This window comes from Aulonocara stuartgranti, assembly GCF_965226115.1.
Source record: "Aulonocara stuartgranti genome assembly, chromosome: 22".
NCBI lineage: Eukaryota > Metazoa > Chordata > Actinopteri > Cichliformes > Cichlidae > Aulonocara > Aulonocara stuartgranti.
Genome location: NC_138957.1, coordinates 33207375 through 33471895, shown reverse-complemented (window position 1 = coordinate 33471895; position 264521 = coordinate 33207375). Strand labels below are relative to the sequence as shown.

The 264521-nt window shown below is 40.1% G+C and overlaps 14 protein-coding genes across 27 annotated transcripts in view; 5 read left to right on the top strand and 9 right to left on the bottom strand.

The window, feature by feature from the left end:
• Positions 1 to 2531: 2531 nt before the first annotated feature.
• On the bottom strand, positions 2532 to 16245 carry LOC309698106 (uncharacterized protein). Its single transcript, XM_082520400.1, has 3 exons — positions 15418 to 16245; positions 14932 to 15037; positions 2532 to 7144 (listed from the first exon to the last, which is right to left on the bottom strand). The coding sequence occupies exon 3, from the start codon at positions 6749 to 6751 to the stop codon at positions 2606 to 2608; it is 4146 nt and encodes a 1381-aa protein (XP_082376526.1). The 5' UTR covers positions 6752 to 7144; positions 14932 to 15037; positions 15418 to 16245; the 3' UTR covers positions 2532 to 2605.
• A 3706-nt stretch (positions 16246 to 19951) lies between these two features.
• Positions 19952 to 70507, bottom strand: shisa7b (shisa family member 7). 2 transcript variants are annotated; one of them, XM_082521110.1, is made up of 10 exons: positions 69387 to 70507; positions 68930 to 69008; positions 45469 to 48549; positions 41998 to 42237; positions 41239 to 41355; positions 40112 to 40254; positions 36741 to 36809; positions 33041 to 33262; positions 24423 to 24804; positions 19952 to 23639 (listed from the first exon to the last, which is right to left on the bottom strand). In XM_082521110.1, exons 3-10 carry the CDS (start codon positions 45879 to 45881, stop codon positions 23204 to 23206), a joined length of 2022 nt encoding a protein of 673 aa, XP_082377236.1. In that variant the 5' UTR covers positions 45882 to 48549; positions 68930 to 69008; positions 69387 to 70507; the 3' UTR covers positions 19952 to 23203. The 2 variants fall into 2 exon arrangements, with proteins under 2 accessions (XP_082377236.1, XP_082377237.1); XM_082521111.1 differs by lacking the exon at positions 36741 to 36809.
• Positions 70508 to 103131: 32624 nt separating this feature from the next.
• LOC309699499 (CCR4-NOT transcription complex subunit 3-like) lies at positions 103132 to 143256 on the bottom strand. Of its 2 annotated transcripts, XM_082522537.1 has the most exons (19): positions 143087 to 143256; positions 135708 to 135770; positions 128666 to 128733; positions 126455 to 126529; positions 123819 to 123908; positions 120776 to 120904; positions 119098 to 119193; positions 116339 to 116467; positions 115901 to 115991; positions 114608 to 114741; positions 112331 to 112387; positions 110236 to 111184; positions 110017 to 110122; positions 109492 to 109642; positions 106994 to 107090; positions 106558 to 106759; positions 104101 to 104233; positions 103653 to 103778; positions 103132 to 103517 (listed from the first exon to the last, which is right to left on the bottom strand). In XM_082522537.1, the coding sequence occupies exons 2-19, from the start codon at positions 135730 to 135732 to the stop codon at positions 103419 to 103421; spliced, it is 2757 nt and encodes a 918-aa protein (XP_082378663.1). In that variant the 5' UTR covers positions 135733 to 135770; positions 143087 to 143256; the 3' UTR covers positions 103132 to 103418. The 2 variants fall into 2 exon arrangements, with proteins under 2 accessions (XP_082378663.1, XP_082378664.1); XM_082522538.1 differs by lacking the exons at positions 126455 to 126529; positions 128666 to 128733; positions 135708 to 135770; positions 143087 to 143256 and adding an exon at positions 124156 to 124272.
• Positions 143257 to 145454: 2198 nt separating this feature from the next.
• On the bottom strand, positions 145455 to 149837 carry LOC309699390 (coiled-coil domain-containing protein 106-like). 3 transcript variants are annotated; one of them, XM_082522407.1, is made up of 8 exons: positions 149577 to 149837; positions 149199 to 149233; positions 148226 to 148405; positions 147744 to 147935; positions 147506 to 147664; positions 147204 to 147419; positions 146703 to 146863; positions 145455 to 146344 (listed from the first exon to the last, which is right to left on the bottom strand). In XM_082522407.1, exons 3-8 carry the CDS (start codon positions 148395 to 148397, stop codon positions 146189 to 146191), a joined length of 1056 nt encoding a protein of 351 aa, XP_082378533.1. In that variant the 5' UTR covers positions 148398 to 148405; positions 149199 to 149233; positions 149577 to 149837; the 3' UTR covers positions 145455 to 146188. The 3 variants fall into 3 exon arrangements, with proteins under 3 accessions (XP_082378533.1, XP_082378531.1, XP_082378532.1); XM_082522405.1 differs by lacking the exon at positions 149199 to 149233; XM_082522406.1 differs by lacking the exon at positions 149199 to 149233 and having other exon boundaries at positions 147527 to 147664; positions 149577 to 149836.
• Positions 149838 to 150118: 281 nt separating this feature from the next.
• tmem238a (transmembrane protein 238a) lies at positions 150119 to 153535 on the top strand. The gene is made up of 3 exons (XM_082522408.1): positions 150119 to 150240; positions 151654 to 151811; positions 153109 to 153535. Exons 2-3 carry the CDS (start codon positions 151661 to 151663, stop codon positions 153276 to 153278), a joined length of 321 nt encoding a protein of 106 aa, XP_082378534.1. The 5' UTR covers positions 150119 to 150240; positions 151654 to 151660; the 3' UTR covers positions 153279 to 153535.
• An 11311-nt stretch (positions 153536 to 164846) lies between these two features.
• On the top strand, positions 164847 to 169875 carry LOC309698528 (uncharacterized protein). 3 transcript variants are annotated; one of them, XM_082521041.1, is made up of 14 exons: positions 164847 to 164957; positions 165719 to 165744; positions 166047 to 166132; positions 166281 to 166313; positions 166410 to 166499; positions 166911 to 166982; positions 167091 to 167179; positions 167292 to 167394; positions 167649 to 167751; positions 167831 to 167883; positions 167994 to 168072; positions 168294 to 168790; positions 168988 to 169181; positions 169290 to 169875. In XM_082521041.1, exons 2-14 carry the CDS (start codon positions 165738 to 165740, stop codon positions 169432 to 169434), a joined length of 1551 nt encoding a protein of 516 aa, XP_082377167.1. In that variant the 5' UTR covers positions 164847 to 164957; positions 165719 to 165737; the 3' UTR covers positions 169435 to 169875. The 3 variants fall into 3 exon arrangements, with proteins under 3 accessions (XP_082377167.1, XP_082377166.1, XP_082377168.1); XM_082521040.1 differs by having other exon boundaries at positions 166911 to 167179; XM_082521042.1 differs by lacking the exon at positions 169290 to 169875 and having other exon boundaries at positions 166911 to 167179; positions 168294 to 168759; positions 168988 to 169135.
• Positions 169876 to 171749: 1874 nt separating this feature from the next.
• LOC309698529 (uncharacterized protein) lies at positions 171750 to 175386 on the bottom strand. Of its 3 annotated transcripts, XM_082521044.1 has the most exons (10): positions 175257 to 175383; positions 174399 to 174424; positions 174011 to 174096; positions 173830 to 173862; positions 173644 to 173733; positions 173161 to 173232; positions 172964 to 173052; positions 172749 to 172851; positions 172387 to 172489; positions 171750 to 172307 (listed from the first exon to the last, which is right to left on the bottom strand). In XM_082521044.1, the coding sequence occupies exons 2-10, from the start codon at positions 174403 to 174405 to the stop codon at positions 172225 to 172227; spliced, it is 666 nt and encodes a 221-aa protein (XP_082377170.1). In that variant the 5' UTR covers positions 174406 to 174424; positions 175257 to 175383; the 3' UTR covers positions 171750 to 172224. The 3 variants fall into 3 exon arrangements, with proteins under 3 accessions (XP_082377170.1, XP_082377171.1, XP_082377169.1); XM_082521045.1 differs by having other exon boundaries at positions 172422 to 172489; positions 172964 to 173232; positions 175257 to 175386; XM_082521043.1 differs by having other exon boundaries at positions 172964 to 173232; positions 175257 to 175385.
• A 2224-nt stretch (positions 175387 to 177610) lies between these two features.
• Positions 177611 to 181967, top strand: LOC309698770 (recoverin-like). The gene is made up of 4 exons (XM_082521446.1): positions 177611 to 177704; positions 178648 to 179206; positions 180715 to 180826; positions 181140 to 181967. The coding sequence occupies exons 2-4, from the start codon at positions 178826 to 178828 to the stop codon at positions 181223 to 181225; spliced, it is 579 nt and encodes a 192-aa protein (XP_082377572.1). The 5' UTR covers positions 177611 to 177704; positions 178648 to 178825; the 3' UTR covers positions 181226 to 181967.
• Positions 181779 to 195939, bottom strand: LOC309698769 (germ cell-specific gene 1-like protein). The gene is made up of 7 exons (XM_082521445.1): positions 195181 to 195939; positions 192860 to 193874; positions 190507 to 190701; positions 188476 to 188535; positions 188225 to 188383; positions 187697 to 187808; positions 181779 to 186197 (listed from the first exon to the last, which is right to left on the bottom strand). Exons 2-7 carry the CDS (start codon positions 193053 to 193055, stop codon positions 185609 to 185611), a joined length of 1311 nt encoding a protein of 436 aa, XP_082377571.1. The 5' UTR covers positions 193056 to 193874; positions 195181 to 195939; the 3' UTR covers positions 181779 to 185608.
• Positions 195940 to 198763: 2824 nt separating this feature from the next.
• epn1b (epsin 1b) lies at positions 198764 to 212757 on the bottom strand. Of its 5 annotated transcripts, XM_082522211.1 has the most exons (13): positions 212737 to 212757; positions 212292 to 212364; positions 211634 to 211780; positions 210737 to 210839; positions 209066 to 209173; positions 208310 to 208465; positions 206845 to 206973; positions 206293 to 206413; positions 206025 to 206200; positions 204159 to 205494; positions 202460 to 202606; positions 201931 to 202083; positions 198764 to 201398 (listed from the first exon to the last, which is right to left on the bottom strand). In XM_082522211.1, exons 5-13 carry the CDS (start codon positions 209132 to 209134, stop codon positions 200905 to 200907), a joined length of 2781 nt encoding a protein of 926 aa, XP_082378337.1. In that variant the 5' UTR covers positions 209135 to 209173; positions 210737 to 210839; positions 211634 to 211780; positions 212292 to 212364; positions 212737 to 212757; the 3' UTR covers positions 198764 to 200904. The 5 variants fall into 5 exon arrangements, with proteins under 5 accessions (XP_082378337.1, XP_082378336.1, XP_082378338.1 ...); XM_082522210.1 differs by lacking the exon at positions 210737 to 210839; XM_082522212.1 differs by lacking the exons at positions 210737 to 210839; positions 212292 to 212364; positions 212737 to 212757 and adding an exon at positions 212081 to 212285.
• necap1 (NECAP endocytosis associated 1) lies at positions 212397 to 222091 on the top strand. Its single transcript, XM_082522215.1, has 8 exons — positions 212397 to 212864; positions 215658 to 215758; positions 215952 to 216056; positions 216165 to 216246; positions 217215 to 217323; positions 217767 to 217914; positions 218160 to 218256; positions 219540 to 222091. Exons 1-8 carry the CDS (start codon positions 212725 to 212727, stop codon positions 219592 to 219594), a joined length of 837 nt encoding a protein of 278 aa, XP_082378341.1. The 5' UTR covers positions 212397 to 212724; the 3' UTR covers positions 219595 to 222091.
• Positions 222092 to 230300: 8209 nt separating this feature from the next.
• Positions 230301 to 236656, bottom strand: LOC309699144 (serine/threonine-protein kinase SBK2). Its single transcript, XM_082522020.1, has 5 exons — positions 236422 to 236656; positions 232901 to 233045; positions 232615 to 232817; positions 232310 to 232471; positions 230301 to 232090 (listed from the first exon to the last, which is right to left on the bottom strand). Exons 1-5 carry the CDS (start codon positions 236425 to 236427, stop codon positions 231467 to 231469), a joined length of 1140 nt encoding a protein of 379 aa, XP_082378146.1. The 5' UTR covers positions 236428 to 236656; the 3' UTR covers positions 230301 to 231466.
• A 2675-nt stretch (positions 236657 to 239331) lies between these two features.
• Positions 239332 to 249471, bottom strand: il11b (interleukin 11b). The gene is made up of 5 exons (XM_082521453.1): positions 249406 to 249471; positions 241928 to 242088; positions 241350 to 241445; positions 241073 to 241240; positions 239332 to 240514 (listed from the first exon to the last, which is right to left on the bottom strand). Exons 1-5 carry the CDS (start codon positions 249410 to 249412, stop codon positions 240344 to 240346), a joined length of 603 nt encoding a protein of 200 aa, XP_082377579.1. The 5' UTR covers positions 249413 to 249471; the 3' UTR covers positions 239332 to 240343.
• Positions 249472 to 261683: 12212 nt separating this feature from the next.
• LOC309698838 (uncharacterized protein) overlaps positions 261684 to 264521 on the top strand; it is a 22960-nt gene continuing 20122 nt past the window's right edge. Inside the window, exon 1 of one of the 2 annotated variants that reach the window (XM_082521556.1) lies at positions 261684 to 264521. This exon is cut by the window's right edge and continues 3511 nt beyond it. The gene's annotated coding sequence lies outside the window, so the exon portion shown is untranslated. The other variant, XM_082521557.1, reaches the window with a different exon arrangement.

Sequence of the window (264521 nt, the reverse complement as noted above, 5' to 3'; positions counted from 1 at the left end):
AACTGTGACATATTTACTGCTGGAAAAACAAACTTTAACAGCATGTTTTAAGTTGTGGAATATTACTCTAAAAGAAAAAAGAAGAGGAAAGTTATTTTAGATATATTCACTGTCAGTTATGTAATTTCACTATTGCACATATGAAGTTAATTTAAGATAAAATGCCATACCACAAAGCTTAAATAATCTCTGTTTCTTGAACAACCACAGCTACTAGATCTCAATCCAGCAGTACCTTTGGGATGTATTGGAACTGCAAATTCTCATTGTAGATGTGCAGCTGTGCGATGCTATCATGTTACTGTGGACAAAAAAATCTCTTGAATGTTTCCTTGATGAATCTATGCTATGAAGAATTAAGGCAGTTCTGAAGGCAAAACAAGGGTCCAGCCCAGTACAGTAAAAGTGCAACTAATGAAGTGACTGTAGAGTGTATGTTTTCAGTTGTGGACTTCATGGTTCAAAGATGTGACTAATTAAAACACCATTGTCATGTTTTGGGGGAAACCATGGCAGTGAATGTCTTCTCATGTAACTAACAGTTTCCTCAATGCTATCTACATCTCTCCAACTTCATTTGGATTCAACTGCAGGTAAACTTGTTGAAAGATGTTGAAAGCTCAGTTTTATCAGTACAATGTTGTCATCTGAGAGAGATCAGTTAATCATGTAAAATGATGCACTTTCCTTTATGCTCCATTTACTATCAAATAACCAACATTTCAGGAACATTTAAAATATACATCCTATAACATGTCACTTAACTAAAAAGAGATGAGTGCATGAAACAGAAGATTTAAGACAACAATCAATGTTTCAGATTTTTTTTTTTTATTCGATTTGAGGGTTTTCAACAACTCACTTTTAGGCAATGAAAAGGATAGTAATTTAGTAATAATATTACATGTTTTAGTTTTACAGGTAAAAGAAAACACACATCTGGACAGGACCTAAGTAATGAACTATGTGTACACGCTTCTGTTACAAAAATGGGGCATCAAGTGTGGCAATGAGGGAGTAGGTAAAAGGGGGCTCAAGGAGGAGGGGGGAGGATATCACATCGATACATATACTCATCCCGCTGTTTTACAAAGTCAGACCCTGACTCGTTCCCTCCCACCCAAACATTAGCAACAATGATAAAAGAAATGATACTTGGTGTAAGAAAAAAAAAAAATCAATATATAATAAAATATAATACGAATTGTACAGTACACTTCGGTTATTTCTCTTCTTCCTTTTCAAATCCTGAACACACTAACAGCTCCTGTTCTCACTCTCTGTTCACGCTTCTTCAAAAACATCATAAAGTAGTGTACATTAAAAACAAGATCAACACTTTGTTTGTCCCAACTGTCTCCCTTCAGTCTCTTTAGACAAACAAACCCTTTATTGTCCCAAGAAGCTCATTAAAAATGACAATAGTGTCACATCAGGATTTCTTTTTTCCATTAAAGATAAATTTATCTTGAGGGCAAATTTCATCTCAGTATAAAAAGAGAGTTCTTCCACAGGGGCAACAAATAAACACAGACCAAGAGACAGACACGCTACTGTTTACCGGTGAATAATGTGAACGCAAACTAGAACTAAAAAAATAGAGATGCACCGATATTTGGAGGGATATCAGTACACAAGAAGGCATTTACTGATATTTGTGTGTTGTGTTGCGTTACTTTTGTGCTGGCTGAGTGTGATGAAGAACAGAAGACTTTAACGGAACTTTATGCAAATCTCTGTTGGAAAAACAATTTGAAACTTTCCAAAATGTAATAAATAAAAAAGTGATTGTATATCTAAAAGATTTTATATCTAAAAGCCACTTATTAAAGTTATTAAAGTGGCTTTTAGTACTTTCCTCTATCGCCACAAGATGGTGCAGTGAGTCCATGTAACCTGGCAACTCATTACAAACATCCACCCATCCCTCCACTTGAGAAAATATCAAAAGTTAACTGAAAACACCAACCGATAAAACTGTGCCCCCTGGTGGTCAAACCTGGCAGAACATAATTACAGGGGAAAAAATAAAAATAAACTTTTGTTTCATAGTTGAGCTGTGTAATAAATAAAAATAAACACTAAAATATATATAGGTATAAATCTGCATTTCTTTTGGTCAAATTGTTTAATATCGGTGCATCCCTACTACCGGAGATACATCCCCTCTACAAAAGGCATCCAATCCACATTTATGCCCAAACACTGATGATCGGGGATTTAAAAAAAAAACAAAACAAAAAACCAGAAACATGATGGACAGGAAGCCGAATCTGTTTTTAATAACAGATGCTACTAAAGTCATGTGGTCTTGAGTTCCTTCACCTTTGGGGAAGAGGAAACAGCCTGTGATGGTGGTTCTGATTTTGGGCCTTTTGAAGTCCACTTTAATTTATCGACCACCGTTGCTGTGGTAAGTTAGGATTGTACACAGGAGGAAGGCTCGAGGTTATTACTGTAGTTACACTAAACCCCATACTTCCACCTTTTTTTTTTTCTTTTTTGTTAAAAACTTGCTAGCTCTTGCTTGCTTCTTGGATTATTTAAAAAAAATAAACATCAAAAACAATCTAATCTAAAAAAAAAAAAAAAAAAAAAAAATTGTTTACTGACTGTAGTCAGTCAGAACCGTTGATCTCTCAGGCTGGACCAGACCTGGGACTGGCAGCTGGACTGGTGAATGTTCATCATCTGACGATGGAGATCTCATCAGTCCCCAGCTCCCACCCCCACTGCTGGTGGTCGCCCGGCAGCAGAACTTGTGGCGGGCGAGTAGCCGCGGGTTCCAAAAACTGTGTCGGCATTTGTGGCATTGGAATGCAGCTTGTTTAAGATGCTGGCCCCTGTGTTTCAAGGCTTTGTATAACGAACTGGTGCGCCTCTCACACACCTGGCACCGCAGACGGGCATGGCGGCCTGAGTTCCTAGGTGGGTGCCTAATGGCGTGATGGACCAGCAGAGAACCCTGCTTGGCATACATGGTGCTTGGGCAGATGGGGCAGGGGAAGCGTTTGATGGGGACGTCCATCGATGTAAGCCCCGTGACCCTGACGGCGCCACCGCACCATGACTTCACCTTCATTACACTGCCCTTTATCCTCAACTGTGCCAGGAGCTTTTTTTTGTTGAGCTGAGCCTGTAGTCTGCCCCTCTTCTTTCTCAGAATCATCAGCTTCCTGCGCGTGTCTTTACTCAGGGGCACGCCCACCAGCTTTCCGTCCCTCATGATGCTGTGGATCACTACTCGCCGTTTTTTCTTCCGGTGCTTTCTTGTCTGCCCATGACGCTTTTGGTAGTTTTTTGGGCGGTAGTAAAAAGGGTGCGGGTGTTGCTGCTGTTGTTGTTGCTGTTGCTGTTGTGGTGGGGGTGGCGGAGGAGGAGGTGGTGGTGGTGGCGGCGGCGGCGGTTGTTGTTGTTGTTGTTGTGGGTTTGGTTGTTGTCCGGATGTCCCCTGTGGCATGTGGGAGGAAGCAGCGTAGTTGGGAGCTGAATTAGAATCGTAGAAGAGCGGGGAGTATCCAGAGGGTTGGTTCTGATTCACGCGCTGACCGTTGCGGTCAATGCCATGCTGAGACAGCTTGTGCCGCACTAAGCTGTTAGAATAAGCAAAGGCTTTGCCACACACTTCACAGCGAAAAGACTTCTCCAGCCCCACCCTGCCGCCATGGACAGTCTGCTGATGTGCTGTCAGGTGGAAATAGTGACGGAAGGATTTCCAGCAAACGGTGCAGGTGTAAAGCCTCTGTGATGGCGTGCCAGACGTTGGAGACTTTTCTCCTTGAGAGCAGGAGGAGAAGAAGTCAGAGTTCCCTGTGTTGGCGACTTGGCTGATGGCGGCAGCAGCACCTTTTATTCTCCTCCCCTGGTTGTCGATTTCTCCTCTTCTGTGCAGCTTCCCGTGTCTCACGAGGCTCTGAGCGTAGGCGAACATCTTCCCGCAAAGATTGCACTTGTAGTTCTTTTGACCCGAGTGTACAGTCAGATGCTTGGTGAGGTGGAAAGGCTCACGGAACATCTTGCCACAGACGTCACACGCGTGAGGCTTTTCCCCTGTGTGGACACGGTTGTGGCGCCTCAGAGTCTCCGCCCTCCTGAAGCGTTTGCCACATATCTGACATCCGTACGGCCTTTCCGATCCGTCGCCTGGCGGTGCTGGGCTCCTCCTCCTCCTGACGATGGTATTGGGATCCCTTTTCTCTCTGGGCTTCCGCGGCCTCCTGGGCTTTGTGTGCGGCTGGCTGGGGTGGGTCAGCGGCATGGTGGAACCATTCAGGGTGGAGGTGGATGACGGTCCACCTAGGTTACCAAACCCCAACCCCCCCAATAGGCCTCCAATGATATCCCTCCTCTCTCCTTCCCGGCTTTCTGTGTTTATATCGCACGAGGCGGCGGCTGCAGCAGCGATGGCTGACATTGCACTGCTGGTGACCTCATCTTCTGAATCATCCAATAGGGAAGAGAGTGGAAGGTGCGGCTGTTGTTGCTGTTGATGGTGGTGATGTTGCTGACTTTGTGGGTGGGGGTGAAGAGTTGGGGCTAAAGGGGCCTTCCGGAGGGTCTGGTTGGTCATTTCATTGGCTAATGTGCTTTCTGGGGGATACAGAGATGAAGGCTGGGATCGTCTGTAGTCGTCGACACCGCTGCTGTTGTAGGACGACTGGCTCTGGTAGCGATTTCTGGAATAATCTGTTGCATATTTGTCACTGGCCATCGCTGCCCCATCACTTGAAATCCCTACGCTGTCACTTCTACTTTCCATTTTACTGCTGCTAGGGTTGGAAGATGCACTCCCTGCACTGCTGGCCCTGTTTTTTGAACTGCGTGGAGGTTTGCCACAAGCACCTGAAGCAGCATGGTTCAGGAGAGAGGTGCTCTCACGAAAACAACGCCCACATGCCGGGCAGCGGAAAGGTTTCTCGTCGTGGATCTTCTCATGTCTCGTAAGTGACTCTCGACGGTTGAAGGCCTTTTGGCAGATGCTGCAGACAAAAGGCCGGTTTTCTGAATGGGTGACACTGTGCTGGATGAGGTGACCTCTCTTTTTAAATCTCTTCCCACACTCGCCGCAACAGAATATCCTCTCCGGGCTGGGAGAGTTACAGTCTGACTTCCTGCTTTGGCTTTCTGGTGTCAACCCATGGCTGCGGAGATGCCTTCGTAGGCTCGAAAGGTGGGTGAAGGTTTTACCACACTCACCACAGTGGTAAAGGGGTTCTGGTTCTGTCTGGCCTGATGAGATGCTGTTATGATTTTCTTGGGATTTTGACAGCTGTTGGTTTCCGTTGGCAACGAGCACAGAGGTGGGATTTGAGGAGGTGGGAACAGATGAGGAGGAGGACACAGTGGAGGATGACTGTTGCTGCTGCGAGGACGGTGAGAGGAGAGAGGAATGCTGCGGTTCACTTCCGATTCCACTTAGCCTGACGCCCCCAGACCCTCCTCCTCCTACGAGGCCCGATGAGGAGCTCTGACTGTGCCCACTCGAGCTGCTGTTGTGGCAGTTGCTAACACTACTGCTGCTGTGACTGTGGCTGCTACTGTCCGTTTTCCTCTGGGGCAGATAACCCGCCATTGCCTTCTTTCTCCTGCTACCCCCACTCGATCCTGACGTAGACGAGCTGTCTACAGACTTTGCTCCATCATCTTTAGAGAGGGACAGGTGCAGGGGCAGCGGGAGGGGGAGGCCAGCCTCTTGCTGCATTAGCGATGCTATCTGGTTAGAGGAGAGGACAGGAATGCCTTGGAAATCAAAACCGCCCAGTGGGGCCGGCTGCGGGGCTGGGTGAAGAGGGTGCGGGTGGTGAGTGTGGCTGTGTGGATGAGATAAGGCGTGTGGGGTGAGTTGCTGCTGTTGCTGCTGAGGCTGTGGAGCTGTGTGGCTGTGGGAGGAGTGGAGTGCAGGAGGGGCAGCCAGTGCTGAGTTTGACTCTGAGGCGCCTTGCCCGAGGCCCAAACCTAGGTGGTTGTGAGTGCCCTGCTGGACGAGGAACTGCTCTAGGCTGCTGCTGGTGGGAACACCAGACAGGAAGTACTGATTAGCAGCAAGCATGCAGCTGAACTGCTGGTGGAGACTGCGAGGATCGGACTGGCCAACTAAGGGGACCGCAGTGCTACCAGAGGGGTTGTTGGAGCCGGAAGCAGAGGTGGAGGGTGAGGGTGAGGAGGAAGAAGGGCCAGAAGAGGGCTGGGGCACAGAGAGACCTGGATGGAGCGGGGGAGGCGGGGGTGCAGGTGTGACAACCCCCCCAATGACTCCTGCGCTTCCTCCACTGCTGCTCCCACCAAAGTCGAAACGTCCCATCCCAGAGTGGAGCTGCTCCTGAGCCAGCGCTGCCTCAGCAGGGTGAAAAGGCCGCAGAAACTGGGGGTACCCCGACGAGGAGCTCCCGCTGCCACTGCTGCTACTGCTGCTCATCTTACTCGACTTCCTGGAGCTGTGAGACGACGTGGACGACTGGCTCTGGTGGGAGATGGATGGAGGAGGAGCACTCATTTTGGCAAACAATGATGAGGAGTCTGCAAAAGCATTGCTCCGTGAGGTTTGGAGGGACCCAAGGCCGAGGCCCGACAAGAGGCTTCCAGATGTGTCACCACAGGGTTGGTGTTGTTGTTGCAGCTGCTGCTGGTGCTGCAGCTGCACTTGCTGTTGGTGGCTCAGTTGTCGTTCTAATCCAAGGCCTTTGAACTGGTGGGCTTGGTGTCCACTTAGCATTTCTAAAATGTCCATGGGGTACTTGCTGAACTGAAACATCTCCCAATGCAGCTGTGACAATGCACTCAGGGGTGGCACAACCCGTTTGCAGCTGCTGGAAACAGCAGTGAGCCCTTATCAAACCTGCAGCGGTCTGATTTTCACAAGTAGTCCTGCTAACGTCCAACAGGCCACGATAATCCACCGAGAGCCTGATTTTCCTTACATGAATGTGTCGCGAAAGAGCGAAGCGTCAAATGCTTCTTTAAAAAAAAAAAAGAAAAAAAATGTCATAAATATACTAAACTATAATAAAAAAGAAAACAGAGTCTGTAGTGTTTCTTTAGAATGTTCCATAGCAGTCCCATAAAGTGGAGTGTGTCCGTTATTTCTGTGCAGGCTGAACCATTGTTTCACTGGCCTTCCATCCAGTCAAGGAGATCTTCGAGGAGCCTGAACAAAAACAATCAAAAAGAATAATGTCAGTAATTCTGTATAAATTAAACAATAACAACATATTGTTTTTCCTGCCCTCAGTGCCTCTCCCTTAGCAATTACAGTGTGGAACTTGATACAGCTAGGACAAACAAATTTTCGCAGGTATCAGTCTCTTGCTTCAGAACTGATTATTTGCACTCATGTTACCCTGATGATAGTTTTTTGGCAGTGAAGAGATGACCTGTTTGTTTCTGTAGCTCTAGTTTTTAGTGTTTTTAGAAAAGCAGACTGATTTTACTGTGTAAAAACCAGGTCACTGGCTTCCTGTTTTATCCACTCAAGAGGATCAAAGCAGCTGTTCTACAATTATTTTTGCACAACTCTGGAAATCTTGGAAAGCGTACTGCATTCAATGTTTATTCAACCAGGTAAACTTTTCTTCAGCTGGTTTTCTAATCTCATCAAGCTCGAACCCAGTGAACCTAAAAGCTCCGCAGCTGCTGTAACTTTGAGTTTCTCAGGAGATGATTTCCTTTAAATCCTTGTTGTGGCCAAGCTGTGAAACCAGATTGTAATTTGTTTCTGTTGTAGTGTGAGAAAGCAGTTCCAATCACAGTGTTTAGTTAAAAAAAAAAAAAAAAAAAAAAAAATCATTACTGGCAGGCAGAAAAGCGATAAGCCAAACATGGAAATCCAGAGAAATAAATGTAAGCAGGATAGAAATCATCAATCCTCAATGGTTCCTGTCTGTGTTGCAGATAAACATTACAGTCAAATAATCAGCATTACAACTGAAATCGGAGAGGAAATGAACAAGAAGCCATTTTGATTACTGACCATTCCAATTATTTATTAATCAAGAACTCAAAGCCTTTGTCTGGTTGAAGCAGAGTCTTCTCTATTTGAGCTAAATATAAAAATAAAAATATGGCACATTTGGAGAGATCACGTAGACAAAGAGTCACATCATTCCCTATTCAAACTTTAAGACCTAAACATTTTCACAGAACAAGAGCAAATTACCAGAAGTAAATGTGTTTACATGTTCCAAAATATCACTTGTGGGTCAACAGGAGCTGATTATGAGCATTTTGTTTCAGAAATCAATTCTTATGTGACTTGCTGCTTCAATTCCTGTTGATGTACTTTTAAAAGTTTCTCAGTCTTGCATCTCTTTTCCTGCCTCAGCATTGTTAACTTCTACTTCCTCTCTCTTCTGTTTGTGACAGTGTAAGTATGTGTGTTAAGAGAAAATGTAATACAAAAACCCTTAAAACCGTAATATGAATTAATAATTCTGCCTAGACACAGTAATATTTACTTCAATCAAATATTAGGACATATTCCAGTTATGTGTGTCAGCCTGCATTTTTTTTTTAAATAAAATTTAATACTATAAGAGGAACCGTACCATTTCGCAATTTAGAGACACCAGTAAGGGTGACAAATTCCCTGAATTGTCACCCTTACTGGGACTCACTGGGAATTCAGAGATGGCTCCTGTCCACCTCTTGCTGGATAAAATGACTTCCAACACATACAAATGCACACACACAAAACGCCCATCTCTCTCTCTCTCTCTCTGTATGGAGTGACGTGATACTGATGTGATACTGTAAACTCTTAAGGAATGCAATACGTCACAACATACACAACATAGTACTGTACAATTCAGACTAGAACTGCTCCATTATAACAAAAATTGCAATCCTAATTATTTTGTGACATTATTTAGTGTGATTTCTGTCTTGTTAAAGCAGATTTCCTCTCACATTAAATACAACTCAAAATGAAAACATATACAAAAAGATATGAAGGTAGTGGAAGACAGTGTTGTCCGATAGGTTATGCTCAGGCTAGTGAGCATTTTTGATTGTGAAATCTGTCTGGCAAGGACGACTGCCAGTCCTTGTAGGCCCAGAGCTGTGGGATGTTTGTGGGTTCAAACAGGGAGTGAAGAGAGGCCCAGGCACCACTGAACTCTAGACATTTGCATGGAAGCCACAGGGATAGAAACAGAGAGCCGAAGTCAATAATCTAACAACATTTCCAGAAGCAGACTGGATTAGAGACCCTTGGAGACAAAGGCATCTGCAAAGAAGAGTCAAAGATCCTTCCACAGCCTCACCTTCAGAAAGCTTTTACAACTTTCACTTCTTCTAGATGGATTTAGTTTCCATCATATCTTAGTTCACTCTGATCTAAACTGTGAGTGAGTTTGAGGTTTTAGGGTGGGCACTGATGCAAAAAGGGGGATGGGGGCTTGATTTACAACAAGGGAGAAGGAGAGAGACTGAAAATGAACCAAGCAAGCACTTGTCTGATATTTGAATTTTGCATGTGCAATATGACAGCCTAAAAGAAGCACTTGACTTGAAGTAAATTACAGCAAATAAATCAATAACCTACTGATATGCTTTCCTTTAAAAAGGAGAAAACATATTTTAGCTCCATAAAAACAAAGGAAGAGGACAAAGTGCACTCGCTCATATTCATTTATCTCAAAAAACACAAATGAAAATATTTGAGGCTGTATCGTTTGAAACACCAGTTTTCTTCATTCTTCAACTTAATACTGCCAAAAACATCAGCAAAATGACACTCCTGTCATAATCTAACAATAATGACACCCTCTTTAATTTAACTAATGATGCTTCTCGCGTTCACTGCATGCAACAACCCGCCATCATTTCAACCTCTCCAAAACATCAGCCTAAATAATTCAAGTCGCTACTTCTCCTGTGTCAGCATCGCATTTTCTGTCCGATACTTCGTTTTGTTTTGGGGGGTTTTAAAACTAGGGTCAAATCTGCTTTTATTTCTGACCTTTTTCTAGCTCTGCAGTGAGCGCTCGATGTGAATGAGACTCCCCTGAAACAGAAACCACAGAAGCCAAACGTCTTTATATGCGCTGTCACATCTGTGTACAGTCAGATATAAAACCAGGAAGGATTTTTAATGTTGTCTGTACAGACAAAGCATAATGATCATGCATTCAGTTTAGCTGCATGCAAATTGTGAAATTAAGAAAACAGTCATTAACAGTCTAACAGTCTAAGCCAAAAACAAAAAAGAAAAAAAAAAAAAAAAAAGAAGCACCGACGTAGGTCTGCTCGATTATAGCAAAACTCAATCAAATACCGGGGGGGGGGGGTTCTCACAGCTAAGGAACACATAACAAAGCCAATTCCAATCCCATGCCAGTTCACATAAAGCCTAGAATGCACAACAAATACGATGAAATTCAAAAACATGCTCAATGTATTTACAACAGTGGAAAATATCACACAAAGCATAATTTCCAAATGCTCTGTGTCTCCAGCCAGGCTACAAACAATAATGAGACTTATTAGTAAAATAAATCTAATTTTGGTCCTTAAAATGTTTTTGGTAGCGATCACTCTCCCAAAGGGAGGCTCTTTGTTAAACCCTAATCTTGCCTCCCCACCCAAACAGAAACTGGGCCGATGGTCTTTGGGTTTCTGTGTTCAGCACAATATATGAAGATTACCCAGCTGCAAGCTATGCAAATGATAGCAATGTAAAAAACTACAGCAATTCAACCCTGGGTTGCAGGCAAGAGTATACAGTTGTTTTGGTCTTTACCATCATTTCAGTTAGAGGTGGGAATCACCATACATCCCACGATACGATATTATTGCAATTTTTAAAAAAAATACTTTGCGATATTCAGATTCTGTACATAAAGGTAAACTTTATCAATATTCATTTTATCTAATATCAAAGTCTCACACTCAGTCTCTCATTTCAGTCAGTTTTATTGTTGACAAACTGAACGGTTTGTATTACAGTCTAGTCCAACTTAACTGAATGCAACCATCTGGTACAATTATAGCTATTCTGAACTATGCAATTTATGAAAACTATGCAGCCCATTCAGCAACTGAAGAATTTGAAAGTAAATTAAAACAAAATATAATTTTACATTAAATAAAAAAGTTTAAAACTTAAAATAAAACATGTTTATTGCTGCCAAAAAAAGTTAAACACATTTGGACAGTGAAGGATTCTTGCTCAGAAAAAGGATCAACATGCTCTGAAGTCAGAGTTCCAGTCCACAAAAACTTTTTTTGTAACAAAATATCGATTTCTGCTGTCCCTGTATCGATACATTATTAGCAAACAAAATATCACGATACTACACAGTATCGATTTTTTCCCCCCACCCCTAATTTCAGTGATATATCATTGCAGGAGCTCAGATTCAGAGCTGCAACAATTTGAAAAGATGAGAGTATCCAGTTAAAATTAAATACATAAATAAAATAGCAAATCCAGCAAGCGTTGCTTGTCAGTATAAATTGTGATAAAACTGTTGTAACAACAGTTGGTGTGCAGCACAACCAATGCAGTGTCCATAATCCAGGCATAAGTGTGTGCCATTTCTTTTTGAAGACTGTAATTGTTTTTTTTTTGTTTTTGTTTTTTTTTAAATTAAAAAAAAAAAAAGAAGACTGTAATTGGATGGCTAAAAGTGTCGGCATGCATTTCAGCCACTTGTACGCTCAATTTGATTTTTACTGTCACCCCACTCAGTATCCAGCCAGAGGCAAGGGTCGGAGTTGAGAATGTTCCTGGTAACTAATTTACTAATCATATAAATGACAGAAACAAGGGACAGATGTCTAAGTGAGCTGCAACCACAATGGTGTCGTAAATAAAATAATACGTTTAACCAACTAGTATTTTGGACACCAACTAGCAACAGCAGCAATGTTTAAATGTCACACTGACCATTAACAAAACAAAATCCTGTTTTATCCATTTATGGAAAATAACAGGCACTTGGGGCAGGGATAGCTCAGTAGGTAGAGTGGTGGCCCCATGATCGGAAGGTCGAGGGTTCGAATCCACTGAACGGCTACCCCGAGGTACCGTCCCTACACACTGCTCCCCAAAATAAATAGGAAAAGCTAGTTTACTTACTTTAAATAAAGATTTCTAAATCCACATTAGCTTATAGTGTTCATTAGTCAATTTATATTTTGTTCAAAATAAAAACAAACCTCTGGTTAATAGGAGCAGAGAATATACCATTTTCTTTCACATTTTAACTATGCACACAGGTGGTTTGATGAAGGCCTTTTACATTCATAAGGACAAATTCTTACTGAATGTAAGAACTTGAGCAACATGCTTTAGTGGCTCCACTCAATCAGTTATGTTACACTAAAATATTTAAAAAACTGCCTGTATCTGGGGTGAATACTATGAAGCAAGCTCAACGTAGTCAGGATTTCTCTGTTATTTGGTTCAACAACAGCTAAAACCCAGGTCAGAGATAACAGGTATCCCACTGGTGGTTATCAGATTTGTATGTCAACACAGGCTTTCCAGGCTCTGTGCACTTGTGGTGGACGCTCATTTCACTCTTATTCTGCACAAAACTCAGAGGAACATACAATAGAGAGCTATAAACAATGTAAAGCATAAAATGCCATAATGGTGCTGCAAAAATAAAAAAAAAATAAAAAAATGCAACAGCAACCACAACACCAGAAAATCTTAAAATTTGTGAACTGGTAAAGTTAAATATTTATCTCCAGAAAAGTAAAACAGATTTGGTGGAACATTAGGATTAAAAAAAAAAAAAAAATCATATTTACATTTTTTCTGCTTCACTGGGTCAATACATGCAAATTCCCGTGACAATGCAAAGTAGACTGCACTGCTTCGTCTATCATCAGGTGGCATTACTAAGGAAGAGCTCAACTGAGTGCATTTATTACCAATAATGTCTGCTGAAGGAAAGCATTTAGAAAATGTCTTCTGGAAAATATCATCACAAACATCTCACAGCAGGAGCTGTCATTAAAAGGTTAATTTTGTCATCCAGCAGCCCCAAAACCACAATACTTATAATGCGGTAAGAAACAGCAGTAATAGCAGCAATTTAAGCCATTTCTAATGTTTAAAATTTAATGGTTTTGTTTTGTTTGTTTTTTTACTTCTTAAGTTTTGTCTCCCTTTACACCCAATTAAACAAAAATTCAAGCAAATAGATTAACATTAGATATTGAACAAAAATATGCATCCAAAGTACACTTCTGTTAGGAGGTAAAAGGAAAGATGGTGGATAGAAAAAAAGAAGCATTAAAAAAAAAAAAAATCCAGGTCCAGTTATTCATAATGGATATAAACAAGTAATAAAAAGCATTATTACAGTGGGTGTTTCTTTCCACGAGCATCAGTTGTTTAAAGGACACTAGGAGCTGCTACTGCCTTATTTTTTTTTTTTTTTTTATATTTATTTATATATATATATATAAGGGCTGCCACAAACGATTATTTTGATAGTCGACTAGTCACCGATTATTTTTGCGATTAGTCGACTAATCAGATCATCATCCATTGGAGGTACAGCGTACAGCTTATTGCACCAGCATCTGGTCTTATACAACTATCATTAGCTTACAGCTTGAAGTGTTTGTGCTAACTAAAAATAAAGACAAGATGGTAGTTTATTAATTTTTAATGAAATTTGCAGATTGTTTCGGTGAAGTTTAATAAACTCCTTGCTTTCTAAAATATAACAGGACACCGGAGTATATTCTCCAGCTTCTGATAATCAGCTGTCTGCTTGACAGTTTTAGCTGTGCAAAAACTATAACTTTAATCTCAGCCAAACCGATTTACTCAGGAACAAATAAAATACTAAAGAAAGCCAAACAATAACATTTTTAAGTTATCTAAGTGACTTATATATATATGTTTAACCTGACTAGCGAAAGATGGCGGTGGGTTTGAAAACGATTTGCCGGGAGTCCGGTGTTCTCACGGCTCTAGTTAGCCTTGCCCCCGCCTAGCTAACGAGCTAGTGGGTAACAGACGTCTCCGAAAACGTCGGAGCGCTTTTGAAAATACGTGGTGTCTTGATAAACTGAGCAGATATTTGAGGTTTACACAGCTACATTCTCGCCTGAAAATATGTTAAAGGTTTATTTTGTGACCCAGAAAGAATAATAAGAGTAAAGTTAAAACTAACTAGCTGCCGCCATTGTTGACAACTGCGCTGGGCTGTGCTATGAATTCTGGGACACAGCTTCTTCTTCTTCGGGGTTTAATGGCAGCTGGCATCCTTGTACATGCAGTGCTGCCATCTTCTGTTTCAGTCCGTTATTACACTCTTAAATCCTACTACTCATTCCTGCGTCCTTTGTGATCTTACAAAGCTTCAAACGATGCGTCGACTATTAAATTAGTCGTCGACGATTTTAATAGTCGACATAATCGTGACTAGTCGACTAATCGTGGCAGCCCTAATATATATCTCTCTCTCTCTCTCTCTCTCTCATATATATATATATCTATATATATATATATATATATATATATATATATATATATATATATCTATATCTATATATCTATATCTATATATCTATATATCTATATCTATATATATCTATATATCTATATTTTTTTTTTTTTTACTTTTTCATTATGGAGAAATTTGCAACGTTAAGTACCAGGGAGGCTAGCATCCTAATATTTTTATGAAACCTATTTTATTAAATGTCATGGCAGCAAACACTTTGTTTTTAAGATTTAAATCCAGTTATAGGAAATAAATCGCTGCAGAAACGCGTAATTATTCTAAGTTGCAAACCGAGCACCAGAATTTGCACCAAAAAAAGCATGCAAAGATTATTCAGATTTTTTGCAGAGTTTAAATTACTTTGATCTCCTTTAACGTATCAATTTTTAATGTAGCTGACACAAGAATAAGACTATAGAGCCTTAATTGAGAGCGGGGTGGCTGCATGCTGCTTGCATCTTACCGGCTGATCCACAGGTCTGTATCTGGAGCACCCTGCTGGCTGGACCACGGCGCTGAATGAGGGGGGAGGACAGTCCGGGGAAAACCGGTGACTTCAGGTCCACAATCTGGAATAGATGAACCGATGACCGAGTGGGTCAGACTGATGGAAATAATCGTTTCCAGCCACTCGCCAGACTCTGCTAGCATCCGTCAATCCCTCAGCTAGCTAACTAGTGATCCTGCTCTAATCGTTAAAAAACAACAACATTGTCTCGCTGTTTTACTCGCATTTTAACATATACATAGTTAAATTAATTTTTTAATTACGATAGTTTTAATTATTAAAAAACACTACTTAAAGTAGGTTAAGGTGATGCTAAATGAGGTCCCCTGGTTGTCTAGCCAACAACTAGCAATGCTAAAGCTTAGCTCGGACCGTTAGCTCGGCAGCTAGCTCGTTAGGCGACACAGTCCTGCTGAGAACGGCTTTTGTTTTTGTTTTTACCTCGTAGCATGCGACGTCTGGGTGCGAAAAAACAGACTCAGAACCAAGGAAGTAAAAATGTGAACACACGAAGGTGGCTGTGCACCGCGAGAACGGGGTCCCTAAAGCCTGTCAGCGGGGCCTTTTTCTTCATCCAGGGAAAAGCGGAGTGAGAGGCCTGGCTCTCCATCGGCCCGGGAGGGCTGCTTTTCTCTCGCTAACAAAAACTGTTTCCGCTGGCCTGCCCCGATAAGTCCATTGTCTGTGTGACAGTAGAGTCATGCAGCTGGAGTGGCTCACTGCTCCTCTTCCCTCACACGGAGCCTTTGTTTTGTTCCCGTCGTGTTATTCCCTCTTTTCTCCCCGGCTGGTTGCTCTCCGCCCCGTGTCAGCTTTAGGTGTCCCCCCCTCTGTAGACGACGGCTCCTCGGATGCTCCTGGCCTTAAAATGGTTGTTTCCTGTCTGCATAATGGTTCCGGGTAGAGCCAGGCGCAGGTTTTAGTCTGTCCGGCCGCGACCACATCCAGCACACCACCGCCACCACGCTCACATCCACCTCTTGCCCAAAATCCGTATCCTATCCAGCATGATGCTCAAGAATAAATAAAGCGCGCGCGTGTGTATGTGAGCGCGAGAGCGTTCGTGTACGTGCGCGTGCATGCATACGCTTTACACTCCATTAAAAAAACTGCCTTCAAACACCGTAAGCCATCAAGTCCCTTGCGTGTCACTGTGTGTGTGAATGTGTGTGTTTTCACACCAAGTGTGTGAAATGTTAATTAGTCAATTAAAGATATCATTAGGGTGCATGCTGCATAACATTACAACATGTGTGTGTGTGCGCGCGTCATGGAAGTGCTGCTGTGTGCCTGGTGCCTCATTTGCATTCAATTAAAGTTATTATTATAGTGTATTATTCTTGCCTATTGCCTGTGTGGGTGTGTTTGACTGTGTGTTTACTCTGCTGCGCTGCTCGTGTTGTGGGCACATGGATTTGTTTGCACACTCACATTGTGGGCAAGGGTGTAGGTTTGATTTAGAAAGCAGCTGAAGGAAGTCAAACGCTACTCGCCTTATTAAATATTCAGAAAACTTTCCTGAGGTTTCTTGCGAATCTGCATCTGTAAAAGGGGCGTGATTATCAACATTTTGTTTTTGTCACCTGGTTGCTATTGTATTTGTTTGTTTATGGTGAAACCATGTTGTAAAAGTGTTTTTGGCATGAAAAAAAGAAGGCGTAGCAAGTTAAAGCTTCAGCTTACATCTTTTCAGTCAGTAATCCGCCCCCCCGTTTAATTCAGTTCTTGGTGTGTGATTACATCAGGAATCGGCTCTGAGACACTTTTTTTTGGACTGGCGATGGACAGGTCTGGTCAGATGAGGTCAGACAGCAGTCTTCATGGACTATGATGTTCACAGATTATGATTACAACCAATTTACACAATGTGGCAACACTGTAAAGAAGAATGGGTAATATTCCTCCAAAACGATGTGACAGACTCATAAATCCAAGCAAAAAAAATGATTGCTGCTGAAGGTGGTTCTACAAGCTCTTGAATTGTGGGGTGAGCATAGTTTTTCACACAGCTGCAGAGAGTCCTGTGAAAACATTCTAACTCACATGACTATATTTATGAAGTACATTTTTATATTTTAGTCTGTTTCCAGATTAATTCCTTATTTATAAATCAAGGCATTATTGCATAGTTGTAATATTCATATTAATACTTAAAGAAATGCTTTATTACCTTTTCTGTGACCCTTGTGGTCCTCTACAGAAAGGATCTCTAAACGCCAGTCACTATTGAATAGATTCACAAGTCAGCAGTTTTATATGGTAGTGCCCATTTACACCATATTTTTCATCACTTTTGCACAATAGGAAGGGGTTAATGCTTTGTACAACTGTATATAAATACATATACTGTTATTCATGGGTCAGTCATTTCAAACTTAGACTGTGCATCCAAACTTTGTTTAAATTCTGTCAGTGTAAACACTGCATACATGTTTAAAAGTGCAGTACATTGTGGCCTCTAGATGCACGGTTGGAAACCACAGTCAAATAAATACCCATCATAAAATCCCCCTTTGCATGTGAATAGGAGAACCAGTGTTAGTGGGTGAAACTGCTGAAGGCAGTCCATAGATTCAGTGTTTGCTTTACTTTAGACACAAAGGACACTGTATGGAAAAGGTTTTGTAAGTGTGCTGGTATATTAGCGTTCATTGTAACTTTATTAAAACTTAATAAAATAAACACATAATTGTGAATATTTTATTTATACTTGTAGAGCCTCTTGAATTCTACGCAGTAGACCTTTAATGAAGACTGGATGAGATCATTTAAGGTTTTAATATTCCATATAAAAGAGAAAATGTACTGTGTCCAAACTATTATATAGAACTTGTTTGGCTCTTTTTTTCTTAATTTCACACTGTGAGTTATATTCAGAATGTTAAAATGTGGCTTTAATAGAGAGCCCCTCAATGTAGGTTGAAAGAAGACATGCCATAGAAACAAGGGTGTAGGTTTGATTTAGGTAGAAGAGAAGATATGCAATAGCCTGTGTCAGCTATATATCAGTTATAGATGGCCCTTGAAAAATGTAACCAAAATGTACTTTCTGAAGTTTTCCTTAACAATTTAAATGTATGTAGATAGTTGATGTAAAATCGATCTGTAACTTTTAGCAGAGTTCAAATGCATTTTTGTGGAGTTTTTTTCTTAACCCTGAACATCTCATGTCGATGTCTCCATACTTAGGAATTTATGAAGGGTCAATAATTCTGGAAAAAAAGGGGAAATTTTCATTCCAACTTCATTTATTCAGAGGGCCTGTGACTCTGGGAGAAAAAAAAGGGGAAAAAAATGAAATCTACTAAAAAAAAAAAATTGTAAAAAGCAGAGGGAGTCAGGATCAACATTAAATATATTAATAAAAAGTTCTAAACATAAAAATGTGACCTAAATATTAAAAAAGTAATATTTAATCACACCACACAGAAAAACAAAGTTTAGTGGTATTTAATTTTATTGTTATTATCAATTAAACAGTATGATTTCTACAAACGCAAGAATCGATCACCAATAACAAAAGGGTTGCACATCTGTGAGACCTTTGTCTGGATATTCTTGGAAATAGACATGTAAGGGGATGTAATAAATAAATGTATTATACAATTTGAGGTATGCAGAGTAGCTTCGAGAATACAAATATGCCCAAGCCTGCCAACACCCCCCCCAGTGGTTAAAACGCACACACACACACACACACACACACACACACACACACACACACACACACACACACACACACACACACAGTTTGATCAGAGGACCAATTAACTGAACATGGATTATAACATCTGCATCAGACTTTTGAAGGTATGAGGAAAAATGAGCGAGACATTAAAAATATAACTGAATTCCCACGTCATTTACATCCACCCTCCCTTCTTATTTTTATGCCTCGTGCTCTTTTATGGTTCTAAAATCAGCCAAATCAGGTCACTTTACATTCTGCTCCACATTGGCAACAACTGCTCTCCACAGAAAAACAACCTTTAAATGCAATTAACGTTCTCCTCTTTCGGCCGTATTGCAACCTAAAAAAAGCTGCTTTTTATACCTTCTGTGCCTTTAAAATTTTCTCAGATGAAAACATTTCTTTTAAAAGACAAACAGCTTTTGTGGACATATATTAAAGGTACTTTTTGTAATTACCCTTGGGAGAATTTGATTGAGATTTTCAGTCAGGTCAGATACTGAAAATGTTCATCTAGTGGGCGACGTCACGGTGGTTACGTCTGATAATTTTGGACCTATTTGTTGATCAAGACAAGGCAGTCGAACTGTTGGTTATTCATAAATATAAATGTGTTGTTTTTGACAAATAAAGGTAAGACTATTTGCACCCCATTCCAGCTTCACTTGATGCATCCAAACAGTGCATGTTTTATATATAAAGTCACAGTGGTTGTTTCTTCACATTTCTTTTTCATAGTTTTGTTTATTTTGGAACATTTTAAAGAATTTTTAAACATCAAAGTTTACAAAAAGTACCTTTAAACTCAAATTTCAGTGACACAAACTTAAACACCAATAAATTAAAGCACTCAGCTTCTATTAAAACACCAAAACCTGACACAATATAAGCCTTCAGTAAGTTACATTTTCAAATGTCTGAAAAGTCCTCACTTTGATGAACATAGCTCGACAAGAAAAGCTAACTGAATGATGTCCCTTTAAAAAAATGAATTTTTAAAAGAACGACAGGCTTTCAAAATGTCATTACAGCTTGATATGAACACGCAGTGACTCGAGTGCTGAAGACGTACTCCGAGTTTGGTCCAAACAAAAAGAAGAAAAATAAATAATAATGAGGTTCAGCATTCCTAAGAAGAATAAGAAGACAGAAAGTTACACGCACGGGCACACAAACTAAAACAGACGCATGTACATGTACGCACATACACGCCGTGACATCATAAGTCAGCACTATGAAATCACCAACACTGGCTTCTGACACCGTCATGCGTTTCTTCTTTTCTCTATGATTGCATCAGCTCTTTTTTGTTCTTGTGTATACAAAGGGTTTTTCTTCTTCTATTCTTTTTTTTTTTAATTCCACTAGAAAGTTTTTAATACTGAAAATCCAGGATTATACATTAAAACTCACAGAGATTAAAAAAATAAATACATGTTTAAGTAGAAGAGAAAGAAAGAAAGCTCATGATGATAGCGTTCATAGTGTCATTGAGGGGGAACTTCTACATAAACCATTAACACGTGAGCACATGTATTAAAACACTAAAACTGGCTGGCAGGAAGCTTCACGCAGTAATCAATCATGTCTGTCTTTATCGAAATACAACCCGAGAGTGGAACCTTAAACAAGGCCTCTCTTGAAACCCCAGAAAGGGTATATCCAGCCAGCGTGGCCAGAAGGTCCATCTCACAGCCAGAAAACCAAAAAAATGTACAAAATATGACATCATTATGGTCAACGCTTCTCCCGCAGCTTTTTAAAATGGTTATGTGTCTTTACATGGTACACAAAAGTTCTTTTGCTTTGCACAATTTCCTTGCATTTAAATTTTTTTTCTCTCTAAGCAAGAAGAATAAAAATAAAAATATCTGTGAAAAATATGCACGAGCATGCCTCCCGACTCACAGGAAAAAATGAAAATGAGAAGCAGAGACTGTACAGAGCATAGACACACAAAGATAATTCATTTTAGCCCTTGGTGTGAAGTGTCCATTGTCCCCCCCCACCGCCTAAAACCCATTTGCCACCCTTCCCCTTCGTACGAGGTGAGCAGCTGAACTTGCAGGAAAACGTGTGGTGCTGTAGACGTACAGGAGGGTTGGTTTAATACCAATCGGCGGCAGAAACAAAGCCCTCGACCCCTCTACAAGCTTGCCATGAAAAGTTTTGAACAGTTCAGGGTTTCCGCCAGAGAAGTTGTCGACCCCAGCCACCATTTAACATTGCTGATGTTGCACCTATAGCAGAAACATTTTGGCCATTTTGTTGAGCGATAACAAAACAACCCTGTTTCTGGGTCCAAATGTAAAATTAATGGTGTTAAAATGGGATTTTTGGTTTTTGAAAATGATTGCAGCTCCATCTGAAATCTTAATAACTGCCATCCAAAATCACTTTACCAAAAATCAGAAACTATTAAAATTTTTTCCTCCAAAGCTAGCTATCCTAGCCATGAGCTAACGGTGTCTCAGACACAAAATATTTAGCGTGCCGACTAAGATTTCAGTGTAAGCAGTCAACTTAGGCTCAGGACTTTTTACATTTTTCATAACCTTGTGTCATGGATGAGGCTCAGATGTTATCTTAGGTGAAGTGCGTTCCATTTTTATTACCTTCTTCCGGTCAATGAAATCATAGGAAACAAAAGATGGACTTGGCTTCTTGGTCTGATTCAATGAAGACATCGGTCTCAGCGAGAAACCTCAACTTGGACTTTATATTAGTTTGTTTTAGACTAAACATAGCTCTATATGGCAAATGGCACCAGTTATATGTCAACTAGCTTAGCTTCACTTGACAAGATCAACTAACCTAATTCTAACTCCAGCTTAGTAAACCTTCTTTTCCATGATTGCTGGAATGTTAAACTTTACTGGGAGAACGAGCGCACAGATCCTTTTATTCAAGCTTGGAATTTGGAATTTTTTAACTCTCAAAGTTTCCTCAATGACTCTTTTCTTTTGGGACCCAGAAATGCCCAATGATGTCAGACTTAATATGCAGTTAGCTCTCACTTTATATCTCTGGATACAAATTGAGTGTTTTTTCCCACTTTACTGTGCTATACCACCCACAGAGCCCACAATATGGTTATAGTTGTTCACTTATGGCTAGGAATCATGTAGCTTACTGTCATTTGTAAATAGTAGATGTCCACCAAAGCTAATGCTTTAAGTTTAACATTGTTTTCTATTTTCTTTTTTAAATTATTGTACTATTAGCTGATCTGAAAAATGGGTAACAATAAAAACAGGATAATAAGATACATTAGCTAACGTTACAAATGTAGCTTTTGTTTATAAAAGTGTGGGAGGTGGTCAATTAAAAAGCTGCTAAGTCTATGGTAGACTGGCGGAAACCCTACAGTTGCTGAAGAATGTTTGGTCAGTCAGTCAATGTATGAGATTGGCTCAGTTCAAAACTTTCTTAGCCTACGAATTACACAATGTTTCATAGATGATATACACCCACTAGATTTCACTGTACAAGAGCATAGTCAGCTAAAATCATACTGCAAAGTGGACTTCACTTGTAAAGCCCGGTCACACCAGAAACACAGGCGAACATCTGGATTCAAAATGTTTTAGAAGTAGCAACTTGAGAAATTCACAATAGCTCCTCAACCTTCTTTATTTTTATCCTTCCCTTTATCATTAACTGGCACTTAGTTCTTGGGAGTTTTCGTGAAATGCTGGTGTGACTGGGCCTTTATGGCAGCGCTTTGACTTGCTTTTCGTCTCTAAACGGCTCATTTTATTTATTTATTTATCTTTAGCTTGAGTGAATCGAGCTATAAAGAAATCAAATGAGAGTTAACTGCTGCATTATTTCAGCAGTTTTACTTTTGATAGCTAAAGGATAAATATGTTTTCAACTAAGTATACACAAAATCCTACAGGGCTCAGTTATGCTAATATTATTATTATTATTAGTAGTAGTAATAGTATCAGGTTAATTTCATACAAAAGCAACTTGTTTGGTTTTAAATACTTGTATAAATACACTGACAAGCAAACCCGTCTGCCTCTGCCTCGGCGCTCTGACATCCACAGTGGATTCAAAGATGGATGAATTTCTGTCGGAGCACTCGAGGACTCAGAGCACAGCGCAACAAAACTCAAGGACAATTCAACAAATTTGACTCAGTGGATATCCTTCAATAAAAGTCACAGCGAATACCCAGCAGCCTTTAACTGCTTTTTTCTTTTCTTTTTTTTTTTTTGCTCTTTACTTGGGCATTTGTCTTCTCTTCACAAAGAATAGGTGAAATTTCTCTTTTCCAATACACAAGTGACAAAGAGAGAATCAATTGGCTTTACTCACTAATGTTGCCATCCACCACTTTTTATTTTATGAAGGGGGCTGTGTGCAGCTGAGAGCAGCCCTGTGAGGGAGCCAGCTGATATCAAACCACTTGCTTGTTTCTTTGCCATTTCCTGCTCATATCTTCACACTAAAAACCTCGCTGCTTCCCTCTCTTCATCTGGTCTTCAGCTTCTTTTCATCTGCACCTCTTCTCCACCACTCTTCCTCTCACACTGTCACCTCATTCTTACTCCCAGTCCGGAGTCCCTGGCCTCCACCTCCTCCGGGGATGAAGTGCAGCTGTTCAATCGTGTTCTGCCTCTTGCTGGCGAAAGCCATACGTCGGGCGTTGGGGTGGCCTCCACCTGTCCCGCCGTGGGAGTCCCAGCCACCGTGCATGCCCATGCCGGACATGGTCGTGGTGCTGCGGTCGTGCTCGTGGCCTGATGTGGGGTGGGAGTTCATCTTGATCATGTGGTGGCGGTCCATGGATGGCGTGACACAAATGTTCTGCTGTGACTGAGCCTTCTGGTGGTGGCTGAGCCGGCCCATGGTGGGAACCATCCCGGTTCCTCCCCCTCGCTCACTCGTTCCCGGCAGCAGACCCATCGTCATCAGCCGGTCCTCCAGACGGTCAGGGGAGACCAGGAGCCGCTCATGGGACCTGGAAACACAGACTTCTTGTCAGTGTCATAAAAGTATTACAATATTTGAATATTAATTTTACTGGAAGCTTTATGATTTGAAAATGGTATAGAGTACTTTCCTGGGTATTGGAATTGAATTCAAAGTTCTAGTATCACGACAACTCTAAGGGGGACCATCTTAAATTGTGGAAATTTGAAGTATAATGCACTTTTTCAGCTCCATGTTTTTATTTATTAGAGTAGCTTTGCATGATGATAATGGTTAGTCTATGGGTATTCATGGAAATGGCAGAAAGGCACAGCTGGAATTCATTTTATTTAAGAGTACCGACAACGAGACAGCCTGTTAGGAAAAGCACTAAAATCAAAGCTGTGTTTTGAAGGATGGATGAGCTACACTGTGTCAAGCTCAAACTTTAAAGATTACTTTTAGGACGTATACGATTTTAACTAGTTAAATAAGGTATAATATGGGACCTCTAATATATCCCAAACAGAATTTTTGTTACCTAAATTTAATAGCGTGAACCCTCACTTTGCCAGACTCTTTAAACTTTGATGAAACTGTCCCACTCTTGATACTGATTAAATATTACACCCTGATTCCCTTTGTTCTTGTGTTTTCTTAATGGGATTTGACTCATCTCACCTCCATCGTCTCATGTCATCTCATATCTCTATGATCCCTTCTTTTCTCTTGTCTTCCTCTTCTCTGATCTGACTCCTTTGTCTTTAGTATTTCATCTGCTGCTTCTCTTTGTCCTATCTGATCACACCTCACCTCTTATCCCCGATCTCACCTGCGGAGCGTCTGTGATGTAGAGCTCCTGCTGGTGCTCATCATGGCTTTGTAGTACTGGTGTTGCTGGTTCTTGGACAGGCGGGACAGAGTGTTGCCTTCCCCAAATGCCAGCAGCTGGTCCTGGGAACGGACACGGCGTGGTGGCCTATCGAAGCTGGAGCTGGTGTAATGTGTCTGGGAGGGGAGCGGGTATGGGTTGGGGGTGGAGGGCGGCATGTGGAGGTGGGGCCGAGAGCCATGGAGTGGTAGCGTGCCTCTGGATCCCAGCGTGTAGTCCCCTCCAAAGGGCAGGTGGTGCTGAGAGGAGTAGAAGGAGGGCGGAGCGTTGTTGGAGCGGCGCTTGGAGTTGTAGTAGCTGGAATACTCATCAAGTTCTTTCTCTGATTCACAAAAACACAAAGAGAAATGTGTAATATGTAAAAAGCTATTTTGTATGTTGATGATTAACACAGAATGATAATTATTGATGATTATATACAGCTGATTGTTTGGTTTGATAGGAAAGGTGTAATCACTGTAGTCATTCTCAGGTAAGTCTCTGGAATTAACATAAAGATACATTGTTACAAATTTAAAGTTTGATTACTGAACAAAACTTTCACAGAATCAGAAGTTGTTGCCTTTATGGGACTGGAGATAACATGGACAACACATTACTCCACAAGCTTGCTGTGAAAAAAGAGGGGGACCACAATTTGCTCATGTTGTATTAATCAAGGTAGAGGCCATGAACTCATCAGGAAAGGGTCTCTCTTTTATACAACACCCCCTGCAAGTCTTAAGAAAAAATACAGGTTTAGGTTTGAAATGCCTTCATGTATAATCTAAGCTTGCTGGCTACATTTGCAGTATCATGCATCTTTTACTACTGTACACATATATGAGGTATCCCATTAGTTTTGCATCCAGGGTCCATTGTCATCACTCACTGTAAAAACTCAACCGGCCGAGAAAACAGAAAGTATAAGGGAAAACTAAAGGAATCCACCCAGCTTTTAGAAATGATGAAGCCTTTCAGATGAGAGGTGAAACCTCTTCAAAAAGCCTTTGACTGAACACTTAAGATTACTATGACCTGGATGACTGAGACAAAGGACAAAGCACAAATATGCTAGGAGGAAGTGATAATTAAATATGTCACTGGAGGTGGATGCTGGTGTGGTGGAGGTGTTGAAAGAGCATGCAGGGCAGCACCAACTCCATCAGGTCTGAAAGAGAGATGGGAAATGTGGCAGCTTAAACTGAGAGGCTGTGTTTGATATATGACGTGCGAGTGAGCCGTATGTATGTGCGGCTCAATCTCAATCTATGTGCAGTTCAAAACCCCATTTGTATTGAATCCGCTTCAAAAGTTTAGTGATGTCCGGAAAAATGTATATAGCATCAAATCAAAACAGTCTACTCCTGACGCTTTATATTGTCAGGTAAATAGGCTACAAAAATAGAGAGAAACCCCCAACAATCAGATGGCACGCTATGAAAAAGCACTGGGTGACAGTGGGAAGGAAAAACTCTTAACAGGAAGAAACCTATGGCAGAAGCAGGCTCAGAGAGGGGAAGATACAAGATTCAAGTACAGATTCACACCGTTATGGTGTCCCTAATGACTCAGTTCAAACATCGTGCTAATTCCAATACAATATTTTTAAGCCTTTGTTTAAAAAGGTTAAAAAACTGCATTTACATTCATGTTTACTACAGCAATGACATTTAAATTGTTAATGAGGGCATCCGTCAGTAGAACAGCTACCTAATGGCCTCTTTGCCATCTATTTTCCCATAGATCTTTGAATGCCTCCTTAAATAATGTCTCTGTTTTAATGTCCGACTGTGCACATGTGACAATGGTGCAAGTAACTGTCCTGTGAATTCACAAGTGTGCAAGTGGGCGTCATGTGTCATGACTCCTACATGCTCCATCCTCATGAAAACAGTATTTCTAGTCACGAGAGGCAGCAAACGATCCCCTGCTGTCTGCTACATGTGAGAAAGGACAACTGCAGATCCCAAAAATGTGGCTCGGTGGTACTGTTAGTTACTCATGTGTGAATATGGCTTCAGTTAAAATAAGGAAGACAAGAGATTTAGAGAAAACACATCTTGAGAGGTCCATTTAGTAGCTGGAGAGCAGCAGTAATAAAATATTATGATCTTCATCAACATCAAGAGATGTTGAAATTAAAATCGTTTACTAAAAATTTTAATGCTTCTTGTCCGTGCAGGAAAAAAGTATCAAAGACCTGCTCATGAAGATCATGCAAAGAGCTCAAATTCACTGACATAATAAAGCTATAAAGCTACTAAATGGTCTTGTGAGACTGTGAGAATCAGATAAAGAGTGGAGCAATAAAAAGGGAGAAGCAGGTGAAAATGAAAGAAAATATAATATCAGAAAGGGCGAACAAATTAGAGCAAGAAATGTCTTGTGTAGCAAGAAACTGACCTTAAATGTCTTGAAAGAGAAGAAAGAAGAATCCAAGAGAGAAAGGAGGAAATGAAAAAGTAAGAAAGACATTTTGTCACAGGAGGACAAAGACAGAAGGCACAAATGGATAATGCAAAAGGAGAGATACGCTGTATATTGCATGAGGCATAAAAGAATAAAGGTAGAAGACAAGCTCAAGGCCAAAGACAGAGAGGACGTGAGGTGAAAATAGGCTTTAAAGGTGGCGAAAGAAGATGTTTCACAGCATAAATGATGTGAAAACAAAGAAGTCGAGGGACAACGTAAAGACAGAAGAAAGGAATGACGGAGAGGGAAGCAGTTAGTCAGTTTCACTAACAGTGAGAAGCAGTGCTTCTGTGCGTAGCCCGAGCCCACTTTAATCTTCAAAGCATTTCCATGGAAGCAGCTCCCCAAGAGCCAATTTAAAGCTGACCTTTAACCAGCCACCTCTCTCTACCTCTGCATTCCCTCTTTCCTTTTCTTTGCTCTCCCTCTCAGGTCTCTTCCCCTCCTTCTGTTTGCCTCTTTGTCTTCACTATTCTCCACACTTTTCTTTTTTTCAGTCTAGTTGTTGTTGCTTTTTCACCTTCTCCTCGCTGTTCAGGCTTTTCTCTCTGCTTCTCTTTCCTCTCTCTGTCCTCAACCTCTCCCTCCTCTCAGTCTTTCTCCTCACTCTCCCTCACGCTCTCTGTTTACTCCCCTCCAATAAGGCTAAATTATCTCAAGGTTTCTCCCTGGCTGCCCTCCTTAGACAAAGAAGCCTTTATCAGTGTCCTTTCTGCAGCGCCGTCTGGGGAACGGCATCAAAAGGATCACGTTTCAGAGAAAGGCTGACGGGAGGCCATATTCCCTCTTTATGTGTCACAATGACAACTTTTTATTCTCCATTTGAAGGAGTGTTTCACCAAAACTGACATTCAGGGTGGTTTTCTTTGAAAAAGCAGGAATCTAATAATCAGACAAGTAGAAGTGAATGAATGATTCAGCCTGAATCTGCTTAACAAAGGGTTTTACATTCCTCTGTGAAAGCGATCAGTGTCTGGGAAATAAAATCATCCAGCACAGACAAAGTGACTGCTTCATGTTTAAAGTGCTCGCTGCCATCACTGCAAGTCTGGTGTAGTCAGATCCTACAGTCCTTAGTAGATTCAGTAGTATAATGTCAAACGTGAGCTACAGCTTAAGGCAAGTTATCTTTGGGATGTCTGAAACTTAAGAGCAACATTGACTGAAGTTAAACGTAGCCACAATGACTGGCTGCGACATCGTGATGTAAAGCTTCTAGCTGAGCATTTTGAAATCAAACCTGGTAAAAGACAACGGACCAAAAGAAACACTGCACGCTCATATGACTTGAAATTTGAAAGGTAGAGTGTTTCCGGTTTTTCCTGTACATTTCTCATTGCACTTCCTTTCAAAGCCAGAGGAGTCGCCCCCTGCTGGCCATTAGAAAAAAAGCAGATTTTGGGCACTTCAGCATTTGGGGTGAAGTTAGTCTAAAAAAATAGCTCCTACCTCCTTTTCTTCTTTCTTGTCATTAGTGGAAAACATCAGGTGAAGAAAAGGTAAATGTGATTTTAGAAGGACCTGAACCTCAGAGTACTAAATCAGCATATTACCCCACTTTTTCCAGCTGATTGAAGTGAAAGTTCATTCACGATAATCCTGAATGGAGAACAGACATTACCAATGCAGCCTGGACCTTAAATGCACTTTGATTAATTAACATAACTCATACTCTGGATTTAGAGAGTTTATATAAATCCACTTTCTTCACATGAGGCGTAAATAAAGAGGTTACTACAGAAGTTTTGAGTTCAGCTCTGGCATGAACTGGAAAACTATAAGTAACATTTCTACAATCTGCATCAGTTTATGTGTCAGATGGTGTGTTGGTATGAACGTTGGGATGGAAATAGCTCGAGTCCTTTCATAAAGGATGCTCCAGTCCACTGCTAAACGAGGTAACACAGGAAGCACTGGCGCACCTTTCCTCAGTATTTGGAGAATCTGACCAGCTCTACACGGATGCTTCCGGGTCGCTTCTCTCAGTTAGGAAACACTGCCATGAAAAATCGTCTTTGACTGCATCATTTTTGGGGGATTTTGTTCATGTTTACGTTTAAGTCATTTCCTGCTGTTACTGTTACTTCCTGTCTCTGTTAGTGATCCCTCTTCTGCAACTGTCTGCTTCTCCCGCAACACTTCCACCTCTGTTGAATCTGCCACACCTGTTTACGATTAGCTAAGCTGTGTGTGTGTGCGCGTGTATATGCAACCTGTGGAGCTTCTTCTGTTCATGTAGTCAGTTCATGTAACTCCATGTAGTCAGCTTTTCAGCATTACATTAGTGTATCATAGTGTTTTTTCTTTTCTCATGTGGGTATGGGCTGAGACGTTTTCACACACAGCCAGCTGATCTGTGTAGGTTATCAGTAACTAATTTGCTCATTGGAAGTTTGAATTTCACTTCTTTGATTGTCATTGTGAGTTTGAAATTTCCTCCATAAAACACACCAACCCTGTACATTTCCTGGTTCCAGCTATTCTGTTAAATTCAATTTGTTTATACAGCACCAGTTAACAACAGCTACCCATAAGTGCGTTATATTTTAAATAAAAGATCCTACGTTATCAGAGGAAGAAGTCAATCAGACAAATCTCTGAGTAGATTCAGACTCAGGGAGGGGCAGCCATCTACCACGATTGGTTAGAGTGTGAAAAAAGGACAAAACAAAATCAGCAAGTTTCACTTAAAATTAAAAATATGCAGTTTTTCTAAACTCCTGCACGTATTCCCTCGCATCGTCTCTCAGTCATGGAGCAGAGAGAGAAAACAGAGCCACCTGCACACAAACCTCAGAAAACACTCTGTCAAAGTGAAGTGCATGCTACAGCTCTACTGCAAATGTTTTCCTTGGTTTTTTCTTCATTATCTAGAGGTGATTTCTAATTATCAAACAAAATGCAGTGCTCATTCATGCTGCAGGAACACGGCCGCCTGCAATATAAATTAATGTGCTCAGTCATTTGAGGAAGTGCAATTATATGAAGGAGGGACAACAAAAGAGAGAGAAAAAACATGGTGACCAAACAGAAGAAGAAAAAGGAGAAAATAAAGAGGTGAATTATGGGAATGGCATCTGCTTCTCTCTGGGATTTTTCGAAATTTCCTTAAAAAGGCTGCAGGACATCGACCGAGATGCTCATTCATGAATATGAAGGTTTCTGTTCTCTGATGTGAGGAAGCCTTTTTATCTGTTGAAGTGTTTCCTTATTTTGATTGAATTGAAATAGTAAAGAATCTCATCTGGACTCTTCTTCCACCTCATTAATGCTTCCATGTTCACGAAGCGCCACACCGCTTACACACGCACACATATGACCCCCCACGTAGTAACAATCCATCACTCAGCCTGCAGAGGCGACTCCCCTCCCCCTGCAGTCTTCGGCAATCACAGGGCGAGAGAGGCGACCAGCCACTGCCTCTCCAACGTCTTTTCTTCTCCGTCGAAGGCAGCCAGGCCCCTGCGGACCAGCCAGCCAACGCCCCTCCCCCTGCCTCCACATCTCTTTTTCCTTCAAATCCCTTCTTCCTTTCTTTCACTGCCTCTCTCTCCTTTCTTCTCAGTCTGCTCACTCGAGCTCACAGCATCTCCATCTTCCTTACCATCTCTTTTCCCCCATTAATGCTGCATCCTTATTCACCCAGCCAGCCTTCCCCTGATTTTCCTCTTCTGGTTAACAAACCTGCTTCTCTACCCTCACCCTGCCTCATGTTACCATGCTGCCTTCCCATCTCCTTCAACTTCATTTATCTTTCCTCTCCTCCTCCCTTCCTTCTTTCTTCTTTATTATCCTCTTTTCCCCCACTGTTTCCTCAATTCTCCCTCATCTCATCATCCATCTAACTCCATCTTCTTCTCCATGTCTTTGGCTGTTTAGCAGAAGCAGTTTACACATTCAGACAACACACTGAGATGATTATTTGTCACAAACTCAGGTGGCCATGCCTGGTACCATCATTTAGGTTCCCTGCAGAATCAGCAGCCTGAAATTTTACTAACCAGGCCACAAAAATGCAAACACAGTCATGGCCAGTTTATATGAATAAAACCTGCTCACAGTTTAGTTGGCAGAGACATGATTTGGGATTTGGATGACCAAAAATCAAACAGTAACGTAACCAACTATTTCTATCGACCTCAGTTATGAGTTCATCCGTATAGCAAACCAGCTGAACTGAACCCTCCCTAGCAAATACTTTCTTCATGCAGTCAGTATTTTCACATTAAAGGGAACTTATAAAGAAAGTGAAGTCGTGAATATGGGAAAGAGTAAAGCTGACGGTGCAGTAACACCATTTCACTCGCGTCTGTAACTAAAAACAGATCTGCGAGGACTAAAATGTATTTACAGCCACTTTAATGAGAATCAGCGCAATCAGTCTCAGTTTTTCCTCAACAGGTTAATAATACGACATCAGTGATCAGGACTCTCTGACAGCGAGCGGCAAAGAGGAGGAGGCGACACGACTGAAACAGTCAATCCAGGTTGAGTGAAACATAACATTTTCAAGTAAACACCCGTGCAATTAGTTTAATCAAAATCAAACCCCTGTTCAGCTGTTCAGTAACTTTAAACGTCAAGAAAAGCCAATTTTCACCTACTTCGTCTGCCCCCAGGTTGATCAGCATAGCAGCAGCACAGTATAATCAAGAGGAAACAAACACAAAAGTGTGTGTCACTGTTATGCAGAGACCCCAGATGACGGGCAGTTTGTGTTTGACACCAAAAAGTTTTAAAGGGATGCAGAAGAAGTCAATCTTTAGGCAGGAGTATGTGCAAAAACATGGTAATTAACAGCAAAAGAAAAAAAATCAATCAAGGAAACTAAAATAAAACTAAAGAAAATACTAAAATACTACAGAAATCACTCTCTCACGTTCCCCTGCTTCTGCCCCAGTCACTCTCTGCTCTGGACCTAATCAAACATGTCTTCACTCCCACTGGTTACCAGCTGAGTCCCAGGAACACTGAGGACTCATCAGAGGCAAAACAATTAAACGAATTAAGTCTGGTTGAATTCAGCTACCAAAATACACCAAAAACAGAAACACACGTGATCAGTGATGACACACTCCACTGACAATATCTGGGAGTTGGGCACAGTGAAAAGGGGGAAGGCGTGACAGCTCCACTGTCACACTGACAAACTGCTTGTTTAGCTTTCTACTTTAAATTTGGTGCATTTCTTTTAAACTTTGCTGCAGGCTGACAGCAGCCGTCCTCTCTCTGCCTGTGATACCTGCAGGGTTGAGTTTAAAGGAGAGCACGGCATTTTCTGGTTTTTATGAGATATTTTAGATTTAAATGTCAGTTTAAAGACATTTGCATTAATAGAATATATGTTTTATTGCAATTTCTCCAGGAATTGCACACTTCTAGTTTACTGGCAACCTGCCCAGTGTGTACACTTGTTGCTCAATGTTAGCTGGGACAGACTCCAGCCATTCTGTAATCTTATTTGGACAAGCTGCTAAGAACATGGATGGATTTTACACTAAAAGATGGAGGAATTCTCCTGCAGGCAGGGTCAAATGAAAGATGCCATAAAGTGAATAAAAGTGTAGCGATCGAAGTTTTGAGAGTCCATCATCGGCTTACTAGTCCTCACTTTATGACAAACAGATGCAGATAATGTTTTTGTGTATGCTCTGTCCTCATCGTAGGTGCTGTGAAGATTAATCAGCAGTTTTCTGAACACAGAAAACTGTTATCTTCTGTGTTTTGCGGGGCCGGTGTTACAGCCCCTTCTTTGCCTTCTGGCCAAACTTGGTCTTTTTTGAAACTTCCAAATCAATCTGCTATAGTTGCTCTTTTTTGTGATTCACAACTACGTCCTATAAAGTCTCAAAGTATAAACTTTTAATTTATCTTTGTATGACTACATTTGCTTTTTTTCATAATAAAAAGTAATGATTTCTTTGAAAATTTGTAGTGTAATCATCAACACTTAAGAACCAATCAGACACAGCTGAGGCCTTGTGTGCGTTGTTTCACTTGAAAGCTCCCAGTGGTCCTGAACGCTCAATCACTCCCACTTCATCCCTCACTCCGGTTTCCCTTTTTCCTCCTTTTCCATCCCTTTATCTCCCCCAGCGACTCACCCAGCCTCTTCAGCGAGCTGTAGCGGTTGATCTCAGGTTTCATGTTTGCATCGTAGGACGGTGGCAGCTGAGCCAGGTTGTGGAAGGAGTGCGAAAAAGACGGGTGGCTGCTGTTGTGTCTCAAGACGCTGCCGCCGCCGCCTCCCGCACCTTTGCTGCTACCAGAAATCAGGGTGGGCCCGGAAGTGAGCTGGGGGGTGTTGTTCATGCGGGATCCACGCTCTTGAGAGAGAGAAAGACAGAAAGAGGTGGAAAAAGGAAAGAAGAGATAGATGGAGAAGTGAGGAGGAGATGAGGGGGAGAAAGGAGAATGAAGGAGAGAGAAGGTTTGGAGGATGAAAGGAATGATGTGTAAGTGTAAAAGAACAAAGAGAAGGAAAAGAAGAAGTGAAAGAGAGAACAAGAGAAGATTATACAAGCTGGTTAACTATCAGTAAACAGGAAGTGTCTCTGAGCTCCATGGAGACCATCTATTAATACAACTCTGTGCTGTTCATCTGAGGCTCAATAAGACGAACGTATCAGCCACATGTAAATACACAGAAATACACTGATAGCTTCAGGAATCTACACACTCAAGCACACGCACATATTCACATTTATGCAAAGTGCAAAAGCAGCACAGCGATCAATAGACATAAAAAATGATTTGTCTTATGTAAGGTTTGCGGTATGGGGGAGGGGCAGGGGTGTCTGTTTTGCGGCACGTATACTCATATCCATTACATCATAAGGTGTACAAGTACATTCATAGTTTCCAAACAGCAAACAAACAGCAGTGGAAATGACCCAACATGTAGGTGCGCACAGGTCACCTGACATGTGTCGGATCTGTACATTCAAACAGAGGACAGAGGGACACATCTGCAGTGGACAAACACATGCCAGCCATCGCTGGATTAGCATTACAGAGGAATCTGAGAAGCTCGATTGACTGCTAAATGTCAGCAGAGGATGTTTGAAAGGTTAGAAATGTGAGGAAAAACTATGAAGCAGCGATTAAAGCTTGCGTAACTGTGGCCATTTGCTGCTGCTTCCTGTCTTAGACGCAGATATAATCAATGGTGAGTCCATTCGGGGCGGTAACAGCTATGGGCTGCGATCTTGTTAAGATAACTGCAGGACATATACTGGTCATTGACCATTGACAGTAATGGGCAATAATGGCCAATGTTGTCTCTGTTAAGTGCCACCCAGGGAACACACGCCACATCGACTTCTGTACCGTGAATTCTACATACACTCACACATACACACACACGGTGGGGAAAAAGCAATGCTAGCTCTGAGCTCTGAGATCATATGGCTGTAAAGCAGGAGCTGAGCAGCAGGATGCAGGCTGTGGAGGAAATAAAAGGTAGAAAGCATCAAATGTCCTACCAATTGCTCTGTGTTTTTGTGCCACCATGCTAAATTAGCCTGGTAATTTCCATGAGTGAGAGGTAATTGATTTTTTTTTTTTTTTTTTTGAACACCTACGATGGCTGACAGAGGTTTGGTAATGGTGTCCGGGAAAAATGAACTTTGCTCAGTGTGAGCCGAGTATGTGACTCAGAGAGTTGAGGGGTTTGTGATTGTGTTGTACCAGGAGGCTGGTAACTTTAACACAGGAGGGAACCAGACAAGTGATGCAAAGGAGGTTCTAAAGTCTAAAATCTCACCTTTAGAATCAAAAATATTGAGTACAAACCGGCACAACTGAAGTAAAATCATCAAAATTCTTGGGACTGAAAGTTCAAATATATCAAAGACTTGAAGTGAAGGGCATCTCCTTTATCCAACAGCCTACAGTTTATTTTTATTTTGTTAATTTTAGGTTTGTACTTCCTAATTTGTGCCTGTGTGTCTGGTTGTTTCCTGGCCCAAGACGATTCCCCATAATTTGCATTAACAAGTAATGCCCCCTTAGACCGGGGGTTGTCAAAATGCAGTTCACGGGGGAGCAGTGAGGCACGTGAACGTAACAAATACACTAAATCTGTACATTTTATTCATCCACTTGATGATATAACAGTGCAGAAGCAAACCAAGGGAACATTTCTCTTTAGTCATCACAGCTGACTAAACCTTCCTAACACTGAAAAGCACAGCTGGTGTCAACAAATGTCACCTCACTAATGGTTTAAAACTATAAACCGGCACAGAAAACAATAATTACCCACATAAGCTATTACTCCAAACCTAAAGGCGCGTGCATTTTCTTGTGCGGCCCTCAATCACATACCTAAAATGTCACATAGTTTTATAACAACCTTGTGATGTATTAGACCTGTTAAATCACACAGCGCTGCACAAAATGGCTGAATTTAGATTAAATACAGCAAACGCTAAATTATATATTTAATAGTTTCTTTGTAAGGAAAGACATAAAAAGCAAAAACCGTGTTGTTTAGGTTTTTTTTGACTGTGTCGGGTTTTTGCATAAGGTAGGAAATGTCTTGGGGTTTACCTACCTTATGATTGGCAGGTTTAGCTTAATGGTTAATCACAGTCATCATCAAAACCCCAAGATGTGTAAACCGGCTCATTTATAGACCAATTTACTCCTAAAAATATGTTTTATTTTGTCTATTGACGGTTTTGATTTAGAAAGTGATGAAGACAAACACATTTCTAACTGCACCTTTAACTCCTCCAATAAAATCTGCCTTTATCTGATATTCAGATTTCTACTCTTGAAATCTATGCAATAAAACTCATGCATATTTAGATACACCAATAGAGACATTAGTGTCTTTTGCATATGCTGCTTTTCAATTTTTCTGTGCTCTCTGTGTTTCTAGGACCAGAAAACTTTATCTTTAATGTAAGTCACTGACTAGTTTTATGTAATAATACAAAATGTTTACACTTTTTGCCCCGTAGTGTCTCTACTTAGATGAATTAAGTTGAAAATGATGATGTAATTGTACTTGCTGGTTAATATTTGCTGTCCTCTCAGCCGGTTTTACTCTTTGCTGTTGCCTTCTTGTGTAATCCGCTGCATGAGGGGCACATGTAGGTGTAATAGCTTGCAAAAACTGGCACTGAAACAACTTAAAAAGTTAAATGGAAATCATGCTCATCTCCATCAACACCATCATATTTCCATGGCAACCTTATCCTGTATCCTGTCAGAGTCATGTTAGAGGCATAAAATCAGCCTTCGCAGATAATTATCTGACTTGCAGTAGGAGTTCATGTGTTTCCTGGGTGCAGCACAATGACCTTTGGTGGAGATGAATCACTCGCGCTAGCATTGCTTTTCTGTTTTCTTCGTGTAAAGCCTGCGAAAACAGACTCGGGTTAAAGCGGTGACCTCCTTCGAAGTTTGGTATCACACTTGCACATCACTGCTGCACAGAGAGAGGAGGAAGGACGAACAAGCACATCTGGAAGCAGGCTTGTGGGGGGGAGTGAGTGAATAGGGAAGACGGGCTTGCATTAAGCAAAGGGCAGGCCAGACAAGTTTAAGCTCACACTCTTATGAAAGATCTGTCAGATTCAACACAACCGTGTGACGGGGGAAATCACTGGAAACGTACAGCACGCTGTGATTTCGAGCACAAATCTGCGCGTAGCCACAGGGTGGGGTTGACAATGGCACAGCTGTTTTAAGAGCGCAGCACAACAGGCCGTCATACTGACATCGAGACAGACAGACAGTGGTGGAGGTGAGGCCGCGAGTCCGGCTCACTGGGCTGCTAACCACGAGGCTTACCGATGGTAGCAGAGTGTTTGGGGCTGGAAGCAGACCCCTGCTGGTTAAAATGATGGTGCAAGTTCCCAGCTGCAAAGAGAGCAGAGCCGACAAACTGATGGGACAGCCACTCGAGAGACACGGGAGGCATGTCGAGTAAGCATTTGTGTCAGTAAAGAGACAGAGAGAGAGAGAGAGACAGTGGGTGAGACAGGACAGTGAGAGGGGAGGACAGAAAAGAGACAGACTCAGTCCCTCCAGGAATGAGCTGACTTTTGCATTTCTTATTTAAATGACAAAGGTTGTCGCAATTAACTGAATCGAACTGGCAACCCCCAGATTAAATCTTTTATGCAACACTGGCAAAAGTGAGGTCGTTTGGTTTTTACTTTGCATTGTGAAGCAGCACGCGAATATCCTTAAACGGTCATCTCAGGTGTAGAAGCCACACCCACCTGCTATTAAAGTCTCTTTGCAAGTGGCAGCCAATGAGAATAAAGGTTTTTCAAATGTTACAATTAACAATTATTTTGAACTGTGACTCATACAAAGCACCTCTAGCAGAGTCTAGAGTTGGAAACATGCACAGTGGGTCCTTTTAAAGCAAAGTTCCAACTCTTTAAAGTGCAGATTTTCACCGTCTTTCCCTTTTTATGATTGCAAGCTGAGCTTTAGAGTAACCGTTGGACACAAGAGACTGAAAAGACACTGCCGTTTTCTAGCAATTCAAAAGCTGAATTGTTATTCAACAATAAAAAAAAAAAGATTTCTCAGCTCCTGTCTGTAAACTACACAAAAAATCTAGTTTCATAATTTCTGCAGTTGCTAAAATGTGAAGCTTTGGTACTACAAGGCGCTCTTACCATTTTTACCTCAAGAGAATCAAGAGCAGCTAAATAAATAATTTAAAAAATCCACTATATTTGGCACATTTTTCATCTTTTCTTGGCTGGAATTTGCAATTTTCCAACCTTATTTGCAGAGTCAGAGAACAATCGAATTCCTAGAGAGGCTGAAAGAAGAGAGAGCTGGTTTAGTGAAAGACGAGACAGAGCGACAGAGAGATAAAGCAGAGGTAAAGAGAGAAATGTGTGTGTTTCATTTCTGTGATTTTCCTGTGTGAGAAAACAGAAACATTCATGTCCTTCTGATAATCACCAGAGAGGAAAAACTTTGTGAAATCACACAAACGCTGCGTTTAATTCTATGATCGTGTTGACTTTAGTGTTCTAGTGTTTGCAGCATTTTTCCTCAGCAGATTCAACACAAAGCTCCTCTGTGTGTGGGCAACATAAGCATCTAAATAGGAGTGGAGGTTTTTCTTATATTAAAGCTTAAATCATGAGATTCAACCTGAACATTTCATACAAAATATAAAACACATCCCCCTGTGGTAGCACTATTTAGAAAAAAGTGACAGTCAACATAAAGGAACCTTTAAAAGACACTTTTTAAAACACTGATGAGCCAAAACATTGGGACCACCAGTCTATTAACCTGTTAGTACTTTCTGTGTGCCTAAACCAGCTTAAGGTGCTCATTTCTCCCATACCTGACATAATACCCTGCAAAGCTGGCTGTTCGTGCAGACTGAAACAATTATTCAGGGTGAGAATTTGACTCTATCCCAGGCTACTTAGTCTAACCATATGTGTTATTTAAGCACCATATCTTGTTTCTCCTGAGTGATAAAAAGAATTCACTTTCATGATATGTTTGTGTCTCATTTTGGCTGTAAATTACAATCAATAGAAGAGTGAAGGGAGGGTGGAGAGAGTGTGCATACATAACTTACAGCTTTTTTAGGATATAATTATTAAAGTTATCTGTGATACTAGTAGGTATATGGAAACTCCCTTAAGGTTGAAATCTGTTTGTCTTGTTATACAGATGAGCTGCACAGTCTGTGTTTCAGGATAAGCTAACATTATGAAGTTGCAACAATCGGAGTACCTGCTGCAGCAGAAGCAGGTTTCCATCCCGTGCTTTGCAGAGAAAAGAGTGCTGGCATGCTGTGGTATAAAGGTGACCGTGACTGAGTCACTGCTCAAATTAATAGCAGGCCAAAGTCCCCCAAATGCTACACTCACCCTGCGGAAAACACTGGCTGGAGACGGCACAACCAAAAGGATTGTAACTGTGTCCAATGATCTTGTCATCTTCACAAAGGCTTAAATTATTTATAAAAGGGAGTGAGTGTGTTTGCAATTGAATGTCAGTTAAGCTGTTTATGATAAACCACAGTTAACTTTGGTAAAATGTTAAAAATCACAAATCTGTTGCTGAGCTACATACACGGAAAACCTAATTTAAGAAAACTTCATATTAACTACTTACAGTCAGAGTCCAGCCAGAAGCTCATACATATTAAATAGAAACTCAGATGGTCCTCCACAAATAGTGACATAGTTGATTGCAAAATGACATAACCTTTCTTTTATATAGAAACATAAGCAGAGAACAACTAAATGGCAGCCAGTGAATCAGATCCTTGATTGCAAACAGATGTGTCGGAGACAAGTTTGCAACATTTCTGCAGTCTGTCTGAGTTTGAACATTACACCAATTATTTGCAGACCTTCTCCAGTCTGTCTGTCAGTGACTGCATTCAGTCCGAGTTGGACCTCGATTGTTTGGAGACAAACTGACGCTCACCAGGTGGCTTCTACAATTGCAAAACAATTGAAAGTGGAAAGTAACCAACTTGATTGCAACAACAACTAGCTGCAATCATTTGTAGACTGGGAAAAAAAACCAAGTGCAATCACTGGACAACCAAGATTTTCCTGGTTGCAAGGAGTTTGGTGTCCTATTGAGCGAGTGGTTAGACCAGGAAGTATCCTCATCCTCCCAATGGGCAAATTTAAGCAAAGTTATTTCCTTCATCTGTGAGTGGTCAAAATGTTTCAGCTCATCTGTGTGCAGGTCATGTTTGTGCAGAAATATAGAAAGCTGAATGAGAATTAACCTTTAAAAAAATAAAACACATCTCTAAACATTTTATTTTTCAGATTTAAAAACTGTTAAATTCAATGCATACTTTTATGTTTTAATTCAGATGAATACATTTTTGCAAGATCACTTGAGTAATAAAGAGCAGAAGGTGAATCCAGACAGGAAGCCAACCCTTTAAAAGTCTGAATCCATGTTGTTTCATTTCAAAAGACCCTCTGAGATTACTGATGTTAAACAATAATCTCAGGGGGCTTTTTTAAATGAAACAACATCTGGCAACAATTCACTCACAACAAATGTATTCCACCTGAAGTAAGAAGTGTGTTGCTGATATTTGAAACAAGAGCAGCGACAATTACCACCTTTTCCACTGGGGACGAGACAAGCTGGCCTCATTCGAATGCTCGTTTAACCTGAATATAATAATCGTCACTCACTGCGGTTGTCTTTGATCTGCAGGATGGGGGTGTACAGGTTTTTGGATGTGCGTCCGTCTGAGGTGGTCGTCAGCACTGTGCTGTTGTTCCTCTCGCCCTGCTGCACGGGGCTCGACTGGTGACGCAAGATATCCACCAGTGATCTGACGCAGCAGCGGGAGGACGGAGGGAGAGAAGCACGAGGGCAGAAAGACAAGAGGAACAACAGATGTGAGGAGAATAGTGAGAAAAGATCATGTGGAGGAAACATTTTCTCAGTCAGTTATACTTCAGAGCACTTTCCAAATGTGTCCAAAGCAATCCTATCATTGAAAATAATGCAGTTACGTTTCACTTTGATCTGTTTGTAAATCTTCTAAAACCTCAGTCTCACATGTCTTAAAAGTTTTCATGTTCCGCTGCAAACTGAGACGTTTTAACACCTCACCTCTGGCTGAAGATCATTATTATTATTATTATTATTAATATTAATATAATCGCATGTGTAATATATAATCATTTACCAAGATAGCAACAACTAGATTAAAAGGAGACATGAATAATTGGTTTCATAGACACAATTTCTGTAACTGAAAGCTGAAATGAGTCTTAAACTTGCATTGTTTCCAATGGCCAGCAGGGGGAGACTCCCTCTGCTTTTCCAGGTTCATTGAAGTCTATGAAAAAAAGAGCCCACCGGTCACCTGATTTATGACCTCAGTAAACACCTTCCTGACTAGTTTAGGGGCTCAGTCACTAGTTTCTTGTTTAATACAACAAGCGTATTTTATAAGTTATAGTATGGCTTACTTAAAGTACCTTTTAGGGCAGAAATGACTTGTGATTGACAAGTTGGCCATATGCACCTCTACAGGTGACTAAGATGATTCTCTTCAAACTAGGACTTCACCCATCTTTATATGCAGACATTTCACAGATATTTATTGATCATAAGCATACGTTTTGCATTTGAATTTTTAGAAAGACATTTCAATTTAACTTTTTTCTCTGAATGGTCTTTTCTTAGCAGCGTTTAATGCCTGGCAGAATCTGGCTTCACCGTCTGTGCTCCTCGTGGATAGCATCGGGTTTCGTGTCTTTGCTGTACGTCTAAACTGAGAAGCCAAGCACCCGTCCAGCAGTCTCACCTGGGCATGTTGATGTCTCGGTTTCGGGGTCGACGAGCCACCTTGCTGAAGGCAATCCTGACACCCACGGCCACCACCACAGTGAAGGAGATCACACCTCCGATCACATAGGCCGTGCTGTTTATAGAAAAGAAATTACATCAGGGCACTCAGCAGGAAAAACTACACGCTTTTCAGCTTCTTTTTCATTTTATAGTAAATTTTCAGTACGATTCATGTCTCTAGCCTTAATTGGAAATAATATTGTACTTCAAGTACAATTAGGGGCGCATCAATAGAAATTCATAGGTGATACTATTTTTCCTCATTGTTGCAGGATCAAACAAGAACTCTGTTTCATTGTTAAAAGTTTTTAGCTCCTCTTCAAGCAATTTTTTAACACACAGCACAAACTTTTTATTTTTACAAATAGCGTTTACAGAAAGTGTTACAAATTTTTAGAAAGATTTTAGTGCTTATGCAATTACTTCAACTTGTTTTTACCCTTGATTTCTTAAAAATGTGCTCAAAATGAAAAATCCAAAAGAATACCAACTCTATACCCCTGAAATTCATCTGTAAATAATAAATATGCAAACACATTATTTTTTAAAAACATTTAATGCAAATATTACTCATTAAATTAACTTGTTTCTGTCAAGATCGGGAGGTTATTTTGACAAATTATGCTGCTCTTTATTTATCTTTGCTTTCGAGATGATTCTAATATATTGTACTTTTCCTCTGATGGCTCTGTGACTGACACATCCAGACTCTGACCTGCTGCTCTGCTGCGGAAACGTCTCAAAGTCGGGGTCTGTTTTCACCGCGGGCACAGTGACGGGGACCTGCGGGTCAGCCCAGTCGGGGGACTTGTAGTTGGTGCAGGAATCCTGATCTAGCTGGTTCCTCTGGTGCTCGCAGCAGAACCGGTAGTGGCAGGTGCCGCAGCAGTAGATGTAACTGCCCTGGGAGCAGTTGAACGAGTTGTCAAATTGCCCCATCACATCATAGTAACCCCTGCGGAGTAAAGTTGGTAAAAACGTACCATTAATGCCGTCGTGTACCGCGCCTCTGCTGCTTAAGGTTCTTCTTTGACCCTGAAAGTTCACAGGATGTGAGCGTTTGGCATGCATCATAATTTCGATTTCTGCCAATACAATCTTCTCCCACATCTTTACCTCCTGACGCTACATTAAAGTACATTAAAGACAGAACTCTTAAAAAAAAAAAAAGAATGGTTATTTTCACTAAAACACTGGTGAAAAAATAATAACAGAATAGAGTGAATGTCCACAAACTGGTAGAGGTGTGATGCCTAGTGCTGTGATCTGGAGCTTGAAATATTAGTGAAATCTGAAAGCCATTTGTAAATTTACTGCCAGTCCTGAGCCTCTTTTAAGTGTTTGTGATACTCCATATCTCAGGAATGCAATACCCAGCAAACAACTGAGTGAGCTGCCTTTGTGTTGCATATGTGTAGTATACTGTTTATATGACATTACTGCTCCTCAGTGTTAAAATCATGCTTATTCGACAGTTTCTGCAGACTTTATCCACTATATGATCTTATGTTTAGCTGCCTGCTGTGCTGTCTGACCAGAGATTTATGTCACTGTTTTAAACTCTAGATTTAGGACAACTGTCAAGGGTCATGCTGGGTCCATTTAATGGATCAACTGGTCAAATACTGGACATTTTTTTCAAAACTGTGATCAAGCTTATTTTAATTCTACTCGGGTATATTTGCAGTTGCAGTATAATCCTGCAGTTGCTGTATTGTGTAGTTGAAGTTTTACGTAGGTGCATCCCAGGCTAGGCCCTAGCCTCAGGCTTTGGGGCCCCATTATACAGTGCCATCGCCAAAGCTCTGTAGCATTTATGCCTGCATGTAGGGTGCTATTGTCGCCACTCAGACAAAACCTCCACATCAGTGCTGATGTAGGAGGAGAAAAAGTCAAAAGCTGAAGCAAAGAAATCACATTTTTGTCCAAAGTCTCCTTTTTTCAAACTGTGATGGTACCGGCACAAACCGTGTGAGGTTACAAAAACTGAGAGGTGCACAACTGAGCACAACACCACCAAAGCAGAGGATGTGACATCACTGTTGTCTTGCCTTGTCATTTGCTGGGAGGAGAGTGGCAACTTAACAGTCACATTAGGGTTATGTGGCTCTACATTAGGTGTGGATGCAGCAGTGGGAGGTTTTTGTTACTGCTTTTGAACTGGCTTTGAAGCCTTTCATGGACTTCCCCTGACTGAGATATTACCTTTATTGTTGCAGGACCTCTCTGAGCACTCCGAGCTAAAACTCGTCGTCTCAAAGGCGATAAATGTTTTAGGTAAATCCTGCATTTGTTCTGCGGAGAGCTTTTTGGGCTCGCAGAGTAGCGCAAAGGAAAACGTAGAACGGAGCTCTGTCTTCACTGCAGCGCTTCGTGCTGCTTTCTTGTGCCTGAATGTAGCTGCTGTTGATAGTCGTAGCGTGTGGCTCGCCAACACACATCTGACTTAGAGCTGATTATACGTTGCTTAGCAACAGCAAGACGCCTCTCAGTGAAAAATATGAGCTTCTGTGAGATGAAGATCCGAGCTGAAGGAGGGGAATCATGATGTGCCTCGCTTTTATGGCATCCAGAGTGATCAAGCCATCACATTGATGGATGTAAATTAGGGCGATAAAAAGATCCGCAGGCCTTCGACGACGAGCAAAACTTCAGCACAGCGGAAGATATAAAACAAGGAAAATCGTGATATTTCAACTACATTTTTATTAAAAGCCATTTACGTTCATGTAATCTGATGTTTCTGTCTAGAATTTACTTTTTTTAATTCACATTTTGTATGTCAACTTAACCCCAGAACTAAAAATGCCTGAACAGCTGCTAAGAATTTAATTTCTGACCCGATTGTGGAATATGAGTTATGTCAGCTGTAGAAGAATTGGATGCTTCTCTTGGTACCATGACAAAACACATGTTGATGCTTTAACAGCTCACTCTGCTGACCTGCTATTCCTAATGGAGTATAGTTTTTCAAAACAGATTAAAATAGTTTGGATTAGAGCTACACTGATCCAAGCTTTTGTGCTCTGATACATTATCGAGACCTTGGCTTCAGCCCCACAGATTGGCCACACTGTTGCATCCACAATTTTCAACTCTGGAACAGTTACAAAAATGTATCTAATATAAAATGTATATAGATATTTGGAATGATTTTAGCTGACAAAAATGTGTTTCCATGTCCAAAGATTTCATTTTAGGTTACCTTAATAATTTAGCACTTATCCTCCTTTCCTGCTCAAACAATAAAAGATGTTTTTACGTGTCCTGTAATTCTAGTTAGCTCATACTGATGTCTCATCCAGTAACATTTCTTTGACATAATTATAGACTGTATATAAAGGATGGATGTGGGCATTGTGATATGACTCAGTGGTTGGTGAAGTCCCGTACTGAAGCTTTGAGTTCAGTTTTTTGACCGTCAGTGTCTGCTTTCAAATAAAGACATTACAGTCAAGGGATAATTCTGACTAAGGACACTGCATGCTCATACAGCACACATGGGCTCAACCCCATTCCGTTCCTATTTGATTAGAGAGAGTGTAAAATGTGAATGCAGCTTCCTAGTCTGAAAAATAAAGCCAACATAGACGTATAAAAGTCACTAAGATTTTTCAAATTTGGAACCATTCTACTAAAACTTATGGAGTTTAGCACAATTCAGCACAACATTCATCATGTTTCAGCTGAGTAGTTCAAAATGTGGCCGTATACTTTTTCCAAATTATTAAGAACTCCTGAGAAAACTGTTACCTGACTCATAAAGCACAGCCTTCTTTACTGTTCAAGTGACTCTAACATGGGACAATAATTTAAATGGCCATGCAATAAAAAAAAAACACTTAAAGCTAGAAAATGAGATTATAAACTCATTTGGAAAAGTTTTACTAACTAGTTAAAAATCAAGCGAGTAATTTTTCCATAGATTTTTACAACAGCTAACTTCTCTCTGCAGTTACAAGTCTCCCCCTGCTGGAGCTAAGACAATGCAGGTTTAAAGCGCCGCCATTGCATCGGCTTTCTGTTTAAAACGCCTCGACTTTGTTCATCTTTAATATTCATTTTATGGATATTAGTTAAAAGTTCTCACAACTAAAAGAGCCCACATACAGAAACATGTTCCATTAGCTTTTAAGACTTAACAAAAACAGTGATAAACACTACACAGAATTTCTGACAACATTACTTGCACAGGTCCACATCCACCAGCTGTCTCGGGGCTGGAGCCACCTGGGCCGCACCGAGGGGAGGCTTCAGTGCTGCCGTTACGTTCCTTGGCAACATGGACTGAGGGAGGGGCTTTGGTGGCAGCTCAGCCATGACCGGTGGATCATCCCCGTCCTCCACCTCTGCCGCTTTTGGCGGCACTTTGGGTCCGGCAGGCAGCCGTGGGAGTGGCGGCTTGTAGCCCGTCAGGAGGAACAAGGTGGTACTCGTTTTACCAGAAGCAGCAGAGCCGCCCCTGCCGGTCAGAGTCCTGATATCACCATCGACAGCGCGTCGCCGAGTGGTGATGGTTACAGTGGAAACAGCGAGGCAGGAGAAAAGCAAGAGGATAAGGGATAAGCAAAGCATCCCCTTTAATATTTTAGACGTCATTGTTTTATCACAAAGTTCTCGAGCCAAAAAAGTCACAAACAGCTTCAAATGTCAGCGAGATCCTCCAAAAAACCCCTCCATTACGAAAAGTTTTATCTGCAGTCTGATGAACTAATCCCTTGGGTTGGATTTCAGCAGATTCACGTTGTTCGAGCAGTGTTTCATGAATGCGTTTGGCGTGTCACTCCGTCATCTGAATGTAAACATTTCCGTCTGAATACAAATCCTTCCCATAAGCAGCGTTTGTAAACATTGAGGTCTTTTAGAGTTTTTTAGGCCCTATGCGATGTGTCTGTACAATGGCTGTAGACCTAAAGTAATCTAACTTAAAATTGATTAGAAATAGAGAATAATGTGGGTTTGTTTTATGGCAGCAGGTATTAAATGTTTAATTTTGGTCTGTCGGTCGACAAAGTGCCGTTTTACAGTCCGTTGGCCTAAAATCTTCAAAACAGGCAGTATTGAGACGTTTTCTGTAAACAAAATGAGTATGAAAAACTGTAAACTCGTCGTATAATGACTCGTCCAGAAGAAGAGTCCTATGTCTCTGAATGCAGGGTGTTCTGGGAGCTGTTTATGGCACAAAAGTCATGTAAGAAACTGCAATGAAAACTGTGGTCTGTAAACATTTAGTGCTGAATGTAAACTTTGTATTCAATGAGCTCTCACAGACGCTGGGTGTATTCTTCTCGGAGTTTGGCACTTCTGTTGTCCTGGGTGGAGAACTAATGTGTGAAAATTATACATGGAAATGAAATCAAATTAAACATCGAGCTCCGTGTGTCTCGTGTCTGTAAACAACAGTGCTGGCAGCTTTAGAGATCTCAGCTCTGTTTGGTGAACAAGCTGCGAGGAAGTCCGTGTAAATTTGGCACAAGCTGTTACTTAAACTTCTCTTACGCCACGCTCACAGTTTGCCCAATAAACCAAATCTCCCTTTCAAAGAATTTAGAGGAAGAGGAGCAGTAAAGGTCAGTATGCTTGAAATTTTGGTTTCGAACAATGGAACGGTGAATTTATGAGTCGTGGGCTGTGAGCGCAACTAATAAAGGTACTATCACTGACGGCATTAAGCAGCATCAAATCTATAAGAAAGAAGTCCTTCCAGCAGCTACCGGAGGACAGACATCAGTTCATTAAGCGAGCGTGTCAAGGCATTCACAAAAGAGTGATCGATGGCGAGGATCTGGTGGATGAATTACAGGAAGAGACGACAGAACAAAGCGAGGATCTATGTGCGTTTGATACCCTCGCGCGAGTGTCTTTGCTCTGAATTTAGCTTGGCCCAGCAGAAGAGGACGAAGGAGGGCTTGGGCCCGGTTCTAGCAGGGCAGCGAGGTTCTGCCCACAGAACAGACATGAAACTGTCCGGATTCATCCGTCAAGACAGAGGAACGCAGGGTGATGATGGGAACTCGACACGACCACTGCCACGCTTGACACCACAGGCTGTGCGATCTAAAAACACGCAGGTAGAAAAAACTTACAAAGCCGCTCTTTCATCCAAAGGAATGAAATTTCGGGTCACTAGCAGTTTCTTCATCGACTCCCTGAATGTGTGTGTGCGTGCACCGACGTGACTGAGGATCACTTTGTTGTAGAGACCTTCAACATCGTGAGCTCTGTAAATGTATTCGTATGGCTGGTGTTCAGTATGGCTTTAGGTTATGTTCTTTTTTGTTATTTTTAAATATCTTTACAAATTTGATTTCCTTCCACAAAAAATGAAAGTACAGTGAAAGGTTTTAAATTGCATGTTTTTAATAGAATAAAAGGAAGAACGCAAAAAAGGTGTAAGAGGTCACTGGGAGTAGATAAAGGGGGCTTTTTAGGTTGTTCGGCGCGGCGTAATCAAGAGCCACGTGTGGAAGAAACAGAAGACGACAAAAGGGCGAGAGGCCTCTCTCGTAGAAGCGACTGGAAGAAGGAGATAGGCAAAGTGTCAACAGTGTTTCACAGCGCAGACTGAAACGACGGCGTACCTCCGAGCCTTTGAGATAGCAGCAGCGGTGGCGGTGGTGTTGCCTCTGTTTATCTGTTTGATGTGGCTCGTGTTGCCTGTCAGTCAAACGCCGTCAGAGTTATCACAGCTTACCACACGCCTCCTCTGCTATGCATAACCATGAGCAGACCGACAGCTGGAGGATTTGTCTATAAAGCACTTTGAACCAATAATGCACTGATCGCCGCCCCAGTGAGAAAAATCACGAAGTTCTAACATTAAAAGCAGCAAACATCGACCAAACGGAATGGATATATAAACTTTTACAGACGTTATCTTGAAATTCAATGTGGTTTTAATGGGACGTTGGATGTTTTAATGTATTTGTGGGTGATGTATCCAAAGCTGGGTGACTAAATAAACTCTTTATATGAAGAGTTGTAGATTTTTTTGCTTCTTCTCTTGACACAGTCGGTTTGGCACCTGGTTTTGGTTGTGATTGGAACAAAAGAGCAGTCAGAAATCGTGATTCCAACCACATAAAAATAAAAAGAGTGGAAAAGGAGCAGGAAGTGTTCAGAGCCTCGGCTCTGAAAACAGCTGAGAAAGTCCTCCAGGAAAACCTCCACTTGGCACAGGGACGGTCCGGATCAGATCCTTTACTCTGTTTCTTCAAGTCTTCCCGTCTCTCACAGGTTCGCGTCCACTTCTTCACCGGCTTTCACACTGCAACATAAGAACAGGAAACACAGGGTGTTGTAAGACGTTTTGCTGAGCTGGCTGTTATTGGTGCAGCGTCTCCACAGAGATATACTCAACTTATGGTGGGGGATGGGCATGCTGTGAAAGGATGCTTTCAGAATTAAACCAAGTTGTTTGTGCTTAATAAATAAATGGCCAAGCTAATCAAGTTGCATTCCACATTCATAGACTGCAGCTGGCAGTCCTCGCTCTGCTCTGCAGCCTTGCCACATGAACCAGCGCTCCACCCGCTGCAAGTTCTGGTTAGGATGACTTTCACTGCAAAACAAGAACTACTTCTGCAGTCTGACCACAGCAGCACAGCAGCAACGTGGCAGCAGGTTAACTTAACACAGCAAGAGAGAGGCACTTCATCTATGTATTTATTAGTGGCTGAACTAATATTACTATATTATTAACTATATTAGTAATATTAGGGTTTGGTGGCATGTTTAAAATGTGTCTGTTTCCAACCAGAATTTGCTGTTATACTTGTCAGGTGTGTGCACCGAGCAAAGCATTTTTTCTTTTTGGTTGTGCTAGCTTGTCTCCTCTGCTTTGCTCTCTGTTTCACCATGTGCATAAGCTCCTCCCCCTACACAGAGCGAAAGACAACACTGGGAACAGGAGGAAAAAAGCTTTTAGCCCCCCCCCAAAAAAAAGCCTGCCAACATGCTGTATCAAAGTATGGTACGGCAGCTGCACTAAGGCGGACAGAGCGAGACTTCAGCGTGTAGTCAAGGCAGCACAGAAGATCATCGGCTGCTCTCTTCCCTCCCTGATGGGCATTTATTCTTCCCGCTGCCTCAGCAGAGCAGCAAACATCATCAAAGACAGCTCCCACCCTGGTTTTAACCTGTTCAGCCTGCTTCCCTCAGGGAAGCGCTACAGGTGCATCAACACAAAGACCCACAGACTCAAGAACAGTTTCTTCCCAAAGGCCATAACCACCCTTAACTCATACACTTACCGATAACACAGTCCCATCCCTCCATTTTCCCATTTCCCCCTATAAACCACCACTGTGCAATACCATGTTCTATGTGCAATAACCCGAACTGTATATACATCACACTATTTATTTACATATTTACTTTTTTACATCAGATTGTATATTTTTACATTTCATATATTTTGTTTCTGTTAATACTGCTCATATGTATATAGTGCTGCAGAACTGTTGGAGATGCTCTGTATCTCACTGAACAACTGTATAGTGACAATAAAGGCATTCTATTCTATTCTATTCTATTCTATTCTATTCTATTCTATTCTATATTGTCAAAACAAGGCCACAGCTCATTTAAAATGACCACTCCTGGTCTGAAATGTTTACACGATGGAGGGGTTAATGCTGCACACCTTTTTCTTCTGTTCACAAGGAGATTTTGAGACTGGCTTTGTTACTTCCTGTGTCAAGAAACAAAACCCTAGAATTTAAGTTGAGATTGAATTTAGGCAGGAAATCCGTTATTAGGGCAACTGCGAAACAAGCCAGGAGGCTGGTGGTAATTTCCTATACTACTCTTGCATTGAGTACAGCTTCTTGACACTGAAACTGTGCTCAGCTGAAGGAGCTACAGCACACAAACATACACAAAAAACATCAGCTGACAGAGGAGATGGGAGCAGCTGTGATGTGACTTTGATAAAAAAGAGAGCAGACGACATGACAGATGCCATATGGACTCATTTGACAGAAGGACAGAGGAAAGACAGACCACAGATGTGTGTCTGTGTGTGTGTGTTCTGTTTGCAAAATGAGGCCTCCAGTGTTGGGAGTGGGAGGCATGCATAAGAGCGCTCTCAGGAAAAAAAAATCTAACGCACCCTCATTTTCTTGCTCTTAATTAATGCTTGCAGTTTACACTTAAATCTGCTCTGACTGACATTTATTTCCTGTGACATCACAAAGTCTACAGTCATCTTGTTTAAAAAAACATGCAAGTTTCATAAAAAACATGGCATTATAATGCAGTGACAAACTAATGTAAAGCAACAAACAAACAGATATTATTTAGGTTATTCAATGCATCAGCTATTCTTCATATGCACATGTAACAAATCTCTGATCTGGGAATCAGGGATCATTATATTATCCTACTTCATATAACTGTCAGAGCAGGAGCAGAGAGCAGAAATGAAGATGGAGAATTAAATGTCTCTACGGGGCTGTGGATGAGGAGCTTAATGGCCAAATTGTCCCTGAGAAGTATTTTCTTAGGTTTTATTTTAAGTTATCAAAGTGTTTAAAGTATTTAAATCAACTAAAGCCTAAATGTGTTTTACTTTCAGAAGAAGAACAAGAAGAAGAACAAGAACAAGAACAAGAAGAAGAAGAAGAAGAAGAAGAAGAAGAAGAACAAGAACAAGAACAAGAACAAGAAGAACAAGAAGAAGAAGAAGAACAACAAGAAGAAGAAGAACAAGAACAAGAAGAAGAAGAACAAGAACAAGAAGAAGAACAAGAAGAAAGAAAGAAAGAAAGAAAGAAAGAAAGAAAGAAAGAAAGAAAGAAACAGTATTAAGGGTTTTTCTTCACTGGGTCAGTGTCTGGCTGCACTGGATGCAACTCAGGGGTTAGAAGAAGAATGGAGTCACTCTATGATGCAACAACATTTTCTATTACAGGAAGGGAGCAAAATATTGAAAAAAAACTGATAGAACAAACAAAACAAGAGTTAAAATAGAAAATTTCATCCAGTTTTATTTTCTCCTTGAAAGCAAAGGCAGCTTTTATTCTAATCAGTTCATTCATTTATAACCCGGTGTGCTGCTATCTACAGTTATTCCACTAGGAAAGGATCTAAATATATTTTGGATCTCAGTGTTTACGTGAATGGACAGCAAATATTAGTCTTCATAATCCACAGAAAAAATAATAACAGATCAGGTATTGTTTTCTTAATTTATACACGTGCGTGTATCCATCTGTAATAAAGAAAAATCACTCTGGGGTCACACCAGGAACAATTCCAGCATATTAATAACTATTTGCTGTGGCGAACTCTTGTTTATAATGCAGCTTAGAATACAAACCTTAACTTCTGTAATTAGAAGCCCCAAATTACTCTGGCGCCTCCAAAATCAAAATCCTGGCACTTCGCCTGACATATGCCACTACATGCCTCACAATGAAAACGTACACTGCTGTGCAGCACGGTTAAATGAGAGAGGAAAATATCTAGCTGACTAGTCCAAAAGTGTGAACACTTAAAATTGGGTTTAAAAAAATCGGTGTATAATAGAAAAGAGGTCTTGCTAACTACTAAAACATCTTTATTTCAATAGTTAGCTGCTGACTAACCAGGACGCCAACTTTTAATTTGTAGAGTCAAGTAGTAGAATCGATTCCCTCCCTTCTGGAGAAGCTTCATTAATGATTTGCCTTTTACAGTTAGATAACTGACTCTGAGACTATATTTGTAATAGGCTACTTTGTGATCTTCCCTGTAATAAGTCTCCATTGAGGAACAAGTCAGATGTTCTGACTGCCAGTTAAAAATCCAAATGAACAGTTTTTGAGGAAGACCGACTCCACATTAATTTGCAGGATGAACAATCCAGTAGAGAAACAGGCAAAAGTGCAGTAAACACTTCAGAAGGTTGCACACGAGGAAACATGAAAGCTGGCTGCAAAGCTTGAGTAACAAAAAAGAGCAAAGAAAGGAGAACATCTGCAGGTGTGAATACTGAGGACACTAATCCAACCCACGGAAGTGTAAGAAAAACAAGACTTCAGAATAAAACAGGAAGCAGAACTGAATAATCAGTTCTCCAAACATTAAAGAAATGTTCTTCCACACGTCTATTACCTCCTTTAGCAGAGGATACACTGGAGCATCGTTCATGAGATGGAAAGGAGATAATTAAATTCCATAATAACAGCACACCCTCTGACCAGAAAGAACAAATAAAAAAGTGGGACAAATCATGTACATGCTACTTATAGATGCATTTGCACTTCATGCCATAACCTGCAGATATGTTTTAGACTTCACTAACAGGCTGTTAAACCCTCAGCTGAACTCGGCTGAAATCAAACCTGCCTTTTATTGAGATGTCACGTTGTGTGAAGAGGATAGATTTAAGTTCCACATGTGAGTTTAACAAAGTGTGTTTAAGGTTTAAGGTGTATAATTCAGTTTCCATTAGTAATAGCCATTCATGGATTACAGCTGTTAAGACCATCATGATTTAATTTTTACTTTGGGTCAGCTTGGAGAAACGATGGATGGAGGGAATTTTAGTTCAGTCACTGAAATCCTAAACATGGAAGAGAAAAAGAATTACACTGGATCACATCTCTGGAAGGAAAAAATTAGAAAATACAATTTATTTTACTGTCCTCCTTCACACCCTTCCATCACCTCATGACATTTGATCACGTTTTGATGCTCAATCATCCAGGTAAGAAAATCCCAGAAAGTTGATTCTGACTTGGATGAGTGACAAAATGTTTCTTCTACTGAAAACACAACGTCTGAGATAAAGTGGTTAGAAAAAAGGAGTCAAGCCAGGATTGTACCACTGCAAGCCTGAGTGACATAAACATCATGATCAGACTGCTCGGGTGTCGTGGACCTGACATGTAGTTACAATTGTGGAGCACGTGGGTTCCAGAGTAGGGTATGCCACAGGGTTCAGACGGGTTTGCGGGAAATAACTAAACACAAAAGTCCTGACCTAACTCATTTTTAGGTTACTCTCTTAATTCAAACTCTGTGAAAATACCTCCATTGTTTTATTTCTACATCTGACTGTTGCTTCTTTCTGGAGCAAAGAAAAATGAGATCAGCAGCAGGACAAGAATCAGTCCCCAGAGAAACAACAATACCTACAGCCAACAAAAGCTCCAAAGGCAAAACAAGCAACAGTTAAAAAAGAAGAAGAGGAAAAACAGAATTAATTATTAAATATAAAAGGTTGAAGAGAAGAGTATAAGAGAACAGAATGTTCCAGGGTTAGGGTTAGAGCTGACAGGAACTATTTCTTGAGTCACAGTAACCTCAATAACGCGGTCCTCTCTGCTGGAAAGTTCTGGGCGCTCTGCTGCCCTGACAGCCTGGCTTCACATCAGCGTGCCTCGACCCTCCGGGGGCTTTTCCGACTCGCTTCCTCAGATGTTGTAATTAAGAAGCCTCCGCTGACAAATAGTTTGACTTCCACTGGCTTTCTAGGCAGTAAGAGTATTAATTCAATAATAAAAAAATCAAAATCTGTGAAAACGTGCACAGAAATAAAGATGTCCAGACTTCATGGATTAACATGGCGGGGTTAACACTGCGCTCTTCTCTGGGAAGTCAAAGTGAGGGGATTTTAAATTCATTGCGAGCGTGTTTATCAAAGGATATGCTGCTTGTTATTGTGCATTAATCTGTGATTAAGGGTCAAATTTGCAGTGAAAGAGCGGTCAGGAATATAATGCAACATAAGGAAATGGCTCCAAAATGTCCTGTGTGCCCTGTTTAAACCTCCTAATGAAACATTTCCTACAATACACGGCAGATAAACGATTCCAAACAGGAAATCAGAGCGGCATTAAGGCAGCCAAACACACACGCTATTAAAAAATTAGGACCTTTGTTCCATCTTCCAGCCACGCGGCGACCTCTCTGCCCACCGTGTCTTCCTATCTTCCTGCATGTGCCCGAGCTGCTCTTGTTCTACCTGCCTCTGTGTGCGAATCTGTCCATCTGCATAGACCCCTGCTGGTCTCCCTGCTTTTCCTGTCCTCCTGCTGATCTCGGCCATTCGTCTTGCTGTGTGTGGTGCACACATGTATGGATTTGTCCTGCTGCCTGTATACCTGCAGCGCTGCCTCCCTGCCAAGAGTGCGCGTCAGAATACTAACATAGTGGATGGTGTAGTACAGCTGTGTCCCATTTACATCCTGCACACTAAAATATGCAGTATGTATAATTTATATAACCGTTTCTATGTGGATGCAGTGCACTGTTTAGCAGCAGTGGGTGATATGACAGGAAGCAGGGAGGAACATCACCTGCAGCTTAAGCTTTAAATTCCTATCAGGATGCCGGTTTGGTAAATTATCCCCCAAATTTTTATCTTTTAAGATCTGAAATAAACTGAAGCTGCGATATAAACGTTATTAGATAGAATGTGATTCTCTAACGAGGGACTCCATCCCTATTGTATTGTGCTAGCAGGGAATGATTTCTGATTCTCAAAGGCAATGTTTTTAATTAATCTTGCTGTTTTAAGCGCCCTTCAGTAGCTCCTTTATTTCCTTCATGCAGTGAATTATGGGAAACTATTGTACATCGATATTAGACTCATAAATACAAGAGAAAAGTACCGTCAAGTGTAACTGGTTTGGCATTAATATGAAGTAGTGAATTTTACCTTCGACTTAGAATTTAGTTTTAGTAAAGTACTATAATAATCTATCAGAATCTTTAATATTCTACTCTAATCTTTTCCAATAGATTAGATGAAACGTTATTAATCCCTCAGGTGGGTTCCTCTGGGAAATTCAGTAATTTCAATGAACATTATCTACAGTAATTTATGCCAACTGCTGTAATCCTGAGGAAAATGTACTTCAAAATGCAGTTATTTTAAGCACCCTGTGTTACAAAACCTAAATGTATGAGTAATGCCTCCCTGAGTGATGCAAACATTCAGAGGCGTGGTGCCAGTCTGTCGACTCTCGGCCATATTGTGCTTCATTTACCATGAACCAGATAACCTATAGTTCAGTAGGCACATATGGAGCACTTAATCCCCGGTCACAGGGAGATATGAGGTCTCCAGCCCTCACAGGAGAACAAAGTCATTCTCAAACAGCCAAAATTTATTTTAAAAAATGAATCCAGGCATTTGTATTTTCCTTTTGAATCTTTACAGGATGCATTCAGACATGGACAATTGTTGAAAGTGATCATATCAGAGCTGCAGTAAGATATCAGTTGGATGTTTTCTGGACAAAAATCAGGAAATGAGATGACATTTAACCTGCTGATGTTAAACTTTGGTGCCACATCGATTTCGTGCTGGCTAAATGTGCAGAATAGAGCAAAGACATGCAAGCACCACACTTTATATTGATGGTTCATCTGCTCAGCAACAGAAAAACAACCCAAACAAAACAAACCTGACAGTATTTGCTACTGGCTGTCATTTTAAACACTGATATTAGCCACTTGGCCCAAACTCTGTCATGAGCATCACTTTGCCAAAGGATACTGTGAGCTGTTTTAGATACCTGCAGCTTTCTGTGTGTTCTGACTGCAGAAACCAGCCCTGTAGGAGAACATTTACCTCCTGAGCAGCCCTGAACAAAAAAGGGAGCAGGGAGCTGAGTTAAACCAATCTCAAGTTTGAAGCAAGTAATTAGAACAAATTAATAGGACAGAAGAATAGATGTAGATAGATAGCATCCCTACAGCCTGAAACCATCAGCTATAAACATAATCGGAGGTTATGATATGTAACCAATGTTCCCTCAGTTGTTGTTCTAACTTAGAACAGACGCCTTAATCAAAGCTGTTGTAAAATATCACTTCATCCAAAGTCAAACAATCCAAGAGCCATCTTGAAACAACTGAATTCCCTCATTTTGGTACTTATGTTATAGGATGAGCTAAACGAGCATGTCAGTGGGGACTGGGGCATCCATCTGGTGGCTCACACACTGCACACAGGCTCCAAGAACCAATTACAAGGGCTGTTCCATTCCTGCCCTGATTTCCTGCAGTGGCAAAAAATTAGCAAAAACCCAGGCAAGAAAATAGACTCATGAATAGAAGCCATACAAACTCTACAAAAACGAGCCACGGTTTGCAAGCAGGACCCGCCTGCTGTGAGGCAACACTGATAACCACTGAGCCACCACGCTGAGATCGATCAGATAAAAAAAAAATCAGATCCAAGAACACGGAAAACATGGAAAACTTGCATCCAGAAACAGAAATCAATAGATTGAAAGTTGTGGGAATTTCATGATCTACTGTGAGACAGCGATAGTTATAAGCATATCATTTTGTGTTATGTATCAACACACACAAATACTTAAGCACTGATGGCTGCCTCCAGCTTACAGTATGTGTGTATATGTCCCTGTATGTCTGTCCCGCTGCTTCATGCCTGCCTGACTTCCTCCTTTACAGAAACACACAAGCTTTAAAGACACAGACGCTCCCTGACAGGCAACGAGTTAGTGCAGCAGACCCCCGCTCCACCTCCCCATAACACACACATGTGCACACACTCCATCTCTCCTCTTCATCCCTCCATCCATTCACTCCCTCCCTCTCCGACAGAGCGTGGGCTGAAGCATCTCTCTCAGAATAGCACTGCAGCATTGAAAAGAGAGAAAGCAAGAAAAAGAAAAAAACAAGAGGACAAGAAGAAGAAGAAGAAAAATAACGACTTTTGTTCCTGTTATTATCTGGATCGTCTTTTTTGTGTGTTTTCTGCAACGGTTTCAGTCAGTTCCGCTGACTTGCGTCCGTATCAACCATGTCGGTCGGCTGTCATCTCTCAGGAGTTTTTTTTATAAATATATATACTTGATTCCTTTTTCTCATTCACTGTCTTCCTCCTCCACCTCCTCCTCCCTCCTCTTCTCCCATCCATCTTCACTAGTTTCAAATCATTCTCGTTCCCTTTTTTACACCATCTCCCTTTAACTCCTCTGCCCCCCCCCCCCCCCCATTCTTCTCCCTTTCCTCCCACCATTCACTACACTTCCGTCTCTCTGAAGCCTGATGGGAAAAGTTCCAGTGCATGAGGGCATGCAGCAGAAACAGGAGCAATATGGCTCAGTATCGCAATGTGGGCCGGGGCGAAGCTGGCAGAGCCGTCGCTGCAGTGAACTCGGGCCATAAAGGTCAGTGCACTGCCCTTGTGATGCAGCAGTGGAATAAAACTGGTTTAAAAATAAAATCCATTAATGTAGCCTAGTTTTCAGATGATAACACGGAGTCGGGAGTATTATGAGAGACTCATGCTTCCATTAACTCTCATCGCAATGAAACAACATAATGTTATAATGATTTATTTCAGAGCTGAGTAATCTGGTGTTTGGTGGGCTGATCCACTACAACACAGTTTAACAAAGCATATTTAGACCTGCAAAATACAAACAGAGCACACTCGGGTCGATAACTGTGAGATTTAGTTTCATTTTACAGGCAGCACATAGCTTTAATGAAACTTTATTTAACTTCTCGCATTTGACTCCAGGAATCAGCTTCAAACACTCCCCACACAGCTGCTGTTTATGAGGGGCATCCTATCAGAAGACAGCTGGCTTAAAGGGGAGGAGCTAAAACTTAGAGTTTTAGAGAATGAACTGAAGGAAGGAACCATTTTGAACTGTAAAAGAACACGCTATTAGCACTATTAGCACACGCTATTACAATCAGGAAATGTATTGCTTATTACAAACTACAGCTCACAGCTTCATTTCCAAGAAGAAAACATGCCTGTACGGATGATGTGAAAATTGCCTTTGTCACTTTTGTTTTTTGCCTGAAACTTCAGCCTTTGTAGTGCGACTGTTAGCCCAGCTGCACTGTTATCCAATTCTTTTTCAAAACTACCGTGACTAAAGCGCTGCATTTAGAGAGTCCTTGAGTTCGGAAACACCCGACCAAAGGCTGTGATGATCATGACTCAGTTTCCAAATGCATCTTCGTTGTGGGCGTGTTATACATTCAAGTATCCTAAAACTTCTCTATGACCGGATCAACTCCCCCTCAGACAAGAGCAGCCAAACATTTAAACGTCACTTTACAAACTAGCAATGGAAAAGTCTCATCGGGCGTATCAGAACTTTACTTTTCATTATTCTATATTTTTTAAGAGGAAAAATGCAATCTATATTGATTGCATTTCTCATACGTGCTGTATACAAATTAACGTTCTTGAGCAACAAACTTCAACAGAACTGCATTGAATTAAAAGCTAATCACTAAATCCACCCCTGCTCTGAACAGGAACTTGTGACTGACAGTTCCTACAGCTAAACAATCAGCTGCCTAATAGATACTTACAATCATTAAGCCATTTATATATAATTAAGTCGCCTCTGTGTGTGGGCTTATGCTGCTATAATGACTAGCACACCTGGCACAGAGAGATGAACTACTGTGTTTCTCTCTGTCTTATGGACATTTGCGTTTCCATATTTACATGCAAAACACTGTCAGCGCTGACTCTAGGGACGTGTTTCCAACTTTTAAATATTTTATTCTCCTCACCGTTGTTACAAAGAGAAGTGTTTCTCTCTTTCTGTGCCGCAGCATGTAAGAGGAGTAAAAAACATAAACAACAGGAAATGCATTGAGTCCATTTAGGTAAGGGGACATGGACTTATTGTGATAACTATATGTGGAACAATCAATCAAGCCTACATGTGTGTCAGTCACTCCACAAAGATACATTTTAGCATTAGGAAAACCTGATCTATGAATCATAAAGTCTAAATGATTTCCTTTGTCTCACTTTAAGTGATATTTGGTGAAATTCATTCATTTCTAAAGTTCTGCACAGGAACACAAATCCTGTTCATTCACTGTGGTCCATCTGGCCTACTTTCACAGAGTCGCTGTATATCTTCGTGTCCCAGTTCCTCGGGACACACACCATGAAAATGCCACATCCTAACATAAAGGGACTAGCTCACAGTGTTTGGGAGTTTCTGAGGCACTCCATCCAGGATAAACGATTTTCATCAGGGCCTGAGACGCTGATAAAGACTTGATACGTGTTGGTTTGTCTTGCTTGCTGAATTGCTTGAGGTATACATTTATTTTTTACATGTTTTAAATTCGTAGCTGGTGTTAGAGCACCTGTTGGATAAGCCTTTAGAGCCATATAGCATTTCCCTTTTCTCTTTTTTTGCACAGTATTTGGATTAATTCCAACAGAACCTTGAAAAATGCATTGCATGCTTATCAAGCGAAGGTCCTGCAAGACACAAAATCAATGCAGCAGAGATAAAATCCTGCCTTTTTGAGTAGTTAATGCTGAATAAACCAAATGAGATGTAGATGGAAATAATATTCCTGTTGTTTTCTTGATTAACTGATTCATTGTTTAGTCTTTGACGAAGAACATTTTAGACATTTTTACTTTTATTTATTCTATTTTGCTTTACTGAATTTATTGAGCTATTTTACTTTAATGACACACTTAATTTTACTACATTCAGATTTTTGATTGGAATTTATCCTATTTCAAAAATCATCTTATTTTTATTATTGTTCTGATTTTTACATTCCAATATGTTTCATTTAGATTAGCCCAGTATTGTTTGATCTGTATATTTGTTAGGTGGTTGCTAGATGTAAGGTATTTGTAATAAGTTATTTCTTCCAGGACCTTGATGTCAGCTTTTCAGTTCATACATGTTCTTATTAGTTTCCTAGAATATTTGCTTCACCTTCCTTTTAGCTTCTAGCTTTCAGGGATCAACCTCCTCAAGCACGACTTGACTTGTCTTTCAGATCCTTTCTGGACTCCTCCTGTCCTTAAGAGTTACTTTTTCCAGTAGGAACTCTTAACTCCCAATGAGTACACACCCGCATAGAGTACCAAGACTATTTGTACCATCATACACACAGTCACCATTTGGTTTGGTGTGATGGGCATGGCTGCCCTGGTAGTCAATCTACCACGGGCTTTCATAACACCATTTCTGTACAAGGCTGAAATGATCTATTCAGCCCTCTTTGTCTTTGCTTTGGCCCGAGGTCTCCTCAAGCATCCAGGCTAGCAACACTGTAGTACAAGTTGTTATTACTGTGTTCCTCTTCCCTTTGGATTTTTGGCAGTTTCTCCATTTTTAAGAACTATTCTATTCTATCAACCTCCACAGCCTATCCACGCCTGGTATGTATCCTGAGTCCCTCAGATTTTGGTATAGCTTTATTATGGTACCGGTGTTGTAGACACCTAGGTACTTGGCCAAAGACACGCCCATGGTCTGGTTTATTGTTGCCACTAGCAGTGACAGGCTTCACTCACATACTATATCATGCACAATTCAAGTTTTAAAGTTTTTATTTTGTAAAACTGAAATTGGCTACGATGGTTTTACAAGGTGTTATAGATGCTTGAAGGCTGCAAATGGGTCATTTTAGCCCAATGGTAGGTGGTTGCTAGGCAACATGATAAAATCATGATATCTGATAGCGATAAGAACTTTCAGAGGCATAAGACGTACCTGTTGTTGCTCATCTATAAGTACCTTTTGATTTTAAAGCCACCTTATAGGAAAAAATAGAAGAATGTTGCTTGATAATATTAATTTTAAGGATATATAATTAATTATAATATTTAAATATAATTATAAGGGATATTAAACTGTTGTTACTATTATTATTATTATTATTATTATTATTATTATTATTATTATTATTAATAATAATAATAATAATAATAATAATAAAAGTATAACAGTTATTATTATGGGATGCCGTATGCAAAAGTTCTTTTTTACATGATGCACTCAGTTTATTGCACCATATGCTCTGCTCATAACTGTGAAGCAGACAGTGACAGCCACTGTGAATGAGGAGAATAGTGAGACATCTCACAGATATCTCTCAGATTTATCCGCTTGTTACTCCCAAAGCTGCAGACCTGCGAAACCGCTCTGAATATTTTCCTCAAAAGATTATCGAGCATAATTAGTCAGTTGGATCTCGACGATCTCCATTCCTGCGCCATGGGAACAGAGGTGCAGTTTTTGCTGCGACGGTTTCAGAAGGCGTAAATTAAACATAATGTTTTGCTGTCACGTACATGCAGCAGTGGGATGTTTGCCACGCACGCCCATCTGCTGAAGGTGATGGATAGGACTTGGTGAAAAAAAGAAATGAATGATTTTTTTTTAAAAATGGCCGCACGGAGCTGCACCTCCCTCACAGCCAACTGAAAGGTGTCGGCGCAGCGACTGGCTTTTTCAGTTCTCATTTAGCCCGTCGTACACAACTCGAGGCCTGAGTGCGATGACTAACCTCTTGGTAAATAATTTCAGTTTGAGCAGCTCAAACAGTGACACTGGCAAGCAGCTCTGACAAAACAAGTCAACAGACACTCTGCAACAACAATCACTTCTGCCAAGAGTCTCAGACCCGATGTTGTGGGAAGATACCAGAGAAAGTCAATACATGGATACAATTTGAGAGTTTCTCTGTGTGGAAGGCACTGTGGTTAACCCCCAAGCAACCGAGCGAAATTAGCTATTGGAGCCAATTATGCCCATATTGTATCAAAAAGAGATAAAGTAGAGGTAAAATGAGATGGGGATTCAAGACCTTATATTCTGGATTAACTGGAGGGTTTTCAAGGAGTTTTTAGGAATTTGTTTTTTACATGATGAATTACAACAGTCCACTGTAGGAGTAATAAATGCATGGACTAGTTCTTCAGTATCACCGAATCTTTTAACGGCTCCTTTTGCTTGTATTATACACACACTGATTCCTTTACCTATGATTTATTAATTTTGGTTTTCAATAATTTTTTTTGACAACCACAAATTATACAAACAAGACAATCGTCATGTGTTACTTTTTACAAACAAGGTATGTTTGAATTACAGTATGTTCACATCATGTTAACACCAAAATATAGATGCCCTGGTCACTCTGTAATACTTTTATTAACAGCAAATTAAAATGAATATACAGTGCTGTTTAAATCAGTTAAAAAACATTTTATGGATATTTGATGTTTTAAATATTGTGCATAAACACAAAAGCTTTTTCTGCAGAGTACTTTCAGCTTGTAATCCATAGATCACTGCAAAACTTAATCTAGTGATCTGAAGTGCAACTACAATAACATCAAAGCCTATAAACAAATATATTTTAAATAACTCTTCATTATCGTGGGCATAGCTCCTGTAAAAAACAAAGAGAGGCTGTTAAAGCTTAATAAGTTAAGAAAATTATTTAGTATTGGATCCATTAGGGCTGTGCGATATGACCAAAATCTCATATCCCGATATAAAACATCTATCGTCCGATAACGATATAAAACACAAAAAATTTAATATTTTCTGTAAATTCTGTGAATCTTGGGTAGGTGAAGTGTTTCTAGCTGGGCGTCGTGTACCTGGAGTCGAGTGTTTTAACCGATGCATGAAACGATACATTTTTAGACATAAGTTGTAATGGCCGCCGTTTTCTTTGTGAGTATTGATTACACGGCGTGTTCTGGGGAAAAGCCTGTTCTAACGTTTATTTTTTAGCACCTGATGACTCTTTTTTTGCTTCTCATCCGTCAATAATACTTTTTCACATGATTCCGTTTATTTTGAAAAGTCTCAACAGGATCTTGAGCTTTATTGTGAAAGGTTTATGTGGAAAATAAACAAGTGAACATGCGATGGTTTTACCGTCGTTGTTGCTAACGACAACCCATAAAAAACAGGCGCTTGTCCGTCCGTAGTGTGGTTATATTAAATATAAGAGAAAGAGAGAACTTTAAGAAATGAATATAGTCACTACAGTGACCATCAAAACGATAAAAAAATATTGCCGTAAACAGTTTATTTTGCGACACCACAAAACAATCGATAGCGTAAAATGATTTTATACGTTTTTTTATCGTCATCCGATATATATCGTTATATCGAACAGCCCTAGTATCCATGTTTTTTTCATTTTCCTGTCACTGTCTGCAAAATAAGACATTTTTCCAGGAAATGCATTTACACGTCGATTACAGAGGACATCAGAAACCTCATTAAATCTAGCAAGGAAGTCTCTTTGTTGACAACAACTGCTTAATTTAGAACAAAGTCATATTCTCCCACACAAAAACACAAACTGTATTAGATGGTAAATATCATGGAGACCTTCTCAGTTCTTTTGATGTAGGGGAATATTAAATGAACCACACACAGTCAAATAGAAATGGATAATATGACCTAAAATCTCCACTTTATAATAATGAAGTCACACTTTTTCATAACTCCATCCTGACCGTGTGTCTGATATGTCTACACTAGCCAATTATAACTGTGGCAGCCTCAAAATGTGGGGAAAGGATTGTGGGCATAACCTTGGATGTCTTCTAACTTTCACTCTGAGTGCTCATTTTACTCATTAGTATAGCTGATATCACAGCACAGACATTATCTTTAATGCGTAAGGTGATTTTGTCAGACTCCGCTCTGCCCACTGAAGCTTTGCATATTCCCGTCGATTACTGTCAAACCACCAGAGTGCACCAGCTCTACTTTTCAAGCATACCCTCTCCAACAACAACAGCTGGGTGGTATAGTTTTATTTCCCAGCCTGTAATGGGCTCGGGAAATCTGTTAAAGTCGCTCACACCTTTGGCCATTATCAGCAACCCAGCTTTTAACTGACTACGGGTTTTTATTTGAGGAAATGTGATATTTCATTTAGTGGAAGATTGATAATGTCAGTGATTCACTGAATCTGATTTACAGTCCAGCCACTAGCATCTCACCACGATCTATTATGTTGGAGGCGGTTACTCTAATTCACAGAAACCTTGAGCCACTCATGCAAGGACAATATGCCAGATGAAAATAAGGTGCACACACTCTGAAGCTCTGCAGCTTTCATCCATTAGTCATCTCATCTAAAAATATTAGAAAAAAAAACAGAAAGTCACTTAAATCCATCAAAGTGTGAATAACAGGCTTTGTTCTACTTTGCCATTGCATAAGGGATGTGAATGACTCCAAATAACCTCCACAGACACTGAGTCTGCTCCACTGTCGGTCCCAGCTGATACGGGATCAGCCAGCACTGAGCCCAACCAGGACAGACACATGTCAGCATTCACACTGTTAATTAAGACGTCTGCTTTGCACCATTTTTTCAGATAAAACTAATGAAGAGTATTATATGAAATATACAATAGCCAAGAATGATACAGTTAAATATCACTCAGCTTAAAACTAAAAATATGTGTTTAAACTAGCGCTGTCAGCGTTAATCTCGTTAAAATGACGTTAACGCCATAACCGCATTAAAGCAGCAAGTCTCCGTTAGCGAGGGGCTGCTAACACGCTAACCGCGCCAAAGCGTTGACGCCATGCAGCCCCACAGCACTAGTTTAAACTAATTTTAGCTAACTGAAATAAAAATAATCTAGACTAACTAAAATGTTATTGTGTAACATTCAAATTTTAGTCTTTTGTCTTATAAATAAAACAATAAAACCTAAACTAAATGAGCATACCTCCTCTTAAAATGAACTGAAACTAAAGGGAAAATACAAATAAATCTAATAAGAAAAGTCAAAATTTTAAAATGTATAATAAATCTTTGGGTTTAAATAGCACATGTTTTGGTATGAGTGTGCTCAACTTGAGATCATCCTTTTAAAAATACACCTACAGGTGTTGGATCCGGTCGAGTCACTGCAGAGCACAAAAGAACTTGTTCCTTCCTGAAGGTTGCTGCAAGCTCAGAATACCATCAGTCATTTGTGCCCACGTCTCCAGTGATGACGTGAACACCTGAGACTGCACACAAGCTGCCGGTGAAATTCCCCAACATCCGGGGTTGGGCTCAAGGTCAACCATCCCCCTCTGAGGAGGGGGCCACTGAAGGCATGACCACCATCAACCAGATTAATCACCGCTGACTCATGAAACAACCATGATTAATGGCGAAGCTGCAGACGATCCACCTCCTCCACCGCACTTGGAATGTGCTGCCGGACCCAACGTGCACTAGCACGCTGAAGTCAACAGCCATGCGACAAAGGACAGCAACTTAGAGCCTTTTATGACATTAAACTCTGCAACTCTGCCCAAAATAAACCACATTTTACGAACACCCTCCCTCTGATAGTCTCAAACTCTTATATCATCCCTCTGTGATGTGTAACTATTTTGTCATCAGGCTGCTATCCCCACGTTCTCCCCAGCTTCCACTTCAATCTGTGATTCCCTGCTTTTCCCAGAATGCCCTTCAACAGCTCGCAGAGAGTGGGCGGGAGCATGTTGGTTTCACTCAGAGGCAGGTAGGCGTGTATAGGTACACATGCAGCTTGAAAGCTGTGGGGTTATTCACATCTATATCTGCAGCCCCTTCCTCAGACGTGTCCTGTAGCTACAGTGCATTCAGCTCCACCGAGGCCACTGTGGGTGTACACAGTGAGCTCTCATGGGGTTTTTACCCCCTGTTAATACAACATGTTGGTGTAAAAGAGCTGATTGCAAGGAAGCAGAAACAGAAACGAGTCTATATATGCGTCACTTATCCTGGTTTAATAATTCAACTTCTGTTCAATAGTTTTCTGAAAAATATATTCAAACACCTCAGAAACAAGACAGGTTGCTAGAAACATCTGAATTTAAAGATAAGGGTTTTTCTGTTAATGAGAAATTTTGGCACCCTCAAAAGAACAATCACCTGGACTATAATAAAAAATATTATTATTCCAAGAAGAATAATCCTTTCAGTGTGGTCTTCCCAGGATCTCCTTCCAGCTGAACAGAAACACCTCAGGAGCTGTCCAAGAGGCATCTTAATCAGATGCTGAACCACCTCAGCTGGCTTCTTTTGATGCAGAGGAGTAGCGACTGTACTCTGAGCCCCTCGTGCTATCTCTAACACAGAGCCCAGACATCGTTCAGAGAAAGCCGATTTCTGCTGCTCGTATCCATGAATTCATTCTTTCAGTCACTACCCACAGTGTGTGGTCGAAGGTGAGGTTAGCACAAACCAGTAAATCAACCAGTACACTCAGCTCTCCGTTTACTACGGCAGACCTGTACCCATTAATCTGTTGATCTACCGCTTCTCTTTTCCCCAGCGAGACACTGAGGCATGTTCTCCTACTTTCATCCCTCTGTACCACTTACTGGACAAGCAGCGGGACAGTTTATCCAACAGACTGATTCCATGCTGCTGCCAAATGGACAGATACAGGAAATCTTTTACACCACACGCTATCACCTCAATATGACAATAAGTCTAAGAAAAAATGAAGCAGGTATTTCACCCCTCATTGCTGAAAGTGTCTAAATTTCATTATATCGCTGCTACGATCTCATGAATATTGCCTTGTTAGCGTTAGTGATTGGTTGTAGCTACGATAACTGCTCCAGTAAAACTACATTTTTATTTCTTTATTCATTTTTAAAAGTGTCTTATTAAGTGGATTTCAGTGACACTGGGTGAAAACTTATATACCAACCCTCAGCTGCACTTTTCCAGTTTATATTCGGTACTATAATATTTAAGGTGCCACCCAAGATAAGTGGAGCCTCTGTTGCAGAGACATTGACTGACTTTAAATCCCATGAACAAATGCTAGTTTGTGCCTCATTGGCAGACTATGGATGCATATGATTGGTTGTTTTGTATTTTTTCTACTGTATAGACGTTAACATTGAGCAAAAAAAATCCCATTTTTGATTATGGGGATTTTGATTATGAGCCACAACGTGGCAACAATCCAAAGTAGACGAAGAAGAAGAAGGTGTACTTTATTGGTCCCCGTGGGGAAAATCCCTCTCTGCATTTAACCCATTCACTCAGTGAAGCAGTGGGCAGCCATTGGGCGCCCGGGGAGCAGTGTGTAGGGACGGTACCTTGCTCAGGGGTACCTCAGGGTAGCTGTTCAGGGGAATCGAACCCCCGACCTTCCGATCATGACTTACTATGAGCAACATTATTTGCTTCTGCAGAAACAACCTTCAGACTCAACCTCGTTTTAGCAAAAACACATTTTATTAGCAATCCAGTGCAAGAAAAAAAAAACTACTCTGCCTGCAATCCTAAACTGAAACAGCGACGTCTCCGGTTGGTGGAGGTTGCAGTTACCATGGAAATGTATAAACCTGCAAATGTCAGGTTGCTTAGTGAAAGAACTTCAGAAACTGTGAGCAGTAACTGTACCATAACTAAGGCAATGCTTTATTACACATTCAAACAATACAAGCTAAATATATATAGAAGTATTCACTTTGATCAGGTTGGAAATTGGCTGCTGTGGAATCTGGGATTGGCATTATGGGATGAGTAGTTCCTTCACTGTTTTAAGCCATTATGTACTCAGTCTTGTGCCTCTGCCCTGTTTTTCCTTTATTTTTTCATCCAAATTAATTTTTTTTTTACTGTAATCTTGTAGCTGTTTGGCTTGGTTGAAGATTTGAAACTCGTTCATTCGCACATTACACCTCAGAGATCACAGCGGAAAAAACACAACATTTTTACATGTAGAATTTGATGCTAATTAAACTAAAGCATATTCTTTCTTCAAGATCCACATACTTTTAACTTCTCACACATGTTCACTCCTGTGTAATAAAGCTAGCATCATCATCGCTTGATGGACAGCTGTGCATTTTAATGAAAACCTGAAGCAATTACCGACTTCACAGCAAGTTTCACACTTTGTTAATCCATTAAGTTAGCCACATTGGACACGTTTTCTAGGCCAGTTCAGGCCCTCAGGCCACACCTTTGACTTGGATGGTAAGTCAGAGTGGATGGTAGCATTATAGCATGGTGGCCTCATAACAAGATGGCCCTAAATGATAATTAATGATTCCAAAAATAGTGGCATTTGATATGCAGATGTGTCATTGTTTACAATTATACTGTAATGACAGAACAAAGAGGTTAGAAATGCAGGGTGCACTGCCAGAAGCCTTTTTCTTTCTGTTTTATATATGTAAAGTGTTTTCAGGCTGGATTTAATTTGAAGTTTCAATTAGTCACTCTGCTGCTGGTGAAGTATCACACCACTATTTTTATGTGGCCCAACAGGCCAAATCTAAGTGCGTAAATAATGGAGGTAGGGGAAGCTCTTCTCTAATGTACCCTCGGTTTCAGTAACCCGGTGAGGCAGGTGTAGGTGTGCAGCTCTAAAAAATCCTGGTTAAAACACATCCTCAACCACACACATGGCCCTGCAACCATATATATGCAAGGTGATATCATCCACAAACATGCACCTACACAGACACCTACACGCATGCATACCCATCGCAAATTCACACAGGCACACACTAAGTTAGGTGAATGCTACTCAACACCTGTGCAGCGCAGAGAAGGGCAGTTAGTTTGCAGGATTTCTGCAATATTTTATCCAGTCATGCGTGTGCGTGTGTGTTCGAGCCCTCTTTCCCCCCTTATAATGTGGTCGCAGATGCAGACAAAAAGCACACAATCATCTCTCTTTTTATGCAGCTAGTGTCTCCATGTATGGCTGATGCTGCAGCTGCATTCAGGGCATCACAGTAAGACATAAAATGGGAGGGTTTTGTTGCATTATGCTGAGGCGTTCCTGCATTGTATGCATGAATGGCTGCAGACGAGCCTCATGATAAAAACCTGTTCGCCTGTCTACCACACTGCAGTACCGACACAATAAAGAGGGCAAATACCTGATTTTTCTTTTACGCAGGGGCTCCACGGAGAGGAGGATGCTGATCCTATAGATGCGGCACCCGTCACCATTTTCCCCTTTGAAGAGAGAGGAAAAAACAACAGTGTGCACAGCAACGTGTAAATTGAAGTAAAATGCAGTTTTGTCCCCATCAGTAAATAAACACAGGCTCTCCAATGAAGCGCAAAGATTGCAATGCCACACATGCGCCCTAGTAGGGAAAATGTGGCACTGCTGATGCCTTTTAAGTTAATTTCAATCGTATTTTACAACAATAAAAAAACAAAAACAAATTGTGGGTTAAAGATGTCTTAATGTAAACTCCGACACTCGCAAACCCAAAATGTGACTACAGCTTTGAAGTTACGCATGATTAAAAGCATCGCATGCCACTCCGGTTCACAATTTTCATGCCTCTCAAAGCAGCAGTGCTCAGAATGAAATAGATTTTTTACCTGCTTCCTTCTTTGTCGCCTCCGCTGGGATCCCTATTGTGATTCGCGGATAGTGAATGGAAATGTGTCACCTACATGTTTCATTGTAATTCCCAGGTCTGGAAAAAGGAAATTGATTAGCCGCAGTGAAGCTTTGCTCGGTTGTTTTTTCGCCTCCTCCAGTATAAGAATGAAAATAAAACCAACACAAAGATAATAAAAATAAAAATCAGTAAGAGGACGCGTTTATAAAATAATCGTTCAAGTGTCGTCGCGTTATTTCAGCCTGCTCTTTGTGGTGGATGTGTGCGCTCTCCCCAGTGATGCTCCAAGGCTCCACGTACGCCCGGCGCTGATGCTGCTTCGGCGTCTCTGCCTCTCTGACAAAAACTGCTCTCACAGAGGTCCGCTGCTCTCTGCGCCCAACTCATTGATTGGACAATATGGCACTAGCCCACGTTCGCCTTTCTAAAGTACTGCAAATGATCGACCAATCCTGTAGCGGATGCCTACATCTGATTGGCTGTGTCCTGTTCGAAATCGTCGGTAAGTTCCTGGAACACGCGCACCTGTGACTACTTAGTTAATGTAAATATTAATGCGCTGGTCGTTAATGTAGCAACATATTAATGTTCTGAGTTCTTATACTCTTTTTTTCTTTGGCTGACTGGGTTCCAAAAGGTAAATTCCACCACCCGCTGCTGTTTACAGTTAATGTAACCATTGATGTAGCTTAACTTAAAGGCTTTACTGGAAACATGACTTTGTGTCATAGGCTTGTTAATATCTGACTCACATGGTAGCACAGGTTTAATTTATTCTAAGTTAGAATGGAACACTTGTAAATCTATTAAGACTTACAGCAACTGTAGGTAATAATGCAATAACCAACAGTGTAGCAACACATTAAAATATAGAGTTCTTATTAATACAAACACTGTAAACCAATAACATCCTTACCCGAAGCATGGATGTCTTGTGTTTTTAATCTGACTAAACGTATTTATGCACACAGGTCTAATCATTGCTTGCACAAGCCTTAATTATTAACCGTTAGCTCCTAAGTGCTAACAGGGCTAATAGAATTTACTGTTTTTTAGTTGCTTGGTCTGCTGTGCCAACGGTCAAGTGATCGATTGGAGAATGAGGGGCTTGCGCACAATTACATTTCTAAGTTAGGGGAAATAATCAGTGAATCTTATGAGTTCCTACTAAAAGCACATTAACTAAAGCCCGGACCATTGTAGCAGCATATTAATGCGCTGACTTCTAATGGTGTGACTGGTTGAAATGAGGTTCCAAAGCACTGATGAACTTTCAGCCCTTCTAACAGTTAACATTAACTATAACGATCATAGCATATGTGCGTTTGTAGAGCGTAGCACTGCAGGCATATCACAACTCACCTGTATGAAAACAGAGCATGAATATTCATTTAATGTTTTATGTATTCACACAAGAAAGGCAGTGACCAGAGACCACAGAAAGCGAATGACATTCCAGGACGTAATTAACTGCTGGCAGTGGGAAGCTGGGAACTCGAGATAAGCTTTTCTCAACTTCCAGCTGAGTGACTGAAGCGACTACCAATGAGAGTGAAGAATGCCTCACACTGCCATATGACATTATGTTATATCTAAAGTACTGCAAGTTGGAAAGTTACCTGGTAACTGTAGCACACTTTAAAACTGAGGTCTCTCGTTTCCTTTAGCATATTTGGTTGCAGGTCATATGTCAATCACAGGTAGGGATAGGAATAGGTTCTTGTAAAGAACCAGCTGCCAGTAATCCAATTCCTTTGAATTGTTAGTCTGCCTGCCAATTGATTCCACTTGTGGTTGCAATTGGCTGATTTTAGTTCATGTGCTGGAGGAGGAAAATAGTGGCGCAGTCTGGATATGGACATTACTTTTGTTTTTATTGTGCAACAGGATAAAAGCACAATGGTAAAGTGCAAACTGGATCCAGAACAAAAACAACAGCTTTATGATGCTAACACAACTTCAGCTCTTTGCAAGCATCTGCACAGACAGCGTGCTAATGCTAAGCTAGCCACGAGCCAAGTGATATTAAAGCTGAGTGAATGCTGACCAAAACCCAGCAGTCAGACCCTGAACTTCAACAGGTAACAAAAGCAGCGATGAGCAGTCAGGCTGCAGCTTCCGTTTCTACCTGTTCATGTTTCTATTGTAGAATCACCGTGACGATCGCCTCAAAGTCTCTGTGCTGGTTTTCTATCTGTGCTCTGTGCTGTCGACTTTGTGTTCAAACCTAAATGCCAAGAGAAAGATCATATGTGTCTCCTCTAGGATGGGGATTTGTGTGTCATGTGGGAGTGTAGTCTATAGGTTTATATTGTTAAATAGTAATTACAAGACAATTTGTTTCAGGTCATTTTACAAAAAAAACATGAAAGTAATGTAATAAGCAGAGGTGTGGACTCGAGTCACATGACTTGGACTCGAGTCAGACTCGAGTCATTAATTTTATGACTTTAGACTTGACTTGAAAAAATGTTCTAAGACTTGTGACTTGACTTGGACTTTTACACCAATGACTTGGGACTTGAATTGGACTTGAACCGGTTTACTTGAAAAGACTTGATATTTTACCCCAAATATAAAATTTAACATGCATATTATATAGAGATTGAAAATGTGACGTCATTCACGGGTAGAACCGCAAAGGATTCTGGGAACTCGTGGCAAGCGGTACTAGCGCACGCAGGCTTTCAATTAAAATCAGTTATACAGCGATAAAAAGAAACACAAAAATGTCAAGAAGCCGTTGTATTATTAACTGCAATAGCCGGTCGCATGACAGCCACGGGAAGCCGACGGGTAAAGAGATCGGTTGTTATCGGATTGCGTCGTTGAAGAGAAATTGTTCAAGCCATGTTTCCGAAGTAACAAAGACGCGACGGATGGCCTGGATTGCAGCCATTCAAAGATCAAATATAACGTCCCAGAACACTCCAGCTCACAGGTTAGTCTGCTCCAAGCATTTACACAAAGGTCAGTCTGCTGTTGTAGTTAACATAATTGGTGATATAGGTTACAAGCAAGTCTGGCGCTGAACAGAAATTGTCGCGCTATGCTCCTTTATTTATTGTGCATAAATAGTGAATTATCCTGACACAATATTGCGTTTCGCTTCTGTTATTATGGTACATTGACAAAAACATATACTTTTATTCACAGGATAAAACAGGTTTTTTGTATCACTAATTGCCCAGTACGATTACAGCATACAATATTATTGTCACTGCTACATTTCTGTGATGGGTACCAGAAATTATTTCCACTACTAATTAATTACCGTTGAGCTCAAAGGTTATATTAATAAACGGTTAAGGAATGTGTATTTATGACGACAATTTGTGAGACTGGTAAACTTATGATACGTACGATGGTCTTTCGTTCTACACGGTGCATTTCAAGGTCCTGCACCCATCCGTCGGTAAACTGTACCTGGGCTTGTTGCAGTGACCTGAAGTTACTAAACTTCATGAGTGTGTGCGCTCACTCCAAGAACCGTATGATTATAAATATGCATATAAATATGCTAAGATGAGATAGCTGACTTCATCTAACTAGCAAATGTTGTCCAGGCTACGTTGGTGATACAGTTTTTTTTAATGTGTATGATATTTTTGTCATGCGATTTTAAAGCTGGTCCTACAACCGCATCCAAGAATAACATGCAGCTTATCTCAGAACTGTCGGTGAAAATTATTCTTGGAGCTAGGTTTAATTGAGCTGCATTTTAAAGAGGTGCAATTTCACAATTTGTGTATATTTTCTAAGTTCACTATTTTGTCATGTGTTGAGAAAAACACAGATTTTAAAATTACATGGTCTAATATTTACATTTAGCATATAACTGCAACATTATTTTTTCGTTTTTTTTTTTTTTAAAGACTCGAAAGGACTTGAAATTCAAAGTTTCAGACTTGTGACTTGACTCGGACTTTTACACCAGTGACTTGAGACTCGACTCTGACTTGCCTGACATTACTTGAGACTTGACTTGAGACTTGAGGATAAAGACTTCAAATCAAATCAAATCACTTTTTATTGTCACATCACATGTGCAGGCACACTGGCACAGCACATGCGAGTGAAATTCTTGTGTGCGAGCCCCACAAGCAACAGAGATGTGCAAACACAACAACACAAACGAGCAAAATACAAGAATGGCCAACCTGAAACTAATAAATATATGTACAATATATAATAGTGTATGCATTTCTGGATGTGTATACTAAATATTTTCCTACGTGTGTGTGTGTGTGTGTGTGTGTGTGTGTATACACATTTTTACAAATTAAATAGTAAAAAAATAAAATAAAATAATAATAATAAAATATATAAAATATACAGAGTTGAATATGTGCAAAACAAGTGGCATTTATATACAGTGTGGAGTGCATAATGTTAAAGTTCCAGTAGTGAAGCTGAGGTGTCTATGACGTGTTCAGCAGTCTGATGGCCTGATGGAAAAAGCTGTCTCTCAGTCTGCTGGTACGGGACCGGATGCTGCAGAACCTCCTTCCTGATGGAAGCAGTCTGAACAGTTTATGGCTGGGGTGACTGGAGTCCTTGATGATCCTCCCCGCTTTCCTCAGGCACCGCTTCCTGTAGATGTCTTGGAGGGAGGGAAGCTCACCTCCAATTATCCGTTCAGAGCACCGCACTACTCGCTGGAGAGCTTTGCAGTTGTAGGCGGTGCTGTTGCCATACCAGGTGGTGATGCATCCAGTGAGGATGCTCTCAATGGCACAGCGATAGAAGGTCCTGAGGATGCGGGGGCTCATGCCGAATCTTTTCAGTCTCCTGAGAAAGAAGAGGCGCTGCTGCGCCTTCTTCACTGTTTTGTTTGTGTGTACTGACCACGTAAGATCCTCAGCCAGGTGTACGCCAAGGAACCGGAAGCTGCTCACTCTCTCCACAGCAGCGCCGTTGATGGTGATGGGGGTGTGTACTTCTCTGCACCTCCGGAAGTCCACTATCAACTCCTTTGTCTTTGCGACGTTGAGGGTGAGATGGTTGTCTTGACACCAGTGGGTCAGGGCGCTGACCTCCTCCCTGTAAGCCGTCTCATCACCGTTGGTGATAAGACTTGAGACTTGCAAAACAATGACTTGGTCCCACCTCTGGTAATAAGTAATGTAACGAGTTACTGTCTCCTGGAATTACTTAAGTAATCTACTGTATTACTTATAGGAACGTATGTTTGTGTAATTATAATACATCAGTTTCCTTGAGTAACGACCCCAACACTCATTGCAACAAAGAGAGGAAATACCTCTAACATGCAAAAACATGGAATTAATTTGCAGGAATGTAATATCTCTGATATGCTGCTTGCTGATGATGGCGACTCAAAGCAGATTCAATGAGAATCAGTAAGAGAATTGATAAGGAATCAAATCGCTAAGTGATATTAATAATCGTTAAATTCCCATCCCTAATTACAGGTATTCTTCATTCCAACTGTAGTCACTTTAAGAACTCCCTCCCACCTTATGTCACAGTGGTTATTGCTTCCAGGAAGTGATTCACTTAGCAGATCACTACGACTTTCCATGCACTAGATGCTTAGGCATCCCTTTAACATATTTACTACCAACTCATTATTCAGCATTGTTATTGGCAGTTGTATCATCATTCATGTTGAAGGTAAGCAAAGTTGATTTCAGGTCCCGCCCACTTCTCATTGAGAGCAATGTCGACTAGAGACCAACCATCAGCTTCAAAGCAATGTGCAATGAGTGTGCAAATAACCTAAAATTAAGTTAATTAGATCTACCTGAATACAAATGTGCATAAAATGTAAATACTATCAAGCACTTACATCTGTAAAATACGGTGGAATAATACACTTATAAAACATCATCATATTTTTAAAGGACTGCCCTTCACATTAAACGAGTTTTCACTGCAACTATAAGAAATAGTCTGTATGAAAAGCACCAGCACCAAGTATTTAAAGTAATTCTACTCTCAGAATACCCATGGCTGTCTGCACGCTTTGAATGTGGAGGTTAGAGGTAAGTGAGGTCACAGGTTTTTATAATGTGAGTGAAGTGAGCCTTTTAAAGAAAATAAATTGTGCAGCCCTGTGATGTGCAATTATTATTCATAGTTTACCTGGCCCTGCACTCCCCATTGTAATTCATAATCATCTATTATGGTAATTGACTTTACGAGATTAATACCAGACTAATAAAGGTGCCTGAACTTGCTTCTGTGAATAAATACGTGCTTGATATGAGTTTAGCTGGGGTTACCCTCCCCATTCCTCCCTGCTAAGAGCTGTTCAATGGCTGCTTGATGAATGGGAGGAAAGAGGGAGGATGGAGGGTGCAGAAGCGCCAAGTGATAATGTGGTGTCATCAGTTACCTTGACAACTGCAGCCTCTACATCAAACGTGTTAATTATGAATTTTTTGCCAGGAAATTAGCAGAGGCTTGTTCCCTGTTCTTGGCCTGGCCTGTGCAGCTCGGGGTTTTTTGCCTCCATCACTCACTGCTGACTCCAACAACAAGGGTGAAATATAATATGCAAATCTCCACAGCAACTCTGCCTCAAGCCCAGGCTTATATTGCTCTGCAATAAATAGGTAGTGCTCGTGGAAACGCTGCAGGCAGCATGCTCTTAACCCTGCAGCATCCATGGAGAGTTGAAATTTCAGTAGCATGCAGCAGGCGGGTCAGTTTTGTAACTTGCACACGGGCATGTTAGCGGAAAATAACTGATTAAATAAGTGACCCAGCAGGTCAGCGGGCAGTAAATAAGCAGAGTCCTGTCAGTGCTGCAGCCGGTTCAACGCTGTGATTTCATGGCTATGTGGAAGCTCATTCATAAGGCTCACATTTAGATATTTATCTTACAAACTATTACTATTTGTTAATGTTATGGGTTTAGGCCGTAAAATTGCATGCAAAATTCCAATAAGGTTTAAAAGCTAAAATGAAGATAAAATGTGATTATTCTTCTGTTTCTTAGGATGTCACATATCAGATTTGATAACATTGATTACTGGATGATAAACATCATGTAATACACAAGAGACTTTGTTAAAGGCTCTTATAAATCATTACAACTGCTTTTTATACAAAAAGGAGACTTGACCCTCTCACTGCTACATGAGTACGACTGAATCAGTCAAGCTTTCAGGCTCTATCTTGCTGGAATAGCAAACTTATGTATATCAGGCTCACACTTAATCTACATTTGATTTCATTTCTGATGGTTTTAGGTTTTTCCTCATTTTTTAAATGAGGTTTTTACTTATTTTATTGGTCTTAATTTTATCTTTTTTTGCTGGTTGTTGCTTTTTGATATTATTTTACTGAATTTCTATTTCTCTCAAGAAATTGACTTGAGACATATGACTCTATGCATATGTCTATTAATTTAATTTACACAGTCTACAAAGTGTTTGCAGCTTTGTGCAGAACATTATTCTTCCACAGTTTTGCTCACTTGCTTTCATCATTTGCATCCAATCACATTTACCAGACACTTTAATTGCACCTTCCTAGCACCAGGTTGGACCCTTTTTGCCTTCAGAGATTTTGTTCCATATTAACACATGGCTGCACATGTGTGATGCAAATCTCCTTTTCAAGCACATCCCAAAAGGTTTTTTTGGCTTGAGATCTGGGGGCCATTTGAGTACCGTGTCATGTTCAAGCAACCATTTGGAGATGATTTGAGCTTCTTGTCATGTCGCGTTATCCTGCTGGAAGCAGCCATTAAAACACGGGTACACTGTGATCTTAAATGAATGGACATGGTCAGCAGCTATACTCAGGTAGGCTATGGCGTTTAAACAATGCTCAGCTGATACTTAGGGGTTCAGTGTGCACCAAGAAAATTTCCCCCACACCATTACACCACCAGCAGCAGCCTGAACCCCTGATAGAAAGATCCACGAGTTCATGTTGTTTATGCCAAATTCTGAGCTGAACATTGAAGTATTACAGCCAAAAAACTCCTCAGACTCTCTATTCACATCTGATGAGTCCTTGCAAATTGTGGCCTCTGTTTCCAGTTCTTAGCTGACAGAAGTGGACCTAGTGTAGTCTTCTCCTGCTTCCGGTCTTTCACTTCAAGGTGTTGGGCTCTCTCAGATGTTTTGCTTGTATCGAGTGATTATTTGAGTTGCTTGAAACGGTCTCCCTTGACCTCTGGCATTCTCTCAGAGAACCGCCACTTTCCAGATATTTTATCATTTTTGGACCATTTGCTGAAAACCCTAGAGATGGTTGTGTGGGAAAAATCCCAGTAGATCAGCAGTTTCTGAAATATTCACACCACGCTGTCTGGCACTAACAACCATGCCACAAAAGTCACATAAATATCCTTTTTATCCCCATTGTGATGCTCAAGATAACTTAAACTTCAGTAGGCCATCTTGACCATATCTACACACCTAAATGCATGAAGTTGCTGTGATGTGGCTGGTGTTTGTTCATTTATACAGAAAATAAACAATAAAATCTGCCCCATTTTAACTGAAATATCTATGATTCTGTTCTCATTTGACATAAACAAGGTTACATGGAATCAAATTCCCATTGAGCCTTTAATTTATTCATGTTCATGCAAACGAATACTTTATTTAAAGACAGAACATGTCCCAGAGTCGCTCTCACAGATGAATAAGTGCAACTGGAGGATAGCTGGGATTTTACAAATACAAAAACACTAATGTAATGTTAAAAAGGAAAAAAGGAAAAATACTTGAAGTGGAACACATTTCAGGTTTCGTATAACAATGACCAGACAGCAGTCTTACACATTTAGTATTTTATTGCATAGTTTTTAGACATATTTAATAAAATTATATATAATTTTAAATGTATAAAAAAAATAGAAGTTTACATAAATATTCATCAAAGATGCTGGCAGTCTGTTCCACTCGCAGGTCTGAGTATGCACAGAAACGTCCTCGTTACCTTTAGACGTCTTTTTTTCCCCACCCTAAACATTTTTTGGAACAAATAATCAGACTTCAGTGTAGAAATATTATTATCACTATAGTTGTTCTTATGTTTACATTATGCCATTTCCTTTTGGAAAATATCACTGCTATCACCCTGAAAAGTAGGTGACCTCACACAGTTTAAATCACTGCATCTTCTCTGAAATCCTGCTCTTCCAATCTGCTGTTTTGTAATGAATCTCCTCACTCAGATTCCTGCCAGCTGCCTTGAAGTTATCATCCATTTTCATGCAGATGAATATTTTATTTCCAAGTCTGTAGGCTTCAGTGGAACGAGCGTCGCTGACCTAAGTTCAACAGAAATCCTGTGGAGGAACCGCAGATGGAAAAGCTACATGTTGGTCTCTGCAGAAATAGCCAGAGGAGTTGGCACAGATCAGCCCGAGCGTTTGCCAGCTGTTCCCTCACCAAAGATGACTCTTGTAACCCTCTCATATGTATATTCAAAGCATTAGGCACATATCACAGCTCACAGGGAGAAAAAAGACATTACACAGATTATGAGAGTAGTAGGCAAAATATTACTATTACCGTCATGGCTCCCTGTAGTTATTTCAGGATGGCAGTGATTTAGGATTGGCTTGCCTGCAGAGAGTTTTCATAACAAGAGCTTAAACTATCAATAGATCAATACCTTCACTAAAGTTGCCATCGATGCGCAGCTGGAGATCAATTCTGTGCAGCATGCTAATGTGATGGATTTCTTTGTGCATGTGTTTGTATGTGTGTGTTCTGCATCAGCTAAGACTGTGCTACACCATATCTACACAGAGAAATTAGATCAACGTTATTTACACAGAATTTAATTGCTCAATTTGATTGTGTTTAAACAAACTTGTCCCCAAACCTCAATGTGACTAAAAGAAAATCCGATTTTAAAACTCTGAGATAACCCTAAAAATGTTGATTATGTGGCAGTTTACCACCCGAGGGGAATAATATGAATCAGGTACTGGAGAACAACATAAATGCATCAGCTAAATCTTTATTTCATCATGGGGCCTCATGGAGATTAAAAACAGTTTTATGAGCGTGACCTGAAAATGGCAGAGTGAAGCATCAACACAAACAAAAATCATAAAAGAAACGTGTTAAAACAACTCAGATCTCCAAGAGGACCGAACGACTCTAAACACATAACATGTCAATAAACACACAATCCACCAAGTCACAGGAGCTCAACAAACCTGAAGCCCAATGGTTTTCTCTGTGTATAAATTATCTTAAACCGGCATTTTTTTTTCTAAGACCCAGCAGGGGTCGACTCTTCTGTTGCAAAAACCAATGGGAAGCACTTTATTAGTGAGTTTATGGGCTCAATCACTAGTTTTATGTCCTATTGAGCAAATCATGAAGTCCACCTTGCAAATTACAGTCATTAGAGTCAGAACAGAGGAGTATCCATTAAATGCTGATATGGGGAGAAAAAAAAAAACAAAGAAAAAAAAAACCATTGGACAGTTAAAAAAAAAACTACAAATTCTACACTAGATTTGCTTTGAATTTAATCATCTGAATAACTTGTTAGGTGAAAAGCAATCTCTAGAAGCAGTTATCTGCATCCAGTGTTGGGGAGTAACGGAATACATGTACCGCCGTTACGTATTTAAAATACAAAATATGAGTAACTGTATTCCGTTACGGTTACCGTTTAAAAAGGTGGTATTCAGAATACAGTTACTTTGTTGAAATAAATGGATTACACTGTGGTACTTTCCTGTTTCATTTTTTCGCGGGTCAGGACTATTTGGGTTTTGTTTGACAGCTACGTTCTGTTGTTCCAGGCGGCAGCGTTACGGTTGCCATGGTTACAGGGCGACGCTCTCTCTCTCTCTGCGACTGTGTGTTTCCTGGGTGAGAGAGCGCCTTTTCGTTGTTGTTGTGCTAAGCTAACAGACAGAATGCTACAAGCATAGCTCTAAAGAATGTAGCATCATGGGCAGTGTAGTCCGTGTTGCAGGGAGAATGGACTGCCATACACGTTATGGGTCTGTGAGCGCGAGGAGGGAGAAAAAGGGGAGTGGAAAGGTACGAGTTGTCATCGAGGAAAAACGGGAGCTGGAAGCATGTAAATATAATAATAACCACTTCAGCCAAGAAGAGTGCCTGACGAGCCCAGCTGTAAGTAAGCTATTAAGACTCGACTGTACACCGTGTTCGTGTTTTCCTCCGAAAACAATAAGTTCCGTTGGAGCAGCCTTTCAACGCCTCTCTCTGTCTCTCGCAAGAAAAATTGACCCACACAACAAAGTAAAGCTATTTTTCGGCTACGAGCCGACAGGGACCCCGCCGTATTAGTCAGAGGTCCCTTTACTACAGTTCGGAGTCGCGGACCTTCAGTAACAGTAATAAATCACACAGCAATAGTACATTCACGTTGTTGTAAAAAGCATGATAATATATTAAGTAATCTAAAGTATTCAGAATACGTTACTGTCATTGAGTAACGTAACGGAATACGTTACAGAATACATTTTGGGGCATGTATTCTGTATTCTGTAATGGAATACATTTTAAAAGTAACCTTCCCAACACTGTCTGCATCTGAGTTTAGAGAAAGATTTCCACACAAACTACAAATGGTAACTGATTTCAGAAAAGTGAAAGCAGAGCCTTTGGCATCTTGTCCAGTCTCGTGTCCTTTTCCTGTCAAACACCAGTTTATCCACAATGCGCATGTGCAAATAGCCATAAAAAAAAGAAAGCTGCTGGCCTGGCTGCTTGTCAAGCTCTTTGCATTATAGGGCTTTGGAGCGTGATGTCACGGGGGGTGGGCGTGGAAAGGATTTTGGCCCGATCCGCCATTTTGGGGGTCTAGCGCAAGTGAAAAGGGAGCGAAGTCACACACAACACCGGCAAGAGAATAAGGTTGAAAATGGTTTATCTTTTCATTCTTTCCCAACCTGGAAGCAACATGAGGCAGCTCGTGTATTGATGTTACCAAACGAAGGCGTCTAGCCTGGATAGCAGCTGTGAGACGAGCTGACGTGCAGTTCTCTTCCATCTCCAGATATCTGTTGGTGCTCCAGACATTTTCATTCCGGTAAGTTCTAAATATGTTCATATCTCTCTTTATAGCCTATTAGTTTTATTTTCGATGCGCTCTGAGGTCATAGCAAATTAGAACAAACATCCTACTGAGTGATTTTGCAGAACTACCTTCTATCTATAGAGATGCTAATTATTTGGCATTATTGCAGCAAACCAGCCTATGAAATGGATGAAACATCGTGACTGGGTTCCAGTGCTACACAAGGGACCTGCTGCAAACATACCACCATGCCAATTAGATTACTTCTTCCATGTGAGGGTGAAGAGGTGACCCTCCTGGATAAGATGGTGAAGGTTTGCTGCCGTTTTGATGAACAGTGTGATAATAAAACCAGGGAAGAATGAAACCTGCTCCTGTTAAATATTCTTAAGTATTGTGCTGTTAAAATTGCTGTATTTTTTCAAAAGATACAGTAAATAATGTTAGTAGTGGGTGATGTCATGGACACGCCCATGAGAACACCCATAAAGATTACAGTAGCATGTAATCAAGCGGAGTCATTCCTGCTTCTAGAGACAAAAGCCAGCTGCAGCCACAAGATGGCATTAATGTGAAAGATGGATGCAAACAGTTATGAAAGCTTTATGATAGAATGCTGAGATTAAAGGAAAGTGATTACATTACTTTGGTGCATTTTAATTGATTTCTAGTTTTAGATTTCACTAGACAAGCATCACTGGAATATGCAGAATCAATAGACAAAGCACATGGACTCTACCCTCACACTCTGGCTGCTAGACTCGGCTCAGCAGGCACTCAGCTGTATCATAACTCTGGGTTCTTGTCTAGCTTTGTGTTAGCATGCTGTCTGTGCATGTGCTAGCAAAGAGCTGATGTTCTGTTAGCAGTATGTGTTTTTTTCTGTCATGGCTGCAGTTTGGATTTTACCGTTGAGCTCTTGTCCTTTTAAAAATAAAAGTAATGTCCATATCTCTACTGTAGACTGCTCCAATATTTTACTGAAATAAGCTGACTGTAGTGCAAGTGCACAGAAAGGAAAAAGGCATGTTTTTTTGCTAATAATCATAACTGTAATGTAATTATTGAATTTATTATAGTAACACATGTTAGTGCATTACTGAAGAAAATAATTCTACTGTACTACTGTCAGTAACAAGCACACCCTGGATTATCCACTTGCATGACTCTGAGGACCATAATTCACAAAACTGTATTCATGCTGTGTAAAATATTACTTGAGCTCATCAACTAATCGGGAAAGTTTTTACTGAGGTGTTTCTAAGAGACTTCTACAGAACTGGAAGTCAAGCGATGGTGCCAAAGATGGACATGGCTGCAGTTACAGCACCTATTGGTTTTGGACTCGTCATTTTGAAACGATTATTTTTTGGAGCCTGAAATCACCTCATATGGATTAGAGGGAGGGGTGTTCAATTACCAGCAAGCATTAGTTTGTTTGGCAAGTTGCATTCATAACTGTAGGTGTGCAGCATACGAATACAGATAATGGTTAATCAACACTAGGTAGCAAACTAATAAAATACTAGAATTTCACTCAGCAGAACTGGTGAATGGACTGTTTCTTATAAAAGGACTTTTCTATCCCACTGGAGAACTCCAAGCACGTTATACAGCATGCCTTATTCAACCAGTCACACAAGCACTTTTTTCCTATGCCTAAGTGTTTTCAATTCAATATTCACACACATTCATACCCCAATGAATGCATCAGAGAGCAACTAAGGGTTCAGTATCTTGTCCAAGGATAGTTTGGCACACAGACTGAAGCAGACAGGGATCAAACCATCAACCTCCTAATTAGTGGATGACCTGCTCTTCCATCTGAGCTACAGCCAACCCTGAAACACATGTTCTTTAACCAAAGCCAAACAAACAGCACCCCTACCTGCTGGAGAGAAGAGCACAAGAATGTCTGCACCAAGCCCTTTTTAAATAATTAGCCAAGTGCCAACAGGTGAGACCACACAGGTAAGTGAGCCTGAAAGAACCAAAATGTATCTAATTAACTTGAATTAAATGTAGAACGGCTAAATCAGTGTGTGAATGCAGTTGGAGCCAGCCTTAGGCACCCAGAGGAGAACTTTAGAAAACTCTGATATAAACAAAAGGGACAGTTGTTCACTTTTTAGAGCTGAATGTAAACATCTTGTTAAAAATAGAATATTAATCAAAAAGAGCCGCTGATTCGTTATAAGGTGAGAATGAGGTAAAATCACTCACAATTCTTTGTTGGATTTATGTATTTTTCTGGACATCACTCCAGAAAATCCTCAAATAACAGTCAGGTAATCAGTAACATATGGCCCACAAAGCAGGAGAGCCCCTCCTTTAGGTTAACACCTTAGAAAATATAAAAAAAAACTATTCTGAGTGGACCTTGTAGATCATCAGCAAAGAGCTGAGGTTCAAAGACAGAAGATTTTCTTTTTGTGAGCTCTGGATGAAAATGTAACAACAGAAAGCTGGAAAAAGAGAGAGAGAGATGTTTTTTCAAGAGCAAAATTAGAGCATGTGGAGGAGGAGGATTTGGCTGAGCAGATATGATTCAGAGGGGGCAGCGTGATGTGAGGTATTTCTTGAAGAAATGAACCTTTAATGATCGTCTTGGGGATTCAGTCAGACTGACAGCAGAAGACGAGGAGGGACGCCGCTGTTCAGATTATACGAAGAAGGTCAAAATCTCAGCTCTCATGCAGCTGACGGCACAGCATCATTTTCTACAACTTCCCCCACTCCTTCCACCCCCCGGACAGGAAATCAGTAACTCCACCCTGAGGGCTTCTACAATTAGTGTATGGCTGCACCACAGAACAGGAGAAAGACTCATGTAGGGGATGAAAACACAAGAATATCAACTCTCATTAAAAATATATACATTTGCATATTATTCCCACATTACCATCTAGCATGGGTAAGGAATACATGGTGATAACACTGAATGGGTGGTCCAACATGAGAACTACATAACATGAAAGTCACATATAAGGAAAATAATAAAACAGGCAAAACGACTGCCGTTGATGGAAACAATGATAAACTGGTACGATGAGATATTTTGATTTTTGTGGCATTTTATTTGTAAATTTAAAAAAAATAATAGTACAATGTAACGCGCATGGTTTGATGCATGCTCGTCCAGGTAAGGAAATCTCTCATCCACTCATCCAATCGATTTCTTCAGCTGTCTCAGCTGAATGCTGGTTCCCCCAACCTTTTAAACAGGTCACTTTCTTGATCATTACTATGCAAACTGTCATGACTATTGATCAATAACCACTGATCAAAGACCATTGATCAGCGAAAACTGATCGATGGCCATGAGTACCATTCACAGAGAGTTGGAGAATGGCTGCAATCACAGCATTGTAAGATGGTGACAGCCCCCTCCTCGTGTAAATGGCCTCCTTGACTCCCTGCTCAAATTGTACATCCTCATCACTGAAAGAGTGTGCATGGCCTGTAGGTGTAAATAGACTGCAAAGTCCTGACATGACGAGTTAGGTCTCGTCAAAGGAAGCAGATCTTTGAAGGTGACCAATTTTTGACCCAGCAGTGTTTAAATAAAATGCATCTCAGCTGTTCTGATACTCCTGAAATGTCACAGATCCATAAGTTTTCACTTAGGCTGCATTTGTCCTTTTTCTCTCCTGACTCGCACATGCAATCGCTTCACATGCAAAATTGATTTTAAGCCCTGTCGCTCACACGCAGAGATTTATCCAGATACTTGAATATTTGGATATTACTAACTGTAGATGATGAGATTTTAAAGTGTTCAAAACCTTAACATTTAGGAACATTTATAATTGTTCCACGACTTGTAGATGCACCTTTTTGCAGGCTGGTGAACCTCTGTCCACCTTTATGTCTGAGAAACTCTGCCTCTCTGAGATGTCTTTTATTTTCGTGTGTCTTGTTGCCAGTTAACCTAATTAGTTGAAAGATGTTCCTCCATCTGTTGTTTTAGTAACACTTACTTAACATACTTTTCGACCCTTCCGTCCCAAATCTTTTGCGGCGTCTTACTGCCATCAGAATTCAAAATGATCTAACATTTTTCATGAAATTGTAAAATGTTTAAACATATAATATTTACATTTTACACAGTGTCCCAGTTTTTCTAGAGCTGTTCTTGTATTTCCTTATACAAGTTAAAGGCAGGGTTATGTCGGGTAGGGATGGCAGCAACCAAAATATGTTCACACGTTTTAAAATAACGAGTGCTGTGCTCACTGTGTCACACACATTAACATCAGCAGAGGGAGATGTCAGAGTGACATCACTGAAGTCACAAAGCAAGCATAAGACCTGCGACATAACTTATGAGGTCACAGATGAGTGTGAAGTATCAGGTGATGTAAGAGGCATTATGCAGACACAATTACATTCACTAAGCTGAAAGGATGGTCAAGATAGCCAAAAGTCAGACCCACACTGATAATCTGCTATTTATTTGAAATTTGGGGGAAATATGCATAAAAACTATCGTACAGAGAGGGATGTGATACGATTAATCTCACTGTTATGAGTGTATGTTCATTAAAAATCCAAATAGCAAAAAGATAAGAAGTAAAAGAGAACAGCTGGCCTGCCTCTGTCCTCTGTGTTTGTAGGGTTAAAATAATCTACCAACACCTCTAAATCTCACAAATTGATGCTCTTTTTGAATTTATTCAAGACAACAAAAATGTTAAAATGTCAATGTAGCGACTGTTTTGACCAATATAGCAACGCCTATGAAGAGCTGCTATATGCTACAGTCACACTAGTGGTTGGAGACTGCAGCACAACCAAAATTACTCTGACGGTGTTCAATGAAATCGCTGTCGTGTTGCCTTTGAAATGGTTGCAGTAATTTTACAGAGTCAAAGTTAGCAGCTGAAGAGGGTCAAGCTGGCAGTGGTTGATCTTATAATATGATTCACTGTGATAAATAAGCCAAAAACACAAATCTGTTGATATCCATCCAACTATTCGCCTTTTTCCATTTATCCAATTCAACAAATGTCCTATTTTTCTTTTATATAGAAATATAATCAGAATACAACCGGTTCAGTCGAGCCCCCTGTCACGCTCTTTGATGCAGACTTACTCACACCGATTGAAACATGTTAGGATTCTTGCTGTGGTTATAAATTAAATCAGAATCTTTATCAGTCAGTCAGAGTTGGCCTGTGATTGTTTGGTGACAGGTTGCTTCCATCCAGGGGAGCTGTGCAGCTGCCCTGTGATTAAAAGTGGTTTGCCTAAAGCAGGGGTGTCGGACTCCAGGCCTCGAGGGCCGGTGTCCTGCAGGTTTTAGATCGCACCCTGGGTCAACACACCTGAATAAAATGATTAGCTCGTTACCAGGCCTCTGGAGAACTTCAAGACATGTTGAGGAGGTCATTTAGCCTTTTAAATCAGCTGTGTTGGATCAAGGACACATCTAAAACCTGCAGGACACTGGCCCTCGAGGCCTGGAGTTCGACACATGTGGCCTAAAGGTTGCTTCACCTACTTGCAATTGGTCAAAAGCAAAACAAAAAAAAAACCCAGTACAATCGCAATTTTACCTAGATTTGATTTTTTTTAATGGATAAGTATGTTCACATTGTAAAAAATACTGGAGAAAGCAAGTGCATTGGTTTTAGACTCTGCACCCACTTTGACTCCCACTATGTTCGTATTTTGGAGCCATAAAGGATCATTTGGAGATAATTTTCAGATGGTTTGAACGTGTATGCCTGAGGAAGAGTAGATATATTGGACAAATGATATTGAATATGGAGCTACCAGGCAGGAGGAAAAGAGGAAGACCAAAGAGATTCATGGATGTAGTGAAGGAGGATAGGCAGAGGGTTGGTGTGACAGAGGTGGATGCTCAGGATAGGGTGAGATGGAGGTAGATGGTTTGCTATGGTGACCCCTAAAGGGAGCAACTGAAAGAAGATGAAGAAGAAGAGGAGGAAGTGACCATATTTGGAAGAGAGTGAGAAGTGCTGAACACAAACTGAAGCACAAACTTTGTTGATGGTCAGATTGTTCCATTAAAAGGCTCTAAAAAGCACAAACAGCAAAGACAAAGTGGAGCTTTGTCAGATGACTGAGTGAGTTAGCAGAGGTGAGTCTATCAAAGCAGCTGCAGCCCTGACTTTAAGCCTTACAAGCATCCAAACAAAGAGCTTTCCAAAAATCCGTCACCTAACATGTAGTTAATGGGGAAACTATCATTAGAGAACTGTTTTTGCTTTAATCATGTTTATTTCCTCTGTAATGGTACATTTGTGCATTTTAATCTGGGAGTCTATGAAGATGAACCCACGTGTTAACCAGTCCAAGTGACCATCAGAGGAACTGAACTTTTGTGTCTTTGGCACTGGCTTCATTTCTTTAGTCCCAAGGGTTTCCACGTGTTCTCACCTTCGGTGGTTAACATCGTAGCCAAGTAGTAACAATTTTTCAATTAGACGGATACATGAGTATAAATATCTATGTTCAGGCTAAGTTATAACATCTTTGATTAATTTTTTGAGAATTTAGGTGGGTGTTTTTTTTTTTAAAGAATAAGCTTAAAGTTGCCCCCATATCTTATTTATCTTATAATAAAATAAGTGTATCCAGTCTTTAGTCCTCTGTGGACATTTTTGCTCTTGAACTTGTTACAGCCTTGTTTGGTGTGAAGACTGTTGATTGTGGGACAGCTTGTTGCTTTCTTCTGCTGTCCTGCTCTGATGCGATGTTCTGTCATTGAGTCATAGTTTAGTTTCCCCCGCAGGCTGTTTTCACGTCACTCTCCAATCAGTGACTGTGGACTGGAATAACCTAATGCGAGGTGCACACTGACTCCCGACCTGTGTCGCATCCTATTCTTCTCTCCCATCTCCACGTTGGGAAAGATCTGCTCTGAGAGCAGCGTGTCTGTTAGGGAGGAGGCTGAGCGATTTTTGAAGCTGTGGTTTTTGCAGTTAGCAGCTGTTTCCGAGCCTCGGGCACTTCAGGATCTGATAGCGTGGCAGGGAAACTTTCTTGGGGCATTTTCCAATATCTGCTTCAGCACCACCACCTCCAACAGTCATCTCTGCAGTAACATGTTTGAACAGATGAGCGTCAAGACGGTAAAATGTAGGTCACCGCAAAGATGGCGTTTGCTTGAATGCCTGCATGCTGCGAGGTATTCGGGAACCTGAGAGGAATCTTTTTTAGGTTTTTAAATGTAGATTTCAGGTTTTTGGTTCACTTTTCACTATTTAAATGTAAAATAAAATCCTTCAGGAGTGTGAAGGGTCACCAGGTTTCCTCTAAATGTGCACATCTCTTTCTCTTTGTTTCCATTCCCCTGGTTTTCTACTTGTGTTTTGATTGTGTTCAGCCTTTACATCACTTCCTCCAGGGCAGCAGGGGGGTGGGAGGCGGCAGATTGGGGCGGGGGTGATGTTTGACGCTACAGTCGTCGCAGGGCTGCTCTCAGTGGTGGACCTGCCAGACCTCAGTACAGTCAACAGACAGGAATGAGTCAAAGTGTCCTCTGGCCAGCAGTGAGTGCGTCACCCGCACACATGACCAAACACACACACAGAAACACACAGAAACACACAAACTTGTATAACTTGTATGCTAAGGTGCTGGTTGTGTCTAAAATATCAGCTTTAGAGACCAAAAATGAGCTTTTCTGTTCAGCTTCACCTAAAAGTCTGAAATATTTCTGTTGACTAAATTATCTAAGCTTCAGCTGTAGATAAGAGAAATACATTTTAGTGTAACTGGAGTCCATTTGGAGTTTGAATCCCAGAGATCTGAAATGTTTTCATAAAAAATAAATTTTGCCAACACTTGTTCTTGAGTTTATAGCTTTTGTAACACGTTCAGACAGAAAAATGTTCTGGATTTTTCTGGATTGGTAATACATTATTTTTTTCTAATGATAAATAGATTGGAGCAGCTGAAGGAGGTGGAGGTGTAGCCTACGTGCCCAGAGTGCTACTCCGTTTTCCTGCAGTGAGCTCACTGATACCACTCTTGTGTTCTTTTGTTGGGTAAAGCTGTATCAGTTAAAGTGAAATCGGTGGTTTGCTATTGTGTAGCTGTTTGATACCAGACGTGTTTGAGAAAACAGTCGGCTTTAGTAATTTACCCGAGGGAGAAATGCCACGGTGAATTTGAAGGGGAAAATTGTCTCTCCTGTGAAGCCTGAAGTGGTGGAGCACAATAATAACTCAAATAATTATTAATTATCATCCAGAGGCGACTCTTTGTATCGTTGGAAAATGTCTGATGCTAGTTTATGATTCTTATAAACATGACGATTCTGCTACAGGAGCTTATGGCACAGTGAACGATGCTTTCTTTGTTACCAGGCAACCTGTGGCCATAGTTGTATTTATTGTAGGGTTTTTACCTTCAAATGTTGAGTGCATTAAGGTGACTGTTGCTGTGATTTGTGGCTAAATAGATAAAATTGAACTGAACGGAACTGAATGGTAATGGTACTGAAAACGTCCCTGTGCACAGTAATGTTAGAAAAATCACTTCTGCAAATAATGACTCTGAGTTTAAGAAGGAAAAGAAAACAAAAAAACATCAAGCTGACAAGGCTACGTATTTTCTTTAGTTCATAACCAGATCAGACTTTTACAAACAGGCAGATAAAAAGAAAAAGAGAGAGTAGTGACGGAGCTCAGTTTGAGGACAGCCGTTGTGTAGCAAACAACTAAAAAACTTGATTGTTTTTCCTTTTGGCTTCACCAGGATCATGAGGTGGGGGAAAAGTACAGACTTTAAAGTGTTGTTAGGTTGGGCATAATGATTAGTTGCACAAATTTGAGCCAAGTGCCTAAATGTGTGCCCAGGAGGCCCAAATATAGGTCATCCAGCTAATGCTGTGAAGCTGGAGGTGTTTAATAAACTCACATCGGTGGGAATTCTCACTAAAGCCTAATTTTCATATTACTGGTGTTACCTGGAGACTTCTACTAATTTGCAATAATTTCCAAAATTGCCTGTAATATTAATCTTGGGTGAATCTGCAATTTCAGTAATTTATGGAATAAAAATTCCACTTTGAATAACCAACCATAATCTACCAAACAGAGAGTTTACTGATGATTTTAGTTTTTTGTTTTTTTGTTTTGTTTTTTTTTGCCTGTCCCATTTGGTTCTTTAGCCATCAGAATTGTTGTCTGAAGACCAACAAGGATACCCAATGGATTTACTTTGCCAAATGGATCATCGTGGCATTGCCGTATTGGTCCATTTGGTCGATCTTTGTTTTTATTATTTATTATATTTTATTTTCAGATGTTACAGACGGGACAGACATGAGTGAGAGATAGGAAAGGGAGAAAGAAAGAGGAAGGAAAGGAAAAACAGAAGGGGAGAGGGACAGTGAGAAAGGGGGGGAGAAAAAAAATAAAAATCTCCTGGATCACCTGTTGAGAGAAAAATAGAAAACAAGCAAAAAAAGACAAAAAAAAAAAAAAGCAACATACTAAACACAACACCATCACATTAATCTAGCTAAGTGTAAACAGCAGTAAATACTAAATATTCAATGTTGTTGTGCAGCACGCAGGACAGATGTGCTTCGAAGTAGCGGCCAAGAAAGGTGTAATTTGGGTCTACGAGCAGTGAACACCCGTGTGCATACCTGTGTGGATCAGCGCGCTTGTATTCCAAAGGTTTCTCCATGTAACGATCTGCTAGGGAGTGTGGGGGGGCCACAGCCCCGTCCTCCAGGGTGTGAAGCAGGTATGGAGGAGATCAAAACTCCAGACATCCAGAGGCCCCCAGAACACAAGAGACCATGGAAGACCAACAGAGGGGCAGCCGCGCCACTGTCCCAGCAAGAGCTGAGGAGAGTCCCAGATGAGGGTTCACTCAGCAGCCGCGGAGCAGAAGCCAGGGGGAGTTGCAGTGACGCGCCCGTGAGCTCCGCCGGCCGCCAGCTGTGCCTGAGTGACCGAGCCCCAGGCCGAGAGGCCGGGGGCACCCCACCCCCGAAGGGGCCCGAGCGAGCCCCAGGCCCCGATAAGCGGCCGCCAAGGAGTGAGCCGGTGTGTACCTGGACGCCCACCCCCAGACACAAAGAACCACCAACGCACCGACACCTGAGGGAGTCCGCCACCGGCAGGGGAAGTGGTGGTAGGTGGAGATAGGCCTCCAAACCTTGGAGGGCCTGAGGTGTTCCCAGAGAGGTGGCGTCTGATACCCAACCTGACATATAGACACAGACATACAGGCACACACATATACAAACATCCATTCCCACCCTCATGCTCTCAAATGCACTCACTCCACACTCAACCAACGTGGAGACAGACATAAAGAGACGCTGTACACACGATCACACTCCCCAAGCGTACTCTAAGCCCCGGGTCTAGGTACCCTTGCCCCCGATTTTAGTGCAGTGTGAATCAGCATCTCTCTGACTTTGGTCTCATTTTCTTCACTTTTTATATTTTTTGTGTTATTTGCAGCTTTTTCTGTCTCTGTTTAATATCTTCCTCCTTCCTGATTTCTTTCTTCTTATTCTTCTTTTTGTGCATATTATAACCTGAGAAAATACAAAATGCAGTTTTTTTAAATGATGATTTAATTTATAAAGAGGGGGAAAAAAGCTATCCCAACCCACCTGGCCCTCAGTGGAAAAAAATAATTGTTATCCACTAATTTAGAAAACTGCCCCGGATGGCTGGCATATTAAAATATCTCCAGAGCTCATCAAAAATAGAACCCAGACCAACATCTAAAGAACTGCAGACCTCATCATCATCATTATGATTTTATAATTCACAGAAAAACCAGCAGGTTGCTGACCTGGAAGATGTTGACTTGCTACCAAACATTAGATTGTGTATCGCGTAAGTTTCTGCTCGGCAAGTTGTTAACAAATATTTGCAGATAAGTTGGCGTCTTTCATGAAAACTATGTGCGTCTGTGGCAATGTGGTGATGACCAAAGCAATCACACAGAGGGTTTTGATGCAGGACCATGTGACCTAGCAACAGCCAGCAACCACATGCCAACTGGTTGGGGAATAATGGAAGTGGTTGCCGCTGAGTCACCAACCACTCTCTAGGCCTGCATGACTGAGGCCTAAGAAGACCTACTGGATAAATTTAATTAAACAGGGTTTCAGGGAGTACATCTCAGAGGATTTTCCTTTACTGTTTTTTTATGTAAGTTCACATTTTATGAGACTACAATGTTCAATTACATAATAAAAATACAAATTAAAAAATGTGCCGCATTAGAAGTACCAGATAGTGACATATGGTTGCATGCACACAGCTCAACACTCATATTATGTTCCTCACACACACACGACTGCTTGCACAAACTCAAATCTTTTCACACATAAGCTTCAGAAAAAAAGGACTTGAGACATCACAACTTGTAAAGAGAAATGTTCAAAAAAACAGGGAACACATCTGCAGGCTTTGACCTCGGTTAAGTCGTGTTAAAATGTAGCGCACATGGCCAAGGAAGAAGAAGGAGATAGCGAGTCTCTGCAGCCGTCACGCTGGCAAACAGCAAAACAGGGACATATGGAGTCACATCTCCATATGTCGTGCTGCGGTTTGCACCGTGTGAGGAGTAAACAAACATCGCTCAGGCACATGAAAGCACAGAGAGTGTAAATAAGTGGGGCAGCGGTTGCCCAGAGGTGACGGACAGGATGGAGGCAATGGGTGTGGGTGGGTGTATGTGTGGGTGGAACCAACTTACTGCTGAGGTGCACTTTAGGAACACTCTGCGTACCTGTGTTGTGTAGGGTCTGCCTGTACAAATAAAACTGAATTGAATTAATTAATGAATTTGATGAAAACGACAGCTTTATACATTTTTGGACACATATTTAAAAAAGGGGAGAGAAGCTTTAGATGGGGAAGAAAATGCAGCAAAGATCCTGAGTCACATTTGGAAATGAGAATGTTTGGTGTTATTGTCTTGACTTCTCAAACACCAGGATGTCACGTCGTTGGGCCTTTTCAGTTATATGTCTAACTTGTTTGAGCCTCAGAAATGACAGATTTGAATGTGCAGTAAAGGTTCTTGAGGCATCGGGGTGTGTTAGGATGTGTTTAAACGTTTAACAGTTAAATGTTGAAGAAAAGAATTAGATATTTTAATCACCCAGCAGTTTAGCAAAGTAACAGGATAATTTTGTGGGGTAAAATTGAATGATATTAAATTTAATCTTTGCTGTTTTTTTCTTGTTTTCTATCTGGCTCTTAAATGACTTTATCTCACTGTCTTTATGAGTTAACGTTTTCAGCATTTTATAATATCATTGTCAATCACTTCCTGTTTTATTTTGACGGACGGTTTATAATTGTTGTTTATGTTTGTACTTATTCTCCTCTTTCCCCTTTGCTCTCCTCCTGACTGAGTTTGCTTGTTCCTTATTATCGTTCCCTCCCTGATGTGTATTTAATGAGTGTCTGTGCTGGTCATCATTTCTCCCTCCAGTTCCTGCTCCTCTTTTGTTGGCTTCCTGCTTGTATTTGTCCTGTTTGCCCTTTTTAGATTTTTCCTGTCATCAATGTGCAGCGCCTAATGCACTTTAGTGACTAAAGTGCCCTTTGAAGTCCGACCTGGTTTTTGTCTGCATTTGGGTTTTCCCTTTGAACATTGTGCTCAGCGTGGGATCAAATGCTTCATTACTTTGCCCAGTCTAAACCAGTTCCATGTATTTCCACTGATAATAGATCAGGCCATCAGACATCTATTGTTACTGTCCTCACATGGAAATGAATTTAAACTAGTCACACTTCATAATGTTCGGCACTCAAACTGTTTAAATGTGTACTTGTTTTTGTTTTTTGTAAACATCATGGATGTCAGCATCAGTCCACCAGTCAGAGGACACAGGGCAGCTTGTGCTCATTAAGTAGAGAATTAGGCGTATTTATAATAACAATTTAAATGCTTCAGAGTTGGTTCTCAAAGTAGAGTTTGGGGACCCACTGGTTTCCACCACCCAATGACTAGTGGTCACCCAGTCACCCAGGTAGAGACTGGTTGGTGACAAACAGATAACCAGTGGATTCTAGAGAAAAATGTGAATTCCCTGATTGGTTAGAAGCAGTTGTTGAAGCCTGCGGACAGTTGCTTGGAAATTGATTGCTAACTTCCACTCATGCAACCCTAGAGACTGCTAAGCGAGCTCCCAGTTACAGCCAATTTCTAGGGAAAATTGTGTATTCCTTGATCAGGTGGCAAGTGGTTGGGAGGTTGCTGCCAGTTGCCAGGGGAAATAGCAGGGATATGATATGGGGTACAAAATGTGCAAATGTTGGTGACTGTTTCAATCTGCTAATGATCAAAGCGATCACAAGGACACTCCAGTCAGGAAATGTACATTTTTCCTGCATGTCCAGACTTTGCCAGGGTGTGGCCAATCTAGATGATCTCTATTTGACTGGAGGCAGAAACATGACTGAAGCGGTCCTGGCTTATGGACAGCTTTGGAGAGCATTGTTTACATATTGTCACAAGGGGGCAGTGTCGCAAGCAACCAGTGTATGGGCTACTGCTGTGTGTCCATTAACCAGCTGTGAAGAAGAACAAAATGAAACTGGCTGTTAAAAACTATGAAGTGTGTCCACAGCAGTGACTGTCACAGATTTTTGATCTCTGAAATGTTTTTCTGCATACTTTCAATATCGAACTGCATACTGTGAGGTTTTGGGGGATAAGAGGCACGTTTGAGTCCGATGCTCATGGAAAAATATGAATATGATCAACAGTTCAGCTCAGTACAGAAAATAGTTAAGCCACAGCCACAGTTCGACTGTTATCTGAATCCAGACCCTTCCTATTCCCAGGATATCAAAGATGTGTCACTGCCGCTGGTATACTGGCAGTCAAGCCTAAGGCGTCTTTTGGAGCACGGGGTTATGGGAATAGTGAGCTATTCATCACGTATAAACCCATTACAGTTGTCCCAGGGTTACATTACCCATTACAATGCACAGCGTTATTGTTGGAAAATGGTGCCATTAAATCCAAAACACAATTTTTTACCTAAAGCTAACCAAGTTAAAGAAGAAAGTGAATCAATCAACTCAGCAAGTGAAGAACCCAAAGGTCCAAATGGGACATCAGGGACAGTCTCCTGGTTGATAATCCTGTGACTCATGTTGCCTCCATCCCTCCAACCTCTATGACTCTCTTTGATCTGCAGGACCATTATTTGCTGGCGTCACTGTGTCACAGAGTGTCACCAAAGGGTCCTTTGTGCACACTGGTGAGGTGTAGATGCCATCTGACAAATCCACAGCGTTTCACACTTTATAATAAGAACGTGTTTAAGCATCAGTAAAATAAAATTAACCCAAAGATGTGAGGACATAGCTGAGCTCCTGTTAAACTCCGAGTGTCTAGTTCATGAAGTTCAGTTTTATATTTTGTAGAAATGAGCTGTTGCTAGCATGAGCGGTCATGGCTGCAGCTGGTGCACGATGTAAAAAGTCTCCATCACAAACGCTCGGGATGAGTCAGTTTCTTATCAAAGTGGTGGGTGATGATAATGATGAGGCTGCTTTAAGTGCAGATGATTCTGTGGAAGGATGATGGCTGGATGTACTCCAGGTTTTATGGTCTGCACTCTCTGCATGAACCCTGTTCCATGTGAGCGTGTGTGGTTGGCTTTTGGATTTTTATACCTGTTATTCTGTTGAATATCCAGAGAAATTAAAGGAAAAACAACCAGAACAGAAGAGCACGAAAACAATAAACACAGTTGCTTGTGGACAGCTGAGCAGCAGGATACGATTCAACGGTAATAATCTGATCATGCTTGTAGGAAAAAACGCTGAGATCTTAATGACTTTGAGGAGGAGGGCTTAATGTCTGAACACAGATGGTCTGTGCTCAGTCAGACTGCTCAGCTGGCTCAAGTCTGGAGAGGAACAGAGACTTCAGTGACATCTGCATTTGGATCTGTGGGGAAAATGTCAGTAAACAGAGTTGTAGAAACACAGTCAGCCTTCCTAACACAACTTCAAGAGGTCAAAACTCAGCAACACACAGTATCAGCAAAAACCTTTATCGTTTTATTGCCTGCCACTTTTTAAACTCCATGAACTCACAGAGTTCACATGAGATGATAAGCACAATGTATTTATTTCTGATCAATATTCTGAGCAATATTTAAAAAAAAAAAATCAGTTCACTAAAAGGTTTGTGCGTAAACATGATGTGAATCAGTGTAATCACCTTCAGATCCACCAGATCTGAACCCTGCAGTCGAGTTTAACCAATGACAGTCAGCTCAGTCATCTTCATCAAAACACTGAAAGAAAGAAGATCATTTGGATTAATGTTGATGTCCACAAATTTGATAGATTAAAGACCTGGCAGCACATGGTAGCTCAGTGCATTACCAGCATATATTACACTGTTTTTTTCCTTTAATCTGTCACCTGTTGGAGAGTTGACAAATTGCTGCTAAAAGATGAAAAACAAAACAACGTAGCTCAATAACATACATAGAAAAACAGCAAAAAAAAAAAGAGAAGAGCGGAGATAAACAGATTTTAAATAGAAATATAGAAGCATCTGCTGACTGTGTGTGCATGGAGTGCATCTTTGTGTGGGCCTCAAGCTCGTCATGGCACACAAGAAGGCACTACAAAGGGTCATTAACATCGCCCTGAAAATGATTGGCCGCCCCCCTTCCCTCTCTGAAGGACCCCTACACCACCTGCTGTCTCAAAAGGGCACGCAGCATCTCGAGGGGCTGCACACACCCGGGACACCGGCTGTTTAAGCTGCCGCCGTCTGTCAGGGGACTCGGGGCGCTGAAGTCAGGGGCAAATCAAGGACGGCTCTTACAACAGGCAAAATGCCTAAACAGTGCAAATACCTGAGTGCTCTTATTTAAATCTCTGTAAATATGATTCACATTTTTTATTCTTTATGTTATCTGTGATTACTGCCTTTGTACAGAAGTTCTCTCCCACATTAGTCCTAAAACAAAGTATGACAATAAACAGTTAACGTTTTCACCTGACGTCCAGGTGAAGCTGAAAGCGGTGGAGTCATGTGATGTTCGTGTGGGCCGGTTTGATATTCTACACTCAGTACTTCAAGAAAAATGAACTGACTTAATGCTAAAAAGAAATCCGAGTGTAAAACAGTCTTTAACATACAGCATCCAGAGATTTTAATGCCGCAGCAGGTCTGAGTGGAAGTGATTATAAATACTTGATACAGTATATAGTAGATACATTTTTTATCTATGAAATAAGCAGTACCTACATCCATTTAACAAAGGGAACAAAGTAAAAGAACAGAACAATAATCCACATGCAACCATCCATAAATGTAGAGAAATGCCATTTATGAGTAAAAGTGTTGCACAAAATGGAAAAAGCTTCTAACTGTACATGAATGTAAATGAAAAAGTAAAGAGCTTTTTCCCCGTGCAGACAGAAGACCTCTGGGTGCAGAAACAGAACCATGAGCAACAAAGAACATATGAATAAAGGATTCTAACATTATCCTTGAAACAAATGCAGAGAACAAGCAGCACATGCAGCTTTTTGATTCCATACGGCACCACATTATACAGTCACAATCAGAAATGGTAAAGCGTGATGCTCTTATCACATAAGCCTGCCATGAAAGGTCCTGGCAGATGATGTAATGCACTGCCGTTTATCACCTGTCAGGTCCCAGAAGTAACAAGATCACAGCTGGAGTGACAACCATGGAGTTGATTGCTGTTGTTCAGATTTGGTAGCTGCTCACAGGATGTCAATATGAGGTTCAAACAGATGCTGATGGAAGCAGAGGAGGCCAAAAACAAAACCAAAATGGAAACATAAAAGACGACTAGCGTGCATGAGGACAGAATTACTTGCATGTGTCTGTGAAGGTTCTCAGTCATCCAGGTCATCGTAGTCTAAGGAGCTTGGAAAGAAAAGCGTCTGGACTTGATTAAGTTGTTTGAAGACGTTTCACTTCTCATCTGAGAAGCTTCTTCAGTTCTAAGGTCAAATGGTGGGGAGTCCCAGATTTAAACCCAGTAGGAGTTTCCCCCCAAAGATGGACAAAGGACCCCTTGGTGATCCTCTACCTAACCACATGAGCCGAAGTGTGAAGCCGAGGTGTGAATTGTGATTACCTGTATGGTTCAGAGAAACAAGTTCACAGCATCAAACCAAGACAAGAACAGGTTTAGGGACATCTGGGTCTACAATCAAGAGATGTTTTCATGATTTGAAACTGGGTTTTCATCCAAATGCAAACCACTGGTTACAGCCAGGAAGACGACCAGATTAGATTTGCTTAAAGAGACTGCCTGGAAAAAAAAACAACTAAAATCTTTGGACAGATGAAACCAAAATGAATGAAGAGAACAGTGTGGAGGAGAAAAGAAACGGCTCATGATTCAAAGCACGCACATTACCTCCATGTTTGACAGGTAATATGACATAGGGATGAGTGGCTGTCAGTGGAACAGAGCCACTAGTGTTTACTGATGATGTGACCACTGATAGTATAATCCATCCTGCTGCTTCTGACTCAGATATGAGCAGACTCATTGTCCATTTTCACTGCAGTCCAAAGACCCAAATCATACTACCAAAGTAAGCCGAGACAGTTATCAGGTCAGTCTCCTGGTCTCAACCCAATGAAAGCTACGTTGAAACCAAGCACACCATTATTTTTCTTGTGACATTACCAATAAGTTTGATGTGTCACATGGCCCTCTTCCTATTGAAAAAACAAAAGTTGTATCCAAGATGGCCGACTTCTAAATGGCCACCATGGTCACACAGGACTTTAATATCACCAACCATTCCCATGTTATTACAGTGTATCCATATAAATGGCCCACCCTGTATATTCACATGAGCTCTAATCACCCCCGTCATCAATCATGTTTGAAGCTTCAGATGTTCCCAAACTCCCAGAAAAACCAAAACACAAGTGCAGATTTCTGAAAAGTAATTATTTTATTAATATTTTACAATCCTTTATTCATGGTTATGTCATTATTTACTTTTTCAGCGCCACTTTGCAAGTGTCATTATTCCATGCTGTCTGATGACAACAACTGAAGGAAAAAAAAATAAGTTTGAAGGATGAGAAGTCTATACAACACTTCTTTGCCAAGGGGCAGAGAGAGATTCACATTTCAGCTCTCGGATTGACCTCTCATCCCTCCCGCTTGTCCAAAAAAAGTAAACCCCCCCCAAAAAAGTTAAAAGCACGACTGTCAGTCAAGTGAATAAGTGTAGAGTTGTGTGTCAGGTTATAAAAACACTCCTTTGAGAAGTCGCTGATCTTTAAAAAGAACAGTCCCCGTTCTCCTCTGGCTTTTAAAATGATCTCCCCCATTTCTGGAACAAAAAAAACAAAACAAAAACAAACAAAGAAAAAGCACAACCTATCACAAACTTGATACAAAATATAAAGATAGTCTCTCTTCCAGGTGCTGCTCCAAACATTGGAGGATATTTTTATTAAAAACAACAAAAAACAACAAAACAAAAAAAAAAAAAGAAAGAAGAGTGAAATGAAAAGGGCCGCTGTGGTGTAAAGAGAAGAAAGGATGGAAATTAAACCTGCGGTGAGAGTCTGTCCTGGAGGGGAAGATATACTGTAGTTGTGCTGTGGCAATGGGAGCTGCTGGCGGATACATTTCCTCATAAAATGGTCTATCAAATACTTCCTGAGAAATAAAGGAAATATCTACCTGGCATGAAGAGGAGAGGAGGCGGCGGCTAAGAGAGAGAGGAAGAGACAGAAACTCAAGTGTTTTGTGTCAAAAACAAGAAAAACAAGAAAAAAAATGAGCTGCTGTTGAGTTTTGCTGGCAGCTGTGGAAGAAGCTCGGGCAGTGTGAGAACGAGTGTGTTTGTGTTTGGTGTGGGCCCAGTCGGCTCAGTCGAACCCTTCAGTGTGTAAACATGGAGCAGAGAGCTGGAGGACAGAGGAGATGTGGGCAGCAGTGCTGGTGTTGCTCTGTTTGTGCTCGAGCACAGAGAGGAGGAGGAGGACGAGGGAGGGAGGAAGGAAAAAGGGAAGGAAAGAAGAGGCTGGTGGGAGACGAACAAACTGTCCATCCAGCTGCCGGCAGCATCCAACACCCACCATGATAACTGCTGGAGCTGCTCTGTGTTAAGAGGATCACGTCCCCTGGCTTTAACCTGCTGCTCAGTTTTAGACGTCCAGGGTGTGAGGCGCTCCGAGTGTCGGGTGTAGCATGAGCCCGGTCTCATACCGACGCCGTCAAAGAGAAATTTTGTCAAAGCTGCTGATGTCACAGAGGCTGATTTCACAAACAGAGCAGGTCAGGAGCTTTTTGTTTTCTAACACTTGTCAGTTCTCACATGTGGCACAAAACAGGAAGTGGCCCACACGCAGTCCTGAAAATATTTGGCTTGATTTATGTGAGGGAGCTGCGCTGATAGATCACCAATGCAGCACACAGATTTTGCACTAAGGGGCTGGCAGATTAAAGACCGGCCAAGGTCTGATCAGAACGCGGGGGACTCTAGCGTTCTCACATGTTACTAAAAGTGTGCTTGAGCCCCCCTTGGGTGCAGCAACAGTAATCTGTCATAAACAAGACAGAGCAGGACACAAAGCTCCCAAACGGAGCTTCATGGCCTCTCTGATCTTTGTGTCCACTGTTGCTCTGGTCAGAGATGCAAAAACGACCCTCTGTCTGTACTGCTGAAGACAAAACGCCAGTATCTGACGTCTTGGGATGAAAACATTTTGGCGTATTTTCAGGCATAAAGCTTCAAACCTAAATAAAGTTGTAGCTTAGCTTGTTGAAAGCTATCAGAAGCACCTGGTTAGCATCTTTCTGCTGCGTGCAGACACTGACATGAGCAGCTGATCGTATATTTGTCTGGCAGCCGGATGGGAAAATTTCTGCCGACAAGCCAGCGCAGCGAAGGTGGACACAATCTGATCTGTGCACAAACAAAACAAACAAAAACTCTATAGAGGAACATTGTGGACTGAGCTTTCAGCAGGTATTCATAAGTGCCATTATTGTAGTCGTGAGAGGATCCCCGTGCACCTCCGCTGCGTTTGAGTGAACGCAGAAAAATTTAAACTGTGCATGACGAGAAAACTGGGAAAGGAGAAGATTTAATTACAACTTGAGTTGTCCAAGCTTCTCCCAGTTTGAAGCCATTTTTGTGAAACTATGACATAACGCTGCCCACCAGGTAAAAGACAGTTACTACCAACACCTCGCCGGCTGCGTTGTCACACTCCTCCTCTGCGGATAGACGGGAGTAGGCAGGGCGGGATATTTTTAGACCAGCGGACAAAAAGCATGAACCACCTCACAAGTAAACAAACACCGACAACAACAATAACAAGAAACGGGACCTCTGGAGTGCGAGCGAGGCCTACGACCAGTGTTTACCCGTTCGGCTGCTGGTTGCTTGTTTTCCCAAACAGACCAGAAGAGAGAAGCTAACTGCTGAGCTCCGGCTTCACAGAGCTGTAAAAGGACGCCTCATCGTCACAGCAGCAGGGCAGGTGACCTCATTAATCAGCTGTTTTACACAGAAATCCAACACTTTTGCACCTCAGGAACTTGACACCTGTGATTCCAATGATAACCGCCACACTGGGGGAAGAGATGCTAGGCCTAAATATCAGCTTCTACTCGCTTGTTGAGGCGGATGAATTCATTCATAGCCTCACCTACAGCATCTGATACCCGCTGCTCTATTTCAGCTCCTTCGGCGTCTGATGATATAACGAGTTAGAAAAATAGATCCGAAAATGCAGAACAGCAAATAATTTTAAATTTCATGATTAGGTTTTCATTAGTTCTGCTTACTTTTACTTTAAACTAAATTTTGTATTTTTTTTTATTTTTTTTTTTCCCTCTTTTAAACAGATTCATTCATTGTGAATGACTTCCTGTTACTCCAACAAGACCCCAATCAGCTCTTGTTGTTGTGGAGATGAGCTTTACTTTTACATATATAAGGGTGCAGGTGAGCCTGGTTAGCACCACCTCTAACCAATACTTCACTGTTAACACCTCAATAACGGAGACAACCACACTGATCATGAAGGTCGACTTTACAGAAGAGCGATTTAAGTGCACAGCTGTACCTAATAATCTGGCCACCAACTGCATTTCACTGTAGATTCAATGTGGCTGTTCAAGTTCTCCACCTAATTTGTACTGAAGCAGAAAGACTGACGTATTAACGGGCACGAAAATGATGTGTGTCCACGGATATGAAGCCCTGCTATCATTTTATTCCACTACTCCAAATCCAAATTAATCTGGATTATAAACCAGTGGAAAACAAGGCAGAAGCTCAGCATCATTATGTCTCAGGTTATGCGAAGCGTCACATTAGCAGCTGTCAAGTTCATGAAGCAGAAAAGAGCTGGCTGCTCATCCTCTTTGATGCGTCCTCGTTTGCTTCTCACTTGATTTTAAAATTCATTTCTCTCAGCTGATGCAAGTCTGAGAAGTGTTACCTCACTGATGGAGTTCACATCTCCAGGTTTTCATTGGTCTGTTTAAAGTAGACAGAGCCTGCGCTGAGAATATAACTGACCAATAATCTTTGGCCTTTAAAGGGCGGGGCTAACAGAAGCAACAGTTTTAAAGCCAAATTAACAGGATAACTCAGAGTCGAGGGCAGGGGATAGTAGAACATTATACGCGTGATTATTTTGTGTGTGTTTGTGTGATTTGTCTAAGCCAGGAAATATTTTTTATTTTTAAAAAAAAAAAAAAAAAAAAAAAAAAAAGGCCTGCTGATGAAGAGATAGAAAGAAGAAAGGAGGAGATGATAGGAGTGGGAGGGGTTATCACTGCCGGTGTGAGGATGGTAAGGCGGGATTTGGAGGGTCAGGAGGAGGGACGAAACCCGCCCGCCCCCCTCCGGCCCGCACGTCTCCTTTTCCCAGCGAGCTGAGGTCAAATCCAGGAATGTCAGCAGGTGGATCAACCTTCTCCATGCGTCCATCTCTCACTTTCTCAGCTGTCAGTCCTGTCGCTTCTCTCTGCACGTCACTGGAGGTCTCGGTCTTCGAGGTACCGGTACTCAAACGTGAAGCCCTCCTTCTTCCGCTGGCCCCATTTCTCATAGTCAAAGTAAATGTATGTTCCCTAAAACAAGCAAAGAAAACACTAAGTTTGAAGACAAAGAGGAAGGCGGTCAACGCACGACTAAATGTTTGCAGAAACATCCATATCGTTAACATTTTTAAACTCTGCGGCTGAAGACACAGATGTGATTCTCACCTGCTCAAACTCATCAGTGATGGTCTTGGGTTCTTCGTGCCTCTGAAACCACATCATGTACTTTGTGTGGAACCTCCACGACTGCTTCTTCAGGGCTTTGGCTGCCAGATACTGGGCCTTAGTGCCCTGCAGAGAGGGAGAGAGGAGAAGACGAGTGCTGAGAAATGAGACTAAATTAGGAGCACGTTTTGGCTCTGAGGAGAAAGAAATCCTCAATTTTACTTGTAATATGATTCATAAATACCTCATGAGCCTAAATTAAATCTGACTTTAGTGTAATCAATTTAGTCTTGACCCTGGACTCCCTAACAGGCCCTTCTTTCATTTAAACTAATCATCTTCATCCTCCAAATTCCGATTCAGCAGATCCAATTATAACCTAAAACAGTCTCACAGAAAGAGTTTGCTGTAAACAACATTTAAGCAGAAACGGACCAACACCGCTTACCTCCAGGTAGTAAAAGATGAAGAAGAGGGTCTCTGTGGAAAGCCTCTGGTAAAACTCTACAGTGTCTGAGTGGGGCGGTGGCACCTGGTGGTGGAAAGGCAGGGTGGGGCAGGGGTTTCTCATCAGGTACTGCCTGTAATACACAGACAGAGAGGGGAGTTAATGGTTTATAAATGAAGAAAATGGCAAGAATTTAGCATAACTTTTTAGATAACACGCTGCATTCCTAAAGTCTTATCTTCAGTATAGAAGGGGGGAGAAACAGAAAAGATGAAAAAAAATTTGTCTTGATCTCATTTTTTTAAACATCTTTACCTAAAAATCAGTTTTTCATCTCAACTATATTAGATGTTTAAGAAAATCCACAATTAAAACGTATGTGCTGTCAGAAAAAGGTGAAAGTACTGAAGCACCTCCCTTTAAAACCTTCCATTTGTCAGGGGCAGCCAATCAGAAGACAGGTGGCTTAAAGAGAGGGTGGCCTTAAAAGCAGATGAACTGATGGGCTCTACGAAAGCTCAGATGGATTTTTGTTGAGCCGTGAATCACGTTAAGCTACTCTAGTAGAGCTTGAGAATAAAAATATGGGGCTGAAAATAAGCAGAACAAAATAACCAATTAGGATTTCTTCCATGACCTAAACAACCCTCATCGACAGACTTCACCCATCGTCTCTGCACAGTTAAAAGTGAAGAAGCTCTGTTTTAAGGCTTTTTAAAAAAATAAATATAAAGAAATGCAAACACTACAAGTGCAAAAATAAAGTAAAGCAACAGGTTGAGATTCCCATTTGTAAACACCAAGTCAAGATGGGCAATCAGAACCACTGACACCGTGACATCAGAAACTACAAACTGGTCGAAATGTAAGAAAAATCAAAGCCTAACATTTATAATGTGTTTAATTGTGAGAATCAGAGTTATTCTCACGGCAGACTCATTTTACCAACATGTGATCTGAAGACCGAGATGTCACATGTTGAGGAACATGTGGGTCGTACGTACACAATGATCTATATAAAGATTTTCCTTCCCTGATGGATTCACAGAAAGTAGGAAAATTCAGCAGTGGGTCACTCTCTCTACCTAAATGCACTTTTCCGAGTATTTTTAGAATGATGACAAACCCAGTTTGTCTGTTTCCATGAAGCTGTGTGCACCGAGGGCGCGCCTAAAATAACAGAGTCCCACAAACGGAGCAGAACAGAAAGTGTGCGAGTGTCTGACTAATGTGAGCACTTCAAATCAAACGTGGAGGAAATGAGCTCTGTGCGTGTAGGAGAAACAAGTGTGTGCGTGTAAGCTGAAGGTAAATTATACTTTAAGAAACAGGTGGAACAAACACGTCTGTCACGCTTTTATTACAGAGTCATGTTTTAATCACAACAAGACAAAATCCACGCTCTGCGTGTGTGTGTGTGTGTGTGTGTGTGTGCGCGCTCTCATCTGTAAAGCACAACAGGTACTGTGGGACAAGAGGGTTTGAGTGTTTGATTTAAATGTCAATTGTATCTGTGTGGGCTGACTGCATTGTAGATACTGTACCAATATAATCACTTCTGCAATTATGACTGTGTGTGTACAGGTGGGCTACATTACTGAGCACTCCAGTATCAGACTGTACTACACACAAATCGAATAAAGCAGTGGGGTTTTTATTCCCTGTGCTGCAGTTTCTCCCACTGACTTCAGTTGACTGAATTTTGCTCTTTTAAATATTTTTTACTATTGTTTACACAAAGAGCTGAGGCGCTTTTGTCCAATCTGATCCGTAGATGTTTTGATAGAGTCACTGTGAGGAGATCTTTTAACAACTGTAGTGTATAGTGCTGGTCAAAAGTTAAGTCACTTGTAAATGGGTAAATATGGAATAGATACAGTGATTTATTTATGTTTGGAAAGTGCACAAACATGAATTTCCACAGTTTTGTTGTGCATGTACAACATTTCATGTCATTTCATTCTATGCTATGAGTGGAAAACAGTATATGAGGGAAGAAAAGTGCAGCACTAATGAGCCTGAAAGTCAATGTTTGGTATGACCACCTTTATTCAACACAGTGAACTGAATATACTGCACTGGGATGTGTTTGGGATCACTGACATGCTGCAGAACTAAGACATTATCAGTGAGTAACCTTCCAGGTTATATTGCATAGAGGATGCAAATCTGACTTTCTGTATGTACGACTTAGTTCTGCATGACAGAGTCTCCACCATGTTTTACAGATGACTGTAGACACTCACTGTTGTACCGCAGTGAACTACTGAGTCTTCTTAGATTAAGGTAAAGAAATGGGCTTTATTTTATTTTTATTTATTTATTTTACAGCTGACTTGACCCTGGCCTCCTCTGAATTTAAACAGTTGTTTGTTTGTGAAGCTGCCTGTAGTGTGTTGTGTATAACGATGCTTTTTCTGACTGCAGAAAAGGTGGGTGGTAAAAATTTCACTGCACCTGATTCTCTCGGAGTCGGATGGGTGTGGCATATGCGTCCACGCCTGCTCCTGCATGACCTGTTGGTAGCCCTGGTCTTTGGACAGGGGAACCGGGCCCAGCGGACACACCCCCAACGATGGGGGGATGCTGACTTCTGACAGCGAGGGCTGAGGTCCTGATGGGGGGCCTGAAGGGGCCGTAGTGCTGCTGGGGAATATTTCTGAATAGGAAAGAGTGAGGGGAAGTGACGATGAGAGGGATTCGGGTTTTGGAAATGGAGAGAAAGAAAAGTGGAGTTGAGTCAGGGATGATAATATCATCAGCAGTTTTTGTTCAGAGGCGGCTGAGAGTGGGAGGTGAGATGACATTTTGTTCCATTAAAACACAGCTTTTCTATTTCTGCTCTATGGTAACCCTCCATCTCTTTTTATCAAGGTGTGTGTGTGTGTCTTACCTGAGGTGAGGTGCAGGGAGGTCACATCTCCCTCGATCCCTGAGCTCATTGCTGCTCGCTCGGCCATGGACTTGAGGCTGCTCAGAGGCTCTTGGGGCTGATGAGGACAGACAAGGAGACACTTGGGAAAAAAGATTCTCCAGGACGTGTGCACAGAGTTATCATACCTGCTTGAACACAGGAACTCGAGTTCCCGCACCACTGATAATGTTGTCATGGAAATCACTTTGACTTCGGTTTTCGGGCTGTTTGGTTTCTCTGCTCCTGTGCCCTCCCTTCCTAAGATGCATGTGACGTAGCGTCAGGCAGCTTGAGGAGTGATTTCAAGATGACATGACGAAACAACAACAAAAATAATGCACTATATGTTCGCAAGTACGTGGATAGCTTGGAGAGTGTCCTTCAATATCATACTGCAATAATGTGATTTACTTTAACTCTTAGATCAGAGATTTTTGTTACTACAAGAAACAAAATCGACTAAAACCACATCCATAGAGAAATTATTGTTCTCGTTTGGTGTGTTGACTGCGGTCAGGTTTTATGTGGTGGACCTAAAGTTGTGTGTACTCGTGTCTGCAGGCACATCCAGGGGGTTCAAAGATACTTTAGATTGGTCTGTAGTGCAGCCATTCAGACTGTTTATGGAGTGCCAAATCATGAAGAATATAAAAAGATCGAAGATGAGTTTTAGTGAAGGAGGTCAGCACTCTAGTATCAAAAAACCTCTTGTTTCTGTACATCCCCTACAAAAGTCCTACTTTACTCTCCATATTTTCTCAGATCATCCAAAATCAGTTGGAGAAACACTGAGTTAGTCTAACATATTCCATAAAAATAAAGTTGAACTTAAAGCCAAAGAAATTAGTACGTTTAGTCACAGGCTAACTCGAGCTCAATTGTGCGTATGCAAAGATACGAAATGGAAGAAATTCACACTGGGCAAATTAAACATTTCAATTTTGGTAAAATATTCACTTCACACTGAGTCTCGAATACCTACCAGCTAAAATGATCCCACAGACTTTTCTCCTGATACTAATAAATATTAAATATTGTCGCCATGGTTCAACTTCACTTTTATGTAAAGACTCTATAAGCTCTGTTACAGATTTACACCGCCTTGAAATTTTATACAACAGGAAGTTTGTATGAAATTCACAGGGCTGCAAATTCTCCAGCAAAAACTGTTTTTGCAAGTTTTCAGTAATTCAGATTTTGCAGCTTTAACATTTCATTCATCAAGAATCAAATGATCTTACTCTTTTTTTTTTATATCCCCATGGAAACACTGTATAATTGGAGATCACTTTTGAACTTACAATGATCTGGCACAACATTATGACCACCTCTAATATTCTGTTTGCCCCCCTTCTGCTGCACTGATCCGTCAAAGCACAGACTCAACCCCACCCCTGAGTGTGCTGTGGTATCTGCACCAAAATGTTAGCACCAGTTCCTCCAAGTCCTGTGATTTGCTAGGTCAGGGATCCATGCATCAGACTTGTTTATCCAGCACATCTCACACTTGTGCAACTGGATTGAGATCTGGGGAATTTGGAGACCAAATCAAGACCTCAAACTTATTGTTCTGCTCTTCAAATCATTCCTGAACCATTTTTTGCTTTGTGGGTGGATGCATTACCCTGCTGAAGATGCCATAGCCATCAGGGAATACAGTTTCCATGAAAGGGTGTGCATGGCCTACAGAAATGCTTAGTTAGGTGGTAAATGTCAAAGTAACATCCACATGGATGGCAGGAACCAAAGTTTCTCAGCAGAACATTTCTCAGAGCATCATACTGCCTCTGCTGGCTTGCCTTCTTTCAAATAGTACATCCTGATGCCAGATGGTCCCCAGGTAAGCACGGCACAAACACGCAGCAATCACAAGATTTAAAAGAAAGCCATTTCATCATACCAGGCCTCCTGTTGCTCTGTGGTCCAGTTCTGATGCTCAAATCTGTACTTTTACCCAATTTTCCTGCTTTTAATACATCAACTCTGAGCACATAGTGTTCCCTTGGTCCCTGATATCCCCACTCACTAACAGGTGCCATGATGAAGGGATAATCAGAGTCATTCACTTCACCTGTCAGGGGTCATTATGTGTGTGATCGGTGTATATTCATACCTCTTTAAAACATTACTGTACCAACCTAACTTGGCAGGTATTTGGTTCCTCCGTGTCGACATTTATTGATTTTTGGCACTGTTCTCTCAGTGTTTGCTGAAATTTGCTTTAAACAGCTCTGTTAATCAACAAACAGCAGTAATGAGACTGTAATCATCTCCCCTTTGGATTTAACTGTTGGCAGAACGAATTAATTAAAGCAAAGGCCATTCTTATTGTGTCTGCATGCAAATTAATAGTCTGTGGAGATTTGGGAGATTAAGTTGCTCTCTTAGCAAACAACACTCAAATCCCAAACTCCCATATCCCCCCAAAACGATTAAAAACATAGCTGTTCACCTTCGTATGTTCAAATGTGTCTCACCTTGATGCTGTCGGAGGACTGCTGTGAGTAGGACATTGGCCCATTCAACAGGTTGCTGCCGCTCACCGTTTTGGCCTCGCTGTAAGAGGCCGGGGATGGAGAGTTGGATGACAAACTCATAGAGCCCAGTAGACTGGGACCAGTGTCCTTACTGGAAATAGGAAACATGGATTTGTTTAGGCTGGGGTCACAGTCAAAAAGGAGCACAAATCTAAAGAAGTTACAGAAAGTCTTGTTTTCCACAAGCAGCAGAAGTTTCGCAATAAAATCCCCTTTGACAAATACTCCTGTGCAGGCCGAAGGTTAAAAGGCTTTTAATTAGAAGTGCATATAGGAAGACTTTAATGCAGTCATTTTAGCTATGGAATCTGAGCGGCTCTAAGGATGCTTTGTACGCGTATTTTTAATCAGACAAATAAGAAATAAAGTCTAACAAAAAGGAGAGGGTAGTGGTGACAGTCAATTTCATTAAAATGCTTCTATAAAAACAATCATGTCCTCTAACCAGCTGCTTTGGCTACTTACGGCTGATTGGCTGTAGAGGTCAAAGATGAGGGTTGGCTGCTTTGCGATTGGCTGGCACTGTTGAGGGCGGAGTCTGCTGTGTTGTCTGCTACCACAGCACTGTAACCTGTAATAAAAACATAAATACATAAATGCACTTAGAAATCATCCTCAGGTGTAATTTCTCTCTGAAACTTTATTTCTACAGGTGCTGGAAAAACGCAGACATTAGATACTCACTAGTGCTACCGTTCTGCTTCTGTCGGCTCGGTGGTCGGACAGGGAGCGAATTTCCTCCTACTACTCCACTCCCTGCTGATCCCGAGCTGCCTCCGTTGCTCCCGATGACTCCTACTCCGCTACCTGGGGCTAAACCTCCCACCGAGCTCGGTGACACCAAGGATGAGCCCTGCACCCCTGACTGACTAGAGCCCAAACCCAGAATCCCAGAGCCAACCACGCCCGGCGCTGCACCCAGCAGACCTGTCGAGGATGTCGGCCCGCCGACTGTCATGTTCCCGCTGCCGATGGAGCCTACAGCACTGTTGGTCGTTGCTGTGCTGACTCCACCCAAAGAGCCTGGTAAGCTGGAGCCGACCGCCTGAGCGTAGGGTGCAGGGGTGTTACTGGACAGAAGGCCTGCCATGGTGCCCGTCAGGGATGCCGGCATCCCCGACAGGCCGAGGCCTCCGGACATGGGGCTGGTGGTGACGGCGCCCGAAATGCCTTTCCCCAAAGAGAGGCCCAGGCTAAGGCCCAGGCTGTTGGAGGTTGGCGTGGACCCTGATGGAGCCTGCGGCTGCGAATTTGAAGCACGGAGCTCCTGTGTGCTGGCATTGGGTGGAGAGGCGGCCAGTGAGGCAGGGTGGCTGTTGGTGGAGGTGCTGGAGTTGGAGATAGGAGCTGAGGAGGAGGAAGAGGAGCTAACGGAGTTTTTGGCCTGTTGCTGCTGCGCTGACGGGTGCGGCGGCTGCTGGGTGGCGTTGCTGTAGCTGCCAGCGGAAGTGTTGGTGAGATGACCTGCTGAGTTGCTGTGATGACTGTTGCCCCCAGAGCTACTGCTTCCTCCCCCAGCGATGGTCGCCATAGAGATCATTGAAGATGAGGTCAGTCCCGAGACGGAAGAAGAAGCAGAGGAGGAGGAAGAAGAGGATAACGAAGAGGAGGGATTTCCATTCTTCACAGGCGACTGAAAAATATAAAAAAAAAATACATGAATTAATTAAAAATTAACCTGATGTCTTAATCAATGACTTTTCAAAGCACTGCTCTTGTTGCTCCATTATCTGATGGACAACAATTGTTTTTTTGCCCAATAACACACCATTGTTTAATTACAGTACAATGAACACTGCTCATTTATCGCTGAGGACAAATCATAAACCAAAGTCAAAGATTCGATTGAACATGAGGGACTGACCCACACAACAATATATTTTAAGGCAGATGAGATAAGTATGCTGTTTGGGGATTTCAGGGAAAAATCTCCATGAAAATTTCAGGCTCATTTGTGGACTTAAAACAGGAAAAGGATAGTGCTTTGGTTCCCCTGCTAGTCATCGATGAAGGAGATAACAAAGAGACTGTGCAACATTTATATATAGCTGTCACCATTGGCTGTATTTAAAAGGTGTAGCCATTATGAAGAATCCTGTTGTCAAGTCTCAACCTAAGTGTTTTTGCCATTGCCATGAAGGCTTTTTTTAACATGTAGAACTAGACGTCTTTTTGCAACCAGAGGGATCGCCCCCTACAGGACATTGGAGAGATTGCAGGTTTAAGCAGACACGTCATGTGAGGAGACTCAAAGAATCCTGAATAGAAATCTTTGCAGTAGCAAAGAAGGTGGTTGGCTTAAAATTTAAGTAGTAAAAACAGGCAACATATTAGTACATACTAATTAATGTTGTTGCCCCGGTGCATGACCATAGATGTTTATGACAGTTTCAGCTATGTTGTAGCAAACCTCTCTACTCTTGTGTTTTAGTAAAGATGTAGAAATTTTACACTTTTTGTTTGTGGTGTGTTGAGCAGTGTTGGTGCTCTGGATACTGTGGTTTGAGGTTCTGGCTCTTTCCTAGTTTGTTTAGGATCAGACTGGTTCCAAGATGACTCCAGAGTTGTTAGACCAGAGTCCAGATGGACTTTGGTTTAAGGCATGCACTTACATAGGCTTTACATGCAGTCTATGACGTTCACACTCGTCTGACTATTTACTTAACGAAAATTAACTGATAACTGCAGCACTTTATGATAATCTCAGAAGGTAATGATGTTCCTGGAGCTTTCGGCACTCCTGCTTTACTGGGAGAGGTTTCGGCATCTTCACACTAACCTGACTAACTTCACTGTCCGTCGAACGTCCCCTCTTCTTATCATCTTCTGAGTTCTCCTGAAAAAAAAAACAAAAAAAACACACATGGCATTAGGGCCACAGAGACAAACACCATGGTTGTCATCCTCATATGCGCCAATGCAAATGTGTGTGTGAAGTGAAAAAAGAAGAAAAGAAGAAGAAAAGAAGGGGGTGGGGGGGGGGGGGAAAGCAGGCAGTAGCAGATTTAAGCTTTGCAGAGCTTTTTGGGTCTCATGTTTTAATTCTTCTGGTTAAAGTATCCATAGCTGTCCATTGCAGTTAAGTAATTAATGCACTTTATATTTAATTTGCATTTACCATCAACAACTTTATACGAGCACATTTTTTCTTCTCAGTCTTGCTTAATTCTTATGCTGCTTATGTGTATGGGAAAATGGAGATCATCTTTCATTTCAGATTTTTGCACTGTGTGCAGAAACATGCAAAGTAAACCTCAATTTAAGAAGCGTGCACTTACATTAACATTAGTCTGTGTACATGTTGGTACATCAGAATCAACCCACTATCTGCAATGTGCATCCTGCCACATTCCCATTCCTGTGTGCATGTTAACACAAAGGTGTGTCACGGAAAAAGCTGTGGAATTTTTCTAAAAATTGGCTGCAGAGCGAGTAACCCTATAAAGACAATCAAAGCACAACGCAAAAATAAAACAAAGTGAACACATACTACAGGTTGAAAGCAACACAGCAGCTACAGCCAAAGTAGAGCGAGTGTATGTATGGGAAGAAGAAAAAACACTGTATGAATATATATATTGTAAGTGCTTTGGCAGAACATAAGAGGCAGACTAAGTGAACAGACTTATCAGTATCACAGCTCTATCATTGCTTAGACGTGTTTATGGTAAAGACAATGTAAGCTGTATTTTATAAGCTGCAGCTGTGACAGTGTTTAACAGGGCAAGTACAGATTTAATGTTTGAGGAGGAGAGAAAAAAAAAAAAAAAAAAAAAATCACACTGAGGCTCAGACTATGTGCAAAAGGTCAGCAAGTACAAGAGGTGCCCTATTTTAGGATTTTTTTTTTATATATGTTTAGCCTTACAGATCAATAAAACCACTGAGGGGGAAAAACAAAAACAACAACAACAACAACAACAACAACAACAAAGGAATAAAGTTTCATATTTGAATCTACATTTTTTACTGGAGATCAGTATCAACTCAGAAATTAAAAAACCTGATGTTTGATGGTTTTTAAAAACTTTATACCCTCCATGCATCAAGTTCAACAAGTTCTACAATGAATGCTGATGCAATTTTCTGGAGCACTGATTGGTCAGTAGGGGGTGGTTATACATGCGTTGATCTTTTATCTTGCACGTGATCTGCTCTGGAACCGATTAGCTCTGTAGCTTAAGTGAATGCTAATAAAATTAACTACCTCTGGAACACTAAAACTTCCAGATTCTGCTTCGTAGAACAGCCGTCTGTAGTTTGGGACTCCCAGATGTTTTGTTACATTTGACTTTTAGTGCAAACTCTAAGGTAAAGCAAACATCCAAACTTATACTGCGTCTCATTATCATCATGTATGTCTGTGTCGAACAAACTCAACAACTTCTAGAAACCTTCACAGCCGAGTCAGAGCAGCCTACTGAAGACCTTCCTCATCCTTTACATTCCCTTTAATGCCACGGTGTAACTTCTCATCAGCAGCGCGGAACAATACCACGCCTTCTATTCAGACAAACGAGCCCTATAATAACTGCTCTCACTACATACTGTGTGTGGGCGGATAGGAAGAACAGATGATATAAAGGCAACGCAACAGAACAATGAGAGCAGATGGCAGGGCACTACAAAAGCTACAAAGGCAATTATCTTTCATTTATATTTTAGATATTGACTCAACTTGAGTGTAACAATCGACTTAATTTCCCTCGATTACCAGTATTACTTCAATAGAACCATTAGTGACAGGTTCAGCAGTCAGTGATGAGATAAAACTGGATGATTATTTTTGGTGGAAAAGCAGCAGGTTAATTTATTCATTTGGATTTTTAAAGTAATTTTAATTGTCATATCACTGGGGACGGGAACATCAAGGATGCAAATAATATGCAGAAAAGCTTGAATGATTGTGAGCAACAAGTGGGGTCCAAATTACTCTTAATCCTTTTTAAATGACTTTAAAAAGCCCTCAGTGTTTTATTTATTAGTGCACAGCTAGCACAGACAAAAGCACACACATAACAGAAGCTTTAGCTAACTCTGGGGAAAGTTCTCTTACTGTAGTGCAAGTAGCAGGCGACGGGGGGATGGGTGAAGATGAGGTGGTGGAGGTGGGTGTGCTGCTGGACTGCTGGAAGATCTCGTCCTCCAAGTGCGAGTGCCCCGGCGGTGAAGTGGCGACCAGCGACTGAGCTGGAGAAAGCAGAGGCAGAGAGGGAGGTCAGTGAAAGTCAAAAGGCCTTTAAGACTTTGGTAGGTTTAAATGTTTAAAGCTGTTTACAAAAAACTGGTTTGGGCCATTTTAATAATATATGATGTATATATGATATAGTCAAAAATGTTAAGATTTTCCATTGGAAGTGACCGGGATTAGAAAGGAGAATATAAAAGGATGAGTTTGGACATGTGCAGAATAGAGACGTTGGATTGACTGGAAGAAGAAAATGCTGAATATGGAGCAGACAGGCAGAAGGAAAAAAGAAAGACCACAGAGAAGATTCATGGATGTAGTGACGGAAAACATGGTTGGTGTGACAGAGGAGGATGCTGGGGATACGGGGAGGATATTACGTGCAACTAGAAAAAGTTGCATTTCCTGTGAAAATGCAGTGTGAATGCCGTGTAGTGGAATCTGAAAAAAAAAGCAGAACTATCTGCTGAAAAGAGGCGTAGAAGCTTATCTCTTTGGTGAAAACTGCTTTATTTGAAAGGGTGGAGCGAGTGCAAGAGGAAAAGATGTGGGGCAGCAGCCATAGGTAGGATTCGAACCTGCACCATCTGGTCTCAAGGCAGCTACTCATCTCACTAAACCAAACTGGAGCAGAAGAAACTGAAATTTGTGCTGAAAACAGGTGAAAAAGCTGAACTTTCTGCTTAAAGGAGGTGAACTTGTTGAACTCTTTTCTGAAAAGAGGTGAAGAAACTGAAATTTGTGTTGAAAAGACTTTAAAGAAAAAAAAAAGTTGTACTGTTAGCTGAAGAAATTGTTGCCATAGGTGGGATTTGAACCCGGGCCTCCCGCTCTGAGAACGGGTGCTCATCTCACTGAGCTAAAACACAGCCCACCCGCGGGGAGCTAAATCAGCATAGACACTTGTGATGTGGTCCCATTCATCTCAAGGGGCCAAAAAAAAAGGGCATAAAATGCTTAATATTTCAAAAAGTATAAATGTTACGAGCGCCAAAAGATATAGCTGGCATTAGCAGAAAGAGCAGAACAGTTTAAAATCTGAATGGTGAAAATCGGCTGAAAACTGAGGGAGTTTTCAGCCTCACGGCATTCACACAATTACACGTAAACAAATAAAAAGTGTGAATTCAGAAACCAAACCCCGGTTCCTTCTCTACTTACGAATGTCCTCCAAATCCAGATCGTCGTAAAGGAATTCGTTCTCCTCAAAGTCGGGATCCTGCGACGAGTCGATATAATACTCTACGTCATCCTGCGGAAAGTGCAGATAGAAGGGAAAGTTACAAGAAAGTTTCGTATACAACATTTCTTAAACTAATTTTGTCTGTGGCAGTATATAAATAAATTCATCTGATGAAGGTTTACACTTTTTGTATAAATATTTCATTTAGTTGATGGAAAAACAAAGAAAAAGGCCGTAAAACTAATTTTTAGGAAAAGTTTGGCACACTAATTAAATTAGAATAAGTTATTTCTGCAAGTAACACCCGAAGAAGATCTTGTGGACACAAACTGTGCCTTTGTACAAACATTTAGTTGCTGATTCTATGTTTAAAACTGAGAAAAGGACAGAAAACACCAATCACTCTAGCCTCTGACCTTGATCTTCCTGATGGCTTCCACCTGCACAGAGTCGTTGTCCAGCATCCTCAGTATCGTCTCCAGCATCCGGATGTGGTACCGATGCCTCTCAATGAATTTCTTCAGCTCCTCGATCCGGTCCTGCTTCTGTACAACCAAAAATAGGCGAGAAGAAGAAAAACAAAACAGCAATTTAAGTAATGTAAGGAGGCAACACAGGCCCACAATCTACTTTTTAATTTGCTTAAGTCCAAACATTGATTATATCTGTGTTATGAAAATCTCTTAACATGTTTGAGCATGCCAATTCTCTACATTAATTATTTACTGTTGGACTAAAAAAAAAAAAAAAAAAAAAAAAAAGCATACAGCAGCCGGAGCATTTGACAGCTATAAGGCTGTGCGAGCGTAACATGCCGCTACATGTGCACTTTATGGCTTAATGCATCATATAAGCTAGCTCACGCATAACTGCACCTCTTACTTCAATATTTAATATTTCTAAAGCTTCATACATATTCTGGAGCTCTCAGCCATGTATTGCGTTTCTTTGTCCAGAGATAAGTTTAGATAAAACTAACACACCCAGATACCTCTGAGGAATAAAAGAAAAGAGTGCACGAGCAAGCTGGGCTGATGTGATTATAACAACACAGCAGCTGTTAAAACAGGCGGTCAGGACTCTTATGGAAATGTCTGGTGTGGCTGCTGGTGCAGGCAGCCAAGTGTGGCGTGTTAATGTTTCACCTTAGTGCATTTTAACACTGCACCAGAACAGTCAGGAGCATGAACAAGCCTCCAACATACACCTGAACTCTTTGGCCTCTTGTGCCACAGCTACAGTTGTAGTCAGACGTTTATATGTACTTAGAAGCATGAAATTAATGAGATCATCCTTGTACTGTTTTTTCCAGGGTGGCATCATGGTGCAGCACACATCTTTAATGAGTTTAAAAACAATCGGCTGCACAAGTTTGTTTTCTCTAATCCACACAGCCTCAAAGATATGAAGGATTTGTTTGACAGCACTTACTGCATTGAGCAATACTCTGAATGGGAAAATCCAAAACTACCCCATGACGTTCATGTCCATGAGGAGTATGCAGACCACAAGTGTAATTAAGAAACGGTCCAAGCCTGTATACAAGTTTATTTGGCTCTAACATTAATAAAACAAATTGTTTTCTTTTATTTTTTGTTTCCCTATTTTGATCCCAATAAAGCCTTAAAAGACTCAAAATATAATGTATATTGTAATGTTAATCTAAAAAACAAAAAAAATAAATAAATAAATAAAAAATAAGTTGTGAGTTTTGTATGAATTCTTCGGTCCGGCTACAGCAGTCTGCAGCAAATCGTTTTCAATTGTAGATTAAAACACATTTGGTGCTCTGGTAAGTATTTGGGGCAGCAGAACAAAATAAAGAGTGTGTGTGTCTGATGTTAATGCAGCAGTGTGTATCGGAGGACTCGAGTTTTTAATAGTTTCTGGACAACAACAGAGCTGGAAGAACACAACACGCTCACAGTGAGAGGAAAAAACATCACCAGAGGTATCCTGTAAATTATAAAATAAAAATAAAATAAAAAACATGTTAAAAATTTTAGTCATGAGCTTCTTTCATCCAAAGAGAACAATAAGAAATATTTATACTGCCAGTACTTCCTCTTTGTGCAGAGGAGCCTGAAACTGATTTTCTGAACATGTCCCTGTCCTCAGATGGCCTCCAATCACTAGATCTCAATCTAATGGAGCTCCCTTCTGGGATGCGGTAGAACGGCAGATTTATATCGGGGATCTGCAGCCAACAAATCTGCAGCAACTGTGTGACGCAATCAATATATGAATCTATGCCATGAAGAATTAGGGCAGTTCTGAAGGCAAGAGAAGGTCCAGCTCAGTATTAGTAAGGACCTATTAAAGTGGCGAGTGGCAACATGTCCTAATAGGAGCCAACTTAGTGGCCTATAAACGTAAGATTTAACCAGAACCCCTCTTTATCTCTGCACACACTTTGTAGCTTGTTTTTTTTTTTTTTTTTAATTCATCCTTCTTGCATCTTGAACATTTAAAAATCAAAGTACAAAGCACAACAGAGAGAGAGAGAGAGACCCTGTGTGAAGATTTTTATACCAAAAGAAATTTTAAGCCTTAAACTTTTGGTCTGAAAACCACAATCTTACAGCAGCAGTACAGTGCAACAGTAACTCTGAAGATCTCTGCTGAGAGAGACGGTCCTACGCTTTTGGCCAGCTAAACTAACCGCACAAGATACAGATAAAAATAAACTCCTCTGGGTCTCATTTATGAAACGTCCACGGCGAAAAATTCGTGCTCACAACTAAATGCGAGGCTAACAAAGTCGGCTGCAAACACTTTGTGACATAACAAAAGTATTTTCTTCAGCATGAGCTATAAACTCAAACATGGAATCTGAAAGTTTTCATGCTTTTTGCAATATCTGCACTGTCATCCACAGGTTTCTCTATAAATGAGATCCCTGAAGAGGACTTGAAACGAAAGCCAAAAGAAGGAAGTCAGGAGAGTTGCCCTTGTCTGGATAGAGACAGAAGATGAATGGAGGACACACTATCTGACCTCTGTAGCAGAGAGGGAGATAAAAGAGGAGAGAGAAAGGCTGCAAGGCTAAGGCCGGCTGACCGAGTGATCTGTGTCAGCTGTAAACAGACGAGGGAGAAGGCTGAGAGAAAAAGAACCTCAGAGGCGAGTAGAGAAGAAAATAATGAATGAATCAGAGATGAGAGCACACACTGACCTCCTTGTCTCCTTTCTTTTTTCTCGTCTGGACTGAGAGAGACTCCACTTCGCTCTCAAACTGGTCCACCTGCATGTTCAGAGTGTCTATCGTATTCTGAGCAAGAAAAGACATTAAAAGTTAACATGGCAGCGGTGTGACAAAACTCAGCTGGTTATTAGACCTTTAACTAGATCGGCTCTTGAAGAAATTTATCATTAAAATCTTTAAATATTTGCTGCCATTGTAAACCTTGGATGACATTAAAAATCAACTCTTTGGCGTTTGGAATCATCGGCTGACGAAACAAACCATGTTTAGATCCAGAAGTGGCTTTTTAATAGTGGAAAAACGGGACTTTCCTTCGCTCGCTTATTAAGTAGGTTCGGATAAGTTTAAAAAAAAAAAAAATTTACCCAGGCTTAACATGTAAAAAACAGCAAGTATTAAACTAAAAAGCCTAATTTTGCTGTTAAGATTACAAAAGGCAAAACAAAAGGAGGAAGTCATTGAGTGTTTAAAATGTGTCGTGCAGCATAAGTTTTTCCATAACGGAGGAATGTTTTGGCAGCCACACCTGAAAATGAGCCACAGCCATCGCTGAAGGATTCCCAAAGCATGGACTAAAATTTAATTAAGCAGGTTTATTACATTAGATTTCATTTATTCAATCAAAATAGATATTTTTGTTCATAAAATGCACAGAAAAAATGTAAAAAGAGATTTCTGGGAACACAAAACACCAACACACACTGTTGGACACCAGCCTTATTCCTCAGCCTCCTAGGAAATATACCTATAGACTCAATTTTAAACTCCTGCATCTCATTCTTGAGTTACTGCATTTACAAACTTGTGTCCACACTGCCTGCCCACCCGGCAGGGTGACAACAATACCCCAAACAGTGTTTGACAACTGAGGGGTAAATAAATAAATAAATAAATAAATAAATAAATACAGGCAACATTGATTTACTGCCTTTATTATAGATGGGCTAATATACATACAAGTTTAGTCCCACCATTCTGAGACTTGGGGGAAATCCCCATTAAGTCTAAGATGAAATAAACAAGTGTATAAACACAAAACCATCAAATTTTGACATTTTTAACCTGACAAATAAGATAAATTATTAATTAACTATGTGATTCGCCGTTTTAACATCTCTGCTCAAAATCAGCCTTTTTACTCTGATGATCAGAATGACGACACATTTTATAGAGCGCCAAACACAAGTACGGTCATGTTTAGAAATGGCTGTCGATTAATGGGAGTCTGTTTTCGTTGAAAGCTGAGACGGCGTTTTGTTTTAATTTTGGTTTTAGTTCCACCTGATTTCACTTTCAGTTCCAGGTTTCGTTGCAAAAGAAAATTAAAAACAATTCAAGCAGAAAACTTCCTCATGAGAGACCCGAGCTGTGACACATGAACTGAGCCGCTGACTCAAAGTAGTTTCTGCGTTTGAGAATAAGAACAGATTTCACCACGGTGTCATTCGACTCGCCTGTTCTGCTTTACAGCAGTGGTTACATTAAATGGGTGATTAGACTTACAGGATTAGAAAGTACTACTCTACACAAATTAATGTGATGCTTGACAGCATTTAGATGACACTAATCTAGAAGAAATACTACTCTTCCCGTCACAAACAAACCATTTCCCATCTTTCGTATGACAACATTTGATTATGAAGCTCACCGTTAGCCACGTGCCGACCTCCTCCTTCTCCCTCTGGGCTGGGTCCACCTTCTGTGCCAGACCGAGCCCTTCTTTAGAGTATGCTTTTGTCTTGGTTTCTCTTTCCACTACCTTGAATCGCTCCATTTGCTGCAAGTAAACAAAGAAATAAATAAGAAGCTGATCAACTTCAGTTTTCAGGGATATATTGATCTTCACAAACATCTAATTGTGCCCCCTTATTTAAACATTACTCCAACTTCAGTTCGATTTTACTTGATTATCATAAAAAAGGTTTAATTGCAGAAAACAAAATCCTAAGAATTCAGATTTAAGACATTTAAAACAATACAAAAATCTGCCATGCCATCATATTTTCACATAAATGTGGAGACGAGTCAACCGTCGGCCCGAATTTTGTTTATCTTTTGTGTTTTAAGGTTAACTCAGGCAAATCATTTACAAAAATTAGGTGACTAAACAGATATGAAGAAATGCCACTGATGCATTCATCACTCAGTCTGTACACAAAATGTCATGCAGCTAATATAGAGCACAAAACTGCAGCGACTCAATCAGACCAGGTATGAGCTAAAGAAACGCCTGCAAGTCCAGATGCAGGGCAAAACAGTACAGCTCGCTGAGGAGCTTAAATGCAGCACCTGGGCGAGTAACTGAGTCTAACTTAGAGGCTTTATCCTAGAAGCAAGAAGCTGCTGCTGTGACAGGATTGTTAGTTCAGCACTGTCACCTTATTGCAATCATCCATAAAATGTGTAGCTAAGCTGTCGAGCTCAGATAAACTGCACAGCGAGTCTTTAACATTACGCTGCTGCTACTCGGCCGTTTTTAAATATCTTTGTTTGTGTTTACACCTCCAGCCACCGGATGGCGCTTCTTTATATATGCTGCTTAAATGAGTGCAGATAAAAGGTGTGCAGCAGTGGTGACAGGTGCTGACTATTAGAGGAAAACACTTGAGACGCTACAGAGATGAGACAACCAGTGGATAGATTTATGCACGTGGAGTAATGTGGTTCTCTTGTTTCATTTCACAACTTCATATGGACACAGTGCCTGAACAAATGGAAATAAATGGAGCTCTGGAACTTTAAACCAGTTTAAATACATGATCATTGGAACTAGACATGAATATTTCATTTTTAAATATGAATTATTATTGACACCCCGAATACAAACCAAAGGTTTGTTCTTATAATTTGTTGAACCCTTTTTCAGGGTTTAGAGTAATCCTCTATAAAAATGCAGGGTTCATAATTTTCCAAACACCTGTCATTATAAAGCACCACAACAGTGAAAACCATCTAAAAATGGCATTACAGTTGTACCTAATAAAGTGACCACTGAGTGTGTAGAACTGCAGAAAATGTCATTTATTCCACTGATTTCTTAAATAATCTGAACACCAACAAAAGCGTTGCTTTAATAAATGTAGTTCTTGAACTCGAAGAGCTCCTGAACGCCTCTTAGCGGCTGATAAATGGGACATATTGTCTGTGACTGAATGTTGTTAAAGTCTCTTCTCTGCCTGCAGCGGTTTCAACACCAACCCTGCATTCACGGCTCTAAACTGCAAGTTCATCTTGGTCACATTTCTGTGTAAACACCCAGTAGGTTGTGAATGATCTTTTGCTGTTGAGGCAACATGTTTCTAACAAGCTCCCTCCGCTTCCTGCAGGACTGTAATTTCAGGTCAACCAACAAAACTGCAGGAAAACTCGAAGAACGTCTAAAAGGGACCTCTGCTGAGTTGCAGAGGTCCCTCATTGTGCAGGCAGGTGGCTCACATTCAGTCCATCTCAAAAGCCCTCATCAAAGGCTCACGTGGCTCCAAGGCCTGGAGGACAGGTGTTAGATAGCGGAGCAGATGAAAATGGGCGCAGCTCTTTAATCTGAGCCAGTAATCTAGGGAATAATTTTGGCAACACGTTCACACAGTTTCTGTTTGTTGTTGAGCTTCTAAAGGCGGCACCGTCTGTGTGCATTTGAAGGTGCGGTGAGAATTTTTACAGCAATAAAAAGGAACATTTAAAACATTTCAAAATGATTTTAAACAGAAATGTAAGAAAAAAATAAACTTCTAGCTCAGCTGGCATTGTAAGCACTTGAAGGCAATGACTAATGAAAAAAAAAACAAAAAACAAAACAATCACTAAACTCAAAAAATTTGCAACTTTCCATTTCCACAAACTAACAGGCAATCTCCTATCCGGGAAAACTTTCCTTATCTTCCTCAGTTACAGCCACTGTACAGCAAACAATAAAGGGACACTCTGTTAGGACTGAGCCTTGGGGAATCCTGTTTCTGGACATTGTCTCTCTTTTTTTAAGACATAAGTTTTAAGCACTCCGTAACAACAGCCGCCTCCTCCAGCAGGACGACGCAAAAACAGATCAAAGTCAATTACAAACTCACTGATCCCAATCTGACTGAATATCCTTGGGATACACCACAAGCCTGATCTATAGAGAGACCATCTTGTGACTTACTGGACCCAAAGGATCTGTTTCTAAAGAGCTGGTGCAGCTTGTGCTGCATTGTCCTCAATGAGAACTTTAAGCAGCATTATTCAGCAAAGACCCAGTAAAGACTGATATCTGTGATTAGGTTATAGTAATTGGTCAGTTCTGCTCCATCCATCTTTTAGAAGGATAAAAATTTACTGACAGAGCTGGAAAAATATAAAAAAGCAAAAATAACTGAAAACAATGAACCGTTTTCTTTAATCCACCCCAAAAAATATAAACAGGTAAAAATAAAGCTCAACATTAATTAAAAACATGCACTGTTTTTCATTAGCTCTTAGTGGTAATATTACTGGGGCCAAATATTAGTGGATAACTGCAGGTAAATGGCTCCATAAAGACCACTAACCTAGCACAACTTTCAATTATTTGAGAAAAAAAAAAAGAAAGAAAACAAATCTCATAAAACTTGTTTATCTGACTTTTTTTTCCAGATTTCAAAACAAATAGTCCTCCAGAGTGTAAACAGGCCCTGGAGGACGTGTCATAATGACCTTCATCCTCAGTTTCTACTTACCGTTTCTATGAGTTTGCGGTTTTCTACTAGCTGCCTTTTGTCTTTGATCTCGTTTGATGCCACCCACGTCTTGATCTGGTCTCGAAGACGCTGAGGGACCAGAAGAAGAAGGCAAAAGAGGGGGGGACATAGCGGGAGAGGAGGGAGAAAGAGACAGAGAGAGACACAGATACATCAGTGAAGTCTGTGATAGGAGCGCAGCCTCCTCTCCAGCAGTCATGGGTGGTGAACATGATGTCTGCATGCAGCAAACAGGCTTGGCGTGAAGTTTGGTCCTCATGACAACACTGAACATTTCAGGCTGAGCAAGATGATATTTAATGCTACAAACACACACCTTTATGTGTGGCAGGTTAAATGATTCAAGTCAGCAAACATCTCAGCCTTCACAGTCCATTTTCAGAGACGTCAGGTTAAGATCAGCAGCTTCTGTCTCACCTGCTCACTGCTGATTGGCCACAAATTAGAACCCATTCACACCTGGTGCTAAAAGGAGTCAGGAGCTGAGTAACGATAGCCCCGCCTTAAACTGAGTGACTTCACAGAAATCACAAAAAAAGAAAAGAAAATCAACTCAATCATTCCCAGAGGCCTGTCTCTCCAGAAAACCTGTGGAAAGGTCACCATGCTGTTATCTAATTTTAAAAGATAATTCTACTTTACTTCTATCTGCTTGTTTTTTTATTGTGGCAGCTGCAGCCCTATCAGTCATGCAAACTTAGAAACGAGGATATCAGGGTAACAAGTCCAAGCTGAATCAGTTTTTACAAAAATCCTTAGAAAATGTGAGTCTGACTGAAAATAAAAGGAGAAATTAGCTGTCCTTATGCTCCCTGCATTTGAAATAGCCACCTGAACACTGGTGCCATCTAATAATGATCTCCTCCTTTCAAGAAATCTACACAAACAAAGTGGAGAGAGCAAAGGAAGTATGGCCCACAGAGTGACAACAAGAGGACAAAATACACTGAACAGTTAATTATAACCCAGAACAAGTGAAAACAGGAGGATATTCCTACGTGCTCTTTGAATTTTTTCCTTAATTTTTGTTTGTGTGCTTGTAAGTGAAAAACTTGAAAGCATGATGAAGCGAGGAGAAGAAACAAGAGAACTAAACAAAACCCGACTGAAGAGGCCAAAAGAGCAAAGAGGTTCCAGCCAATTAGTTATTGTCCGTTTCTGGTCACTTATTAAGGTAAAACAGTCACTGCTATATGTGACTGTGATGCTCTTGGTCCTGTGTTCTTGTCTTCAGGCTGGAAATGAAGCACATTTCACAGAGTGGCATTTTCCTACTTACACTGCCGAGAATAGAAAGTGAACAACATATTTTTCATGTTAAGGCACAATAAACTCAGAAATTCCATTGAAACAAAACAGGTTATGATGTGTCGCTAAGTGTGAACAGAGAATTGTTACTTTCAGATTTGATTTTCACAGTGGGCATAAAATGCTTACGCAGCTTTCTCCACGCCTCCAGAAGTTATTTGAAGTTTCTGTGATTCCATTTTTTGTTACAGGACTTTAACATTACCCCAGTCTGCTTAAAATACACCTCGTTAATCAGTTATCAATAAAGGGAGGGTCTGCGTGGATAATCTTATCAGTGGTCCAACCCTTTCGCATTTGCATTCATTTTGATTCAGTGATGTCAAAACTTGTGTGACCTGTGGGCGGTTCAGAAAGCAGAGTCGGTTGCAGAGGTGGAGGAGTTTCAGTGGAGGAGTCTCTTGCTCCTGCAAACGTGGTGCTGATTACAGGATGCATGATAATAAAAGCTATGAAAAAAACAACTCTAATCAGGCTCAAGTGTTTTCTGCTGGCGCCTGATGTGTTTTGAATTGTTACAGTTTGGGGTGTATTCCCAGCTTCTTCATTCAGTAATGTCACTGAACCTGTGAATTCAACTCAAGTTAAAGGTTTGCTGACTCAGGAAGGCAAACACCTATGTCACTTTTGTTTATTTAAGAGGAAAACCAGCGTTTCAGTGCATTTTTAATAACCGAATGGCTGTTTTCCTGGTTAAAATCTGCAGACTTTAGAGACACTGTCCTGTTGATTCAAAATATATATTGATTTGTGTCATAATATAGACTACGGAGAAGCATCATTTAACAAATCTCAGGAGGTCTCGAAGGAATGACCAGATTAAAACCCTCCTTAAACACCAACTTCCCATAATCCAGCAGTGGTTTGGTGACAATCACTGGATCTTCCAGCTTGATGTAGCACCATGACACTAAGCAAAAGTTATAACTGGCTTTCAGATAATCAAATTAACATTTTAAACCAGAAGACTGCACAGATCTTACAGCTTTTGGTCAAACTGTAGGTGAAAAACCTCTAGAAAAAACAATGGTTGCTTCCAGGAAATCTGTTTACCCTTGCTGATGACGGCTTGCACGCTGGAGGGGTTTTATTGTTCATTTTTTAAGTTCAACATGACAATGATATGTCTGTCTTTTAATGGAGATTGCTTTTTGACTTCTCTGACTTTTTAAACTTTGGAATTATTTAAAATCAGACACATCTACCCTGAAGTTATACTGATTTAATCAGCTTTGTGGGAGCCCAGAACACCTCAAACAACCTGTCAGTGGAAAAACTTTTATTTTCTGGTTTCCTTTGTTCCTTACCTGTAGCTTTTTAATCTCTTTCTTGAGGTCTGCTTCATATTTCTCCTTCTGGTTTGTGTTGGCTGCATTGTGAAGCTGCAAAAAAAGAGAGAGACAGACGGAGACAAAGGGTCAAAGCTGAAGTGCAGCAGTGCACGCCTTCATTTTCAAAATGTACCATGCTAAAAATCATCCAATCTGTTGAAAGCTTTACAGCCTGCAAGTAAAGCATGTGATCATACTCTTAAAATCACAATTATCCTGTTTAATTAGATTAGTGCTACTAACTGATTACGTAGCAAAAACAACATGATTAAGTAGGACAAAAACATAAACCTAAGAACTAAATGGGTAATAAAGTGAGACATAAAACTAACAAAGGTCATCCAAACAAACATGAGTATTTATGAAGAACACAAGCTTCTGGAAGGTCATAAGGAAACGCAGCAACTGCCAACAGCACAATAAAAAGTGGATGTAATGAAGGGAAAAAAGGCAACTGGGATCTTTGTTAATGCGCTAATGACTTTGTGCCTCTTTATTAGCAAAGCCGATGTTCACTGTGGGCGCTGCTGTGCGCTCTGGGCAAAGCATTGTTTTAATAACAGCTGTATTCACTTTGTTTATTATAAGTCTCATGAGTATTGGACATCCTGTTGTGGTAATGGCAACCTTTATTAACTACTAAGGTTAATAAATGCAGGAGTCTGATGAAACTAATGCTGCACAGAAACATTAGCAACAAATAGCCTGAGAGGGAGAAAGTGTCCCCGCAGAGCCTGAATGATAACAGATGGAACGAGCAGTCAATAATAATTGATCACTTGGTTGGCAGAGAATCTGTGAACAATAACTTAACGATTAATATATTTTTAAGACCTTTTTACAAACATGCTTCTTGAATTCTTCTTTAAAACTGCAAACAGAATATTGTCAGGACTGAACACTGATCACAGAGAACATCACGGACCTCATGTGGAGCATTTGCACTTTTTCTGAACATTTTCTAATATTAGACATTTCTTGTTTTTTTATACCTTTGTAGACTATACAAAATAAAGACATTCAGTAAATATGGGATAGAACTTGACATTGCCTTACCCCAGATATATATTAATATGATGCATGCATGCTTTCAGATAGGCACTGATAGGTAACAGAATATAATTTCGAACTTTTTGGGGTAATTTAGAAAGTGTCATCACACAGTGTGTCCAGCCATATCAGCTTTAACTGTGGCATATGTTGGTCACGTGGGTTAAGCAAAAGGGTTTATAAAATCTATTTATTTTAAAAAAGTATGAACATATTATTTTCTGTTTAATGCGTTTTGGTAAATGGTAAAATGGTAAATGGCCTGTATTTGTATAGCGCTTTTCTAGCCCCTAAGGACCCCAAAGCGCTTTACACAACAAGTCATCCACCCATTCACGCACAGGCAAGCTACATTGTAGCCACAGCCGCCCTGGGGCGCACTGACAGAGGCGAGGCTGCTGGACACTGGTGCCACCGGGCCCTCTGACCACCACCAGTAGGCAACGGGTGAAGTGTCTTACCCAAGGACACAACGAGCGAGACTGTCCAAGCCGGGGCTCGAACCGGCAACCTTCCGATTACAAGGCGAACTCCCAACTCTTGAGCCACGATTAAAATATTGGCAGATCTGTCTGCGTCTCTCTTAACTGCCTGTGAAACTGTGTTTGAGACAAAACTCCAGGTTCTCAGATTCTAGTGGACACATCTGAAGCTGTGTAACATAGAAATGCATGTTGCTAACCTGCTGATAACTTAGCACACCACCCTCTCACTCAAATATGGTCGCACATGCTTCAAGAACCAGCATGGCAGCATCCAACATGCTATAACGAAAGCTTCCAAATGCAGAGTACACAACTAGTAGGTGATGTCACAGCTGTCACCTCTATATTTATTAGATACAGTCTATGACATGCAATAATATCAGCCTTCTCTTTTAAGTGGCAACTCGATTTACAGACAAAGTTATAGCAGCTAAGTTGTTTAATGCGTCTTACTGTTAGATTTTCACTTTAGCTCCTCTTCATATGAAAGTAAAGCATAAACCCAGACAATCACTGTGCCACAACACCAACTGACTGCAGCATTAAAATGCAATTATCCCTCTCATCCCTACCATGACTCCATTGCAGGATATCTTTGAGTCAAAATGAAAAAACAGAAAGTTGCAGTCCCAATAATATGATTGTTTCTTACCTTTTGCCAAATATCCTCAAACTGCTCCACTCCCTCCGCTACTTTTTTCAGACATCGATCTATTTCACCTGGAGGAGACCAAAAAAGAGCAAAAAGTTCATATAAAGCATATTAGACATGTGTCTCCGTTCTAATTCAAAGAAGCTGTATAAGCAGGTCAAACCCAGAACACATGACTTCCTCATCAAAGTCATTTCATAAGAGGTGGGAAGAACAGAGTATAAATAATAACGGATTCATCACGTCAGAGCATCACTGACCTCTTTTTTTAGTTAAACTGACTTGTGTTTAAACATGTATGAGATGTAGTCATTAGCACAGAATAATAAAAAGAAATGTCATGTTTGGGAAATTATTTAGTATATGAGCACTGACGCTGCCGATCATAGCTCTAGCTGTACTGGTTATTTGATTAAAACCAGAGTTTTTTCTACCATCAATATATTCCTGCTTCCAGGTTTGAGGCGTTCTGCTCAGCAAAGTGGCTCCAGCTTAAAAACAGGCCACTGGAGGGCTGTTTTTGTGTCGGGCACAAAGAGAAGCGATAAATGCACCATATAACAACAAGGCACTTAAAACTGTGGCTGGCATCTCATGAAATATGCATATTGTAAAAGGCACATTATGCTCCTGAGCAAGTGGTGGCACATATACAGCAGCTAATTCCCAATATCTTAGAAATGCAGCTCCATGAATAGCGTGTGGTGGATGTTTAAAGAGTCAGAAGCGATTAGGGAGTGACAGAAAGAGACAAACACGTCTAGATTTAGGCTCAACAGATTTACGTCTCCCTTCTGTGGTCGCATGGATTAGCTCGTGGCTATCAAATGTAAACAGGAAAATGCTTGCAGTCTAATTTTAACATTTCTGACCTGGACCACATCAGCCTAGTCATTCTGCTTTTTACATACCGCAGAGGAATGTCAATGTAAGTCCTGGAGTGGAAAATCATGATATGCTCACCCGTATCTCATCCAATTACAGCTTTATGTCATGGTTTACTTGGTCAGGGAAAATCAAGATCATCATAAATGTACAGCCCAGTCTCATAGTAGAATTTTAAATACTATTACATATTTTCTGAACCTAACCATTTATGTTTTTAAAGTTTCAACAACAACATAAAATATCACAGGCCAAGTGTAGAATCTGGTCCCGTGAGAGACTCAAACTGTGGTCGCTGGTATGAGTGCTGAGATTCTTCACACCACCACCAACCCCTTCAGCCTCCAGCCCCAATATTCACTTTTTCCCATTTAAAAGTGGAAAATATTCATTTAGTGTACACATGACACCAGCCAGACAAACAGCTGTGTTCAGGAAAACAAAAATAAGGATGGGAAAATTTGTTTCCAGAAACTAAAATCAGCAGATAAAGGGTGTGACTAGTTCACAGACTGTACTAAAATGCATGCACATGTGAAGTGAGGGAAAAAGGTCTGCCAAAAACCACCACACCTCCTAAACAGATATTCCCAACTTGTCATGTTTCACATGTATTTCCAGCAGCACCATGAACACACCATGATGCTCATTTGGTAAAGCGGTAGTTTGTACACAGCCTCAAAATGCAGAGTACAGAAACCAGCGGATGACATGACAGTGACAACCATGTTTTATGGACAGTGTTTGATCTCGGTACTCTCTGTGTCGGTTAAATTCTTTGCATAGATCTGCAAAACAGGGCGACTGTAAATCCCACATAAGGCAGATGATAAAGCAGGTTATGCACTGGGCATGTAACCTTGATAGGTTACTACTGCATGAGTGTGTAGCATCCTCATTTTTTCTGCCCGTCAACTGTGACATCTGATTTCTAAAACCCAGGGCAGAGATGGAAAATGCTCAGCTTTAAGAAAGAAAATGAGATTTCACAAGCAAGGGTGATGACTTGGAGTCTCTAGGAGCCAGCTTGCAACTTTAACTTTTTACCTTCATGGTATTTTCAGAGTTATAGACCCAAAATACATAAGAATGGAGGTGAAATTTGTCCAGTCCCAAGCCCAGATACACATGAGTGGTCGCTTGAGAGAAAGCACCCAGCACCGCCAAATCAAACATCCAGGGAGCCACCGAAAGTACCTTCCTCCTATTCTCCCTCGTGTTTTTGATCCTTCATAAGCCCATAAATACAGGGCATATCAGCGTGAAATTTTGCAAGCTAAAAATATGTTTACACTAACTCCAAATGCTACAATCACATTTTTGTTTAGCAGGATCTTTTACTATAACCAGCTTGGGACATATCAATATTATGGAAAATAGCAGATTTCCATTAGCACGGCTGCATGTATACCCAGGATATGAATGGAGCTCTGTGCTGGGTCCACCCCACCTCTCGCCCTACGACAGCTGGAAAAGGCTCAGGCACACCCACCACCCTGAACTAAATAAACAACAACTGCACTAATTTAATGTCTATGATGCAGAGTAACAGAAATAAGCACTGGTACCCTGGATGTTTGATCTGTTTTCTGATAAGTCACAAGAGAAAACTATGACAGGTCTCCTTTCTCCTACATTTTTATACCAGACTGACATTGTAGCCGTAACTGCCTGAGAAATGAGTCAAAATGATTGTATAAGAGTGATGTTTAAATATTTAAAAATTCCATAATTTTGACATATTTTCATAGTACGAAAGTAACATTTTGATTTCATACCCTTGTATTTCTAATCTCTTAAATACATCAGACTTTTATTTGATCCACTGTGTGTTTGCTAATGAAGATAACAGGAGTGATGAGGAAATAAGCAGCAACCAGTGAGGTCGAGAGAAACCCGCTGCTGTAGCCAAGTTGTGTGAACAAACTCCAGCTTGAGCCTGGCCTTAAACAGCCTTGATGTTAAGATACTGCCGTGGCTGTGTTATTTTTAGATGAAAGTCTACCTCCTCTGTAATAATACATTACAATTTGACAGAGCCGGGGCCGTGCTGGAGCTTGATCTTTTTTTACTCATGACAACATTTTAGGGGGATACGTATATGGGTTTTTGTTTTTAATGTGACAGCTGTTCAACCGGAGAACTCACGGGAATATCATGTGATAGGATGAGTGATGCTGAATCCTGTCAAAGTGTTTTTTAGCCTGCGGCGACAAGCGTCGGCTGGAGAAACCCATCAAAGTTAAAGACATCGACGGGAGGGAGAAAAAAGCCTCGAGGTTTTTTGGTATTCACACAAAGGTCTGGGTTCAGGTTACAAGACTTGTTGTGGTGAGTGTCAGAATTTTATCCCAGCATTATCATCCAAGAGCTGTGAGTGTGGTAGTACTTGTTTAAATTTTCAAAATAAAAGTATAGAACAAAGAGCTTGACACATGCTCTAGTTTCTGTGAAAGTGTGTCAGCAGTGAGCAGACTTTTGCACAGATGTCTGCCGGCGTGCACGGATGCAATGTCACCCTGTGCACAAAAACAGGTAGAAACATTTTCACTAAACCAAAACAGGAAATGCAAAGAGACAGAAAAATTTATGAGGGAAATAAAAATGATTATACTGTGTGTATACACAGTTCACTCAAAAATTTAACGACAGCACTTTGACCCTGCATGTCAACATCAAGCCTGAAAATTTCCTTGCACACCAAAGTCAGTGATGTCAGTCAGTCAGCCAATGATGCCTTATTTCAGTTTCTATGGTTATTTACGAAGATTTGATGCAAAATGGATTTCTGACTCCAGATCCAAATCTTAAATACATAAAAATTCACAAAATTTGTTATTTTTATTTATTCAAATAACAAACCTTCCACACAACCTTCCTGGTGGAGGTAAAAATAGATAACATATGCAGTCAGGAAGGATGTGGAACTTTTAAAACAACGCCGTTCACCCCAAAATCAAATTTACATATCTTCCCTCTGGCTTGTATTGTAATTTATCCATTCAAATTACTTGGATGCGAGTTACCAAGCTTTGAATATATCAGCTGTAGAAATGCCTGCCTTCCTTTGAATAGAATCAAAATGGATGGCACTTAGCTTTAAAAAAAACAAAACAAAACCTTTGAAGTGAAAATAAATCATCATGACCTGGTTATTCAGAAAACTCCACAAGTTTCATGTAGGAACCTTCTTCTACCTGCAGTCGCCAAAATAAAAAGCTGCCTGACAACAAGCTTACATGGCAGTTCACGCTATCAGTGTTTAGACCTTGGCAAAATCTCATCGCTGATGGATACATACTTCCTCCTGCAAAGTAATAATGTGCATAAATGTAATTTTGAACTGTCTTTTTAAATTTTAGCTCTGCCCAAGACAAACTTGTACAGGCCGAATTAACTGTGAGAAACCTCAGCAGCTTTATAAAATGATCCACTAAGGATCTTTTTATCCTATCCTGCTCATTCTGTTACATCTAATAGACAGAGACAGCAGGTAGAGAACAGTTCCTACATGAAACTGCTCACAACAGGTTTTGTTTTCTGAGTAACTGGGTCGTGAGTTTCTCATATTAATTTTTTGGCACACTGAACTAACACCAAAAAGCTAAGCACCATCTAGTTTGATTTTATTTAAAAAGAAGTGTTGGTAACTCACATCAAAAATCATTTGAATTTTTACCCAGTGACTCTGTTTCTTACCCACGAACTCCTCTTGAGTAGATCTGGATAACTCACAGATCAAAATATTACCTTTTTATCTTATGTGCAGATTTTTGCTCCCAGGAATACATGTCAAATATAATTACCGTAATTGTCGGGCTATAAGCCGCTACTTTTTGCACAAGCTTTGAACCCTGTGGCTTTTAGTCAGGTGCGGCTTTTCTATGGATTGTCCATGATTTTTGTCATATCGTAAGACGATTTGTTTTATTTGTTCCGCTATTGTACGGCACTACGTTGCCTGGCGGAAGGGCATGTGATCGGACACACATCGGGGTTCAAGAGTAGTATGTTGGTCACATGTCCATCCGCCAGGCAACATAGTGCCGTACAAGTAGCGCGAAAAACAAACTTCAAAGTAGCGCTACACGTTCAGCGGGAGGCGTGGATGACAAGCGGCCATAAACTTGCGAAAAGCAAGTTATGCCCAACTCCACCGGTGGATTCTGACAGCGTGGAAAAGTGTGAAAACATCCATGATCACCAACGGATTTCAAAGGGCTGGACTGCTGCATGATGGAGAGGAGGACACCGCCACGGCCCTTCAGAGGGTGTTCGACTCTGACACTGACAACGAGGATTTCTTTGGTTTTGAAAGTGACAACGAAGGAAAGGAGCTGAGAGTGGATGACGAAGCCATCCTGAGCCTGTTCATATCCGACACTGGGGAAGATGGTGGTGAATGACTGACTTTTCTTCTTGTTAAAGCCGTGTCGCTGCACCTGAGCCGAAAAGGTAGTCCGAATCTATTTTTCTGGTGTGCTGTAGGTTATTGTTATGTACTACATTTGTTACTCATTTATGAAGCACAGTACATGTTTCGTACTTGTAATTACCGCTACTTGTACATATACCTAAAAAGTTATGCAAATATGTACCCATAACTTGTTTTTCAAAATAATTAATAAAAGGCGTGTGTCTCCAAACAGCCATCTCTTTCCTGACAATTCCCTTTGTGCATATTCTCTTACATATGATAAGTCAACATTGAAACACCTGCGGCTTTTAGTCAGGTGCGGCTAATGTATGTACAAAACAGGATTTTCCCCTGATTTTAGCTTGTGCGGCTAATATACAGGTGCGCTCTGTAGTCCGGGAAATACGGTACCTATCAACGTAGTGGTACATATATAAGAGAAAATAAAGTAAAGCAGAGTGAAACCCTATTTAAGAAGATCGATATCAATGTGCTTGAAGGTTTTCTGTCCTTATCATCAAGTTATGTTTGGAATCCATGTTCGGATTGCACAAACTCAACAGAAAATGTGCATTCACACTTCAAAGAGACCCGACTTTGTAAAGTGGTTAGTTCTGATGTACAGTGGAGGGCAATCTGAAACTGTCAGGCCGTCTGATTTAAGCAGGCAAACACATAAAAAGCACCTGAGAGGAGAATGAGCTATGTAGGTAATTTTACTGGAGGGCAGGAAAGAATCCAGTCTGACTCCAGACTAAAGAAACAGAAAGAAGCTAAAATGACAAACTTTGGCAAAATGTAGCAGTCTTTGCACACAAAGCAAATGGCCTAGATCTTGGTTCCACTTACCTCTTACCCGTGACTTCAGTGGAAATTTCAGATTCAGGCACAGACTAATTCATGTTCTACACAGTTCTTACAAGTTCACAGAAATTTCTGTTCAATTAGAACCAAATATTTGAGTTGATGATTATAATTTTTATACAGTTGTTGTAATTTGTGTTTTAACTATTTTTTTAAAGGATGCTTTATTACAAAACAAAACATCCATCAAAAAATTGTCCTCTGTTTTTTTTCAGGCTACTTAAATTTATTTTGGGCTATCAAAAACTGAAGAGTGTCTGCCCGAAGGGCTACCAGGGATTTTGAAATTTTGCGAGCCCTGTGCACATTAAACCAATCATCTGATGCTCCCGTACTTTCTTCTGTGCTTTTATTTGACACAGAACAAAGCAGGCAAATCTCCCATGCTTTAGTTAAAGTTAGAAAACCAAAACCAGATTTGTTTTAGCTTGCATGTGAAGCCAAACATTTCTAACCTGGCAGGATGAACACTTACGTAACTCCACAAACAAGCTGCTTGTGAACACATGTGACTTTTGTTTACAAGCCCTGGCTCTCTTTTAAACAAGCACTGTGACGTAATTAAGGAAATAAACCAAAGAAAATTTTCCACTTTTGGTCGCAAAACAAACTGCTTGCCAACGAAGCAGGTATAGGTGTGCTCGTGCACTATTTATCTTTTTCCGGTCAGAGTGACACATGGGCGGAGTTTATCACAGACAAAACATCAGGGGACTTTCCAACAGCAACACACATAACACAAACTCTTCATTGAGATCAAATGAGATCTTTATTGTAATTTGTGGTTAACCTAATCCACCTGGCACCTGATCATCTCACTAATGCCCTTTTACACATGCACATGCATGCACACACACACTCAGGCAGAAATCTCACCTTGGAGTTTCCTTTTATCGGCCATGACTGATGACTAGGATGATGTCTTCATGCCTTCTTTCACTGCAGGGAAAAAAAACAGGAGTCTGCATTAATAAATCCCAGGATAGGTGTCACAGAGAAAGACTAAGAATATAAAAATGAAAGGAAGCAGGATGCAGAGCGATGATGACTTGTGGAAAGATGGATGGATTGAGGACAGAGGGAGAAATGTGGACACAACTGTCCTCATTAGCTTCTAAAACTCAGTTTGGTTCTCCAGTGAGAACCTTTGGTGAGGAAGCTTCTTTAAAGGAAGCAAAAGTCGAAATGTTTCTGTGGGTGGAAGGATCATTAAAAGTTCCCAGTGCCTTTGTTTGTGATTTCTGAGGGTGTCTCACCCAGTGACTGAGGTGTTTACTTACATATGGCTCTGGCTCTATGCTGTTGTAATTATGACTACTGTACAGGTCTCCAGCTGGGAAGCATCACTCCAATCCTGACTCAAAAAGCTGGATTGAGTATCAGTAAAAATGTGCTAATCTATTCAATTCAGTTCTATGTTGCTCTGCGTTTGCCTCACCATGTGTCAGCAGCAGTGCACCAGTTGTTAGCACGAGAGCAAAAGGAGCACGGAGGAAGCTGCAAGCAAAGTGTCGGCAGTCTCGAGATATTTCACACCTGTGATGCCAACAGCTTCTCTTTGTATGTTTGTAATAGTTTGTGACTTTACTGTAAATTGTGGTTCTCTTTCTTCTTTTGTTGCCCTGCTGAAAAACTGTGTTTTTGTTGGCAGCACACTGAATTCCCGCCACTTTTCTGCAGCTGAAAATCAAAAAAAGCAACAACAAAGTTGACAGCCGCCATTCCAGGGCAGACCTTTTGATTCAATCTGACTCAGCAGTGATACCTAACACTGCTGCGCTGAGCAGATCAGATAGAGGTGAGCAGGTACGACAGGTATGGCAGAAAAGCCGTTTATGAATATAAGTGGCTTCATCAAAAGCTTGCTTTGAGCACGTGGCCTCCAAGGTTTTCATAGCAGAGAGACACCAAAGTCATTCCTCACATTTCTTCTTCTTAAACTCAACTGATGACGACTTCATTAAAACATACAGCGATTAAAACAAAAATCTAATATTTCCAATAATAAGAGCCTAATTTCAATCACAGTTTGATAAAACAATTCGTTTTATAATGAACGGTTGCTACAAAGCTCTCGTTTTATCTTATATTATGAACCAAAGGCACCCATTGCCTTCACAGCAATGCTGTAAACAGCGGATCATCCAGTCCCCACCGCCTCCACCTCTGAAATAAATTAAATTAACTAACTAAATAAATAATACAGATTACAATTACTGGAAAAACTAAACCATAAGATGTGGACTTTTGCCATAACCGAGCAGCCCTAAAGTACTTCTGCATGCAGTTACAGTTGCAGGTGGCCTGTGTAGATAAAAATGTTTGGAAAGTAGAGCTCATCAGTCAGCACAAGAATAAATATAATACCAGCTGCAGGCCTTCAGAGACAGTTTACTGTAAATATAAACCTGGCATTAAGGTATTTTGTAATTTCATACTGTCATAGTACTATGGAAGGTCATTTAGGGTTCCAGGTGATTCGAGATACAACTGACTGCAGATAAATGATCTCAATGCCTCCAGGTGGATCGCACTTACTTGAAATGCCAATACAATGTAATTACTGCACATTTGTTTTTATGAATTTATTTTTCTTTCTGTCAGATAAATACAATCTTAATCAGCCCAGTACTGATGTTTTATTCATGCTGTGGAATCGTAATTTAACTCTACTTCTGCCCCTTGACAACATAATATTGTGTGAGAACCTGTTTTGACTACAGCTGCACTAAAACACTAAAAGCAACTCAAAGCATAATGCAGGAACAGAGGTCTGATTAAGAACATCATCTCAGTGCCTCTCTCTGGTTACATACACTAACAATTAAGTTTGCTTTAAGGGTTTATATATGACAAAGTCATTAAGTCAACTGTCAGTAATTAAAGGCATTTATATACATTCACAAGTGAGTGAACAGTGAACAGAGTTTCTTTAAGCTCATTAAAGCAATCATCACCATCATTGTTTGTTAATATCGGCAGGGGGAAAATGCAATCAGCGAGAACTAATTTGACTGCAAATTGGCACAAGCCAGAGGAGCACTTAATCAGCTGCAGAAGTTCAGATTTGATACCCAATCTGTCGATGAAGGACGAGCATTATGTGCTATTATTCATCATTACTGATCGCACAACAGGTCAGCCTCATGGTCACTACCGAAACAATGCTGTTTTTTGTTAGGGATTCACCAGCACCAGTGGCCAGTGTTTACATAACAGTTTCATTAGATGGCTCTGTGTTCAATGATTTATCATTATGCAGATTTATTTTTGTCCCTGCAAAACAACCAACGGTCCTGTCCATGAGCTCTCCTCATGTAACTTCTCCTGGCATCTCCACATGGTCGGATATCCCCGTGCTGGTACTGTTCCCAGATCGCCAAAACTAATGTCCCAGGTTCAACACTGCCAGTGACCGAGCTCATTGTTGTGATGTCATAGTTTTGCACCATCACACCACATACCAAACCGCAACTCCATAACTGTAACTACAAACACAATTTAAACCTAAATGCCTGCTTTCTCTGACTTTTGTGGACACTAGCAGATTATTTTTCCACATCTCAAAACTATGACATTATAGCAATATGATTGATCATTTGCAATGTTAAACCTGGACAAATATAGTCCATGTTATATAGCACCAACACGGGAACATCAGACACAGCAAAGCTTCCTGTGATGCCGTGTCTCGCTGGAGGAGCTGGACAACCTGCACACACCTGAATGGTTGCAGTTACTGCCTCATGCTACCAGCAGGAACAAAAACCCTTAAAAGTTGGGAGGGCTAAGCAGAGAGCAATGGTCTGCCATCAACACCTGCTTAAACCATTCCCTTTTTGGGGGTCGTCTTGATGTTGATGCCCCAGTGCACCTGTTGTCACTTAGATTTGTACTAAAGCAGCTGAAATGGATTCCTGGTGGTTTATGCTTCCTAATTGGACGGACTGACATCACTGAAGTTTAACTTACTTTATGTAAAACCGGGCTGCTCAAGTTTTCCCTCGATTTTAAAAGCAGCCAGCGAGAACAATAATGTCTTCAATGCTGATAGTAAATTTTCTGGATTTATTAATTAATTATTATAAGCCAATCGATAGACAACTGTAAGTCTGAGATATTGGAACCATTTAAGCACTAAGGTAACACAGTGAGTCAAACTCCAAGAGCCAAAAATGTTATAATTATGATAATAAATGTTTAGACTTGGAGTGAAACAGAAAACAAATAAATTTCTTTTCTATTTTCTAGCAGGTTAAGAAGCCAAAACCTTATGATAAGCAGCATAATCGAAAAAAGCCACACACAGATGAATATAGATCCTGAAATATTTCAATTCTAACTTCAAAGACATAAGAGCTGCTTCGTTGATTGGTCACCCATCAAATTGAGAAGATGATCCTCATGCCTCAGAAAGCGACCAAAGTACACTTAACAAAGTCAAGTAAGGACAGGCGGTGCAGACATGTTATTAATGAGCAGCCTGAGGTGAGGCTGAGAAGATGCTGTGTCAGCTTTAAGGCGCAAACTAGCAGCACGCCACTTGTCAGGTTCAGACACGGGCCATTAAAGAAAGGCATATGTGACGACGCCGGCACCGCTACTGCTTGTGATGCTCTTTTGACACATAAGCTGAGTGAAACTAAGAGCTACAGAAAAAACATTTACATTTTTATTTGTGTTGCAGGAAGTGTGTCCGAGACAAGAAGTGATGCAGCAGGTTTGACCCCTGTTCTTAAAATGCAAATTAGGAGGAGATGAACATTTAATCACAATGAAAAACAAAAATGGCTCCTTTGCATTGGATCTTGTTTCAATTTACTTTTTAAAGGTGCACCACACAAGATTTTTTTCTCTTTGCATGTTTCTGTTTGTGGAGTACCATCTGACACCTTTTACTGTTCTGTCAGGTAGGTAGCATGCATTCTTCTAACTCTTTGGTTAATGATGATTAGCAAATGTTCCCTGGCAGTAGCATTGCATGGTAAAAATGCATGCAGCCTACCTTTTTCCATTTTCAGTAGGCTTCAAACACCTTGCCTGTGGCTATCTGCTGATACAGGGTACTGATCCAGTAGCAGAGTTATATTAATAAGCTCCATCTCAGAGGAAGAGACTGCAAGTCATTCTTTTTGTTCAAGACAACAGCTGAAGTGAAAAAATTCTAATTGAGTTGAGCCGCTTTATGTTACCCTACGTGTAATAAAAGCTTTCTAACCATTGTGAAACCAAACCAACATCACTCTAGTTTCAACATGATATAATGACCAAACATAAGAGTGAAAGATTGAAGCCAATGCATCAACTCAGCTGAACTTTTCAGTCACATCAGCTTACTTTAACCACAGTCTGCAGTTAAATAAAAAAGGTTTTGCAAACATACAAAGAAAAGCTGCGGTGTACCAGCCATGAAACACCACCGAACTGCTGCTGCTGCTTTGTTAGCCTCCTCCATGCTACGTAAGCTCTGTCACTAGCAGCTACTGTCATGCACTGAAGTAAATACAGAACCACACAGAACTGAAGTGAATGCATCAGCCATCACTGACATCAGATCCAGCTGTTATAGTCAGGATCAAATCAATACCCAGTCGGCCCATCCCTAACTCCAACCCCACCAACTGGTGATCGTTCTACTAATCTGGAGATCCACCGCAAGCTGAAGCATCGCTAATCAGAACCCGAAGCAAGTGAACAACTGGTGCTCCTACTCTGAGCTCACAGAGGCTATAGAGCAGAACACGATCAACTGCTACCAGCTGCAGTCCAAGTCCATCCACGGGATGAGGAACTCATTGAAGAGGCAGCCAATATCACTATTTATTGTCTCAAAGGACACATTAGTAATCAACTGACATGACTTTTTCATGGACGATACAGATAATTAACAACCAAGACTGACCACCAGTATTTGGTACATTATTACATTTGCAGTACAAAACATAAAAACTTTGCAGTCAATATTTGGATATCTGGAAAATGTAAAAAAACATGGTAATGGTAAATGGCCTGTATTTGTATAGCGCTTGTAAAATGTTTTTAAAGATGGCTGTCTATGGTTACCACATGATGACAGAAGACTTCTTACAGCTGTTTTAACCTTCTGCAATGACAGCCTATAACATAACCTATGCTGACGCGCCTGCAGGCATTCATGCTTGTATGTGGTGCATTACACGTTAATTACCTTGTGGTTGTGTTCTGGTATTTTAGATGCAGTGCCAGCCTTGATAGAAAAAAATGCTGGGACTTTTGTGATGGGTTTTTTTTCTACAGGCAAACATATTTGACCCTCAACTTTTTCAACTTCTTTGTACATTCCCTCACATCCCTCCCTCCTGAAACTGCTGACATCTGAGAGTCCTTACATTGAGGCTATGATTATTATAATCTCGCCGATTTATTTAAAAACTGCAACACAAAAGTAGCTGAAATGCAAAGGAGGAGTCCAAGGTACTGAACAGGCCAATTACAGTAGCTGTGGGCTGTGTCAACATGATATGTAATTATGTTTCTAAGTAGGTGCACATATAGGTTATAGAGGTCTCTGCAGCATAGGTTTACTACAGATGTACTGATCCCCAGTTACAAGGGAGAAATCTATGGATTCACAAAGGCCACACTTTGTTTCATCATTGTTCACTCATTCAAGGCATGGAGCACATGTCCTATACAATTTTATTTTATGTTCCTGTCCTGTGGCTAAAGTGAGACTGTCAGAGATTTGCACACCTTTAGTTTTTGAGTTTAGATGCCGAGTGATACAAGGCACATAGAGGTAAATGCCAAGAAAAAAAACAAACGGCACTGTCATCACCTTTTACATCCCGATAAACTTCCAGAGTGGAAAAAAAGTATTTCTCCAGAGGGTTTATTATCCATGTGTGGACCCAAAGGCCATTTTATGTGAAGAAGGCCTTTAGCTTTAATCATGACTGGTACACACAGTACCTTATTTGAACCACTGATTTAAAAACAAAAAAATGTGTGATATGCTTTACGAGCTGCAAAACAAATGAACCAAGCGGTTAAAAAATAAAATCATTTTGTTGCAGCACTGGAAGAAGGGAATTTCCATTGGAGGTGGATGAAACCTCTTTGAGAAACTGCCAAACGCTTGTCAGTGTATAAACAAAAATTTTAAAAAAAAGGACTCCAGGTGACTCCGGCATGTAAAGCCAGGGTTTTCCTGCATAAGACAAATTTTGCTACCCCCTCAAAAAGAGACCCCCCCCCCCCCCCTGCGTAAAGTACATTATTGCCTATGAAATGGCCAAAAAAACAAGTTAAAAAACACTTGTGTGATTTATGACTTTGTCTTCTGGTTATCAGCTTTCCCTTGTTTTGTTTATTATGTATGCTGCCTATTTTTAGTTTAATCTACACTTTGATCATTCCACTTCTGTATGTCTGCCAAAGCATTCTGTAAACTGTGTTTTTTTTTAAAGGTGCAGCATAAATAAAATTGTATTCTATTTCTGTGATGACAAGTTATGTAGGAAGTTCAACTTTCAGGGTTTGGGATTAATAGGTGATTGAAGCCTTTGTGGTGCTGTTGAACTTTGTATGCTTGCTAAAGGTAATCTCACATTAAACCACCTTAGCTAACTAAACTCCCAGCTGTGTGTACTTATTTGCTAACTCTTTGTCCTCTACTCGGTTTCTGGGATCAAAACTTTTGCGGGAAACCTGGACTCCGACTTAAAATAGCCTCACTGTTTAGTAACTGAGTCCTAGTCTGAATAACAGAACTACAATAAAGAAACACTGTCAAATAAGCTCCAGCATTAGTTTTACACACATCTGCACACATCTGGAGACAGCCCCTTCCTGTCCACACTGAACTAAGTTTGGACCAACAGAGGACGCCTAGCCTTTTATGACCGTGTCTGACAGCCGGGCTGCTCTTTGAGAGGCTTTGAGCAGACACCCAGGTGGCGTTTGTGCACCGGGGAGTAGTATTTGTTAGCCCGGGATGTTTACAAACAATGCGGGCATCATTACTCTGAGAGCAGCTCCAGCCCAGCACATACACTTCAAAACAAACTCAACTTCGCGTTACACACCGCGGCTCGGCAGAGGAAGTTCCGACTCTAATGCAAACGCGCACACTTGAAGTTGTTGGCAGTACCGAGAGCTGCAGCTTCCCACTGGCTGCGCTATTTGATGTGGGAGACACAATTTGGAGAGGGGGGAGAGAGAAAATAGGGGGAAGGCACACAAATTCATCACTTCTGGCTCGACCGTCACTTTACCTGGATTTTTCCGAGGTGCGAGTGCTTTCCTCAGTCGCCACACTCCGCTAAATCTTCAGCGATTCACCACGAAGGGTTATTTCCTTTAAAAAAAATGTCAATTCTTCTCGCTAAACAATCACTCCGCACATCCAAGATGGCTACCAGGAACACCTCCTCCTCCGATGCCCTGTTGGACAAGAGTTCCGCCTAGCTCGACTGTGATTGGGCACCGAAGGCGGCTCCCGCGCTTCTATTCGGTGAAACCGGTTGTCAGTCCAAACAGGCTGGTTTTACTACTTCCAGCGTAGCTCCCGCTCTGATTGGCCCGCTCAGAAAGGTTAAAGGGTAAACTGAGTTTACGACCTCCCCCCGCCCCCTCAGACACTAAACGCACCCCCTGTGTGCCGCAATGTATTGTGGGAAATGAAGTTTGTGCAGTTGTCATTTATTTTATATTTTTCTATTTTGAACGCCATGACAGTAAACGTTTATTATAATGTTGTTTTTCTGCTAAAAACTAAAAGAGTAGTTTATAATAGATAAATACATAAATATAAACGTATACAAGCTGTTTATTTTAGTGGGTACAAGTTTGAATATTTTGCATAATTCAACGCTTAGTCAATGCTTAGTCAAAAAACTGAGACCTCTTTGCATATTGCAAATAACAATTTAATGAATGCCATTATTACATACAGTACTGTGCAAAAGTCTTGAGCCATGCTGTCATGCTGAAAATGAAGCTGTTCCCAGCTGCTTTCACAGTTTTTACAATATCACCTGTTTTCATAGGATCTCCAACAAACCAGCTGAAATGAAGCTCCAAACCATCACAGAGCTTCCACCAGGTTGTACAGATGCCCATAGCCACAACTCTCCTGTGACCTCCCATGTACTCCTGCAAATATTGATAACAAATTGTAGCCAAACCTTCAAAATTGGATTCAGCACTACTTTAGACCAGTTGCCTTTAATGTGCATTCGAGTTATTGTGTAATTTGGCATACCTCAGCCTTTTTCCCCCTCCTTTGCTAAGAATGGCTTCCTGACAGCCATTTTCCACTGAGACCATTTCTTTAGTGAACAGTAGACATAACTGAAAAGTCAGATGCATCTCTCAGGTCTTTGCTGGATGTTTGCTGTCATTTTGGAAGGATTCAAGTAAAGAAATGGGAACAAATTGTGTGTTTTTGCAACAGGGTGCAAGTTACAAAGTGTCTAAGACACAATTTAAAATGGGATCTTTGCGTGTAGACAAAACTGAACTATTTCTTGAGTTTGGTGCCTTTTTATGCTTGAATGGCTCATAGATCAGTGCAGTGGTTCCCAAACTTTTTTTGCCAGGCCCCCTTTGTTTTACAAGAAAAATGTTAAACACACACACGCACGCACGAACACATCCTCCAACCACACGCACCCATATTTTGCTCCATTGCGGTTTATTTCACACCTCAAACATTTTGCAAACAATTAAGCAAATACAAGTAGCCTAATCTGCAATAAATTACAGGTAGTAATGAAATAAACTACTAAATCTTTTACGCTACGTCCACACCTACACGGGTATTTTTGAAAACGCAGCTGTTTCGTCCACACGTAAACGGCGTTTGGAATCAACGAAAACTGAGATTTTTTAAAAACTCCTTTTTTGCGTTTACGTGTGGACGAGGAATACAGAGTTCGTCACGTAACGTCAAAGGTATGTGCCTTTTTTCACGTCACGCTGTGCTACACATTATTGTTTACATGAGATGAATTGCAGAATGGCAGATAGAAACAAAAATACTGTTAATCTGACTATCTTCAGGTTTTACACGCTTATACACACGCAGTTACGGCCAGAGGCGTCATTTTGAAAAAAAGAAAAAAAGAAAAAAGAAAAGAAAAAAGCCTTCTTCAGTTTGCATAATGACTGAAACTAGCCCACTGGTGAACAACGGGCTGTGAGGTCAGTTTCATCATTAGATTAGTGAAAAAATAAAATAAATAAAATTACAAGCAAATCCCAAATGATGTGGAGCATAAAATAGACCTATAATAAACCCATATGTAATATATACATTTAGATGTACATGAAAAAAAACTGGGAAAAGATTTTTATGTTTTGAGCCCGGATCAATATTAAATGTTTTGGATCCCATTGATCCCTAATAACAATTTCTCTTTATTAATGAACTAATTCCCCAAATTCTTCCACTGGAGGGCGCTAGAGTCTGCAAGTCTAATTTTTCTTTTTTTAGATAACATCTTTTTAGCAAAACATTTAAGTCTAATTTGATTTCTTTAGCTCTTAATGACTTTGTTTGTAAACACTGAGCTCAGCACATTGTCACTTTGTCAGCCTCATTACATCAAATGAGTCAGAGTCAGGAAAACAATACATTAATACATTTAAGGTTATTTAATCTATTGTACAGTATTGCATTTTACATGTTATGTTATCAGAATTGAAAAAAGAAAAAAAATTCACATCACCGTTAATACTTTCACATTTAACTTAAACAACTTTTGTATGAAACACATCAATGAATAAAGTTTTTTTTAATGAAACATCAAAAATCCATGTACATCATTTCAGTGCAAAAGGAAAAATCAAACACTAAGCCAAAAATAAAGATAATAAATATTTCTCTCTTATATAACAAAACTTTGAGGCACATTTACTCGAACTTCTGTCTCTTATACCTGCTCTATAAAATATCTGCAGGTACTGATGAATCAGACGGTTCCCTCAAGAAAATTATAATACCTCAGAGATGAGTTATTATAATTAACAACATATGCGCTCTCTCTTTTTAATTCTTCAGTTAATTTTTAGGGTAAAGCAAAAAAAACAAAAACAAAAACCCCCCCCAAAAAACAAGTACTTCAGTCTTCAGTGTGAAACACTGTCATAGCTCAGAGGAGTAAAAAACTACTCTCAACTGTAATAGCTGCACAAGGAAAAACAAACAAAAACATAAATAAAGCAGTTCAATGAAAATAAATAAATCAGAATATGCCCTGTAATTTGGCATTTAATCTTCTCACATCCTATTATATATTCTGACTTTAAGAAAAATGAGAACAAAGTGCAGAAAGCTCCCACCAGCTGGTCCTGCTGCCCGCCTCGCTCCGCTCTCAGTTTCTGAACCTGTAGGAGATGGGCAGCAGCTTGTGAGTCTTCTTCATGGTCTGGACTTTGGCGTGCGTCTCGTCATCCATCGTCTTGTAGCACCTCCGGGCATAATCCAACAGTTTCTCCTTCGACGCCTCAAACTCTCCGACTTCTGACACCTGCAGGAAATGTTGGACTGTTCACGGATTCTAAAATAATTTCAGTTTTATAATATGCAAACAGAAGCTCTATGCAGTTATTCCTATCAAGTTTTCTTATTTTTAGAGAATCCTACATGCAAAGAATTATTTCAACACTAGAAACTTTAATAGAAACGTCTCCTTGAGTCTAAGCGCTTTACTTGGAAAGTGTGATAAACTTAGAGTGAATCATTGGAGTTCCTTAAAATGTAGACTTTAAAAAAGAAATAGTGGAAATTCACAGATACAATACAGATGGCAAATTATTATTATTTTTCTTCAAATTACTTAGTTGAAAGAACAGCTCAATAAAACAGGAAATCAGAGGAGTCCTCACCTTCTCTGGAGCCACCAGCAGCAGCTCGGCGATGGGGGAGGTGGAGGCCATGGTGTTTCGGTCGACTCCGTGGATCTGGAAGGCTCTGGACATGCTCCTCACCCGCTGGTAGGTGGACAGGATCTTCTTGTAACGGATCAAAACCCCGTCTGGGTCTTTAACTGATGGAAGGAACATAAAATGCTGAGTGAAGTAAGTGTGTCATAGACAGGAGGCTGAGGCTCCAGCACAGTGTTGTTGTAGCGTTTTTGTTTCCTGCTGATTCAGAATGATGAGTTTCTAATAACGACTTCTTAGCTGGGGTTAGAAATGCAAGTCGAGCCCATATTATGTATATTTGACAACATGGGGGAGTTTGGATAAAAATGTTTTTGGGATTAAAAACAGAGTTCTGGATTTTAACACGACTTTTGTTTTTTAAACTTTTCACATCAGAACCAAAACAAGATTTATGTGAATTATAGTTATATTACATCACGTCTTCTGTCACATGACTCTCACCTCTCTGTCGTTCCCTCCCGTGTGTGATCCTGAAGACCCTCCTCATCTTCATCCTTGGCTCTCCACTGACCCGCCCTCTGCCCTTCTTCCTAATCCCCTTCTCTACTGAAGAGTCCACATCTTCCTCCTCTTCCTCCTCTTCTTCTTCTTCCTCCACATACTCGTCCTCGGTGTAGTATTTGTCTTCTTCCACGTGAAACTCCTGCTTGGTTACAGCTACAAAAACCCCAACAAAACAAAAACATGACAAAAAGACTTCTCTACTTTAAAGTTAAGCATTTAGAACATATTCATTTACATACGTGTGTCAGCATCTTCCTCACCAGCGTTGCGGCGGCTCCGAGATCCTGATCCCTGGATGCGTTTGAGGGTCATCCCGGACCTGGTGGTCATGGGGGACGGAGGGGAAGGAGAGCTGGCAGGCTGGATCTTCACACCACGCTGGGCATCCCCGCTCCACTCTATAATTGGGAAAACACAAAATCAAATGCTTTTTTATTTCTGAAAACTTTAAATGGGGTGAGAGTCAACGAGCCTGACCCTCAGGACTCCTCATGCTGACGATGAAGCGGTCCAGCTGGCAGCGCAGGAAGTTGCGTTCCTCCTCGAGCTCCTCGATGCGCTTCTGCAGCCAGGCGTTCTTCTCCAGAGTGACGTAGAGGTGAGCGCGCAGGTTAGAGATCAGGATGAAGGTGCTGTACTGAGAGTGAGGAGGCTCCTGCACCACTGGCTCTGCAGGAGGAGGAAGACGAGGGAAAAGACGGGAAAGAATGAATACATACATACATATCTCAAGTTAACAGTTTATGAATACGTATTATACCAGGAAGCCAAAAAATACATGTTTTGTCGAAATGTTTTTGGACAGTGACATGTTTGTAGTTTTGCTTCTATAAACCAGCACCATGTGTTTAAAATCAAACAATCGGGATGTGATTGAAGCTGTTCTTTCTAGTTTTTGGTCAAAGAATTTAACAAAAGCATCAACTGTTTGGGAATTACAAACATTTTCAGTGACATACCATCCATCATCTGCTGGCCTTGGTTCAGGTGATAGGGAGGAGGTCGTTCTATATTCTCCTCCAGGGGAAAGGAGACCTCGTAGGCATTTAGATATAAACCTCCTCCTCCTCCTCCTCCTCCTCCTGCTGCTGATGAAGATGATGCTGCAGCTGCTAATGATGACTGGGGCATGTAGTGCTCTGACATAAAAAAAGAAAAGAGGAAAAAACTCAAAAATAGTAACTAATAAACCTGAAGTCTGTGAAAAATGTTTCCATCTTGCCTTTAATAAATATTATCAGTATGAACATTTTAATATGTTAGGTGATATTCCACACAACAAGAGTGTGTCTCTCTGTCTACCATCTATTGTTTCATACACAAACACTAAGTTCACACTGAGGCCTTAGTGCTGAACGTACAGGCATATATATATATATATATATATATATATATATATATATATATATATATGCACCCGCTAGCTAAAAAGCTAGTACACATATACATATACACATATACACATATACACACACACACACACACACACACACACACACAATTATTGTTATTATTGGGCCACATTAGTAATAATTCTGTGGTTTCAACGTTCAGCCACAACTTTATTTTCTCTTGCTCATCCCCAAAGGTTGTGCCTTATTTAGGAAATGCTCTCAATTAAAAAGTCATTTTTATAGAGATTAATAAATTCAGTTTTTCAAAATCCCGAGTCAAAGCATAATACAAAAATAAGTAGCAGTGACAGAATTTTGCTATAATTGATAAACTCATACCTTTTCCCTTTAGCTTTACTAGCTTAACGTCCTACCCAAATTCAAAGACATAATATTTATAAAATATATATATATAATAATATGAAACAAAATAACGAAGCGAAAGTTTACGTTTTAAAAAGAGACTCTTATGGTTGACGAATGCAGATTAATTACTGCTTATCAGTCGCTTGTTAAGGTTAATAAACCAACAACTCACCGAGGTTACTCGCATAGCCTGGTAGCCCGCTTACGCTTTAGAAAAACGGCGTGAAAGCCCAAAGAGTGAAACGAAAAGAAGGAAGCAGAGCATCAATAAAACAGTCATTACAGAAAACTAGCAAACAAACAAGAACCGTGTATTTAAAAGTAAAAGTGATGTCAGGACACAAAAGGGCAGCCAGCACTGCTTCTCAGGAATGTTTGTGATCAGGTTTTAGCTGCGTTAAAGCTAAAGGCGAGTCCACTTTTCATTCTTTTAACATGTGCAGGGAAGAAAAAGAAAGAGTGCGTTTGGAGAAGGTGTAAAAGTTTAAATGTCTGACTCCTGGCGCTCGTACGCCTGCTGTGGGCAAGTGGATGGGCCGCATGTTGTTACCTGGTGGGCTTGCATCCTCTCTGCTGGTGGAAGGATTCATGGCTGAGAGGTCTGCCGGGCAGCAGCTACAGAGCGGTAATAAACCGCGTGTTTGGATAAACCTGTTATTATTTGTCTCCAGTAGTTCTGTGCGCAGTTATACTTCAGTAATATGACCTGAAACCAGCCACACCTGCGGCCCTACAGCCCGCCTCGCACACTCCCGGTGGCAATTACCTGATTATACTGGCGGGAACAGGTGTACCGCGCGCAGATTTAGTTGTTTCACACATGCGCAGAGGGGCGGTGTTTTTTTTTTTTTACCCCCTAAAAGATTTCCATTCAAATTAAAAGAAATATCTAAAAAGTGTTAAAAGGGACCCTTATTATTCTTTATTAATCAATAAAACACTCACATTAAATAAATACAGTGAAACTATAACAATAAAAAGTGCGTTTTAAAAATAAATTTCTTTGCGTTTATGAAGCTGTAAAATGCCAAGAAGCAAAGGAAAAGAAAAAGAAGAAGAGGGTGAAATCCGGACCGGAAACGTGTCACCAGAAGGGCGTGGTGGCTGCAGGTGAGTAAGAGCGCAGATCAAGCCGGAAGTGAAGAACACGGTGGAGAGAACAAACCCGTCTACGGAGGCGTTGTTTTTTATAACTTAACGGACAACAGCAGCACGTGAGTCAAAGTTTATGTGTGAAAGAAAGTCTTTAAATTAACTTTAGTTCATAATCCAAGAGAACATTGTTATGTTCTCCTGTTACAAACCAGGCAGAAACAGCTCTGGGTCTAGTTGACCGCTTGCAAAAAGATTGAATCCTCCTGTCAAACACAGTGACGCCGTACTCCTTTGTGTACAGTGTACTCTTTACCGGCTTCAGTTAGTTCAAAATGCAGCTGTGTGTCTGCGTTACTGACTGTGAAGCACTATGGTTAACTTTATTGTTTTTAATATTTGCTATATCAATAAATTTTGGTTTGATTTGATATGTTTGGTATAGTCTTATAAGGGTCTCACACAGGCAGCTTTCACATAAATCAACCCTCTTATGATGAGCAGGCAATTCAAATTTGGGATAAGAAGCTGATAACATTACACTGTTTCCATAGTCTTAAGAAATTAAACATGTAAAGTTTTGTATTTTATTACATTTGCCGATCTTAGATTACTTTGCAGATGCTCACACAATCAGTGACTAACACAGTAACCTCGTGGTTCCTCTTAAGGCTTTTGGTTCAGTAACATGGAGCATCTATGGAAGCTGCAGGTTGTCATCAGAGATGTGGATCTTCTTACCTCCAGAACTTAAACTGCCCCTAACAGGGATCATCTTGAAACTAAACTGAGACAGTTTTTAAAGCAGACTCAGTCACGAATCATGTATAACCTACTGCTTCTGGTTCTGTGGTACATTATTATATTGCAGCTAGTGTCATCTTTCTGCCTGAAAGACACTGTTCTAGTAGAAAGTTTCAGGTCCCTACTGTCCCTAGCTTTCTAATGAAGGAAAACAGTTTTGTTTTGTCTTTTAGGAAATCATCTTTGGAAGGCTATCTTAAAATATAATTATCTAGTTAACCACTTGAGCTAGAGCCTTCATATTATCTGGTACCATTATCTGGTACTCTATGATTAAGAACGCTCAGGAGTGGTGTTCAGTTTAACACAGAATCACTGATGCTCAAAATCCCTAAAATATTTGAATGTGTCATCTTTGTCAGCAGGTTTTGGAGGCCAGTTTTGCAGGTAGGAGACTGATATTGTATTTACAGCTTCTCATAGACCAGGATCATAAATTTCTTTCAGAGACCAAATCAGGAAAGCAGTCCCTCCTTCTTTTGACATTTCAGATTCTAGGCCTCTGTCCCATGTATTTAGCTTTAATCTAAACTCTGATCAGAATGTAAATGTCTGAATTCTGTGTATTTACAACATTTAATTTAAACATTTAATATGTTTAATTTTGTCAGTGTTAACGTGAATCATTCTTCCACTAGTACATGTGGAAGCATCAGTGATCCTGTAGCGGGTTTAGTTCACCTGTGGTTCTGTCAGATTGTAACAGTCTTTCCTCTCCTCCTCCCTCCCAGCTCAATAATGGGCGAATATACTGGGTTGTCCCACTGTAAACTGGCTCTGGCGTTTGCCGTGTTTATGGATGTAGTGGGTGGAGCCGCTCTGCTGGTGGGGGTCTTCGCCAATCTGAAGATCCAAGACAGGGACCTTGGAGACGTGTTGGTCTACTCTGGTATGCTTGTGTGGCTTAATCAAAAACAGAAGTGGGTTGACATTAAACAGAAGTGACGAGTCAACTGGAGCGTGAATTAGAATAGAATAGAATAGAATTCAACTTTATTGTCATTGCACATGCACAGGTACAGGGCAACGAAATGCAGTTTGCATCCATCCAGAAGTGCTTTAGTGATATAGATATATTACAATATATATTAGCAATAATATAGATATGTAAGTATATTACAGAAATGGGTCTTAATTATTAGAATTAATATAAACTCACAGTCATAGCAGCATATACATTAATTCACAAGCAGAGGAAGGAATTTTGCACATCTCTGTGAACTTTAAAGCATCAAAATTAGCTCTCTGCAAAAGTTATTATAACTTCAGGTACTCAGTGAATAGCTGTCTGCATATTTGTAGCTGTACACCAACACACACACACACACACACACACACACACACACACACACACTCACACCTCCTCTGCACCCGCTAGCTAAAAAGCTAGTACTCTGACAATGGTGCCAAACAGGGAGCTGATGCTGGAGGCAGACAATTTCAAGATAGGTGGGAGAGAGACTGCCATGTCTCCATTTACCTTCAGGGAACAGACAAAATGTGATTCTCTGAGCCAAATCTCAAAGTGATGGAGCTTCAAAAGCAGATTTCTCACAGCAGTGAAAATAGTCGAGTCAGCTGTTTTCAGAATAACTGCAAAGTTTATTTGCAGATTCTTTCCTGGCTGGAAGCTGGGCTGCAATATCCACTCATCCATTCATGCATCCGCCAAAATGTGCCAGCCAACTGCATATATGACACCAATGATGTAATTACCATTTCCTGGTGATTTGTGATTTTGTCCAGGTGGTCTTAACCATGCAAACTATGTAAATATCAGTTATGTGGAATATCAGACAATATCAAAGGCTAAACTGCAACAAAGTCAAACAAATGCCAGACTCTACAAATATGAAACAGCATTTGAACTTTTACTGTGCAGTAGAAGTACAGAGCACAAGAAAGGAGTAGAGTGACCTTTATGATAGAACTGCAACAAAATAGATGAGGAGATAAAATGTTACACAAAAACATGAGAAAACTTGTGGGTGGAAATTAACTATTACAGAAAAAGGCTTAAAACAACACGTGCTCTACATCTTTTTTTATTATTTTTATTAAGGAGATAATCTTTGCTTCTTTCTCAAGACTAGATCATTAAATGGGCTGGGGTTGTAATTGTTCTGTTTAGATGAATTTCTATGACCTAGTAATAAAAAAATGATGAATCTGTGTCCTCTGCTCAGGAGCCCTGTTTTTACTCGTGTCTCTGGCCGGATGGGTGTTGTGGTACAGCGGAAACATCGAGGGCCTGTCACTTGCAGATGACAAGAAGCAGGGACACATCAGCTACGCCGTCGACCGCATCGCCCGAACCCTCAGCCGCAAGATACGCTCGCACAGATACCGCAGCTGAGCAGGAAGTCCCTTTCATTTTAAAAGCCTTTTGATGGTGTTCAGTGTTAATGAGAAACAGATGCTGAATGAAACTGTTTGTGTGTGAAAGTGTTACAGACCTCTCCAAAAGATTTCAGAGTGTTACAAAGCTGAAGCGTTTGCCTTATTATGACCAGTATTCTTCTTTTTTATATATATCATCTGACTGTTGTTTAACAGAGCAGTGTTGTCTCATTGGATTTCAATAAAAAAAAGCTCTTTATATAATTATGAAAATATGTTTTTTGTTTTATTTGATTATCAGGTTTATTTAAAAGTGACTTAAATATTTAGTTTGAAACTAAAAATGCAACAAAAATAAATGTCATATTAATATTAATACAGCAATCTGTCAATAGAGACACAACAGTAGGCAATAGCAGGACAGGTACTGCGTGCATTATGTCATTAAATGGCCTATTAATGCCATTTTATTTATGTTACAATATAACAGCTGTTAGAATTCACTATTGTATTTATTCATGGATTTACATATATAGCAAACAATACAAGACTAATATGCATATAAACCTCTGCATATGTTAGAACTGTTTGTAATTAAAATAATTTTTCAGTTGGACAACATAATGAAGAGGAAATAAAGTTGTAATGAGGTTACAGACAGGAAAGTAGTAAAACAAAGAACAACAGAGCATTCTGACAATGCACAGAAATATCGAAAATCATACCACATTGTAATATATATAAAATATTATAATATCTATTAAGCATTTTACTCAGTGGTGTTTCAGTGAGGTTTTGACCTCCCCTGTGTCATAATCATACATACAATAAAGGCTCTCTACTGCCCTCTACTGGTGAGCTGTGGGACTTAGAAACAACAATTTCCATCTACAGCCTTTATAGTATAAGAAGCTTATGGGAGTAACTTGTAAGTTAAATCATTCAGAATTTTTAATTTAGAATTAGAAAAAAATCAAACCAAGAGTTTCTAAAGTTTTATTTTTGCAGTCATTTCCAGATCATGTAACCAATATATATTTATACACAGTAAAACACATATAAACAAATGAAATGGTTAAACTGAGAATTATAAGAACAAAATAAAGTAATCTTGAATTTAATGGGACATGGTCATGTTTACTGCCGTGGAGCTTCCTGTCTTCTTTCTCGGTGTTTGGAAGAGGAATGTTATCCCACTGTTATCTGATGGAGCTGCTCAGCAATCATAGGTTTTCTTTGTTGTACTTTTCATGATGATCCAGATGTTTATTTTTTAGTTGATGAAAGGTCTGAACTCCAGGCAGGCCAGTTTAACTTTCAGCCACATGCTGCTCTAAAACTTGAATATACCTTTCAGCATTCATGGTGCTGCAAGCTGCCGATTGTATAGGCATTAATGAACCTTCATGCCATCAGACTTGCAGGCTCTTGAACTGAGCATCTTACTACCAAAAAGTTTTCTACTTTTCATCAGTTTAGCTTTGGTCAAAAAAAACAAAAAAACAGGAGCTTTTTATCCATGTTAGAGCTTTAACCTGCTCCTCAGGACTGCACAGTGAACTGTGACCTTTACAGGAGTGATTTCTGGCCTTTTCAGTTTCAGTGTTTTAGTTAACCTTAACATCCTCCATCGAAACATTAACAGATCATTAAGATAGTAGCTAGAATGGGTTTGATCTAAATGTTCAATGATCAATATTGCATGATATCTCATCAACATAAACTATATAATTTCCACTGCTTTATTAAAAAATACAGTACAGCTACTGTTCTTTTTTCATTACATCTAGATTTCCATCTTCAGGAATCAGTTACTATGAGTACGTATAAGAGTGCATGGGAGAGAATTACTTTACCTTTACTGGCCTCTGCTGGTGAAAAGTGGGAATTCCAACATCAGCAAACATTCAGTAAAGAACACAGCCGCACTAAAGCTACTGAGTGAATATGCCAAATAATGAATCCAATTCTAGTGCAGCGTTTGGCAATGTTTCACAATTCAATATGTGAGTAATATTACTGTGGTATGTACCATCACCCAGCCCCCAAACCTGTCACAAAATATACATTATAACCAGGACCTTGAGTACAACCCTAAAATCAGCTTTCAATCCGGAGACCAAAATCTTCTTTACCTGCCGTGCAGCTTGGCCCAAGCTGAGGAATGAACTCCACCTAAGCTCACAATTACAGCAGCCCCCATAAAAAGCAAAGGAGAAACTAAAGACAGGAACTGATTCTGAAGCTTGATTCCTTATCTGGCTCACCTCTAACCTTGCTGCAGAAAATGGCAGACGTGTCTGCGCAAATAATAGATTACTCACTGGCTGCAGTCCCAGTAGTTAGTGATTAGATCAATTACGGAGCCTGTGGAGTAGCAGACAGACAGGCCAGTGACTGACCAATTACTAGTCAGTACTTTCTTAGAAGGTGGATGATTTAGATATTTAAAACCAGAGCAATCACAGAAATAGTTCAAATTGTAGATAATAATAAAAAGAAACTCAAAAATTTACAAACGTGAAAGCTTGTTTCCTACATGCCAAGCTGAAGAAAGTATTTTTTTAATCTCTTTCTTGTGTTTGCATAAGATAATTTGGTCCCACAGGATTTTAAATAGCTCCATGTGGTGTCAATCCTATTTTTATTTTTTATTTTTTTGGGGGTGGAGTGCTAAATTATCAGCTAATGCTAGCAAGCTTGATCAAATTGACTCTACAGGTAACATTACTTTAATCTTTAAGTTTAAAACATTAAATAGATGTAAGAGACTAGTAGATGATGCTGCTGCCCCAACTAACTTGCTTGCAGGGTTGCTATTTGTCAGATAATCCTATCCATGATCCAAACAACAGAAACATGATGGAAAAGTCCAGTTCAGTGACTCCAGATAGTAGAAGTGACACCTACTGGCTACAGCTGTTTGTGCTGGCCCACCTACAACACAGCTCGAACTCCAGATGCAGGTGGATGTCTCCATCCATACAGTTTTTATAAATGGACAAACTATCCATAGAAGGTATCCATGCGTTTTGATTCTGTAAAGTTGGGCATTTTAACACAGCAGTCTACAGGGGTCGACTCGTTTTGTGTGCCAGCCTCAAGTGGACATTGGAGGAATGTGCAGATATTTGCACTTCAGTGTTGGAAAGGAGGTGTTTAAGTATCTTGGGGTCTTGTTCACGAGTGATAGGAGAAAGGAGCCGGAGATTGACAGACGAATTGGTGCAGCAGCTGCAGTGATGTGGACGCTGTACCGGTCTGTTGTGGTGAAGAGAGAGCTGAGTGTAGAAGCGAAGCTCTCAATTTACCGGTCGATCTACGCCCCTACCCTCACCTATGGTCACGAGCTGTGGGTAGTGACCGAAAGAACGAGATCGCGAATACAAGCGGCGGAAATGGGCTTCCTTCGAAGGGTGGCTGGAAGTTCGCCCGTTCGGGAGGGGCTCAGAGTAGAGCCGCTGCTCCTCCACATCGAAAGGAGCCAGTTGAGGTGGTTCGGGTATCTGACAAGGATGCCTCCTGGGTGAGGTTTTCCGGACTTGTCCCACCGGAAGGAGGCCCCGGGGCAGACCCAGGACACGCTGGATATCTGTCGGCTGGCCTGGGAACGCTTTGGTGTTCCCCCGGATAAGCTGGAGGAGGTGGCTGGGGAGAGGGAGGTCTGGGTTTCTCTGCTTGGGTTGCTGCGCCCGTGACCCGGTCCCGGATAAGCGGAAGAAAATGGATGGATGGATGTTGGAAACCCAGACAGCGCTAAAGAGTTGGTTACTGACGCCAGTTAAATTCACATTTTGTTTGTACAAAAAATAACTCATTCCCAAAATTAAAATAAATACATTTTAAAAGGAAGGTGAGACTTTATTATTTAGAATTATATTTAATTATAAAACCTAGTTTTCACAAAATCTACCTCAGTTGTATCCAAGAAATCCATTCTAAAATAAAGAAATCTGATTCTTCTCTTTATTAAGGTTATTAGGATCCAGCTCCAGCCGGGTTCTGTTAAGACTATCTAATAAATGATCTGTTTTAGATTGAGTCTGACATGTTTTCTTAGGAAATTTGCCAGCTTGGCCTGGGTTGACCTTAGGCTGCATGCTAAGCCCCTCCTAGGTGGTAAATCAAGTGAATTAAATTTGGACTACAGCTTGAAAACTGTTTGACTCCACTTTAACCTGACACACTTATGGTTTGAAATCAGAGCTGGCCTTCAGGTCATCTGCTACAATAGCAATTATGAACATCGAAAGTTCGCAGCTCGACCTCAGTGTTCCTCTACAGCTCAGCATGGTCAGTAAACTCACTCCACTCTCAATCTCCTATCCTGAATAACCTTACTGGTTTCTCTGTGTGAGGACAGCATTCCCTGCAGACAGTAATTATATAGCTAATAATTGGATCATGACGCAGCGAGGATGTTTTCACTGGTCTTGTTCTCACTACCTTTTCTCTGTCAGTGCTGTAGCAGTAGCAAGTAACCATGAAGCATGATTTTTTAGAGTCAGACAAGACTTTATGGAGGATGTTGTGGGATATTTTGTTGTCTGACAGTCATTAAAACGGCAACAATCTACAGTAATACGTGTATTAGTGTGTGTGTGTGTGCACGGAGCACTTTGAGTTTGCATCAGCCATTGTGTTGCAGATTGGCTGCTGCACTTATGATGATTGCCCTGAGTCATAACCTGGTAAGCTGTAGCTGCTGAATATCCATCCATCCATCCATCCATCCATCCATCCATCCATCCATCCATCCATTTTCTGTCTCTTATCTGGAGCTGGGTTGCAGGGGCAGCAGCCTAAGTAGAGAAGCCCAGACCTCCCTCTCCCTGGCCTCCATCTGCTCCAGAAAAAACTCCAACACAGAGGCAGCAAGCCGAGGGATACTAACATACCCACCAAAGCCTGCTGCCTATCACCAGGAGCAACTCCAGACTGAGACAGAGTCTAGCTCAGGAGAACTCCAGGAGGTTTCTGAGCCCAAGCCATGTGTTGATGTATCTCTCAACCTCACGCACTAGCTGCTTCCCACCAGAGAGATGACGTTCCACGTCCCAGTCACTAGTCTCGGTAGCTGTGGATCGGTTCCTGGTGGACTGATCCAGCAACTGCTGGAAAATAAATATAGTTCTGTGCATTATGGCCAAACATCTAACATAAACCATGTTAACTGAGGCCTGCACAGTCTGACACGTAGAACTCATATTTATTTTGCTGTTTCTCTGAGCATGCCCTGCCTGCCTTGCTGGGACAGCCACTCCTTGGGAACTGCTTTGAATGTTTTGGACTTCAGCTTGTTTGGAAATGGTGAAATATCCCTTCCTATATTGATGGGCAGCAACAATTGCATACTTGAGATCGGTACTTTTGTATTTTCTCCTTGGCTTTACGTGAATACACACAAATGCTTCAGACCTGCAAACCACCAAACCTTTAAAAAATAAAAATAAAAAATAGAAATTGTTACAATTGCTTATGATCAGTGAATCAAATGGACCTAATTATCTGGCTGCCACTTACCCCCTTACTTACTATGGAAACAGTAAGGGTGTAGGTAGTTTATTATGGCACTGAACACATTTAAGTAGTGTGATTGCATTGTAGGTTTAGTTTAGTTTTTTGGATTTTTTTTTGCCATAATATTTTTCTATATTAACAACAGATTAAATTGCAGTTTCATTTCCAAGTGACTTGGAACTCTATTTGGTCCTATGTGCTAAGACCAAATCAATACTTTATCCTTTTAATGAACATGGTTAGAGTGGCACACAGCACTTTTTACATGCTAGTGGGAATAACAGAGCTTTTTTGAATGTATCTTTTTATACAGCTCTATTTTGGATCAACAAGTAGCTGACCAACAGACCAAACAATCCAATGACATGGATCAATTTTAGAAAGACAATAAAACAAGAGGTTTGGCTGAACTAAAGGGAATAGATGCTTTTACAATTATAAATAAACCAAAAAACTCGTTTTTTTTTATTTTATATAATGCTGCTCAATTTATGTGATAGCTGTATGCTAACAGTCAACATTACATTTGCTTCACCCAGTCTAAAGTAACTGCACAAAGTCCTGCATTAGTCCCGCCTCCTCACTCGGTCCATATCCTCAGTCATTTGGCCGACTGTTCATCTGACTTCCCTTACCTCCTTCGACTAGTATCCACACTGACGCCATGATATCAATTAGGATGTCTAGATTAAATATTCTTTTTCTAAGAACAGATTCCCCAAGGTCAAGCCAAAGAGCTTTGATAAAACCTCTCAGCTATGTTCAGGTAACCCTAGATTTTCCATTCCCTTTATTAACTCTCTGTCTGCTTTGCATTGCTGCCAAATCCTCCTTACGCTGCCTAACATCACCACATGCACCGCTCCTCTCAGGCTCTCCTTCTGTTGGTCCATCTTAATCCCCTCCTCCTTACAATCAAAGGATTCCCTTTCTTAGAACCCAATCTTGTAGGTTAAAGGTGAGACAGTGACAGGGAAAGGCTTGTCCCAAGAACCAAGGGACAAAAACAGCTAATCCAATAAATCCCGACGGGAATATCCTTGTTCTTAAAAAAGGCAAGCTGATTGAGAATGAGGTCAATAAAGCAAGAATTAAAAAGGGGGGTCTAAAATATGTGTTGGAAGGCCAGAAACCCAGAAGAATGAAAAATATAGTACTCACAGGTAATCGTTACCTTCTGTGAGAGAAGAATTGCAAAAGGGAACTAAACAGCTGCTGTAATTTCTCTAATAAAATAGAAATTAATCCAAAACAAAACAAGATCCAAATCAAAAATGTTTTCCTCCTTTAAATCAGTGGTTCGTGCATTATCAGGATACCAACAGAGCAAATTCCCCCCAAAATCAAAAACTAGTATAAAAGTGTAAAATTTAGCTGTCCCAGACTTAAATTCTTGTTCTGTGGTTGGAAAGTGTTTGTCTCTTTATGGAACTCATTACCCTGCCTGCCACCTTTGTGGAGCTTTGTTAGTTGGTATTCTTGTAAAATCATATAGCAGCAGGCATATTGGAAGATGACGATAAATGAGTGGTTAAAGTGGAAAAAAAGAAAGCTGATAAAGCATCAGTATGTTTAAAGGGAGAATGTGCTGAATACTTGAACGTCTTGACCAAAGTCATGGTGGGCTTCAAAAAGACAGCTGTGCATTAGTTATCTTGGCCATGAATGTTTTTAGGGTAAAGAAAATTATATTCTCCTCATTTACAAGTATCTTTGGGGTTTAAATGCTAATGTGCTTACTGATAATATTCCATTTTTAAAAGAGAGACAAAATCAATGAAAGCTATGCTAGTCTGAAAATTGGTTGTGCCCATTAGCAAGAAACAAATAAAAGGCCAGCATCTCCCAAAAGCCACTCTGATGTTTGGACTTAAGACAGTGATGAGTGGCCGGCGCTCCACACGCTTGTCCTAAACCTCGCTCATCATGTCAGCTTGTCTTGTTGATGACGGCCTGGTTTTGTATCATGTTGTCAAAGCGAATCACCAGTAACAACATATCAAATCTGAAGTGACATTGAGGCCTGAAAAAGTCAGATTCTCTGTCCTCCTCACAAGTGTAGTGATCAAATATGTCATAAAGAGTAACACTTAGAGTATATTGACCTGCCTTGGTCATGCCACACAGTGACTTGTGAGCAAGGCATCAAAAAAGCATTATACACCAAAGCTACAAGAAACACTCAGTGCAATTGAAACAATGTTGCAGCTGTTTGTGAGAACTGCCAACGCACGAGCTGTTCCTATGGAGGAGAGGATTGACTGGGCAAAGGTTCCGATAGTGGTTGGTGTGTGTGTGTGTGTGCACATGCATGCATGCTTCTGTGTGTCCGTATGTATGTATAAGTTGTCTCCCCCATTCGTTTCTAATGACTGGTCATTTTGGACTGGAAACACAAAGAGGGTACAAATGTTGAATAAAATACACTGTATGCAGACTAATACAATTTAATTTGTGTGCTGAAATCCTATTTGTAAACAAAGTCATGGAATCTTAGGTCAGTCAAACTTTCAAATCGGTCGAATATAAGGGATAATATCACCAAGGTGTCATTTCTTGTTTTCACTTTCTAAAAAACTGTGAAATACTTATCTGTGGCATGCTAAAATATACTGAAACAGTAATACATTTTATAGAACTCGTAGTGATTTTAGCTTGCTAACTATAGCTAGCTAACATTAGCCTGCATTAGCTGTTTTTTTATTCCAGCACTATTCGAGTCAGACTAAATCTGAACAAGTTCAGAGGTTGGTTTTTTTTGTTGTTGTTGCTGCAGGAAGTTATTTATTCTTGAAAGCTGACATTGCATGTCTTCTTCATCCTCTCTGGCTCTGCCATGTGTCCAGTGGTAAAATCCAAATGATCCGTGGAGCTGTGGTTAATGATGCCAAGAGGAGGGCGGGATGATGAAGTTAGGCCTCAGCACGTCAGCACAGGATTTAAGATGTTTTACTTCTATAGAAGAGACATCAGCTGTTTGCCAAGGGAGAGCTTACGGTATGTGGCTCTAAATTTGTCCTGCATTAGAGAATCAGCACAGCTCCGCCTGACAGAAAAGCAGTGGGTGGAGAGGATTTCTGCAGGTAGCTACTTATGTCATCTTAATCAGGTAGAACAGACCCATCGCCATCAACAAGTCAACATCACAGTTGCTGTTGTTGTTGATGATGATTATATAACAGAGTTCACTTTTTGAGTTTAGACTATGAATCAGCTTGTACTCACTTAAAATAAGTCATTGTAGGACCTAAAACAGTCAGAGCTTTTTGGCTAAATAAATGAGTAAAAATATTAAAGTAATTAATAATTTGTATATAAAAAGTATGAAAGCAGCTCATTTCTAAAACTTCTCCATAACCATGGCAGAAATTCACCTCATGCTGCTTCATGAATACCATTTAAGCAGACCAATGGGCATTAAAAGCCAACAAGGATGCTGTACAGTTAGTACGTTGTACACTTGGTATCCATATTTTCAGGGTTGCAGGGTTAATGTCTTTGTAAACCTAACGAAGTAGATGTGGTGCTAACTCTAACCAGTAATTGAATTTCTGAGATAAGAATGCAATGCAGAAACACTGAATAGCGTAAAGGGCCCTTTCTATACCAGTGCGACCTATGATACAGTGAACACAATTCTTTATGAAGTCTTAGTCTCACACACTCAGAGACCCATCGGGGTTCCAGTGGTTGGGTAGTGATTGCTGGCTGTCGCTAGGTGAAACTGGTTGCAAAGAGCGTGCTCTACCGAATAGCTCTATGTGATTCCTTAATATACTTGTATATTGCCTCAAAGACACCAGCTTGTCTGCAAACACTTGCCAAATACTCACCGAGTGGTAGTCAAAGTTGAAAAAGTGTGACAAAAACTGAAAATGAGAATATGAGAATATTCACATTCAACATGTTTCAAAAGTGCACCTTTTACTTTGAAGGTGAACATTTCCACCTTTCAGGTTTCACTACCTCAGTTTGTCTGGTTTTTTGCAGAGAAGTTGGAATCTTCCATACAAAGTATGGGCAGCCTAGGTGATTCATGAGCAATTAAAGCAAACGCAAAACAAGGTTTTGGTGTAGTACAGCACAATATACTGCTTTGCAACCAGTTCCACCCACCAACTGCCATGCATCTCCAGCAACCGTTCCAACAAATTGAAGAATACACATTTTTCCTTACTAGTAACTGCTTGCAGATGGTTGTTGACAGTCTTTAGGCCTCTGTAACTGGGGTCTAGCATTAGCATGGTAGCTTGGACGTTAGCACTGTCACCATTCATCATTATGAGCCAAGGTAGGAAGTGAGATGGAGTGTTTGAATGCACTGAAAGACAGAATGCATTCCCTGTGCCCTCCTAGTTTGTTTCAGAGATTGAGTTTATAAAATGATGTAACTGTAAATGATGTGACTTTTGTAATTCTTATCACTTATGCACGACTGTGTGGGCAGTACAAATATTAGACAAGATAAAAGAAAAATCTAGACGCACGAAATTAAAAGTGTGGAGTGTCACACAGGTTGTGACCTTTCAGTGGGGTTCAGACAGTTGCTTTCCCATCATGCTTTTCTGTATTGATAGAAACTTTGGTTGGTTCAGTGCACTCTGTTGATGGGTTTCTGTGTAGACTGGTTGACAGTGGAGCAGATGGTGGATCAGTCAACACTCACTTTAAGTGTATTTAAATCCCCCGCTGAATGCAGCAGATATATCCTCCACCTGCTGCCTGCCAACTGGATTTAAACTGCTAAACCTCGGCCCGCCTAAAGGTCCAAGGTAGATTTGGAAACAGCTTCCTTTAACTTTGTCACTTCACTTGATCGGGTTTATTTTTACAGCAGACAAACCCTGCAGTGCGCTTGCAATGCTTCAGTGCCTAGATCAGTCAGCTGACTTGATTTGCTCTGTAGGCTGAAGATAGAAACAAGCCTTTCCTGTTACTTTTAAGGAATAATATTTTACAGCAGTGGTAATAATTAAGCTTTTATATAGACAATGATAATTCAAAATTAAATTAAATAGGATTACTAAAACATAAATTGAATTACTTCAGCAGCTTGATTAATAATAAAGGATAAAAATCTCACACCAGAATAACAGAGGCTTTGTTTTTTTTTGCATACTTAAAACATATATGTTCATTTTTGCCATTGCTTTGTGAGATGATGCTAAGTTTCAGAGGCTGTGTTATTATTCTATTAGTTCACAAATTGTTTTGACTCTTTCTATACAAAGACTGTATATAAAGAAGGGGTATAACCACTGCGATACCTCCTACTACCTGAACTGCGCATTTTGTAGCCTCAGTTTAAGAGTTTGGATTCTTTTGGGAGCCACAAAAGTATTTGTCAGATTTAAACGGACGGAAGGCAGTACGAATCTACTGGACTTTACGTTGGCTAATTCAAGTCACTGAACTTCTTTCACTGAAGGCCTAAACATCATACACCAGGGCGAGAAACTCAGTTCTGTAACTATAATTTGGTGAGCCTAAAAAACTGCTTGTGCCAGCTTTGAGGGCCCCGAAAAGCGCTATATAAATGCAATCCATTATTATCATTATTATTATTACTCCTGTCAGTTAAAAATCCCCACATAGGTAAGGCATAAAAACTGTCCTCTCTGTACAGTTGTGATAATAAGGAAATTATCTCTACTGACCAAATCCATTTTTGTACCTGGTTGTTCATTTTTCACTTGTGCAGCCAGCCTCAAGTGAAACTGACTTCATATATGAGCTGCTACATGATCAAAGTAACCACAGCCAAAATTAGTGAAGCTAAATTATAATTACCTTGGTTTTATTTGTCTCTCTCTCTGAATACCCAAACTAAAGAAACTCTAATGATATAATCTAGAACAGGATTTTAAAGAAAATCTTTCTGAAAATAACAGATGACATAAACTGATTGGTCATCGTACACAGGAATGTTGGATAGCATTGATGTTACAATGCGGACGATCTGATTTCCTCGTGTCAGCATTGTTCCCACATCATCATAATTAATGTTGTTCCAGGTTCAACATTGCAAGTGACCAATCACCTTCTTGTGACGTAATTCCTTTGCGACTTCGAAATACCCGCCTTCGATTATTTCGAAATACAAGTGAAGAAGCGAAAAACCGCCGCCTGTCCGCCGAATTTGAAGTCAATTTAGGATACTTTCCTTTAATAAACGGTAAGCATTATACATATGTTCCTCACTTGGCTTGCTGTTTGTTTGCTAGCGATAGGCTACTTGACGACAGCATTAGCTAACCAGTGTTCTCTAGACCAGCGTTCCCCAACTTTTTGGGTGTTTCGTGGCCCGGGGGTTGGGTCAGGCAAAATTGCAGTAGCTTCCCTGATCATTTTACAAACATAAGTGAAGAGAATCTGGACTAAAAGGCCTAGACTTATGGTTGTGTGCTGAATCTATGAATCAAACTATCACCTGGAAACATAATTAACTGGTCCATAGCTGTGAAACTGGACATGAGTTCTTGATTCTATGGAGATTAACAGTAATCCAGAAATTTACAAATTTGTCCTGGTACATCGCGTAAATGTTGTCCCTGGGACATTGTGTAAATGTTGTCCCTGGGACATTGTGTAAATGTTGTCCCTGGGACATCATGTAGAATTTGCCCTGGGACATCGTGTAGATGTTGTCCCTGGGACATTGTGTAAATGTTGTCCCTGGGACATTGTGTAAATGTTGTCCCTGGGACATCATGTAGAATTTGCCCTGGGACATCGTGTAGATGTTGTCCCTGGGACATCGTGTAAATGTTGTCCCTGGGACATCGTGTAAATGTTGTCCCTGGGACATCGTGTAGATGTTGTCCCTGGGACATCGTGTGATAGCTTGTAAATAATGGAATGAAAATTATTGATTGTTATTAACTTGTGAAAAAGAAGTTTAACAAATCCACATGTTATGTTCTTACACCCTTACAGAAACTGTGACTCCTTCACAATGTCAGGTAAATGTCAACTCATGTTGAATAATCAACCAATCAAGCCTTTTATTATCACATGCAATGTTACACGTACAACTGCAATGAAAATTTCACCCCCTTCTGACCATACATATATTGCTTAAACATCACATTGGGAAGACAGGTCGGAAACAGTTAGGAAGGTCAGAAAACAATTTAATTAATAGATGAGGAGGAGAAAAAAGAACTACAACCAGACAAAGCTCCTAGAAGACTGAAATGGATGATGGTTGCAGCATGCAAAAAGAAAATGATATCTGTTGACTACAGCATATGCTTTCTCACAGATTACCTTGTGGGAGTAGCTGGACCAAACTCTATTGGTATTTCAAGTTTGAAATCCCTGTTTGACCAGACAAACATTTCAGATGAGGTACCTCTTGACATAAAAATCCTTTTATGTTGTCATAAAACTAATGTTAAATTCTGCTTTAAATACACTTTATTGTACAATTTACTTAATGAATCGTATTCCTTAGTTCTGTTTTTATTTATATGTATTTATTTATTTGTTTTATAAGGTAATAGATGGCCTAATCTATTTGCAGTGTGAGGTATGTTGAAAAGCTTGTTTGATCATAATGACATAGCATGTTTACATTTTTTGTAATGTATTTGAAAACATAGGTGTATTTATGTTATTTTTATAGAATTTCCCTCACATTTATCCAATACCAAGCCAAATCACTGGAAAAATTTTGGATGGGTCCACAAGAGCACAAAGTGCATACTTTTTGAAGGTATGACTTGGACTGTGGTAACTATGTTCTTATCACAAAGGGTTTATAAGTTGCCACTATAAACAAACAGCATTTTCCAAAATTGAAGCCTTGTCAGAAGAACCTGAAAAATACCTTTCTGAAACCTTTTCTGTGTAAAGACTTGTTCAAAAGCAATGCACACAGATTAAAACATTTCTGTCTTGGCCAACTGATAAAGAACACCAAAAATTGAGTGGTGCGTGTTGAGTCTGTGGTCTTGATTTGTTTTGTACACACTATAGAAATTAATTAATGTAAACCAAAAATGACACTTTCTATATGTTTGTGTATCTGCAGAATTAATTACAAGTCTCACCTGACAAGCTTTTGCAGTTTTGCAGTGTCATTCTTGACAGAAAAACATACTTGTCACATTATTTTTATTTCCAGAAAAACATCTTTCAGATGTATGAGAAATTGATTGGAGCCTGTCTGGAAAACGGCAGCCACTGGACCTTGTTTGTAAGTTGCACAGATTTTGCACTCTCTCTAGTGCATGATACTTTTCAGTGTCCCTCATTAGGAAAGCTCAAGGCCCAAGCCTACCATATCCATCTTTTTACAAAACAGTTTTGTGACATACCCAAGAGGACCATAGTCTATATGAATTCATTTGGCGAGTCGGAGGTCAGAAAAAGTGCGGTGTTGAAAAACTGGAGGTAATTAATTAACATATTTAACATAACATATTTAATTTAATTGAAATCATTACCGAACGTGGTTATTGATTTCTCTATATGCTTTTTATTTGTAATAACTGCGATCTCTCAGCTCATTTGCTTCAGCAAGAGGCTGCGCTGGAGAGTGGACCTTGTCACATGTGAGCCACCCACATCAACAGGATGGGAACTCATGTGGAGTGCATGTCATAATGGTACTGAAAACTATAGCTTTAACCTATATAAGTAATGTTTACATTTTTGCCTATTCAGTTTTTAAAGCCTTAGAGGCAGGATGGTAAAATCTCAATTTTTTTGTAGATTGAACCATTTCAGCAGTAATGCTTTGCTTTGGTTGCTCTGTTTTTTTTTTTTTTCTCGGGGGGGGGGGGTTAAAAACAAACAAACATTTCTTTGTTAATCTAATTCTTTTTGTTCTTTTTTTTTTTTCTTCTTCGTCAATTATTAGTTTGCCCAATCTCTCATTGACGGTAAAACACAAGTGGAGGAGTACAACACTGAAATCACAAAGCTCAGGTCCCGACTTTGCCACTACTTATTTTCCTCAATAGGTAAAGATAAAATTAGCTGCCTTCTTTTTCTCTAACATTGGAAAATGTAACTTGTACTTAAACAAATTATATTTTGCAGATCGAACTAGGAAGTGCAGTCAGTGCTGGTGTGTGATTGCAGCCAAAGACCGGGTACACTATGACATGTCCTTAGCCATATAGATTGTTTATTTAATGGACTTTGTTCATTTGTTTTTTGTTTGTTTATTTCTTCTTCTTTTTTTTTTTTTTTTAATTCACAGGTGCAGTGCCAGAAATGTGGTGCATACAAGCACATGCGTTGTTCAAAGTCTGTTTGTGGCATCTGTATCTTCTGTGAGAGTAAGTCACAATATAACTAAACAATGTCCAAAAATGTTTAAAGTGAAATTTTTTTTCGTAATTTTGCCTTTGCACACCAGGACTGTGTAATTAAAGTGGACGTTTCAAGATCCAGTTTTTACATAAAACTATTTTAGACATAACTGTGTCGTATTGTGGGGATTTCTCTTCACAATTAAATTGATATAGTGCTGTTTATATCATTCTTCTTTATGTAACAGCACAGTGCAGCACAGCAGAGGGAAAGGAGTTGTGCAGCATAGTGGGTGGCTATACAGGAGGAGCAATAGAAGTAGCCAGTGAAGAATGTCATCAGGGAAAGCATCAGGCAGCGAATGACAAAGGAAAAGTTCCTAAGGGAGAGAACATCTGCAGCAAATCGACAAGTAACAGTGAGATAGGAAGACTGACAGTCAGAGATGAAGGTACACAGACTGAAAGAGATGAAGGTACACAGACTGAAGACAACGAAAAAGAAGCAGAAGTATACGGCACAAGTCTGAGTACAGATAATGCTGCTGCTGATGATGTTGACAGGATCGATGCAGATACAGAATTCCAAACTGATTCAGAAGGAACTAGTACAGTTTACAGAGTGCATGGTCGCTTATCTGTACCAAGCTCAAAAAAGAAAACCTACACAATAACAGAAGACGAGATCAAGCGCAGAATCAACGCAGAGAACATGTCAGTTCATGTTTTCAGAGGTTTGATTGGGGTAGGTATACATTTCGTGATTTTGATGTCACCTGAAATAAATCCGGGTTACTCGTATCAATGAAGTGACAATGTGGCTGGAAATTGTGCATTTGCTGCAACATATACACAATTACACCATGTAAACAAAAGCATTTAACTTTGTGCGCGTGTGTGTCTCTCTCTGCTCTTTTGGTGTTTGCATTTTTTCTTTTTTAGGGCCGTAAAGCCAAACTGCCCGCAATGATTCTTGACAGGCCTAAGAAGGCCAAAACTAAAGTAACAGTGTTTAGTGTTCTGAGTGAAGAGGAGGCTGGGGAGCTAGCCCTCGGGTTTGCCGGAAGATTGGCCTGCGATGTCACAACAGACATGGTCTGTAAAGGCATCGACCATTCAAGTGCTGATATGACAAAGTAAGTTAGTAAAACAATATGAAAGTTGTATCTTTTTTGGTATTATTTGTCATTTCCCCGTATTTGGGTTATTGGTGTAACATTGTTAATCTTACTTTCTAATAACAGACAGACTCTTCTCAAAATCCAACACAATCTTAAACATGAGCTGACTGATTCCTCAACCTTCAGTTTGCTGACACACACCTTTGGCCCCGCTGCACTGGATTCTGTCATTTCATTCCTGTGTGAAAAACTTGATCTTGTTTCTTAAATAATGAAACCTTTTGTGACTTTTGTTTGTTCTGTAAATCAGAATCTTGAAAAGTGTTCATTGTTGTTCTAAGTTTGTGTTAACTATTTGGCAAAAATGATTGGTTCCTAATCCAAACAGCATAATGACTGTTCTAACACATATCTTAAAAATGCTACAAAGAAAGAAAATTATCACATATGTTTCAATATGAATGTAATTGTGTCACACTCGGTTTGTAGTAGCTTTCCTGTTTTATTTTGAGTTTTGGTATGTTTACACTGTTATTTTTATTTCCCGTGTGTTCGTCTTCCCTTATTAGTTTTACTGTATTTAATTAGTCTGATTTAATAACTTATAATTATTTACTTTCCAGTGTGTATATATGCTCCTCGTTTGGATTATTGTTTGTTTGAGTTCTGCCTGTCTTTTCTATTAAAGATTTGGACTTTTGGACTATTAGTGGACCTCGTAGGTTTTTATTCTGTTCAATTGGTAATTGACTGGGTTTAATTTAGTGGCCTGGAAAACAGGCCGGAGGGGTCTGGTCATTTTAACCCCCTAAGACCCGAAATCTTCCATGGCATGCATTTTTAATTTCTCTTTGATATTTGGGCCGATTGGAACCCGATGAATGTAAAAAGAAAGAATTACCAGGTTTTGTTTTTTTTTTACCTAATTTTTGTTTCTGAGAAAAATGAGAGCCACATATGAGGACATTAATTTGAAATTTCGATAGAACAGTTGCAGTATAATGTCCTCATAACTGTATATCAGGCACTTGTTGATCAAGATTTAGTATTTTGGTCTAAATAACCCAAAATGTGATGTCCACATGTGTGGACGCCAGGCTGGAGTAAAGTGTTAAAGCTATTTATACCTATGTAAACTTTTATACACTGGTTTTTACCTGTCTTGTTTCAGAAAGGTTTAAAAGGGTAATGTCCACAGTTTATTTATTTGTTTGAATTCAACATATTTTATTAAAGTAATTGAGCTTGAACACAGAAAAAACTGAATCAAATAATCATAAAATCAAATCACTTGCACTATACTGAAGTCTAATCTACTCTGAGCTAATGCCGGTTTCCAACACTAATGATCGGGTGAAGGAGAGAGATGAGGGTGTGCACGGCCACTGGTGCTCTTATCCCTGTTCTTTGTGATACAATCCAACAGGAAAGCAGTCAAACCCTTGGACATTAGCCAAGTTAACGTTCACAAATATATACACACAGAGGAACTCTGAGCCCCAATGTCAGCATTAGCACAAACATGCCACTTCATACCAAATCTCAGTGTGAGGTCAGGTGTTAGTCTCATTCCATTATTCTGGCTATATTTTCTTACTCATTACTATTAAACTTATACTTAAGACTAACTATTAACAAAATCACACCCCAATAACTCTGTTATTACACTTTGTATTTAATCATAAAAAGGTTGGATGTTGAAACCTTTTACTTCTATTTTGTATGAGCCAGGATTCTCAACAGCTGATACTCTGTCCAAAAAGTGACAGGTATCGTTTTATGGAGCAAAAAACTTAAGAGCACATATTTTATAAATAATACCAACAATTACAAATGCAGACCTTTAATAGTAATAAGTAATCCTTTATTTATAATGCATAGCAATATAAAAATAGTAACATATGAAAATATTACAATGGGCACAGATGAATTTGTATCAAAAACAGCAACCAAGCCAAAGTAATGAATAACACACATAAATAACAACTGCTTGAGAGACCAAACAATTTCTTTTCATCTGTTCCTTGGCAGAAAGTTAAGACAGCTATTCAGCTTTAGGTTTCAATAAACAGAAGTAATGGATGCAGTCCCTTTGAAATGTCACACAAAAGTCTACTTGTGCATATACTTAGCTTTAACTCTTCTCTTTTTTGTTTTGTATTCCAAAAGGTTTTCATTTTCTCCAGAGGATGTCTCTCTTTCAGTGGTTATCGACTGTTCACATTCATTTTCAGACTGTTGGAATGTCGATGCTGGCCGAACGTTTCTTGCTAGAATACAATGGCCTAATTTTGCGTGCATTATCTGTCGTCTTTATTTCGTACTGGAATATACTTTTGCCTACTTGTTTTGTTTTTAAGACATTTGTATGCAGTTCATCTATCATTGCAGTAATACCCTCTGGAATGAATGCCCACTGTTTAACTGTGTCTAAAACAGCATTTAGTTTTCCAACTGCATCTTCTGTGCATTTTTTGTCTGTGCTTTCAACTACAGGAGTGTCATTCAAAGTTGATAGAGGACTTTTCAGAGAGTTTTTCATTTGTTTAAAATGGCTACAAGCCACCTTCAGGCAAGCACGTGTTATAGTGAGAGAACGTACAACAAGTGCACTGAAGTGTTTCAGCCGATGCAAAAAAACACAGATTTCCAAACAAACTTGGCATTTTTATCACTTTCAAGTCCTCACAGTGTACAAAGTAATGCCTTTCTTTCACTGCAATTCTTGCCAAGGTCTGTTTCCATGTTTGGATAGATGTCATTGTCAGCCTCTGCTAATTTTGCAAGTAACACTAGATGCTTGCAAAGAAGTCCTCGTAAGCCATATGTACAGTTGCAGTAGGACTCAACAGGGCAGACATCATACACCATGTCTTCTCTTGACTCAGATGGGACTTGATATGCATTAACTCCATGGCTGTTCTTGACTGTAATTTTAAGAGCCCAACCACTTTCCATCAGTCTTGAAGCAGAGTCTGAAACTTGAGACAAGGTGTCAGCAAACCTGTTTTTCATGCGGCCCAAAAAACAAATGAACAAAGTCCATTAAATAAACAATCTATATGGCTAAGGACATGTCATAGTGTACCCGGTCTTTGGCTGCAATCACACACCAGCACTGACTGCACTTCCTAGTTCGATCTGCAAAATATAATTTGTTTAAGTACAAGTTACATTTTCCAATGTTAGAGAAAAAGAAGGCAGCTAATTTTATCTTTACCTATTGAGGAAAATAAGTAGTGGCAAAGTCGGGACCTGAGCTTTGTGATTTCAGTGTTGTACTCCTCCACTTGTGTTTTACCGTCAATGAGAGATTGGGCAAACTAATAATTGACGAAGAAGAAAAAAAAAAAAGAACAAAAAGAATTAGATTAACAAAGAAATGTTTGTTTGTTTTTAACCCCCCCCCCCCCCGAGAAAAAAAAACAAAAAAACAGAGCAACCAAAGCAAAGCATTACTGCTGAAATGGTTCAATCTACAAAAAAATTGAGATTTTACCATCCTGCCTCTAAGGCTTTAAAAACTGAATAGGCAAAAATGTAAACATTACTTATATAGGTTAAAGCTATAGTTTTCAGTACCATTATGACATGCACTCCACATGAGTTCCCATCCTGTTGATGTGGGTGGCTCACATGTGACAAGGTCCACTCTCCAGCGCAGCCTCTTGCTGAAGCAAATGAGCTGAGAGATCGCAGTTATTACAAATAAAAAGCATATAGAGAAATCAATAACCACGTTCGGTAATGATTTCAATTAAATTAAATATGTTATGTTAAATATGTTAATTAATTACCTCCAGTTTTTCAACACCGCACTTTTTCTGACCTCCGACTCGCCAAATGAATTCATATAGACTATGGTCCTCTTGGGTATGTCACAAAACTGTTTTGTAAAAAGATGGATATGGTAGGCTTGGGCCTTGAGCTTTCCTAATGAGGGACACTGAAAAGTATCATGCACTAGAGAGAGTGCAAAATCTGTGCAACTTACAAACAAGGTCCAGTGGCTGCCGTTTTCCAGACAGGCTCCAATCAATTTCTCATACATCTGAAAGATGTTTTTCTGGAAATAAAAATAATGTGACAAGTATGTTTTTCTGTCAAGAATGACACTGCAAAACTGCAAAAGCTTGTCAGGTGAGACTTGTAATTAATTCTGCAGATACACAAACATATAGAAAGTGTCATTTTTGGTTTACATTAATTAATTTCTATAGTGTGTACAAAACAAATCAAGACCACAGACTCAACACGCACCACTCAATTTTTGGTGTTCTTTATCAGTTGGCCAAGACAGAAATGTTTTAATCTGTGTGCATTGCTTTTGAACAAGTCTTTACACAGAAAAGGTTTCAGAAAGGTATTTTTCAGGTTCTTCTGACAAGGCTTCAATTTTGGAAAATGCTGTTTGTTTATAGTGGCAACTTATAAACCCTTTGTGATAAGAACATAGTTACCACAGTCCAAGTCATACCTTCAAAAAGTATGCACTTTGTGCTCTTGTGGACCCATCCAAAATTTTTCCAGTGATTTGGCTTGGTATTGGATAAATGTGAGGGAAATTCTATAAAAATAACATAAATACACCTATGTTTTCAAATACATTACAAAAAATGTAAACATGCTATGTCATTATGATCAAACAAGCTTTTCAACATACCTCACACTGCAAATAGATTAGGCCATCTATTACCTTATAAAACAAATAAATAAATACATATAAATAAAAACAGAACTAAGGAATACGATTCATTAAGTAAATTGTACAATAAAGTGTATTTAAAGCAGAATTTAACATTAGTTTTATGACAACATAAAAGGATTTTTATGTCAAGAGGTACCTCATCTGAAATGTTAGTCTGGTCAAACAGGGATTTCAAACTTGAAATACCAATAGAGTTTGGTCCAGCTACTCCCACAAGGTAATCTGTGAGAAAGCATATGCTGTAGTCAACAGATATCATTTTCTTTTTGCATGCTGCAACCATCATCCATTTCAGTCTTCTAGGAGCTTTGTCTGGTTGTAGTTCTTTTTTCTCCTCCTCATCTATTAATTAAATTGTTTTCTGACCTTCCTAACTGTTTCCGACCTGTCTTCCCAATGTGATGTTTAAGCAATATATGTATGGTCAGAAGGGGGTGAAATTTTCATTGCAGTTGTACGTGTAACATTGCATGTGATAATAAAAGGCTTGATTGGTTGATTATTCAACATGAGTTGACATTTACCTGACATTGTGAAGGAGTCACAGTTTCTGTAAGGGTGTAAGAACATAACATGTGGATTTGTTACACTTCTTTTTCACAAGTTAATAACAATCAATAATTTTCATTCCATTATTTACAAGCTATCACACGATGTCCCAGGGACAACATCTACACGATGTCCCTGGGACAACATTTACACGATGTCCCAGGGACAACATCTACACGATGTCCCTGGGACAACATTTACACGATGTCCCAGGGACAACATTTACACGATGTCCCAGGGACAACATTTACACGATGTCCCAGGGACAACATCTACACGATGTCCCAGGGACAACATTTACACAATGTCCCAGGGACAACATTTACACAATGTCCCAGGGACAACATCTACACGATGTCCCAGGGCAAATTCTACATGATGTCCCAGGGACAACATTTACACAATGTCCCAGGGACAACATTTACACAATGTCCCAGGGACAACATTTACACAATGTCCCAGGGACAACATTTACGCGATGTACCAGGACAAATTTGTAAATTTCTGGATTACTGTTAATCTCCATAGAATCAAGAACTCATGTCCAGTTTCACAGCTATGGACCAGTTAATTATGTTTCCAGGTGATAGTTTGATTCATAGATTCAGCACACAACCATAAGTCTAGGCCTTTTAGTCCAGATTCTCTTCACTTATGTTTGTAAAATGATCAGGGAAGCTACTGCAATTTTGCCTGACCCAACCCCCGGGCCACGAAACACCCAAAAAGTTGGGGAACGCTGGTCTAGAGAACACTGGTTAGCTAATGCTGTCGTCAAGTATCGCTAGCAAACAAACAGCAAGCCAAGTGAGGAACATATGTATAATGCTTACCGTTTATTAAAGGAAAGTATCCTAAATTGACTTCAAATTCGGCGGACAGGCGGCGGTTTTTCGCTTCTTCACTTGTATTTCGAAATAATCGAAGGCGGGTATTTCGAAGTCGCAAAGGAATTACGTCACAAGAAGGTGATTGGTCACTTGCAATGTTGAACCTGGAACAACATTAATTATGATGATGTGGGAACAATGCTGACACGAGGAAATCAGATCGTCCTTACAATGCAACATCTGGAAACCCTGTGCATTCTTGTGGATGTTACTTTGATAGCTCCCACTAAATAGACCATGAGTGCTCACTGCCAGTTGGAAAAACCTGCTCAGGAGTGTCTCAAACAAAATGGCAAACCCAAAACATTTACCCATTTACTACATATGAGCGGGTGGAGGGAGGTTTGGAGTCTTCTCTCACCCCCATTCTCTGCTGAAGCGGGGGGGGGCTAGGAGGAGGAGTTGGCCGTCCGACTGTGGTCTGGAGTGTGGGGCCTCCCTGCTGCTGCGGAGTCGGGGCGGTCTGCCTCCCCCCACCGCAGGGAAAAGGGTAACACCACCTGGGTCTGGGTGCAGTTCCCCCCTCCAGGGGCAAGGGTACCTAGACCCGGGGCTTAGAGTAGGCTTGGGGAGTGTGATCGTGTGTACAGCGTCTCTTTATGTCTGTCTCCACGTTGGTTGAGTGTGGAGTAAGTGCATATGAGAGCATGAGGGTGGGAATGGATGTTTGTGTCTGTGTGTGCCTGTATGTCTGTGTCTATATGTCAGGTCGGGTTTCAGACGCCACCTCTCTGGGGACATCTCAGGCCCTCCAAGGTATGGGGGCCTATCTCCCCCCACCACTTCCCCTGCCAGTGGCAGACGCCCTCAGACATCGGTGCGTTGGTGGTTCTTTGTGTCCGGGGATGGGCGTCCAGGTACACACCGGCTCACTCCTTGGCGGCCGCTTATCGGGGCCTGGAGCCTGGGGCTCTCTCTGGCCACTTTGGGGGTGGGGTGCCCTCGGCCTCTCGGCCTGGGGCTCGGTCACTCAGGCACAGCTGGCTGCCGGCGGAGCTCCCGGGCGCGTCACTGCAACCCCCCCTGGCTTCTGCTCCGCGGCTGCTGAGTGAGCCCTCATCTGGGACTCTCCTCAGCTCTTTCTGGGACAGTGGCGCGGCTGCCCCTCTGTTGGTCTTCCTTGGTCTCTTGTGTTCTGGGGGCCTCTGGATGTCTGGAGTTTTGATCTCCTCCATACCTGCCTCATGCCCTGGAGGACGGGGCTGTGGCCCCCCCCACACCCTCTAGCAGATCATTACATGTAGGAACCTTTTAAAAACCAAAAAACCAGCGCGTCCATGCTCACAGGTGTACACACGGGTGATCACACCCACAAACTACACCCTTTTTGGCTCCTACCTTAAAGCACACTGTGCGCTGTCGATCTTACGTGCTGCACAATAATGTTTAACATTTAGTATTTACTGTCATATTCCCATATATCATCGTGATGTTGTTTATTCTATTACTCTCGTTTTCTTCTGCTTGTTTTCTTTTTTTCTCAACAGGTGATCCAGGAAAAGAAAAAGAGGGGGGGGGAGACAAAGGTGATGAAGCAGATTTTCATTGTCTTCTCTCTCTCTTTTCTCCTTTTTCTTTCCCTCTCCTTCTGTTAACTTTCTTCTGAACTTTTCTTCTTGTTTTTCTTTCCCGTCCCCAAGTCCAGTCTGGCCTGATTACAATAACTTAGAATAAAAATAACTAATAAAGATCAAATAAACTATCACAATCAAGTGGACCAGTATAGCAAAAGGCCCACTTGGGAAAGTAAATCTGTTGGGCAAATTTTCTTGGCCTTCAGACAATAATTCTGATTGCTACAGTGCCAGACAGGACACAAAACCCCCCCCAAAAAACAAAAAAACAGAGTATTTACTGCCATAGTCAGACTGCCAGACTGTCCTGTTGCAAGCGTCAGGTGGAGCTATTTTAATGTGGCTTCTCATTGTAAATGTCCTTACAGGCTCTGTTTTCATGTCACAATGACAATGACAGACTGACCAGATCTCCGACAAAGTGCAAAATATTCAGAAAAATGGCACAAAATGACAACCTGATCATAGTATAACTATATGTGTGTCAAACCAAAGAAATGAGAATATATCAATAGTGGTTTGAGCCTTTTGTTCAGTCTTGATAATGAACAAAAATACTCTTCCTGAGTATAAGTAGTAGTGAAAGTTATTTGTGAGAAACATCATAAAAAGTTCTTATGAGTGATGCCACCTCTTGACTATGTACATATACATAAAAAGGAAGCAGCAGCTCAGGGGCTCACACGGGTGCTGATGTGGCTCCGCCTCAGGGTGATCCAGATTAATTGACTCTACCCATCAGGTGGAGGTTGATTTCCTCAGCTACTCACAGACAGAGCATCACTGTTTGCCCTGGACTCCCCAGCTGATCACACAGGTAGGAGACAGAAAGAGCTGAGCAACACTTGCAAGATAAATTCTGATTATAAGGAGTGTGGAAACACTAAGGATACTGTTAGACTTATTACTTTATGGCATCTTAATCAGGTGTTGTTCAACTCCATTTAATGAGCAATGAATTTTTATTTCTTAATGGTTAAATTCAAGTTTTTTGACTTGAAACTGAAACTTTTCTTTGTTTTAGTTTCTCTGTTTTACAGCTCACAAGAAACATTTATCCAAAACTGAATTTTTGAAAATATAATTAAGAGAAATTTGGTCCTATTCACTTATGTTTCTCACAGACGAATTCATTCATTTTATTAAAATAATCACTTGCACAATTTTTTGGGTATTTTATAATTTGCAAGGAAACAACATTTTTGTTTTCATGTAATGATGTTGGATCTAGATATTATATCAAACAAGGGTCTTCCAGTTGTACAAATGTTCACTACAAGCTTAGCTGCAGGCTGACTTTTGAAGACCCTTACCAGTGTGTAAATTTAAAGCTATTGATTGACTGTCACTTATAGATGCAATCACTCATGTGAAGATACATTTATGGTTCGGCCATTTCAGTTTTTGTTCAACATTGGTAATGAAAATGTAAACTTTGGAAAGCACAGCATTTTTCCCCATGAAGTAATAGATAGATAAGACTCCTAAGTATGGATGAAGCTCATTATAGAAACTTACCGGGACTAAATAACTCTGAGTACAAGGTGCCCTCAGGGGCCAAGATCATGTCTATTTGAGTCCTCAGTTGCAACCTGGCTTGGTGCTTATTTTAAGAGATCAACAGGGTAGAGACTTGCACACTTCGATGTCGATAAGCAAGGACTTTACTTTTGACCTGAAATGAACCTTGTCACCTATTGCTGGAAGTACAGATGGTTGAGTGGCTTAAAGAGCTTACCATACGACTGTTCTTTTCACAGCTTTTGCGTTGGTGGGCTGAATAGCAGGCGAAGACAGGATCAAGAGGGCTGTTACCCCTTTAACAAAGCAGAGGAGGTAACTTCTTAGGTTAAAGTTGGGTTATAATTGCCCTAGAAGAGCCAGGGGCCACATATTCACTCTCAAATAAAGCTCTAAAACATCACTAAAACACCAGCAATGGGAAATAGCAAGAGCGGAGCTGTGTCCAAAGAGATCCTGGAGGATCTGAAGCTCAACACCAAGTTCTCAGAGACTGAAATTGTCCAGTGGTATGAAAACTTCAAGAAGCAGTGTCCAAATGGCCGCATCACAAAAGAGGAGTTTCAGACAATCTACACCAAGTTCTTTCCAGAAAGTGATGCCAATACATATGCTCAACACGTCTTCCGCTCCTTTGACACAAATGACGATGGCACTCTGGACTTCAAGGAGTACATCATTGCCCTCCACATGACATCAACAGGAAAGACCACCAGGAAACTCGAATGGGCCTTCTCGCTGTTTGATGTGGACAAGAATGGATACATCACCAAGTCAGAGGTCTCGGAAATCTGCACGGTGAGTGAAAGGGTGGTGATGAAGTGCTAAATCACTGCTTTTCCTTTAGCTTTGGCTTCTAGATGTTTGCACACTGTTTACAGAAACAGGTGGATTCACAAGAACAAAGTTAGACAAACGTATTATCTGCATAGAAGATCATGTTAGACTGTCTTGAACTACATGTGCAACCTGTAAAATAGCAAAACAGGCCACTATAGTTGAAATTAAGACTCCAAATATGCTTGAATTCTGAGCCTAAATATGGGTTTACATTTTCATTTTCTTATATATGATCATAAATAAAAAACAATTTATTAATGCTGATAAATAGATTGCATTTAACTTAATCCTAAAGAAATAGACATAATCTTGCAAAGTTTTACACAAATGTTGAAATGTCTATAGGTAAAATCCTTGGTCATGTCCTTGGTAACAGGTAATGTCCTTGATGTAAATATGTAAAAATTGTGTATGTTTCTGTCCTGTGTCTTGTGTACTGTTTGTTTGTATATGTGTCTTTCTTGCTGCTGTTACACCCAAATTTAACTTTGTGGGACAATTAAAGGATTATTCTATTCTAATATGTCACAACGTAGCCTCGGTTTTCCACATATTCGTTTTTTTACTCTTAGTAAGTGAAATGTTCTAATTTTAATACATTTCAAAGAAGCATGACAGTATGTTAGCTATTAAACTTTGAATAGCAAATGAAGTATAACGGAAACAAATGTGTGATGGGCACACAGGATTATTTAAGACAGTGTTTGAGCTTGTTTGATGTCATAAAACCTTGCAAAAATAAAGCACATTGAGGCAATATTTGATATGATCTGGAGCTATAAATGTACAAATAATATAATAATACAAAGTAAAATTTAACCGAAATAATTTGAATGGAATTGAAAATTAATCAGTTTTATCTACCGGCCACTCGAATTAATTTTTAGAGAGAAAACTGCAAACCTTCATCAATAAGCACCATCATTATTTGTTGACAGTATGCAGACAAATATAAAAAGGCACTTAGAATTATATAAAGCCAGTGCCTTCTCACTTTAGTTTTTTGTGCCCACAGTAGTGCATCCTCCCTGATATGTAACAAAATTATTCGGTTTACATTTGGAAAAATAAATTTTTTTCATATATTCTTAAGACAGGCAGCTGAAGAGTATTACTGTGCTGTGTAGTGTTAATGTATCTTTATATTGCTTGGAAACCTTATTAGAATAGCCACATTTCATTCTTAAAGATTAGTATTCATATATTCACTAAATAAAGCCAGAGAGACCAAAAGAGCTGGTTGGTTAATCTGTAGAATCACAGCAGTTTGTTGCTGTTTTTGTTTGCGAGGCAGCTCATCAGCTCATAGATGTGACAAAGCGGTTCAGATTAAAGGAGGATTTGGGGGCAATGGCTCCATTTCCCTCTGCAGCCACAAAAATAGATTTTACTGTATACAGCTGTAGCTCACACAAGTGAAATCTTTTCTCACTTTTCACCAAATTTTGTTATTTTTCCCTTGACAGGCAATTTTTAAGCTGATTCCCAAAGAAGAGATTGAAAAGTTGCCTGAAGATGAAAACACAGCTCAGAAGAGGGCAGATAAACTCTGGAATTATTTTGACAAGGGTGACAACGGTAAGAAATAGTGAAGACGTATATGGACATTGAATATGGACAGATAAGTAGATCACACTTGCAATAGTGAAAACACTGGTTTAGAAGTAAATCCCTGAGGAATGTGACAAATCTGGTAGTCATAGGTTAGGCTACTGGATTGTAATACTATCAAAGTAAATGACATTCCTCAATTACACAGTTTGTATTTGCAATGCCTTTTAAGTGTATCTATGTTTAATGTCCATCTTTGAAGACTTCCTTTCAGTTTTTGATATTACTCCAAATAAACAAAACTAATAAACTATAAGAAACTTTTTTTTTCTCTTTGCAGACCGAATTGCAGAAGGAGAGTTCATCCAGGGAGTTTTGGACAATGACGATGCTCTTCGCTTGATTCAATACTCACCTTTAAAGTAGCTGTTCAGACATTTTCACTGTATATTTCTCTAGTTCTGTCACTGTCTTTTTTTGTCCACTTCACCTGACAGCAATTTCACAAAACATGAACACATTGTAGGTGTGATGATAATGACCAGATGGTCTAATTTAAACAATGACACAGAACCTCTTCAATGGTTTTATAACATTTATTGTATACCCATATGTGCTGTCTAAGTTATTTACAGCACATAAATGTTGAGGAAAAAAATGGGACAAACTGTAAGCATTTCAAATTTCAAAGTATCACCGGTATGTGTCTACCATACAGACAACATCCCCTCTTAAACCTGTGAACAAAGTTTTACAGCATGTAAATAAAATGTCCATCTTCTGATCACTTCTTCCACATTTAGAAAGTAAGTATTTAATTTGAATTTCTTAAGAAGATGAAAGCTACAAAGTGTCATTCAGAGTAGCCAAAATTATTACTATCACAAGTTATGTTCTACCTCCTTTTCTAACCCAAACCAACATATAGCCCACGGTGTAACTACAGTAAATGCAGGAGGTTTCCATTATCCTGGTCTAATTTCATGTCTTTTACATTCTTTATTGTATCCATATGTCACAGTCTTAAATGTTCAATGTCCTAGTTAAGTGTTGAATATGGAGAATAGACTTGTTATTGTGAGACAACATGTGAAATCAAGTCTTGATCCTGTACAATACACTGAATAAAACATGTTGGAATTGTAATAAAATGTTATTATCAAAAGTCTTTATGTCGATGTAAATCTAATTTAAAAACTGTTATTTCCTCTTAAAATTAAGAAATTAACAAAATAACAAAAACATTGTTAACTGGAAAATGGCTTCTGTAACATTTAAAAAAAAAATAAAAAATTTAGTACACAAACATGCAGATTTTGATTGACTGATGCATGCCACCTAATTGAAGTTTATATTTTTTTGTTCAAGTCTGCATTTTGTTCCTTTTTGCCACATCATAACAAATTTACTCTCTGAAAAGGATTTGGCTTTCCGGTATAGTTCAAGTCATAGTGATGTAACTCCACTGTTGATGATCCACAGCTAAGTATGCAGTACTTGCACAAAATGTCAAGACAAAGTTAATAAAGCAACCATGACAATATTGCCATTTTTTCTTTATTAGAGCGTGCTCGAAATGAAGAAGTGAAGAAAAAATGTCAATCTGTAGTTGCTGAAGTATTCCACTGCTATTTACACAGCTGCACAGTTTTTGTGTCACAAACAGCAAATGTGCTGAAGTAAGTGACAACTAAATTTCTTGTTAATGACTGTGTCTCTCTATTATTACATCCTTTCCCATTTATCTTCTCCCATATATATTATTTGATGACTTAAAACTTAATAATGCATTATCTGTAACTGTGCTATCAAAAAAAGAACTACATTTGAAAAATAAAAAACCCTAAAAAGCAAACCAAAAAAAACAAAACTATTTATAGTACAATCCTTGTATCCCGCTGTGAATAATTCAGATTTAACGAATCCTTGGTGTTCTCACTATGGTCTGTAGATAATCCAAAGAAACAAGTATTACTGTGTGGATTTTTAAATACCTCGGCATCAAAGTCTCCGCTTTTATGTTGCTGCAGTAGCAGAAATTTGTCACCAAACCAAACTGATCGGAAAATCACCATGATCATATTTTATCTACAAATAAGAGCCAAATCCTTCATGCATGCATCTCCAGATGCCCTGTTTAACAGTGGACACTTTCTTAAATTACACAAGACACAGAAGTGTCTGCATAAAAGATTAATGTTGTTTCATAAGAAAAAAGACCTACTTTCTTGTTCTAGTTTCTTAGAGACATCTGCCTTACTTTTTTTATTCACTTCAAGTCACAGAAGAATAAATTTACTTCAGATGCTTCCTTCAAAAACATGTTTGGTGTCTGGGAACCTTCAGGTGTTCCCAAAATGTTCAAAATGAAACGTGACACAGGTCTGTTTATGCAAATTTATACAAATTTTAAAAAGCCTCTAATTTGTATATGTTGTTGGTTGTGGAACTGTTGCATAATTCAACTGTTTATATACATTTTAATTACTCTCCACATACTGCTCAGAGACCTTACAGTTGACTTTTATCTGTTTCTGTCCCCGCATGATGTCAAGCTCTCTCTCTCTCTCTCTCTCTCTCTCTCTCTCTCTCTCTCTCTCTCTCTCTCGTTCTCATTCCCCTGATTGCAGAGATTACTGACATAATCTTCTGTCCAGCATTTGAAAGCATCTGTCTGAACATCCAAATCTCTCTGTGAATGTAATTGTTGATCCTTCTTTTTTCTTTCTTTCCTCGATCTACTGTATCTGTGTCTGAGGGACCCAAATGAACCATTAACAGGTATTGGTTCTGCAGATATTTGATTCTATTCAGCGAGTTAAAACTTGGATTTTTAGATGGTTCTGAGTGGAAGGTAAAGTGATCACCAAAGTAATTAATGTTTTATAAATGTTGCCAGTTGTTTATTTAAATATTTAATACAATATATGAAGGTAGATCTCATAATAGCAAGAAGAAAAAAAGTCACAATAATTCCAAAGTGAGTAGAAATCATCCGAAATTATTTCAAGGTCAAGGTCAATATATGTAACATGTCAAAGCCAAGCTAAAGACCAAAAAATTAAAAATCGTAACTTCTTGTTTAAATGTAAAAGCAGATGTATTTTTTGCCTTTATTTATTTTCTGTGTATTTTGACTTAAAGATGTCAGCGAGTGTTGGTTCTTTAATTTATTGTAGTGATGTAGTTACATTGCAAAAAGATAAATACGCTTGCAGCATCTTCATAAATGATAAAAACTGATAAAAAACTCTGATGTCAACACTAAGTTTACAAGACAGCATTGATCACAGTATACCCCGTTATTGCCACAGGCTAAAGACGAGCCACGTCATACCCAAATATTTCAGACAAAATAGTGGGTTGATTATTTCCAGTTTATTCTTCAGAAATGTAAATAAACTACATTTTTCTGACAGTTTTGAGAAATATCTGCAGGTTTAGATGACAAACACTCGAAATTCTGGTTCTTCTTGATTTCATCGATGCAAATATACATTACCTTGGAGCTGTAGCTCTAGCATGAATGAAGCCAATGTGGAAATACCAAAAACCTGCGGTTCGGGTGTCCCAGTGGACCCGCGCATACTGCTGGATGCAGAAGGGCATCTATAGAGTCTGGCCTCTTCCTGACAAGTCTCTTCCTGAAAAGGTTTTTACAGAGGTCGACTCTATAAATTTCTAAAGTAGAAATAACGCACTGGTACATCATGTTCAGAAAGTTTAGAAAGTCTATTTGTTTGAATGCAAATCTATGTGGGTGCACATAGCACCGAATGGTACAGTTAAGTTAGGTTTGAAAGCCTAAACCCTTAACTTGAATGAACTTGAAAAAGAAAATAAATTCTTGTCTTGAAGAACTTTAGTATCATTGACTCCATTAAAGTCTATTACAAGTGACGAGTCCAGTCATGCAATGAATGTGCTTCATGTTTATTCATCACCTTAATGTGGAGAGAATTTTATACAATCATGCAAAAACAGATTAAAAATAAAAATATACATACAGCAAATGTGATTGCAAACTTGTGTTATATTATTTGTTATGTATTGTTGCCCCTTGAATACATTCACATCATCTCTAACATCCAACGAGTCACTGAATTACATCAAATCCCTGAAGAAATGTAAGGCTTGAAAAACAAAATGATTTGTGCAGTTTTATAAAATCAAACTGTGAGTGTGTGTGCGCGCGTGTGTGTGTGTGTGCGTGTGTTTAAATTTCAGTTGCCTAAAGTTATATGTACTTCCAGCCAGGAACAACTGTAAGCTAACTCCATGTGTAAGACATGTAGAAGGGCAAATCTAATAAATGTTACATCATAATATTCTGATTCAAGTATTAAACCCTATTCAAATATTCGCTTGCCAATATAATAATCCCAACTTTGCAGCTCTGTGAAGCTTGCATTGTCTTTAAGCCAGTTATTTTGGTTCTTCTACTGCACATACGTCTGCAGAGTTTGCCATGTGGACAGAAACATTACTGAGATAGGATGAAAATGTTACTGTGGTAACTCTTACAGTAATAAACCACAACACTAATAGTTCGGGCTCTTTTGCTCGCTACTGGTCCAGAAATTGAAATTCTCATACTGTAATAGATGTAGTACTGAAAATAGTCCAGAATTGATTTGAAACTTCATTTGTACAACCCCACATGTACAAAACTGCAGTTAAAGGTTAAAGGTGTGTGTGTCTGTGCAAGTCCTGTGAATTTTTAAAAAATATATTTTATTGTAGTTTTAGTGAGATAAGTAAAATCTGCCGTGGAGAGATGTTTGTCGAGGTCTTCTGCCCCGAGAAGTCTTAGCAGAGTGAGTCCTCTCGCTCCTCCTGGAGGGCATAATTTATCTCGTCCATCTCACGTTCACAATCTTCACATCCTTCGGTGCCGCAGCCTTCCACCACAACCACACCATGAGGGTCTGCCAGCTTCCCCCCTCCTACTCCACCTGCTCCCATTCCTCCCCCTGCTCCACCTCCCATCCCTCCCATTCCAACACCATTTCCCCCAGCACCTGCCATAGATGGCATTCCTCCCAGTCCCATCCCAACGCCAAGATTACCCATGCCTCCAACTCCAATTCCTCCTCCACCAACGAGCAGTGCTCCCCCAGCGCCACATGCCAGAGGTCCAACAGCTGGTCCCACTCCTCTGGGCCACATTGGGTCCATTAGAGCCCCCTGTTGTCCAAGCTGCATCAGCTGACTGACGGAGTAAATCCCTCCCGGCCCAGCTCGAACAACCTCCTCATAGGAGGGGGCACTGGTGGTATTTCGGGCCTCCTCCAGCCTTACCCGAGCCCGGTGCTTCATCTCAATGATGGTCTTGGTGTAGGAGTTCAATGTGGCCACAGCAGCTGCCATGCAGCAGCTGAATGAAAGCCATGCCATGCTGGAGAGGGGGAAAGATTGAATCTTTCTAGTATGATGACCAGCCAATACAAAAGGTTGTGTAAAGATTCGATCAGATCAGAAAGTGGTACAGTGAAGCTCTTTAAAGTGCCATATGACTACTGAAGCTTGGAGAGACAGCATCTATAACTGTGGTCAGTTAGTTTACATCCACTCACCACGAGCAAGAATGTCATGGAAATTTGGGGCTTTTAATTGTTTCTTTGAAGGGTTCTTTTCCCAAAGTGGAATGACAATAAACCATACATTTTAATGATTTAAAAAAACAAGAACTGGATACACAAGTTTGAATGTATTTGAAATTTTCTCTAATCCACACATGGTCAGGAGTATCAATGAAGGCTCAAACATATACGTACACTCACTTCAAATAAGGCCTATTAAGTTCAAGAACAGCCTGGGAACCACAAAGGCTCAAGCCTCCCATGAACTGGAAACCAGTTTTACATTGCCATGGACTGAGAGTACAGACCAAGAAAGATGTCCCAGGTCCCAAACCGACACCTTCAAGCTAAACTGAAATTTTCAACTGCCCACATGGAAAAGCCAAATTCCTCCTGGAGAAAGATTCATGGTCAGATGAGACAAAGACTGAGCTACAATGATAGTAGGAATTGTTTGGAGGAGTAAAGGTGAGGCTTTCAAACCTCAGACAACTATACAAACTGTTAAGCTTAGTGGTAGAAGCATCATGCCGTTTCCTGTCAGTGGTACTGATACATTTCACAAAGTGGATAATAAAAATGGAGGAATATGTTCAAATTATTCAACTTTACCTCAAACCAACAGCTAGATGTTTGCACCTTAGATGCAAATGGGCATTTCAACAGAACAATGATCAAAAACACACATCAACACTGGTTTTGAAATGGACAAAGCAACTAGCATTATGCACCTAGAATGGCCTACCTAAAGCCCTGACCTCAACCATGTTGAAAATCCAACAAATCAGCCAATGAGATTGGTCAAATATCTAGAATAGCTAGAATTATGCCAGACGCTTGTTGATGACTACCAAAAGTGTCTGGTAAGGGACATTTAACCAGATATTTGTGGCGGTATATGTATCTTTTTTGCTTCTGACCCCGTGTGGATCACAGAAAATTCCAGATAAATTAAAAACTCGTGCTCTCAATTATTGTTTTTAAAGTCATTAAAGATGTGTTCTGTGCAATCATTTGACCCTAGAAAAAGAAATATAGAAAAATAATTAAAAGCCACCATGTCAATCATTCATGTGAACTCCTGACCACAGCTGTAGGTAATTGAGACCATGTTAGTGTTTGTCACAGCCACTCTCAAAACAGCTTTCTGTATAGCTTGCTAACCAGATAATGTTTACACACCTTGCAGATATAAAATATTTTGACAATATTGGGTGATAATCAAACTCTGTGGGATATTTCATCTAATCTGACGATTGTTGGGGAATATTTTACTTTAATACAGAATAATTACTTTGGTTTAATTGAAACTTACGCAAAAGACCAGCCGTAGTCCCAGCTCTGTGGCCTCCAGTCTTTAGGTCCGATGCTCACAGTCATCTGAAACACTGTTGTGTACATCATGTGAGCTACCATCCCCATCATGCCTGGGAGAGGACAGAAACATGGAGATACGGTTACCTTTGCTGCAACCTGAAAAAATATGGTTAAAAAATAAAAAAGTAAGATAAAATAATTCAAATTTTGGAGGTTATTATTGTAGGAATGACTGAAACATGGCAGTCCTGCCATCCATCCATCCATCCATCCATCCATCCATCCATCCATCCATCCATCCATCCATCCATCCATCCATCCATCCATCAATCCATCCATCCATCCATCCATGCATCCTAGCTCTACTCTGAGCCCCTCCTGAATTACTGAGGTCCTCACCCACACACCATCTGAAGGAAAGTAATTTCCACCATTTGTATCCAACCCTTTTCCTCTTGAGGTTTTTAGATCAAGCAAGCAAGTGCCCACAGCCTTTTAGGACTCAGAAAATGTTCTTTGTTCTCACCTGAGAGGACAGTGCACATGGCTGCAAAGGCATTGATCTTGAGGGCGTTCATTTCCCTCTTGGCGCAGAGGCACAGTGCTTCCACACACATCAGTAAGAAGCCCATAGCCAGGAGACCGATGTACATGAACTCACTGATGACAGACAGCCAGAGCACACCTGGAAGCATTTAAGGATATAGAGACAATTTCTTCAGGTTAAATATTGAAGATTTTCTCTGTTGTGAGATGAAAATTTGGTATTGGACCAACCTTGTGTCTCTCCTGGTGTCAGCTCAATGAAACTTCGACACTTTTCTTCCTGATCTGCACCTAAAAACAAGGGTTAAGAAGCTTGTTATATTGTCTTTAAATCTATAATGTTTACAGGGGTCTACCTGTTTTATACAAACTAGGTTTGGGGAGAATAATCCTTTGTAAGCACTGAGAGGCACACACATACTTAAAGGTCAAATTTAAAGCTACAATCAGCTTTGAACCACAATCAGTCATAGTTGCAATCACTCCATCGAAGGGTATAAGACAGTGATTGCTTTCTGTTTACAGGATACCCAACACCACTCTGTATATGCTTTTATATGTGTGTGTTCATAACTATGTAGCCCATATGGCACTTAACAACAATAACAATGTTTTCTTTGGTCTCTATTATCATTTAGTTCGTGAAAAGAAGAAACCCTCTCAAGCTTCTTTTGCCATTAAGAGAGGATGGTTGCACTTTATTGTGTGACTCACATGTGTTAACTCAATACTACCAACAGTTTTTCCATCAGTCTTTTGCGTAGCAACAATAATCCAGGCTTAGAAAGCGGCTTAAATGAGGTGCACTATATTAAATGATAGATTTGGACTCTGAAAATCCACAATCCTGATGCAGTGAACAAAATGTATTCAAATCTTCCTCTGAAGCAAATACGGGATTTCATTGGGCTGAGTCAGCGAAATCACATGGGTATTTTCCAAGTTTGCTGTTTGTGTTTTATTCGTTGGACAGCATGTCCCTGTTGAGCTCCAGTGAAAGGACATTAAAAAAGAGGGAATAATAATTTATACTTAAAGAGGCTGGCATCTCCACTTGATTTGTAAAGCTTGGATAAAACCTCACATGAAGATTAAAACATATGAATGTGTTTGTGCGTATAAAATCTTTAGACTTGTCCCCTCATGTTGAGATGTGTCCTTATAGAAAGCACATCTCCAACTTGTCCTCATCAACCAGATTGCCAGTGACTGTTAAAACAAATAATATAGGTTCTTGCAAAAAAATTCTAATTTGCACAAATCTGTGAAGCAGTTAAAACACAGACAGAGGAAGAGGTGAGGTTCATTCTGTGGGACATCTGGACTGATGCAAGTTTCACAAGATTTAAGAGTTTAAGAATCTGCCAGGCTTTAAGTTACATACCTGAGCACTGCCATTTCACACCGTCAGTGCTGCAAGATGGCCTCATGACCAATAAGGTTACAGCTGTGCATGTGATAATAAATGGTTCAATAATATTATTTGCCAGGTATTTGTGCATAAAAATACTCTGCAACATTAATTGTTCTTACAGTGAAGGCAGGAATAATCTAATGGCATAATAACTGCATTATTAGCTCTACTGACTGTTTACTAGCTTTTAATGCTCCTTTGACTGTGGCTTGTCCTTGAAAGAGGACAGACAAATGACTTGTCAAGGAAGTATTTGCAGATCACACCAAACTTTCACCCGAGACACTCAGATTTTATGCTTTTTGGATTTATTTTACTTATCTTTCCTCTTAGTTTCTTATTTATTTTGGATAATTTTAATATGAAAATGCGTTCCAGCCACTTTCTAGTTTCAATTTCACTTGCAAGTAAAAAATGCTGTAAACTTTAGTCACAGGGCTTCATGCAGGCTCTGTTTATTCACAGTTATGTTTACTGCAGTCTGAAGAGGCTATTTTAATTAATGCACATGAACAGGGTTAAAATAATATTTGAAAATCTGCTGTTGCCCATTTTTAAGTGATGTTTGATGCATTTTAATGTATGCATTAACTTATTCCTCTATCTCAACCTGCCTTTAGTTTTTGGGTCATTATGGTAAGTAAAATGTTGTAATTAAACTTGTTTTAAAAGGTAATTTATTTCCACCTCATTTACTTTTACATAGCCCCTTTGACATGAGAGTGTCATCTTGAGATTATGAAAGAAATCAGTTGAATGTTGCACAGAGAGTTTTTTATGGAGGTTATTCAGGCACAAAAATCCCCCAGTTATTCGATCCCTGATCAAAGTCTGTTCCACTCACCAACCTTCATTGTGCTTCTCGCAGGACAGCCAGAAGCCAGTGTGGAAGTATCTCAGCATGTACTTGTCCTCTCCTGTCTCCCAGATGTAGTGGACAGCGTTGGCCAGCTGCTTTTTCCTTATCCTTTCCAGCTCCTCCTTCTGCTGAGGAGACAGCGTGACATTGGAGGCTGGGTTCCTGGGGTCTGGGGTGGGCACCTCTGGATGAAGAGGACAGGAGTTTTAGGGGGACAGAAACGGTATAAAAACATACCTTTTTGCTTGAAATGAGCAAACTTAAGTAATTAACAGAATCATTTGTGTTCTTGTTTTTTTCCAAGGAGCTTTTGCTCTAATAAGACTAGAGCTGCGGAAATATGAGAAAAGTATGCCAGCAAACAGTGCTGTAAATCCTGAAGTAGGTCTCCTTTGGGTCACAGTGTGTAACACAATCCAGCCCTGAAACCTTGTTCTCCGTGTTATCAGCCCTTGTTTTATGTAATAAAAATTAAATACTACACAGAGATAAAATTGGTTTAAAGCTGAATGATGGTAAAGTGGGTTAGCAAATCCAGACAACATGCAGCTGCTGCCATAAAGTGCTGAGATAAGCAACAAAGCCGGGATTATGTGAATCTCTGGCAATAAAGTCTAAAAATACTTCAACCCAAGCAGCTGTGGAGATCCTGTAATAGTAAAACTACTAATGCCATACTGTAATAAGCAAACAGGAAAATAGTAAAAGTGACAGGGAAGCCTGGACGATCCCACACCCCACAACAACATCACAGATGCACTTTGAAAAGATCATTTTTGATGACTTGGTGTGCGACAACACTGTGGTGCACTGAGAATTCCTGCGCTCAGACTTTCTGCACAAACTGCACGTGCAGCCGAGAGAAATTAGAAATCCAGCTGGCAGAAGGCAAAAGAGAACTCAGAGAAAAAGAGATAATTCATGTTTAAACTGACCTTAGGGTGAAAGCACTTTCTTAGAAGCTGGTTTTCATTCAATTAGGCATGTATCAAATGCTCCAACTGTCTGCTAGCTGTGAGTAAGTAGTGAATACAGCTTAGATTTGTTACATGCTCTTCTGAGTTGTCTTTAAACATCCATCAAAGCCAGTTAAGATGAGCAAGAAAACAGACGTTTTGAGGACTCTGCGCTTTGGCCCACCTGTGGCCCAGAACTCATGAGATAGGGTTTGCATAGGTTATGGAGAAGGTCTGGTCATGACAACCTAAATTTCTACCCACATAAGGTGGTGGAGCCAGTGTCAGGATTGGCACACGGCACAGTAAGGAAGCTGGGAATACTGGAAAGGGGAGCACCCATTTCTAATGGGAGCACAGCAGACACCGTCAAATACTCAAATAGTTGTTTTCTTCTGAGTGAAGTGACCTGGAAACAGCAGTGTGGCAGGCACATAATAAGAGCTCTTTAAATTCTCTATGGAAAGGAGCTCGAATCCTTTATTATCTCCCTTAGCTCTGGCTCATCCTCCAAGAAACCAAAGGAGACAATGCTGTCCCATAATTCATAGTGACACTACATCAAACAATGAGCAAAACAGATGACACAGATTATGTAAATGTTAAAAGTGAGTTTAACCTTGTTTATGCAAAACTATAAACATTAGGTTGCTATGATAAATATCTGCATCTTAGCAAGTCGTTGCCTTCTGTAACGAACGTCGTGTGTGAATTTATGAGTTTGTATCAGTTGTCTTCTCAGTTTGTTGCTGTTCTGTTTTTAGGGTTATCATAAATCATTTTAATTTGGTCACAAATATAGAAATCCCTAATAGTAAAGGCCATAGTTACACTGAATCATCTGTCCAACTGAAAAATAAAATATCAGTGGATGACAGCTTTTTATTGATTGTTTGGTTTTATATGACCGGCAGTAAAAGAACAAAGCACGAAGTATATACAGCAGCATATAGTTTCACCTCTTCAGACTAATGTCAGCAACATCCATCACATGATAAATAATTTTAGTGTATGTGCAGTCAGAGCCTGAGGATTTCCATCAAGATCAAAATTACAGAAATATTTTATTTTGGTTAATTTGTGGGCTATTTGATCACAGCTAATCCCAAAGTACGGAGAACTACAAAAAAGTAAAACTACCAACAGTGCAAAAAAAGCAAAAAATCTCAAAATGATGCATGAAATAAGAACAAAGTCCCTCAGCTACCCTAAAATTCATTTTTTTTTAAGAAAACTGTGCAGATAGTTGTGTCATTACTTCCATTTTGAGATGATTAAACTGCATCTGCTGTTACCATCAGTGACTTCAGCTGTTGCCAAATTAACCAGGATCCTTGAAATCTTTGAAATGTCCAGAATAAGCACTGTGTGGCCCGTGTGTCTTACCTGTGGTGTATGGCTGGCTGTTGTTCTGCCCGCAGTTTTTCATCTTGACTGGCGACAGGCAGACCGGCTTCACCACCTTGTGTGTCCCTTCGCACCAATAAGAGGTGCAGAAAGCCCAGACGGACAGCGTGAGGGCCAGAGAGGTGAGGAACAGTGACAGCAGGGAGCGGTTACGTCTGGACATTTTCTCCAGCATGACTGTGTCTCAACTCAAAAGCAGCCAAATGAGAAATGAAATGGTTTTGGCAAGTGTGTGTCAAAAATAGCTGCAAGAGCCAGACAGGTTCTGGTGACCTGTCTGGAGCAGAAGATTGGGGAGCTTTCTGCAATAATACAATAGAGATTGAAAATAAAGTGGTAGGAAAGAGACAGAAGTGAGGAGAGGGGATTAGTGGTATTTGAGAAGTGGAACGAAGGACGGAGGGGAAGATAAAAAGTAGTCTGTTGGAGAGATAGAAGTAGGGCAGCGCTGGAGAAGGAGAGCTAGCGCTGAGCAAAGGTCAAATAACAGTGGAATAAAGAAAGATGAAGCTATGGGATTTAATCTTTTCCAGCAACAAGAGACAGATGTGCGGGCCAGAGGATGCAGGGGGAGCTCTAACTCTCCTCCTGCTGCAGTGTCACTTAAAGGAAATAAGCATGATGAAGAGAAGCAGGCCAGGTTTAAATTTGGGACCTTTGTTTCCTTTTGGAGACTTTGGTCACAAATTTAGCCCATGTTTCTACTGCAGTCACCGCTCGGGTCTCATATTAATATCTTCTCCCCTCTCAGATAAAGACAAACATCTAAATCTTATCCTGTGGATTTTGAGACTAATCGGTTCCACTCTCAGGGCACATCCCGTTCTTCAACCTGTTCCTCCACCTCAGTGAGAGGGATTGAACTCATGAAGAAGTGATTAGTCCAGCGTCTCAGGCCTATCTCGTGGCCTGGTAATCTGTGGTAATCTTGCGGGGTTAGGTGGATGAGTTTAATGCTTACTGACACTCATGCTGTCATTGTCTGAACGACCACCTAAGAGAGGGAAAAACAGATGATGGAGGCAAAGATCTGGGATTAGGAGTCATGAAGACAGAGTCACGTCTATGTCCAAGTAATTTGAGCTGCACTTAATCCTGCCAGGTGCCACATTTGTAAATTGGTTATATTTAATACAACGTATTAGACTCAAATCATTAAACTACAATCTGATGTAGCAATATAATTCTGGGATAGGGTCCACCCCCCTGTGATAATATAATATAATATAATATAATATAATATAATATGATTCCATCAGACCATATTGTATTGTATCATGTCCTATTGCAACACATCATACATTATAAGCACAAACGTATTGGGCCTGACCTCTTGATCACCAGTTCTTGTGTTCTCTCTGCTTGTACACAAGCAATTACTTAAAAAGATTCCACTGAAGTCTGAATGTGTGCAGATTTTGTAGTAAAAGCAATTAATTACAAATTACGATCAGTGTGTCAGAAACATACAGATCATTAAAGACGTCTAGAACATGAAAAGCACCATTTTTTAAATAAAAAAAGTGTGTGTGTTTTCATATTTGAAATCATATTTCCCAGTATTTGACAGTTTTCTTTTCAAAATTTATTATCCACTAAATGTGAATTAAAGTGTTGATAACTATAAAAAATTAGGTATTTCCAATTTCCTATTTTAGATCAAGTTTGATGGGCATCACAGCAGGAGTTTCTCTGTGTACGCTATAAACACAGATTGATTGACGAGGCACTGAGGTTTAATTTCATCTTATCAAATCAGCGTGAGGCAAACCTATAATCCACACACTCCACAAATGCATGTACTGTTCTGCTGGATTATTTGGTACCACGCACCTGACCACGTCATCAGTATAAAAGTCTAAATGATGAAGACAAACTGCACAAAACCTGAAATTCAAAGATCCCTAGAAGGAGAGGGGCTGAGCTGAGAGTGCTACCGCTATTTATTTATTTATTTTTTAGATTTTCCACAGACATCACGATAAAATCATTGTCAGGTTTAACACAACAATGGTGACGATCCGATATGGTGACACCTTCCTCAAGACATTCATTTTTACTGACTCTGATCTCAGTCTTAGATTAGAAATGCTGGTTTTACTGAAGATGTCAGCGATAGAAAAACTGAATTAACACAGCTCGTTGAAGCATCACAGATTTCCATAAATACAAGTAAAAAAATATAGTTTCCCTGTTTGAGAGAGCTCTTTGTTTCATCTCATCAGTAAACGCTGAAATCCAGCTGCTGCCGATTGATCGGCTTACACTTGCAGAACATAATGAAAAAAAAATCTACTTACCTTTCCTTGGATCTCAGGAGAGGCTCTTTTTGTGTTTCCTTCACCTGTCTTCAAGCAGGGTTCCAGTTTCCTTCACCTTTCTTTTTCATGCTCCCTTATTACTCCCTCGTGCCTCTTTGGGTGAGTTTCCATCAGAAACCCACCCAGATTTCCCTCTAATCCTCCCAAGTCCATCTGTTACTTTCCCTCCCCTTTGCTCCCTGCAGTGTCTTTTCCTCCACTCTCACTCTCGCCTCGCCTGCCTTCCTCATCACGCCTCCTCTCTCAGTCATGGCCTTGCTGACCTGTCCTTCTATAGATTAATTTGTATACATGGTATAGAAAGGCTTAGATTGAGACGAGAGCTGGTGTTGTGATTGTAATTCTGCTCCTTTAACTCTGACCCGTCTTAACACAAGTGAGGTGCAGCTACTGTTTATACTGAGTGATGACTGCACAAATCACTGGGCCGTGATTAGAAAATGATTTTGAGTTTGCTGGATGTTTTCTTGCTTCAGTTGCCTTTGTGGTCTGTTGAAATGAAACATCTGTTTTGTTGCTACACCTTAAAAAACGTTTTTAAGAACTTCTCCATCTGTATCCTAAGATGATGCCAAAACCTTACCAACACTCTCTAATTATCAGTCACCAGTCAGAAATCATGTGAGGCCCAGCTTTGGTTTTCTTATCTGGTTAGTCATCAACATTGCATACTATTGTGAAAGTGCTTTAAATTGCTAATGTTATGAATTTGTGTTGTACACAGGGACATTAATATTTGATCCCCTGCTGTATTGAAATTCATTTGTATGGTAGTTTCATTTTAATTGAAAGAGACAGAAATCCAACAAAAGTCCAGAAGAAATTGCATCACATAAAAGTTATTGACTTAAATTTCACTGAGAAATTTAAGTGAAATTCTGGCTGGAATCCCCTGGAACCCAGCCAGAATTCTCCCAATCAATCAATCCACCATCGTGGTCAAGTCCAAAGAGCTCCCAGAGGACATCAGGAATACGACTGTAGACCTGAACATGGCTGGGATGGACTACAAGACCATCAGCAAGAAGCTTGGTGAGAAGGTGACAGGTGTAGGTGCAATTGTCCGGAAGAGGGAGAACTCTAAACGGCCATCAGTCATCCTTGGTCTGCAGCTCCATGTAAGCTCTTGAATCATGGGGTGAGGGTGATCATGAGAAGATGGTGGATCAGTACAAAACTACATGGGAGGAGCTTATTATATTATATTAAGTATCTGAAGCCAGTTGGGAGCACAGTCACCAAGAATACTGTTGTTAACACTGATGGATGTATCCCCCTCCTCAGGAAGGAATGTATACAGGCCATCTTAAGTTTGCCAGTGAACATCAGAGATGGTTCAGAGAAGTCTTGGGAGAAAATGCTGCCATCAGATGAAAAACAAGTTGACCTCTTTGGTATCAACTCAACGCACTGTGGTTGGAGGAAGTGAAATGCTGAGTATGAAACATTTGCTTTGGAGCTGTTTTCATGCTAAGGGTGCAGGATGACATCATGATGCAGATGGATGGGGCCCACTTCTGTTAATCTTAAGATGGGTCATCGATGACTCTTCCAGCATGACAGTGACTCAGAACACCAAGGGAACAAAGGAGTGGCTAAATAAGAAGCACATTAAGGCTGAGCGGCGTGCCTCCAGATGTCTTCTGTGGTTGCTTCTTGGTTTTGTTTCTTGCACTAAACAACACATTCCTCATCATGCATTGAAAGCCTAGGTTAGTTTAGTTTTTTCCTTTGTTTCTTACATTCAAAATAAACAGTGTTTTAATTGGGATTCATTTGGCATCTCCCTTTTTGTCATGGCTGTGGAGCCTGGTTTGTGACAGTATATCAGAGGGTCAGCTCAGATTGTGCCGTTTGGAGGCAGAGGTACAGAGGAAAGGGCGAGATCGATTGGACATGTGCAGAAGAGGGATGGCGGATAAATTGGATAAAGGATGCTGAAAATGGCCATACCAGGCAGGAGGAAAAGATAAAGACCACAAAGAAGACTCATGGAAAGAAGACATGAAGAGTACTGGTGTCACATAAGAGGATGTAAGGGATAGGCAAGTTGCTGTGACAACAGAAATGGGAACGATAGAAAGAAGAAGCAAGTGACTTTACTCTCTATGACATTATCTTAACTACTCTGATGCAGTTTGACCTTTTAAAGAAAACTGTTTGTTCTCCTGTTACTTTATTGGATTCATTCTCATCTATAGCAGCTCCACTCTGTGGGCTTGTTCTCATTTCAAGGCACACAGTAACCAAACAGGTACATTTACACCCCTTTAACTAACTGTTTTTTTTAACCAACGTACTCTTTTTCCCTGATTCCAGATTTATTGCTTTAAGTGACATTTTCACCAGCTGCCCTGACACAGCATTAATATTTAACCTTGTTTTTTAACCAGTCCTTTAAAATGAAAGCATTGGTTTCAAGTAACTTGAACTGCTCTTCACATCTACCCCCTGGGGTAGTGAGTGGGCATCACTGACTTTGAAAGCAATATGTTCAGCAATCACACGTCTAAATGTTACCAAACACACTGAGATAGCAAATGATGTGTTGTTGGGCTATTTTAAACATGTTTCTCCTCAGCCTGCGAGCGAGGATTTTATGATTATTATCCATCCAAACTGGTTTAAAGAGGGACTCAAGTACAACAAACTTTAATAATTATAATTATGAAAATTTTGTCAGGTTGTGATTTATTTATTTAATTAATTGGGCAGGTGTTAAAGGAAAACCTGCACTTAATATGGTGACACTTTTTATTCAGAGTCAGCTTACAGAGGTTTAATTAGTTCAAGGATTCGTAATGAGCAGAAAAAAATTGTTCATGGTCATTATTCTGAATCTATCCCGCTGTATGAAGGCGATGGCTAGGATTATATAACTCTACTTACTGTACAAAAAAACAAAAGGCGACACAAGGTCTCAACTGACCATCGTGTCCTAAAATGACTGAAGCTGACTGTCAAATTCCCAATCTGCCCTGGTCTGTTTTTAAGACACTAAAGCCCTCTATTCATGAATGGAGGGACTCAGCTCATCTGTCAATCCTATATTTTCTGCTCTTGTGCCCAATATCTGTAATGGCTTCATCTGCCCTCCACTCACCCTTGCACTTCTAAATTAATCAGGAGATTAATGAATGATGAGTGAATGAATAATTAAAGCAGGCCTAATGCTGTGGCCAAATAAATATAGGCTAAAGATACTGTTTGAAGACAGTTATTTAACTTTGACAATTTGTGGCTGTATGTCTGCATATTTATTCCATAAAAATCTAAGACAACTGGTTTAAACATCATAATGATAGTAATAATAACTAAAAAAAAAAAATAAAAATCCCATATTTGCTAACGATGCGGAATTTATCAATGTGCAAATATTTATAGCTTTAAACGTTTCTTCTGCACGGGTGCTGGAAAATGTTTTGTGTAAATGTTGGTAATCATGGCCCTCTAGTGGTGACAGTGAGAAAGTCCTCAAAGACAGAAATCATGAGTGAGAAATAATTCAGGTTAAGAAAAGTGAGGGATCCACTGTGGACAGCCAGACCCAAAAGAGGCAGAGTGACTGTATCATGAATCGTTTTATTTCTCAAATGTACTGTCACAGTTTACAACACAACTATACATTTTAATACACAGCAAAATAAATTCATTTCATACAAAATTAAATCTGAGAAATAATAGTCATGTGAAGCTAGACTGTATTCCAGTCTGTTTTTCCACCAACGTTCACATATTAACGAGTCAGTAACACAGTAAGGACTCGTACAGCCCATGAAGCACAAAGCCATGTGATCCCTTCATCAGGTTTGCCTGCTTCACTGTGGCTTTAATTTACAGTTTTCAAAACTAATAAATGATGATGATGATGAATCCTGCTACCATTTAAGTTTTCAAAGTAAAATGTAACAAGAAGAGAAAATACAACCATTTAGTCTCCTTTCAGATGTTTGTGTTGAAGTAAACGAGGAGCAAGTACACATACACGTCCGCTCAAACAGCATACACATTAAACAAGTTGATATTCTTGAACTCTGTTTTTAATTTCGCCAAAACGGTATTTCAGTTTCTCCTCAGAAAGAGCCGGGAAACCAAGAAGACAATTACACAATGACTCAAAAATGTCTACAGAGCTAAACGGGAAGATGAAGCCACCGTTGGTTACCGAGCTGATTCACAAAGAAATATTTAAACAACCAATCAGATTAAAGTCAGTTAACATCACACGATCAATACCACCAGGCCAGCCTGCCTGAAATGAAAGTTACACCTGACCTTGGATCTTGTTGGATTTCATTGCTGTGTCAATAATTAACCAAGCAATAAATTAATAATTAATAAATAGATCAATAAATAGTTACTTGTGATTGCAACACTCTGATATACAGTACAGTATATTTCCAGGTTTACTTGTAAATACTTCCACTATTTACATCAGCAAAATACTGCACACACACACACACACACACACACACACACACACACAATCCTACAGTGACGCATGTCCCAGTCAAAGATTTACAGGTCCTGTCACAACACTCAAACACACCGAAAACTCTTTAGGATTTCCACACAGACACACTGAGGTGCTCTCCGTTTGTCACACTTGTGCAGGGAAAGGAAAAAATCTAATAAATTCATTTTTAAATAAGAATTACATTGCTCTTTTTTTAATAATCTGTGTATTTGTTTATATATATTACGCTGTACACATTGTGTTTGTATATATTTGATTCATGGGCAGCATCTTGAGTTCAGGGGAGGTTAGTGTAAGCTCAGGAATGAAAGGGTTTTTCATTAAAGCATCATTAGGTGGTTTTGCATGTTTATGCTTCTAAATATGTATAAATATATACTCACCACTTCCCATTATCAATACACCACTTTTGTCGATTGTTTCCTTCTTTCTAGAAAGACACAGATGTAAGTTTACCATGTCAAATATTTAGATTGCTTCGTACATGTTAAGTACTGTCATTTCCTTCTGGCTAAATTCAACAGCACTTTGACAACCAAGCTTAGAAACATAAAAACTGCCACGTATACTATATATTTGAATTGTGAATGCCAGCTTCCACGTGGTGAGCTCTGAACAGATAATCATCCTGTGTGTTCATCACTAGGGAGTGTAGATGTGCGTCCTGTCTCCTGCTCTTCTCAGGCAGCTTGCTTGTCCAAACCAAACAAAAGCATATGATTCAGTGAGAATGTGTCATACGTGGGCTCTTGTGCTCTGTGCTAATTCTCAGCCTAGTTCTGTATAAAAATGACTCACGTCTCTGGAACTCTACTGGAGGGATGAACTCCTGTCTTTTAAAGATATTGCCTCATTTGGTGTTTTGATAATGGCGGTGGAGAACACCCTCAAACATGCTGATCTAGATTTGCCACAGCAGGTCACTGCAAAGGCCACATCACATGATTCACATCAGTTTTACCTTTTTGTGACCCCTTCTTATCTATGGAGAACAATGTCTTCCACCAAGGCTCCACAACCATAAAGATAGAAATTTCCATTACAGGCTAAGGTGATTACTCAGAACAACTTTGCATTGGTTTGGGGGAAAGAGACACTTCAAAGTAAGGTTCAGATATTTTGCTCTAAAATTGATCCTAATGAGAATGCATACACTAAACTGTAGCACTAAACATGCAAAACTACCTTTTTGGTGATTCCAGAGATCCAAATTACATGTCAAGTTGTCAGAACGGGAATGGATTATTTTTGTTCACCATCTCATCTGACCCGCTGCCTGAGACGACTTCAGCGCCAGCCTGTGGGACGGAGCCTCTAAATTGACCGTCACCTGATGGGTGATTTCCTTGAAAGACACCTGAGTGAATCATTCCAGTTCCCATTAAGATGGAGCCTGGATATCCAAACTGCACCATTCCCACTCCTCCAATGGGGGAGTTCATGTTGTGTCCTAATTGTGGACTCTCATTGATATAAATGGGATGTATCATTTGTGTTTCTGGACCTATCTGAGATGCCTGAATCATACTGATGGAAGAATTAGACATTTCCAGAGTATTCAATGATGCTGAAGGATTGTTAGCTCCAAAAGTGGGAGTTGGTGCACCATGGGGGGAAGCTATGGTCGAAATGAAAGGGTTGGAGTATGAGGGTGATGTTTCAGCAAAAGCTCCTGGTTTTAGCAAAGGGCTGGATGTCATGCCCGCTGTTTTGAAAGTGCCTGGGAAATCAAGGAGAGTGGCAGGAAGATGGAGGGTTGAGGGGGAAGGATGGAGGGAGGGAGTTAAACACAGTTTGAAGAATTCCAGTAAAGAGAAAATGTGCCAAGGCAGAGCAGAGAGAGGGGTGAGAAGGGTTATACATCTGCTGGTTAATGTACACTAGTCTTTATACAGAGTAACTTCACTAATGCTCTCTCACACACACTAATGTACAGAACAACATCTACACACTACAGCAAGGCCACAGGGGCAGGAAGGGGAGGTAAAACACACGACCACAATAAGTTTCTCCATACAAACCTACTGATAAATATTAGCCATCACCCCTCTCATCTTATCTTTGAATGACTTCAGACGAACACAAGTGGAATGCATTTTTAAAATCAGCAGGGAGTGACTTTCATTTGTCAGGTCTTCGAGGGTGTTCATGCATCCGTTTGAGTCAAGCGCACCACAAATATTTCCACATGATGAATTTGTCAGAAAAGTTACTTTTCACCCAGACTGACGCGTCATTTTTTCTGTCCTTACCGATGGCTTGTGTTTGGGCGCCAATGAGAGGGCGCTGTCTGGGTTTAGGGTCAGATGAAAACAGATCGTCCAAGTCAACCAGTGATGCCTCTGCTGAGCCCAAGAAGGAAGCAGTCTTTCGATACATCGCGTCTTCCTGCTTCGAGTGCTTTCCTGCAATAAAATAAAGGTCCAGTTCTACTCTAAAAGGTGTTTTCTTTTGGGGACAGGTCAGGGAAGAAGAGAGAGCAAAGTGGAAGAGAAGGTTAATAGATTAAGACTGTTAGGTGACTGCTGACTGACGGGGAAATGAGGATGAAAACAAGGAAAATGGTGACAAGTGCAAATCACCATGTATGGACACAATAATGAAGGTTTAACGAGTCCCCACTTTCAGGATATTAATTAAAGACAAGCCAAACATTTAGTCAATTAAATCAGAGCAGAGTGTGTTATAGGTGATTATACACAGACAATCAGTGTTTGCTCATGGGAATAATGGATAAATGACACAAACATGTATTCAGACAGTGTGTAGAATGTGATGTACCTGTGCCATTGCCACTTGTGTTGCTTGATGCACCCCAGGGGTCATTGGATTTAGATGCTCCATCTCCAAAGGGGTCACTAGATGGGGAGGAGTCTAAAGGTGGAGCAGGTGCACCCCATGCATCGTCTGTACTGGCAGGAGCCAAAGCTAGATGAGTAAATTAAACAGACAGGTTCAGGTGATGGAGAAATAAATGACAGAATTAACTCCTCTGGTTATTCCAGAGTTTTGGACCATGCTACTCAGCCTTCTTCAACAAAGACATAAAGGTGCCACATGTGATGTAAGTACAGAAATTCAGTCACAGGTCTTTCTACAACTAATAAAAATCAGTTTCCAAAATCAGTTTTCATTCATGACTGTGTAGCCACATCAGACACCACCTCCATTGTCAAGTTTGCTGACGACACTGCTGTTGTGGGCCTGATCTCCGACAACATCGAGACGGCCTACCTGGAGGAGATTAGGAACCTGGAGACCTGGTGCCAGGAGAATAACCTCCTCCTAAACATCAGCAAGACTAAGGAGCTGATCGTGGACTTCACTACAAAGCAGGCGAGGAATTACAAACCCCTCATCATCAGTGGCACCACGCCAGTGGAGAGAGTGGACAGTTTCCGATACCTGGGTGTCCACATCACTCAGGACCTGTCATGGTCCTGTCACATCAACACCCTGGTTAAGAAAGCCCGTCAGCGTCTCTTCTTCCTCAGAAGACTTAGAGACTTCCATCTGCCACTGAAGGTGCTCAAGAACTTCTACTCCTGCACCATCGAGAGCGTCCTGACGGCAAACATCTGCACCTGGTTTGGGAACAGCACCAAGCAGGACAGACGAGATCTGCAAAGGGTGGTGCGCTCGGCAGAACGCATCATTCAATCAGAGCTCCCTGACCTGCTGTCCATCTACACCAAGCGGTGCAAGTCCAAAGCTAGGAAGATTATGATGGATCTCTCCCATCCCAACAATGGACTCTTCTCACTGTTGAGGTCTGGGAAGCGCTTCCGCTCCCTTAAGGCCAAAACAGAGAGAATGAGGAGGAGCTTCTTCCCCCAGGCTATTCGGGGCCTGAACCAGGTGTAGGACTGGACTCTCCCAAACACGTCACTATAAGACTGGACTCTCACACACGTCACCACACATTTCCTATAATCCTATAATTCCTATAATTTATAATCCTTATCTTTATAATCTCTTCTGCTATTTGCACATTCTTTACTGTAAATTCCCAAGTTAATTTGTAAATTTTTGTAGTAAAGTGTAAATTGTAAATATTGTAAAACTTTTCTTCTGTCATTTAATGGTCGGGCATTGTACAGCTACAAGCATTTCACCCCCATGTCATACTGTGTATGGTTGTGTGTGTGTGACAAATAAAATTTGAATTTGAATTTGATATGCCTTTTTGTGAATGTGTGCACTTTAAAGTGCCATGTAAAACTCCACAGTGGAAATGAAAGGCATATACACCTACTTACAATGCATTCTCAGTGCAAGGAGTGGTGAGCACAGCAGCCCCACCCACCTTCTGTTGATAAGGGTCAGCCAATGAAAAAAAGTTGGCATCTTTTTTCAGATAAGTATAACAGTCATTTTGAACTACGACTAATTCAAACCGGTTAGAAGTTAGCAAAATTCTTCAGCTTTACGTTCTGAGAAGTACTATCCATATACAAGTATTTATTTGTTTGTTTCTTACCTGAAGGCCCCCATGGGTCATTGTCTGCTTTGGATGCATCTCCAAATGGATCAGAATTACTGGTAGGTGAAGAAGCACCTGCCGTGGTCCCCCAGGGATCTGACCCGGTGGCTGGTGGAGAAGTGGCTGGGGCTCCCCATGCAGCTGTGCTACTCTGAGGCGAGCTCACTAGAGGGGCATCGAAGGGATCTGTGGCATCTATCTTTGGTGGACTGGATGGTGCTGTGAATGGGTCTTCTTTAGGTGGTGTTGTTGGTGCAGCAAAGGGATCTTCCTTGGTCGGTTTAGATGTTGTGGAGAAGGGATCCTCTTGAGGTGGAGATGTTGGGGCAGCGAAGGGGTCATCTTTTGCATGTAAAGATGGTGTAGAGAACGGATCCTCTTTGGGTGGTGTTGTTGGTGCAGCAAAGGGATCTTGAACAGGTTTGGTTGGCACTGAGAAAGGATCTTCTTTAGGTGGTGTTGTGGGAGCAGTGAAAGGGTCCTCTTTCCCTGATGACGGTTCTGCAAATGGGTCCTCTTTAGGGGGTGTTAATGCTTTTGCACTGAAGGGATCATCTTTTGGAGAGCTAAATGGATCGTCTTTAGGTGCATTAAATGGATCGTCTTTAGGTGCATTAAATGGATCGTCTTTAGGTGCATTGAATGGATCGTCTTTAGGTGCATTGAATGGATCGTCTTTTGGGGTAATGAAAGGATCTTCTTTAGGGGCACTAAAAGGATCATCTTTTGGGGCGATAAATGGGTCATCTTTTGGAGCTTTGAAAGGATCATCCTTTGGAACATTAAACGGATCATTGTTAGAAGAGCTGAAAGGGTCTGGTTCATCTTTCTGAGCAGCAAATGGATCCTCCGTGTCTTTGGGGGCACTGAAAGGGTCTGAACTGTCCTTTGGGGTGTTGAAAGGTGTTGATGCACTAAAGGGATCTTCCCCATTTTTCGGTGCCACAAAGGGATCGTCCCCATTTTTCGGTGCCACAAAAGGATCTTCCCCATTTTTCGGTGCCACAAAGGGATCTTCCCCATTTTTCGGAGCCGCAAAGGGATCTTCCCCATTTTTTGATGCCACAAAAGGATCATCATTAGTTTGATCTGCTGCAAATGGATCTTTATCAGGACTTGTTGGAGCCCCCCAGGGACCACTGCTAGCTGCTGTTTCAGTTGTGTCAGGTCTTGAGGGGGTGCCCCATGGATCTACGGCCTCTTTAGGTTCTTTGGGGGCTCCCCATGGGTCCGTTTTTACTTCCTCTTCTTTCTCTCCTCCCCAAGCATCAGTTTTAACATCAGAACCTTTATTAGCATCCTCCCATTTTAGCTCCTCTTCACTCATCTTGGCCTAGCATATCGTTGCAAAATGGTTAATACAAATAATTCATATGCCATAATAATTTCATATACCAAAATGCTATATGCTGTGGCTAACCTCCATTTAATGGCACAATACAGACGATAGTTGTTCTTAATCAGCACATACAGTAATTAAAAATATATAGCTAGGTTAGACTCTTACTACTACTACTACTACTACTACTACTACTACTACTACTACTACTACTACTATAGTTGCTGGATAGACTGCAGGTTCTTGGACTGAGGCAGCCCTAAAAACCAATGGAGATCAAACTGCAACACATCATAGGAATCTGCAATGGGCTTCTCAATATATAACTTCTGCCTATTGAGATTTTTTTGTTTACTTTAATAAAACAGAAGGCCTTCAAATGTAAACACATTGGCTAAATGTTTGGAGAGTTTCCTCGTTAGCCTACCATTTATCGGCAATGGCTTTTTATCTGAAATAGAGCCTCTTGGCAGCATCATATTGGCGTAATGTTCGATCTTTCTACACCTGTGCACTGTACTTACCCGTCTCTCTGTTTCTTTCTTCTCAGCTTCCTGTTTAAGCCGCTCTTCTTTGCGGGCGGCGAAGGAAGCCGTCAAGTCAGCTACAGAGGGTATGTTGTCCAAAGATGGAAGCCCTGAGGCCCCAGGTACATAACAGGGCTTATAGTTTGGATCCTTGACGTTGTCCGTAGATGATGCTGGTTAGAAAGTAAGCAAAAGAATATAAATGATCAGTGAAGAAAAGCTGTTGGAACAACAGTATATAGCAGTGATATAAAAAAAGGCTTACCAGCTGCACTTTTTGATGTCTTTTCTCTGGTTTTGACAGCAAACTCTCTCTCTTCCTTTAGTTTCTCATCGTCCTCCATAAGAACAAGAACAACCTTGGCCTTGTCTCTCACATTTACACCCTAGCACAAATATGGCTACAATAAGCGTTCACTTGGCTCTGACCATTTCAGAAAAATTATTTAAGCCTGAAATACTTGTGCTTGAAGAAAACCCCAATGCTTTTTGCTAAACAAGATCAGAACTATTCAAGATCTAATTTAAAACAAACTATAGCACATGATTAAAAAAAAAACAAAAAAAAAACAAGTTTATTCATGCTGTAGAGAAATTAAATGTGTTTGTTACTCTGAAAAGGTTTTCAGTTAGGAGTATCTTAAGGTGATTGAGGCAGCAAACCTAGACTACACTTTCATTCTTGCTGTAAACCTGGTCTGAAGGTTAATGACATAAATATTATAGTACCAGTAACTGTCTTAATGCATAGCATGAAATCCTTTAATGGAACCTAAAAGACTACATCCATTTGACATAATCAGGAAGTGTGTATCACCTGATCTTTGCCATCCTTTTCTACAAAGCGGTACTCTGTGAGAGCTTTGACAATGTAGATGTTGTCTTTCATCTTCAGAAGCACGCGATCATCACCGGTCTTCAGCAGGTACTCCAGGAGTGTCAGGGACTAGGATAAAAAACACATGACAACACAAACTCATTTATATACAATAAAAATGCAGTTTCCTATCACTACAATGCTTCTTGTTTTATCTGCATTAGGGAATAAATAAGACAAGTAAAAAGGAACAAAAAATATTGGTGCAATGGATGAAAGATAAGAAAAACAACTGAAAAGACATAATTTCTCTGGAACTGATGAGCCAACACTGAGTCATGTGGCTGACTGGCAAAGCTGAAATGGAAGCAGTGATACGGCTGATGTTCAGAAAGTAATAACTGCCACTTAATAGACTAAACTGTGCTTTTAAAGAGAAACTAAATATATTTTTGCTGTAAGGTTTTTTGTTTTTTTTTTAAACACTAAATATTAAAAAACTTTACAAAGTTAAATGTTTATTTTTAAAACCTTGCATATTCCTATATAGATACTGTACATGCTACTTAGATGAAGAATGCCTTCTATCTTCTCTGTTGGTCCCATCAGGGGGTCGTGACAGCAGATCAACTGCCTCCATCTCACCCTATTCTCCGCATCCTCTTGTGTCACACCAACCCTCACACCAAGCTGATAGAGGGTTCCCTATGTGCTAGCTTACTGTTATGCTGTTCTACTGAATTCAACTTACACAGTCTGTTTTATTAGATTATTTTTGCTTTTCATTTGATAATGGCTGCACAGGAAACAAGTAGAAACAGTGTTATGAAACTTAAGGGTAAGAGGCTTGGGGAATAGTTGAGGAGTTTAACCAATGCAACAATCCTTTTATTGTTAATCACAAAAATAAAACAAAAGCTGTGGTATATGAGGTTTTACATGCTGCCCTCACTCTAATTCAAACAATCAACACTGTGATGGATTAAAACTCAAACTAGTTCTTTTGTGTTAATTTTATTGATTTATTGTTTCCTGTGACAGATGACTTCAGTCAGTCATTCATGTAGTTTGGAGCAAACTGCAACACACAATCTGTACAGCCATGTTTTGAACAGGCACAATCACACAGACATATTCAGTGACTGTATCGTGTAGCTGTATCAACATAACATGATTTTGCATGTGGTGCATTAAAGGGACATCTGGAAACTGTAGCTGCAAAAAAAAATAAAAAATAAAAAAATAACCCTCACTTCAGATGGGCACCGCATTGTAGAGATGAGTAACAGAAGACAGAAACTGACTATATCTGAAGATGAATGTTTCCCATCTTTTTTGTGAATAAATGGACAATTCCACACTTAACATCTCATCCCCGAAGAATCCAATATATGTCTGAAACCAGCATCTATCCTCTAAAGCAAACCCTTCTTTGTTCCAGTGTTACTCCTTCACCGTCGCTCACCTTGTGGATATGTCTCCAGTTCTTGTCGTCTTTCAGCCGTTTCCAGAGCATTGTCATGATCTCATTACAGGCCACAACGTTGTACGTTAGGTCGGAAATGTCGGCCATCTGAGAGCTGGATGGGCCCCATGGGTCATTGGATGTCGCCTCTCTCACCTGCAACAGAAGTAAAGAGAGTAGAAAGAGGCCAAAACAGCTTCAGGAAAGTTGAAAGTTTGAGATGCTAACTTATAAAATGTTAACATCAGGGTTTTGGAGGACTGGCAGCAGCAGGGCATCTCATTACATGAGCCATGCTACCAAAGATGTTTAGTAATCAGTTCTCAAGGACATTATTGATCATGTTTGAGATCAGCATCCAAAAAAGGAGTTCATCTCTATATTTTCTTTGACTCTAAGAAATTCAGGTTCAGGGCTTAAAATTGATGGTTTCTGCTTTGTTTTAATTAGTAGGGTTTTTACTTGAGTAACCCTTTAGTCACTCTAACCTCTTAAAGTATAAGCAATTGTTACCACACCAGACGACTTGAATTTAAAGCTACTAGTGTTCAAACACATGCCAGAAATGTATTATTTGTTGTGCATACAATGATGCACAGACTACATAATAAATATTTACCTTTATTGTCCTCCTAAATTTAACCTACATAATTTTTAAAATATTATTTGCATTACTGGATGAGGTAATATTGAATTGAAAGGCTGAAAACATTATGGTTTTGAGGTCATACACAATTTAAATCTAGCTTCTCCTACCTTGACCTCGGCCTCAGAGTAGTTCTGGACCAGGTTCTTCAGCTGTCGACGGAGCATAGAAGACGTCATGATGTCCGGAGGAGAGGTGGGGAATCAAACCACCGCGATCTGATTTAGAGAAAACATGAGAACAAAGCAAAAGAAAACACAAAGAGTTCTAAAAATGTAACATTTTTGAAATTTTTGGGGATTTCTACATCGATTACCAAGGAAATTTACCCTAACTTTTATCTGAAGCTACATCCACATATACATTTTTTTGCTAATTGTGCATCATTTTTGTAGTTGACGGTTGGTCGATAATGGAGATGAAGCAGAGGTTTATTGTTTTGTGAAAATGCTATCTTTATTTTAGTCAGATTGCTTGGTTCAACATAACTGGTGTTCTGATTGCTAAGACCCAGTAAAATGTTATGTTGGACCAGGAACTACCCAGCTGTTGGCCTATTCAGATCAGTTTTTCATCAGACAGCAAATTGGAAGAAGATAAACCCCATCTTTCAGCTTGTTGCACAATCAGTGAAGCAGCACAAGACTTTGACTTATAATAATGACTGAAAATCTTGTAGATCCACATGTCTAGGAGCATGTGTGTGATAAAAACACTCACAAGATTTGGTGTAATTTGAAGTGCAGCGTCTCTGATGGGCTCACTTTATGAGCCGCAGAGAGTGAGCACTTGGACGGAGACTCAGGTGGAGTTTTTTTTCTATAGTTTCAAACAGCAACACTTTGTTTCTGTAATCACAATCAAACCTTTACAATTAAAAAGCCCACGAGTCGTTTATCAAGCTATTTCTTCAGTAGCCCTTAACATGAAAAGGAGATCCTCCCATCAAACACCTGTTTGTTTTATACACCGACAGCTGTATAATCTATACAAATAAACTGAGTGAGTTTGTCAGTTTTAAATTTGACCGTCCTGCTTCTGTCTTTATAGCAGAGATACCTGCAGCATTACAGGGTGAGTCAAAAGGGAAGTCACAATAGCTCTATGACATTTATTTTCTAAAGCTCAAGTTATTTTATACTTTCCTGTTTTATATCATTCATAAAAACAGACAATATACTAATAAATGATGCCATTTTATATATTATTATTATTATTATTATTATTATTATAAATCCAGGCCAGGCCTACACTGCTTTTTGAAAACTTCACTCCGACTTGAACAAAATTCCATCATGGATATAAATTTGAGTGACCTCTAAGTTACATATGGGCAACGTATGTTGAACGTGAAATGTGAAACAAATGCAAACAAACAGCAGGGTGCAAGATGCTAGCAGGCAGGGGACACATGGAACGCCATAACCAAGTAGCTGGCAAAGTATACAGGAACATCTGTGCCGAGTATGGCCTGAAAGTTCCAAGGTCAAAATGGGAGACGCCCCCTAGGATGGTCGAGAATGACTGAGCTAAGATCCTGTGGGACTTCCAGATACAGAAAGACAAACTAGAGATAACTAACCAACCAGACATAGTAGTGGTGGAGAAGCAGAGGAATGACAGCAAAATCAAGAAGAAGGAACACAAGAAGCTGGAGAAGTACCAAGGGCTCAGAGAAGAGCTCGAGAAGTTGTCAATGGGGAAAAGGTAACAGTGGTCCCAGCGGTGATCTGAGCACTTAGTGTAGTGACCCCCAAGCTAGGCGAGTGGCTCCAACAGACCTCTGTCCAGAGGAGCGCAGTCCTAGGAACAGCAAAGATACTGCGCAGGACCCTCAAAATCCTAGGCCTGTGGTAGAGGACTCGAGCTTGAATAATAGACCACCTGCAGGGCCGAGACGGGAATTAGCCACTGTTTCCCTAATGCTTCGCTGAGGCATGTTAATGCCAAGTTTTGCCTTGTCATTCAGTGACAATCATTTTTTATTTGTTGTTATTTCTACAACATGCATCTGCACAAACTTTTTTAATTAATTATTTAGAAAATTCTGTTAAAGTGGATGCTCAATTAGCTCGTAGGCTAAGCAAGTCAAGATATGCTGCAAGGCTAGATGCAGCAGCCCATGGTTGACTCCAACCTGAGGTTATTTGCTGTGTGTCCATGTAATCTTCACTGTGCTATTAAATGAATTCAAAAAAGCCCCCAAACTAAAAAAAAACAACAACTAAAAAGCAGTCTGTTAACGCTTTTGTCAGATGATAGGAATCATTATAGTTGCTAGTGCAGAGGCAAAACTCTTACATAAAAATCTAAATGTCATGCATGGTGTAGATGCCACAAATGGAGAAAAACACTGTGAAAGACACAGTCAAAGAACTGCTCTTTCATTCAGCTATGAATACTGGTTTCCCTTTGAGCCCGAAACCCCCCCCCAAAACCCTTCAGTCTGCAGCTGCATATAAAGTTATGTTTTTTTTTGTACTTCACTCTGGACCAATACAACTCTGACCTACTGGCCTGCTTTTTAATCTACAACTCAATTGATTTTGACGATGGCAATGCCACATATAACAGTAATCCATTATTATTATTATTATTATTATCATTATTATTATTAATACACAAATCATATGCAATGCAACTATATGTTCTCGCGCATGAACAACACAGTGACATACCTTCAGTAAAATCGTCCTCTGTTGTAAAAGTCTAACTTTCGGTTGTATTTGTGCAGCTCCTGGCTCAGTTAGCATTCATCCTGCTGATCCCCTCTTCCTCCTGCCTGCATTGGTTTGTCTGAGGATGTCAGAAACCAGATCCTAACGCTGCAATGAGAAACCAGTCAACATATAAAAGAGCTGACCAGTGGGAGGTACACATAACTGACTGCAAAGCGTAAACTAACCTAATGTAGGTGACAGCTTTGTCACTGCGACAAACATATATCCCCACCTACGTTAGCTCAGAATCTAGCTGAGCTACAAGCTAGTTAGCTACCAGGGCATGTTAGATAAATTTTAAGAAAAGAAAAGATAAAATTGCATGTTTAGCGCAACTGGATACTTAGTCTTAGGATACGCAGTCGTGGTGTTTGTAACAAGAGTCAGGGTAGGTGTTTTCAGGACCTCGGAGAGCGACTGAAGACGGTCAGCAGGCGTCAATATGGCTAACAGCCAAGCGGTGTTGTCAAGGCAGCGAGCTCCATCATAAATATCCGATTTTAGTGTTCAAATGGTGGGATATATTCCACGAAACGTCCCCTGCTTTTAGTTCAAAACTACAACTGACGTTTTGCATATCAAACATGCATATTTACAGTAAAAATAAAGCACTAACCATGAGCAGATATTCAGGAATCTTCGAGGAGACGACACGACCGGACGGTTTCCGCTTCCGCAGTTTTCAGCACCTGCCAGGCCACGCCCCCTCTCAAAATTAGTGTTATTTATGTCTTTATATATTTATTTATTCATTGATTGATTTAAATTCCCAATATAAACAATCTAGTTCTCTTTTGTGCCAAAAAATAAATTTCTTTTTGTTTAAAATTTAAAATATCATTCAGTTTTATGGTAGTAAAGTATAATTTTTTTTCTGTTGCCTACGGTTACGGTCTAAGCTTTAAATGACGTCGTGTGTCAGTTAGGTCCCCCTGAACCATACACACATACACACATGCATACACACACACACACACACACACACACACACACACACACACGCATACACACATACACACACATGCCCCCGTTTGAAAAGAGCTGAATAAATGAGTCACTACCACAACTCCCACATCAATAACAGTTGGACCAAGATGGCGGCCGAGGGAGAGTACGAGTCGATCCTGTGCGTTAAACCCGATGTCAACGTTTACCGTATCCCGCCGCGAGCTTCAAACCGAGCGTACAGGTAAAGACACACCAGTGTCTCGCTGATGTTGCTGTGAAATGCAGTTTAAATGCGTTTGTTGGGCGGGTTTGGGTGTTGTACTTTAACTGCTCGATAGTCAGCGCATGCTTTACAAATCACGGAGGGACAGTGCTGGCTTTATGCTCTGATGTCGGAAGCAGCTGATGAGATGAAAGTCCATCTCCAGGTGTTGTGAAGATGAAGAGAGGCTGAAATGTTGGTTGTTTGGTGTGCGGGGATTCGCTGAGCTGTCAGAGATGTGACCGGGGGTATTTGTCATCATGCTGGCTCGATACGGGCGGCTTGCCAGGATAGTCCCACTCTCCTCTGTGACAGCTGGGATGTCTTCTCCACAAACTGTTCAGGCTCTTCAGTCTGAAATCTTCTGTTTGCTTTTAATTGATCCTTTCAGATAAAATCTTCAAATCCATCCCGCTCTGCTGCACGGCTGTATTAACTTCCTGGAGCCGGGAAAAGATGTGCTGAAGCACTCCTTTCTCCCTGCACCTGTTCCCTGAAACCCACCAGATGAAATTATTAGCTGATATTCATGGGATCCTGCTTTTTTTTTTTTTTTTAAATATGTGAACATTTGCTAATTCCATAGTTTTCTATGTTAGTCACCTTAACAGCTTTTGTTTTTTCAATCTAAGTTAATGGTTTTTTATTTAGGAATGAAGAAAATTGTTGGCTGCAGCCATGATATCTTCACGTACAACCATGTTATGGAGTTCTCTGTCCCAGTCACAGAAGCAATTAAATCAAAGAGTTCAAACACTTTTTTTTCCTAATAATTGCATATAGCTCTTTTAAGCTAGAATAATCCCCAAATTGTATCTCTACAAATTAGTATTTACTATTATCATTACTTCTCTAACAGTTAATTAGTTCATACTTCTAAGAAACATGCCATTAATAAAAAATCTTTTTAAATAAGTCTAATTTTTATAGTGTAATGTCTAAACAAGAGTTGCCATAAGGCGCTTAATACTGTAAGGTAAAAAACCTTACCTAACCTAAAATTGAAAATAAGGGAGCCATCTGAGAGTAAAGTGCTCTGTTGGGGTGCAGTAAACAGTGGTCATTAAGATCAGATGGTGATTATTCAAGACCTCGTATGTGAAGAGAAGGATTTTTAATTTGATTCTGGATTTAACAGGGAGCCAGTGAAGTGAAGCCAGAATGGGAGAAATATACTCTCTCTTTCAAGTCCCTGTTAGTACTCTGGGTACAGTGTTTTGGATCAACTGAAGGCTTTTTAGGGAGTATTTAGGACATCCTGATAATAATGAATTACAGTAGTCAAGTGATAAATGCATGAACTAGTTTTTCAGCATCACTCTGAGACAGGGTATTTCTAATTTTAGCGATATTGCCAAATGCAAGAAAGCAGTCCTACATATTTGTCTGTCATGCATGCTGATGGAGATATCTTGGTCAAAAATGACTACAAAATTCCTGAAGTGTTACTGAAGGCCAAGCCGAGTAATGTGGAATAACATGACTCTAAGAGGACCTTGTTAGTGCACCCCTCTACTGCAGGTGTAGAAGAATATCAGACCATAAATTTAGTAATAAATTACACTAATTAAAAATAATTTGAATTGATCACGCAACACAAAAATATAACCCAAAACAAAATCTCTGTTTAAAAAAAGGTGACGTGTAAGTGTCAGCTTTTACCATCCTTTTTGTTTGTGAGCCAGAGCTCCAATGTGTAAAATAAATGCATATTTTCAGTGTAATCAAAGTAATTTGCTTTGTGATTCTGGAACGTCTAAAAGGGCTCTGGAGATAAACCAGGAGGCTCAAGATTTCTTTTAAAGGGGTACGAATGGAGGAAAAATGGGCCCATTTTTACCCATTTCTCTGTAAAATGCTCTTACACTTTCAATAGTATTTTAAATTAAACTGCTAAAAAGTAAAATTACTTTTCATGACATAACCACATTAAAGCAATAACCTTGGATTTTTGCTTTTACAATTAAATAAATAATCCCACTTTAATATGTGCAGCCTCCACTAATGGTTTGTGGCTCCTGAGGCAGCACATATTAAAACTGCAATAATGAAAGTAAATGAACACCTAAATCAAGAAATATCAGAGAGAGAAAATAAAGATTCTCCTCATTTAAAATACACAAATCCTTTTAATACCACCTTCAAACATTTGTTAGATGTTAGAAATATAAATTTTCAACCAAATATCACTGAATCTCTGGATTTTATTGTTCAAAATAAGCAATAAAAAGAAGTCACTTTGGACTTTGTACATATTAGTGTCAGTGAAACAAGTGGAACCTCATTGGACTTTTGTCAGCACTCATGAGGCCACATTATGACCTGAAAATAAATAACTGTTTAAGCAGCCCTGGATTCTAATCATTTAATCTAAAGGTTATTAAATTCTCTAAGAATTAAAAATACATTACAAGAAGCATCACTTCTCTTTCCATTGTCTGTTTTGTAGCTTTATTTGGTGATATGCAAATAGGTAAATGTCTATGCACTCTAGTATGCCTCAAGCCCTGTAATCCACTATGCCAATCACACCTCAAAAGCCAGGTTTGGGTTATTCTTTAAGCAGAAATGTACTGTATTAGTAGCCTGAGTTGGAGCATTTTCCTGATTTCTTTGTCTTGTTTGGAAGCCATTTACAATGTTTTTTTTTTTTTTTCCTTTAGAGACAAAGCAATTAACAGAGAGAATAACTAACATTTAATTGAAATGTAACCAGACTAACTGATAGTTGCAGCTCTGAAAATGCTAAACTATGTCAAATAATTTCTGCAGGGCAGCTGATTGGAAGCTCGATGCTCCAGACTGGTCAGGTCGAATGAGGATCACAGCCAAGGGCAAAGCAGCCTACGTTAAACTGGAGGACAAAATCTCAGGTATGACATCACTGGGTTTAGCACTAAAAACTACATTAAAACTATATTTTTATAGTAAAATTGACACCGACTTGCTGTAACGTGAAAGTCACGCTAGTGGTGATGTTTGCACTCAGAATTATGACCCATCTGTGCTGAAGCACGACTTTTCCTCTCTGCATTGTATTGGTTTAACATTCCTCTGCTGTTGCAGGGGAGCTGTTTGCCCAGGCACCAGTGAAGGAGTATCCTGGTATAGCAGTGGAAACCGTCAGCGACTCCAGCCGCTACTTTGTCCTGCGGATACAGGATGACAACGGTGAGGATTTAAGTACCCCGGCAACTCCAGAATATTTCTTAACCTTGCTCAAAGACTTAAATCCTTTCTCTTCTGGTCTTAATGTGAGTTATCATCTCTTACTGGCAGGTCGCAGTGCTTTCATAGGAGTTGGTTTTGGTGACCGAGGGGATGCTTTTGACTTCAACGTGGCTTTGCAGGATCATTTCAAGTAAGCAGGATTTGGTGGTTTGGTGGTTTTAGTGGATTACTTTCTGTTTTTTGTTGACAATCTGATAGCAGGGGATTGAAACATGTAATGTCTGTGAAACACTGGTTATGCCAAATCATCCAGTAGCCATTCTGACCACGCCAGAATTTCCTGAAGTTTCAGATCAAGACACCACAAATAAGCAACCGACCAAAAACATGCTGATATTTGTATGTTCCTATGCAGAATGATATTGAGTAAAAGTAGTAGTACTGCCCTCATTCCCCTTACAGGCCTTCAGCCGGCTGAAGTTGTTCAGAAATGAATATAACAAGCAGCAGAGCTGGGTGCATCCATCCATGCTTCTGCCACTTATCTGGATCTGGGTCGCAAGGGCACCAGTCTAAGCAGGGATGCCTTGACCACCCTCTTCCTACATGCCCACCTCCTTCAGCTCTACCTGGGATACTGAAGTATTTGCAGCCTGCACCAGGAGGCATCTGAGCCACATCTAGTGGCTCTACCCTGAGCCTCTGAACTCCTCCTGCCTCCTAGCTGGTGGTTGTTGGGAAGCAGTAAGCTGAAAAAAAAAGTTTGTTTAGGTTTTGGTTCAACCATACAATATGAAATATTTAAGAAAGGAGGGAGAAAGTCTGACCATTTAAATCAAGTGTTTTAGGGGCTCATCAAACCTGTGTGCTAGACTGTTGCATTTAAATAAAGTTTTGTTTAAAATGAGTAAATTCTGAGTGTTTGAGGAATCTAATACGCATCAGATGTACATCCTGTCTTTAATGGTATTCAGAGTATTGATTTTTCTCTTTCACTGTAACTGTCTGCAACACAAGCACTCCACATCAAAGTGAAGTGTTGTTTTTGAGATGCGCTTGTAGAAAGCTGCTGTGGTTGTTGTTAAAACTGCTGAGGTGCATTGTTTATTTCTGTATCAGTGCTGAGAGTGTGTGTTTGTGTGTCTTGCTTCTCTGCAGATGGGTGAAACAAGAGACCGAACTCAGTAAAAATGCCCAGCTTGGGGATTCAGGACCAAAGCTGGACTTGGGCTTTAAGGAAGGGCAGACCATCACACTCAACATAGGGGTGAGAACCAGCTTATGTGCATATACAATACATGCAGATAAAAATCTGTCTATAAAAGAGGCACATGCAGGGCTGTGCTGTTGAAGGATGGGGTGGAGGCAGATCACACAAATGAGTCTGAAAGGCAGAATGACACAATGAGTCATGAAAATGATTGGACCAGTGATGACAACAGAATTGAGTTTGACAGTGATGCAAAGGACAGAAGAACAGCCTGAGCACCCAGGAGTGCAGGCAGACAAATGAATACAGATATTTCTTATTAAACTTACATTTAAGTCTCATTTAAAAAAACAAAACAGAAATACCCCATAAAAATGAAAATCCTGATTAAATTTGAAGGTTACAGTTTGTGATCCAATTCTTTAACTATCAATGAAGTATGAAGAAATACATTGTTTTTGTCATCGCATGAGCCTAACTTCATTCTTCTCCATCTGCAGCAAGGGAAAAAGAGGGATAAGCCCCGCCCACAAGGATCGGGTGGATTTGGACTTCTCCCACCACCACCTGGAGGCAAGATAGCCCCTCCTCCTTCATCAGGGTTATCGAATCACAACATCGTCCCACAGATGGGAAGCACAGCGACAGGTATGCAAACTGACTTTACATAAACATCTTCATCAGCAAATGAAAGTGCACACAAGATGTCAGGTGGGATGTTCCCCTTTGTGCAGCTTTAACATGAGTACACGAGTGACCCGTTTCCACAGGCACTGTGTTAATTAGTGGCTGTTAGATGACTCATTCGTCTTCAAGCTTCAGGCTGCAGAAAATGAGTAAAATCTGTGCCAGCTCGTAGGCTAATGAGCTCTGCTTCTGTCTCCGTCTGTCAGGCTGCCTGCTGGAGCTGGACAGTAGTAACTCCAACACAGTGGTTCAGTCAAACACTAGTTCAGATCTTCTTTGGGGAGAATTTTCTGCTCCTGCAAGGTAAGAAAATTATTTCTTGTGTTAAATGTATGAGGACACTGAAGGATTGGGTATTTTCTAAGCTTTTGTCCACAAGTGACTTTGTGGAGGAATATCACTGATTAGCACTGGCTCCCGGTTTGAAAGGTGCTGAAAGCAGTTGAAGTTGAGTTCTGTGTTTTTTTGTAGACCAGTCAAGGCCCTCCACACATGAAGAGAGTTCTTTAATAAATCATTTAAAATATTCAGCACCTGCAAAAAAACACAGAGAATGAGAATAGCAGTCATAGTAATGATGAAGGACATTCAAACATACCTTTGATGTGATAGCACTTGAAATGGATTTTACATGGTGCTTCACAGGGATGGACTGACCTTGCCATACTGTAGGGCAGGAGGGAACATATTTTTCACAGACAGCCGTACCAACTTAGCTTAAGCAAGTGAAGGGTCATACACTTGGTAACTGAATCAAAACTACAATGTAAACTAGCAGTTTTGCACAAATCTGCCATTTGCATCTTACAGTTTTGCATACTGAGGTCCATTCCCATTAATATTAGCATGTCCTTTCCTTTAAAAAGAAAGAAAGAGAAAACACTGTTACAGTGGAAAATATTACTAACATTAAAGAAAAGTCACTTAATGCTATATAAGCATTTAAATGGCCTAAAAACTTGTCACAATTTTTCGTGTCTATACTAAAGAGTGATTAAAAATGTTGTACTCTAGTAAAGTTAAATAGCAGTAAAGGCTACCTGAAGTCATTCCCTGTGAGGTTCCTCAGCACAAAACTGCCTGTTTTTAATTTTTGAGGGTTTTCTTTTTTGGTTTTACTGCTAGATTGTCCAGGGCCATATTAAGATGGTTAATTAGTCAGTTCTGGCATTTGGTCCATTTTTTTTGCCTGTGTTTATTCTAAAAGTTGCAAAAATATTTCCAGATACTCTAATGCAACTAAACTTGCCATGTAAATAGGTTTACTGTGTGTGTGTAAAAGCAGCTGACACTTAAAATTGTTTACAGTAAGTATTTGGCTGATGTTTGATGCTGATTTATTTTTTTTAATTACTTTGTCATTAGTTATTCATTCTTTTGTTGCAGGGAAACTAAGAACTATACAAAATATCTAAACAATTAGTTTAGATATTAATTAATCTTTTTGTTACACTAAATAGAATTGATTTGTTGATAAACGATTACAGTAATTAAGTATTTGTGGCAGCAGCAAAACAAACTTCCTGTCCTAAATTTCAAAATGTCATCTGAATAACTGGAAATTGACTGCGAGTTTTTGTTTTCAGCTCTGCTCCACCTCCGTCTCAACCACAAAACGCCACAAACTGGATCCAGTTTTGAGTCGTCGATCGTCGACCGTGACCTGCATCTCACCTGCATCTGTGTCCGTAGCTTCCTGTGCATCACACTGAGTGTAACTCCCACACACTGAACCCAAAGCAGAGACATGACACACCCACAGAGCTGTAGAATCACTTCACTCAGAGAGAGTGAAGCATTAATGCGTTAAAGCCATCACTCTATATGCGCCATCTCAATGATATTTAAGGGCTATGCGTGATGTCCCGAGTAGCAGGTGTTCCTCTTTCATGTGTCTGCATCTCCTCCCCAGTAGGTGGCTCCTACTGCGAGCAGAGCTTCATTTTTGATCTGGAATGTTTTTGTCCCCCTGCAGGCACTGCAGAGCACTACATCAACACACCTTTGCTTTCTGCATCCTGCTGTGAATCACATGTAAAGAGCAACACAGCAAAGATTAAGTGAAGGCTGCAGGAGACAAATTAAAAAAAGAAAATACGATGATTTCTGTACTGGAACATAAATCTTAATTCTGTAAATTATTCACTTTTCCAGCAGTGATCTGAGTAGTTGTAATGTTGATCCTAAAAACAAAGGAACAGTTGATGAAGCATCATGATGATCAAGGTCAGAAGGAGTTTATATAAGATGATAAATTTACTCTGAAGTGGAGTTTAAGTTACTCTCTCCTTTTCACATTGTGAAATGTGGAGCATTACAGCGTTGTCATCAGGGTGGATGCAGTTACATGGCTCAAAATTCTCACGTGTATGTCAGCATTCACATTTAACAACTTCAGCTCATATTGGGTTTGATTAGAAATTGATAATACAGGTGAATTTGTACATGAATCTCCAGACGTGAGGCACAAGTTTAATTGCTATTATCCAAATTTCCTGAATAAATCTTTACAGGAATCAATAATCTTCTAAATTATTCACATGTTTGCAAAATTGCTCAATCTGAAATAGTTGGATGAGATGCTGATGTTACAATATGTGAGTGATGAATACATTAACAGTTTTCTTTCTGGTGTATTAAATGTAAAAATGTATGTTTACATTATGAAATCATGTTTGTTTACTTCTGGGTGCTTCTGATTAGCTAATATATTTGCAAATCAGAAAATCAGCTGCCAAATCCAGACTATCACTATTTTTACATATTTTGCTGCATGTTTAAAGAACTACATAAGCTAAGAAGGATGAAATATTTGCATGTCCTACTCAGTTTCTATCAAACTGGAGGCAGAAAAATTAAAATTGCTCAAATACGAAGTGGGCTATTTTTTTCACCCCAAGTAATTTTCTTGACCTTGAATTAACCGACACATAATCAAGTCTGGTTAAAATGAATCAGAGCAGAAATGTAGGACTTATTATCAGACATTTCTATTTTTTTTTTGTTGCTTTTTTGTATTTATTTTAGAGGGGAAACTGCTGTGAGAGAGGTCAGCCCAAAGCTTAGCTTCACTTTCTATATGAAACATGCAGTAATCATTTATATCAACTGGATTTAAAGGTTTAGAGGAAAATGTTTGGTGCACAGACACAATATTATTGGAAATGAGAAAACAAACTGACAGTTTCTTTGTGCAGTGGAAGAAGTCTGAGTGCTCCAGATTTTCACTTGCAGTTTTCACAGCCTGCTGGTTTCTGTTAATGAAACAACCATGAAGAGTTTTCCACATGTGCTGCAGTTTACCTGCAAAGACGGCCGTGTGGTGAACTCATCATTATGGAAATGAGAATGAATCTGGCAGATTTGAAGAATCTCCACATGAGTCCCAAACAGTGGTGACTGTACGAGGTTTGATGGTCTGTGGATAATGTCTGGAAATTAGAGAAACAGTTTGATAATTTGGGAAATCTACCATTTGACTTCTTTGCTGAGAGTTAGATGAGAAGGTTGATTCTCATGAATTTGAAGCAGGTGGTTAGCTTAGCTTAACGATGAAAGAAATCTGAGACACCTGGCTGTGACAGAGTCCACCTCTAATACCTCTAAAGGAGACTGATGAACACACTATATTGTGTTAAATATTATTGAGTTTTCTTAAATAAAGTGGCAATCCTTTTGTGGCCTATTTAAAATGAAATGCTCCTTTCATTGAAGTGATCTGTTTGCTGTAAGAGATTCGAACACATCAGTCTCAGGATTTATGGCGGGGAAAAACAAAACGATTGTGTTAAATCATCTGATGAATGTTTAATGGCAGCAAATGAAATGTTAATCTTTGTGCTAAGAAGGCTTTGGGTGATTGTGAACATGTCTGACATAAAACATGCCTTGACTGTGAATATGTCTGCATAGTATCGCTGTGATCAAATCACATGAGCTGTGTTTAATTGGCATTAAGACACAGGGCTGACTGATATATGTTGACGTGTCTGTTGTTTACATTGCTCGCATCGCTGGCTAAGATTTAAAAATGTCTCCCACTTCTCATTCATTCCACTTTGGCTGTAAAATCACTGAACTAACCCTTTTGAGTTATGACCAACTTAATGAGAAAGAGGCAATAAATCCTTTAAAAGGACCCTCCGAGTCTCGTCATTATTATTTTTGAATATTTAAAGCCCCCAGGAGAAACCGCATCGAATTCATTTGAGTATAAGATTAATTATTTCTAATCCTTTGTGATAAATTTGAATAAGTATGTAGAACAATCCTGATGGTGGAGCAAGAAGACCGTGTGGTGAACCACTGGGACACAAATGTGACGCCACATCTTCAGCAGCATAAATCAGAACCGCAGACATGAAAGAAAAATAAACACTCTTGTTTCTTTTGCACTTTTTCTTTCATTCAATCTCTGTCACATTTGCTCTGATCCTCTCTCCTTTTTCTCTCCCCCCTCTCTCTGTTATTTTTCCTCTCACATTTTCCTCCCTATTCAAGCTAGAGGAGGAGGCAGGGTACACCCTGGACAGGTCGGCAGTTTGTTGCAGGGCTAACACATATAGACAGACAACCATTCACACTCACATTCACACCTATGGACTACTGAGAATTACCATTTAACCTAACCCCACTAACTGCATGTCTTTGGACTGTGGGAGGAATCCGGAGTACCCGGAAAGAACCCACGTACTGCATTTCCTTTCCTGTAAAGTTGCAAGTGCGTGTAAAACAAAGGCTTTTCACACTTGCAGTTGTCTAATTCACCACAGCAGTAGGTGTTTAGTCCTTATTATCTGGCTGTGTAGCATAGATTCATAAGTCATAACCACCAGTGGGATGTATTTGGGTCACTGGGAGGCAGCAGCCACCAGAGATGTGTCACATGGGGGTTAGTAGGTGATATGTTGGCCTTCGACACAAAGCAGGAAGTCAGTGGTCACAGAGCGGCAGCCCGAGGAAAGTAAGTCATACTGTTGCATCATATTTTTGACTCTTTCAAAGTTCAAGTCATGAACTTGGAGATCTGTGTGTGTCCTCTTTAGCACCTGACAACCGTAAAGACAAAGTCACCCAGAGTTCTGGCCTAAAATCATACAAATGGTAAATGGCCTGTATTTATATAGCGCTTTACTAGTCCCTAAGGACCCCAAAGCGCTTCACATATCCAGTCATCCACCCATTCACGCACACATTCACACACTGGTGATGGCAAGCTACATTGTAGCCACAGCCACCCTGGGGCGCACTGACAGAGGCGAGGCTGCCGGACACTGGCGCCACCAGGCCCTCTGACCACCACCAGTAGGCAACGGGTGAAGTGTCTTGCCCAAGGACACAACGACCGAGACTGTCCAAGCCGGGGCTCGAACTGGCAACCTTCCGATTACAAGGCGAACTCCCAACTCTTGAGCCACGATCGCCCCACAAGTCATCTCCTCCTTCAGAAGACTGAGTTACAGGAAAAACTTCTCATTGCTGGCTCTGAAGAAATGATCAGCTCATCTTGAATTAATATTAGAAGCAATGCTGACTTGCAGTGTGAGCTGTGTGACCTTATACACGTAGGTGTGTGTCTTTCTAAACAACCATGTGTCCAAATGATTCACTTTGCCACAGCTTAATGATAACTAGAGCAAAACATGTTGGACCCGATAGGAACTTTAAAAATAAAGAGTCTAAATGACAGATTTAAGTTTATGATTTTTTAGAAATGTACAAAAAAACCAACAAAAAACGAGTGAAGGCAGGTGGGTAGATGTGATTATTTCAACTGTAACGTGTACTGAATGTAAAGTTAGGACCATAAATATTTGCACAGAGACAGCTTTTCTCATTTTGGTTCAGTACATTATCACAATGAATTTCAGTGAAACAACTGAGACACAGTTGAAGTGCAGACTTTCAGCTTTAATTCAGTGGGTTTGTGAGGGTGCGGGGAAGCAAAGTCCAATCTAGCCTTTCTATTCCTGAGGCTTATGATTGGCTTGTACCTTGCAGTGAATCCTCTGTATCTATGTTCATACAGTCTTCGATATCGATACACCTAGCTCCTGGAGAGTGTTGTTCACTTGGTTGGTTGTTGTGAAGGAGTTTCTCTTCACCATGGAAATGATTCTGTGATCATCCACCACTGTTGTCCTCCGTGGATGTCGAGGTCTTTTTGGGTCGCTGAGTTCACCAATGTTTTCTGTCTTTCTCAGCATGTACCAAACTGTAGATTTTCTACTCCTAATATTGTAGCAATTTCTTGGATGGATTTTATTCTGTTTTTGCAGCTCACAAATGTCTTGTTTCATCTGCACGGAGAACTCCTTTTTACTCAAAATGCATTAAAAATGGTATGTTGTTCAGGAACTACGTGCTCTCACTTGCACATTTACAAAATGCTCAAATACATTTTTTGTGTGACCTGAGATCAAACTTGACCTTCAATCACTGATCATACTACTGCACATAGGCTACATACATTTTCTTTACAAAAACATAGTGCTGAATTTATATCGAGCATTTTAATATTTTCTCAATCGCTCTCATATTATGAACTCAGCATGAAGCTAGTTAGGGAGACAGTTGTAGCAGAAGTGAGAAATATTGCGTAAGGTGACCTCATTGGGTAGGAGCTTTTAGCTCTGCTGACAGACAGAAAAAGAGAGCAACAGACAGCTGGACAGACAGACTGCTGGTCTCCTCCGAGCTTCATTAGGAACACGATTCATCTTCCTCTGATTTTGTTGTCACCCCATTTTGGCCTCTGAGGTCATTTATGGTGTCTTTTTTCACTAAAGCTGCACCAGCACCGAACACGTGCAAGCACAGGTGTGAAGGCTTGAAGTTTGTATGTCAGGATGCATGTTTACGTGCATGTGTGTTCCTGTGCAAACTTGTTTTGAATGTGTTAAATGAGACCTGGGGGTGGACTAAGTGTGTTTGTGTGCACATAGTGAAGAATGGTGAGAGGCTGCTGACTTAAAGATGATTTTAAAGGACTGTTTGAGGTTAAAGGTTAAAATTACTTTTAGGTTTAGGTTATTAAAGACAGTTAGAAGATCAACATATGTATATGTGAGTAAATCCAGATCCTTTTTCTGATCTGGGTCACCTCATGCTCTGTAACATCTCTCTATCACACTACACAGAAATTCTGGGCTTTCATTATACTAGTTATCCCTGCATTCTCACTAAAGATTTAGTTTCACTTTCCAGAGAATCTCCTCATCTCTATCACAAGTGTGATTATCAAATTTAACAGGTCATTCCTGACTCTGATGTGTAATGTGCATTACTCTCAACACTGAAACTTCTGATAAAAACTTGTTTTTGTTCCTTTCTGACGCCTGTAAACCCTGCAGGTTCTCACGTACTTTAAACACTCAACAGCAATGTTAGTCGTCCTTTGGGACAAATTAAAATTTTGCCATCTGACCAAGAGATGCCATTGTTGCAAGAGTAAAGTCACTGGCAGGTAAACTGCCCATCTGGAGCACTGGGACACGTTTCTCTTTTCTCTGGCCTGGGCGTGATTTGGCCATGAACAGTCAGTTAATACTGATATTATGCTTGCGCACAATATCCCAGCAATATTTGTTCTTTTTGTACAGTTATAGTTACAGACTGTCTCTACGTCCCTGCACAACCCTTATACCTAACCTGTTATGTAAATAATCCACAAAATCCACCATCTTTTCAATGACTGCAAAAAAAATGACAGCTTTAATGATGCATTTACAACAGAGTCTGTGAAACCAGTCTGGTGCAGCTCACTCAGACAGACTAACTAAACAGCCAGCTGGACTTGAGTCTAATCATAGCCTAGCATCACCTTCAAGAGCACACTCATCAGCACTCCATAAAAAATACATAAGTACTTTATTTCTTGGCTCAGGGATACGATTTAAAGAATCCAAAGCCTGTTCCTGGAGTCAACATGTACCCATTAGAGGAGATCGATTTTCCTCCTTCAGATCCAAATGAGGTTCAAGTGTACATTTAAATTCTGCTCTGAATCTCTTGTCTCAGCACATGTGAGTTTCATTTAAAGTCAGCCACAAAACAACACTGCAGTGTCTTTTTTTAAACTTGTTTGTTTGTTTTTTGGTACACGCTCTGCTCCACCAAACAAATGCCAATTCTACATCAGCATGGTATGAAGTAAAGTCTGGAACAGTGAAGTGGCTTCATTCAGAATCAGAAGAACAAAAAACTTTTCAAAATCATTAACTGGCCTCAGCTGTTCTCATTTAGGCATCTCAGTGAAAACATCGAGACAGTCACATGATCAAGTAACTATTGCAGTCACATAAAAAGTGTTTATATTTATATTTAATCTTTAAAATGCTCACTTTTAGTAGCAAGGTTTCTGTAAATGTAAAAATGTAAAACAATATTTGTCCAAATTTGAACAATTCCCCTGATATTTGTCCTATTCTTACTACAGGTCCTACTGGTTGCAGAACTGGAGTAAAGCTGCTCTCACAGGAATAACAGCTGAAGGATGATTTTTGCTGCTTGTTTCCAGGAAAAATTTCATCTGTAACTTTTCAGTTAAATTAACAAGCAGAGTGAAAATGAAACTTAATTAAACTGGATAATATCAATGAGAGCCAAAGTGAAACAAATAGATGAATATGATGAATTTGTGTTACGTCTAAAGATCCAGACTAAGGAGTGAGCTGTTCTCTGGTTGGGGCTCATATTTTTTGTGAGTTGTTTATTTGGTACATGTGTAGTTTTTGAGCCCAGAGTCTGTTTGATGTATTTGGCCTGCAGTTTTTCATATTTCAATTGAAATACCAGGTACTGCACAGGGCTACAGTACGCTGCTGTATATTTTCTGTTTTTTTCTTTCAAAACACAGCAAGTTTTTTAAAATTCAGTTTCTCAGTTTTTAATTACTTCCTTACATTTATAGGATACATTTAATCTTGTCGGCTTGTTAGATAAATACACAGTCATACATACTGTCACACAATCTTGGCATACTTCACATAGCGTTAATGCAACATATCAAGTGAAATGTCAGAAGTTTGGATGGGAGCAGGTCTCAGGCCACCGGCCACGTCTGCCCCCCGCCCCGGGGCCTTTGGCCTTCGAGAGAATGATACGATCATCAAACTGTCTCTCTTTAACGAGCTCACTAATTCACGACTTCTGGCACGGCGAGGTTTATGAGATAACTTACAAACTGCTGCTCCTTGCAGATGATCTCTTCATTTAACTATGCTTCTTGATTTAATCTACATGAAACTGGATGTTAGGGTGATTCAGGTATTGCTGGGGTCAGAGCTTAAAGGTCAAAGGTTAAAAGATTAGTGACCTTTTTGATTTGACATTTTCAGAGAAACCTGAACCAGCAACTTAGCTGGATGATTTTCATGCTCGTGATGTATTTGTATAAACGAAGAAATATTTGCACCTGTAAGTTTGTTCACACAGTTCACGACTTTAGAATCTCAGCTTTTCAGGAATGAGAGAAACCATCCAGCTGTAGTTTTAGCCTCATGGCCATGTGCGCTTTAGTTTATCCAACTGATGGGGAAAAGATTTGACGAGCAAACTCTCAACTGAATTAAAGATATGATCACCACTAAAAATACATTTACAAGGTATCATCAGGTGAAACACGATCATGGCTGTGTGTGCTGTGTAGATTTGCTACTGAGGGCTCTGTAGGGGGCACTCGAAGAACTATATATTATTTCTACAATAAACTCCATTGTGGAAGCAGCTGCTCTTTTAACTATAGATGAGAACCAATTAGCCTTGAAGTTGTTTCCAGTCCTAAAAGGGCAGAGTTGTGGTTGGTGGTGTAGGTGGTTAAAGAGTGCAGTTTGGAAACACTTCAGATAAAGCATCAATGTCATCTGTGCATCTGTTTCCTCTAAAACTGCATTCTAACCAATCACCAGTGGGGTCTCTGGCTTCCAGCCACAGATGACAGCGATGAGCTCATCACAGTGTGGTGCACAAGACGCCAAGTAAAATGTAAAAAAGCCGCACAAAAATTCTTCTTTATTGAATTTTGTGTTGTTAAACATAACATCATAAAGATGACAGATAACCAGAAAGTTTGGTAAACCTATGTCTGGTTAAAACTGTATTTTCCATTTAATAGCACAGCTGCCTCCTCAAGCTTTTCCATGGAAACTCTGGGCTTCCATAGCAAAGCTGTGGGCCAAAAGCAAACTTACTTTCATGCGAGTGCATCTTATATTCTCAAAGAGAGTGAAAGGTACAAAAAGAACCTTGTCTTGTTTTTGATTTCACCTCTGCTTGTCATTTACGACTGCAGGTTTTTATTACGCCTGGCAGCAGTTCGGCATTCTGCGGTCAGCCACACCTCCCACTCTCCCTCTCCTCTCACACTCTGAAAGCTGCTGACTTTCACTTTTCCACAGATGTGTCAAAGATACAGTAGCTGGCTTTGTCACCTTCTGAGCCAGAGAAATTGACACTAGAAGTTTCAGCGAGCATATATAAGCCTGTAGCATTCAGTTCCAACTATGAAAATGATAGAAAAGTATCTGTTAGTGGAGAAATTGTGATTTTAAGTTGGACTCTCAAAGTGTGCAGATGGTGAAACCGAAATAATGTATCCAGTTTATTTTTATTATGTGCAACTTTGCAGATAAAACAGTTTTGGTAATGGTATTGTATTTTTGTGTTACATATCATCTCCTCCTGTATCTGAAACAGCATCATGCAGGTGAATTTAATTGTAAATATAAACCAAAACATTAGCCAAATGTTCCAAAGATGTACCAAAACCACAGTGATATTATACTTAGCTGGTAAAACATATCTGTGAAGTGGAAAACAAATATACAGGTATGATGCTTTCAGTGCCTGTGCAGCAGAACCTTCATTATTCCAATAAATGAGGAATTTTAGCTGCTCAGGAGCTTCAGCTCTGCGGTGTTGGTGGATTTCCTCACATAAGCTGCTCCAATCAAATCCTTCCACAACATTTTTGGTGGATTAAGGTCAACACTTAAACCTGGTCATTCAAAAATATCACCATCCATTCTTCAGTAGCAGAAGCTGTGTGCTTAAGCTAAATTTCTTGCTGTCTCTCGTTGTTCGGTTCACAGAAAGATATCCTAACATTTTCCTTTGAAGTATTATTCAAGAATGCATTGCTCCATCAAAGACGGTGAGTCGTCCTGACCCCAGTGTAGCTAAACAGACCCAAAAAAAGACACCATTATGCAGGAATGCAATGGTTTCTCATCTCCAAACAATTTACATTCAATGCCAAAAGTTCTATTTTAGTCTCATCTGAAACATTGTTCAAACAGATGTTTGGCAGGTCCAGGTTATATTTAGCAAACTACAGATTTAGACCAGCTGTACATTATTCCTCATTAACATGAACATTAGCAGACATGAGAGGATTTTCCCTTTCCCTAAAGTTGCCCCCTTTACTACCTTTTTGACTTTTATGATTTCCTAATACACGCCTTACTCTCAGAGGGATATTTGTTGTTTAATCGCTCATTTGATGGTTAAAAGTGTTTTCTTGTGTTTGTAAATAATCTGTCAGACTGTGTAGTGTAGTGTGATGAGCAACAATAACTCTCTTTCGGTGGTCCTCAGTAATGGAGTCAGACTCTGATGGATCCCACTGCTCTTCAGATAAAATAGGAGCATCAGTTCACACCTTTCATGGACTGAAAACACCTGAAAGACTTCAGCTGCCAATTCTTGAGGTTCATAGACCTTTGGTACTCACAAATGACCAGCTATATATTTTTGTCATGTTTTATTTTCACTGGGTCTCCTTTGTGCCCTATGTGTGTGTTTGAGTAAGAGTTGTGTGTGTTTCAGTCATTATTTGTCTGTCTCAGTTGTCAGTCCATGTTTGGTGAAGTTCACTGTGTCTGTGGTGAAACTGACCTCTGTGTTAAAAGTCCAGCTGATTGCAATTGCAGGAGAAAGTATGACCGTGTGTGATCCGGCTGCAATGTGGTGCTGAGGGGTCAGAACTGTGGGCCGCGGCACATACTCAGTGCTGAAAGGTTGTAACGACACATTTACAACCAGGGCCCTATTTTTGCAAACACATTGGGAAGCTTTCCAGCGGATCCTTGTCTGTGAGTGCGTGCATGTGTGGTATATAATCTTACTAGAACATTACTGAGATATGATCCAATCAGTGCATACATGTTAGGTCAGCATGTTTAAAATCCTCAAAAATGCATATAATTGTAAAACAACTTACATTCAAATAAAATGGTCATATATATAAAAATAATTTTATTACATTAAAAGTATACTTTATAAACAATATATCATTATACAGCTACAGAAGTATTTACACAGTCTCAGTAAGATATTGCACTGTTATCATTATTATGTATAATAATTTTTATATTTTATAATGTTTTACAATACAAAATAAAACAAAATTAGTCTTTTGGTTGCGCATAAAATGCTGCACATGAGCTGCCAAGAGCTTAGTGATAGATAATAACAATAATAATGAGTTACATTAGCTAAACTTTGTAAGCATTTTAGGGTATAAAAGTGCTATTAAAGTGTTAATATATATTATTACTTTCAGAAAACTGTTTTTTAAAGCCCAAAACCAAACAGTCAAAACCCCCTCCGTGGTCTAAAGTGGACCTCAGAGGTGTTTATGACTAGGCTCTGCTGCGGTCTATTTACAGTTCATAGCCTGCTATGACGTATTATACTCTCTGAAATCTAGAGTCAAATATAGATGCAGTGCTTTGCAGAAGTTATGTGATCATTACACACTAAACAGACTAGTTACACACCAGTTAATGCAAATAATCTTGATGCCTACAGCTGTTTCTACACTGGTCATTTAAAATGTTGGTTAAAGTAAATATTTTTCATTTATTTGATGTGAATCAAGCAGCTGTTAGACTTCCTCACTAACCGACAGTTTCCCAGAAAGCAAATTCCCCATAAACCAGTTTTGTTTTAACAAGGGGAATTTTTCCAAAGTTGTTTTCTTAATGTTTAGAGGTTAAACATGTGGGAGGTGATTTTTTTTTTCTTCTAACACATCGACCACCTGCTTCCTTTCCCTTACACAACCTGATGGCTCGCAGTTAAATGTAATAGAAGCTTACCTCAGCATTGGCCATAGTGTAGTATTTTTTTTGTGTTAATCTATGCAACAGAAAAACAGAAAGAATTTAAAAAGCAGTGATGTAAAGTTACAAAATTAACTTGTGAATAACATAAATCGTATGTGCTCAACTTTCAAATGTAATTTCTATTCAATTCACTTTTTAATGTGGGCAGTCACAACAAAAGTTGTCTCAAGGTGCTTTGTGATTACGGTGAAGCCTCCACGGTATCAGAGGGAGAACCCCAATGATCCCCTATCAGTCAGCACTTGGTGAGAGTAGGGAGGAAGAACTCCTTTTAACAGGAAGAGAACTCCAGGAGTGTGAGGCTTTTGTAAGGTTAAAGTGAAGACAGAAAAGAGCATAGAAAGACATTTGTCTCTTTCAGCTTAGTTTTGGTAGACTTTGTTAACTTAACGCTCTCCTCTCCCCTCCATCTCTTTCATGTTTCTGATCCCTCCTTTCCCTCTACTCTTCTTACGCGCCTTCTCCAGCCTCACCCTCTCTTTCTCCATCATCCAGTCTCCTCCCAGGTAACTCAAAGCCTCATCAGGTTGCCTACGTAGCTGTGGCCGTGGGTTGAGGAGTGACTGGAAAAAGGAACAGGCCAAATGGGTGAAACATGCAAACTGGGGAGCTTTGGGAATGTGCTTCTTCTTTTCCAGTCCAGCCTCATCCAGATCCTGCGGGCTCTCTGTTTGTGGCTCAGCCCATACGTCCAGTTCATCGTTGGGGCTTTTACTTCTTTCAAACCACTCTTGATATTTCAGGTATGAGTGGCAGTCGCTGGCTGTTTCAGCCCAGGGGTGGCTGCCGGTAAGCATGGCATATGTCAGGATGCCCAGTGCCCAGCTGTCTGTACTTGGCTCCACGGAAACCCAAACTCTCTTTTTCTTCTTCTCTTCACCATCCTTGATGCCATCATTTCCATCAGTTATATTGCTGCTGTCATTGTTTCCTCGAGCAACCTCAGCCTCGGGGGTGCAGTAAGGAGAACTGTACCAGACTTCTGGGATCCTGGTTCCCCTGGACTTTACCTGGGTAAATATTGATTTGCCACATTTAGACTGATAGTGGATGCAAATATGGATAAATTAGATGAAATATGCCATAAGTCTTGTGCAGAACACATCTGAGCCATAGGCGGCTGCTTTTACTTGGTTTTCTTCTGCATCATATCTTAGTGAACAGCTTGTTAATAGACCTGCCAGCTAGATGCTATTGTTATTTATGTTAGTTTTGTCCTTCATACTGACCATGCCAAAGTCTCCCAGTTTGACCCAGCGGCAGGCAGAGTCACAAAGGAAGACGTTTTCTGGTTTGAGATCTCTGTGGACAAAACCAAGAGAGTGCAGGTGGGAAAGCGCACCACACAGTTGAGACACCACCCGCTGACAGCAGTCCTCCTCCATACCAAGCTACAGAACAAATGGAGAAGAAGAAGATAGAAATATAAAATAATTATTTCAACGTCTAACAAAACAAATTATCTTCCAAAACATAAATACAGTGTGAGTTAAATTGTTCAGGAATCATAAGTCCTTTGTTAAAATCTTTATACCTCAGGTATGATGACTTCATACAGATCACCGAAGAGGCTGGCTTGCTGAGCAAAGATGTAGTGTGATGGTGTGGAATAGGCTATTCCCAGAGCTCTGGTCAGGGATGGGTGTGTACAGAATGACAGGGAGAGGTTATACTCCCTCAGGAAAGAGAACAGAGAAGTAGAGTCACGAGGGAAGAACTTCAGAGCCATCGGAGTACCTGAAAGATCCAAAGATACTGTACTGATGTAGGTGTGTTTTTAGGGGATCTTGAAGCCATAATGTGTTTGTTTAGCTCCTCACCTCTCTTTCTGTGTACAGCCAGCATAACCTTTCCATATGAGCCTTCACCCAGCAGCTTCAGGACCTTGAAGTGCTCTGATGTGTCCATTGAGTTCAGAGACTGAGCCGTCAGATGACACATCTCATCCAAAAGTTTTGCGGCAGCCTGGACAAATAAACACAAAGTACTGTAATTACACCAATGCTCTTCCAGTGGTTTCTTTGTTTTTTGTTTTTTGTTTTTTTTTTTTTGGGGGGGGGGCATATATTCAGTAAGACCTTTGGCTATCCCAAGCAGCTTTCTTAGATCTGACTCACCATAATCACTCACGACAGGATGGCAGTTTTCTTTTAAAACTTCCACTCAAAAGTCTGTATAAAAGTGTCTATAAATTGTCTAAAACCTATGTGACAAGCCGAAAACAACATGACCTTTATTAATTTGTATCAGTCAATAAGAAATCAACAGGTAATCTCTTAAATCTATTAAAAGATCTTTACCGCAACAAAGTAGGTTGGGTAAGTGCTCAGTAGGTTTCAGGAGTACCTGATTATGTGGTTGCTTAGAAACCCGCATAGTGATAACATTTTATATTAGTCTTGCAATTGAGTGTTGGTGGTTAATTTAAAGCCCACATCTAATTGAATAGGGGGGGGGGGGGGGGGGGGGGGGGGGGGGGTGAGATAACAAAACATTAAACCAGTACAGACTGACTGGTCAAATCCAATGAAAAAAAAAGCTTCAAGTTTGTTGACTAAAGAAAGCTAAAAATATCTTTTTGTGTTTGTACTCCTCCTATACTATACTCTGACTATGAACCTCCACTGTGTACAGGTGTCAGTGTAACAACACGATTGGCTAATATGGTTCCTGTTTAACAGGTTGTGGGTCCTTAGGGAGCAGGGATTGTTTCCTCTCATAGATCTCTATTCATGAGTGTCATGTCTCCTACTTGTATAATGTCTTTGGCTTTGTTGATACAAAGCTTAATGGGTGGGAATGTGAGAAATCTGCATAATAAGATTTCTAGGTAAGTAGTGTCCCTGTGTAAAAGCAGGCTGAATAAGCAGGTTTCTTATATTTCATGTAAGCAGATGATGGTGACAAGACTCCACACTATTTATTGATATCATACTACTGACTTCCTAAAATATCTCTCTTCTGAACTGAATCCCTCGCAGCTCTTTGGAATGTAACACCACCATTGCAGGGATGATCGTCGTCATGGTGATGCTTGCAATACTCGTTCCCGGGTATAAACATGTCTGTTAATAGCCTCGTTAAATCCCCCCACACAGTCACACACGCAGCAGTGTTTTGTTTTGTCTGGTGATGTTTCCACTACAGCTGGCACCCTCGGGCCTGGGTTAGTTTGGATTAACTGTCACCGTACGCATCCAGACAGGGAGCCTCTCATTACAGCTCATCAGTGAACAGCTCAGAGCCGTCAATGTGCTGTGAACCCTTCACTGAGGCTTTGTTCACACTAAGAGAATGACTCGGATCTACCTAAAATTTTTCTACCCATAAAATTTGGGAATTTTACTCTTATTTGTCTTTAATTTCATAAAAGGGCCCCGAGAAAGAGTTACATTACATTAGCAGTTAGCTGGGAATAAATGCACCTTATTTTTAATCATTTGCACCAAATTAAGTTTTTGCATTAAGTTTCCATTTTAAAGAAATGAAGATTATAACTTTGGCAAAATGTGCCTTCCTAAAATAAATGCAACAAATATTTATCCCATGCTTTTTGATAGCTATCAATAATAATAATAATAATAATAATAATAAAAACTGTTGCAACATCAGTGGGTGTCATTTTATGCTCTCTAATCCTCCTCCACTGGGTGGTTTGGGTGGAAACTGAACTCTAACCCTCTGAGCATCTGTGTAATGCCCAGATTACTAAACTATCAGAGATAAATGGCAGGACCATTTGATCCTTTGCAGCAGTTTATATGTAATTTGTTAGATAAACAATTTAATTAAATTTGATTTATATAGTCCAAATTAAAACAACAGTTACCTCAAGGTGCTTTATATTGTAAGGTAAAGACAAAAACACAGAGAAAACCCCAATAATCAGACAAGACACCCTGTGAGGAAGCACTTTGGCAACAGAAACAGGATCAGTAAATGAGGGAGTAAATTGTTTGTGACTTTTTAAAAATATAACATCTTCGTTATTGTGGGTCTAATAATAAGTGTTAAAACACACAGTATACATTTTAATATGCTTCTTTTATCTCTAAATATGAAGGTGCATGGTTTAACTGAAGAGCAGGGATCATGTAGAAGATTCCTGCTCAGATAACAGGGAAAAATCCAAAGTTTTCCATTAGTGAGACTAAATGCAAAGAGGCAGTTAAGACGGTGTTTAAAGAGCAGCATAGCCGACGGCCTCGGAGGTCAGAAAGATGTAAGATGAAGTCAGGATCAGTTTCAGCCTGACCAGAACAACTCCAGCAGCCCTCAGTGGGATGCCGGGCTGAGACAAACACAAAGCTGGACCAGTAGTAACTGATGTGTGTGTCTCAGAGATAAATGACCTGGTGATGTCCTCTATATGAAAATGGATCTCTGGGGACCACAAAGCACCTATGATGATAAGATGTTCTTTCTGTGCCTTTTAATGTGTCTGTGTGTTTCTTCACCTTAGCAAAACCAGAGACTGACACGTGTTAGATCTTACACCATGAAGATTAATAACATACAAAGGATGCATAGAGTCTGAAATACTTTAATGAGTGTAGTATATGTATATCTCTATGTCTGTTCCCAAACTCGTAGATTACTGCTTCAATCTTGAAGAAACTAAGCCTATAAGCTACTTAGGGTACCAAGATTTGTAGCATTTGTGTGGTAATACAAAATATTTACATCAATTACAAAGTACTGTTTGTCCAAATGCACGTTATATTTTTACTGACCACCAGACGATTTAACTGTTAAGAACTGGCCAGTTTTTGACCATGTTTGCCATAAAAGGCATTGCTGCGAATGATGGGTGTGGTTGTTGTACTCATCCCTCTGCCCAAAATCATATTTTGCACTAATTTAGTAATTAAGCCATTTGGGTTTATGATTCACATGTAGAGCAACATTTACAAATAATAGAAAACATGTGTAAAACAATCACTGTAAACAGCTGATGCTGAAATGAGCCATACTAAATACATGATGTGGCCATTACCATACCATCACTTTTTATAGTTTACATGGTCCTAATGAATTTCTAATGGTTCCAAATTCTTAGTAATTAAATATATTTTCTTTAAAATTCTCAACTGTAATTGGGCCAAGTTTGATGGGTCGACATATTAATGCACATACACTGTGAGTGCAGTGTGCATTGTATCCAGTTACTCTATTTAAATTATTTTTAAATGATTGGATGAGCCAGTGTATTTTTTAAATTAAGTTTTCCAGAGGTAATTTGGGTTTGATTGGTCCAGGTTAGGACAAATCAATAATTAAAATATCTCCTTCGAGAATAACTGTCCTTGTTACACAGGATACTTCTCCACCTCTGACTTACCGTCATGTTGCTGCAGTTGTTCAGTTCAAAGTCGGTGATCCAAAGCTACGTTCTCCTCTTCATTTAGCAGGTGCACCAGCTGGTAGAGCCTCCACACCGAGTCTTCTTTCCACCCACCGCACCAAAATGCAGAATTGTCGCAGCCGGCAGAGTTTGGTTGTAGTCTGCACTCAGTCAGGAAAACCCTTCGACTGGATTGCGAGAGGCTTTCGTGGCTGCTGCTGCTGCTACAACCTTTATCCCAAAGTGTTCTGTCCTCACCTCCCCTCCTCCTCGTGTCCTCTCTTATTGCAGTGAAAGGCGGATCCACACATGTTTGTGTGTGTAGAAGACCGTATGTTACCTCCAACCTGTCATTATTTGGGTTTTGAGTTCAGTTGACCTGTGTTTTGCACCAGTTATCTCTGTTGAACATTTCACACATTTTACAATTGTGACTGTAATTTCAAAATTGACTTAAAATTCCACAAGTGGCACTGACGACTGCTAAAAACATGACTCTCTATGAAATAATCTTTAGTGCACATTGTCATAAAAATAAAGTAAAAAAAACCCCCAGAAATTTGTAGAAAGTATGACACATCTTAAATGGCTTTTGTTGTCTGCTAAAGAATAAATGTTGGTGGTTTGACAATAGACAGCTGCAGCAAAGGACAATGGAATTAGTCTGGATCCATGATATAGTCCTGGATAGCTGGATAAATGGTTAAGAAAATGGATAGGTGATCAAGTCAAAGAATAAATCTCACTTAATATGGCACCCAGTTTGATAAAATTTATTACTGCTGTGATTGGAATGCAAATATCTGAGATCTGATATTTATTTTGAATGCCAAAGCTTGAGTGGTGTGTTTTTCAATGCTTTCTACACCACACCTCAGTGCCACCTAACAATGGTAGACCTGCATACTTTCAAAAAGGAACACTAGCTTGGAAGAGCATGGAAGGAGAAAGTACAAACCCCCACAAAAATCTGTTGCTCTCAAAGGAAAATGTAGCCGACAGTTGGATTCTTTTCCTCATGCAATCATGTTAGGTTCAGCACTCACTGGGAAGCATTTATTGCACTTACAGTAATGTATTGAGTTGTTTTCAGCTCCCACACGTAACTGTGGTCTACTCTTCTTGTGCAGATGTGGTGAAGCAGAGGACATGGAACATATGAGACTACATTCCTGTAATGACCCAAATATTTGGCTTTGTGATTTTAAATCAACAAGTGTCATTCAAAAAAAGCTGAAGAATCTTTATTCAGCCTGTTTCTAATCTGTAGCATGATCAGCATGTCTTTTATGTTCCTTTCCTCTTTTTCTTTTTTCTCTGTCATTTTAAATATTCAACAGCTGCTCTGAACATTGACTTGTAAACACCAGTGAAGTGTCCTCTGGCACCGAGATGAAGAGCATTTTATCAGCTCATAGTAATCTATGAGGAACTGAACCAAACTGAACATTGGTGTCATATTTTTTAATGGTACCAATAAAACAAAAACTATTTTTAGTCAGCATATTGTTGTTTTGGTTATTCCCTCCTCTGCTGGTCCCTTGTTGCTCCGTTGGTCACTAAGTCAACCCATTAGCACACATCATACACATATAGTCACGCCTTTCTTCAACCCTCTCTAGCTCTATATCCAGTGAAAGGATTCTCCTGTAACACCCGGACCCCTTGTGATTTCACTGATCCTGCTCTCAGCTGCTACCAGCCACCACAGTCCACACATACTGGACAACTGCAGTGTTCCTCTGGAGGCCTCATATTAGTTACAGTGAAAGTCTGTCTGTGAGTGAGATCATCTGTCTGTGCCTAAATGTCAACACGCTCATATGCAATCCTCATTATGCAAGCAACACGGTGTCACTTCAGTTCAGGGTTACAGGTCGCAGCTGAACAGTGGCAGTCGGTACATTCCCCTCATGTGTCACCTGGACTTGTGTGGGCTCTTTTACCCCTGCTATTTAAAAGTTTTAGCATTCCACTGACATGTGTGGCATGTTTGTGTTTTCTACTCAAGAAGCTAGGAGTATTTATTCAGCTTTAAGGGGAAAAGTTGTATAAAACCATGTTCCTTTTTGGGATTCAGCAGATATATATATATATATATATATATATATATATATATATATATATATATATATATATATATATATATATATATATATATATAAACTAAAAAGGGAAGTCAATGCTGAAGTGCCCTGCATTTTTTCTAATAGCCAGCAGGGGGCGACTCCCATGACATCAAAAGCAACTTCAAGGGTTTGGAAATTACTTTTGACTTACAACTCAGTGAAGATTTCCTAATGAGTTTATGGTCTCAGTTAAAATAGAAATATGCTTTATCTTACTCAAAGGTTGGGAAATTACTGTGTCAAAGCAGCCAAAATATAAAAATGTCATCTCTGTGTTTCCGGTTTCACGTTCCTTTTTGGATCTTTGGGTTCCCTGGTGGTTTGTTCATCATGCCTTCATGGACTCAACAATTTTGGATTTTGTGTTTGGTTTGCACAATCAGTAACCAACTCTCCCATTATGTTTGTACTTCTGTTTCCTGCATCATGCACTCAAAAATATACTGAACTCAACACAGGAGATTGTGATGATCAAAACTATAAAAAACACCAGTGCTGAGGTTTTTCTAACAAGTGAGGAGCAAATGTTAAAGTAAATAATCAAAAATCTCTTTAATGTAATTATATTCAAAAAACAAACACAGACACACACACACACACACACACACACACACACACACACACACACACACACACACACACACACACACACACTTATTCTTGTGTCCCTAAACCCCAAAAGTATCACACTGAGCACTTACATCAGTTTCTAAGGCAGTTTTATTAATGACTGTAAAACAAGACATACAAATATATAAATAGCAATATGATGGTTTATAGAATGATAATAGATATTATTATTAAATATTACAAAATACTTTGACATAGAAAAATGTTTAGCTGGAGATGCCTGCATCTGCAGCTAAACTGATATACAAATACATAATATAAAAGCTTATAAATAGTAACCTAATTATGTACCGAAAATAACAATAAAAAACACGAACTGCAGGCACTGTGAGTGTAAACAGTCTGAGAGGGAGTAAAGGTCACGGGTGACAGTACCTTAGCACAGTGCATTAATACAATACATTTTCAAAGGCGACACGTAAACTGTGACATACACGTCTTATAAATAGCAAATTACATTAACGTACAGTACATTCCGTTTCCTTTTCTCAAAATAGGTCTTAATGACAGGCAGCATAAAGAAAATCCCAATAATCCAGTAAGATTTCTCTCATTTTAAAAATGCTGAAACCTTGATCTTGCATTTTTTGAACTTTTCTGTAGCTCTACTCTCTACTCACCACTTCTGACATGCTAGTAGCTTCGTAAGGCTGTACTTGGACTACAGTAGCCATTTAAGAATGCTCACAATAACAATGACAGTACATTCTGGTGCTAGCAGATATTCAATGTTCACTGTCTCAGATTAGCATGTTAGCAGGCTAAAACTGACTTATTAGCACAAAACACAAAGTTTAGTCCAGCTGGGAGTTGCAGTTTTAAAGGCATTTGTTAAAAATAAACTAAAGTGAAGTAACTGAATTTTAAACAAATAAACAAAATACAGACAAGACGTCAGACCGTTCATCTTAAGGGAGACATCAACATCTATTACCCTATCACTGTTGAGACGTTTAACTCAAAGTTCTGTATCATGGACCTCAATCAAATATGAGAAATTTCAGAGTAATGGAAAATTAAATATCATATCCTGTCATGACATGATATGACATCAAATATTCAATATTTTTTAGTCCAGCTCAAATGCTGAAGGGAAAATCATAAAACGTGACAGTGGTTATGTAGGAAGACATCACTAGTTTTGTCTTGGAGGCTTGAGTTTAATGTTTTGGACAGGGGGATCGTCTCTGGAGTTGCCGTAAGATTCTTTTTGACCAGTGACAGAAGACTTGTAGCCGGTCTGAGATCTCTACAGAGAACCTGAGAGCCTCGAAGGCTGTGGAGACGACCGGGAGGGAGGGAGACGCCGTCTGAGGAACTTGTTCACCGATCTGAAGATGGAAAGAAAAAGAAACCAAAGTCATTGGTTGAATCAGAGAAAGCACAAAAACTGATTGTTTTCTCTTCACTCTCTGGATGAGTTTTAATGGGAATCAATACATTTAGCTGTGGAGTTGAATGATTAAATGTCAGGTCTGTTCTTAATTTGTTTGTTTCCTTTTGTTAATCTATATTTTGGTCATTGCTTTCTTTGAGAGACAGGAAAAAAGAGTTTAAGAATTTAGTCTTTATTCCTTTATTTTTTTAACCCAGGTGGTGATTAAATTATGTAATGACTACGTGGTCAAAAACAACACAAAAAAACAAAAAAATCAAAAGATGAATGTGAGTCAAAGTTAAAGTTTTACATTGTTATGTCAAACACTATCTTTTACATTTTGTAGCCATATTCTTTAATTTACTTTTTGCTCTAATATCAACAGTATCAGTTTTCAGTTAAAGTTAATATTAAATTAAAGTGTAAGAAATCTCTTGTGTGTCATTTTCAGTGGATTTTCTTTCTAAAAACAAGCAGACTCAGTAAATTCAAGCCATACTGTTGCTCTCACCTTTTCTAGAAATTTTTTAGTGAGATCGGACAATTGCTCGAGGTGGTTGCTGGCGCCCTCAGCTGCCTGAAAGGGCACACTGACATTTACTTGTGCAGTTTTCAACCACTTGGTGTGCAGCCTGAAGGACTCGACGTACACGTAGAGCTGAGAGAGAGACTCGTTAACCTGCAGAGATGTTAAGGCGACAAATTAAGTGAATATCTTTTAAACTTTGATAGCATTTAGAGTGCATTTCGACCGTTTAAATCACTGATAGGAGAAACTGGATGATTACCTTCAACGAGTTGAGATGGGCAGCAGTGTGTTTTATTACAGGAAGACTGTCCAGTTTGTGTTCTATGTCCACGAAGGTCACAAGCTCGGCTTCTGGCTGTTAAAATATAGCGAAAACGGAGGTTTAAAACATAACCACATTTTCTTATAATACTTATTATATAGGATTTTTAATTGTTAAACATAAACTAGAATGCTCACTTGAATCAGATAAGACATTTTTCAAGCTTGCAGTTCACAGTTATGCACTTTCACTTTTGGTGATTTACTATGTTCTTTAAATGACTCATTTTTCACTTGCTTTATTAAAAAGCGCACAACCAATTCTCTCATTTACCGAGACATTTTACAAGCCTTTTGCAGTAACACTCCTACAAAGTTTGTGCTCGAGTGTATCGTGCTTATTTTTAATTACGCCTCAAATTTTTCTATTTCTTAGTTGGAGTCCAGTTTTCGGTCAGTGAGGAAAGATCTGATTTATTTTGACCTAATAACAACAAGTTTTGAAACAAAAAAAATGGTTCTATGACAGAAAAGCCAACGTGGATCTGGAACAGGAAGTGTAAAGTTAAACCTTACCAAACCATGGAGTTTTTTGGAGGAGGTGATGATCTTGTCCAACTGATGAATCATTGGATCAAACACGCTGTACGGACAAGGGGTGGGACGGGACGACGAATGGACAAATAGCTCAGCCAGTATTACCAGGTAGAGAAGAAAAGAGGTGGTGTCATGGAAAACTGCAAAGACAAGAAAAAAGGATCAAAATAATAAGTTACAATCTTGTGTATTTCATTAGGTTCTGTGGTCTTTCGCCTCATCAAAACACAATCAGCCACATAAAAACACCAGCTCCACATTTATTCAAAGCAAAGGATCGAGCTGAGTAACATTCAGCTGATGCTGCTCCCAGCTGCACACACACACACACACACACACACACACACACACACACACACACACACACTCTCATAACAGGTGGCTACTGGGCTGCATTCACGTTGCAGCAGAAAGTATCACAACTCAACCTCTTCCCCTCTGTGCGACCCAGACGTGCTGCTTCTGAATCAGATAGAAAAACCACAGAGCTACATGGAAACTTGTTTTCATTTCCAGCCTAAATCTGGACCACATGACCCACAAGATTAATCCTGAGGCAGCTGTATTTGTCACGGCAGTTAGGAACTATTACGCCATCAATCTGATGCGACTGTAGGTACATGCTAGCATTAACACCAAAGCGTTTGTTGGAGATCGGATCTAACGAACGAACAAACAAAAAAAACCAAAAAAAAAACCTCACACCCTCAGATATCAGATCCAGACATAAACAGTAATTCAAAGAAATCAGATAAGAGCAGGAGATCAGATACGAGATAAAACAAGCATGGATGGTGGTTTAGACACTAAAGCAGGTCACTGTTAGCATTTAGTACTGAAGGAGTGTGGGTGTGTGACAGAAGGAAGGAGAAAATTTTCTGCAAAGTGATAGCCGGTGTTTCCCAGAAACACAAGCAGCATGTTAACAGGTTAGCTGACATTTTTCATAACACTGTTTTTATTTGACCTGCATAAAGTCTTTTCATTTTTTTTAAATTTCAGACGCTGTTTCAGGTAAATCACATCTCAGAAGTGTCACCAGGGAACAACATCAGCACAAACTGGAGCCTCAAATGGCTTCAAATGGTCGCTGTCTTTTCCCTGCAATTCTTTTTGAAGCAGTCAAAAATGAATGGATGAGTACCTTAAAACGACATTTTTAGCTCATACTTGCTGATATTATGCTTTCAGGTTAAATGTAGAGAATGCAAATGTAGCGAACCTCAACAAAGTTATAGCAGCAACCACTGATTAGCCCATACGGACATAAACCCAATACAAAAAGCAAGACGACTATAGCTGCTTTGTCTATAAGACTGTTAAAAAACATTCTACTTAACTCACAGCGAATAATACTTTGTATCTAGTACCACAGTCTCTTATTTTAGGCTGCATGGCTTCAGAATAGTTGCTACACTGACCACTTTGGAAACAGAAACTATGAGTTTGCCTTTTTACTATCATACAAAGTTGTTTTGCTGAATTTGGCAGTTGCCTAATGACACATTAATGCCAGATTTGCCATTTTCCATCAGTACCTTGTTGTAGCTCTGGTTTTGGTCTCCACTGGTTTCTGGGGAAATTATCTGTCTCTTTGGCTGCTAAATGCTTAACTATGTAAACTCTATTCAAACACCTTTCATGAGTCACAGCTACCTCCTGCTGCCGCATTTAGGTTAATGAAGCAAGGGTTGAGGGCTGTAAAACAACAGGCAATTAATCAAGAACACCAAACTAAACTATAAAGCTGAGGGGCACTTTAGATATGTTACTAGAAGCAGCACAGTGTTTATATTTTATGGCCATCCCATTTAATGTTTACGTATGAACAATAAAAAAAAATTAAGTCTGATGGACTGGACCTCCGTGACTGAATACCTCCTACTGTGCTTAGTTAATCCCTGGAAAGAAGAACCACCCTGATGTTATCTGTTTGAGAATGAATAATTGCAATGAGTCTTCTGTAGTTTGTTTTGTCTCTATTTCATAAACTTCTTTTCATCATAACTGAAAGGAGTAACACCAAAATCAAGATTAGTTCATGTCTGCAGGTCTTTGTAACTTCAGAAATCCCATTATGCAGAGTAACAAAGAAATGAACTGTCCGTTAGTGTTAGATCAGGGATAAGGAATGAGAGGTATGCTGTGGGCTTTTTTTTCCCCAGCCTGCTCTGGGCCTCTTGTTGGAAAAGGAGAAGGGAGCTGGCGCAGAAGTCTGACTCAGATTAATCTCTTGGCGGTGACATCACCGGGCAGATGCCCCGGGCTGCGCTTTTTAGAGGGAAAACATCCACTTTGTTATGAGTGTCGGAGCACTTTAAGCACTTTTACTGCCACTCAGGCACTCGGGGCAGTATACTTTATGGGCTAAAGAGGTCAACAATGAGGTAAAAAGGGTGAAATTGTTTACCTAAGAAAACAAAGTGAAGTTTTCGTGATGTTTTATCCATTTAAAATGAAAACGACTTGAATATTTAAATTATTTTACACAGTTCAGTAAAGGTGAAAATTTATTAAATGTTTCTACTTATTGTCTTCCCTATATTTTAGGTTTTATTTCTTCCATTTTTGCTTCTATAGTTTTTCTTTCTATATTTCTATATATTAGCTTTAATCTAGCTGCTGTCGCTGGAAGATAACTTTCAACCTTGATCTAATTTGCTGGTGACCTTTGGTCAGACATTATTCTTTGGAAGTCAGATTTCATCTCGTGACTTTGGCTGATCAGGAAACAGCAGGAAAGCAGAAGGTCAGCAGCCAGACAGACGTATAAAGCTGTGACTTTATAAATGTTACGGTAATGTCATTACAATGTGAATTTTATCCTCCACTTTTTAGTTACTAAACCCACCAATGCTATATGATAATTTGGGGCTTTTTTCTAGGTCTGAATGCACTCTATTTAACATTCACCCTCCAATAAATGCATTGGAGAGCAACTTCAGCATCTTGCCCAAGGATAATTTCGCATGCAGACTGGAGCAGCTAGGGATCAAACCACTAACAACCTTCTGATTAATAGATGACCTGCTCTGCCTCCTGAGCTACAACTCGAAGTAGGTTAATGGAGTTATGATTGTCTTGTGAGTTTAGCCTGTGGAACAAAACAGTGTTCATTTGCTAAAAAACTAAAAATTTCATAATGAACTTGTAGTATACTTTTATGTCTTACTGACCAGTGAAAGCAAAATCATGCCTCTCCCTATTTGTTTAGATAGCACTTGGTCTTAGTCCAAATTAAATTCACCAAGATGGCATCCATATGGCCCTTTGTTGGACTGGGAACATGTTCAGGGTGTACTCAGTGTTTTAGCTAAAGAAAGCTTAGATAATACGCAGACCTCCCATGATCCAAATAAGTGTTTACTAATGGATGGATGGAAGCTGAGTCACTGAGGGCACCAGTGTCATAATGCTGAAACAAAAGATGGCTGTTAAATCAACGCATCTGGTGAAATGTACTTTTACATTCACAATGTGACTATTAATTAACAAACAATAGAGCTGTTTGTTAATTAATGTAACTGAAATTGATGAATTTAGGCTTTAAAAAAATGTCCCCCCCACCCCCCACCACCACCACGACACACCTTCTTCATCCAACAAGTCAATAACTTTCTTTTCTTCTTAAAAATCTCAATATAAAGAGTTTTGCTCTTTCACTCTTCATCTGTTTGTTCTTGTTATGAGTGTTTAGTATTAAATGCACAGGGGGTCAAGAAGAGCTGGGAAACAATATTTTTCCGCCATCAGCATTCATGTCTGGATCTTATTACAGAGCTAAAATACTGCATCAGAGAACAATTTAATACTCTGATATGAGTCAGACATCGACCACCAGACAAATATATTGCTGTCTGCTCTTCACTTATCCTCAATTTTCCCGATAGCACAAAACCTCGTGGCTTGATTGTAAGAACAGTGTAGTTTTTGGATTCAGTGTTGAACAAGATTCAAACACGAAATAGTTAATAACAAAAGTACAAGCACTGAATGAGTGCAACTGTGGCTTTTGCACATGCAACAGCAGGCTTCATGTTAAAATGATTTTCAGTTAGTGAAGGGCTCAAAATGCTTCATTTAGTTATTGGAAAATTACTGAAAAAGCCATCAGCAAAACCCAACTGTCACACTAAGAAAAACATCCTCCAGCAGTGCTGCGTACAGTCATGTATTTGGCAGAGTAAACAGCTTTGACAGCATAACGGCACAGAACAAAGTTGCTTAAGAAGCAGAGTGAATGGGCCACCTTTAATGTGTTTAACAGGTCATTTCATCAGCACTCGTTTACCCACGCACGAAACATCAACACACGCACATGCAAGCTCTCACATAATCACAAGCTTCCACCGTTTCCGATCGGGTTCGTGTGCTCTTTCTTGCTGAGTCAGACAAACAAACACTGGAGTTTCCTGTGTTTTCTCTCTGACACAGTGAGTGCCTTATTTCTTCTTATTTGCTCTTCTTTTACTTTGAAGACCGTCCAGTGAATAAAGTGTAAAGCCTGAGTGGCGGGAGGAGCTCTGTCATCTTTCTCCAAAACCATCAAATAAACAAGAAAATGGTAACTTTGTAATAACTGAAGTGTGAGGTTTGGCTTTCAAACAGGTTGTTTCAGGAGCAGAGTGACAGCACTAAGAACGTGTTTATATGTTTTTCTACCAAAACTAAAATAAAAAACACTTTGGATACTTCAGATAAACATAAATATATAATTTTATATTAACAGTGAATCAAATGATTATGTAGTCTAAAAGGTGGCACCCTAAGGTGACAAACCCTATAAAATTATAACCTGACTGTGCTGTTTAACTCCTCTAAAAAGCTTTACACTATAACAATCCAAAAGTGTTTACTATTTAAAAGCCACATACTTCCCTTTAGGGAGTGGAGGTGGAGACCTGGAGTAGAGTTACAAGAGTGTGAAAGTTGCACTTACAAAGTGAGGTGTAAGTTCAGTCACTCTGGATCATTCGGGATTTGAACTTCAGCGTCTGTTTGCCTAAACTTCTTTTTATAGGTACAATTTTACAGAGCTACAAATACAGAGTTGAAACTACAAGAAAGAAATTGTTTGACTCAAGAAAAGCCAAAGAACAGAAAAAAAACAAGAGAAGGAGGGCATGAGTCCTGCTGGTGGGATTACGCGCTAGCATCCTGGAAAGTACAATAGTTCTATAGAAATTTACGCAAGCCCAGTTTCAAATTACTGTTACAGAGAAATGCAACAGGAAGTGTGCTGAAAATGCCACTCTGCTGGCCTAACAGATGTGCCATGTCATTGTGGCTGATTGGTCCCATATATATAACTTGTGAGGTTCTTGCAGCACTAAATTGTTGAATCTATCCAAACCTGACATGAACAAAAGCATGTAAATGTCAAAATATTGCTGATTTTCATGCTATAAAAATCAGCTAAATGGGGGAAGAAAAAGATTCTTAAATATAAGTGGCATTGATTTAATTAACAATTCTTAATAATATTAAATTAGCCAAACATTTATTTTACTTTGTTTTTCAAATTGCAGAGCATGACTGTGTGCAGTTTCAATTCCTGCAGCATCCTGTTTTCTTAGGTTCACTGGAGACAGGGTGACATCACTCCAGTATGTAGCTATATACAGACTTCACTGGAATTAATCGTTGCTCTGCCCCATACAGCTAATCCATTTATGTAGCATAACAAGGGGAAACCTATTCCTTAAAATGACTCATACTCACTACAACATCATAAAAAAAAAAAAAAAATCATAGCCAAGCTTGAAATCTCCCAAGAAGCTTTGGACCATAATGGATAAAACCACTGCAGTAATAATGATTCGCATAATCTGAATATTGAGGTTGTTTATATTGAGGTTTAAAAAAAATTGGAGTGGATGAGTTGCAGTACCATTTTTGTCCACTTGGGCAAGCTGGTATATGAGCTGACTCACTCCACAGCAGAATCAGGGTTCAGGCCCCTTATAGTGAGTCTGCAAATTACATTACAGTAAATGCTGGTGATGTGCAATGATGACATCACTGTCTGATGACCTGACTCGTAGCTTTCACAACTTTTGGATAAACAGACTCTGGGTGCCTCATGGCTCCTGTTTTTGTTACTAGTCATCATGTTTTCACAGTTCGTTGATGATCCAGTAGTTTTTGACTTAGTAAGAGTGTCATACAATACCAAACTGATTGGATGAGCATCAAGGAAATATCATTCCCAAAGCACAGATAAAGAGAATACAGTTAACACAGGCTGAGTTCTTTAAAACTACTCCAGCTATTAAATGTTATAAAACCTGAGATGACCACACAACTAAAGTAGCAACTTGATTTATTCTGTTATTTTTCCTCCTGTCACTGTGACTGATTACCTCCAGACGACTGCGTGAAAGCAAAGGAAAACTGGTGTTTTCATGTCAGTAAAACTGTCAAAACGTTTTTTGTTTTTTCTGCTGACTACAAAGGAAAACCACAGAGCCCACCTTCACTGCCCAGTGACCACAGCTTCCTTTTCATTCATAAATATGTGCGCCAGTTACACAGCCATTCATTTCTGTTGCTGTCAGAAACTAGGAAGTCCACGTGTAGTGTTGCCAAATCTCTCAGCTAAGCAACAACAACAATTTATGACTTTCATACACTGTGTTGACATGATGATTGCCTCTGTAAAACATTAAAACAGCACCATAATGTGAAGTTATTTTACTTCACTTTGATCCTACACAGCACAGTTTTATAACTGAGCATTTCAATAGTAAAAACTAACTAAACACATTCATGCAGTACTATTTTAAATACCTCTACTTTACCTGAGTAGTTACATTTTATACAAGCTTATGCGACTACTTCATTATCTGAGCGATATAGTTATTACTTAGAGTGTTTCTCTTCCACCTTGAGCAGTTACATTACAGAGCAGTTACAGTGAAATGCTGCCTGGAAATTCATGTGTCAGCATTAAAGAGTAGGTTGGCCAAACAAATGCTACTTTCTACAACACTTTTAATACCCTAAGCCCATTCAGCTTAAAGTCCTTGTGTACTTAAGCAACTTTACTTTTCACATTTATCTGTGAGTACCTGTTTTTTATCTAAGGATCTACTTTTTAACCAGCTCGAACAACCCGGGAAACCCCTAAGACACAAAGACATGCACACTGACACACACACAGCACCAGCCAATCACAGCCCAACCTGAAACTAAACAGTGGCTGATTTCTAGAGTTCAAATTAAACATTTAAGCACTTCAAATATCACTTTGAGTTTAGTTTCAGCCACAGACTGCTTGGGATTTAATCATTCATCCATCCATTCATTGCCTCTCCCTCTCCACTTCCTTTAGGCTAAAAGTAAAAGTAGGAGACCACGTGCTGCAAAGCCCCCCTTCTTCACACAAACATTCACTCTCACACTCAGTCACTCACACCTCCCCCTCTTTCTTTAAAAAGTAACTTAGACCAACTTACATTTCATGTTTCTGCTCCTGCCGTAGTAAACAAACCTTCCTCTGAGTCCAGTGTGAGTACAGTACGTGTGAGTGATTGTGTTTGTGTGGACAAATGTAAAAGTTCCCTTTTATAGCATAGAGTATGACACATCACCTGAGTCATCAGCCATCGTCGCCATTTAGGCATCACACCCACGCTGGCCAACCACCCCTCCTCTAACCCCCCCCTTTATCTGAAAAAGCTTCAAATTTCTTTGTTTGTTGAGGTGATTCTAAATGGAGGAAATGATGAATTAAAAAAAAAAAGCAGAAAATACCAGATTGAGCAATTTTCCTTTCCTCCTCTCTCTCTTTCTCTCCACTCTTATGTTATCACCTCACTTTCTTATTTTAACTACATTAAGTTTAGAAAATAAAACTCAGTTTGCAAAACACTGAAACAGATTTAAGAAAGTAAATGTAAACTCTGTAGGAATGAAAGTGGCTGTAAAGCAAAATATAATTTGTACAACAACATATTAAATAAAAGAGGATATGGTGATACTTGCAGGAGTAAGTAGCGCAAACAGTGTGACCACATCCCAGCAGCATTGACCATTAATAATAAATGTACAGAAGGTGAAAAACATGCGGAGATGAAGACCGAGTGTAGCTTCGTGCCAGGAGTTAAGTCAATAATTTCCCCCAGGGATCAATAAAGTATTCTGATTCTGATTCTGAATACTATTCCCAGATAATAGAAACTAATACTCATAAAGGAGGAAATCTCACTTCTGTTTCTGACACTTTTCTTTGTATTTGATTTTCTGGAATTTCAAAAGTTTGGAAAAATATGATCTTTTATTGTCATTCTGTTAATAATCTCCTGCCTGGGTTTAAAAAAAATTGATTCTTTTTTTCTAAGAGCTGAGGCTGTACTAATGAATTTCTTCAGAGTTGCGAGTTTGCGTATCAAAGGGATCACGTCAGTTCCCCCTGCTGAAAGTCATCTCTGTAGTGTAGTGATGGAAACGTTCAGGTTTAATCATTTTGTTTGTAAGCCGATTAAAGCACCTACTCAATATTTGTAAATATGATTTGATTTGGAAAATGATTATAACACAAAATGTAAAATATTCATCATTAGCAGCTTTTTCTTGTGAGGTGGTGGAGACCAAAACAGAGGTAAAAGAGAATTTATCTTGGCCTGACTCACACATTCAAATGGAACATGACGTAAATAACTGTTTGCAAATAAAGCTGCCGTATGAACATTAAAGAGGATAATAATATATGTAGATCTTGTTGCATTCAAAAACTAGCCCAACGTGTTCATGAGAAGCTGCGCTTTAGATTCACTACTATATTGAAGATATCTTTAATCTAAAGCATTTCTGCAGGATTGTCTTCCAATGAACAGTTATAACCCATGGTTGAAACAGGAAGGGGCTCTCCTCCTTAGTTTGTTTGTTTGTTTAGAAATGGACAGAGAACTGACAGTATGATTATTGCAGTTGTATATTTATTTATTAATGTTTCTGTCCATCCAAAAATATTAATAAAATAAAAAAAAAAAAAAAAAAAAAAAGGAAGGGGCTCTCCTTGGTCAGAACTTGCGGCAGATGGGTGAGAAAAACGGGACAGAGACCAATGTGGACTTTATCTCTATTTGGACCAGTCAGGTGATCCCTGATTAAGGAAGTGTTAGGGCGTGGGCAAAAAAAAGCCTCAGGACAATAAGGAAGTACGTTCTAGTTGTGACCAGCAGGAAACCACCACACTCACAATAGAAGTAGTGAGTTGGGAGTGTAATTCTGGCATTGAGTCCAGGGCACAAGGACACCACACTCACAGTTATCATCCTGGTTACAAACAGGAAATGGTGTTCATTCTGACGAACTAGCAATCAATCACATCTTGCATCTTCTTAACTTTTCCTGAGTTTTCATCAAACTTAATAGGCTTTGTTTTAGTAGGCAGTGAGTTTTCTCACCAGATTGGAAATGCAGCCTTCAGTGTCATCTTCTTCAGGTCTTAGGTGCTTTCATAAGGTGGCAACCCTCTAATTGCACAATAAGGTTTTAATCCTTCGACAGTTTCTGGTCCAGTCTTATGTTAAAAATTCCACATATGCCCTGATTAAAAACGGATCCTCCTTCCAATAAAACTATTTGCCTTTAATTCAATTAAAATCAATTAAATTTCATTTGTATAGCTCCAACTCACAACTGCCTCAAGATGCAATAAGGTCAAGACCCTACACCCACCTTTAAAGATGTGCCGTTCTCCAACTAAGATCCAATTACAACCAGCTGCTCCTGTGTTCTACCTGGCTTCTGGTATCCCCACCCTCCTTTCCTCCTGTCTTGCCTCTTTGTAGAGACGGGTCTCAAACTCACACCAGTCAACTACTTCTAGTGTTCAAATAGCTGTCAGCTGAACTAGAGGTGGGATCTCTATCCCCACATAAGTGTGGTATACATATAACCCATTAAAAACATACAAATAACTAATAATCCTAAACCAGTGTTTAGTAGCAGATTCTCTCAGTTACTCTAATATTTCATATTCTACAACAGTAGAAATATTGTTCTACAAAGTCTAAAAACAATATCTCAGCAATCCTCAAGTACTCCTGCATACCTGGCACATTGGTCACTTCCATTGCCACTGGTGACATCACACATTGTATTCAAGTGTAACCTTTTCAAAGTTTCGCAAACAAAAATGAAAGTATGTAACAACGGCTGTGACGTCAACTTGATGTCAGCCCTGTTCATTCACCAGTTTTATAATGAGGTCCTTAAAAGAGTGCTGAGCAGAAGGTGACTTGAGGTGTTCAACATCTGCACAATTTCAATTTTAGAACTATTTTTTATCCAAGACTTGACCGGTGTCAAAATATTTGCAGACAATTGATTTTTTTCTCTATTTTCTGTAATTTCCTTCAATATTGTTCACATTGCTTTTAGGCTATTATAAAGAACCATCAAATGTTCAGCTCAAAAGTTCAAAACCTGATTTACTTAACCAGAGGAGCACATCACAGTGGCTACATTGGTTGTTATATAAAGTTTATACTATAAAAATGTTTTTCTTCAAATGTTAGCTCCCCTGAAACAGATGAAATGGACCATATGGCTGTGCATTGGTTTGTTGTTTGACCATCAGTAGTATTTTTTTTCACATTGTCTTGGCAGAAGACTCTGGGTGCCTTTTTAGTCATAAATATTGATATTAACATTTGCTTATTGACATATTCAGCAGTAATGGGGCAATATCGGTTTTTATATTAGGACATGTGTGCATCTGATAAGATGTCTATGTAAAAGATAAATTCTTTTCTTACAAATTGATGATGTGTGCACATTCCTCTTCATTTGAAGCGTACAGTTTTTCCTCACAGCCTGAGTGTTTTCACTTACCAGGACCTCAGCCCTACCTAGTCTTTATAGATCTCTATACTACTTCTTCCACAAACAGACAAGTCATGCTTCAAAATTTTTCTGATCCATTTCCTAGAGTTGCAAAACTAACTGGACTGGACAGTGTCAGGTAAACTTATTCACACCTTTCTGCCTTACTGCAGTAGTTAGTCTCCAAAATCTGTAGTATTTGTGTTGATGATCATTGGCAAATTTAATCTCGGCTGTCCTATTCTTTCTCAGACACATATTCTGGCATTTGAGATGGGCTGTGGTTGGAGGGAGTTATTTGCTTTTGGAGGTGCAAGCAAAATATACTGAGATTGCAAGATCAATTGTGTTGCACTGTGAAATTTTTTTTTTTTTTTTTTTTTTTGGGCCTGTCCCGTTTGGCTCTTTTGCCATCAGAATTGTTGTCTAAAGGCAAAGAAAGATGCCCAACGGATTTACTTTACCAAACTGACCATCCCAGCCTTGCCGTAATGGTCCATTTGATTCACCTTTTATTGTTTATTTTATTTTCACTTACTGAATACGGGACAGACTTGACTGGGGGAAAGAAGGGGAGAAAGAAAGAGGGAAAGAGAAACAGCTGAGAAGAGGGACGGGGGAGAAGGGCAAAAGACAAAAACCAACAGAACGGGCAGAGAAAAAAAATGCATATATCGATCACCTGGATCACCTGCTGAGAAAGAAAAAAGAAAGCAAGCAGAAGAGAACAAGAGTAATAGAATAAACAACATCACAATGATATATGGGAATATGACAGTAAATACTAAATGTTAAACATTATTGTGCAGCACATAAGATCAACAGAACTGCACTGTGAAATATTGCCATTTCAGTGCCAGTGCATAACTGTGGTAAAGTAAAGTAGAGGGCGTGACTCTCTTCTACAAAAAGCTCCAAGTGTTCTCTTCTCAGGCTCTTTATCGTGACTTGGGAATTTACATTTTCATCGGATGACGAATTTTTTTTGGCCCAAGAGTGTTACACAGTGAAACAGAATTGATCTTTCAGTCTCAATCTCAGGCCTGACACCCTCCACACACAATGGTGGATAATTTGGCATTGTGGGTAGAGCATGACGTCAGTCTGTGTAACAGAAAGTTTTGAACTTATGAATGGTGTCCCTCTGTGCCCATGCTCACTGATCCTATCTCAAGTTACCTGTTAACTGTTGTATCTAGTAACTCACCTGTAAACTGATCTTGCTGCTGTTTCTTATCTGTTTTTGTTGACGCAATTTGCATTGAGGAGAACAATGTTTGCCCTTTTCCCACTTGACTATGCCAAGTGTCACTACAGTTGCTTTAACTAAATATCCATCCATTCATTTTCTAAACCATTTATCCAATAAAGGGTTGCCTATCCCAGCTGCCATAAAATGTAGGGTGTACTTTGATCGCCAGTCCATCACAGGATTAACGCATGTTGACTAACATCCACACTTGCTGCCAATTAGGTGTATCACCAATTAACTAAACTAGCAGGTTTTCAGAGGGAACCCACACAGACAGAAGGAGAACAAACTTCAGAAAGGCCTTTCTGCACACAAGAGACTGTATGACAATCACTGAATGGAGGTGGTGGCTTATGACACCAACCATCAGGCATCACATCTTGATGGTTCAGTGATGGTGGGGTAGGGCAATATCTCAGCGAGATTTCCCCCATTAACCCCAGTGACGATAATAACCCATGCCTTTGGTGAGTTAACGACCCTCATGACCACCTCCAAAGGAGACAACCCCACTAGAGTTTTATTGCCTGGAACTCTACACAAGCTCTTTTAGAACTGAAGGAGCTTCTTGGATGAGAGAGGCGACATGTCTTCACAAACCTAATGCAGCCCCCTTGTCTTCTTTTTCAAGCCCTCAAGATTACTATGACTTGAATGATTTGAAACCTACATAGACATTGAGACATAAGACTTTGCACTGAGGTAACACTTGTAACAAGTGGAATTTTCAAAGCATGGCAGGGTGGGAGGAAGGTGAATGTTACGTTCAGTAACTCATAGCTTACTCAGGTTGAGTCACTATGAACCTGAGGTGTGTTAGCCAAAAATCTATACATTTTAAGTAACAGTTTTACCCTATTTTATCCATTACCAGTGGTTTGGCTTGTGTCACCGCTGCTTTGGCAGGGGGCACCGTGTCTAAGGAGTGACGTTACAGAGTTTCCAAGAAGCCAGTAGTTTCCTGCTTCTTATGAAATGTGTTTGATAGTTAAAAACTCCACCCACCAGGATACAAAGTTGATATATGTGCATGAGAACTATATCCTTCCCCCTCATTTCCAATATACATATTACTGTAGTAATTGGATAGTGTTTTTCATGAAATGCTGAACTAATGAACTTTGTGCTAGAGAAAGTGATGTGCAAGAACAGAAGAAAGCACGTCATAAAGGTTGCAGGATGACTCGCTAATTCTCTCTTTTATCATCAAAGCCGTATGGGGTAATGGAGAGACTGCATGTTTCAGTAAGCGAGCATGTGGATTGGATGAGGTGGTCTCATCCTCAATACTGATTTGCACAGTCGGGTCTACTTGTTTCATCATTTCCCCAACCACCCACGCTCCGGATATCATTTACTCTAGTTCACGCTCTTCTCGTGTTCTGTGACCTCTGCTGAATGAAGGCATGTGAAGAATGCAGCAGTGAATGGGCGACTGGGGGAGGCAGGAATGCACATCACTCAAAGATCCAGGTTTTTCTTTTGTTTGCTGACACTAATACAAACACACACAAAGCTTAAAAAATATGCTGAAGGCATGCTATTAAATTTATTACTTGCAACAACATGCTCGGCTCAGTAAGAAAAACACAATCCAAGCGTGAAACAATGCAAGCCACCACCCGCAAAACAACTTTCAGATATTGCACAGATTTTGGCATTTTGCCTATTCACACTTTGACACGCATTCACTATTTTTAGGAATCAAACGCTCTGCGGTCTGGTTTTGAACCCTCAGACTCAACCAGGACCAATTTAAACCATCACATTAGGCAGGAATTCAGCTTGGCAGACAGATGACAGCCAGATATCCCTATAGACAACAAATGAAGCGTGACATCAAAGCTGAGATTGAGGTAACAAGTGTGTCAGTGCTTCCTGTGGAATTTGTTGAGCCTGTCTGGGTTCAGTGCTCTGTCTGAGACCCCAGCCTAACTCTGATCTCATTCTGGGGTCTGCGCGGAAAAGGTGGGGTTGGGGAGGGGGGTTTACATACCCCATTCATATGTTATGTAGTTATAAGTTTTTCTAGCTAAAAGAGAAGTATGTTATGTTTTCACCATGGTGTTTCATAGCATAAAAGTGAAAGAATGTAGCTCATCTGCCATTAATTTCAGTAAAGCTGAAATACTTTTATGGTCTCAACACACATATTTAGTAACTGATGCCAAAAATAGCCAGAAGTCTTAGTCTGACTGGTCTTAAATAAATTTTCCAGAATGACAAAGAAGTATTTTTACTTCCAAAATAAACAGAATAATGAGTCCAGTGCCAGCACAGATGTTATGGCCCCACAGGGTCCCTATCTCAACATAATTAAGAGAAAAAAAAAGAACTGTGGGAACAACCTACCTGCTAAACAATGGAATTGATGCTTTTTTTTAAGGTGACAGGTCTTTATATTGAATTTGATTAATTTTTTTGTTATCTGTTTAAGTGCCATAATGTCTCTGCCCCCATCCACATTTGTTCTGTTGCATATAAATAGGGACATAACATTTGGTAAATTTTGTGTGGTTCTCAACTTTTAGGTGGGCTTGTTTCATTTAAATCCATTACTGATCAACTTAACATGCATTTTTGGATTTTTCTTTAATTTACTGGGGAATTCCTTTAAATATTATTCATTCAGACAATCAGGTATTTTTTAATCATAAAGCCTTGTTACCAGCACAACTGCCACTTTGATGAATTGCTGAGACAATTGCAGACTTGTGTGGCTTGATAGACCTGCATGGTAATCACACAGAGAGCAATGAAGAGCTGTGAATGGACTGTGTTAGACTCTCAACCCTCCAGACACAAAAGCATCTGCATCTGCTAATGATACAGTTAAATATTTAAGGGAGTTTTGACAATGACACTCATGTGTTAAGTTTTGCCCCACAGGGCCAAATCAGTCACCTGACTTCAACTCAACAGAGAGTTCTTTTCAAACACTTATGGCAAAACTGAGCACACAAAGACCCACACACAAGCACCAGCTGGAGGGAGCTGTAGTAAACCATAATAATGCAGGCCCACAGTGGGTAGATGTGGATGAACTGTGGGGCTGTGTGGGCAGGACAGGGCAAACCACAGGGCCCACCACAGGGCCCACAGAAGTTGTGCTCTTTGAGGCCCCTATTTGGGTTTTCTATGGATAAGCACATGAGTTGCTCACAGAAAACTATAATGGGGGCCTCAAGGGGTAAAACTCCTGTGGGGCCTGTGTGGGCTAGTATGCATCAAGGATTTTCCACCAGTTAAAAGGCCCATCAAACTCTGGGTTTGATAACTGATGATTTAAATACTTTCAGCTGTAACATTCAGCCCTAAATATGCTTTAAAACATGAGAGGATTATCAAAGCAACACTTCCACACTGATTTGTTCCCAATTATGCAACACTAGGATTAAGCTAAGATTGTTCGCTTAGTTTACAGTGGCCAGACAGCAGTGGGGTTTACCAACAGCTGTGTACATTCTTGATGCAGGTACTATATTTTTGGTGATAATATGGTATGTGATGGCATTTTAAGCTTAGTAAGATTTAATTGATATTTTTAAGTTGTTTTTTTTTTAACATACAATAGAAAAATGAGGACAGCACGGTGGCATAGTTAGCACTGTTGCTGCACAGCAAGAAGGTGCTGAGTAAGGTGGTGAAAGTGAGTGTGACTGGCTGTCTGTTTCTTTGTGTTAGCCCTGCGACAGACTGGCGACCTGTCCAGGGTGTACCCTGCCTCTCGCCCTATGACAGCTGGAATAGGCTCCAGCGCCCCCCGTGACCCTGAAAAGGATAAGCAGAAGCGAATGGATGGGTAGAAAAATAACATATAGCTTTAAATTTTGCTTTTGGCCATTAGAGGCAACATTTCTAAACATTTTGAATACAAAGGGTTTCTTTGTTCATTATTTTATAGAAATGTTACCATAAGTGGTACTAAACAGATCACAGATCAGTTTTACACCTCCCTGTAAAAGGCTGTATTGTCGTTACACTTCTCAGGGGGCAGGTGACGTGAAAACAAGTCACTACTGGGAAGCTGAGGGGTACCACTGGCTGCCACCAGTATTTTTTACCCAAATATGTACATGTTCGACTACACAACTACGCTATGATTAGGTTTCTGTTTTATAAAGTTTTCACAACTTTCCTGTTTACACAGGTTAGTTTCATTCTTTCTCATGCTACCTTAAATTTTGGAAGCACTCTTGAAAGCTATATGTGTGTCTGTTTTTCATATCAGGGACAGAGAAGCAGATTGTGAAAGATAACTGCCTTATGTGCGTATTATGCATGTGGAAAGAGACTGAAGCAATTGCTTTCTTAAAATGAGCAAAAATATCACTTGTTGAAGATCAGTCAGCAGTTAAACCAATGAAGCAGTCGAGTAAAAAGTAAATTTCTTCCTTTAAGGTAGGGAATCGGAAAGACTTTATGATTACTTAAAGTAAAAATACTTTTCCGTTTATAAGTAGTCAACGCTGTTCTTATACTATTTTACAATTCTGAACATACAGTAGGGCAAAAAAGTATTTAGTCAGCCACCAATTGTGCAAGTTCTCCCACAATGAGAGAGAGGCCTGTAATTTTCATCATAGGTACTATGATACAAACTAAACTATGCGAGACAAAATGGGGAAAAAAAATAAAAATAAATAATATCCAGAAAATCACATTCTCTTATTTTTAAATAATTTCCAAATTATGGTGGAAAATAAGTATTTGGTCAATAACAAAAATTCATCTCAGTACTTTATTTTATGCCCTTTGTTGGCAATGACGGAGGTCTGCGACTGGGGAGAGTGCCCGCTCTATGGAAGACATCCTGCATCGTCCCGGTCCCCAAAAAGAACCGGCCCAATGAGCTGAATGACTTCCGACCGGTGGCACTGACGTCACATCTTATGAAGACTCTATAGCGGCTCTTCCTCAACCTCCTCCGACCACAGGTACAACATGCCCAGGACCCACTACAATTTGCATACAAGGCGGGTGTCGGAGTGGAGGATGCCATCCTGTACCTCCTACACAGAGCCCACTCACACCTGGATGGGGGAAAAGGCACGGTCAGGATCCTGTTTCTTGACTTTTCCAGTGCCTTTAATACCATCCGGCCCTGTATGCTTCAGGAAAAACTGAACAGGATGGAGGTGGACCCCTGCCTGGTGGCTTGGATCTCCGACTACCTCACCGACAGACCACAGTACGTCAGGCTGAAGGACATCACGTCTGACACAGTGGTCAGCAGCACAGGAGCACCACAGGGAACTGTGCTGTCCCCTCTTCTCTTCACCCTGTACACCTCTGACTTCTGCTACAACTCTGAATTATGCCATATTCAGAAGTTTGCAGATGACACAGCCATCATGGGGTGTATCTGGGATGATCAGGAAGAGGAGTACAGAAGTCTGGTGAGGAACTTTGTCGCATGGAGTCACACAAACCACCTGCAACTCAATACCTCAAAGACTAAGGAACTGGTTGTGGACTTCGGGAGGTCCAGAGAAGGTCCACTGCCGGTTCAGATAGAGGGGGAGGAGGTGGAGGTGGTCAACAAGTACAAGTACCTCGGGCTGTGGGTGGACAATAAACTGGACTGGTCATGCAACACAGAGCACCTGTATAAAAAAGCCCAAAGCCGACTGTACTTCCTCAGGAGGCTGAGGTCTTTTAACATCTGCAGGAAGCTCCTGAGGATGTTTTACCAGTCGGTGGTTGCTGGAGTACTTTTCTATGCTGTGGTGTGCTGGGGGAGCAGCACAGCAAAGAGGGACTCATCCAGGCTGGAGAAACTGATCAGGAGGGCTAGCTCTGTGGTCGGCATGAAGCTGGACACTCTGGTGACAGTGGCAGAGAAAAGGACATTAAAGAAACTGATGGACATTATGGACAATGCTGGGCATCCTCTGCACACGGCCATAAACAATCAGAAGAGTCTGTTCAGTGACAGGTTGCTTCTCCCAAAGACAAGAACTAACAGACTTAAAAACTCCTTTGTCCCACACGCCATCAGACTGTTTAACTCCTCTCTGGAGGGGAGAGGGAGGGGAGACAGCAGGACAAAGGAGGGGGGAACAACTAAGCCGTAGTGCCTCTTCACATCACTGTGCAATACTTTTGTAAATAGTCAACAGTGCAATAGACCTCAATACTTGAAATGTGCAATTCACTTGTATTTTTTATTTTTTATTCCTATTTATTCTATTTATCCCCTTTGTATATTTTATTTATATTGTCTCTGTGTATATATATATATATATATATATATATATATATATATATATATATATATATATATATATATATGTGTGTGTGTGTGTGTGTGTGTGTGTGTGTGTGTGTGTGTGTACTTGTTTTCATGACATCTTAGGACAATTTTATGATAACACACTCACAAAATGAGGACGCTCAGAAAAATGAGGACATTTTTGAGGTCCTCATTTTTCTGAGCCTTCTAAAGTGTTCTAGAGGCTCCCAACATGCTCCCAAACCAAAAATCTCGAAAGTCCTGAAACATCACAATTTTATGAAAAAGTGTGTTTAAGTGTGTTTAGCGTTTTTGCTCACTTTCAGTTTCGCCGCCTACTGGCCAGTTTTGGAACTTAACACACTTTAAACACACTTTCAGTGACGTCACTCTGCGAGTCCTCATATTGTAGGTGTGTCAGACACAATAACACATTTGACCCAGGTTATACCCTTCTGGGGCTTAGCGGACACATGCGTTGGCAGCACCTTTTAGTTCTTATGTCCAAAGTCGTATTCAATGTTGAAATGGAGGTGAACTTTATTTCAATCATTCGTGGAATAGTAACAGATGAATTTTGAGGCTTCTGAAAATTGTTCGTTCAAACCTTGCCAATTAAACAATCATTCTAACACACATCAAAAACATATTAAGGTGAGCTATAAGCAAGGGTAACAACAGTTAAATCAGGCAAATCTTGACAAAAATGAAGGTCTTTAGATTCAGTTATCAGTACCTGCACAGCTTGGTTTCTTTTGTTGTTGACAAAATGTATCGAAATATAAAGTTTCAACATTTGTCTAATTATATTACTATTAATTAATGAGTCTTACTTCTCAAGATCAATGCACAAATTGTCTGACCTTCACTATGCAGAATGATGTGTGTGCAGATTTTGACCCTTGAAGAGTTTATATTAATCTACATTAATATAATTGCATCTGCAATCTGCAGTTGAACTTGGAGATTCCTGCCGCTGTCATCTGATTCAGTATGATCATCAGGCTCAGTCTCGACTCTGTGTATCTACAAGAATTGATGAAAAAAGTCAACACTTTATTAATTATATTTTAAATTCAACTTACCTTATACTTTTTACAATATAGTATAAAATGCATATTGTTTCTTTAAAAACTAATAACACACTATTAAAAACTGCAGAATGCACAATTCCAGCTTCATTTAGTAATTCAATTAGTAAATAAAAGTGAGTAATTAAGTCACTTAATTAACTAAGCAACTGTAAATGTCACAGAAGTACAATTCAATTTCAATTCAATTTTATTTATATAGCACCAAATCTCAAAAAAAGTCGCCTCAAGGCGCTTCATAGATACAGAGAAAAACCCAACAATCATATGACCACCTATGAGCAAGCGCTTTGGCGACAGTGGGAAGGAAAAACTCCCTTTTAACAGGAAGAAACCTCTGGCAGAACCAGGCTCAGGGAGGGGCGGCCATCTGTTGCGACTGGTTGGGGTGAGAGAAGGAAAACAGGATGAAAGACATGCTGTGGAAGAGAGACAGAGGTTAATAACAGATATGATTCAATGCAGAGAGGTCTATTAACACATACTGAGTGAGAAAGGTGACTGGAAAGGAAAAACTCAATGCATCATGGGAATCCCCGGCTGCCTACGTCTATTGCAGCATAACTAAGGGAGGATTCAGGGTCACCTGGTCCAGCCCTAACTATATGCTTCAGCTAAAAGGAACGTTTTAAGCCTAATCTTGAAAGTAGAGATAGTGTCTGTCTCCCGAATCCAAACTGGAAGCTGGTTCCACAGAAAAGGGGCCTGAAAACTGAAGGCTCTGCCTCCCATTCTACTTTTAAATACTCTAGGAACAACAAGTAAGCCTGCAGTGTGAGAGCGAAGTGCTCTAATAGGGTGATATGGTACTACAAGGTCATTAAGATAAGATGGGGCCTGATTATTTAAGACCTTGTATGTGAGGAGTAGAATTTTGAATTTAATTCTGGATTTAACAGGAAGCCAATGAAGGGAAGCCAAAACAGGAGAAATCTGCTCTCTTTCTAGTCCCTGTCAGTACTCTTGCTGCAGCATTTTGGATTAGCTGAAGGCTTTTCAGGGAGTTTTTAGGACATTCTGATAATAATGAATTACAGTAGTCCAGCCTGGAAGTAACAAATGCATGAACTAGTTTTTCAGCGTCACTAAGAGACAGGATATTTCTAACTTTAGAGATGTTGCACAAATGAAAGAAAGCAGTCTTACATATTTGTTTAATATGTGCATTGAAGGACATGTCTTGGTCAAAAATGACTCCAAGGTTCCTCACAGTATAACTGGAGGCCAAGGTAATGCCATCCAGAGTAAGAATCTGGTTAGATACCATATTTCTAAGATTTTCAGGGCCGAGTACAATAACCTCAGTTTGATCTGAATTAAGAAGCAGAAAGTTAGCGGCCATCCAGGTCTTTATGTCTTTAAGACATTCCTGCACTTTAACTAATTGGTGTGTGTTATCTGGCTTCATGGACAGATAGAGCTGGGTGTCATCTGCATAGCAGTGAAAATGTATGCTATGTCTTCTAATGATACTGCCTAGGGGAAGCATGTATAATGTAAACAGAATTGGTCCTAGCACTGAACCCTGTGGAACTCCATAATTGACCTTAGTGGGTGAAGAGGACTCTCCATTTACATGAACAAATTGTAGTCTATTAGACAGATATGATACAAACCACTGGAGTGCAGTACCTGTAATATCTACAGCATGCTCTAATCGCTCTAATAGGATATTATGGTCAACAGTATCGAACGCTGCACTAAGGCCTAGCAGGACAAGCACAGAGATGAGTCCACTGTCAGAGGCCATAAGAAGATCATTTGTAACCTTCGCTAAAGCGGTTTCTGTGCTGTGATGAACTCTGAAACCTGACTGAAACTCTTCAAATAAGCCATTCCTCTGCAGATGATCTGTTAGCTGTTTGACAACTACTCTTTCAAGGATTTTTGATATGAAAGGAAGGTTGGAGATTGGCCTATAATTAGCTAAGACTGCTGGGTCTAGAGATGGCTTTTTGAGTAAAGGTTTAACTACAGCCAGCTTGAAGGCCTGTGGTACATAGCCGATTATTAGAGATAGGTTGATCATATTTAAGATTGAAGCATTAATTAATGGCAGGACTTCTTTGAGCAGTTTTGTAGGAATGGGGTCTAAAAGACACGGAGGATTGGAGGAAGTAATTATAGAAGTTAACTCAGAAAGATCAATTGGAGAAAAAGAGTCTAACTTAACATCAACGGTACTAAAAGTAGCTGTAGATAATGTTACATCTGTGGGATGATTATTGGTAATTTTTTTCTCTAATGATAAGAATTTTATTTGTGAAGAAGTTCATGAAGTCATTACTAGTTAACGATGGTTGGCTCAAAAGAGCTCTGACTGTTTGTCAGCCTGGCTACAGTGCTGAAGAGAAACCTGGGGTTGTTCTTATTGTCTTCAATCAGTGACAAATAGTAAGATGTTCTGGCTTTGCGGGGGGCTTTCTTATAAATCAGCAAAATATTTCTCCAATTATGATGATCCTCTAAATTTGTGACACGCCATTTCCTCTCCAGCTTACGAGTCATCTGCTTTAGGCTACGTGTTTGAGAATTATACCACAGAGTCAGGTACTTCTGATCTGAGACCTTAGTTTTCACAGGAGCTACAGTATCCAGAGTCATATGTAGTGAGGAGGTAAAATTATTATTAACAAGATAATTGACCTCTGTTGGGGTAGCGTTCAGATAGCTGCTCTGCTCTGTGTTGGTACAGGTCATTGAAGATGATAACAGTGGGTGGATTACATTCTTAAACATAGTTACAGCGCTTTCAGAAAGACATCTGTGATAAAGTCTACTCTCCACTGCTGTGTAATCAATTATTGTAAATGTAAATGTTATCAGGAAATGATCAGACAGGAGAGGGTTTTCAGGAAACACTGTTAAATGTTCAGTTTCTATGCCATATGTTAAAAACAAGATCTAGAGTGTGATTAAAGTGGTGGGTGGGTTCTTTTACATGTTGAGAGAAGCCAATTGAGTCTAATAACAGATTAAATGCCATGTTGAGGCTGTCATTCTTAGCATCTACATGGATGTTAAAATCACCCACAATAATTATTTTATCTGAGCTGAGCACTAAATCAGATAAAAAGTCTGAGAAATCAGAGAGAAACTCTGTGTAAGGCCCAGGTGGACAATTAGATGATAACAAATAAGACTGGTTTCTAAAATTTTTCA

Coding starts and splice junctions, on each gene's coding strand:
- LOC309698106 (XM_082520400.1), bottom strand. CDS start 6,751: ATGTTTCAGTTCAGCAAGTACCCCATGGACATTTTAGAAATGCTAAGT.
- shisa7b (XM_082521110.1), bottom strand. CDS start 45,881: ATGACGTCTAAAATATTAAAGGGGATGCTTTGCTTATCCCTTATCCTC. Junction 41,356..41,997: donor TTTCCGCAGCAGAGCAGCAG/GTCAGAGTCTGG, acceptor TTCTATAAACAG/CACGGCCTATGTGATCGGAG. Junction 23,640..24,422: donor ACATCACAGACGCTCCGCAG/GTGAGATCGGGG, acceptor CTGTGTTTCCAG/GTCCCATGAGCGGCTCCTGG.
- LOC309699499 (XM_082522537.1), bottom strand. CDS start 135,732: ATGGCCGATAAAAGGAAACTCCAAG. Junction 112,388..114,607: donor CGCCTGCTACTTGCACTACA/GTAAGAGAACTT, acceptor TTTTTTTTTCAG/GAGAACTCAGAAGATGATAA. Junction 103,518..103,652: donor TCACTGATGAGTTTGAGCAG/GTGAGAATCACA, acceptor TGCTTGTTTTAG/GGAACATACATTTACTTTGA.
- LOC309699390 (XM_082522405.1), bottom strand. CDS start 149,616: ATGAATCCTTCCACCAGCAGAGAGGATGCAAGCCCACCAG. Junction 147,665..147,743: donor CAGCATGAGGAGTCCTGAGG/GTCAGGCTCGTT, acceptor TCCCAATTATAG/AGTGGAGCGGGGATGCCCAG. Junction 146,345..146,702: donor TGCTGGTGGCTCCAGAGAAG/GTGAGGACTCCT, acceptor CATTTCCTGCAG/GTGTCAGAAGTCGGAGAGTT.
- tmem238a (XM_082522408.1), top strand. CDS start 151,661: ATGGGCGAATATACTGGGTTGTCCCACTGTAAACTGGCTCTGGCGTTT. Junction 151,812..153,108: donor AGACGTGTTGGTCTACTCTG/GTATGCTTGTGT, acceptor TCCTCTGCTCAG/GAGCCCTGTTTTTACTCGTG.
- LOC309698528 (XM_082521040.1), top strand. Junction 168,073..168,293: donor CATCTGTATCTTCTGTGAGA/GTAAGTCACAAT, acceptor TTTATGTAACAG/CACAGTGCAGCACAGCAGAG. Junction 169,182..169,289: donor TCAAGTGCTGATATGACAAA/GTAAGTTAGTAA, acceptor TTCTAATAACAG/ACAGACTCTTCTCAAAATCC.
- LOC309698529 (XM_082521043.1), bottom strand. Junction 173,863..174,010: donor AGACTAACATTTCAGATGAG/GTACCTCTTGAC, acceptor TTGTTTTATAAG/GTAATAGATGGCCTAATCTA. Junction 172,852..172,963: donor GCGGTGTTGAAAAACTGGAG/GTAATTAATTAA, acceptor GCGATCTCTCAG/CTCATTTGCTTCAGCAAGAG.
- LOC309698770 (XM_082521446.1), top strand. CDS start 178,826: ATGGGAAATAGCAAGAGCGGAGCTGTGTCCAAAGAGATCCTGGAGGAT. Junction 179,207..180,714: donor AGGTCTCGGAAATCTGCACG/GTGAGTGAAAGG, acceptor TTCCCTTGACAG/GCAATTTTTAAGCTGATTCC. Junction 180,827..181,139: donor TTTTGACAAGGGTGACAACG/GTAAGAAATAGT, acceptor TTCTCTTTGCAG/ACCGAATTGCAGAAGGAGAG.
- LOC309698769 (XM_082521445.1), bottom strand. CDS start 193,055: ATGCTGGAGAAAATGTCCAGACGTAACCGCTCCCTGCTGTCACTGTTC. Junction 190,702..192,859: donor CAGCCAGCCATACACCACAG/GTAAGACACACG, acceptor CTCTTCATCCAG/AGGTGCCCACCCCAGACCCC. Junction 188,384..188,475: donor GACACCAGGAGAGACACAAG/GTTGGTCCAATA, acceptor AAATGCTTCCAG/GTGTGCTCTGGCTGTCTGTC.
- epn1b (XM_082522211.1), bottom strand. CDS start 209,134: ATGACGTCTTCTATGCTCCGTCGACAGCTGAAGAACCTGGTCCAGAAC. Junction 206,974..208,309: donor ACTGGAGACATATCCACAAG/GTGAGCGACGGT, acceptor TTTTTATCCTAG/TCCCTGACACTCCTGGAGTA. Junction 205,495..206,024: donor AGAAAGAAACAGAGAGACGG/GTAAGTACAGTG, acceptor ACGATATGCTAG/GCCAAGATGAGTGAAGAGGA.
- necap1 (XM_082522215.1), top strand. CDS start 212,725: ATGAGTCACTACCACAACTCCCACATCAATAACAGTTGGACCAAGATG. Junction 215,759..215,951: donor ACTGGAGGACAAAATCTCAG/GTATGACATCAC, acceptor CTGCTGTTGCAG/GGGAGCTGTTTGCCCAGGCA. Junction 217,915..218,159: donor GATGGGAAGCACAGCGACAG/GTATGCAAACTG, acceptor TCCGTCTGTCAG/GCTGCCTGCTGGAGCTGGAC.
- LOC309699144 (XM_082522020.1), bottom strand. Junction 232,472..232,614: donor ATGAAGTCATCATACCTGAG/GTATAAAGATTT, acceptor TTTGTTCTGTAG/CTTGGTATGGAGGAGGACTG. Junction 232,091..232,309: donor AACTGGGAGACTTTGGCATG/GTCAGTATGAAG, acceptor ATATTTACCCAG/GTAAAGTCCAGGGGAACCAG.
- il11b (XM_082521453.1), bottom strand. Junction 241,446..241,927: donor CCAAAAAACTCCATGGTTTG/GTAAGGTTTAAC, acceptor ATATTTTAACAG/CCAGAAGCCGAGCTTGTGAC. Junction 241,241..241,349: donor CCCATCTCAACTCGTTGAAG/GTAATCATCCAG, acceptor ACATCTCTGCAG/GTTAACGAGTCTCTCTCTCA.